General features: G+C 45.4%; 1 pseudogene; it reads left to right on the top strand.

Moving 5' to 3' along the window:
• The first annotated feature begins 236384 nt into the window (after positions 1-236384).
• LOC126215582 (5S ribosomal RNA) lies at positions 236385-236502 on the top strand (annotated as a pseudogene).
• Positions 236503-288358: the final 51856 nt, after the last annotated feature.

Raw genomic sequence — 288358 nt, 5'->3', positions numbered from 1 at the left:
GCGTTAAATGGTTGGACGTCCACGACTGCTCACACAACGTAGGTTTCGGAGGCTTGTCTGCTTTGTAAAGTAGAAGAGATAGTGATGCGTGGCACGTATGCACAGCGCTGGTGCACGCGCAGGTGCCACTCACATTGCCGCGTTAGTTGTTGTATTGTAGCAGACCGTGCAAAACGGCAGCTCCATTGTCGATCTGCACCAAGGAGGGAATGAGGGCAGCGATTCGCTTTTTGTTTGCTGAAGGTGTTAAACCCGCGGAAATTATTCGTCGAATGCAAGCGCCGTATAGTCACAGCTGTTTATGGGGAACCAAGATCTCCGAATGGAAAGAGCGCCTCAAACGTGATAATACTATGATCTGGCAGGGCATCGACTTCAACAAGCCGACCGCTGTGGCCCAGCAGTTCTAGCGCTTCAGTCCGGAACCGCGCTGCTGCTGCGGTCGCAGGTTCGAATCCTGCTTCGGGCATGGATGTGTGTGATAGGTTAGTTACGTTTCAGTAGATCTAACTCTAGGCTGGCTCTGAGCACTATGGGACTCAACTGCTGTGGTCATCAGTCCCCTAGAACTTAGAACTACTTAAACCTAACTAACCTAAGGACATCACACACATCCATGCCCGAGGCAGGATTCGAACCTGCGACCGTAGCAGTCGCACGGTTCCTGACTGCGCGCCTAGAACCGCGAGACCACCGCGGCCGGCTCTAACTCTAGGGGACTGATGTTAAGTCCCATAGTGCTCAGAGGCATTTTAACTATTTGACTTCAACAACTGAGGATAATTTGCAAGTAGTTGAGGGTATGGTGATGTTAAACAGAAGACTCACAGTCGTAGAAATCGCCTGTACTTTACATGTCACTCGTGGTTCAGCATATACCATATTACACGACGGGCTAAATTTTCGGTGCCACAAGGAATGGCCGTGCGGTTTGAGGCGCCATGTCACGGACTGCGCGGCCCTTCCCGCCGGAGGTTCGAGTCCTCCCTCGGGCATGGGTGTGTGTGTGTTGTTCTTAGCATAGGTTAGTTTAAGTAGTGTGTAAGTCTAGGGATACATGACCTAAGCAATTTGAGCCCTTAGGAATTTACACATTGAAGCTAAATTTTCTGTGTGTGTAAGGTGGGTACCAAAAGGAACGTCAGCGCAGCATAGGGCGCCAAGTGTGGACACCTCTCGCAAAAATTTGGCCAGTTATCATCGCGTTGGAGATGGATGTTTACAACAGATCGTTACTGTAGACGAAACTTTGGTGCGTCATTACGTATCGGAACGTAAGGCTGCGAGCTTGGTCTAGGACAGGGCTTAACAACTGGCCGGTTTTGAGCGCGAGCACTCGCGTCTGCTCAGGGACGTGCTCGCGAGCAGGTGCAAGGTCGTGGAGTACGATGGGAGGGGAGGGAGGGGAAATGCGCGCGCACGTTTGAATAGGGCCGCAGCGTGCCTATTGAATTAGCGCCGACTGTGTAACGTTTAAAGTACTGCGATCAGCTCTTAACAGTCACTTCGCTGGTTAAGAATCATGTGAAGTCGCCGTTGTGTAACCCCAACCATGCTTTCGCAGTTCAACCCCGATTGGGAGGAACTGTATCTGTTTACAGAAAAAGATGGTGTTGCAAAATGTTTAGTATGTCACAAAACGCTGAATTCTTTTAGGATATTTAATTTGCAGCGACATTATATGTCGTACCACGCGAAAGACTACGGAAGTGGAAAATGTGATGGACCAGATCGTGCACAGGAAGTTATTAAACTTAAAAGGAAGCTATCCGAAGAAGATCTGGACGACGAAGAAAAATCAACTGAGGCAGCTCTCAGAGTGGGTTACAAAATTGCTTTGCTTTTAACAAAATCCCTGCGCCCCTTCACTGATGGCGATTTTATAAAAGAATGTTTGGTAGTTGCAGCGGAACATTTTTGTCCATCTCAAGTAGAACAGTTTCGGATTGTGCCATTATCTAACATGACCATTATGAGTCGCATACAGGACATGGCACACGACGTCCAGAGCCAGCTTACAAATATCTGTAAAGATTTTATGGCGTATTCTCTAGCTCTGGACGAAAGTGTTGATATCACTGGAACAGCGCAGCTTGCCATATTTATTAGAGGTGTTAATAGAGATCTTCAGGTGAGGGAGGAGCTCCTCGATGTAGTAGCCATGAAGAACACTACAACTGGAGGTGATATTTTAAGTAGTGCTGAAGAAAGTGTTGAAAATATAGGATTGTCGTGGAATTCTTTAGTTTCAGTGTCTACAGATGGTAGAGGCATACACTAAGCTAATAAAATTATGTGGCACGTGTGCATTCTCCTTTATTTGTTTCATTTGTCGCAGTAATAATTCGTGAGTGATATCCCTGCAGGTGGCCGCGGATTTACATTGACTGGCGGCAGCTTTTGTGTACCCCACATGACTCTCCCCACTCTCCGCTCTGGTCTGGTAGTGGGGGTAGCGTGCTCGCGCTGCTCCATGCTCGCGCCTTGCTGCTCACAGCTTGCTCCGCGAGCACGTATGTTGTGAAGCCCTGGTCTAGGAACACATCATCAGAAGTTAACAAATTTAAATGTCAACCATCAGCTGGTAAGACTATGCTAACACTTTTCTGGGCCATGAAATGTGTGTCAGCCGTTCATTTCACCCAAGAGGCGAAACTATGAACATTGAGAACTATTGAGATGTGTTGCAAACTAAACTGAAACATGTAGTCAGATCCAAACGTCACGGAAGGCTGGGAAAAGGTGACATCCTTCAGCAAGATAACGCTCCGCCGCATTCTGCCAAACGGAGGGCGGAAACAGTAAAGGAGTTGGGATTCGGTTTGCTGGAACACCCGCCTTACAGTCCAGACCCAGCTCCAAAGCGGCTTCCCTGTGTATGGACCATTGAAACAAGCGCTCAGGAGAAGGAGATTTGAATCCGATGCAGAAGTCATCTATGCGATGCGAAATTAGTTACAGCTGCAAACATAAACTTTTCCACACTTCTTAACATCCCTAGGTCCACTGTTTCCGTTTGTAATAATGAAATGGAAACATGAAGGGACACGTACAACACAAAAGCGTACAGGCCGACGTCGTCTGTTCACTGATAGAGATCGCCGACAGTTGAAGAGGATCATAATGTGTAATAGGCAGACATCTATCCAGACCATCACACAGGAATTCCAAACTGCATCAGGATCCACTGCAAGTACTATGAAAGGCGGGAGGTGAGAAAACTTGGATTTCACATTCGAGCCGCTGATCATAAGCCACACATCACGCCGGTAAATGGCAAACGACGCCTCGTTTGGTGTAAGGAGCGTAAATATTGGACAATCGAACACTGGAAAAATGTTGTGTGAAGTGACGACTCACGGTAAACTGGCGGTCCGATGGCAGGGTTTGGGAATGGCGAATGCCCGGTGAACGTCATCTGCCAGCGTGTGTAGTGTCAACAGTAAAATTCGGAAGCGGTGGTGTTGTGGTGTGGTCTTTTTATGGAGGGGGCTTGCACCCCTTGTTGGTTTGGGTGGCATTGTCACAGCAGAGGCCTACGTTGATGTTTTAGCACCTTCTTGCTTCCCAATGTTGTGCTGTTCGGGGTTGGCCATTGCATCTTTCGACACGATCGAGCACCTGTTCATAATGCTAGGCCTGTGGCGGAGTGGGTACACGACAATAACATCCCCGTAATGGACTGGCCTTCACAGAGTCGTGACCTGAGTCCTATAGAACACCTTCGTGCCAGACGTCAACGACCGACATGTATACCTCTCCTCAGTGCAGCACTCCGTGAAGAATGGGCTGTCATTCTTCAAGAAACCTTGCAGCACCTGACTGAACGTATACCTGCGAGAGTGGAAGCTCTCATTAAGGCTAAGTGTGGACCAACACCATACTAAATTCCAGCATTACAGATCGAGGGTACTACGAACTTATAAGTCATTTTCAGCCATGAGTCCGGATACTTTTGATCACAGACAGCATTAGCAGTTAATCGACTTGGCAACGATTGACAGAGTTGTTGGATGTCAAATGGTTCAAATGGTTCAAATGTCTCTGAGCACTATTGGACTTAACATCTGAGAACAACTTAAATCTAACTAATCTAAGCACAACACCCACATCCATGCCCGGGGCAGGATTCGAACCTGCGACCGTAGGGGTCTTCCGGTTCCAGAGTGACGGACCTAAAACCGCTCGGCCACACCGGCCTGCTTGATGTCCTCCTGGGGAATATGACCTCAGATGTCCAATAGTTCTCAGAGACATTTAAACCATTTGAACCATTTGACATCCAACAACTCTGTCAGTCAATACCAAGTCGAGTAACTGCTAATGCACTATGTGATCAGAATTATCCGGAAACCTGGTTGAAAATGATTTAGAAGTTCGTGGTGTCCTCCATCGGTAATACTGGAATTCTGTCCAAATGGCACTTAAGTTCGTCAAAGTCGGAGTTGGTTGGAGGGCCCTCCCCATAATGCTCCAAACGTTCTCAATCGTGGAGAGATCCGGCGACCTTGCTGGGTAAGGTAATGTTTTGCGACCACGAAGACAAGCCGTAAAACCCTCGCAGTATGCTGCAATGTAAGCCCAGTATGGCTTAGCAGAGGGGAAACAAAACGGGGTGTAGAATGTCGTTGACTTACCGCTGCCCTTTAAGGGTACCGCGGAGGACAACGAAGGGGTCCTTCTGTGAAGGGGCATCCCAGACTATGACTTCAGGTTGTCGAGCCACATGGAGAACGACAGTGAATTTGGTGTCCCACCTCGGTCCGGGACGTCTCCAGAAACGTCCTCGCTGGTCGTTTGGCCTCAAGTCGAAGCGGGACTCATCACTGTAGACAATTCTAACAGATTCCACACCAAATGTGGTATGTGGTATGTGGAGGTCAATGGTAGTCGGCACAAGGGGCGTTGTGAGCTCAGCCCCCTCTCTGCGAGCCGCCTGTGAATGGACCTTGTGGTCAGTGAAGCACCGACGGCTCATCGGTTCGATGATAAGGGTGGATTTGGGGTTGTGAGCGCCTCTCTCGCGATTGCTGGGTCCTCACGTTCTGTCGTCTCTCTAAATCGTCCACTCTCTTCTTGACACTCTAGTCGACTGTGGTTCACCCATTCCTGCCAACATCGTCGAATAGTGGCATTGCTCCTACTCAAATGTCGAGTGGCTTCTTTCAGCTCAACTACAAATGCTGACATCACCGTATATTGTTCACGCGCCTGTCTAGGAGACATACGAGGGCAGTTCAATAAGTAATGCAACACATTTTTTTTCTCGGCCAATTTTGGTTGAAAAAACCGGAAATTTCTTGTGGAATATTTTCAAACATTCCCGCTTCGTCTCGTATAGTTTCATTGACTTCCGACAGGTGGCAGCGCTGTACGGAGCTGTTAAAATGGCGTCTGTAACGGATGTGCGTTGCAAACAACGGGCAGTGATCGAGTTTCTTTTGGCGGAAAACCAGGGCATCTCAGATATTCATAGGCGCTTGCAGAATGTCTACGGTGATCTGGCAGTGGACAAAAGCACGGTGAGTCGTTGGGCAAAGCGTGTGCCATCATCGCCGCAAGGTCAAGCAAGACTGTCTGATCTCCCGCGTGCGGGCCGGCCGTGCACAGCTGTGACTCCTGCAATGGCGGAGCGTGCGAACACACTCGTTCGAGATGATCGACGGATCACCATCAAACAACTCAGTGCTCAACTTGACATCTCTGTTGGTAGTGCTGTCACAATTGTTCACCAGTTGGGATATTCAAAGGTTTGTTCGTGCTGGGTCCCTCGTCTAACCGAACACCATAAAGAGCAAAGGAGAACCATCTGTGCGGAATTGCTTGCTCGTCATGTGGCTGAGGGTGACAATTTCTTGTCAAAGATTGTTACAGGCGATGAAACATGGGTTCATCACTTCGAACCTGAAACAAAACGGCAATCGATGGCGCCACACCCACTCCCCTACCAAGAAAAAGTTTAAAGCCATACCCTCAGCCGGTAAAGTCATGGTTACAGTCTTCTGGGACGCTGAAGAGGTTATTCTGTTCGATGTCCTTCCCCATGGTCAAACGATCAACTCTTAAGTGCATTGTGCTACTCTTCAGAAATTGAAGAAACGACTTCAGCGTGTTCGTAGGCACAAAAATCAGAACGAACTTCTCCTTCTTCATGACAACGCAAGACCTCACACAAGTCTTCGCACCCGAGAGGAGCTCTCAAAACTTCAGTGGACTGTTCTTCCTCATGCACCCTACAGCCCTGATCTCGCACCGTCGGATTTCCATATGTTTGGCCCAATGAAGGACGCAATCCGTGGGACGCACTACGCGGATGATGAAGAAGTTATTGATGCAATACGACGTTGGCTCCGACATCGACCAGTGGAATGGTACCGTGCAGGCATACAGGCCCTCATTTCAAGGTGGCGTAAGGCCGCAGCATTGAATGGAGATTACGTTGAAAAATAGTGTTGTGTAGCTAAAAGATTGGGGAATAACCTGGTGTATTTCAATGTTGAATAAAACAACCCCTGTTTCAGAAAAAAAATGTGTTGCATTACTTATTGAACTGCCCTCGTAGTTACTGTCCAGCTGAGTACACGGAGTAAAATTCGCAAAGATTTTATTCCCTGGTATCGACATATCCCCTGTTTACTATCCTGGCCAGCTGCGCGGTGAAACTGCGTTACAACGTCACACATTCATCCATAGGCCGCCAAAGTTTACAGTTTTGCATTTACCGTCAATACCAGTATGAATATCAGTTTGTGACCATTTTCATAACTCCTTCGAGGTGCGTCGGTTTTTCATTGTCTTGGAGTGTATTGTCATGTGTTTTCACTAGTCTCAGTTTCCGCTGCTAATTATGATAAACAACCACCCATCATGAAAAGTCGAAAAAAATGGTTCAAATGGCTCTGAGCACTATGGGACTCAACTGCTGAAGTCATTAGTCCCCTAGAACTTAGAACTAGATAAACCTAACTAACCTAAGGACATCACAAACATCCATGCCCGAGGCAGGATTCGAACCTGCGACCGCAGCGGTCTTGCGGTTCCAGACTGCAGCGCCTTTAACCGCACGGCCACTTCGGCCGGCCATGAAAAGTCGGCCTCTTTGAGATCATTTAGCGAGAGTTTCATTCTTGCTATATCTGTTACTTATAATCCGTCTTGATTGCATTTCTTTTTTTATTTGGACGGGTTACTCCTGTAACCGAAACGTCAGATCTGAAATCTGAAGTTGGTTCTGGATGAACCGAAATCGGTCATATAAATAAAAAAATTTGCAGTCAAGACGGATTATAAGTAACAGATATAGCAAGAATGAAACTCTCGCTAAATGATCTCAAAGAGGCCGACTTTTCATGGCCGGCCGAAGTGGCCGTGCGGTTAAAGGCGCTGCAGTCTGGAACCGCAAGACCGCTGCGGTCGCAGGTTCGAATCCTGCCTCGGTCATGGATGTTTGTGATGTCCTTAGGTTAGTTAGGTTTAAGTAGTTCTAAGTTCTAGGGGACTGATGACCTCAGATGTTAAGTCCCACAGTGCTCAGAGATATCTGAACCTTTTTTTTTTTTTTTGAGCAAACGAAAACCGCAAAAGCATAATACATTTATAAGTACTACACATAGCGTGCAAAGCTCGCTCAGTTTGAAATTTTAGAAATTAAAATACAAAAGTGTGTATCCCTACATTTACTATTGAGTGAACAAGCTCAGTTAAATTATTTATCCGTTTTACACAATACTGCAATTCATACATAAAAGAAGAACTCCAATCATATGCGTAGCTCAACTCCAGTATAGTTCAGTCGTAGTTATTTCAAATGCTGTACTAACGAATTTTGCAAACCCATATGTAATTTTGTCAAAACTCAACAGAAATAACTTTTACGTTTAAATGACGAATAAACATCAGCGAAAGGTCATAAAGCAACTCTCGAAGACTAAAAGATTTAAATGCAGATCAAGACATACCTATTCTTCCGGATGAAAAAGGAAACGCTAATGATGTTACGAATATCACATTTTCAAACTTCTAACGTCAGGACAGTGCAAGGAACATAAAGAAAAAAATGGTTCAAATGGCTCTGAGCACTATGGGACTTAACTTCTGAGGTCATCAGTCCCCTAGAACTTAGAACTAGTTAAACCTAACTAACCTAAGGACATCACACACATCCATGCCCGAGGCCGGATTCGAACCTGCGACCGTAGCGGTAGCGGGGTTCCAGACTGAAGCGCCTAGAACCGCTCGGCCACACCGGCCGGCAACATAAAGAAGACACTACAGACAGCGTACTGGAGAAAATAAATATTTTCATGAAGTCCTCTAGTTCAAGAAGAAGATAGGACAGCTTTATTGAAGACTGAGCTGTGTGTCCTAGATATTGTGGCCTACCTGCGAATCCATAAAAGTTATCTTCTTCTGAGTTCCAATGCAAAATTGCCGGCCGTGATGGCCAAGCGGTTAAAGGCGCTACAGTCTGGAACCGCGCGACCGCTACGGTCGCAGGTTCGAATCCTGCCTCGGGCATGGATGTGTGTGATGTCCTTAGGTTAGTTAGGTTTAAGTAGTCCTAAGTTCTAGGGGACTGATGACCTCAGCAGTTAAGTCCCATAGTGCTCAGAGACATTCCAATGCAAAACCATCAGTTCCCTCACGAATCATACAGCAATATATTGATTAACTGATTGGCACCCATATACTGGGAAAAGATCCTAGTGATTTAGTTGAGAAACTTGAAAGGCTAACTTTGATTCCTGAAGATATTCTTGTAAGCTACGACATAATATATATACGAGTATTTACTATGACTCCATTTAATGAAGTCATGATATAGATGGCAGACTTTTCCCAGGGGATCTGTTTGCTCTTTTTATACATTGCCATACTTCCAGAGTGTTCGTGTGGGAGGATGGATTCTATGAGCAGCTTGTTGGTGGCGCAGTGGGTAGCTGAATGAGTCCTGCTACAGTTAACTTTTTCATAGAAGCATTCGAACAATTAGGTCTAGAGGAAGCAAATAAGACACCATCTCCGTGGAACTGGTTTGCGAATAATATACCAGGTGATCATAAAGTCAGTATAAATTTGAAAACTGAATCAATCACGGAATAATGTAGATAGCGAGGTACAAATTGACACACATGCTTAGAATGACATGGGGTTTTATTAGAACAAAAAAAAAAAATTCAAAAAATGTCCGACAGATGGCGCTTCATCTGATCAGAATAGCAATAATTAGCTTAACAGAGTAAGACAAAGCTAAGATGATGTTCTTTACAGGAGTCCGCAGCTCGTGGTCGTGCGGTAGCGTTCTCGCTTCCCACGCCCGGGTTCGATTCCCGGCGGGGTCAGGGATTTTCTCTGCCTCGTGATGACTGGGTGTTGTGTGATGTCCTTAGGTTAGTTAGGTTTAAGTAGCTCTAAGTTCTAGGGGACTGATGACCATAGATGTTAAGTCCCATAGTGCTCAGAGCCATTTGAACCATTTCTTTACAGGAAATGCTCAATATGTCCACCATCATTCCTCAACAATAGCTGTAGTCGAGGAATAATGTTGTGAACAGCACTGTAAAGCGTGCCCGGAGTTATGGTGAGGCATTGGCGTCGGATGTTGTCTTTCAGCATCCCTAGAGATGGTCGATCACGATACACTTGCGACTTCAGGGGTTCCAAAGCCAAAATGGCACGGACTGAGGTCTGGGGACCTGGGAGGCCAAGCATGATGAAAGTGGGGGCTGAGCACACGATTATCACCAAACGACGCGAGGAAGATATCTTTCACGCGTCTAGCAATATGGGGTGGAGCGCCATCCTGCATAAACATCGTACGTTCCAGCAGGTGTTTATCTGCCAAGCTGGGGATGATGCGATTCTGTAACATATCGGCGTACCTCTCACCCGTCACGGTAGCAGTTTTGCTGTCCAGCGCCATCTGTCGGACATTTTGTGAACTTTTTTTTTTGTTCTAATAAAATCCCCTGTAATTCCAAGCATGTGTGTCAATTTTTACCCCTCTATCTACATTTTTCCGTGGTGAATTAAGTTTTCATATTTATACTGATTTTTTTATCACCCTGTATTTGTGGTTTGCTTGCGTGAGAGAGTGGCTTTTGAAGATATCTTTCATTATCTAAAAAATATAGACTAAAAATACATTTTACCATCGAAATGGAAAATGAGACACGAATATTTGTATTAGTTATATTTACTTTCAGTGTCTACTTACTACGATTGTATGTGAAACCAATTGCAGCTAAATAATGTGTCTGCGTGTTTACAGCCCGCAAAATGTACATTGTCAGAGTGACTATGTCGCTAACACCACGAGGCAGTAGAAACACTATGACCATAATCTCTAGCAGCATCTTGTCCAAGATATTACGCTCCTGGAACACCTACATCTGATGAGCCTGCAGTAGCTTGAAAACTTGTGGAGGATGCAGGAATGAAATCGTATTAAAATTAAAACAAAATGAATGACTGCATAATATAGCCACATAAATCGCAAATTTAAATATCGGTTGTAGTTCGCTATCAACAGTGGATATAACGAATTACAGAGTCGATAATAAGGCATACCGAGGAGCAGATATAGCCTCAGATCAAAATTTACTAATGATGAAGTGTAGGCTGAAGTTTAAAAGAAAGAAAGAATCAATGCTCGAGAAACTGCGATACGGAAGTATTAATGAATGAAGAGACATGCTTGAAGTTCCCTGAGACTATAAACACTGCGATAATGAGAAGTCTAGTAGGCACTTCAGATGAAGAGTAATGAACCTCCATAAAAACGGCAGTCACAACAGTTGGAAAGAAAAAAAGATAGGTACAAGAAAGATAGCTGCGGGGAAGCCATGGGTAACAGTACTTCAGTTGATACAAGAAAGAAGGAAGTAGAAAAATGTTTAGCGAAATTCAGGAATACAGAAATACACTCCTGGAAATGGAAATAAGAACACCGTGAATTCATTGTCCCAGGAAGGGGAAACTTTATTGACACATTCCTGGGGTCAGATACATCACATGATCACACTGACAGAACCACAGGCACATAGACACAGGCAACAGAGCATGCACAACTAGTCGGAACTAGTACAGTGTATATGCACCTTTCGCAGCAATGCAGGCTGCTATTCTCCCATGGAGACGATCGTAGAGATGCTGGATGTAGTCCTGTGGAACGGCTTGCCATGCCATTTCCACCTGGCGCCTCAGCTGGACAAGCGTTCGTGCTGGACGTGCAGACCGCGTGAGACGACGCTTCACCCAGTCCCAAACATGCTCAATGGGGGACAGATCCGGAGATCTTGCTGGCCAGGGTAGTTGACTTACACCTTCTAGAGCACGTTGGGTGGCACGGGATACATGCGGACGTGCATTGTCCTGTTGGAACAGCAAGTTCCCTTGCCGGTCTAGGAATGGTAGAACGATGGGTTCGATTACGGTTTGGATGTACCGTGCACTATTCAGTGTCCCCTCGACGATCACCAGTGGTGTACGGCCAGTGTAGGAGATCGCTCCCCACACCATGATGCCGGGTGTTGGCCCTGTGTGCCTCGGTCGTATGCAGTCCTGATTGTGGCGCTCACCTGCACGGCGCCAAACACGCATACGACCACCATTGGCACCAAGGCAGAAGCGACTCTCATCGCTGAAGACGACACGTCTCCATTCGTCCCTCCATTCACGCCTGTCGCGACACCACTGGAGGCGGGCTGCACGATGTTGGGGCGTGAGCGGAAGACGGCCTAACGGTGTGCGGGACCGTAGCCCAGCTTCATGGAGACGGTTGCGAATGGTCCTCGCCGATACCCCAGGAGCAACAGTGTCCCTAATTTGCTGGGAAGTGGCGGTGCGGTCCCCTACGGCACTGCGTAGGATCCTACGGTCTTGGCGTGCATCCCTGCGTCGCTGCGGTCCGGTCCCAGGTCGACGGGCACGTGCACCTTCCGCCGACCACTGGCGACAACATCGATTTACTGTGGAGACCTCACGCCCCACGTGTTGAGCAATTCGGCGGTACGTCCACCCGGCCTCCCGCATGCCCACTATACGCCCTCGCTCAAAGTCCGTCAACTGCACATACGGTTCACGTCCACGCTGTCGCGGCATGCTACCAGTGTTAAAGACTGCGATGGAGCTCCGTATGCCACGGCAAACTGGCTGACACTGACGGCGGCGGTGCACAAATGCTGCGCAGCTAGCGCCATTCGATGGCCGACACCGCGGTTCCTGGTGTGTCCGCTGTGCTGTGCGTGTGATCATTGCTTGTACAGCCCTCTCGCAGTGTTCGGAGCAAGTATGGTGGGTCTGACACACCGGTGTCAATGTGTTCTTTTTTCCATTTCCAGGAGTGTAGATAGTCGTTTTCCCCTCCGCTTGCGAATGGAACAGGAAAGGAAGTGACTAGCAGTGGTACAGTGTGCCCTCCGCCACGCATCGTACGCTGCTTTGTGGGGCGTGTATGTCGATGTATGTAGATGTCTCCATAAATAAAAGGCAATGACCCGACTGACTGATTCACTCACAGATTCATCATCGCCCAACCCAAACCACTAACGATCACTAAAGAACGTGAAATTTGCAGAGAGTGTTGAATTTCAATTTTCAGTGACCCAGTTGGTGAAATAGTGGATGAAAGGTTTTTTGAAAATATATCACTATTAAGGCAATTTTGAAGCTGCACATACGCAAATTGGTATTTGGTTTCTCGCTCAGAAATAAATACGTGTTTCAGCATTTTTAGAAACGTAGCTCCTATGGGGCGTGAAATAGTGGGCGAAAGTCTTTTTTAATAGAGCTATCTATAAAAATTGCTGTGTGTCTTCGTGGTCAGAAACAAAAAAGAATAAATACTCCTTTCAGTGTTTTTGGGAACTCAGGCCCTAAGGGTGTGAAATAAGAGAAAAGTATATTTCATTACTCAAACATTTTTAATGCTGAATCTATGAAAATTGGAATTTTGCATCTCGATTTTTAATGAAAAAATATGTATTTCACTGTTTTTGGAAATTCTGCCCCTATGGGAGTGCAATAGGGGATGAAAATTTTTAAGAAAAGATGTAAAGAAATATGTTAAGGGATGAATTTTTTATTGAAATATCACCACAACAACGCAGAAGGCATGATAAATAAAAACTTTGGACTCCAGCTACAAGAATAGCTTGTTGGTCGGTAGTAAATTCGGAAAACACCAAGCCTCTGTGGTACTAATTAGCATAAAAAGTTTAAAAGGCGTGGCAATTTGTCAACAACATAAAAATTCTCTTGAAGAGAAACAAAAAATGTCTGTGCAGACCACAAAGTATACGCGAGCGAAGTCGATATACAGGGTGTACATAAAGTGTGGGAACACTTTCGATTATTTATTGCAAAAGAATGAAACATTGTACAGACGTCATACATACTGCGATTTGAGGAGAACCTCTGAAAGTTTCTTTCACAAACATTCGATATGCGAACGATGAGTGACCCGGCAGACGTCAATGCGGTAATCGAATTCTTGCCATACCCGTCCCAGCAAGGCATCGTCGACTGTGGCAGTCGCTTCCCGCATTCTCTCCCGGAGCCCTGCTACATCACGTGGTAGAGGCGGTACATACACCAGATCTTTAATGTGTCCCCACAGAAAACAGTCACACGGAGTGAGATCTGGTTATCGGGGAGGCCATTTCATGAAAACGCTCGCTCCGCACTTGAACTCGCCATGTTGGCGACTATCGTCAAATTACCAAACTACGCTGTGGCGGTATACATGAAAAAAGACTTTCAGGGCTTCTCTTCAAAATGACGCATGTATGATATCTGTACAATGTTTGGTTCTTGTGCAATAAGTAAATTCAAATGTTCAAAGGGCACTGAGTACTATGGGACTTAACTTCTGAGGTCATCAGTCCCCTAGAACTTAGAACTACTTAAACCTAACTAACCTGAGGACATCACACACATCCATGCACGAGGCAGGATTCGAACCTGCGACCGTAGCGGTCGCGCAGTTCCAGACTGTAGCGCCTAGAACCGCTCGGCCACAATAATTAAATTAAAGTGTTCCCTAACTTCATGTACACCCTGTATAAACGGAAGAATATATATGAGATGAAACTTCGCCCGACTACCAGAAAACTTTATAAATGTCTAACATCAAGAATTAAAATACTTTATAACTAAAAAGAACTTCAAAACGCGGCCAAAAACCAGGTAGCATCCTCGATTTCTGTTGGGGGAGGGGGGGAAGGAAGTTCGACAGGGCTTGAAGCGTTTCAAGTTGGCTTGGGCTGCGTGTTATACTTCACGCCACTCACCTGAAGACTCCTTTTATATACAATGAATGCTGCTTACTAAATATTCGGTTGCTGTTAAGTGTTATAAATCAGGGTCCAACAGCTCTGTGACCTGAATCCGTCTGCCTTCTTCCCTCACCGAGCGAGGTGGTGCAGTGGTTGGCACAATGGACCCGCAATCGGGAGGACGACGGTTCAAACCCGCGTCCGGCCATCCTGATTTAGATTTTCCGTGATTTTCCTAAATCGCTTCAGGCAAATGCCGGGATGGTTCGTTTGAAAGGGCACGGCCGATTTCCGTCCCCATGCTTCCCTAAACCCAGCTCGTGCTCGTCTCTAATGACCTCGATGTCGACGGGACGTTAAAGACTCACCTCCTGCACCTTCTTCCACCAAATTGGCTCAGGCTTCGCCTCCTTCCAGCCTGCAGATAAAAGTGCTAAAAATTAACTTCTCCTTCGCTTTGCATACACCACATACATAAGAAGTGCGATTCAATTCGCCTTCTCGTATTATCTTCAAAATTGTCCGCCTGCTTAGCTGGGTGGTAACGTGCTCGCCTCCCATGCAAGCGATCCGGGTTCGATTCCCGGCCGGGTTGGAGATTTTCTCCGCTCGGGGACTGGGTGTTGTGTTGTCTTCATCATCATTTCATCCTCATCACCGGTGCCGGCTGAAATAAGACTTGCACTTGGTGGCCGAACTTCCCCGAATAGGGCCTTCAGGCCAACGATGCCATTAGCTACATACAATCTTCAAAATTACAACTCAGTACATGATAAATGAGGGCAGCTACCAGCTCGTATACTGCCTCTCTGTGCTACGTACATAACAGGTCTGATATTTAACGCCGGCCGGAGTGGCCGAGCGGTTCTAGGCGCTACAGTCTGGAACTGCGAGACCGCTACGGTCGCAGGTTCGAATCCTGCCTCGGGCGTGGATGTGTGTGCTGTCCTTAGGTTAGTTAGGTTTAACTAGTTCTAAGTTCTAGGGGACTAATGACCTCAGATGTTAAGTCCCATAGTGCTCAGAGCCATTTTTGATATTCGACTTGATAATTAACAATTACAAGAATTTATTTTCTGTGGCATTTCGCGTTCTTGGATTTCACGCCGGCCGGAGTGGTCATGCGGTTCTAGGCGCTACAGTCTGGAAATGCGAGACCGCTACGGTCGCAGGTTCGAATCCTGCCTCGGGCATGGATGAGTGTGCTGTCCTTACGTTAGTTAGGTTTAATTAGTTCTAAGTCTAGGCGACGCATGACCTCAGAAGTTAAGTCGCATAGTGCTCAGAGCCATTTGAACCATTTTTTTTTTTTCACGTCGCTCTTTCTTCCGCACCGGCCGCTTCATGGAACTCCCGTCTCCACCCCAGGAAGTAGGTTCGTCTGACTGCTACCCACTTCCGTACAGTCACTGGATCGTTAGCTCTGGTATTAAAACCTACGATTTAAAACACCTCCCAGCAGTGGCGTGCTCACCGCTAACCAACTACTCTCAGTCACGAAAATCTTTTCTCTCATTCCAGGAATGGTATGTATCACTACAGGCTTGATTTATTACAAACTGAAGAGCACAACAACAAATGCGTAATACGAATCTGATGATGATACCTCATCTACATCTACATCTACACGGATACTCTGAAAATAACATTTAAGTGCCTGGCAGAGGGTTCATCGAACCACCTTCACAATTCCAATCTGGTATAGACCGCGGAAAGAATGAACACCTATATCTTTCCGTACAAGCTCTGATTTCCCTTATTTTATCTTTGTGATCGTTCCGCCCTATGTAGCTCGGTGTCAACAAAATATTTTTTCATTCGGAGGAGGAAGTTGGTTGGAATTTCGTGAGAAGTTTCCGTGGCAACGAAAAACGCCTTTCTTTTAATGATTTCCAGCCGAAATCCTGCATCATTTCTGTGACACTCTCTCCCATATTTCGCCATAATACAAAACGTGCTGCCTTTCTTTGAACTTTTTCGATGTACTCCGCCAGTCCTATCTGGTAAGGATCCCACACCGCGCAGCAGTATTCTAAAAGAGGACGGACAAGCGTAGTGTAGGCAGTCTCCTTAGCAGGTCTGTCACATTTTCTAAGTATCCTGCCAATAAAACGCAGCGTTTGGTTAGCCTTCCCCACAACATTTTCTATGTGTTCTTTCCAATTTAAGTTGTTCGTAATTGTAATACCTAGGTATTAAGTTGAATTTACGGCTTTTGGATTAGACTGATTTATCGTGTAACCGAAGTTTAACGAGTTCCTTTTAGCACTCATGTGGATGACCTCACACTTTTCATTATTTAGGGTCAACTGGCAATTTTCACACCATTCAGATATCTTTTCTAAATCGTTTTGCAGTTTGTTTCGATGTTCTGATGACTTTATTAGTCGATAAACGACAGCGTCATCTGCAAACAACCGAAGACGGCTGCTCAGATTGTCTCCAAAATCGTAGATAAGGAACAGCAAAGAGCCTGTAAAACTACCTTGGGGAACAGCAGAAATCACTTCTGTTTTACTCGATGAGTTTCCGTCAGTTACTACGAACTGTTACCTCTCTGACAGGAAATCACAGATCCAGTCACATAACTGAGACGATATTCCATAAGCACGCAATTTTACTACGAGCCGCTTGTGTGGTACAGTGTCAAAAGCCTTCCGGAAATCCAGGAATACGGAACCGATCAGAAATCCCTTGTCAATAGCACTCAGCACTTCATGTGAATAAAGAGCTAGTTATGTTTCACAGGAACGATGTTTTCTAAACCCATGTTGAGTATGTGTCAATAGACCGTTTCCTTCGAGGTAGTTCATAATGTTCGAACACAGTATATGTTCTAAAATCCTGCTGAATATCGACGTTAACGATATGGGCCTGTAGTTTAGTGGATTACTCCTACTACCTTTCTTGAATATTGGTGTGACCTGTGTAACTTCCCAGTCTTTGGGTACGGATCTTTCGTCGAGCGAACGGTTGTATGTTAAGTATGGAGCTAATGCATCAGCATACTCCGAAAGGAACCTAATTGGTATACAATCTGGAGCAGAAGACATACTTTTATTAAGTTGCTTCACTACTACGAGGATATTTACTTGAACGTTACTCATGTTGTCAGCTGTTCTCGATTCGAATTCTGGAATATTTACTTCGTCTTGTTTTGTGAAGGCATTTCGGAAGGCTGTGTTTAGTAACTCTGCTTTGGCAGCAATGTCTTCGATGGTCTCTCCATTGTTATCGTGCAGAGAAGGCATTGACTGTTTCTTGCCGCATGGCGGCAGGTCATAATGTTCTTGGTGATCAGTGTACGTGCTGGAAGCGTCTGGAAGGTCTGTAAAGTTGACAGCGGCCTGGAGTATATGTTCTAAAATCCTGCTGCATATCGACGTTAACGATATGGGCCTGTAATTTAGTGGATTACTCCTGCTACCTTTCTTCAATATTGGTTTGACCTGTGTAACTTTCCAGTTTCGAGTTCAAAACAAATAAGAGTTTTAACAGACATGCCGTAGGTGTAAAGTGGGGCCGGCCGGAGTGGCCGTGCCGTTCTAGGCGCTACAGTCTGGAGCCGACCGACCGCTACGGTCGCAGGTTCGAATCCTGCCTCGGGCATTGATGTGTGTGATATCCTTAGGTTAGTTAGGTTTAATTAGTTCTAAGTTTTAGGCGACTGATGACCTCAGAAGTTAAGTCGCATAGTGCTCACAAGGGAACCTCCCCATCGCACCCCCCTCAGATTTAGTTATAAGTTGGCACAGTGGATAGGCCTTGAAAAACTGAACACAGATCAATCGATAAAACAGGAAGAAGTTGTGTAAAACAATGAAAAAAAAGCAAAATATACAAACTGAGTAGTCCATGTGTAAGATAAGCAACATGAAGGATAGTGTGAACGAAGGAGCGCCGTGGTCCCGTGGTTAGCGTGAGCAGCTGCGGAACGAGAGGTCCTTGGTTCAAGTGTTCCCTCGAGTGAAAAGTTTACTTTCTTTATTTTCGCATAGTTATGATCTGTCCGTTCGTTCATTGACTTCTCTGTTCACTGTAAAAAGTTTAGTGTCTGCGTTTTGCGAACGCACCGCAAAACCGTGCGATTAGTAGACGAAAGGAAGTGCCTCTCCAATGGGAACCGAAAACATTTGATCGCAAGGTCATAGGTCAACCGATTCCTCCACAGGAAAACACGTCTGATATATTCTATACAACACTGGTGACGGCATGTGCGTCAAATGACAGGAATATGTTGTCGACCCACCTAACGTGTACACTTGGCGAATGGGTAAAAAGATTCTTCTACCTTGCCCGATTTAGGTTTTCTTGTGGATGTCAGTTACCTCGAATCGGACGGACGGACAGATAATAATTGTCTGAAAATAAAAAACTAAACTTTTCACTCGAGGGAAGGCTTGAACCTAGGACCTCTCGTTCCGTAGCTGCTCTCGCTAACCACGTTTCCCCCCCCCCCCCCAATTTATTAATCATAACATTCCACAGTAGTACATAATTTTCAACTGACATTTAAAAGTAATAAAACAAACTAAAATTATTTACAGGTTCCCTGGAATTTTAGAAAAAATCCAAGTCTAAACCAGATGGTGATGTTCGTCACTTGATCGTATTTGTTTGTCAAACAAACCACGGCGCTCCTTGACTCCCATTGTCCTTGATGTTGCCTATCTTCCCATGGACTACTCAGTTTGTATATTTTACTAATTTTTTTCATAGTTCCACACAACTTCTTCCTGTTTTCTCGATTGATTTGTGTTCAGTTTTTCAAGGCCTATCCACTGTGCCAACTAAATCTGAGCGGGGTGCGATGGGGAGGTTCCCTTGTCAGAGCCATCTGATTCATTTGTAAAGTGGGAGGAAAACAGAGATAAGGAGAAAGTAATTACAGAGGCAACAGGCAAGTCGCTACGGTAACGCCACGAGTTCCATAGAGCAGTGGATTTCTCACCCTGTCGATGGTTCGGGAAGTTGGACGTGCTTCTCTGTGAGCTGGTGCCACGTGTACGTCTGAGCCGGTACGCCCGGTTGACCATCGCGCTGACAAACGACCGGTTCACCTCTGACCAGGCGAGCGTCCAGACCGGGCGCATCAAGACATCTTAAAAATCTCTCCCTCTGCCGTACCTTCGTCTTTATCCGAGCCGTCTCGCAGCTGTCCCCCCCCCCTCCACTCCCACAACCTCCCCTGCCCCCCCCCCCCCGCCAATGAAGCCTCGGGGCACCCCTTTTGCCTAAAGCAGCAGGGCGCGCATGCAGTCAGCTTCCCTTTCTAGAGATTTCTCATTCTTCAAAATCTCGTCTCTTCCACTTCGCCGCTACCTACGGCTCATTTTTCATTTCTAACCTCCCCCCCCCCCCCACAGGTCTCCCATCTCTTCCCACCCCCTCACTCCCACCACACCCCCCACCCGTCTGACAGAGCGGAGACTGCGACGAAGTGTTCCCTTCCATTTTTTTCGCCCGCGTCCTTATTCCTCCACCCACATCCCCATCGCGCTTTTTTTAAGTTAAGGGTTGTGAGGAGACGCAGCATGCTTTTCACTTTGCAAGCCGAGCTCCGGTGCTCACCCCCTTCAACCCCCTCCCCCCTCTCTCTCTGTGGAGCTACAACCACCACCTCCTTCCATCGCCCCTCTCGCCACGGAGACTCTCAAACCCCTTCAAGAAAGCTCTCCCCGAGTTCCACTTTGTCATCCCTCCGTTCGCTCGCACTGCGGACGCCGTCGGCGTCTTCTGTCGCAGAAATGAAGACACTTTCTTCCCGTCCTCTCTGTGTCTGCAGGAACAGCGGGGGGGGTAGCTCGGTTCGAGGGACGGCCGCCCTGTATATTTTTCACGCAAATCTTCTTCCCTTGCGGTCGCCCGACGTAGAGGCAACCGGCCTAGTCCCATCGAGGTTAGCGAACACTGCTACGCAATACTCACTGCTCCTCCGGACTCACTCGTCCGACCGAAATAATCCTACACATTTAACCGAAGTAAACTGCTACAAAGGAACACTTACTATTGGGCTATTTCCTGTCTTAAGCGTACTGCAATAAGCGAGTGGTTAAACCAAACCTTTTTTATATACTAGGGTCACTCCAAAAGAAATTCACACTATTTTTTTAATCCATCTTTTATTCTACGTGTTTGAGAGTCTTACAGTGTGTAGATACATCCTTTAGGAACAATATTTTCATTTCTCCACATAATTTCCATCCCTCTCAACTGCCTTACGCCATCTTGGAACCAGCGCCTGTATACCTGCACGGCAAAATTCTGGACCAACCTGTTGGAGCCACTGCCGGCCGGAGTGGCCCAGCGGTTCTAGGCGCTTCAGTCTCGAACCGCGCGACCGCTACGGTCGCAGTTTCGAATCCTGCCTCGGGCATGGATGTGTGTGATGTCCTTAGATTGGTTAGGTTTAAGTAGTTCTAAGTTCTAGGGGACCGATGGCCTGAAAAGTTAAGTCCCATAGTGCTCAGAGCCATTTGCACCATTTTTTTTTCTTGGAGCCACTGTTTGGCAGCGTGCACAAGGGAGTCATCATCTTCAAACCTTGTTCTACGAAGAGAGTCTTTCAGTTTCCCAAAGAGATGATAGTCACACGGAGCCAGGTCAGGACTGTAAGGCGGGTGTTTCAGTGTTGTCCATCCGAGTTTTGCGATCGCTTCCACGGTTTGAAACGTCCCCCTAGAAAATTTAATGAATTACTGTGCTGATAAACCTCTTAAATTATTTGCTTTTCAAACAGCTGAGCAAAGCCGAACGTACTCAGACATTTCTCTCTTTACTTATTCTGATCATCACTAAACTGACACACAATATTTTTAGCGCAACGCAATCTGACTATCAATAATCCCTACAAAAGAATGGCCCTGACTAGCATTAACCTATACGTTTCACAAATCACTTACCTCACAAAAATCTTCGTTGCTCGAACTACTGCAAGCGCCACTGCGAGCGCCACTACTGCCAGCTAAATAAAAGATTCAAACTACTGAAGGCACTAACTACTGATAGGCATAGTTAGCAAATGGAAGATTTTGATAAAGAAGAAACAATGTATTTACCTTAATAGTGTTCAAAAGTCATTATATATATATATATATATATATATATATATATATATATATATATATATATATATATCAGTTCATGACATCCAGTCTTACAAATTTACTGTCTCTGACGGACACACGTCCAGATCATCCGCTCTCAAAACTCCGCCATCTCTCTCCCCACATCCACCACTGCTGGCGGCTCACCTCCAACTGCACAACGCTACGCGCTGTTAACAGCCAACTCCTCAACACTACAATAGCGAATTCCAACAATGCAAACCGGCCACAGACGGCACACAGCACAGTCAGTAATTTTCATATAGAGCGCTACATGGCGTTACCAACATAAAAACCTAAACAGCCTACTTACAGATCTTTTAGCTGACATGTGGCCGTGCATTGTCGTGCAACAGCAAAACATCGTGGTTTTGCCGATGTGGTCGAACGAGCTTGAAGCTTCTTCAGTGCCGTCACATATGCATCAGAATTTATGTTGATTCCACTTGGCATGATGTCCACAAGCAAGAGTCCTTCGGAATCGAAAAACACCATAGCCATAACTTCTCCAGAAGGTGTGGTTTTGAATTTTTTTTTTCCTTGGAATTTGCACGATGCCACTCCATTGATTGCCTCTTCGTCTCTGGTGAAAAATGATGGAGCCATGTTTCATCACCTGTCTCAATTCTTCCATGAAATTCGTCTCCACCATTCTCCCACTGTTCCAAAAGTTCGCTGCATACCGTTTTTCTTGTTTCTTTGTGAGTCACTGTCAACATTCTGGGAACCCACCTGGCACAAACCTTTTTTAACGCCAACACTTTCAGTATTCTGCAAACACTTCCTTCTCCTATCCCAACGTGGCGTGACAATTCGTTCACTGTGATGCGTCTGTCAGCAGTCACCAATTCGTTAACTCTCTGCACATTGTCTGGAGTGTGTGCAGTACGAGGACTGCCGCTGCGAGGACAATCCTCAATATTGCCGTGCCCGCTTTCATCACGTAACCTGCTCGCCCACCGGCTAACTGTACTGCGATCGACAACAACATCTCCATACATCTTTTTCAACCTCTTATGGATGTTTCCCAATGTCTCGTTTTCACAGCACAGGAATTCTATGACAGCACGTTGCTTCTGACGAACGTCAAGTGTAGCAGCCATTTTGAAGTCATGTGACGGTGCCACTCACGGGAACAGGTTGAACTAAGTTTGAAAACAAGCGGGATGGATGTATCTACAGACTGTAAATCTTTCACACATGCAGAATGAAAACTGTACTTTTACAAAAATAGTGTGCATTTTTTTTTGGAGTGACTCTTGTATGAATATAGTAACTGTTCCCGAAAGAACAGATACCATTTATGACCATGCAGCTTCTCTAGAATAAATGACAATCAGTTGAAACCCTCAGCTGCCGACAGGTGTTGTTGATATACCTCGATGGGGACAGCTGAAAATGTGTGCCCGACCGGGACTCGAACCCGGGATCTCCTGCTTACAGGGCAGACACTCTATCCATATGAGCCACCGAGGAGATAGATGAATAGCGCGACTGCAGGGACTTATCCCTTGCACGCTTCCCGTGAGACCCACATTCCCAACTGTCCACAATCTGTACACCTAATGTTCCTAATAGATATTTGCCCATCCACTCAAACTCGGGCCCCATCGTGGTATCTCAACAACACCTGTCGGCAGCTCAGTGTGTGATTATCATTTATTCTAGAGAAACTGCACGGTCATCAATGTTATCTGTTCTTTCGAGAACAGTTACTATCTTCATATATATAGTTGAAGGCTACCCGGCCATTGACCTTCGTCTGTGCGAATGTGTATAGGTTGCCGAAACTCTTACGGGAATCTTCGCCTTAGTGGGCGCGTGTAATGAGTGGATGGGCAAAGTATCTATAAGGTACATTACGTATGTAGATTGTGGACAGTTGGGAATTGATCTCACGGGAAGCGTGCAAGGGATAAGTCCCTGCAGTCGCGCTATTCATCTGTGTCCTCGGGGGCTCAGATGGACAGAACGTCTGCCATGTAAGCAGGAAATCCCAGGTTCGAGTCCCGTTCGGGGCACTGTTTTCAGCTGTCCCCATCGAGGTATATCAACAACACCTGTCGGCAGCTGAGGGCTTCAACTGATTATCATTCAAAGCTTTTTTGCTTCCTCCCTCTCCACCACCCCATACGCTGCCTCACATCTCTGCTGAAATCGCAGCTAAATTAGTTTCAAAAGAGCACAAGTCCACCTTTTCTCCTATATGAGTTATTGGTTTCGCGGTACCCATACCCCGTTAGTAAATTCACTGACGCTCAGAAATTCTCATCCTTCGGATATTTTATAGAGCCAATGATAATCGCAGCAGCAAAGGTCCATGAACTAGAGCATAACTGCCTTGAGACTGTGATTTTGCTGTACGGAGATGAAGAAAAGAAAAAGCAAAATTCTGTCTACACGCCAAATTCATAATCCAGAGATCTGCTAGTACGAGAGGCGTTCAATAACTAATGCAACACCTTCTTCCTGAAAGCTGTTTGGTATTATTCATGCTTCCAATACACCATATTCTAACAGTCTTTTGGCTACCAAACCCTATTTTCCAACATCATCTCCGTCAATGCAACAGCCTCACAAAATCTTAGTAGGAGGGCCTATATACTCGCATGGTACCACTCATCTGCTCGACGTCGGAGCCAAAATCTTCCTGCGTCAATAATCTCCCCGTCTTCGACGTACTGCTTATCGCGCAGTCCATCCTTCAGCGGATCAGACTGACGGAAGTCGCAAGGTGCGAGCTATATGGTAACTGAGGAAGGACAGTCCAAAGAAGTTTCGTGAACTCCTCTCGGGTCTCTCAGTTGAAACTTCCGGGCTGAGAGGGCGTGGTCGATGTATAAAATTTCTACCTGACGTTTCGTCTCCATCTGCAGGAGACATCTTCTGAGGTCAGAATGAAATTTTCACTCTGCAGCGGAGTGTGCGCTGATATGAAACTTCCTGGCAGATTAAAACTGTGTGCCGGACCGACACTCGAACTCGGGACCTTTGCCTTTCGCGGGCAAGTGCTCTACCAACTGAGCTACCCAAGCACGACTCACGCCCCATCCTCACAGCTTTACTTCAGCCAGTATCTCGTCTCCTACCTTCCAAAGGTCCCGAGTTCGAGTGTCGGTCCGGCACACAGTTTTAATCTGCCAGGAAGTTTCATCTTCTGAAGTCGTCCGGCTACTGCCACTGAGGCTCCAGGTACTCTCGCGTTTATAGAGCGCACAGAGGGCACCACCATTCGTCACGTGATGCCGACGGTATGCCTATCTTAGGAAGGGCCCATCATTCTCGATTAAGAGGAAGCGATTGTCATTCTGCTGGCGCAACGTCAACATCCATATTTTGTCCAACTTTAAAACTTCTTCTTACCTATTAAAATTATTACGGTGTTCGTGAATCTCTATTGCTTCTCTGTACATGCGCGCGCGATAATGGGATGTTCGTGCTAGAACGCTTGTCTCATGAAATTTAATTTCGTGGTTCCCATCTCGAAAAACATGCTCAGCTACGGCCGATTTTTCGATGTGTCCTAAGCGACAGTTTCTTTTTTGTTCGGTTAAGCGGGTGTTTACACTTCTTTTCGTTGTTCCAATATATACTTGTCCACAGCTGCATGGAATTCACCACAGCATCACCAGCAAACAACCGCAGATTGCTGCCCATCCTGTCCACCGAAGCATTTGTATATATAGAGAACAACGGCGATCCTATCACACTTCGCTGAGGCACTCCTGACAATACGCATGTCTCTGATGAACACACGCCGTCGAGGAAAACATACTGGGTTCTATTATTTAAGAAGTCTTCGAGCCCGTTATATATATGTCAACTTATTCCATACGTTCGAACCTTCGATAACAGACCGCAATGGGACACCGTGTGAAATGCTTTCCGGAAATCTAAAAATACGGAATCTGCCTGTTGCCCTTGAACTATAGTTCGCAATATAGCCATGTGGGAAAAGAGCAAACCGAGTTTCGCACGAACGGTGCTTTTTAAAGCCATGCTGATTCGCGGACATAAGCTTCTCAGTCACAAGAAAATTTATTATATCCGAACTGGGAATATGTTCAAAGATTCTGCAGCAAGCCGAAGTTGGGGGTATTGGTTTCTAATTTTGCGGATCCGTTCTTTTACCCTTCCTTTACACACACACACACACACATGTATATATATATATATATATATATATATATATATATATATATATATATATATATAGTGTGTGTGTAGTGGCAACTATTTATTTACAGCTCGTGCAAAATAGATACGTGTTTCAGCCGGCCGAAGTGGCCGTGCGGTTAAAGGCGCTGCAGTCTGGAACCGCAAGACCGCTACGGTCGCAGGTTCGAATCCTGCCTCGGGCATGGATGTTTGTGATGTCCTTAGGTTTAACTAGTTCTAAGTTCTAGGGGACTAATGACCTCAGCAGTTGAGTCCCATAGTGCTCAGAGCCATTTGAACCAGATACGTGTTTCGAATGGTTCGAATGGCTCTGAGCACTATGGGACTTAACTTCTGAGATCATCAGTCCCCTAGAACTTAGAACTACTTAAACCTAGCTAACCTAAGGACATCATACACATCCATTCCCGAGGCAGGATTCGAACCTGCGACCGTAGCGGTCGCGCGGATCCAGACTGTAGGGCCTAGAACCGCTCGGCCACTGCGGCCGGCTACGTGATTCAAAGTAGTCACCAGCATTGTGTATAACCAGTTGCTATCGTTGTGGAAGTTGTAGGATACTCGCAGCAGTACCAGTTGTGTTGACAGTTCGAGTGGCGCGGTCTATTTGCCCGAGAATTTGTAGCAGTTCTGAAGCGAATGCCGTAAAGTGTTTCCTTCACTTTATAAATCGAGTTCTCCGCAGCTCGTGGTCGTGCGGTAGCGTTCTAGCTTCCCGCGCCCGTGTTCCCGGCTTCGATTCCCGGCGGGGTCAGGGATTTTCTCTGCCTCGTGATGACTGAGTGTTGTGTGATGTCCTTAGGTTAGTTAGGTTTACGTAGTTCTAAGTTCTAGGGGACTGATGACCATAGATGTTAAGTCCCATAGTGCTCAGAGCCATTTGATCCATATAAATCGAGTTGAACGCACGAGGGCTTAAGTTAGGGGAGTGCAGTAGCTGGTATAGGACGAAGTAGCCCCATCAGTCTAACAAATCAGTAACAGCTTGCACTGTACGTGCTTGAGCATTGTAATGCAAAATGATGGTCAGGTCCTGCAGAAAGTGTCATCACTTCTAAGCTGGTCGTAGGTTGTGTTCCAAAAATGAACAGCTACAAACTGTTACAAATTCGTCGGGCAACAGACCGCGCCGCTCGAACTGTCAACACAACTGGCACTACGAAGAGTATCCTACGACTTCCACATCGGTGGCAACGGGTTATATACACAATGCTGGTGACTACTTTGAAGGTCAGTAAAACTTTCAAACACGTATCTATTTTGTACGAGCTGTAAATAAATAGTTGCCACTATGAAAGTTGCGACCCTCGTAAACACACACACACAGCCACACACACATATATATATATATATATATATATATATATATATATATATATATATATATATATATATATATATTATGTGGTTGTGGTCTTCAGTCCTGAGACTGGTTTGATACAGCTCTCCATGCTACTCTATCCTGTGCAAGATTCTTCATCTCCCAGTACGTACTGCAGCATACATCCTTCTGAATCTGCTTAGTGTATTCAGCTCTTGGTCTCCCTCTACAATTTTTACCCTCCACGCTCCTTTCCAATACTAAATTGGTGATCCCTTCATGCCTCAGAACATGTCCTACCAACCGATCCCTCCTTCTATGCCACAAACTCCTCTTCTCCCCAATCCTATTCAATACCTTCTCATTAGTTATGTGATCTACCCATCTAATCTCCAGCATTCTTCTGTAGCACCACATTTCGAAAGCTTCTATTCTCTTCTTGTCCAAATTATTTATCGTCCATGTTTCACTTCCATACATGGCTACACACCATACAAATACTTTCAAAAACGATTTCGTGACACTTAAATCTTTCCTTGCCATTGCCAGTCTACATTTTATATCCTCTCTACTTCGACCATCATCAGTTATTTTGCTCCCCATATAGCAAAACTCTTTTACTGCTTTAAGTGTCTCATTTCCTAATCTAATTCCCTCAGCATCACCTGACTTAATTCGACTCCATTCCATTATCCTCGTTTTGCTTTTGTTGATGTTCATCTTATATCCTTCTTTCAAGACACTATCCATTCCATTCAACTGCTCTTCCAAGTCCTTTGCTGTTTCTGACAGAATTACAATGTCATCGGCGAACCTCAAAGTTTTTATTTCTTCTCCGTGGATTTTAATATATACTCCGAATTTTTCTTTTGTTACCTTTACTGCTTGCTCAATATACAGATTGAATAACATCGGGGAGAGGTTACAACCCTGCCTCACTCCCTTCCCATCCACTGCTTCCCTTTCATGTCCCTCGACTCTTATAACTGCCATCTGGTTTCTGTACTAAATGTGAATAGCCTTTCGCTCCCTGTATTTTACCCCTGCCGCCTTCAGAATTTGAAAGAGAGTATTCCAGTCAACATTGTCAAAAGCTTTCTCTAAGTCTACAAATGCTAATATGTATATATATACAGCTATGGACCGCATACAACGTAAGACTTACGGTGTTTCTCTTTCTTCCGTTCTTCCCAGTAGTTCTTCATTTTCTCGCCAACTTCTCGTCTCTGCTAATCTGTGCACACTCTCTTGGGTCTAGGTTTTGGCTCATCTTCTTCATTGCGTCTTCTATCAATAGCCTGAAGTGATTCCTGTCACGTATTATTTCTTCTGTAACACCTATTTTGTTGGCGTCTTCCTTTACTGCTTCTGTCCATCCTACAGTATTTTTCAGCTCATTAACGTAATCTGTGTTTCCTCCATTCTTTTTAAATGTCCATAAAATTTAGCCGTCTCTTCCCCATTGTATCTGTGATCTTTTCCGTATATTTGTATAAGTCTTAATTTTTCCTTTTAATCCACCTATTTTCCTTGTTTTTCTCAGGACCTAGAATTTTTATTAGTATTCTTCTCTCTCTTTTTTCTAGTTCTCTTAATTCGCCTTTCTTATTCAATGTTAGGTACTCTGATCCATACGTTCCTAGCGTCCTAATAACTGATTTATAATGTTTAATCTTCGCTTGTATGGATATTGATTTCTTACTGTCGTAGTTTTGTGTTAATTTATATGCAAATTCTTTTTTATTCATTCTTTATTTGTTGTGTTATCCAGTCCATTGGCTTTGAATCTATCAACTCTATTTTTCCATATTTTGTTTTCATAAACTTTTCTGTCTTATGTTTGTGTTCTATATACTCGGTTTTTTCATTCGATATTTTTAGCCCAGTCTTTTCAGGAATCATGTGTAACAGATCAAGCATAACTGTTGCGTCTATTCGATTTTCAGATATCAATGCCATATAATCCGCAAAGGATAAACATTTCACTTTAAATTTGTTGTTTCCTTGGCCCATATTAACTCGGATACTCATTTTTTCGCGCGCGCACACACACATACACACACACACACACACACACACACACACACACACACACATATATATATATATATATATATATATATATATATATATATATATATATATATATATATATATATATATATATATATATATTACTAGCCTTTAAAATTGCTACACCAAGAAGAAATGCAGATGATAAACGGATATTCATTGGACAAATATAGTATACTAGAACTGACATGTGATTACATTTTCACGCAATTTGATTGCATAGATCCTGAGAAATCAGTACCCAGAACAACAACCTCTGGCCGTAATAACGACCTTGATACCCCTGGGCATTGAGTCAAACAGAGCTTGGATGGCGTGTACAGATACAGCTGCCCATGGAGCTTCAACACTATACCACAGTTCATCAAGAGTAGTGACTGGCGTATTGTGACGAGCCAGTTGCTCCGCCACCATTGACCAGACGTTTTCAATTGGTGAGAGATCTGGAGAATGTGCTGACCAGGGCAGCAGTCGAACATTTTCTGTATCCAGAAAGGCCCGTACAAGACCTGCAACATGCGGTCGTGCATTATCCTGCTCAAATGTATGGTTTCGCAGGGATCGAATGAAGGGTAGAGCCACGCGTCGTAACACATCTGAAATGTAACGTCCACTGTTCAAAGTGCCGTCAATGCGAACAGGAGGTGACCGAGACGTGTAACCAATGGCACCCCATACCATCACGTCGCGTGATACGCCAGTATGGCGATGACGAATACACGCTTACAATGAGCGTTCACCGCGATGTCGCCAAACACGGAAGCGACCATCATGATGCTATAAACACAACCTGAATTCATCCGAAAAAATGACGTTTTGCCATTCGTGCACCCAGGTTCGTCGTTGAGTACACCATTGCAGGAGCTCCTGTCTCTGATGCAGCGTCAACGGTAACCGCAGCCGTGGTCTCCGAGCTGATACTCCATGCTGCTGCAAACGTCGTCCAACTGTTCGTGCAGATGGTTGTTGTCTTGCAAACGTCCCCATCTGTTGACTCGGGGTTCGAGACGTGGCTGCAGGATCCGTTACAGCCATGCGGATAAGATGCCTGTCATCTCGAGTGCTAGTGATACGAGGCCATTGGGATCCAGCACGGAGTTCCGTATTACCCTCCTGAACCCACCGATTCCATATTCTGCTAACAGTCATTGGACCAACGCGAGCAGCAATGTCGCGATACCATAAACCGCAATCGCGATAGGCTACAATCCTACCTTTATCAAAGTCGGAAACGTGATGGTACGCATTTCTCCTCCTTATACGAGACATCACAACAACGTTGCACCAGGCAACCCCGGTCAACTGATGTTTGTGTATGAGAAATCGGTTGGAAACTTTCCTCATGTCAGCAAGTTGTAGGTGTCACCCCCGGCGACAATCTTGTATGAATGCTCTGAAAAGCTAATCATTTGCATTTCACAGCATCTTCTTCCTGTCGGTTAAATTTCGCGTCTGTAGCACGTCATCTTCGTGGTGTAGCAATTTTAATGGCCAATAGTGTATATCTTGGGGTGCGAGGTCCCACTCCTCAACGGCTTCTGTGAGGTCCTCAAGGCGCTGTTCCACCTTCAACGGGTCCCATCGATGTTCAGTTGCATTCAAGTCTGGGGACTGTATTGGTCATTGCATTCGGTTAACGTTGCATCTTTGAAAATACCGAGACACTGACAGAGTACGGTGCGGTCTTGCATTGTCGTCGTGTAGGATGAAGTTGTCACCGACTTCACGTCTGTAGGGCTTTACAATCATTTGTAACACCTCTCACAGGTATTGCCGTACATGGGAATTAGAGGGCAGATGTGGACTCTGACCACAATCTATTGGTTATGAACAGTAGATTAAAACTGAAGAAATTGCAAAAAGGTGGAAAAATAAGGAGATGGGACCTGGATAACCAGAGGTTGTACAGAGTTTCAGGGAGAGCATAAGGGAACAATTGACAGGAATGGGGGAAAGAAATACAGTAGAAGACGAATGGGTAGCTCTGAGGGATGAAGTAGTGAAGGCAGCAGAGGATCAAGTAGCTAACAAGACGAGGGCTAGTAGAAATCGTTGGGTAACAGAAGATATATTGAATTTAATTGATGAAAGGTGAAAATATAAAAATGCAGTATATGAAGCAGGCAAAAAGGAATACAAACGTCTCAAAAATGAGATCGACAGGAAGTGCAAAATGGCTAAGCAGGCATGGCTAGAAGACAAAAGTAAGGATGTAGAAGCTTATCTCACTAGGGGTAAGATAGATACTGCCGACAGGAAAATTAAAGAGACCTTTGGAGAAAAGAGAGCCACTTGTATTAATATCAAGAGCTCAGATGGAAACCCAGTTCTAAGCAAAGAGGGGAAAGCAGAAAGGTGGAAGGAGTATGTAGATGTAGATGAAGATGAAATGGGAGATACGATACTGCGTGAAGAGTTTGATAGAGCACTGAAAGACCTGAATCGGAACAAGTCCCCGGGGGTAGACAACATCCCATTAGAACTACTCACGGCCTTGGGAGAGCGAGTCCTGACAAAACTCTACCATCTGGTGACCAAGATGTACGAGACAGGCAAAATACCCCCAGATTTCAAGAAGAATATAATAATTCCAATCCCAAAGAAAGCAGGTGTTAACAGATGTGAATATTACCGAACTATCAGTTTAATAAGTCACAGCTGCAAAATACTAACGCGAATTAATTACAGACGAATGGAAAAACTGGTAGAAGCTGACCTCGTGGAAGATCAGTTTGGATTCCGTAGAAATGTTGGAACACGTGAGGCAATACTGACCCTACGACTTACCTTAGAAGCTAGATTAAGGAAAGGCAAACCTACGTTCCTAGCATTTGTAGACTTGGAGAAAGCGTTTGACAATGTTGACTGGAATATTCTCTTTCAAATTCTGAAGGTGGCAGGGGTAAAATACAGGGAGCGAAAAGTTATTTACAATTTGTACAGAAACCAGATGGCAGTTATAAGAGTCGAGGGACAACAAAGGGAAGCAGTGGTTGGAAAGGGAGTGAGACAGGATTGTAGCCTCTCTCCGATGTTATTCAATCTGAATATTGAGCAAGGAGTAAAGTAAACAAAAGATAAATTCGGAGTAGGTATTAAAATCCATGCCGAAGAAATAAAAAATTTGAGGTTCGCCGATGACATTGTAATTCTGTCAGAGACAGCAAAGGACTTGCAAGAGCAGTTGAACGGAATCGACAGGGTCTTGAAAGGAGGATATAAGATGAACATGAACAAAAGCAAAACGAGGATAATGGAATGTAGTCGAATTAAGTCGGGTGATGCTGAGGGAATTAGATTAGGAAATGAGTCACTTAAAGTAGTAAAGGAGTTATGCTATTTGGGGAGCAAAATAACTGAAGTAGAGAGTATATAAAATGTAGCCTGTAAATGGCAAGGAAAGCGTTTCTGAAGAAGAGATATTTGTTAACATCGAGTATAGTTTTAAGTGTCAGGAAGTCGTTTCTGAAAGTATTTGTATGGAGTGTAGCCATGTATGGAAGTGAAACATGGACGATAAATAATTTAGACAAGAAGAGAATAGAAGCTGTCGAAATGTGGCTCTACAGAAGAATGCTGAAGATTAGATGGGTAGATCACATAAGTAATGAGGAGGTATTGAATAGGATTGGGGAGAAGAGAAGTTTGTGGCACAACTTGACTAGGAGAAGGGATCGGTTGGTAGGACATGTCCTGAGGCATCAAGGGATCACAAATTTAGCATTGGAGGGCAGCGTGGAAGGTAAAAATCGTAGAGGGAGACCAAGAGATGAATACACTTAGCAGATTCAGAAGGATGTAGGCTGCAGTAGGTATCGGGAGATGACGGAGCTTACACAGGATAGATAAGCATGGAGAGCTGCATCAAACCAGTCTCAGGACTGAAGACCACAACAACAACAATGGGAATTAGAGAGGCCGCCGTCCCATCATTATTGCCACCCACAACAATCCACCTACAAACGAATTGACTTCCTGATCGTATTGGCGTTCCTGGTGCCGTCTAGTGCTTCTCAAAACCCTAAGACGTGTAGTGTCCGGTCGTAAGCCAATCCTGGTCTCGTAAGGAAACGTGACATTACTGCTGCACGCAATGGTCCAGTGTTGATGCGCAGGAGCCAAGGTGCTTCGACTGCGTCGGTTGGTTCAGCGCAAAACTTCTCATTCGTCTTCTAGAGTGAAGATCATCCTGGTGCAACCTTTTATGATGTTTGGTCTGAGATACGAAACCCTGTTGCGCGGGAGAAGTAATTTCCAGTATTTCTGTCAGCTGATTTGAGTTCGAGGAAATGACCCTGCATTGGTGTTGTCCCACGAGAACGACCAGAGAGAGTTCTACCATTCACATTTCCCGTCTCTATATACTTTCTCCACGCCCTAGACACACCACTGTGAGCGTCATGTAACAGATCGGCAACAACTTGCTGTGTATGATCTGCTGAAAGTGAAGTCACTATGCTGACTCTATCAAAGTGCTGTATGCCTCTACGCAGCATGTCACTGCAGTGCTAAACAGAAACTGAATGATATGTTAAAAATGACGTAATTCCTCCAGCTGTATTAAGGTGTTGGTTTTATTGGCAACTAGTTTCGATGTTGTTACATCATCATCTTCAGGCCCATACTCATTGACAGTAACCTTATGTGTCTAACACTAGTAGTCAGTGGTGAGATTGGCGTGTTCCATGCAGAAGGCAAGTAGTAAGGCAGGTAGTAAGAAAATGATGTTGTAACAACATCGAAACTAGTTGCCAAAAAAACCAACAACTTAATACAGCTGAAGGAATTACGTCATTTCTTAACATATATTACGCCAGCTGACGTCCCAAGTCGTCCGTTTTAATTATGGATATACGAAGATCAAACTTAATGAAGCTGTTGTTGATACTGTACTTGCAGTTGTAAGTAGGCTGTTTAGGTTTTCTTACTGGTAACGCCACGGGGCTATGTAAGTAGGCTGTTTAGGTTTTCTTATTGGTAACGCCACGCAGTGCTCTGTATGAAAATCACTGGCTGTGCTGTGTGCAGTCGGTGGCTGGTTTGCATTGTTGTTGGCCATTGTAGTGTTGGGCAGTTGGCTGTTAACAGCGCGTAGCGTTGCGCAGTTGGAGGTGAGCCGCCAGCAGTGGTGGATGTGGGGAAGTGAGATGGCGGATTTTTGAGAGCGGATGATCTGGACGTGTGTCTATCAGAAACAGTACATTTGTAAGAATGGATGTCATGCTATATATATTATGACTTTTGAACAATATTAATGTAAATACATTGTTTGTTTTCTATCAAAATCTTTCATTTGCTAACTATGCCTATCAGTAGTTAGTGCCTTCAGTAGTTTGAATCTTTTATTTAGCTGGCAGTAGTGGCGCTCGCTGTATTGCAGTAGTTCGAGTAACGAAGATTTTTGTGAGGTAAGTGATTTGTGAAAGGTATAGGTTAATGTTGGTCAGGGCCATTCTTTTGTAGGGATTTTTGAAAGTCAGATTGCGTTGCGCTACAAAAAATATTGTGTGTCAGTTTAGTGTTGATCAGAATAGGTAAAGAGCGAAATGTCTGAGTACGTTCAGTTTTGCTCAGCTGTTTGAAAATCAAATAACGTATGGGATTTACCATCACAGTAGTTCACTAATTTTTCTAAGGGGACGTTTCACAGTGTGCCACTGCCGCAGCGGTATGTTTACATCACTGAGCTACGGCCACAGAGCATGCCAAGAGTAAACAGCGTCGAGTATATGGACTCTAATTGGATAAAGCATGAAGTGTCTAGACTGGTGAGACCTCTAGTATCGTATACTGCATTTTGTGTGCAGCTGCAGTGATATGGGTCGCCTGATACGCCTAGATACAACACTGACTGAAGAAACTGCAAAAAGGCGGGAATTTAAGGAGATGGGACCTGGATAAACTGAAAGAACCAGAGATTGTACAGAGTTTCAGGGAGAGCATAAGGGAACAATTGACAGGAACGGGGGAAAGAAATACAGTAGAAGAAGAATGGGTAGCTTTGAGGGATGAAGTGGTGAAGGCAGCAGAGGAGCAAGTAGGTAAAAAGACGAGGGCTAGTAGAAATCCTTGGGTAACAGAAGAAATATTCAATTTAATTGATGAAAGGAGAAAGTACAAAAATTCAGTAAATGAAGCAGGCAAAAAGGAATACAAACGTCTCAAAAATGTTATCGATAGGAAGTACAAAACGGCTAAGCAGGGATGGCTAGAGGACAAATGTAAGGATGTAGAGGCTTATCTGACGAGGGGTAAGATAGATACTGTCTACAGGAAAATTAAAGAGACTTTTGGAGAAAGGAGAACTACTTATATGAATATCAAGAACTCAGATGGAAACCCAGTTCTAAGCAAAGAAGGGAAAGCAGAAGGGTGGAAGGAGTATATAGAGGGCCTATACAAGAGCGATGTTCTTGAGGACAATATTATGGAAATGGAAGAGGCTGTAGATGAAGATGAAATGGGAGATATGATACTGCGTGAAGAGTTTGACAGAGCACTGAAAGACCTGAGTCGCAACAAAGTTCCGGGAGTAGACAACATTCCATTAGAACTACTGACAGCCTTGGGAGAGCCAGTCCTGACAAAACTCTACCATCTGGTGAGCAAGATGTATGAGACAGGCGAAATACCCACAGACTTCAAGAAGAATATAATAATTCCAATCCCAAAGAAAGCAGGTGTTGACAGATGAGAAAATTACCGAACTATCAGTTTAATAAGTCACGGCTGCAAAATACTAACGCGAATTCTGTACAGACGAATGGAAAAACTGATAGAAGCTGACCTCGGGGAAGATCAGTTTGGATTCCGTAGAAATGTTGGAACACGTGAGGCAATACTGACCCTACGACTTATCTTAGAAGCTAGATTAAGGAAAGGCAAACCTACGTTCCTAGCATTTGTAGACTTGGAGAAAGCTTTTGACAATGTTGACTGGAATACTCTCTTTCAAATTCTGAAGGTGGCAGGGGTAAAATACAGGGAGCGAAAAGTTATTTACAATTTGTACAGAAACCAGATGGCAGTTATAAGAGTCGAGGGACAACAAAGGGAAGCAGTGGTTGGGAAGGAAGTGAGACAGGATTGTAGCCTCTCCCCGATGTTATTCAATCTGAATATTGAGCAAGGAGTAAAGTAAACAAAAGATAAATTCGGAGAAGGTATTAAAATCCATGCCGAAGAAATAAAATATTTGAGGTTCGCCGATGACATTGTAATTCTGTCAGAGACAGCAAAGGACTTGCAAGAGCAGTTGAACGGAATGGACAGTGTCTTGAAAGGAGGATATAACATGAACATCAAGAAAAGCAAAACGAGGATAATGGTATGTAGTCGAATTAAGTCGGGTGATGCTGAGGGAATTAGATTAGGAAATGAGTCACTTAAAGTAGTAAAGGAGTTATACTATTTGGGGAGCAAAATAACTGAAGTAGAGAGGATATAAAATGTAGCCTGGAAATGGCAAGGAAAGCGTTTCTGAAGAAGAGAAATTTGTTAACATCGAGTATAGTTTTAAGTGTCAGAAAGTCGTTTCTGAAAGTATTTGTATGGAGTGTAGCCATGTATGGAAGTGAAACATGGACGATAAATAATTTAGACAAGAAGAGAATAGAAGCTGTCGAAATGTGGCTCTACAGAAGAATGCTGAAGATTAGATGGGTAGATCACATAAGTAATGAGGAGGTATTGAATAGGATTGGGGAGAAGAGAAGTTTGTGGCACAACTTGACAAGAAGAAGGGATCGGTTGGTAGGACATGTTCTGAGGCATCGAGGGATCACCAGTTCAGTATTGGAGGGAAGTATGGAGGGTAAAAATCGTAGAGGGAGACCAAGAGATGAATACACTAAGCAGATTCAGAAGGATGTAGGTTGCAGAAGGTATTGGGAGATGAAGAAGCTTGCACAGGATAGAGTAGCATGAAGAGCTGCATCAAACCAGTCTCAGGACTGAAGACCACAACAACAACAACAACAACACTGACGGGTGACACGTACGTGAGCATCCTGTCTGATCACCTGCATCCATTCATGTCCATTGTCCAATCCGACGGACTTGATCAATTCCAGCAGCACAGTGCGATACCCCACACGTCCAGAATTGCTACACAGAATTGCTTCAGAACAGCACGTTGCAAGACCTCCCCGATATGCTCAATAATGTTCATGTATGGGGAGTTTGGTGGCCAGCGGAAGTGTTTCAATTCAGAAGAGTATTGGTGGAGGACTAATACTCTTCTGAATTGAAACACTTCCGCTGGCCACCAAACTCCCCATACATGAACATTGTTGAGCATATCGGGGAGGTCTTGCAACGTGCTGTTCTGGAGAGATCTCCAGTCCCTCGCACTCTCACGGATTTATGGACAGCCTTGTAGGATTCATGACGTGAGTTCCCTCCAGCACTACTTCAGACATTAATAGAGTTCACGTCACGTCTTGTTGCGGCACTTCTGCGTGCTCGCGGGGGTCCTGCACAGTATTAGGCAGGTGTATCAGTTTCTTTGGCTCTTCAGTGTATAATATCAGGTCTTACACATCGTTACTTCTGAGAGTGACTGATGCTGAAACAGAAACAAACCCCGCTCCCCTTTTGTGGAAGGCGGGCTTCGAATTGAAATAGGCACGAGCGTATTTCACGGAAGTTGGCTGCGGGCGTAGAAATTAGTGTAGAGGCGTGATAGAAAATTCGTGCGACGTAACGAGCGCTACGCTCTGGAAGCTAGTGCAGCGCTTGTGAGCTCCGCGCGCCTTCCCACTACTACGCCGCATGCGCGTGGTTCGGTTCCGGGCTGCGCCTCCAGTTGTGAGCCAGACCGAGGACGGCCATCGGCCCCGTCTGTGGAACTACAGCCGGAGGCTCGCGTGCCTCGCGGCTATTACGACAGAACGCCGGCCAGCCAGCCAATGGCAGGTTCCGTGAGTCCCACCTGTCCCTCCCACCCCATTATTCCACGCCTCCCCCCCCCCCCGCGCCCCCATCACGAGCACTGAATTAAACATAATTTCACTGCCCAGAAGTAGGGGGGTTCATCGGGCCGCGATGCCTGCCACAGGCAACCGAGAGATGTACTGAAAGGGTCAGCCTGCTAGTAACCAGAGTGATCAACAAGGAAACTCATTCTTCACACACGTATATCTATATATATATATATATACTACTGGCCATTAAAATTCCTACACCACGAAGATGACGTGATATAGACGCGAATTTCAACCGACAGCAAGAAGATGCTATGATATGCAAATGATTGGCTTTTCAGAGCATACACACAAGGATCGCGCCGGTGGCGACACCTACAAAGTGTTGACATGAGGAAAGTTTCCAACCGATTTCTCATACACAAACAGCAGTTGGCCGGCGTTGCCTGGTGAAACGTTGTTGTGATGCGTGTCATCACGATTCCGACTTCGATAAAGCTAGTATTGTAGCCTATCGCGATTGCGGTTTATCGTATCGCGACATTGCTGCTCGCGTTGGTCGAGATCCAATGACTGTTAGCAGAATATGGAATCGCTGGGTTCAGGAGGGTAATACGGAACGCCGTGCTGGATCCCAACGGCCTCGTATCACTAGCGGTCGAGATGGCAGGCATCTTATCCGTGTGGCTGTAACGGATCGTGCAGCCACGTCTCGTGCCCTGAGTCAACAGATGGGGACGTTTGCAAGACAACAACCATCTGCACGACCAGTTCGACGACGTTTGCCGCAGCTTGGACTATCAGCTCGGAGACCACGGATGCGGTTACGCTTGACGCTGCATCACAGACAGGAGCGCCTGTGATGGTGTACTCAACGACGAACCTTGGTGCACGAATGGCAAGGTCACCTCTTGTTCGCATTGACGGCACTTTGAACAGTGGACGTTACATTTCAGATGTGATACGACCCGTGGCTCTACACTTCATCCGATCCCTGCGAAACGACACATTTGAGCAGGATAATGCACGACCGCATGTTGCAGGTCCCGTACGGGCCTTTCTGGATACAGAAAATGTTCGACTGCTGCCCTGGCCAGCACATTCTCTAGATCTCTCACCAAATGAAATCGTCTGGTCAATGGTGGCCGAGCAACTGGCTCGTCACAATACGCCAGTCACTACTCTTGATGGCCGGCCGTGGTGCCCGTGCGGTTCTAGGCGCTCCAGTCCGGAGCCGCGCTGCTGCTACGGTCGCAGGTTCGACTCCTGCTTCGGGCATGGGTGTGTGTGATGTCCTTAGGTTAGTTAGGTTTAAGTAGTTCTAAGTTCTAGGGGACTAATGACCACTGCAGTTGAGTCCCATAGTGCTCAGAGCCATTTGAACCATTTGAATTACTCTTGATGAACTGTGGTACAGTGTTGAAGCTGCATGGGCAGCTGTACCTGTACACGCCATCCAAGCGTTTCAAGGCCGTTAATACGGCCAGAGGTGGTTGTTCTGTGTACTGATTTCTGAGGATCTATGCACCCAAATTGCGTGAAAATTTAATCACATGTCAGTTCTAGTATAGTATATTTGTCCAATGATTACATCATCTGCATTTCCTCTTGGTGTAGCGATTTTAATGAACAGTAGTGTACTTGATGGTCTTACCTAGAGGATGCCTTGCAGAGTGGAAAAACTCACCGTGTGCGGGGAGGATCGACAATCATCATCTTGAGACAAGGATTTTCAAGATACACACTTAGAAGAGTGGCTGCTTTGTTTTTTAATGTTTTTTTTGTAACCAACCTAAATTGTTTTTGTTTTCAAAGGGAAGTATGTTTATTTTGTTAGTATGATATTTTACAAACCTCAGTGGGTGTACTATAAGAAGTCATTGTAGTAAACTCTATGGTATTACAAGCTTTTTTTGAGGTGTGTACTTTGAACGCAGGATGATGTTGGACACTCCATTTCGCAAATCGTTAAGGAATTAAATATTCCGAGATCCACAGTGTTAGGAATGTGAAGACAATACGAGGTTTCAGGAATTATCTGTGTATGCAGTGGCTAACGGCCTTCACTTATCGACCGAGAGCAGCAACGTTTGAGTGGAGTTGTCAGTGCTAGCAGACAAGCAATACTGGATGAAATAAACGTAGAAATTAATGTGGGACTTGTCCGTTAAGACAGTGCGGTGGCGTAATTTGTTCTTAATGGACGACGTGAGTGCCTTTGCTAACAGCACGACATCACCTGCAACGCCTCTCCTGGGCTCGTGGCCGTATCGCTTGGACTCTAGACGATTGGAAGATCGTCGCCTGGTCAGATGAATCCCGATTTCAGTTGGTAAGAACTGATGGTAGGGTTCGAGTGTGCCGTAGACCCCCTCGCAGGTTGTCAGCAATGCACGGTTCAGGCTTCATAGCGTTGTGGGCTGTGTTTACATTGTATGGAATAGATCTTCTGGTCCAACTCAATCGATCACTGAACGCAAATGGTTATTTTTGGGTACTCGGAGACCATTTTCAGCCATTTGAGATGGAATTTTTATGGATGAAAATGTGCCATTTCAGCGGGTCACAAATGTTCGTGATAGATTTGAACTACCCTCATGTTTGAATTAATAATGCTAACAGCTGACATTCAGTGGAGAGCAGAAAAGGTCAAATATCGGTAATAGTTAGCGTAGTTGTAAATGTTTATACCGTGTTAGGAGGGAATGCCACGAACAACATACTAGGAATCCTGACTGGTAAGGGATGAATATGGGGGTGTAAATGTGTTTGAGGGTTACTTTTGTACATTTTTCTTGAATGACTCGTAAACCGTGGCCTTCAGCGAAAATATATTTCAGTACAAAAGTTAAGGTGGGATGTTGATGAAAAACATACTATTTCAAAAATGTACCAAATCCACAGTTTTGAAGATATGGCAATGAAATTTTTTACTAGGCTTTACATGAAAGTAACACTTTTCATATAAAATCCTTTGATTATATATATTCAACTTTTTTTAATGAAATTTGATTATATATATTCAACTTTTTTTGAATGAAATTTGAAGTTTTATTTTTAAAAAAATAATGTATCTTCCTTTTTCTCAGAAAGTATTCAAGAGATTTCAACAAAAATTTCTCTGTTTCATCTCTTTATATGTTGTAAGCTTCTCTCATGAGATTTTTGGAATAGGTCAAATAGGAGAATTTTCATAATTATTTTAATTATAATTCCACAAGTACAATTTTAAATTCATGCAAAATTGGTTCAAATGGTTCAAATGGCTGTGAGCAATATGGGACTTAACATCTGAGGTCGTCCCCTAGAACGTAGAACTACTTAAACCTAACTAACCTAAGGACATCACACACATCCATGCCCGAGGCAGGATTCGAACCTGCGACCGTAGTAGTCGCGCGGTTCCAGACTGAAGCGCCTAGAACCGATCGGCCACACCAGCCAGCCATGCAAGATTCCAAGCAGTTTGCCCCATATCTCAGCTTGCAATCAGCATTTCAAAATTTGCTCTTGAGACAACGTTTATTAGGTTTACAGAAATATGTGTACAAAATGTCATAATCATAGTATTCATAGAATCTGTGGAAAAGCTTAAAAAACAAACTTTTCAGGAAACGCAATTTAAAGTTCAACCTAACTTTTTTCCTTATGTCACTTCTTCAGAAGGCTCCACATTTATACTCTGGGTCGTCTTTCCTTTGAAGGCTTCTCCTCTGGTTTCTTGTTGTCTGTCTTCTTTCCTTTACCAGGTCTTCAACTGACTTTTCAGCTGCAGAGACGCGCTGTAAATCTAATTTTCGCAGGCTGTCTTGAGTAAAATTTCGTATCTTGAAGCATATGCTTTCTAATACCTTCATCCTCCCGACGTTTCCACCATTAAATACAATAACTGCATCATAAGTCGCAATTCTGAAACTGTAGCATATGCAAATGTGTTTTTAGGGCATCGTTTCCATATCAGTGAATTTAGAGACTCATTTGGATTTTGGGTTTTGCCGTGAACACACTTTTCGAGAAGTGCAGGATCGGCCAAAGATGATCTATAAAACCAAAGAGTATGTATTACGGCCTTCTAGATGTATCCCGTCCATGTTTGGTTGAAAATAATACACAGAATCGTTGTTCACTGAGCTGCTTCAACACGTGGGCGTGGCAGGGAGGCCGCGTCACACTTATAATTTTCAGGCACTTCGGATGCGATTTCAACATTGAAACTTTGGGAACTTATTGTCCATGAGTTGTAGTAATCAATAAAAAATAAATCTAAAATTGGCATTTTTGGTAAATTTCATCAGCGTTCCCCCTTAACTACATTAAATTACCTACCAAAAGCTCCTGTTCATGTTTTCTATAGGACTAATAGTCGGCGCGTAGCGAGGGAAGGAATATGAAAATCTGGCGCCTGGCGTTTGAATGTCAGAAGTAATACTACAAGCTGCAACTGAATCATCCTCTTCATCAGGGCCGCACAAGGTGCATGCACCGGTACATCTCACAGTGCAGAGTGCAGAAGACGGCTGCGCTATGTTGACGACGGTGCAGACCACCACCCCCCCCCCCCCCCCCCCACTCCTCGGCTTTGCGCAACAGCGCTGCCACTCACTTCCTTAGCTTGTGTCGCCCGCGCCGCCTGTCTCGACCTGTTTCAAAGCTCTTACCCTGTTGTCTTCGTCATTGCCAAATACTAATGTACACTAGGTGGAGAGCTTAGCTTGGTGTACCGGTACAGAAGAGATTTATGTAATAACTGTAATGGTAACAATTTTAAATTTGGTTTCAAAACAAATGTATCTTCCTATGTGCTCTTTATTTTATTTGCAATTATGCTACTAAGATCTTGAACAAGAGATTGGCTGACAGCAATTCTGAGAGAATTTTTTAAATTACAATTAGAAATACTCGCACGCAATCTAGTTTTTGTACAAGACAAAACAGAAGAAAACGTTTCACACACACAAGTGGAACCAAACATAGAAATAATCTTCGCTGCTTCTCTGTGTAACTTGGGAAATTCTTCCTTCGGCAAATTCTGGTAGAATCGGAGCAAACCTTTTGTATTGTAAAACACATCCTTTCGGTGAACAACGCTTTGCAAATCAATTAGTTCGAAATGTAAATCTCAAGGCGCACTTTCAACATCCATCGAAGAAGGTTTCACAAAAACGTCGAGAACTGGCTGCAGGTAGGTAATTTCCTGAAACAATAACAAAGCTAAAGTTAATAAAAGAAAGTAATGTAAGCCGTTGTTTCGAAGTACTAAAATGCGACCCGGCCGGTGTGGCCGTGCGGTTAAAGGCGCTTCAGTCTGGAAGCGCGTGACCGCTACGGTCGCAGGTTCGAATCCTGCCTCGGGCATGGATGTGTGTGATGTCCTTAGGTTAGTTAGGTTTAATTAGTTCTAAGTTCTAGGCGACTGATGACCTCAGAAGTTAAGTCGCATAGTGCTCAGAGCCATTTGAACCATTTTGAACTAAAATGCGATAGATTTTAATAAACATGTAATGTGTACTATTGGTTTTAATGTAATGTTGCATATGTAACGCAATCTCCTTTATTTAGCTGTATGTCATATACCGGCACATTACCTGGAATCTGTCGTTAAACGCATTTTCAAGGGATTGTAGCACCTCGACGTATTTTTCAAAGCGCGCTCCTTCCTGCATAGATGCTGTCAAACAAAAACATAGTACCGTTTTGATTAGAGCAGTTATAAAAATAAGGCTGTTTTAATAAAGGTACAATTTATATCTCGCTTACCTAGTTCAGGAAAGTATTGCGTATTTTTCTCTGAAAGGTTGTTTTTGAGGAGCTTCAGTTTATACTGGAAAGCGTTTATTTTGCTGATCGTATCGTTGATGAGACTGTTTTGTTTTTGGAGTTTCAGAGGGCCATAACGTCTGCTAAAAATCCTAAATCAGCTACCCATTCAGGGTCACGAAAAAGTGGCTCCGGACGTCCTTTGCTCTCCAAAAACTGAGCCACAGTGTGGCGTAATCGAAAAATTCTGGAAATCACTTTCTCTTTACTCAGCCAGCGCACCTCAGCGTGGTAGGGAATATCTGGATACTCCTCTTCAAAGGAAATCAAAGATTCTTTGAATTGACGATGAGTGAGTCCATGAGAACTAATGTAGTTCACGATACGCACCACTACCTTCATCACATCTTGAAGACCGATAACTTTCGCACAAAGAGCCTCTTGGTGTGCAAAACAATGAACGGGAGGTAAATTCGGCATGTTAAGTTTTTTTCCGCAGTAGGCCAATAAACCCTTTTGCTTTAGCGCACATTGCTGGTGCCCCGTCTGTGGTTACGTAAAACAGCTTTTACCAAGAGAGTCCTATTCCTTCAGCTGCCATTTCAACAGCTGCTAAAATATCCGCCGATGTAACAGTGTCCATCAACGAACTCATATCCAGGAGCTCTTCCGTTACATGTAGGTCGTCGTCCACGCCACGCAAAAATATTGCTAACTAAGCCGTGTCGTTAATATCAAGTGCGATGGAGTACGCTACGAAGTTTTGAATTTTGGCTCCCAGTTGTTTATGCAAATTCTCAGCGATGTCGTTGATTCTCCGATCTATTGTCATTCTGGAAAGTGGTATTCTGCTGTACGCGGGAGCTAATGTGGGATTCATTGTCTCTACTATGTCCAACATAATGTTTTTATTAATGTCCCGTCCATAAATGGCCTCCCAGCTCTTGCTAAACGTAGAGCAACTTTGTAACTCGCTCTGAGAGTCCTTTCGCAACACCCCTCATCTTCTTCACCCTAAAGTAGAGAAAAAAGATATGTTAGAAATAATTTATGCGAAAACGAAAACTAAGGAGTGTAAACAAATGTTATTTCGTTTCGCATGACCTTTAACCAAAACATGCATGCTAAAGTGCTTGCAACAAACCTCGTTTGTAGATACAGAATTCTCTTCCGCAAGAGTTTGCAACTTCCGTAATTCTTCCTCTCTGGCATCCCCTGTTATATCACTATACTTTTCTGAATGCAATTTGCTGTAGTGCCTTTCAATAGACGATTTTCTGACACACGTAATTAGTATACCGCTGATTAGACATTTGGCTTTATCGTCACAACGCACAAAAAAGTAGGAGAGTTCCCATTCCGGTTTAAATTGACTTTCGGCAATTTTCCATTTTTTTGGAGCAGATGGTTCCATTATTCCGGTAACTGTCTTGCGCTAACGTATTCCAATGTTGACTAAGCCGTCTGGCAGCGCACAGCGTCGGCCTCACCTAGCAAGCCGAGTTGAGGCGAAGTATGCCGAGTTGAACCGATGCACTGTGCAGGCACTCGCAGCACCTCGCTTTGCACGTGTGCGGTTTTCCGTGTTTGTGCGGCCCTGGTCTACATGAATAAAAAATACCATTTATTTCGTGACAATTTCAAGAATTCGGCAAATATAGTATGCAGAGGGGCAAGCAGGTTTATTTCAGGGGTATTACTCCTAACTCTTGTATTAAATGAGACCATTATACAATGAATCGTTAAAAAACTGGTATAGGCATGCGTATTCAAACACAGATATATGTCAACTGGCAAAATACGGCGCTGCGTTCGGAAACGGCTAAATAAGACTACAAGTGTCTGACGCAGTTGTTAGATCGCCTCCTGCCGCACGTTATCAATATTTAAGTGAGTCTGAACGTGGTGTTGCAGCCAGCGCATGAGCGATGGGACACAGTATCTCCCAGGTAGCGAGGAAATGGAGATTTTCCAGTACGACCAGGAGTCCGGTAAAACATCAACATCACTGCTGCCGGAAAAAGATGACAAGAGCGGGACCAATGAGGACTGAAGAGAATCATTCAACATGACAGAAGTCCAACCCTTCCGCGATCTGCTGCAGATTTCAATGCTGGGCCATCATCAAGTGTCAGAGTGCGAACCATTCAACGAAACATCATCGATATGGGCTTTCGGAGGCGAAGGCCCACTCGTGCAACAGCCGGCCGATGTGGCCGAGCGGTTCTAGCCGCTTCAGTCTAGAACCGCGCGACCGCTACCTTCGCAGGTTCGAATCCTGCCTCGGACATGGATGTGTGTGATGTCCTTAGGTTAGTTAGGTTTAAGTAGTTCTAAGTTCTAGGGCACCGATGACCTCAATTGTTAAGTCCCATAGTGCTGAGAGCCATTTGACCTACAGAGCGAGGTGGCGCAGTGGCTAGCACACTGGACTCGCATTCGGGAGGACGACGGTTCAATCCCGCGTCCGGCCATCCTGATTTAGGTTTTCCGTGATTTTCCTAAATCCCTCCAGGCAAATGCCGGGATGGTTCGTCTGAAAGGGCACGGCCGACTTCCTTCCCCGTCCTTCCCTAATCCGATGAGACTGATGTCCTCGCTGTTTGGTCTCTTCCCCAAAACCAGCCAGCCAGCCAGCCAGCCATTTGACCTCGTGAAACCTAATGACTACAAGATACAAAGCTTTACGCCTCGCCTGGGCACCTCAACACCGGCACTGGACTGTTGGTGAGTGGAAACACGTTGCCTGGTCGGACCAGTCTCGTTTCAAAATGTATCGAGTGGATGGACGTGTACGGGTATAGTGACAACCTCATGAATTCATGGACCCTGCACGCCAGCAGAGGACTGTTCACGATGGTGGAGGCTCCGTAATGGTGCGGGGCGTGTGCAGTTGGAGTGATATGGGACCGCTGATATACATCTAGATACGACTCTGACAAGTGAGAAGTACGTGAGCATTCTGTCTGATCACCTGCATTCATGTCCATTGTGCATTCCGACGGACTAGGGCAATTCAGGCAAGAAAATGCGTCACCCCAAACGCCCAGAATTGCTAAAAGTCGGCCTTCCGAGTTAGAACGCTTCCGCCGGCCGGTGTGGCCGAGCGGTTCTAGGCGCTACAGTCTGGAACCGCGCGACCGCTACGGTCGTAGGTTCGAATCCTGCCTCGGGGATGGATGTGTGTGATGTCCTTAGGTTAGTTAGGTTTAAGCAGTTCTAAGTTCTGGGGGACTGATGACCTCAGAAGTTAAGTCCCATAGCGCTCATTCATCGTGCCAGTTCCCTCCAGCACTACTACATACATTAATCGCGTCCATGCCACGTCGTGTTGCGGCACTTCTACGTGCTCGCAGGGGCCCTACTCGATGTTAGGCAGGTGTACCAGTTTCTTTGCCTCTTCACTGTATATGCTCCAATAGAGCTATATATGTTACGCAGTAGCCTCAGCCACGTACTGACCACTGGGCCCCGCACTAAATACAATACTGGCCATTAAAATTACGACACCACGAAAATGATGTGCTACAGACGCGAAATTTAACCCACAGGAAGAAGATGCTGTGATATTCAAATGACTAGCTTTTCAGAGCATTCACACAAGGTTGGCGCCGGTGGCGACACCTACAACGTGCTGACATGATGAAAGCTTCCAACCGATTTCTCATACACAAACAGCAGTTGACCAGCGTTGCCTGGTGAAACGTTGTTGTGATGCCTCGTGTAAGGAGGAGAAATGCCTACCATCACGTTTCCGACTTTCATAAAGGTCGGATTGTAGACTATCGCGATTGTGGTTTATCGTATCGCGACATTGCTGCTCGCGTTGGTCGAGGTCCAATGGCTGTTAGCAGAATATGGAATCGGTCGGTTCCGGTGGGTAATACGGAACACCGTCTGGATCCCAACGGCCTCGTATCACTAGCACTCGAGATGACAGGCTTCTTATCCGCATGGCTGTAACGGATCGTGCTGCCACGTCTCGATCCCTGAGTCGACAGATGGGGACGTTTGCAAGACAACAACCATCTGCACGAACAGTTCGACAACGTTTGCAGCAGCATGGACTATCAGCTCGGAGACCACGGCTGTGGTTACCCTTGACGCTGCATCACAGACAGGAGCGCCTGCGATGGTGTACTCAACGACGAACCTGGGTGCACGAATGGCAAAACGTCATGTTTTTGGATGAATCCAGGTTCTGTTTACAGCATCATCGTGGTCGCATCCGTGTTTGGCGACATCGCGGTGAACGCACATTGGAAGCGTGTATTCGTAATCGCCATAGTGGCGTATCACCCGGCGTGATGCTATGGGGTGCCGTTGGTTACACGTCTCGGACACCTCTTGTTCTCATTGACGGCTCTTTGAACAGTGGACGTTACGACTCGTGGCTCTACGCCTCATTCGATCCCTGTGAAATCGTACATTTCAGCAGGATAACGCACGACCGCATGTTGCAGGTCCTGTACGGGCTTTTCTGGGTACAGGAAATGTTAGACTGCTGCCCTGGCCAGCACATTCTCCAGATCGCTCAATAATTGAGAACGTCTGGTCAATGGTGGCCGAGCAACTGGCTCGTCACAATACGCCAGTCACTACTCTTGATAAACTGTGGTATCGTGTTGAAGCTGCATGGGCAGCTGTACCTGTACACGCCATCCAAGCTCTGTTTGACTCAATGCCCAGGCGTATCATGGTCGTTATTATGGCCAGATGTGGTTGTTCTGTGTACTGATTTCTCAGGATCTATGCACCCAAATTGAGTGAAAATAATCACATGTCAGTTCTAGCATAATATATTTGTCTAATGAATACCCGTTTATGATCTGCATTTCTTCTTGGTGTAGCAATTTTAATGGCCAGTAGTGTATGTGAAGGTTGGTGTTTCTTTTCGTACAAATTGATTTGAAGCTACTCTTGCTAAGAAGGAGTCTTAACCGTGCAGTTAGTGGTCTGTGGAGTGTCCATCTGCATTGCAAGAATGTTCAAATGTGTGTGAATTCCTAAGGGGCCAAACTGCATAGGTCTTCGGTCCCTAGACTTAGACACTACTTAAAGTAACTTTTCCTAAGAATAACAGAGATACCCATGCCCGAGAGAGGACTCGAACCTCCGGCGGGAGATCTGCACTGCTATAGAGCTCTTTCTCCTAAGACATAGTCTCCGCCAAGCAGTAAACTGTGGCCATACGCGTAGAATTCGTCGTTTATGTTATTACGCTACCCTCATGGAATCGTAACGTAAGGGATATCATACTATTTACGCTATTTGTGCTTCCTGTATATACCAAGATCGGTAATAATTAAGGGGAAACGATGACAAGCAAAACGTTCCACTCTCTTCCCAACGTGAACATTCGCCCAAATCGTCGACAGCAACTCCTGGGAGTTCTGAACGATGATTTATGCGGGCCACGATTTTCTGCCCTCTAACAATAAATTAAAAACTGTGCGTCGCGCGGCGAGCTGACGATCTTGGCAGCGGCGGGAAAAGCCAAGTTCGCAGAAACGGCAAGGCGGGCAGAGAGAAGGGATGAGAAAAAACAAAACGAAACTCTTTCCTATCGATTCCTGTCCCGCGCAGGAGTCCGTAATTAATTCACGGACACGGGGAAAAGAATGGTCAGGAATGACGTCGGCCCATTCTGGAGAAAAGCGAGGCCGAGCGACCGGGCAAATTTTCCCCACCCACCCCGGTACCGCAGTTTCTTCCGACTCGCTTATAAATCGGCGGCAATTAAAATTCACCGTCGTTTGTGATTAAAAAGGACCACGTTCTGCACTCGCCTTGGCCGTATCTTGAGCGGCCGTGTTTCAGATCCTCTTCAACGCCTGAGGGTTCCGAGACGGCTGCGACGTCGGGACGATGTATTAGCCAGGATATCTGTGAATGTGGCCTACCGGAGTTCCGTTCATACACGCATTCCCTCATTGGAAAAGGGTATTAGGGCATAACGTTATGTAGATATCATTAAAGACAGAGCACAAGTTCGGTTTAGGGAAGGTAATCGACGATGTATTTACAAAGGAAACATCCAAGAACTCCTACAGCAATTTAGAAACACCACGGATCATTACCCTTACTTCATTTTGCGATGACAACCCGTCATTAAACTTTCTACACACACAATACGCCAGTCACCTCTTGATGAACTGTGGTATCGTGTTGACGCTGCATGGGCAGCTGTACCTGTACACGCCATCAAGCTCTGTTTGACTCAATGCCCAGTCGTATCAAGGCCGTTATTACGGCCAGAGGTGGTTGTTCTGGGTACTGTTTTCTCAGGATCTATGCACCCAAATTGCGTGAAAATATAATCACATGTCAGTTCTAGTATAATATTTTTGTCCAATGAATACCCGTATATCATCAGCATTTCTTCTTGGTGTAGCAATTTTAATAGCCAGTAGTGTAGATCTTTATACGGCGGTTGATTTTACCTACATCCGTTGATGCTTCGCAGTTGAAAACTATCAGAAGCGCTGCCACGTGTCAGGGATTTCTTTCAAGTTGACTCGACTGTACCAGTATCTTAGCAGTGAAGAATAAATGTGTTTAATCTTAATGTATAATGTAGCACTTTTTACGCATCTGATCGTTTATGATGCCACATCCTTTGAACAATGTGTCGTAGGTATTGCGTAGGTACATTCAGCAGCATTTGTGAATACCGTCTGCGAAATATTTCGCAAATAGAGTAATTGGAAAATAAATAAGAAATTTAAACTTCATGTACGATGCATCAGTTTTTCACACATCTCATTGTTTATGACGTCACAATTTCTGAACTGTGATAGGTAGGTGATTCTTACTCCGAGAGCGATTGTTGCCTAAATTTAAAAAGTCGGTTGAAACCAGTTAAATCTAAAGAATCGCAAGACAGAGGAAACCAGTAAGGTCCGTGGCCACAGTAAAATTGAGATTTTAGCTGCAGACTCGCTGTTGCACACGAAAAGTACACTACTGGCCATTAAAATTGCTACACCAAGAAGAAATGCAGATCATAAACGGGTATTCATTGGACAAATATATTATACTAGAACTGACATGTGATTACATTTTCACGCAATTTGGGTGCATAGATCCTGAGAAATCAGTACCAAGAACAACCACCTCTGGCCGTAATAGCGGCCTTGATACGCCTGGGCATTGAGTCAAACAGAGCTCGGATGGCGCGTACAGATACGGCTGCCCATGCAGCTTCAACACGATACCACAGTTCATCAGGAGTAGTGACTGGTGTATTGTGACGAGCCAGTTTCTCAGCCACCATTGACCAGACGATTTCAAGTGGCAAGACATCTGGAGAATGTGCTGGCCAGGGCAGCGGTCTAACATTTTCTGTATCCAGAAGGGCCCGTACAGGACCTGCAACATGCGGTCGTGCATAATCCTGCTGAAATGTAGGGTTTCGCAGGGATCGAATGAAGGGTAGAGCCACGGGTCGTAACACACCTGAAATGTAACGTCCACTGTTCAACATGCAGTCAATGCGAACAAGAAGCGACCGAGACGTGTAACCCATGGAACCCCATGCCATCACGCCGGGTGATACGTCAGTATGGCGATGACGAATACACGCTTCCAATGTGCGTTCACCGCGATGTCGCCAAACACGGATGCGACCATCATGATGCTGTAAACATAACCTGGATTCATCCGAAAAAATGACGTTTTGCCATTCGTGCACCCAGGTTCGTCGTTGAGTACACCATCGCAAGCACTCCTGTGTGTGATGCAGCGTCAAGGGTAACCGCAGCCATGGTCTCCGAGCTGATAGATAATACTGCTGCAAACGTCGTCGAACTGTTCGTGCAGATGGTTGTTGTCTTGCAAACGTCCCCATCTGTTGACTCAGGGATCGAGACGTGGCTGCACGATCCGTTACATCCATGCGGATAAGATGCTTGTCATCTCGACTGCTGGCGATACGAGGCCGTTGGGATCCAGCACGGCGTTCCGTAATCCCCTCCTGAACCCACCGATTCTATATTCTGCTAACAGTCATTGGATCTCGACCAATGCGAGCAGCAATGTCGCGATAGGTTACAATCTGAGCTTTATCAAAGACGGAAACGTGATGGTACGCATTTCTCCTCCTTACACGAGGCATCACAACAACGTTTCACCAGGCAACGCCGGTCAACTGCTGGTTGTGTATGAGAAATCGGTTGGAAACTTTCCTCATGTCAGCACGTTTTAGGTGTCGCCACTGGCGCCAACCTTGTGTGAATGCTCTGAAAAGCTAATCATTTGCATATCACAGCATCTTCTTCCTGTCGGTTAAATTTCGTGTCTGTAGCACGTCATCTTCGTGGTGTAGCAATTTTAATGGCCAGTAGTGTATTTACCTCCGAGAGTTCACCTCATTTCGCCAAATACCACTCTCTAGGGACACGACGACTTATCATTAGTGTTGTATACTTTTTCCACGTTTTTATCTTTTCTTAGAGCAAGACATCTTCCGAGTAATACAGAATTGTCGTTTTGTTTCGTTCCAGATGTGTAACAATACTACCTCACATTGAGTTTCAGAGAAACAATAAAGATTTGGTCTAACTGCTCCCTGTAGCTTTGTCTCTGTCCTTTCATTCTTTACATAATTAATTCTGCCATTTGAATCACTTGCAGTTAGGAGAACATATCTGATGCCTCCACAGTCACGGGACACAAGACTGTCAAGTGAGATCTCTTAAATGGAAACGCGCGGGACAGCCAGCTTTCATACATCTATATTACTAATGAGGTATCCACAATACAGAGGGATAAGGTGACGAAGGTTAGGGATCGATAAATCAAACCCTGCAACCACTCACCCTGGCGGATCGACCAAAATATTTCAGAATATATGCTTTAAACCTTTAAAAAAGTGACATAACAGAGAAGTAAAAGTTGTGGATTCTAATTTTGTCAGGTAGTCTCAAATTTTTTATTCTTAAATCTCCATCTAAATGACTTTGATAATTAGTTTTATTCAATTAGTTGGCTGAGTGTGAACATTTCACTTTTACTCCTTTATCACACCCTTCTAATCGTAGTATTAACTTCTGAAATGGCTTTTTTCTTCCTATCATTCTATCTCCACTTGGAATCTTGGTCATGTGGTTTTAATTATTTGTATGTATTGACTTCGATTTAATTTCTACCGTTTTGTCATCCTATATTTTCGTCCACGTTGTTGTATTCATTATTGCTATTCCTCATTTTGCTCGAATCTCGGGTTTACTTACAACCCCTTCATTTGTATAAGTCTCCATCCACTTTATTTTGTCCAGAGTACAATAATAACTTATGTTTTAAGAGTTTGTATGATGATTACCATTCATAAAAATGTATTTCTGGCCATGAAAATACCTTCTGACACAATTGCACAGTAAATAGATTATGTCATCTCTCGTTTTTTAAATGACAGATACGCATATTAAAATATCTAAATATTATGTTAGATAAATAAACAATTAAATTCGCATGCACAAAGATTACTAGTGGATAAAGAATAAAAGGAAGAAAAATAAGAGCAACTCAATACGTTAAAATTGTGATTAAAATGACATTATTGAAAAATAAAAAATTTCAGTGCACCTAACGAGATTCAAAGTGACAACGTAATGCATTTAAGGATTTTACCTCAACTATTACGCTACATAAAAATTCTTTGTTCCGTTCCATCAAAGCCGTAGAGAGCAACGCGAAATTCCGAAATTTTTTTCATCGATTATTTTTTATTTTTATTGTACACATCTAGTTCCTTAGGACCAAATTGAACAGCAAATCTACATAGTCATGGAACGTATCATTACTTAAAAATACGACAGAAAACAGTGTAGCAGAGGAACTAGCTTAATTTTTAACGAACTCCTCGACAGAATGGGACTGCCTCATGAGGAAACTCTTCAGTTTGGATCTGAAAGTGCGAATATTACTGCTAAGTTTTTTGAATTCTTGTGATAGCTTATTGAAAATCGATGCAGCAGAATACTACACGTCTTTCTGCATGTGAGTCAACGATGTGTGATCCAAATGCAAGTCGGATTTCTGCCTGAGTGGACGCTGCTATTTCTTAGGAATAAGCTGTTAACAGGAAACAAAAATATTTACATTCAGTGTCAGAATAGCCAGACAAATAAACAGGAGCCGACAAGAGTTTCGCGAACTTACACCACTCATTGCCAGAAACGCCAATTTCAGATCCAAAAATACCCTTCGCGAATGGGAAAAGTTACCGCAAAATATAAAACCATGCGAATGAAAATAAGCAAAGTACCGGGTGATCAAAAAGTCAGTATAAATTTGAAAACTTAATAAACCACTGAATAATGTAGATAGAGAGGTAAAAATTGACACACATGCTTGAAATGACATGGCGTTTTATTAGAACCAAAAAAAAAAAAACACCCCATATTGCTAGTCGCGTGAAAGATCTCTTGCGCGCGTCGTTTGGTGATGATCGTGTGCTCAGCCGCCACTTTAGTCATGCTTGGCCTCCCAGGTCCCCAGACCTCAGTCCGTGCCATTATTGGCTTTGGGGTTACCTGAAGTCGCGAGTGTATCGTGATCGACCGACACCTCTAGGGATGCTGAAAGACAACATCCGACGCCAATGCCTCACCATAACTCCGGACATGCTTTACAGTGCTGTTCACAACATTATTGCACGACTACAGCTATTGTTGAGGAATGATGGTGGACATATTGAGCTTTTCCTGTAAAGAACATCACCTTTGTTTTGTCTTGCTTTGTTATGCTAATTATTGCTATTCTGATCAGATGAAGCGCCATCTGTCGGACATTTTTTGATAGTTTGTAATTTTTAGGTTCTAATAAAACCCCATGTCATTCCAAGCATGTGTGTCAATTCGTACCTCTCTATCTACATTATTCCGTGATTTATTCAGTTTTCAAATTTATACTGACTTTTTGATCACCTGGTAGATTACTTTTCGTGTCAGATTCTGTTCTGATACTAAAAATAGCAGTATTAAGTCTAAGAACAAGATACTGAACATGGGCTTTCCACGACAGTTTGCTATTTATCTGAACTCTACAGTCTCACTAATCATATGCCCATTCTGCGTAATTCAGGTTTGATGAGTGTCTGAAACAGTGAAAACTGAGTCTTCCTGTGGTTTAGTATTAGTATACTGTATTTTCAACAAGCCATGAGCGTATGTCTTTAACTGCACTACTTTGAAACAGTGTTGCTCACACCTTTTACTACCAAGCTAGTGTCGTCAACAAATAGGAATGGAGTCACATGTAATACTAGAAGGCATATCATTTGTATCAATAACGAACAGAAGTGTCCCCAGCACTGAACCCTGGGGTACCCACCTCCACCCCTTCCCCCCCCCCCCCCCCCCCCGCCTCGTATTTAGCCTTTATCTTTCCCCATCAAAGTAAGAGGTGACCAATTGTGAGCTTTTTACCATTGTTAGTCTGGTTTTGATGTCCTCCTTGCTCCGTTCGTCATTGGTTATTTTACTGCCTAGGTAGCAGAATTCCTTAACTTTATCTACTCCGTGACCATCAATCCTGATGTTAAGTTTCTCGCTGTTCTCATTTCTGCTACTTCTCATTACCTTCGTCTTTCTTCGATTTACTCTCAATCCATACTCTTTACTCAGACTTTTCATTCCATTCAGCAGATCATGTAATCCTCCTTCACTGTCACTCAGAATAGCAATGTTGTTTGCTATGGTGTTCAGTCCTGATACTGGTTTGATGCAGCTCTCCATGCTACTCTATCCTGTGCAAGCTTCTTCATCTCCCAGTACCTACTGCAACCTACATCCTTCTGTATCTGCTTAGTGTATTCATCTCTTGGTCTCCCTCTACGATTTTTACCCTCCACGCTGCCCTCCAATACTAAATTGGCGATCCCTTGATGCCTCAGAACATGTCCTACCAACCGATCCCTTCTTCTGGTCAAGTTGTGCCACAAACTTCTCTTCTCCCCAATCCTATTCAATACTTCCTCATTAGTTATGTGATCTACCCATCTAATCTTCAGCATTCTTCTGTAGCACCACATTTCGAAAGCTTCTATTCTCTTCTTGTCCAAACTATTTATCGTCCATGTTTCACTTCCATACATGGCTACACTCCATACAAATACTTTCAGAAACGACTTCCTGACATTTAAATCTATACTCGATGTTAACAAATTTCTCTTCTTCAGAAATGCTTTCCTTGCCATTGCCAGTCTACATTTTATATCCTCTCTACTTCGACCATCATCAGTTATTTTCAGAATAGCAATGTCATCAGCGAATCGCATCATTGATATCCTTTTACCTTGAAATTTAAATCCGTTCCTGAACCTTTATTTATTTTCTTCATTTCTTCCTCGATGTACAGACTGAACAGTAGGGGCTGAGATCCCCTGCTATATGCGCAGGACAGGACAGATAGTTTAATTTGTGGAAAGGGGCCAAAATGAGTGGCTGTCAGTTGCACTCAAACATACTACTTTATTCCACTCTTATTATTCCCTCTTGGCTCTTGTAGCTGTTGTATATGACCCGTCTCTCCCTATAGCTTAACCCTACTTTTCTCAGAATTTCGAACATATTGCACCATTTTACACTGTCGAACGCTTTTTCCAGGTCGACAAATCCTATGAAAGTGTCTTGATTTTTCTTTAGCCTTGCTTCCATTATTAGCCGTAACGTAAGAATTGCCTCACTCGTCCCTTTACTTTTCCTAAAGCCAAACTGATCATCATCTAGCGCATCCTCGATTTTCTTTTTCATTCTTCTGTATATTATTCTTGTAAACAGCTTCGATGCATGAGCTGTTAAGCTGGTAGTGAGGTAATTCTCGCACTTTTCAGCTCTTGCAGTCTTCGGAATTGTGTGGATGATGCTTTTCCGAAAGTCAGATGGTATGTCGCCAGACTCACACATTCTACACACCAACGTGAATAGTCGTTTTGTTGCCACTTCCCCCAATGATTTTAGAAATTCTGATGGAATGTTATCTATCCCTCCTGCCTTATTTGATCGTAAGTCCTCCGAATTATAAATTCTGATTCTAATACTGGATCCCCTATCTCTTCTAAATCGACTCTTGTTTCTTCTTCTGTCACATCTGTCCCCCTTCTAGAGGCTTTCAATGTATTCTTTCCACCGCTCTCTCCTCTGCATTTAACAGTGGAATTCCCGTTGCACTCTTAAAATTATCACCCTTGCTTTTAATGTCTCCGAAGGTTGTTTTGACTTTCCTGTATGCTGAGTCTATCCTTCCGACAATCATTTCTTTTCCGATGTCTTCACACTTTTCCTGCCTCCATTCCGTCTTAGCAGTCCTGCACTTCCTATTTATTTCATTCCTCAGAGACTCGTATTCCTCTATTCTTATGTTACCCATGGTTTCTTCGCAGCTACCTTCTTTGTACCTATGTTTTCCTTCCCAACTTCTGTGATGGCCCTTTTTAGAGATGTCCATTCCTCATCAACTATACTGCAGACTGAGCTATTCGCTGTTGCTTTATCTATAGCCTTAGAGACCTTCAACCATATCTCGTCATTCCTTAGTACTTCCGTATCCCACATCTTTGCGTATTGATTCTTCCTAATGTATTAAACTTCAGCCTACTCTTCATCACTATTATATTGTGATCTGAGTCTATGTCTGCTCCTGGGTACGCCTTACAATCCAGTATCTGATTTCGGAATCTCTGTCTGACCATGCTGTAATCTAACTGATATCGTCCCGTACCAACTGGCCTATTCCAAGTATACCTCCTCCTCTTGGGATTCTTGAACAGAGTATTCGCTATTACTAGCCCAAACTTGTTACAGAACTCAATTAGTCTTTCTCCCCTCTCATACCTTGTCCCTAGCCGATATTCTCCTGTAACCTTTTCTTCTACTCGTTTCCCTACAACTGCATTCCAGTCTCCCATATCCTTTTTCATACCACTTTACATACTGTACTACGCTTTCAATATGCTCATACACTTTCTCTGTCTTCATCTTCACCTTGCGACATCGGCATGTATACCTGAACTATCGTTGTGGGTGATGGTTTGCTGTCGATTCTGTTAAGAACAACCCTATCACTGAACTGTTCACAGTATTACCCTCTTTGCCCTATCTTCCTATTCATAGCGAATCCTATTCACGCTATTAATAGTACCCTATACTCATCTGACCAGAAATCCTTGTCTTCTTTCCACTTCACTTCACTGGCCCCTGCTATATCTAGACTGAGCCTTTGCATTTCCCTTTTGAGATTTTCTAGTTCCCTACCACATTAAAAAGCTTCTGACATTCCACGTCCCACTTCGTAGAACGTTATCCTTCCGTTGATTGTTCAACCTTTTTCTCATGGTAACTTCCCCCTGGCAGTCCCCCTCTCGGCTGCCAATGCTGATTATTAATCAAAATTTAAGCAGCGATGGGATTCGAAACTGGGACTGAAAACGTTTTGATTATGAATCAAAGATGCTACCTTTCTTTATTTTTTTATTTTTTTTTTCATTTCGTTCGTTGTTGATCGTTGTGTGGTCGTTGCGGACGTCACATGACATCCGCTAAAGTTCATTTGTTGACCGTTGCACTTAGTTTTTTTATTACAGCTCTCTGACCGAACACGCTGAGCTACCGTGCCGGCAAATTTTGGATTCGCTGGGTATTGATCCCATTACCTCTGGTATGCTAAGATAACGCTCTACCACCACCCCCCATCCTTAGACCACAGATGGAAGACCTTTACAACGTACTGGACCAAGTAGACCAGTTTTGCGAATCATACTTGCAACTTTATCCCACTGTGTCACCATGCATTTTGGGCGATGGGAACTCGAGCAGTCTCCTGGAAGATAATGAACTGATCAACATTCCTGCTGCTTACCCTACTCAGAGGTGACCGAGATATTAGAGACAAAGAATGTAGGGTACACTGAGATAATGGTCATCACATAAGGAAAACACAATGTTATTCCTATAAATAACAAGTTATTTAGATTATATTACCCCAGTTCAGTAAACGAATAGCTACTTCACCACAGCCGAAATATTCGTCTCCTGAGAGTCAGAAACTGCACTGATATTTAAGGTAATTGTCATTTGTTGTTCAGCCTCAGTTGCACATTTTTAATTAGATTACATGTTTCGACCACTCATGATCACCTATAAATGGTTCAAATGGCTCTGAGCACTATGGGACTTAACTTCTGAGGTCATCAGTCCCCTAGAACTACTTAAACCTAACTAACCTAAGGACATCACACACACCCATGCCCGAGGTGGGATTCGAACCTGCGACCGTAGCGGTCGCGCGGTTCCAGACTGAAGCGTCTAGAACCGCGCGGCAAGATCACCTATAGAACTGAAACGAAGTAAAAATAAGTATATACCATCTAAAGTTTTATTGCAAGTAGAAAAAATAATTTTATATAAATTAAGAATTTATCTAAGTAGTTGCGGCAGCAACCTGTCTTTGAGATGTCACTGGACGCCCCAGGATAAAGGAACAACGAAGCGGGCATGGGAAAGATGCAGGCTATTTATCACAAGTCATTTGTTACTTCACGCCGGCCGATGTGGCCGCGCGGTTCTAGGCGCTGCAGTCTGGAACCGCGAGACCGCTACGGTCGCAGGTTCGAATCCTGCCTCGGGCATGGATGTGTGTGATGTCCTTAGGTTAGTTAGGTTTAACTAGTTCTAAGTTCTAGGGGACTAATGACCTCAGCAGTTGAGTCCCATAGTGCTCAGAGCCATTTGAACCATTTGTTACTTCACAAGAATCCAACAGTCTTTTACTGCACAAATATAAAAACACTAATGAAATACAAATGATAACACAAAATTGTTGAGGCTTTCGTGGCCACTTGTTGACAAACTGCCTATTGGCTTCTGTCTCGGGTTCTTCGGCCGACGTTCATCTAATGATTTTTCTGACGTTTCGCCAGCACGAGTGGCTGGCATTGTCAAAGCTTCACCCTCCATTGCCGGTGGTGAACTGGAGCCGAGCTCGCGGGCGCAGACTATATGTACCTGGCGCGCCAACGTCCGAGGGCTTCTCCGCGGTCATTTCCGGTGCGGTTCTCCTCTTGCTACCTGCGACGGTCGTTCGCTGCAGTACGGGAAGCCAGGATCCGTTGACCTTAAGGCTTTCCTCTTTCTTGTTCAAACTGTTCGCGTGTTTTTGTATTTCTACAGCTTCTCTGAACAAGCGCGTGTGATAGTGGTTCTCTACAGCCAGAACTTCCGTGTCGGCGAATTTTATTACGTGGTCGGTCTCATTCAGTGCGTGTTCTGCCACGGCCGATTTCTCCACCTGCCCCAACCTGCAATGTCGCTTATGCTCCTTGATCCTGGTGTTAATGGATCGTCCAGTCATCCCGACATAAACTTTTCCGCATGTGCATGGTATGCGGTATATTCCCGACATTGCAAGTGGGTCTCTTTTCTCCTTCGCCGATCTGAGACACTTTTTGATCTTCCTTGTCGGTTTGAAGATCGTCTTTACGCCATGTTTGCGCAATATACGGCCGATTCTGTCCGTCACTCTGGGAATGTATGGCAGAAAGGCCGTACCCGACATTTCTTTTTCTGGTTCCTTACTTCGCCGAGTGTTTGGCTCAGTTACACTTCTAATATAATTTGTGGAGTACCCATTGCTCCTCAGGACTGTTTCCAGGTGTTGCATTTCTCGTTTGAGGTGTTGCGGCTCACATATTCGTCCTGCTCTCGTTACGAGCGTACTAATCATGCCCCTTTTCTGGCTCGGGTGGTGGTTTGACAGTTTGTGCAGGTATCGGTCCGTGTGAGTCGGTTTTCGATACACGCTGTGTCCCAGGTTTTCGCCGTCCCTTGTGACCAGCACATCTAGAAATGGCAGTATCTTGTCCTTTTCTACTTCCATGGTAAATGTTATGTTGGCATGGAGGCTGTTCAAGTGTCTTAGGAAGTCACCGAGCTGTTCTTCACCATGGCTCCACACCACGAAAGTATCATCGACGTACCTGTACCACACCTTAGGTTTGCAAGTCGCCGAGTCCAGTGCCTGTGCTTCGAATTGTTCCATGAAGAAGTTGGCCACCACTGGACTGAGAGGACTACCCATGGCGACGCCTTCCAGCTGTTCGTAGAAATCGCCATTCCACGTGAAATAGCTCGTGGTGAGACATGCATGGAAGAGCTTTCTGATGTCCTGCGGGAAAATGGAACCGATGTGCTCCAGAGCGTCACTGAGTGGCACTTTCGGACCGATACCTGCACAAACTGTCAAACCACCACCCGAGCCAGAAAAGGGGCATGATTAGTACGCTCGTAACGAGAGCAGGACGAATATGTGAGCCGCAACACCTCAAACGAGAAATGCAACACCTGGAAACAGTCCTGAGGAGCAATGGTTACTCCACAAATTATATTAGAAGTGTAACTGAGCCAAACACTCGGCGAAGTAAGGAACCAGAAAAAGAAATGTCGGGTACGGCCTTTCTGCCATACATTCCCAGAGTGACGGACAGAATCGGCCGTATATTGCGCAAACATGGCGTAAAGACGGTTTTCAAACCGACAAGGAAGATCAAAGAGTGTCTTAGATCGGCGAAGGAGAAAAGAGACCCACTTGCAATGTCGGGAATATACCGCATACCATGCACATGCGGAAAAGTTTATGTCGGGATGACTGGACGATCCATTAACACCAGGATCAAGGAGCATAAGCGACATTGCAGGTTGGGGCAGGTGGAGAAATCGGCCGTGGCAGAACACGCACTGAATGAGACCGACCACGTAATAAAATTCGCCGACACGGAAGTTCTGGCTGTAGAGAACCACTATCACACGCGCTTGTTCAGAGAAGCTGTAGAAATACAAAAACACGCGAACAGTTTGAACAAGAAAGAGGAAAGCCTTAAGGTCAACGGATCCTGGCTTCCCGTACTGCAGCGAACGACCGTCGCAGGTAGCAAGAGGAGAACCGCACCGGAAATGACCGCGGAGAAGCCCTCGGACGTTGGCGCGCCAGGTACATATAGTCTGCGCCCGCGAGCTCGGCTCCAGTTCACCACCGGCAATGGAGGGTGAAGCTTTGACAGTGCCAGCCACTCGTGCTGGCGAAACGTCAGAAAAATCATTAGATGAACGTCGGCCGAAGAACCCGAGACAGAAGCCAATAGGCAGTTTGTCAACAAATGATAACACCTGTTTGCAGTGAACGTAATTAAGAAGGCGCAACTAATGAGTGACAATAATTAGAGCCAGCAACAGGTTTATAATGTTAACAGCAGTTCAAATTTCAGCAGAAAATTAGATAAAATAATTAAGGAAAATTCATCCACTACCTTAAGTGTCTCGTTTCCTAATCTCATTTCCTCATCATCTCATTTAATTCGATTACACTCGATTAGCCGTGTTTGCTTTTTTTATGTCATCTTATAGTCTCTTTTCAAGACACTGTCCATTCTGTTCAACTGCTCCTTCAAGTTCTCTGCTGCCCCTGACACACTTACAATGTCATTGGCAAACCTAAAAGTTTTTATTTCTTCTCCATGGACTTTACTCACTACTCTAGAATTTATTTACTTTCCTTTACTGCTTGCTCAGTGTACAGATTGAATAACGTAGAGGATATGCTACAACCCTGTCTCCCTTTCTTTTCAACCACTGCTTCCCTCTCACGTCCCTCTATTCTTGTAACTGCCGTCCGGTTTCTGTACAAGTTGTAAATATCCATTCGCTGCCTGTATTTTACCCTTGATGCCTTCAGGATTTCGAAGAGTGTATCCCAATTAAAACTGCCAAAAACTTTCTCTAAGTCTATATGTACTTTAAGCGTAGGTCGGCCTTTCCTTAACTTTTCTTTAAGGTAACTCGTAGGGTTAGGATTGTCTCGCGTGTTCCTACATTTCTCCGAAATCCAAACTGACCTCCACCGCGGTCGGCTGCCACCAATACTTCCTTTTTTCGGTATAGGATTCGTGACAGTACTTTGTAAACATGACTTGTTAAACTGATAATTTTGTAATTCGCACACCTGTCAGCACGTTCTATCTTTGGACCGTCTATAATTTTAGTAAGACCCCTCTTGTTAAACATATGACATCTCCACCATCCCTTTTCTGCTTCCTTTCCACTCCCCCAATGACCCTCACTCCCTTTCCCCCTCCCACCCTTTCTTGGCCTACAATATATAAACGTTTAAAACATTGGATACAGTTGCAAGATACTTGTTTCTGAATACTGAAGACAGATTGTTGACCCAGCTATTTAGGTAAAATCCTTTTTTTCTACTTATTTTAAATATTATGTGGTATAAATTTAGCTTTGGCAACGGCCTTGCCGCAGTGGATACGCCGGTTCGCGTGAGATCACCGAAGTTAAGCGCTGTTGGGCGTGGCCAGCACTTGGATGGGTAACCATCCAGCCGCCATGCGCTGTTGCCATTTTTCGGGGTGCACTCAACCTCGTGATGTCAATTGAGGAGCAACTCGACCGAATAGTAGCGGCTTCGGTCAAGAACAACGACCGGGAGAGCGACGTGCTGACCACATGCCCCTCCTATCCGCATCCTCCCCTGAGGATGACACGGCGGTCGGATGGTCACTCGTGGCCTGACGACGGAGTGCTTTTTTTATGTATTTAGCTTTACTTTGCTTTGTATCTGAAGATGACCCTGAGTAATCGAAACATATAATATAATTAAAGATGTGCAACTGAGATTGGAGAATAAATGAGAATTATCTTCAGCAATTACTTTTTAAAAAATTTTTTCATCTAAATTATTTTACCAAAATCAGCTTTGACGCCAACATATACCGACGACCAGCATAACCACTATCTTGTGGCAACTACACTCAATAGCTAAACCTATTTAAAGTCGTATTAACTTTCATCATTCCTGTAAATGTCTTTAAAAATATTGTTATATCACTGTGTTTTATTTATTTTACAATAGTAGGCTCCAACATAAATGTTACTAAAACTAAACTAAACCGAACCCCGTGCGAATAGGCCGTGAAAGGCCCAACGGTACCGACCGACCGCCGTGTCATCCTTAGCCCACACGCGTCACTGGATGCGGATATGGAGGGTCATGTGGTCAGCACACCGCTCTCCCGGCCGTATGTCAGTTTACGAGACCGGAGCCGCTACTTCTCAATCAAGTAGCTCCTCAGTTTGCCTCACAAGGGCTGAGTGCATTCCGCTTGCCAACAGCGCTCGGCAGACCGGATGGTCATCCATCTAACTGCTAGCCCAGTCCGACAGCGCGTAACTTCGGTGATCTGACGCGAACCTGTGTTACCACTGCGGCAAGGCCGTTGGCAACATAAATGTTACTAACATATAAAATTATGTCATGTACTGTAAGCGAAAGGAGAGAATAAACTTCAGTTTCTGTGTACACCATAGCACGAGTCACACTTGTTGGCATCAGCACCGTCCCCTTTTTTTATTTTTAGGTTTCCGTACATCAGTCGGTAAAAAGTAACCCTTATACGTCCACTTACTCGTTCGCATCTCTGTCTTTCTGTACGACTGTTAAAACACATCTTTTCTGCAACCGGTATAAGTTGTTGTTGTTGTGGTCTTCAGTCCTGAGACTGGATTGATGCAGCTCTCCGTGCTACTCTATCCTGTGCAAGCTTCTTCATCTCCCAGTACCTACTGCAACCTATTTCCTTCTGAATCTGCTTAGTGTATTGATCTCTTGGTCTCCCTCTACGATTTTTACCCTCCACGCTGCCCTCCAATGCTAAATTTGTGATCCCTTGATGCCTCAAAACATGTCCTACCAACCGATCCCTTCTTCTAGTCAAGTTGTGCCACAAACTTCTCTTCTCCCCAGTCCTATTCAATACCTCCTCATTAGTTACGTGATCTACCCACCTTATCTTCAACATTCTTCTGTAGCACCACATTTCGAAAGCTTCTATTCTCTTCTTGTCCAAACTGGTTATCGTCCATGTTTCACTTCCATACATGGCTACACTCCATACAAATGCTTTCAGAAACGACTTCCTGACACTTAAATCTATACTCGATGTTAACAAATTTCTCTTCTTCAGAAACGATGCCATTGCCAGTCTACATTTTATATCCTCTCTACTTCGACCATCATCAGTTATTTTACTCCCTAAATAGCAAAACTCCTTTACTACTTTATGTGTCTCATTTCCTAATCTAATCCCCTCAGCATCACCCGATTTAATTTGACTACATTTCATTATCCTCGTTTTGCTTTTGATCATGTTCATCTTATATCCTCCTTTCAAGACACTGTCCGTTCCTTTCAACTGCTCTTCCAAGTCCTTTGCTGTCTCTGACAGAATTACAATGTCATCGGCGAACCTCAAAGTTTTTACTTCTTCTCCATGAATTTTAATACCTACTCCGAATTTTTCTTTTGTTTCCTTTACTGCTTGCTCAATATACAGACTGAATAACATCGGGGAGAGGCTACAACCCTGTCTCACTCCTTTCCCAACCACTGCTTCCCTTTCATGCCCTCGACTCTTATAACTGGCATCTGGTTTCTGTACAAATTGTAAATAGCCTTTCGCTCCCTGCATTTTACCCCTGCCACCTTCAGAATTTGAAAGAGAGTATTCCAGTTAACGTTGTCAAAAGCTTTCTCTAAGTACCGGTAGAAGTACTGAGTTCAAATTAATGTCACATACGAATGTCTACTGTCCTTTAGACTAATTAATGAAAGTTTAAACTAAATTCTCTACTCCGCCCGAACAGGTCTTGGAAAACCCTAACGGTACCGACCGACCGCCGTGTCATCCTCAGACTATAGGAGTCACTGGACACAGATATGGAGGGGCGTGAGGTCATCACACCAATCTCCCGGCAAGTAGCTCCTCAGCTGGCCTCACAAGGGCTGAGTGCACCCCTCTTGCCAACAGCGTTCGGCTGACCAGACGGTCACCCATCCAAGTGCTATCCAAGCCCGACAGCGCTTAACAATTAATGGAAGTCACATTCAATTGGCTCTAAGCATTATAGGACATAACATCTGAGGTCATCAATCCCCTACACTAAGAACTACTTAAGCCTGACTAACCAAAGGACATCACACACATCCGTGCCCGAGGCACGATTAGAAACTGCGGCTGTAGCAGCAGCGCGGTTCCCTACTGAAGAATGGAAGTCATCCTCCAAACATCCTGTGAAAAAGAAGTGGTTCTTGCTTCCAGTACACGTTAGGTAAAGCTGGTGATAGTTCCTAGAAGTCAAAGCGTGTACGAGAACTTGAACCTCGCAAAAAGAGCTGAGGATGTAAATAAACTGTCGGAAAAAATGCAATCAATCTCATTTCATTGACATGTGATGTGAGAAATAGCTCACAAGGGAACCTCCCCATCGCACCCCCCTCAGATTTAGTTATAAGTTGGCACAGGGATAGGCCATGAAAAACTGAACACAGATCAATCGAAAAAACAGGAAGAAGTTGTATGGAACTATGAAAAAAATAAGCAAAATATACAAACTGAGTAGTCCGTGTGCAAGATATGTCACATTAAGGTAGCTGTTCACTGTGGAGCACCGTGGTCCCGTGGTTACCGTGAGCAGCTACGGAACGGAAGGTCCCTGGTTCAACCCTCCGTCGAGTGAAAAGTTTTAATTTTTTATTTTCTGAGAATTATCAAAGTTCATGCACTCAGACATGATCAACTTTGCTCTCCAAAATTCCAGGACATGTTCAGATTTGCTTGGACACATGCAGGATTTGACGGTCTACACACGGAAAAACTTGAAAACGTTAAAAACGTTTGTTTTGACAGAGCACAGTGAAAACTGTGCGACTGTGAAACTGTTGCATTCATTTGTTGCCGTTTATGCGACAAACTCAATGTTTTCATCACTTTTTTGGGAGTGATTATCACATCCACAAGAAAACCTAAATCGGGCAAGGTAGGCCGGCCGCGGTGGCCTTGCGGTTCTAGGCGCTACAGTCCGGAGCCGCGCTGCTGCTACGGTCGCAGGTTCGAATCCTGCCTAGGGCATGGGTGTGTGTGATGTCCTTAGGTTAGTTAGGTTTAAGTAGTTCTAAGTTCTAGGGGACTAATGACCACTCCAGTTGAGTCCCATAGTGCTCAGAGCCATTTGAACCATTTGAACCAAGGTAGAAGAATCTTTTTACCCACTCGCCAAGTGTGCAAGTTAGGTGGGTCGACAACATATTCCTGTAATGTGACGCACATGCCGTCACCAGTGTCGTATAGAATATTTCAGGCGTGTTTTCCTGTGGAGGAATCGGTTGACCTATGAATTTGCGATCAAATGTTTTCGGTTCCTATTGGAGAGGCACGTTCTTTCGTCTACTAATCGCACGGTTTTGTGGTGCGGTCGCAAAACACGGACACTAAACTTATTACACTAAACAGAGACGTCAATGAATGAACGGTCAGATCGTAACTTTGCGAAAATAAAGTAAGTAAAATTTTTGCTCGAGGGAGGACTCGAACAAAGGACCTCTAGTTTCGCAGTTGCTCACTCTAACCACGGGACCACGGCGCTTTTCGTGTTATATAGTCCTAGATGTTGGATATGTTAGACTTGGACTACTCAGTTTGTATATTTTGTTTATTTTTTCATAGTTCCACACAACTTCTTCCTGTATTCTCGATTGATCTGTGTTCAGTTTTTCAAGGCCTATCCACTGTGTCAATTTATAACTAAATCTGAGGGGGGTGCGATGGGGAGGTTCCCTTGTCAGCATTGCAGGAATATACGATAACGAATTCAGACCAAACGAAACACACGCGTCGCAGTAGAAGATGCCCAAATGAAACGTAGGGTACTCCCCTCTGACGCCAACGCAGACTTGTATTCTAGCCCTCAACGTTCGCAAAGGTGCCGAACGACCGGGCGAGGTGGCGCAGTGGTTAGCACACTGGACTCACATTCGGGAGGACGACGGTTCAATCCCGTCTCCAGCCTTCGTGATTTAAGTTTTCCGTGATTTCCCTAAATCCCTCCAGGGAAATTCCGGGATGGTTCCTTTCAAACGGCACGGCCAACTTCCTCCCCCGTCCTTCCCTAGTCCGATGAGACTGATGACCTCGTAGTTTGGTCTCTTCCTCCAAACAGCCCAACCCAACCAAAGGTGCCGAACGCCACCTTGCTATAGAGTGTGTCTCATACGTGTTCAGTTTAGGAGTGATCTGCTGATCTTGTTGGCCGAAACATTTGCTGTACACTACGTTCAGTCGCAGCTGCCGAATTTCTTCGTCCATTATCCTGCTGAAAATGCACATCACCTTCCTTTCGAAGAAATGACACTAGCAGGGGGATAACAGCCGTGCAATGCAGCGAGTACTGGTCACTTTACCCTGCTGTAACTGATGGCCGCCCACACCATGAAGCCTGGGCTGAGACCTGCGTGTCACGGGCGAATGCGCTCTAGAATAGACAGCCCACCAGATCTAAGCTATATACGTGTACGTCCACCACTCGCATATAGGCAGAACCTACTATCATCACTGAAAACAACCGAGCACCATTCCCCTCTAGTCGACTCATTCACAACACCGGAGCTACCGCACTTAGCAGTATCGTCGTGTCAGCAGTAGCTTGACCAAATGCACATATCGTGTTATTACTACTATTGTAAGTAGGCTGTTTAGGTTCTTATATTGGTAACGCCACGTAGCGCTCTGTATGAAAATCACTGGCTGTGCTGTGTGCAGTCTGTGGCTAGTTTGCATTGTTGTCTGCCATTGTAGTGTTGGGCAGCTGTATGTTAACAGCGCGTAGCGTTCGGTAGTTGGAGGTGAGCCGCCAGCGGTGGTGGATGTGGGGAGAAAGATGGCGGAGTTTTGATATTTGTAAGACTGGATGTCATGAACTGCTATATACATTATGACTTTTGAACACTATTGAGGTAAATACATTGTTATGTTCTTTAATTATGTATTTTGTACCTTTGTAATTGTATTCTTATGTTATAAAATTGTAATTGACACCAGTTCATCATACACTCCTGGAAATTTAATTAAGAACACCGTGAATTCATTGTCCCAGGAAGGGGAAACTTTATTGACACATTCCTGGGGTCAGATACATCACATGATCACACTGACAGAACCACAGGCACATAGACACAGGCAACAGAGCATGCACAATGTCGGCACTAGTACAGTGTATATCCACCTTTCGCAGCAATGCAGGCTGCTATTCTCCCATGGAGACGATCGTAGAGATGCTGGATGTAGTCCTGTGGAACGGCTTGCCATGCCATTTCCACCTGGCGCCTCAGATGGACCAGCGTTCGTGCTGGACGTGCAGACCGCGTGAGACGACGCTTCATCCAGTCCCAAACATGCTCAATCGGGGACAGATCCGGAGATCTTGCTGGCCAGGGTAGTTGACTTACACCTTCTAGAGCACGTTGGGTGGCACGGGATACATGCGGACGTGCATTGTCCTGTTGGAACAGCAAGTTCCCTTGCCGGTCTAGGAATGGTAGAACGATGGGTTCGATGACGGTTTGGATGTACCGTGCACTGTTCAGTGTCCCCTCGACGATCACCAGTGGTGTACGGCCAGTGTAGGAGATCGCTCCCCACACCATGATGCCGGGGGTTGGCCCTGTGTGCCTCGGTCGTATGCAGTCCTGATTGTGGCGCTCACCTGCACGGCGCCAAACACGCATACGACCATCATTGGCACCAAGGCAGAAGCGACTCTCATCGTTGAAGACGACACGTCTCCATTCGTCCCTCCATTCACGCCTGTCGCGACACCACTGGAGGCGGGCTGCACGACGTTAGGGCGTGAGCGGAAGACGGCCTAACGGTGTGCGGGACCGTAGCCCAGCTTCATGGAGACGGTTGCGAATGGTCCTCGCCGATACCCCAGGAGCAACAGTGTCCCTAATTTGCTGGGAAGTGGCGGTGCGGTCCCCTACGGCACTGCGTAGGATCCTACGGTCTTGGCGTGCATCCGTGCGTCGCTGCGGTCCGGTCCCAGGTCGACGGGCACGTGCACCTTCCGCCGACCACTGGCGACAACATCGATGTACTGTGGAGACCTCACGCCCCACGTGTTGAGCAATTCGGCGGTACGTCCACCCGGCCTCCCGCATGCCCACTATACGCCCTCGCTCAAAGTCCGTCAACTGCACATACGGTTCACGTCCACGCTCTCGCGGCATGCTACCAGTGTTAAAGATTGCGATGGAGCTCCGTATGCCACGGCAAACTGGCTGACAGTGACGGCGGCGGTGCACAAATGCTGCGCAGCTAGCGCCATTCGACGGCCAACACCGCGGTTCCTGGTGTGTCCGCTGTGCCGTGCGTGCGATCATTGCTTGTACAGCCCTCTCGCAGTGTCCGGAGCAAGTATGGTGGGTCTGACACACCGGTGTCAATGTGTTCTTTTTTCCATTTCCAGGAGTGTATTATTAACTTGTAAGTTCCATTTCACTGCACACGTTTCTGTTGGTCATAGTATATGGACAATATGTGAGAAGTAGGGACTGTTAGTGTTTGCACGTGTGTTAATCATTCAGCAAGGGACAGGATAACAGCATTGCTGGTTCTAAGGACAATTCCAAAAACTTTGTGAGTGTACAAGTGGTGGTTATGGACTTGCTATATTGTCCGCAAGACTCTTCGATGGTGATTGTGCACCTGCACAGTCGCAGCAGATGGCTGCTGGCCATCTCTACATGGGCTACAGTGGGTCTACACCTTTGATGATCCACCAATACCATTATTTGTACAAGGACTACAGTGGGTCTGCATCTTTGATAGCCCACCAATACCATTATTTCTACAAGGACTGCAGTGGTTCTGCACCTCTGGTAGCCCACCAATACCGTAATCTCTACCAGGACTACAGTGGGTCGGCTCTGTGATTACCTACCTACCAATACTCTTCAAAATTTCGACTGACTCTGCTGTGGGTTTGCTCTGTTGTGGACCAATACCTGTCTGCATGTCAAGAGTCAGCACTGTCTTTCCGTTGGAAGGACAACACTACTTCTTCAAGACTGCAGGGAAATCCACTACTTCCGTGTGCATTTTCATTTACTGCTCAGACTTTGAGAAAACACTGCAATTTTACTGTGATGAACGATGAGGACTGTCTTTATCGACTGTGAGAAAATTTTAGCTTTTGACCAACATTGTATCAATAAGTGTGTGCATTTGAATTCTTTGTTAATGTAATTGTGAAAAAATTTTAACAAATATGTATTGGCCAGTGCCCAAAACAATTTGTAAAATTTTTTGTGGGGAGCATGGGGTCTATGTAAGTAGGCTGTTTAGGTTCTTATATTGGTAACACCACGTAGCGCTCTGTATGAAAATCACTGGCTGTGCTGTGTGCAGTCTGTGGCTAGTTTGCATTGTTGTCTGCCATTGTAGTGTTGGGCAGCTGGATCTTAACAGCGCGTAGCGTTCGGTAGTTGGAGGTGAGCCGCCAGCAGTGGTGGATGTGGGGAGAGAGATGGCGGAGTTTTGAAATTTGTAAGACTGGATGTCATGAACTGCTATATACATTATGACTTTTGAACACTATTGAGGTAAATAAATTGTTTGTTCTCTATTAAAATCTTTCATTTGCTAACTATCCCTATCAGTAGTTAGTGCCTTCCATAGTTAGAATCTTTTATTTAGCTGGCAGTAGTGGCGCTCGCTCTATTGCAGGAGTTCGAGTAACGAAGATTTTTGTGAGGTAAGTGATTTGTGAAAGGTATAGGTTAATGTTAGTCAGGGCCATTCTTTTGTAGGGATTACTGAAAGTCAGATTGCGTTGCGCTAAAAAAATATTGTGTGTCAGTTTAAGCACAGTCATGTATAATTGTTCAAAGGGGACGTTTCACTATTATTATTTATTTATGTCATTAAAAGTTCAAAGAGATCGACCGCCTTGAAATATAAGGTGGGTCGGATGCTTCTAAATCTAACAGCAAAGACGTTTTATTGTTACAATCTTTTTGGCATGCAGTTGTTAATGCTGCCTAAAGAAGATAATATATAAAAGTATGAAAGACACAATATATCAAAATTTCTCTACGGGTACCGAGACTTGAGTGCTTAACTATTGTTAAAATGGATAGTTTTGGAAGGAAAATCAGCATTGGCCGTATTTTGTTGTTTTATTGTCAACAAAATCGATTTCTGGTCGCTTAGTGACCATCCTCAGTGCCGTAATATACAATTAAAATTGGTAGGCACTGGTATCAACAAGCTTAGAGCGATCACATAAACTGAGCTCATTGGAATGTCATTACGTATGTCTGTAAATCCCAGCACACCACTCCATTGTTACATTACACAAAATATTCAAGAGAAACGTACAAAAGTGGTCTTCAAACGAGCTTTTCTTAAATAACTGTAAATCTCTAGCCTCCAGCAAATACGTATCCTAGTACAAAATTTAACTACACTAAATTTCCTACAAAAAAATATCTTTTCACTTTTTTCTGTACGATTAATAGTTCGTGCATAACGAGCAACAGAATACGAAAGTCTTGTGCATGGTATTTGAAGGTGCTGCGGGCTGCATAGAACCTAGCGGTAGGGGCAGCTGAAACATCGTGCTGAGATGTAAATGTTCCAACTTACGAATCCGTCTTTCAAAAGCAATCTGCGGAATATCGTGAAGCGTAAAAACAAAATTAATGTAGCACCTATTCGAATTTCTACATAAACCTCGCTGGTGCCGGAAACGTCACGTAATAAGTAGGAATCGCGACATTTCGCCAGGAGTCGTGGGACGCGGATTAGGAGCACCGGTTACTGCGCTGTTAAAACGGAAGGGGCCGCGGTCGGCGACCGGCGTTCGACTCGAGGTCCACCAGAAAACAGCGGGCATTATTCCCCTGGCGAGAGAGAACCGGAGGACTAAATCAAACTTTTAAGACAAAGGAAATTAGATACCGGCCGAGGGAGAAAGAAATGGGCCCGACCGCGCGGTCTGCTAAGGATGCCAGCGATAAAGAAAATAAAAGAGGGTAAAAGATTTTTGTCAAGGGAGGAAAGCGGAAGGCGAAGGGGAAGAAAAAAGATCGCCTATTAATTTCTGTGTGGGTTTTTATTTCCCCCCTTTGCTCCTCGCAGCCGCAAGCCTATTCCGGCTCCTTCCCACTCGCGTTCTTTTCTTTTTAGGACTAATAATTCGTGCGGAGCCGTTCATTTAGTACTGGGTGGGGCCGGCGGGAAAGGGGGAGGGGTTTAGAGTGGGGGAGTTGGTGGTGGGAGGGAGGGGGGAGGCAACTAAGTGGTTGGACGTGGACGGCGCCTTTCGAAACCGCAGGCCGGGCACCGGGTTCTGTCGCAGTGTCTCGAGTACGAAAATGCGGCTTTGTTTTTCCCATTTAGCGCTTGCAAAGGGACACGTGGAATGTGTGTGGCGGGCGGCTAATGCGCAGCAAGGTGCAACCGGCGAGGTTTTTCTCGTCGGAACGCCTGGCAAGTTTACCAGCAGACGCATGTAAGCAACCATGTTGCCTATGTTAAATTTGTGAAGACAACGTAGCACCAAATTCCGGTCGGAGCTCATGTATCGCTATGCAAACCATCACACATGGTACTATTATCAATACATACTTATAAAAATTTAAATTTAATTTTTCCATATTTTGAAGCTGTGAACTTTACTTTATTCGGTACACTTTGAAACACCCCTTTAGAAAAATTAAGAATGACAGTGCTGGTAAACATTCTACGTTATTTGATTTTCAAACATCTCAGCAGAACTGAACTTACTCAGACGTTTCTCTCTTTAATTATCCTGATCAACACTAAACTGACACACAATATTTTTAGCGCAACGCAATCTGACTTTCAATAATCCCTAAAAAAGAATGGCTCTGCCCAACATAAACCTATACCTTTCATGAATCACTTACCTCACAAACATTTTCGTTGCTCGAACTACTGCAATACAGCGAGCGCCAATACTGCCAGCTAAATAAAAGATTCTAACTACTGAAGGCACAAACAACTGATAGCCATAGTTAGCAAATGAAAGATTTTGATACAGAACAAACAATGTATTTACCTTAATAGTGTTCAAAAGTCATTATATAAATATATAATGACATTTGAACACAAATGGAAAAAAGAACACATTGACACCGGTGTGTCAGACCCACCATACTTGCTCCGGACACTGCGAGAGGGCTGTACAAGCAATGATCACACGCACGGCACAGCGGACACACCAGGAACCGCGGTGTTGGCCGTCGAATGGCGCTAGCTGCGCAGCATTTGTGCACCGCCGCCGTCAGTGTCAGCCAGTTTGCCGTGGCATACGGAGCTCCATCGCAGTCTTTAACACTGGTAGCATGCCGCGACAGCGTGGACGTGAACCGTATGTGCAGTTGACGGACTTTGAGCGAGGGCGTATAGTGGGCATGCGGGAGGCCGGGTCGACGTACCGCCGAATTGCTCAACACGTGGGGCGTGAGGTCTCCACAGTACATCGATGTTGTCGCCAGTGGTCGGCAGAAGGTGCACGTGCCCGTCGACCTGGGACCGGACCGCAGCGACGCACGGTTGCACGCCAAGACCGTAGGATCCTACGCAGTGCCGTAGGGGACCGCACCGCCACTTCTCAGCAAATTAGGGACGCTGTTGCTCCTGGGGTATCGGCGAGGACCATTCGCAACCGTCTCCATGAAGCTGGGCTACGGTCCCGCACACCGTTAGGCCGTCTTCCGCTCACGCCCCAACATCGTGCAGCCCGCCTCCAGTGGTGTCGCGACAGGCGTGAATGGAGGGACGAATGGAGACGTGTCGTCTTCAGCGATGAGAGTCGCTTCTGCCTTGGTGCCAATGATGGTCGTATGCGTGTTTGGCGCCGTGCAGGTGAGCGCCACAATCAGGACTGCATACGACCGAGGCACACAGGGCCAACATCCGGCATCATGGTGTGGGGAGCGATCTCCTACACTGGCCGTACACCACTGGTGACCGTCAGGGGACACTGAATAGTGCACGGTACATCCAAACCGTCATCGAACCCATCGTTCTACCATTCCTAGACCGGCAAGGGAACTTGCTGTTCCAACAGGACAATGCACGTCCGCATGTATCCCGTGCCACCCAACGTGCTCTAGAAGGTGTAAGTCAACTACCCTGGCCAGCAAGATCTCCGGATCTGTCCCCATTGAGCATGTTTGGGACTGGATGAAGCGTCGTCTCACGCGGTCTGCACGTCCAGCACGAACGCTGGTCCAACTGAGGCGCCAGGTGGAAATGGCATGGCAAGCCGTTCCACAGGACTACATCCAGCATCTCTACGATCGTCTCATGGGAGAATAGCAGCCTGCATTGCTGCGAAAGCTGTACTAGTGCCGCCATTGTGCATGCTCTGTTGCCTGTGTCTATGTGCCTGTGGTTCTGTCAGTGTATTCATGTGATGTATCTGACCCCAGGAATGTGTCAATAAAGTTTCCCCTTCCTGGGACTATGAATTCACGGTGTTCTTATTTCAATTTCCAGGAGTGTACATTGTTTGTTCTTCATCAAAATCTTTCATTTGCTAACTATGCCTATCGTTAGCTAGTGCCTTCAGTAAATGGAATCTTGTATTTAGCTGGCAGTATTGGCGTTCGCTGTATTGCAGTAGGCCGGCCGGAGTGGCCGGGCGGTTCTAGGGGCTACAGTCTGGAACCGCGCGACCGCTACGGTCGCAGGTTCGAATCCTGCCTTGGGCATGGATGTGTGTGATACCCTTAGGTTAGTCAGGTTTAGGTAGTTCTAAGTTCTAGGGGTATGATGACCTCAGAAGTTAAGTCCCATACTGCTCAGAGCCATTTGAACCATTTTTTGTATTGCTGTAGTTCGAGTAACGAAGGTATAGGTTATTGTTAGGCAGGGTTATTCTGTTGTTGGGATTATTCAAAGTCAGATTGCGCTGCGCTAAAAATATTGTGCGTCAGTTTAGTGTTGATCAGAATAAGTAAAGAGAGAAATGTCTGAGTAAGTTCAGTTTTGCTCAGCTGTTTGAAAATCAAATAACGTAATAGGTTTACCAGCACAGTCATTCTTAATTTTTCTAAGGGGATGTTTCAATTTTATCGTGTTTTATTAAATTACACGACGCGTTTAGGACCCCGTGGGGCCATCTTCAGGTGCAATACATAATTCACTGAGATCGTATCGGACGTCCTTTTGCCCAGCGCAGTGTAGCAGTTCGACGTGGCATCGACTCAACAAGTCGCAGGAAGTCCGCTGCAGAAATATTGAGCTACAATATCTCTATAGCCATCCATAATTGCGAAACTATTGCCGGTGCAGGATTTGGATAACGAACAGACCACCCGACTATGACCCATAAAGTTTCGATGGGATTCATGTCGGGCGATCTGGGAGGCCAAATCATTCGTTCGAATCGCCTAGAATGTTCTTCAAAGCAATGGCGAACGAATGTGGCTAGATGAGATTGCGCACTGTCATCCATAAAAATTCCCGTCGCTTTAGTATTGAATAGCGACGCAATTTCTATGTTAAATCGACAATGTAAGGGTGCGGGGGTTAAAGTAAACTCGCAGTGATGCATCGAGAAAAAGCTACATAACTCCCAGGAGAAGTTCCATACTTTCTCCGTAGGTGCGTTACTCGTTCGGGAGACGTCATGAATCCTATAGTGTTGAATAACTGCGCATTTCCTGTGTTAAATCGTCAATGTGAAGGTGCGAAGGTTACAGTAAAATCCATGCATGGTTGCAAATGGTCTCCAAGCAGCCTAATACAGGGTGATTCCGCGGTGGTCTAGCGGTTCTAGGCGCTCAGTCAGGAACCGCGCGACTGCTGCGGTCGCAGGTTCGAATCCTGCCTCGGGCATGGATGTGTGTGATGTCCTTAGGTTAGTTAGGTTTAAGTAGTTCTAAGTTCTAGGGGACTTATGACCACAGATGTTGAGTCCCATAGTGCTCAGAGCCATTTGAACCATTTTTGAACAGGGTGATTCAAAAAGAATAGCACAACTTTAAAAATGTGTATTTAATGAAAGAAACATAATATAACCTTCTGTTATACATCATTACAAAGAGTATTTAAGAGATGTTCAATATGGCCCCCTCCAGACACACGAGCAATATCAACCCGATACTCCAACTCGTTCCACACTCTCTGTAGCATATCAGGCATAACAGTTTGGATAGCTGCTGTTATTTCTCGTTTCAAATCATCAGTGGTGGCTGGGAGAGGTGGCCGAAACACCATATCCTTAACATACCCCCATAAGAAAAAATCGCAGGGGGTAAGGTCAGGGCTTCTTGGAGGCCAGTGATGAAGTGCTCTGTCACGGGCTGCCTGGCGGCCGATCCATCGCCTCGGGTAGTTGACGTTCAGGTTTCATAACTAACCTTTTTCGTAGGACTCTCCATACAGTTGATTGTGGAATTTGCAGCTCTCTGCTAGCTCTGCGAGTCGATTTTCCTGGGCTGCGAACAAATGCTTGCTGGATGCGTGCTACATTTTCATCACTCGTTCTCGGCCGTCCAGAATTTTTCCCTTTGCACAAACACCCATTCTCTGTAAACTGTTTATACCAACGTTTAATACACCACCTATCAGGAGGTTTAACACCATACTTCGTTCGAAATGCACGCTGAACAACTGTCGTCGATTCACTTCTGCCGTACACAAAAAGCTTTCTGTTGAGCGGTCGCCATCTTAGCATCAACTGACGCTGACGCCTAGTCAACAGCGCCTCAAGCGAACAAATGTACAACTAAATGAAACTTTATAGCTCCCTTAATTCGCCGACAGATAGTGCTTAGCTCTGCCTTTTGTCGTTGCAGAGTTTTAAATTCCTAAAGTTGTGGTATTCTTTTTGAATCACCCTGTATAACCATTTGCAGTCAATGATGAACCAACTGGGCCACTCCACTCCATTTAAACAGAGCCCACACCATTATGGAGCCATCACCATCTTGCACAGTTCCTTACAACATGCAACATGGTTGCATGGCTTCGTGGGGTCTGCGCCATACTCGAAACCTACCAACAGCTTTTACCGACTGAAATCGGGATTCATCTGACCAGGCCAAGGTTTTCTAGTCGTCTATGGCCGAACCGATATGGTCACAAGCCCAGGAGAGGCAGTGCAGGTGAAGATGTGCTTTTAGCAAAGACACTCGTGTTGTTCGTCTGCTGCCATAGCTATTAAAACCACATGTCGCCACACTTTCTACATCTACATCCATACTCCGCAAGCCACTTGACGGTGTGTGGCGGAGGGTACTTTGAGTACCTCTATCGGTTCTCCCTTCTATTCCAGTCTCGTATTGTTCGTGGAAAGAAAGATTATCGGTATGCCTCTGTGTGAGCTCTAATCTCGCTGATTTTATCCTCATGGTCTCTTCGCGAGATGTACCTAGGAGGGAGAAATATACTGCTTGACTCCTCGGTGAAGGAATGTTCTCGAAACTTCAACAAAAGCCCGTACCGAGCTACTGAGCGTCTCTCCTGCAAATTCTTCCACTGGAGTTTATCTATCATCTCCGTAACGCTTTCGCGATTACTAAATGATGCTGTAACGAAGCGCTCTGCTCTCCGTTGGATCTTCTCTATCTCTTCTATCAACCCTATCTGGTACGAATCCCACACCGGTGAACAGTATTCAAGCAGTGGGCGAACAAGTGTACTGTAACCTACTTCCTTTGTTTTCGGACTGCATTTCCTTAGGATTCTTCCAATGAATCTCAGTCTGGCATCTGCTTTACCGACGATCAACTTTATATGATCATTCCATTTCAAATCACTCCTAATGACTACTCCCAGATAATTTATGCAATTAACTGCTTCCAGTTGCTGACCTGCCATACTGTAGCTAAATGATAAAGGATCTTTCTTTCTATGTATTCGCAGCAAATTACACTTGTCTACATTGAGATTCAATTGCCATTCTCTGCACCATGCGTCAATTCGTTGCATCTACCTGGGAACCCGTGTCTATGGCCCTCTGAGTCTCGTGGACGAATAGCACGAGCTGGGTTTCACTCGATCGTCTTTTTCGAAACCCTTTCTGATTCCTACAGAGTAGATATCTAGACTCCAGAAAAATTATACTCGAACGTAATACGTGTTCCAAAATTCTACAACTGATCGACGTTAGAGATATAGGTCTATAGTTCTGCACATCTGTTTGACGTCCCTTCTTGAAAACGGGGATGACCTGTGCCCTTTTCCAATCCTTGGCAACGCTACGCTCTTCTAAAGACGTACGGTACACCGCTGCAAGAAGGGGGGCAGGTTCCTTCGCGTACTCTGTGTACAATCGAACTGGTATCCCATCAGGTCCAGCGGCCTTTCCTCTTTTGCGATTTTAATTGTTTCTCTATCCCTCTGTCGTCTATTTCGATATCTACCATTTTGTCATCTGTGCGACAATCTAGAGAGGGAACTACAGTGCAGTCTTCCTCTGTGAAACACTTTCTAACGGATACGCTCGTCGTACGACCCACTTTGCTTTCTGCGCTTATTTCACGCAGAGTTGCTTGTCTGTAAGCGCTGACAATAGTACGCAAACGCCGCGGATCGCGGCCTTTAACTGCAGCCGTGGGCCACTGCTTTGTCCGTGGTGGGAAGAAATGCCTGAAATTTAGTATTCTCGACACACGCTTGACACTGGGGGTCTGGGAATGTTTAATCCCATAACGATTTCAGAAATGGAATGCCCCATGCCTCTAGCTTCAACTACCATTCCGTATTCAAAGTCTGTTAATTGCCGTCGTGCGGGCATAATCACGTCGGAAACCTTTTTTCGCGAATCCCGTCAGTACAAATGACGGTTCTGCCAACGCACCGCCGTTTCATACATTATGTATGCACTGTTACCGCCATCTGTATGTGTCCATATTGTACTCCCTTGACTTTTGTCACCTCAGTGAGCATTTGATCCTTAGTGAGGCGAAAAGCATTTTCCTGTTATGAGACAATTACATGTTAGGTTCCGTATATCGTGATTCTAGATCGCAAATATGTGAGAAACGGTGAAAAAAAAAACAGTGAAAAACCTACCGAACAAACAAGCAAAGATAATTTTTAACCTTTTGAGGTCAGCATACGTTGGTTTTATTCATACTCTCGTCGCACATCAAGCTCTCAGAGAGCACATTTGTTTAAAACTGTTTAAAAAGACTTCACAGATATAGTTGAACATGACATGATCGAAGATGAAGTTTATCACATAGTGTTGTCATACGTGTGTCTACAACCTACAATCGTACATTCATTGTGTATATTGCCATACAGGCGGGAGATCCAGGTTCGAATTCCAGGCCAGCACAAATGTTCTCATTTTATTATAGAGCTGCAAATACATTTCATGTGTTTCTAAACCCATATCACTGATCCCAATTTGCAGTAAGATTTTGGAGCACATACTGTACTCGAACATTATGATTCATCTTGAAGAAAATGACTTATTCATACAAAAATGACTTATTGATACATTACCAACACGGATTCAGAAAATATAGTTCTTGTGCAACACAGCTAGTTCTTTATTCCCGTGAAGTAATGAGTGTTGTCGACAAGGGATCTCAGATCGATTCCATATTCCAGAAGGCTTTTCATACCGTTCCTCACAAGTGACTATTAATCAAATTGCGCGCCGCGCGGGATTAGCCAAGCGGTCTAGGCGCTGCAGTCATGGACTGTGCGGCTGATCTCGGCCGAGGTTCGAGTCCTCCCTCGGGCATGGGTGTGTATGTTTGTCCTTAGTATAATTTAGGTTAAGTAGTGTGTAAGCTTAGGGACTGATGACCTCAGCAGTTAAGTCCCATAAGATTTCACACACATTTGAACATTTTTTGAATCAAATTGGGTGCATATGGAGTATCGTCTCAGTTGTGTGACTGGATTCCTCTCAGAAGTGACAGATCGTAGTGATAGACGATAAACTGTCGAGCAGAGCAGAAGTGATATCTGGCGTTCCGCAAGATAGTGTCATAGGCCCTCTGCTGTTCCTGATTTACATAAATGATCTAGGTGATAATCTGAGCAGCCCCCTTCATTGTTTATAGATGATGCTGTAATTTACCCTCTAGTAAAATCATCTGACGATCAATACCAATTACAAAATGATCTAGAAGAATTTCTGTATGGTGTGAAAAGTGGTAATTGGCACTAAACAAAGAAAAGTGCGAGATCATCCAGATGGGTACTAAAAGATATCCGATCAATTTTGGGTATACGATATATTGCACAAATTTAAGGGCTGTCAATTCGACTATATACCTAGGAGTTACAATTACGAGCAACTTAAAAAATGGTTCAAATGGCTCTGAGCACTATGAGACTTAACATCTGAGGTCATCAGTCCCCTAGAACTTAGAACTACTCAAACCTATCAAACCTAAGGACATTACAGACATCCATGCGCGAGGCAGGATTCGAACCCGCGACTGTAGCGGTGGCGGGGTTCCAGACTGAAGCGCCTAGAACGAGCTACTTATATTGGAAAGACCACATAGAATAACATTGTAGGGAAGGCGAAACAAATTCAGCGATTTGTTGACAGAAAGTTAGAAGATGCGACAAACCCACTAAAGAGACAGCCAATTTTACACTTGTCCGTCCTCTGCTGGAATTTTGCTGCGCGGTGTGGGGACTTTACCAGGTAGGATTGACGGAGGACATCGAAAAAGGGCAAAGAAGGGCAGCGCGTTTCCTGTTATCGCACAGTAGTGGTAAGAGTGTCACTGATATGATACGCGAGTTGGGGTGGCAGTCACTGAAACAAAGGCGGTTTTCTTTGCCGCGAGATCTATTTACGAAATTTCAATCACCAACTTTCTCTTCCGAATGCGAAAATATACCCACCCACGTAGGGAGGAATGATGATAATAATAAAATAAGAGAAATCGGAGCTCGAACGGAAAGATTTAGGGTTTCCTTTTTCCCACGCGCCATTCGAGAGTGGAATGGTAGAGAAGTATATAAAAATGGTTCGATGAACCCTCTGCCAGGCACTTATGTGTGAATTGCAGAGTAACCATGTAGATGTGGCATGATTCCTTATTGGCCTCTGCTCCGTTTATATAGTGTCCTTACAGGGTCACGTGCCCGGAACACCGGTAGGTGGCCTTCATTCTTGAGGTGGGGACTGGTCACCATGTTTTGGCTCATCAGGGGTTATTTTTGCTTGGGCTAAAATGTTTAAAAAAAGCTATAAAATTTTTTAGTATTACGTTACACATAAGTGTTACCACCACATGTGGCAGTGTACAACTAACAAAATGAGATATCCACTGGAGTTGTATATTTGGGTAGCTACTAACAGTTGCTCGGCTGAATGCAGGGAACAAATATTGGTGGATCTCAAAGTGAGAATATCTTTACAGTCTAAAACTGAAATGACATTTCAAGGAATGCTGGCAGACTACAAGTCGCGTAGTCTTGTGTACGAAGGAGCACTGTGTTGCATGCAGGATTACTTTACCTTCTTTACTCGGATTTCTCAAAAAAAAAAAAAAAAATCCCGCTCTTAGCCCTATAAGGATTTCTAAGTACACACAAATAGTCCTGAAAATTTATGCGTTTAAAATTTAACGTGGTTTGGCTGTGAAGTAACATGACTGTTGCTGTAACGGAGTAATTGTACTGTTAAGCGTGAAGCCTTCCAAGTCGAATGCGGCATTTCTGTAGACAAATCAGTGCGGCCAAGGACTTCGTTTCTTAAGAGCCGTTGTTCTTGCAAAAATGGCAAGTGTAATTGTTGTGATGTTCCACATGAAACTCAGAGAAATTGCTACTGAAATCGATCTTTTACTAAAAGAAGTGTGTGGCGGTTTATCACATCCGCGAGTTTCTGAGGTGTTCAAGCGTTTCCAAGATGACGGAGAAGACACTGAAAATTACTTACGCCCGGGACGTCTAAAAATGGTTCAAATGGCTCTAAGTACTATACGGCTTAACTTCTAAGAGCATCAGTCCCCTAGAACTTAGAACTACTTAAACCTAACTAACCTAAGGACATCACACACATCACTGCCCGAATCAGGATTCGAACCTGCGACCGTAGCAGCAGCGCGGTTCCGGACTGAAGCGCGTAGAACTGCTCGTCCACAGCGGCCGGCTCCTCGCGTCCTTCGACATAAAAAATAGATGAAAAAGCGGGTACTCTGATTCAATCGCACCGTCGGTTGAGCATTCGATCGACTGCAAAACTATACGAATTGATAAGGAAGGCAAATTCTACATAACCAGTTTGACATGAGGTCGGCCGGTGTGGCCGTGCGGTTCTAGGTGCTTCAGTCTGGAAGCGCGTGACAGCTACGGTCACACGTTCGAATCCTGCCTCGGGCATGGATGTGTGTGGTGTCCTTAGGTTAGTTAGGTTTAAGTAGTTCTAAGTTCTAGGGGACTGATGACCACAGATGTTAAGTCCCATAGTGCTCAGAGCCATTTGAACCATTTTTGAAGTTTGACATGAGGAAAGTGAGGGCGCAAATGGTGCCGATAATTCTCATGCTCGAACAAAAAGAAACTCGTGATAATGTCTGTACTGATACTTTGAATACTGTGGAAAATGAGCAAATCAAGATTCAAAGCGATGATGATACGTTTTTCGATATTCATGGAATTGTGTTTCCTCAATGGATTCCTGAAAGTTAAACTATTAATCAGCTTTACTACCTTGAGATTTTTCCTCAACTCCGTGAGAAAATAAGAAAAAAAGACCCGAATTGTGGAAGAAAAAGTCACGGGTTCTGCATGAAAACAATGCACCGGTGCATGATTCAAATGGCTCTGAGCTCTATGGGACTAACATCTGAGGTCATCAGTACACTAGATCTTAGAACTACATAAACCTAACTAACCTAAGGACATCACACACATCCCTGCCCGAATCAGGATCGAACCTGCGACCGTAGCAGTCGTGCGGTTCCGGACTGAAGCGCCTAGAACCACTCGACCACCGCGGCCGGCGCACCGGTGCATACCGCATTGTCTATTAAGAGGTTTCTAGCGAGATACAGCACCCCGGTGATAAACCGACCACCTTACTCGCCTGACTTAAAAACGTGACTTGTCTACTCTCGAAGATCAATTCTGCATTAAAAGGAAAAAGATTTCAGTCCACTGAAGCAGTGAAAGAAAAAGAGGCAAGCGTCATCAAGAAACTCACAAAAGGAAATAAATGAAAGCACTTGCTTGTTTCTGTTCTACAGCATTACTTTTATTGAACTAACCGGTTTTCGGCTTACAAGGCCATCTTCAGTCGTTTACTGAGTATTGTCACCAAAGAAATTACAATATTTGGTGACAATACTCAGTCAACGTCTGAAGGTGGCCTTGTAAGCCGAAATCGGGTTCATACAATAAAAGTAACTCTGTAGAACAAAATCAAACTGGTGATTTTCATTCATTATAATGTTGTTCTACCAAGAACCGACGGAAGATTCAGTTAAGATCACAAAGGAAAACTTACAGCGCTGTTTCCATTAACGGAAAATTCACATGAAGCTTTGTGAAGATAGAGAAGGGACGGCCGGGAGGGGGGGGGGGAGTTTATTGAGGGGGATAACAACTAAATATGTACGTTTTTGAAATTAAAAGGTTTACAGCAATAGTAAATCATTTTACAGCCACACTTCGTATGATAATTCTTGTAAAATTTATAACGGAAAACGTGGGGCGCAGTCAATAGGTAACTGATGAACGAATAGTTCACCTGAATCACCTACAGTTTTATTGCACTACACATGATATGAACTGTTGTGTGATTTCTCCTTACAACATTACAACAGCTACTCTCTACGCTCCTTACTGTTATCTACTGCGTGCCCGCCACGTTTTTCGTCTTAAATTTCACAAATATTGTCGCCATAACTATAAAAAATTAACGAGTATAAATCATCTAGTTTATATGTGTGTGTTTAAGAATCTGTACGGCATTACGAGAAGCTGTTTTATTCTTTTTAGTCCTTTTTAGAAACATGTTATATTAAAAACTGTTTTATTTAAGTAGTTGTTTTCTACTTTGTAGTCTCGTGTGTGTGAAATATTTCAGTCGATTTTAAACATGTGGTAAATTTCAGGTATACTTCAGTTTCTCTTCACCTGAGTCAATAAATATATTGCTGCCTGATACGTACATCTCGCGAAAATGCCGTGAAGGTAAAAATTATGGAGAATCGACTTAATACTGTGGCTTATGTGCAATCGTTCTTACCGCGAAGCATTCGCTATTGATGCAACAAGTGTGGGAAATAGCAGTGGTACTCAAAGTATCCTCCGCCACACACCAGACAAGAAAGCGCGTTACATATGCACTGTCATCCAGTTATGAGCGAAGTTTATAAGTCTCTACTTCGCTATCAAATTAGGTTGAAATCGATTGCAAAACTCGTACGGAACAGACAGTCAGTATACCGATGTACCCTCCGCCACACATCAGTCCAGAAAGTGAGTTAATACTAATATTGCAGTATCATCCAGTTCTGAGCTATGACAAAAGTTTCAAGTTTCTAGCTCATCGGGAAGTTAGCTTGAAATCAACTGCGGTATATACACTGGACAGACGCCAGACAAGAAAGCGAGTTATTACGAGGGCTGTCCAGAAAGTAAGTTACGATCGGTCGTGAAATGGAAACGACTATGAACATCCGATAAAGCTTTACAAAGATGTGTTGGGCAGTGTCTCTAGTATGACTCTAGGTATAATTATGTCGCTCTTTTCATTCCTGAGCTCTTAGTGAGCGCGTAAAGATGTCTAGAAAATAGTGTCTCCCGCCAAGTACGAGGGCCTGGTGAGAATTTTCCCCTGAAGCTATGCAACCAACATTACATAACTATCGTGCGGTTTCTTCTTCAAGACAATTCTCAGCCTCATTCTGCAGGGGCAATGAAGATATTCCTGCATCGTTTCAATTGGAAATGTTTGGTTACCCACAATACAGCCCGTAAATGTCTCCCAATGAGTTTCATCTCTGCTCAAACGAACCGCTGGCTATGAAGACAACATTTTGGCACAGACAACGAGATTTAGGCAAGCGTACAGAATTGGCGTAAAGCACTGGTGGCTGCCTTCTATGATGAGGGTATTGGAAAGTTGGTACAACGCTACGACGAATGTCTGAGTCAGAACGGCGACTACGTAGAGAAGTAGCTGAAAGGTGTAGCTAACTGTTACAAATGCAATATTTATGATTTTCACTGTGATTTTCATTTCGCGATCAATCGTAACTTACTTTCTGGACAGCCCTCGTATTAACACTGCGTTGCCATCCAGTTCTGAGCTATGCTGATCGCGATCTTTGTTCGAAATAAGTTGCAAATTTTGTACTGAACAGAAAAAAAAAACACACTGTGCAAGTCATGCATGTGATGCGAATATTTTTTTAGAAGTCTATATCAGTGCGTCACAAGTACGAAATTCAGAAAAGGATTTTAGTGGCCAGGTGGCAGTGTCTACGGTATCCTTCATACCGTCCTCTGACAACTTTTTTTTTTTTTTTTTCGTTTCCTCAGCGATCGAACAGGAACACCGAACTCGGCTAATCAACCTCCCTCAACTGCTCTGCGGCCTCCCCTCCGATTCCAGCGGACGGCTGGAATGCCTCCCCCTTTCAGTCCACCCCTTTCTTACGCCCCCCCCCCAAACCTCACCCCCATCTCGCTCTCCCCCGCGCATTTCTCGTTCTACGCTCTGGGATATCACTTTCACTTCCATTCTTCTTCTCGGACCATCCTCTCTGCCCAAATGAGGGCGTTTTAAAGGATTTTTCTTACCGGTTATAGACTCCCTGGAGACCATTCGTCATTCTTTAACTTGCTGATTCCTCGGTCGCGACTGCGCTGCGTTGGCGGAGCCACGAGACCTTACCTACCGAGGTGGATCTTACGATGCGGCGTCCGAGACTTCAGTAGCGACAAGTACAATTTGTACATTATCTGCTTTACCCTCAGATGAGAATAGCTATGGGATAGCGATGAGCACATATGCAGATGGCAATAGTGTCGCATTGGTGGAGCTGTCATTCGTCCTAAGGTAATTCCTGTGAACCAGTTTCCGACGTGATCGTGGCTGCACGACGTGAATTAACAGAGTCTGGACGCAGAATGATAATTACAGCTACACGCATGGGACACCTGATTTCTGAAATCGTAAGGGAATTCTATATTGCGCGATTCACAGCGTCAAAGAGTATGAAGACAACGCCACATTTCAGGCATTACCCCTCACTACGGACAACACAGTAGCCGATGGCCTTCACGTAACGACCGAGAGCAGATGCATTGTCGGTACTAACAGACAAGCAACCCTGCGTGAAATAACAGCAGAAATCAATGTGGGAAGTACTCCAAACGTATCGGTTAGTACAGCACGGCGAAATTTGGCGTTAATGGACTATGGCGGCAGACGGTCTACCCGACTCACTTTGCCACGAGCGCGATATTGCAGCCATCTGCTCGTGACCAAGTCGGTTGGACCCTGTTATGCGGCCCGCCACGAATTCCTTTCCTGTGCTAACCTCTTCATCTCAGAGTAGCACTTGCAACCTACGTCCTCAATTATTTGCTTGACGTATTCCAATCTCTGTCTTCCTCTACAGTTTTTGCCCTCTACCGCTCCCTCTAGTACCATGGAAGTCATTCCCTCATGTCTTAGCAGATGTCCTATCATCCTGTCCCTTCTCCTTATCAGTGTTTTCCACATATTCATTTCCTCTCCGATTCTGCGTAGAACCTCCTCATTCCTTACCTTATCAGTCCACCTAATTTTCAACATTCGTCTACAGCACCACATCTCAAATGCTTCGATTCTCTTCTGTTCCGGTTTTCCCACAGTCCATGTTTCACTACCATACAATGCTGTACTCCAGACGTACATCCTCAGAAATTTCTTCCTCAAATTTAGGCCGGTATTTGATATTAGTAGACTTCTCTTGGCCAGAAATGCCTTTTTTGCCATAGCGAGTCTGCTTTTGATGTCTTCCTTGCTCCGTCCGTCATTGGTTATTATACTGCCTAGGTAGCAGAATTCCTTAACTTCATTGACTTCGTGACCATCAATCCTGATGTTAGGTTTCTCGCTGTTCTCATTTCTACTACTTCTCATTTCCTTCGTCTTTCTCCGATTTACTCTCAAACCATACTGTGTACTCATTAGACTTTTCATTCCGTTCAGCAGATCATTTAATTCTTCTTCACTTTCACTCAGGATAGCAATGTCATCAGCGAATCGTATCATTGATATTCTTTCACCTTGTATTTTAATTCCACTCCAGAACCTTTCTTTTATTTCCATCATTGCTTCCTCGATGTACAGATTGAATAGTAGGGGCGAAAGGCTACTGCCTTGTCTTACACCCTTCTTAATACGAGCACTTCGTTCTTGATCGTCCACTCTTATTATTTCCTCTTGGTTGTTGTACATATTGTATATGACCCGTCTCTCCCTATAGCTTACCCCTACTTTTTTCAGAATCTCGAACAGCTTGCACCATTTTATATTGTCGAACGCTTTTTCCAGGTCGACAAATCCTATGCAAGTGTCTTGATTTTTCTTTAGCCTTGCTTCCATTATTAGCCGTAACGTCAGTATTGCCTCTCTCGTCCCTTTACTTTTCCTAAAGCCAAACCGATCGTCACCTAGCGCATTCTCAATTTTCTCTTCCATTCTTCTGTATATTACTCTTGTAAACAACTTCGATGCATGAGCTGTTAAGCTGATTGTGCGATAATTCTCGCACTTGTCAGCTCTTGCCGTCTTCGGAATTGTGTGGATGATGCTTTTCCGAAAGTCAGATGGTATATCGCCAGACTCATATATTCTACACACCAACGTGAATAGTCGTTTTGTTGCCACTTCCCCCAATGATTTTAGAATTCTGATGGAATGTTATCTATCCCTTCTGCCTTATTTGACCGTTGCACTCTTAATGTTACCATCATTGCTTTTGATGTCGCCAAAGGTTGTTTTGACTTTCCAGTATGCTGAGTCTGTCCTTCCGACAATCATATCTTTTTCGATGTCTTCACATTTTTCCTGCAGCCATTTCGTCTTAGCTTCCCTGCACTTCCTATTTATTTCATTCCTCAGCGACTTGTATTTCTGTATTCCTGATTTTCCCGGAACATTTTTGTACTTCCTCCTTTCATCAATCAACTGAAGTATTTCTTCTGTCACCCATGGTTTCTTCGCAGCTACCTTCTTTGTACCTATGTTTTCCTTCCCAACTTCTGTGATGGACCTTTTTAGAGATGTCCATTCCTCTTCAACTGTACTGCCTACTGCGCTATTCCTTATTGCTGTATCTATAGCGTTAGAGAACTTCAAACGTATCTCGTCATTCCTTAGTACTTCCGTATCCCACTTCTTTGCGTATTGATTCTTCCTGACTAATGTCTTGAACTTCAGCCTACTCTTCATCACTACTATATTGTGATCTGAGTCTATATCTGCTCCTGGGTACGCCTTACAATCCAGTATCTGATTTCGGAATCTCAGTCTGACCATAACGTAATCTAATTGAAATCTTCCCGTATCTCCAGGCCTTTTTCAAGTATACCTCCTCCTCTTGTGATTCTTGAACAGGGTATTCGCTATTACTAGCTGAAACTTGTTACAGAACTCAATTAGTCTTTCTCCTCTTTCATTCCTTGTCCCCAGCCCATATTCTCCTGTAACCTTTTCTTCTACTCCTTCCCCTAGAACTGCATTCCAGTCGCCCATGACTATTAGATTTTCGTCCCACTTTACATACTGCATTACCCTTTCAATATCCTCATACACATTCTCTATCTGTTCATCTTCAGCTTGCGACGTCGGCATGTACACCTGAACTATCGTTGTCGGTGTTGGTCTGCTGTCGATTCTGATTAGAACAACCCGGTCACTGAACTGTTCACAGTAACACACCCTCTGCCCTACCTTCGTATTCATAACGAATCCTACACCTGTTATACCATTTTCTGCTGCTGTTGATATTACCCGACACTCATCTGACCAGAAATCCTTGTCTTCCTTCCACTTCACTTGGACTCTGAACGACTGTAAAACCGTCGCCTGGTCACATGAGTCCCGATTTCAGTTTATCTACATCTACATCCATACTCCGCAAGCCACCTGACGGCGTGTGGCGGAGGGTACCTTGAGTACCTCTATCGGTTCTCCCTTCTATTCCAGTCTCGTATTGTTCGTGGAAAGAAAGGTTGTCGGTATGCCTCCGTGTAGGCTCTAATCTCGCTGATTTTATCCTCATGGTCTCTTCACGAGATATACGTAGCAGGGAGCAATATAACGCTTGACTCCACGGTGAAGGTATGTTCTCGAAACTTCAACAAAAGCCCGTGCCGAGCTACTGAGCGTCTCTCTTGTAGAGTCTTCCACTGGAGTTTATCTATCATCTTCGTAACGCTTTCGCGATTACTGAATGATCCTGTAACGAAGCGCGCTGCTCTCCGTTGGATCATCTCTATCTCTTCTATCAACCCTATCTGGTACGAATCCCACACTGATGAGCAGTATTCAAGCAGTGGGCGAACAAGTGTACTGTAACCTACTTCCTTTGTTTTCGGACTGCATTTCCCTAGGATTCTTCCAATGAATCTCAATCTGGCGTCTGCTTTACCGACGATCAACTTTATATGATAATTCTATTTTAAATCACTCCTAATCGCTACTCCCACAATTTATGGAATTAACTGCTTCCAGTGGTTGAACTGCTATATTGTAGCTAAATGATAAAGGATCTTTCTTTCTATGTATTCGCAGCACATTACACTTGTCTACATTGAGATTCAACTGTCATTCCCTGCACCATGCGTCAATTCGTTGCAGATCCTCCTGCATTTCAGTACATCCCATTGTTACAACCTCTCCATATACTACAGCATCATCTGCAAAAAGCCTCAGTGAACTTCCGATGTTATCCCCAAGGTCATTTATATATATTGTGAATTGCAACGGTCCTACGACACTCCCCTGCGGCACACGTGAAATCACTCTTACTTCGGAAGAGCTGTTGGTACTGTTCGAGTATGGCGCACATCCCAGGAAGCCATGGACCCAAGTCATCAACAAGGCGCTGTGCAAGCTGATGGTGACTCCGTATCTGTGTAGGCCGTGTTTACGTAGAATTGACAGTGTCCTCTGGACCAAGTGAACCCATCGTTGACTGGAAATGGTCATGTTTGGCTACTTGCAGCCATTCACGGATTTCATGTTCCCAAAGAACGATGGAATTCTTGTAGATGACAATGCGCCATGTCACCAGGGCACAGTTGTTCGCGATTAGTTTGAAGAACATATGGATAATTCAAACGAATGCTTTGGCCATTCAGATAATCCATTATCGACCTTATGTAACATTTACGGGCCGCCGGAGTGGCCGAGCGGTTCTAGGCGCTACAGTCTGGAACCGCGCGGCCGCTACGGTTGCAGGTTCGAATCCTGCCTCGGGCATGGGTGTGTGTGATGTCCTTAGGTTAGTTAGGTTTAAGTAGTTCTAAGTTCTAGGGGACTTATGACCTCAGCAGTTAAGTCCCATAGTGCTAAGAGCTATTTTTTAACATTTACGGGACATAATTGAGAGGTGAGATCGTGCACAAAATTCTGCAACAGCAACAGTTTCGCAATTATTGACGGCTATAAAGCCCGCATAGCCAAATATTTCTGCAGAGGACTTCCAAAAACTTTTTGAGTCCATGGCACGTCGAGCTGCTGCAATACGCCGGGCAAAAGGTCCACCACGATACGGGGACGTAGCCCATGACTTGTTACCTCAGTATGTAGTGGTTGAACCGTGGATTTAATTTCAAAGAATATTCTTAAAAATTTATTTTATTTACTAGCGATTCATCAAGAACATTAACACATTTAAACACACTATGTGAGCGTGGAAGTAGTTGCCAGGGAGTAACTGATGAAATCAGAATCAAGTGGCTTTTAACAAATGGGAATTTTATTACTAAAAGCTTTTTTTAAGAAACAGATTTAAAATTATAAGCGCAAAGCACCCTCTAAATATCAAGTTACAATTTCTTCAGAGGCAGAAAGAAACAAATTGTTGAGTGTATGAGCTTTCGGGCTGAGAACCTTGCCGCTCCCTTTTGACACGGCTGTAGTCACGACCGCTCACAACAACCTCTGAAATACTACACTGGTGCAAATCTGCAACACACCAGATTACCTTAAAGTAAAAGCTTTAACAATTCACACAAGCACACAAACTGTGCACCCCGTAGGAGGGATGAAAATGGTACAAAACACTAAAATTAAAAGGTTAACTTGCCACCGAAGGTGCAACTTGATTTTAACTTCTAAAAAAATCTTACGGTGAAAGGGTGGCAACTTTATATACTAAAATGACCATGTAAATAAAAGCCCATGAAATGCAATCTTACATAAAATTATATCAGGTTGGCCACACATGTTCTACAGTACCCATATACCGCCTCTCAAGATGACAGGCAACATAAAAACATATTTCATGAGTTAGGCCGTTACAAAAAAATGGCTCTGAGCGCAATGGGACTCAACATCTGAGGTCATCAGTCCCCTAGACTTAGAAGCAATTAAACCTAAGGACATCACACACATCCATGACCGTCGCAGGATTCGAACCTGCGACCACAGCAGCAGCGCGGTTCCGGTTAGGCCGTTACACTTCAAGCAATATATTCCTTAACACACCGAATCCGACAAACATGACAGAGGCAGCTACTAACGTATGGCAGATTGAGAGGGAGATTACCGAACAACCCGAACCACAGGTTGCTCTAACCCGCCCCTACTCCACAAGGGAAAAACGGACCACCCAATTTACAAACAACCACCTTCCCGCGGGTGAGCAAACGGGGAAGAATGGTGGGACGACCCCAAAGCAAAACGGCTGATGACCTCACCAAGAAAACAAGTGGAATTTAACAAGTAAATGAAACCACATATCACCAATCACTTAACTTCTAATAAACTGCGATATCTCGAGAAGGCCTGGCGTAGCACCCCAAAATCGCTCTCCCGAACCGTCCGCTGCCAGCCGTTTCAACAGACCAACGGACGCAGGAAGGCGCGCCGATCTCCCGTCTCACGGCGTCGCAGCTCGCACCGGCCAGACTGATGTCGTGGGTTTACCCCTGTTGCTCTCGTGTCGACCGCGAAGTCACTACCCCTCGCTATACGCCGCGGCCCACTGGACTCACGTGGCGACCTCACATGCGCCGACGCTCAAGACGGACAAGTCACCTTGTGTCTCAGTGCGCTACCGACCGACCAACCGATCCATCCAACCACCAATGACCATTGCCTGAGCAAACTCGAGCAGACTGGCTGCCTAACGCGCAGACTCAGATGCAGGAACTAAGCCCCGACCGGGCGACCACTCGCTGAGTTCTCTTACTGGCGGAATGGAAAGACTCCCATTTTGCCGGCTTTAAAGGTTGATCTGAACGACAGACATACTAGCACTCCGAACGACCAACAGACACTGCCTAACAAATGCGGACGAGAGACTGACCCAGACTGACCGACTGGCGAGCTCATAGCGCCCCTTAAACGCACGTGAACAGCCAACCTTTCCCCTTTCCCACCAGAGGGAGACACCAAAGCTGCGATTGCCACAGCGGCGCCACCGCCAGAAACGGCGCGCTCTTCAAAACAGCAATTTTTACCACGGCTCTCTGGTGTGTCCTGAAAGCCGTTAGGCGCGTTTTCTCCGGTGTCTCCGCAGATATCTGCAACTTGGTTTTTGCAGATTGTAGCTTGGTTCAGACGAAACTAATACATCTTATCACAAAAATCTATTGCACACTCAATGTCAACGCAAAGCATCTGTACGTTTCCTGTTACAAACAAAATGATTGTTGAAGCAGAATTTTATGTGCTCCTTTTGTAGAGCGGTCCCAGATTGATCTAGTGCGATTTTCATTTTATCGATATGTGTTGACTGGGACAGCAAATCAAAAAGCATAACCAGTACTCCAGAAACGAAAGGACCGTCTTGGCCCGCGCTGACTGCTAAAGTCATGCAGCAGCGCTGTTCGGTCGCTGTTGGAGTAATATTCTTCGTGTTTTACTGTCCCTGTCAATAGATATCGATAAAACAAATATCACAGAGACCTGGGACCGCTCTGCCAACGTGCACGTAAAATTCCGCTTTAAACTGGTGTTCTCTTACGACACTGCGCATCGCATGAAAGACTTAGTCCACAATATTCGTTTGGGCTGACTCCAGCTAAATACTGTCGAAACTAAATTGCAAATATCTTCTACAACTCCAGAGAAAATTCGCCTGACGACTCTTAACGACGTACACCACGTATAGCATGTGACACCACAACCATCAATTTGTGGTTGATCCGTGAGTGGTAATGGCCGATCGTTTTGTTAGGGAAAATGTTCCAAATAATATATAAGCTATTCTGTCTTACTTCTCTCTCCAGTGTCAACAGCTAAAGATGGAAACTCAAGAGATATTGTTAACAACGGTATTTTAGTTTCCAGAAATCAATTCCAAACTTTTCCTTACGTGAATTATTCGGGTAAGTTGTTTGAAGAATATTACGTACATTTTCGGCTGCCTATTCCTATGATATTTGAACTGGACTGAGTTGGAAAACAACTGAACCATGATCAGATTGTTCTGAACATTTTTTCGACTTCATTAATTTCAAATTAAGAAAATAAAATTTCCTTTTTCTTCGGATTGGATGACACCTGTTGAAAGACTCTGAAAAGCTCACACAGACAACATTAAAGTCCTCTTCAAATCTAAAAATAGTCATTTGCGACCACTACGATCATTTGCCATAGAAAATGGGTTGCGGAGGTTGTTCCTTATAACGACATGGAAAACTGTCTCCTTTCTGCCATTCCGAATAACGCCAAAAAACTTTTCTCCGTATCAGTGCTGTAGTTAATATGCTTTCATCCCAAATCTATCGTGAGCACCGATTTTCCTCCGACATTTTTTATTTCTACTGCAGTTATTTTAAATGTTTCTTCCTTTTTTTGCTAATACAAACATCAAAAAAACTTTTGCATCACCATGGTTCCGAGAGTTCCGGAACCAGTACAGAAAATTGGATTACAGGTCACCATAAACATCATTTTCGCCCTGTTTACTGCTCATGAAACCACATATTGCACGTTGTACCACCATAGACCGAGACCCCCAGAGGTCATGGTCCAGACTACTGTACAAATCGGTATCTCTAATACCCAGTAGCACGTCCTCATGCATTGACGCATGCCTGTATTCGTTATGGCATACTACCCACAAGTTCATCAAGGCACTGTAGGTCCAGATTGTCCCACTCCTCAACGGCGATTCAGTGTACATCCCTCAGAATGGATGGTGGGTCACGTCGTCCATAAACAGCCCTTTTCAATCTATACCAGGCATGTTAGATAGGTTCAGGTATGGAGAAAATGCTGCCCACTCTAGTCGAGCGATGTCGTTATGGCGGCAGGTGTGGACGAGCGGTTCTAGGCGCTTCAGTCTGGAACCCGTGACCGCTACGGTAGCAGGTTGGAATCCTGCCTCGGGCACGGATGTGTGGTGATGTCTTTGCGTTGGTTAGGTTTAAGTAGTTCTAATTTCCAGCGGACTGATGACCTCAGATGTTAAGTCTCATAGTGCTCAGAGCGATTAGAACTACACTCCTGGAAATGGAAAAAAGAACACATTGACACCGGTGTGTCAGACCCACCATACTTGCTCCGGACACTGCGAGAGGGCTGTACAAGCAATGATCACACGCACGGCACAGCGGACACACCAGGAACCGCGGTGTTGGCCGTCGAATGGCGCTAGTGCGCAGCATTTGTGCACCGCCGCCGTCAGTGTCAGCCAGTTTGCCGTGGCATACGGAGCTCCATCGCAGTCTTTAACACTGGTAGCATGCCGCGACAGCGTGGACGTGAACCGTATGTGCAGTTGACGGACTTTGAGCGAGGGCGTATAGTGGGCATGCGGGAGGCCGGGTGGACGTACCGCCGAATTGCTCAACACGTGGGGCGTGAGGTCTCCACAGCACATCGATGTTGTCGCCAGTGGTCGGCGGAAGGTGCACGTGCCCGTCGGCCTGGGACCGGACCGCAGCGACGCACGGATGCACGCCAAGACCGTAGGATCCTACGCAGTGCCGTAGGGGACCGCACCGCCACTTCCCAGCAAATTAGGGACACTGTTGCTCCTGGGGTATCGGCGAGGACCATTCGCAACCGTCTCCATGAAGCTGGGCTACGGTCCCGCACACCGTTAGGCCGTCTTCCGCTCACGCCCCAACATCGTGCAGCCCGCCTCCAGTGGTGTCGCGACAGGCGTGAATGGAGGGGCGAATGGAGACGTGTCGTCTTCAGCGATGAGAGTCGCTTCTGCCTTGGTGCCAATGATGGTCGTATGCGTGTTTGGCGCCGTGCAGGTGAGCGCCACAATCAGGACTGCATACGACCGAGGCACACAGGGCCAACACCCGGCATCATGGTGTGGGGAGCGATCTCCTACGCTGGCCGTACACCACTGGTGATCGTCGAGGGGACACTGAATAGTGCACGGTACATCCAAACCGTCATCGAACCCATCGTTCTATCATTCCTAGACCGGCAAGGGAACTTGCTGTTCCAACAGGACAATGCACGTCCGCATGTATCCCGTGCCACCCAACGTGCTCTAGAAGGTATAAGTCAACTACCCTGGCCAGCAAGATCTCCGGATCTGTCCCCCATTGAGCATGTTTGGGACTGGATGAAGCGTCGTCTCACGCGGTCTGCACGTCCAGCACGAACGCTGGTCCAACTGAGGCGCCAGGTGGAAATGGCATGGCAATCCGTTCCACACGACTACATCCAGCATCTCTACGATCGTCTCCATGGGAGAATAGCAGCCTGCATTGCTGCGAAAGGTGGATATACACTGTACTAGTGCCGACATTGTGCATGCTCTGTTGCCTGTGTCTATGTGCCTGTGGTTCTGTCAGTGTGATCATGTGATGTATCTGACCCCAGGAATGTGTCAATAAAGTTTCCCCTTCCTGGGACAATGAATTCACGGTGTTCTTATTTCAATTTCCATGAGTGTATTTTTGATGTTATCCTGAAGGAAGTCATTCACAAGCTGTGTGCGATGGGGGCACGAATTGTCGTCCATGAAGACAAATGCCTCGCCAATATGCTGCCGATATGGTTGCACTATCGGTCGGAGGGTGGCATTCACGTATCGTACAGCCGTTACGGCTCCTTCCATGAGCACCAGCGGCGTACCTCGGCCCCATATAATGCCACCCAAAACAGCAGGGAACCTCCACCTTGCTGCACTCGCTGGACAGTGTGTCAAAGGCGTTCAGCCTGACCGGGTGGCCTCCAAACACGCCTCCGACGATTGTCTGGGAGTAGGCATATGCGACAGTCATCGGTGAAGAAAACGTGATGCCAATCCTGAGCGGTCCATTTCGCATGTTGTTGGGCCCATTTCTGCCGCACTGCATGGTGTCGTGGTTGCAAAGATGGACCTCGCCATGGACGTCTGGAGTGAAGTAGCGCATCATGCAGCCTATTGCGCACAGTTTGAGTCCTAACACGACGTCCTGTGACTGCACGAAAAAGCATCATTCAACATGGTGGCTTTGCTGTCAAGGTTCCTCCGAGCCATAATCCGTAGGTAGTGGTCATCCACTGCAGTAGTAGCCCTTGGAAGGCCTGAGCGAGGCATGTCATTGATGGTTCCTGCCTCTCTGTATCTCTTCCATGTCCGAACAACATCGCTTTGGTTCACTTCGTGACGCCTGGACACTTCCCTTGAGAGCCATTCCTGGCACAAAGTAACAATGCGGACGCGATCGAACCGTGGTATTGACTGTCTGGGCATGGCTGAACTATAGACAACACGAGCCGTGTACCTGGAGGAATGACAGGAACTAATCCGCTGTCGGACCCCCTCCGTCTAATAGACGCTGTTCATGCATGGTTGTTTACATCTTTGGGCGGGTTTAGTGACATCTCCGAACAGTCAAAGGGACTGTGTCTGTGACGCAATATCCACAGGCAACGTCTGTCTTGAAGAGTTCTGAGAACTGGGGTGATGCAAAACTGTTTTTGATGTGTGTATGTTCTCAAATGTTTTGTTGCAGGTGGCACTGAAATCTTGTAAGAATTTGTAAATTTGCCTGAGGGAAGAGTAGTACATGTTTAACACGTAAACGGCTGGATCTGATATTTGGACTGCGCAAGTAGGGCTGGAATCGTTCGCTCGCAGTCGCGTAGCTTGAGTAGGGGTAAGATGCCGAGTGGGGAGGAAGTCCGTGTCAGATATCGACTTGAGAAAGCCAACATCGCTGAGATGTTACCACTGGAAGGAAAGGGTATTGGAGTAGCTTTAACGTTGAAGCTTGATAACCGCGACGTCTAAATATCATCAAGGCTCATGTTGGACGAGAACATATAATGAAACTGATCAACTGGGCCTGTTTCTGTTACGTGTTGTACTTAACGATACATATTGATAGTTAGAGCACGTGATACATAAACAATGTTCTGTAATCACATTAATTTACAAATAAAAAGCTATTATTTTATGTATTCAGATATAAAAATTTATGTTCAAATTATGTGCCAGAATAAGTATTACTAATTTAATTATTGTTCGAAACAATGATTAATTTTTACATTTTTTATTTAATTTGAGATTACAGTTAGATTTGTGTCCTCAGAGTCTTTAGTGGTGGCATGCTTCAAAAAATCTTCTCCATTTACAAGCCGCATTACTTCCAATAAAATACTTGAGCATTCGAGAGCTGTCTCTGACATCGTCATCAGGAGTTAAAATTACTGAGTCAGTGATACATACACTTGAAATTATTGCCATTTCTGTAATTTATTCTGAAAACATTTGGAAAGAAATAATCATTTACATGTGAACCTCCCTGGCATAAAAGAAAGGTCTTTACCAACATGTTACCACACAACAAAACACACACAAGGCGAGTTTAGTTTCAATGGACACTTGAGTACAATGTTTCGAAACCAAGAACACGTGCTAATCTTATCTGTAAAACGATAAATTACAATAAAAATAATAATATATAGTTTATTGTTTCAGCGAGCCATGATTATCTGAAAGTCACGTTTCTGACAAGGAGCTACAAGAAGCAGATGGGTAAACTATGATTTACTATTATTCGGTATTCCTTGTTCCACTTATGTTTACACTATACTACAGTAGGAATTGTTTAAATAAAGTGCACTTGTTTCTCAACTTTGAACATTTAACTGTTTTTCACAGTAGTAGAGAGGAGGGCCATAATGAGCTGGAACGAAGGACGACACACCGATCACCTGATCTAAAACGCTGTCACCCCTGTGCACTGCAAGAGTGATGCTCCAACTGTGTTTATTTTCTGGCATTTAGCCGAGTAGCCATTAAAATACCCAAATCTACAACTCCAGTGGACACCCTATCTTGGTTTATCTTATTTCGTTCAGTTAGATGCCCATGGGCTCATGTAATGTGTAAGGTAATACTGAGATATTTTATGTATGAGGTAATATTGACGTATTTTATGTGTGAGGTAACAGAGAAATTTTTTGTGAGAGGTAATATTGAGAAATTTTATATGAGAGGTAATAGTGAGAAATTTTATGTTTAAGGTAATATTAAGAAATTTCATCTGTAAGTTAGTATTGAGAAATTTTGCAGCTTATTTTTTCATAATTCTTAGCACAAACAAAAAGATGTACAGATAATCCAAAATATAGTGACCAGTGCGCACCTTGAGACTGAATGATGTCTGGTAGCGTTGTAGGGATGTAATGTGGTACGGAAAATATAAAGCAGAGCAGGAACGCATAGGGAATCGTTCTAAAGACGACACAGGGTGCAACCAGGGAAATGGACTAACATAAGCCACTTAGACAAAGGCCAGATATGTACAGCTCGGCACCTGAGATTGAGCATCTAGGACATGGCAAAGGTGGTCAGCTCTCCAAGGGCTGCTGTCATGAGCATACGTGAGAAACAGTTGAAGGACATCGAGATGTGAATGGGTAACTGAGTATTGGATGTCGACGCCTCATGACAGAACGTGGAGATGGCAGGATCGCCCCATCTGTAATGCGTGATAGCTGGCGACCTATGGCAGACCTGACGACAGAGTGTAGTGTTGGTGTGAATGCAAATGTTAACATACCATTCAGCGTTCGCAGTTAAGGAGACACTTGTATGTGAAATTCGTTGAAATTTACAGTTTCTGTTTTCTACTCCATAATGTACTTTGGGTCTTCCTGAACATTTTGGTATATAATACATTAAAATCAGACGATTGTGAGACCTTCAAGTAATATTTTGAATGTTGATAGGTGACTCAAATTTCGCGGCTACCCATATACTGCCACAGTTGAGCAGTCATATATTGGGAACTACACAGTCTAGAAGGCTGTGAATTGCTTTGTTTTGTGCCTACCGCTACGTCTCAGAAGTTGGCATTACGAATAAACAAATCAGTCTTTCGTTTCTGATACTAGTTTTCGTTGAAAGTAGTGTGATTATCGACTGCTTTTGTATTAGGCTAACTTCTATTGCTTTTTTGTATGTAAATAAAATGACTAAGCGTAGAAATAACTTCAAGAAACGGAAGTTTGCCAGTAACAGATATGTGAGACTTGCATTTCCTTCTGAAGTACTTGAAAATACACTCCTGGAAATGGAAAAAAGAACACATTGACACCGGTGTGTCAGACCCACCATACTTGCTCCGGACACTGCGAGAGGGCTGTACAAGCAATGATCACACGCACGGCACAGCGGACACACCAGGAACCGCGGTGTTGGCCGTCGAATGGCACTAGCTGCGCAGAATTTGTGCACCGCCGCCGTCAGTGTCAGCCAGTTTGCCGTGGCATACGGAGGTCCATCGCAGTCTTTAACACTGGTAGCATGCCGCGACAGCGTGGACGTGAACCGTATGTGCAGTTGACGGACTTTGAGCGAGGGCGTATAGTGGGCATGCGGGAGGCCGGGTGGACGTACCGCCGGATTGCTGAACACGTGGGGCGTGAGGTCTCCACAGTACATCGATGTTGTCGCCAGTGGTCGGCGGAAGGTGCACGTGCCCGTCGACCTGGGACCGGACCGCAGCGACGCACGGATGCACGCCAAGACCGTAGGATCCTACGCAGTGCCGTAGGGGACCGCACCGCCACTTCCCAGCAAATTAGGGACACTGTTGCTCCTGGGGTATCGGCGAGGACCATTCGCAACCGTCTCCATGAAGCTGGGCTACAGTCCCGCACACCGTTAGGCCGTCTTCCGCTCACGCCCCAACATCGTACAGCCCGCCTCCAGTGGTGTCGCGACAGGCGTGAATGGAGGGACGATTGGAGACGTGTCGTCTTCAGCGATGAGAGTCGCTTCTGCCTTGGTTCCAATGATGGTCGTATGCGTGTTTGGCGCCGTGCAGGTGAGCGCCACAATCAGGACTGCATACGACCGAAGCACACAGGGCCAACACCCGGCATCATGGTGTGGGGAGCGATCTCCTACACTGGCCGTACACCACTGGTGATCGTCGAGGGGACACTGAATAGTGCACGGTACATCCAAACCGTCATCTAACCCATCGTTCTACCATTCCTAGACCGGCAAGGGAACTTGCTGTTCCAACAGGACAATGCACGTCCGCATGTATCCCGTGCCACCCAACGTGCTCTAGAAGGTGTAAGTCAACTACCCTGGCCAGCAAGATCTCCGGATCTGTCCCCCATTGAGCATGTTTGGGACTGGATGAAGCGTCGTCTCACGCGGTCTGCACGTCCAGCACGAACGCTGGTCCAACTGAGGCGCCAGGTGGAAATGGCATGGCAATCCGTTCCACACGACTACATCCAGCATCTCTACGATCGTCTCCATGGGAGAATAGCAGCCTGCATTGCTGCGAAAGGTGGATATACACTGTACTAGTGCCGACATTGTGCATGCTCTGTTGCCTGTGTCTATGTGCCTGTGGTTCTGTCAGTGTGATCATGTGATGTATCTGACCCCAGGAATGTGTCAATAAAGTTTCCCCTTCCTGGGACAATGAATTCACGGTGTTCTTATTTCAATTTCCATGAGTGTATTTTTGATGTTATCCTGAAGGAAGTCATTCACAAGCTGTGTGCGATGGGGGCACGAATTGTCGTCCATGAAGACAAATGCCTCGCCAATATGCTGCCGATATGGTTGCACTATCGGTCGGAGGGTGGCATTCACGTATCGTACAGCCGTTACGGCTCCTTCCATGAGCACCAGCGGCGTACCTCGGCCCCATATAATGCCACCCAAAACAGCAGGGAACCTCCACCTTGCTGCACTCGCTGGACAGTGTGTCAAAGGCGTTCAGCCTGACCGGGTGGCCTCCAAACACGCCTCCGACGATTGTCTGGGAGTAGGCATATGCGACAGTCATCGGTGAAGAAAACGTGATGCCAATCCTGAGCGGTCCATTTCGCATGTTGTTGGGCCCATTTCTGCCGCACTGCATGGTGTCGTGGTTGCAAAGATGGACCTCGCCATGGACGTCTGGAGTGAAGTAGCGCATCATGCAGCCTATTGCGCACAGTTTGAGTCCTAACACGACGTCCTGTGACTGCACGAAAAAGCATCATTCAACATGGTGGCTTTGCTGTCAAGGTTCCTCCGAGCCATAATCCGTAGGTAGTGGTCATCCACTGCAGTAGTAGCCCTTGGAAGGCCTGAGCGAGGCATGTCATTGATGGTTCCTGCCTCTCTGTATCTCTTCCATGTCCGAACAACATCGCTTTGGTTCACTTCGTGACGCCTGGACACTTCCCTTGAGAGCCATTCCTGGCACAAAGTAACAATGCGGACGCGATCGAACCGTGGTATTGACTGTCTGGGCATGGCTGAACTATAGACAACACGAGCCGTGTACCTGGAGGAATGACAGGAACTAATCCGCTGTCGGACCCCCTCCGTCTAATAGACGCTGTTCATGCATGGTTGTTTACATCTTTGGGCGGGTTTAGTGACATCTCCGAACAGTCAAAGGGACTGTGTCTGTGACGCAATATCCACAGGCAACGTCTGTCTTGAAGAGTTCTGAGAACTGGGGTGATGCAAAACTGTTTTTGATGTGTGTATGTTCTCAAATGTTTTGTTGCAGGTGGCACTGAAATCTTGTAAGAATTTGTAAATTTGCCTGAGGGAAGAGTAGTACATGTTTAACACGTAAACGGCTGGATCTGATATTTGGACTGCGCAAGTAGGGCTGGAATCGTTCGCTCGCAGTCGCGTAGCTTGAGTAGGGGTAAGATGCCGAGTGGGGAGGAAGTCCGTGTCAGATATCGACTTGAGAAAGCCAACATCGCTGAGATGTTACCACTGGAAGGAAAGGGTATTGGAGTAGCTTTAACGTTGAAGCTTGATAACCGCGACGTCTAAATATCATCAAGGCTCATGTTGGACGAGAACATATAATGAAACTGATCAACTGGGCCTGTTTCTGTTACGTGTTGTACTTAACGATACATATTGATAGTTAGAGCACGTGATACATAAACAATGTTCTGTAATCACATTAATTTACAAATAAAAAGCTATTATTTTATGTATTCAGATATAAAAATTTATGTTCAAATTATGTGCCAGAATAAGTATTACTAATTTAATTATTGTTCGAAACAATGATTAATTTTTACATTTTTTATTTAATTTGAGATTACAGTTAGATTTGTGTCCTCAGAGTCTTTAGTGGTGGCATGCTTCAAAAAATCTTCTCCATTTACAAGCCGCATTACTTCCAATAAAATACTTGAGCATTCGAGAGCTGTCTCTGACATCGTCATCAGGAGTTAAAATTACTGAGTCAGTGATACATACACTTGAAATTATTGCCATTTCTGTAATTTATTCTGAAAACATTTGGAAAGAAATAATCATTTACATGTGAACCTCCCTGGCATAAAAGAAAGGTCTTTACCAACATGTTACCACACAACAAAACACACACAAGGCGAGTTTAGTTTCAATGGACACTTGAGTACAATGTTTCGAAACCAAGAACACGTGCTAATCTTATCTGTAAAACGATAAATTACAATAAAAATAATAATATATAGTTTATTGTTTCAGCGAGCCATGATTATCTGAAAGTCACGTTTCTGACAAGGAGCTACAAGAAGCAGATGGGTAAACTATGATTTACTATTATTCGGTATTCCTTGTTCCACTTATGTTTACACTATACTACAGTAGGAATTGTTTAAATAAAGTGCACTTGTTTCTCAACTTTGAACATTTAACTGTTTTTCACAGTAGTAGAGAGGAGGGCCATAATGAGCTGGAACGAAGGACGACACACCGATCACCTGATCTAAAACGCTGTCACCCCTGTGCACTGCAAGAGTGATGCTCCAACTGTGTTTATTTTCTGGCATTTAGCCGAGTAGCCATTAAAATACCCAAATCTACAACTCCAGTGGACACCCTATCTTGGTTTATCTTATTTCGTTCAGTTAGATGCCCATGGGCTCATGTAATGTGTAAGGTAATACTGAGATATTTTATGTATGAGGTAATATTGACGTATTTTATGTGTGAGGTAACAGAGAAATTTTTTGTGAGAGGTAATATTGAGAAATTTTATATGAGAGGTAATAGTGAGAAATTTTATGTTTAAGGTAATATTAAGAAATTTCATCTGTAAGTTAGTATTGAGAAATTTTGCAGCTTATTTTTTCATAATTCTTAGCACAAACAAAAAGATGTACAGATAATCCAAAATATAGTGACCAGTGCGCACCTTGAGACTGAATGATGTCTGGTAGCGTTGTAGGGATGTAATGTGGTACGGAAAATATAAAGCAGAGCAGGAACGCATAGGGAATCGTTCTAAAGACGACACAGGGTGCAACCAGGGAAATGGACTAACATAAGCCACTTAGACAAAGGCCAGATATGTACAGCTCGGCACCTGAGATTGAGCATCTAGGACATGGCAAAGGTGGTCAGCTCTCCAAGGGCTGCTGTCATGAGCATACGTGAGAAACAGTTGAAGGACATCGAGATGTGAATGGGTAACTGAGTATTGGATGTCGACGCCTCATGACAGAACGTGGAGATGGCAGGATCGCCCCATCTGTAATGCGTGATAGCTGGCGACCTATGGCAGACCTGACGACAGAGTGTAGTGTTGGTGTGAATGCAAATGTTAACATACCATTCAGCGTTCGCAGTTAAGGAGACACTTGTATGTGAAATTCGTTGAAATTTACAGTTTCTGTTTTCTACTCCATAATGTACTTTGGGTCTTCCTGAACATTTTGGTATATAATACATTAAAATCAGACGATTGTGAGACCTTCAAGTAATATTTTGAATGTTGATAGGTGACTCAAATTTCGCGGCTACCCATATACTGCCACAGTTGAGCAGTCATATATTGGGAACTACACAGTCTAGAAGGCTGTGAATTGCTTTGTTTTGTGCCTACCGCTACGTCTCAGAAGTTGGCATTACGAATAAACAAATCAGTCTTTCGTTTCTGATACTAGTTTTCGTTGAAAGTAGTGTGATTATCGACTGCTTTTGTATTAGGCTAACTTCTATTGCTTTTTTGTATGTAAATAAAATGACTAAGCGTAGAAATAACTTCAAGAAACGGAAGTTTGCCAGTAACAGATATGTGAGACTTGCATTTCCTTCTGAAGTACTTGAAAATACACTCCTGGAAATGGAAAAAAGAACACATTGACACCGGTGTGTCAGACCCACCATACTTGCTCCGGACACTGCGAGAGGGCTGTACAAGCAATGATCACACGCACGGCACAGCGGACACACCAGGAACCGCGGTGTTGGCCGTCGAATGGCGCTAGCTGCGCAGCATTTGTGCACCGCCGCCGTCAGTGTCAGCCAGTTTGCCGTGGCATACGGAGGTCCATCGCAGTCTTTAACACTGGTAGCATGCCGCGACAGCGTGGACGTGAACCGTATGTGCAGTTGACGGACTTTGAGCGAGGGCGTATAGTGGGCATGCGGGAGGCCGGGTGGACGTACCGCCGGATTGCTGAACACGTGGGGCGTGAGGTCTCCACAGTACATCGATGTTGTCGCCAGTGGTCGGCGGAAGGTGCACGTGCCCGTCGACCTGGGACCGGACCGCAGCGACGCACGGATGCACGCCAAGACCGTAGGATCCTACGCAGTGCCGTAGGGGACCGCACCGCCACTTCCCAGCAAATTAGGGACACTGTTGCTCCTGGGGTATCGGCGAGGACCATTCGCAACCGTCTCCATGAAGCTGGGCTACGGTCCCGCACACCGTTAGGCCGTCTTCCGCTCACGCCCCAACATCGTACAGCCCACCTCCAGTGGTGTCGCGACAGGCGTGAATGGAGGGACGATTGGAGACGTGTCGTCTTCAGCGATGAGAGTCGCTTCTGCCTTGGTGCCAATGATGGTCGTATGCGTGTTTGGCGCCGTGCAGGTGAGCGCCACAATCAGGACTGCATACGACCGAAGCACACAGGGCCAACACCCGGCATCATGGTGTGGGGAGCGATCTCCTACACTGGCCGTACACCACTGGTGATCGTCGAGGGGACACTGAATAGTGCACGGTACATCCAAACCGTCATCTAACCCATCGTTCTACCATTCCTAGACCGGCAAGGGAACTTGCTGTTCCAACAGGACAATGCACGTCCGCATGTATCCCGTGCCACCCAACGTGCTCTAGAAGGTGTAAGTCAACTACCCTGGCCAGCAAGATCTCCGGATCTGTCCCCCATTGAGCATGTTTGGGACTGGATGAAGCGTCGTCTCACGCGGTCTGCACGTCCGGCACGAACGCTGGTCCAACTGAGGCGCCAGGTGGAAATGGCATGGCAAGCCGTTCCACAGGACTACATCCAGCATCTCTACGATCGTCTCCATGGGAGAATAGCAGCCTGCATTGCTGCGAAAGGTGGATATACACTGTACTAGTGCCGACATTGTGCATGCTCTGTTGCCTGTGTCTATGTGCCTGTGGTTCTGTCAGTGTGATCATGTGATGTATCTGACCCCAGGAATGTGTCAATAAAGTTTCCCCTTCCTGGGACAATGAATTCACGGTGTTCTTATTTCAATTTCCAGGAGTGTACGTGTGCTAGTAGTGAAGGAAACCACGATAATGTTTCTGAAGTAACCACGCCCCTAGTGCATCGAAAAGGAAAGAAACTACAGAAACGGGTGATAGTGGTAAAAGAAATGATGTTATGGCAATCAAACCCATTTACAGAGATATGGCAAATCCTGAGCTACTAAGGAAGCGTTTACATGGGAAGACCCAGAATGTGAATGAGTTCTTCAATAATGTTGTGTGGTGCCGCATCCCTAAAATTGTTTTTGATGGCCTTATGACTCTAAAGTTAGCAGTGTCTGGCGCTGTAATAACTTTTAATGGTGAGAACTATAAAAGAATTAAGGTTATGGAGAAGTCAGGGGTAAGATTTGGACAGAATACAGCTAAGTGACTGCGGGAACTGGATGAGCTTCGTGTACCTGAAGCAGAGTTAGCTGCTCAGCAAATGACAAAAGAAGCAAGAAAGAAACGGAGGAGGCAAGCACTGGGCTGTTGTAACACTGAAGAAAAGACAGACTATGGACCAGGGCAATTATAGTGTGTAATATCCACAAGATAAATTTTAGCAACAGTGCGACGAGAGAAAATTATGCCTCTAACAGTTATAAACATTATCTATTCGATGTATGAAAAAAACGAATGAAAACTTATAAATATTAATTATTTATATAATATTCTATGATGTAATTGGACATATCGATGTGTATCATACAAAGACAATGATAATTGTAACTTCCTTTTATGATCTGCGTTTGTCTTCCTTTGTTTTTACCTTTTGTTGGTTGGCTTTTGTAGGTTGCGGACGCATATCGAACTGAGGTCTGTTAAGAAATTGTAATTATTTGTTAATTATTACTTGAAAACAGAGTTCATTATTATTATAAATATGTGTGAATAATTATTTATAACTTTAATTCCTCTCTCAGTAAGCATTATCTGTGTTAATTATTTCTTTCCGCTGCAAGGAGCGCAGCCATTGATGACAGCGATTTGTATCGCGTTTTTGTCTGTGTTTTCCTTAGAAACGAATCAGATGTTTGCTTGATGAAGTCTAAATAGTGCACAATACGAAAGTAGATTTTAGAGAGTTTAATAAGCATTTTAAATATTTACTTATTTGCTCTAACAATAGAAAGTCTCTATCAATTGTCTGCCGCCATCTTAACAATTATCTCAGCGGCAAATTCAAATTTAAATTACGCAACTCTGCAGAATAAATGCCGAAGGTAATACAATTGTGTAAAAATAAATGTGCACCGGTGGTCCCGAACTCATTTTAATGAAAATGATTCGAATCAGACTGGTTCTTTAAAAACAGTGCTCATAGCACGATCCTTATAAGAAACATTTCTAATTGATGTATGGAGCCGAAATTAATTACGCACGAGTTGCGAAGAATATTGTTTCAGGTAACATACGTCAGTGTTGTGCGCGGCCGATATTCGGTGGTTTTAATGATAATTTTGCTGAAGATAACTGCTTCCATCTTAATCAATAGTTGTATAGAACCTGTTGTATGAACTGTGATTTAGTGACACTTACACAACTTACAGACAACACTTTAACGCGACGTTAACTTGGAGTTCTTTGGCAACTTGATCAAATCTTTAGCCGGGAGAAAAATTATTTGGTAATTACTCAATGTAATAAAATAAGATTATCATTTCCATTTACAAATTAGTTAAATACCAAACCACTGAATAACACAGCAAACGCCACAAGTGCATTAAAGACGCAGAAATGTAAGATTGTATAAGAATTTGTAATAAAAACAGTTTTAAACCTCAATGTCTCCGAGCTACGTTTTTTGCACAACAAATAACTCGTTTTCTAAAATAGTCCTGATGGTACAGACATGAAATTTTCACAGCATGTCGAGTGTGAGATTGAAAACATATGGAACTAGAAAAATGGTTCAAATGGCTCTGAGCACTATGGGACTTAACATCTGAGGTCATCAGTCCCCTAGAACTTAGAACTACTTAAACCTAACTAACCTAAGGACATCACACACATCCATGCCCGAGGCAGGATTCGAACCTGCGACCGTAGCGGTCGCGCGGTTCCAGACTGAAGCGCCTTTAACCGCACGGCCACACTGGCTGGCTATGGAACTAGAATAAAATATAAAATATCCTGAGGGTTTTCTTTCCATGTTCATTTATTCACAAAATTCTGACAAAAAATTGAGTGAACAAAAAAATATAACGTGCCCCACAGTACAATTTTAGTAATAATTCTATTTTAGTGTGTCTAGGTAGGTGCTTTCCGTAATTATGGAAAATTGTAAGTTGGTGTCTTAAAAAGTTCCGAGATAATGGGTCACAAAATCCGATAATTTAAAATTGGCGGCATAGGAAATACAATGTCCCCTTAAAGGTGGGATTTCTTAGTAGACGATTCTTATGTACTCCCATATTGATGCAAACGCATCGTAACTGTGGTTTCAGTGGGTATCAGACGATCTTGGATCAGTGACATTATGTCGCCAGATTATTCAAGTCTCGTTTTTCGTTACATCTACATCTACATCCATACTCCGCAAGCCACCTGACGGTGTGTGGCGGATGGTACTTCGAGTACCTCTATCGGTTCTCCCTTCTATTCCAGTCTCGTATTGCTCGTGGAAAGAAAGATTATCGGTATGGTTCTGTGCAGGCTCTAATCTCTCTAATTTTATCCTCATGGTCTCTTTGCGAGATATACATAGGAGGGAGCAATATACTGCTTGACTCCTCGGTGAAGGTATGTTCTCGAAACTTCAACAAAAGCCCATACCGAGCTACTGAGCGTCTCCCTTGCAGAATCTTCCACTGGAGTTTATCTATCATCTCCGTAACGCTTTCGCGATTACTGAATGATGCTGTAACGAAGCGCGCTGCTCTCTGTTGGATCTTCCCTATCTCTTCTATCAACCCTATCTGGTACGGATCCCACACCGCAGTGGGCGAACAAGTGTACTGTAACCTACTTCGTTTGTTTTCGGATTGCATTTCCTTAGGATTCTTCCAATGAATCTCAGTCCGGCATCTGCTTTACCGACGATTAATTTTATATGTTCATTCTGTTGTGTTGGCTGAAGAGCCAACACCGTGTTACTATTGGAGGCCGAAATGCACGCGTCTTAGCTCACGCAGGCTGGCGTGAGGAGGGAAGGACTATACTGACGTGAGGTCTGGAACATGACAAGGAATGAGAATTTAGAAAGCGGACGTAATTAGTTTCATACTTAACTTTAATCCATTAATGATGAACGTCGCTCTTGATGGTACATGAGTCACAATATTATCTGTTCACATAGTACTTATAGTAACTGAATATGGCGCCTTGCTAGGTCTTAGCAAATGACGTAGCTGAAGGCTATGCTAAACTGTCGTCTCTGCAAATGAGAGCGTATGTAGTCAGTGAACCATCGCTAGCAAAGTCGGCTGTACAACTGGGGCGAGTGCTAGTGAGTCTCTCTAGACTGGACATGCCGTGTGGCGGCGCTCGGTCTGCAATCACTGATAGTGGCGACACGCGGGTCCGACGTATACTAACGGACCGCGGCCGATTTAAAGGCTACCACCTAGCAAGTGTGGTGTCTGGCGGTGACATCACATATTCCATTTTAAATCACTCCTAATACCTACTCCCAGATAATTTATGGAATTAACTGCTTCCAGTTGCTGACCTGCTATATTGTAGCTACATATTACATTATGATCATGTCCCGATTCGCCGACATCCAAGCAAACTTCTCGCCTCATACGGGTCAGCTGTTGTGTAAGCATGAACAATTGTATTCCACGTACTATCATATCTACATATTCTTTACTTTAAATTCGACATACCGATATCCAGGGCCAAGGGTATCGTCAGCAGCGTCTCACGGAAATTCAGTCAAGCGTATTATTTGTTTGATGGGTACAACTAAGCCACAGTGTTATTTTAACAGGTACACTTAACCCCGGCAATCGCTCAGGTAAACCCTCGTCAGTCTTTTAGAGGCCGCGAGGAGAGGCACGAAGTCGTAACGACGCGGCCCTTCCGCGGAAACACGGCGCCCCCGCTAGTCGGGAATCTGGGGCACTTACCGCGACGTCAGACAATTTGCCAGCCGCAGTAATTACGAGCGAGTAACGACTGCTCCGGGCCGTGTTTAAGCTGCCGGCCACGTCTCCATTAAGAAGGAAACCGACTCTCCGAGCTCAGAGAGGAAGAGAGAGAGAGAGAGCTTAATAAAGCCGTGTTGGCGGCCAGAGGGGTTGGCTGTTCTCATTGTCTTGTGGCGGAGCAACTTGTTTTACGGCGCCCGGCAGAGTCCATTGCGGGCGGCGACAGCCATCAAACTGCAGTCAGAGCCCTTCACGCGCAATGAAAGCTCTCGCCGGCCGACAAACAGTTTCTTTACTGCGGCGCTGTCGGGAGAAGCACGAACAGGGTCTCGAGTCAACAGATTAAGTGCTGCTCGAGAGGGCTGCATGCGGATGGCTGGCTAGTGCTGTGAGTATAAGTTTGCCCTACCACTGATAGCCTCTAGGTCAACGGCCTTGCCGCTGTTGATTCACCGGTTCCCGTGACATCACCGAAGTTAAGCGCTCTCCGGCGTGGTCGGCACTTGGATGGGTGACCATCCAGGCTCCCTTGCGCTGTTGCCATTTTTCGGGGTCCACTCAGCCTCGTGATGCCAATTGAGGAGCTACTCGACCGAATAGTAGCGGCTTTGGTCAAGAATAACATCATAACGACCGGGAGAGCGGTGTGCTGACCCCATGCCCCTCCTATCCGCAACCTCCACTGAGGATGACACGGCGGTCGGATGGTCCCGTCGACAGAGTGGTTTTACTGATAGCCTCTAAAGCCGTGTATGCTACCAATGACTAGCTTAAATGCCACTACACAATGAGATGACAAAACTCATGGGATAGCAACAAGCGCATACACTATGTCATCAAAAGTATCCGGTCACCTGGCTGAAAATGACTTACAACTTCGTGGCGCCCTCCATCGATAATGCTAGTATTCAATATGGTGTTTGCCCATCCTTAGCCTTGATGACAGCTTCCACTCTCGCAGGCATACGTTCAGTCAGATGATGGAAGGTTTCTTGCCGAATGGCAGCCCATTCTTCACGGAGTGCTGCACTGAGGAGAGGTATCGATGTCGGTCACTGAGGCCTGGCACGAAGTCGGCGTTCCAAAACATCCCAAAAGATTTAGATCAGGACTCTGTGTAGGCCAGTCCATTACATGGATGATACTGTCGTGTAACCACTCCGTCACAGGCCGCGCATTATGAACAGGTGCTCGATCGTGTTGAAAGATGCACTCTCCACCCCTGAATTGCTCTTCAACAGTGGGTAGCAAGAAAGTGCTTAAAACAACAATATAAGACTCTGCTGCGATAGTGGCAGGCAAAACAACAAGAGGTGCAAGCCCCCTCGATGAAAAACACGAACACACCATAACTCTACCGCCTCCGAATTTTACTGTTGGCACTACACACACTGGCAGATGACGTTCACCGGGCATTCGCCATACCCATACCCTGCCATCGGATCGCCACATAGCCCGCATCTCGTGGTCGTGCGGTAGCGTTCTCGCTTCCCACGCCCGGGTACCCGGGTTCGATTCCCGGCGGGGTCAGGGATTTTCTCTGCCTCGTGATGGCTGGGTGTTGTGTGCTGTCCTTAGGTTAGTTAGGTTTAAGTAGTTCTAAGTTCTAGGGGACTTATGACCACAGCAGTTGAGTCCCATAGTGCTCAGAGCCATTTGAACCATTTTTTGATCGCCACATAGCGTACCGTGATTCGGCACTCCACACAACGTTTTTTTCACTGTTCAACCGTCCAATGTTTACGCTCCCTACTCCAACCGAGGAGTCGTTTGGCATTTACAGGTGTGATGTGTGGCTTATGAGCAGCCGCTCGACCATGAAATCTCAGTTTTCTCCCCTCCCGCCTAACTGTCATAGTACTTGCAGTGGATCCTGATGCAGTTTGGAATTACTGTGTGTTGGTCTCGATATTTGTCTGACCCACCAGGGTAGCCGAGAGCGCTAACGCGCTACTTCCTGGACTCGAGTAGGCGTGCCGGCCCCAGATGGAATCCGCCCGGCGGATTAAAGACGAGGGCCGATGTGCCGGCCAGCCTGGATGTCGTTTTTAGGCGGTTTTCCACATCCCGCTAGATGAATACCGGGCTGGTCCCCATGTTCCGCCTCAGTTACACGGCTCGCAGACATCTGAACACTTTCGCACTATTGCATGGATTACACTCGACGCAGACAGTTGGGGTACAGTAATTCCATCCCGGGGGGGGGGGGGGGGTGTACGTGGTGGCAGCAGGATGGGCATCTGGCCACCCCTTAAACATTACCATGTCAAATCCAATTAACGATGGCTGACCCTGCGTCACTGCGGGACAAGGCTCAAGCGATAGATAAATAGGTCTGGATAGATGTCTGCCTATTACACATTACGGCCCTCCTCAACTGTCGGCGGTCTCTGTCAGTCAACAGACGAGGTCGGCGTGTATCCTTTGTGCTGTACTTGTCCCTTCACATTTCCACTTCACTGTCACATCGTAAACAGTGCACCTAGGAGTGTGGAAATCTCGAGTAGAGACGTATGACACAAGTGACACGCAATCACCTGACCACCTTCGAAGTCTGTGAGTTCCACGGAGCGCCCCATTCTGCTGTCTCACGATGTCTAATGACTACTGAGGTCGCTGATATGGAGTACCTGGTAGTAGGTGGCAGCGCAATGCACCTAATATTGAAAACGTATATTTTAGGAGTGTCCGAATACTTTTGATCACATTGTGTATGAAGATGGTGACGGTATCGAATACAGAAGGCATAACAGAGGAGCGCTTGGCAAGGCGGTCATTTCTACATGTGAAAATGTATCCCATGTGATTATGGCCACACGACACGAATTTACAGCTTTGAACACGGAAAGGTACATATTTTGATCTAGAGGCATGAGACGTTCCATTTCGGAAATCGCTAGGCAATTCAATAAACCGAGATCCACCGTGTCAAGACTGTGCGGACAACACCTAATTTCAGGCATTACCTCTCACCACAGACAACGCAGTAGCCGACTATCTTCACTTAAGACCGATAACATTGAAGTTTGCACAGTTGTCAGTGCCAAAATAACCGCAGAAATCAATGTGGGATGTAGGGCAAAAGTATCCATTAGGCAAAAATAACCGCAGAAATCAATGTGGAAAGCACAAACGTATTCATTAGTTCAAAATAATGGCTCTGAGCACTATGGGACTTAACTTCTCAGGTCATCAGTCCCATAGAACTTAGAACTATTTAAACCTAACTAACCTAAGGACATCACACACATCCATGCCCGAGGCAGGGTTCGAACCTGCGACCGTAGCGGACGCGCGGTTCCAGACTGTAGCGCCTAGAACCGCTCAGCTATCCATTAGCCCAGCTATTGCTAATCTATTTACGGAATTTTTCGAACAACAAGTGCTGCAGTCGCCCAGTAAAAGCCCTATGAAATGGTATCGATACGTGGATGACATCTTTGTGATATGGAATCATGCTGAAGAGGAAGTGAGTGATTTTTTGGTGCACATAAACAGTTTCAATCCAAAGATACAATTCACCATGGAGAAAGAGAGTAATGGACAACTAAATTTTTTGAATGTATTGGTTATTAAACGGGCAGATCCTACATAAGGATTCCAATCATCATCTTAGGCAGAAGAGAGGAGTCATAAAAACTTTAGTGGGCATGGTTAATAACATCTGTGAGCCAATTTATTTGCAAGATAAATTAAGCCATGTGCGAACGACTTTCAAGAGAAATGGGTACACTGACAACGAGATAGATCGCGCACTCCATTCTAGAAGAAAAGTGTCCGAAAAGACACGACAGCAACAACCGTCGGCTGGAAAAGTTTTTCTAGCATTTATTCATAACATCACGTACCGTATTGGGAAAGTTTTGGACAAGTATCAACTGGATACAATCTTTCGACCTACAAAGAAAATTACTGAAAGTTCAAGATCGGTGAATGACTCACGACACCCCTTAGCTACCCCAGGTGTGTATAAAATTCCGTGTAGCTGTGGCATGGTTTCTATTGGAACAACTAAAAGGAGTGTTAATACCCGCCTAACGGAACACAAAAGGAACTGTAGATTGGGACACATTGACAAATCAGCTGTAGCGGAACAAGTTTTCAAAGACGGTGATCACGAAATAAAATTTAGTGACACAAACGTGAAAGCTAGGATCTCACATTATTATACCCGCATGTATAGAGAAGCTACAGAGATCTGCGAGGTGCATTCAATTTCTAAGGCCTCCGATTTTTTTTCTCCGGACTGGAAAGAGATAGAAACATGCCCATTGTTTTAAAATGAGGCCGCGTTCATTGTCAATACGTCCCAGAGATGGCAGCACCGTACGGCAGATGGCATTTTACCGCCAGCGGCGAGAATGAGAACTGTTTTTAATACTTAAAATGGCAACGTTTTCCTTACTTGAACAGCGTGCAATCATTCGTTTTCTGAATTTGCGTGGTGTGAAACCAATTGAAATTCATGGACAGTTGAAGGAGACATGTGGTGATGGAGTTATGGATGTGTCGAAACTGCGTTCGTGGGTGCGACAGTTTAATGAAGGCAGAACATCGTGTGACAACAAACCGAAACAACCTCGGGCTCGCACAACCTGGTCTGACGACATGATCGAGAAAGTGGAGAGAATTGTTTTGGGGGATCGCCGAATGACTGTTGAACAGATCACCTCCCAAGTTGGCATTTCTGTGGGTTCTGTGCACACAATCCTGCATGACGACCTGAAAATGCGAAAAGTGTCATCCAGGTGGGTGCCACGAATGCTGACAGGCGACCACATGGCTGCCCGTGTGGCATGTTGCCAAGCAATGTTGACGCGCAACGACAACATGAATGGGACTTTCTTTTCGGCGGTTGTGACAATGGATGAGACGTGGATGCCATTTTTCAATCCAGAAACAAAGCGCCAGTCAGCTCAATGGAAGCACACAGATTCACCGCCACCAAAAAAATTTCGGGTAACCACCAGTGCTGAAAAAATGATGGTGTCCATGTTCTGGGACAGCGAGGGCGTAATCCTTACCCATTGCGTTCCAAGGGGCACTACGGTAACAGGTGCATCCTACGAAAATGTTTTGAAGAAGAAATTCCTTCCTGCACTGCAACAAAAACGTCCGGGAAGGGTTACGCGTGTGCTGTTTCACCAAGACAACGCACCCGCACATCGAGCTAACGTTACGCAACAGTTTCTTCGTGATAACAACTTTGAAGTGATTCCTGATGCTCCCTATTCACCTGACCTGGCTCCTAGTGACCTTTGGCTTTTTCCAACAATGAAAGACACTCTCCGTGGCCGCACATTCACCAGCCGTGCTGCTATTGCCTCAATGATTTTCCAGTGGTCAAAACAGACTGCTAAAGAAGCCTTCGCCGCTGCCATGGAATCATGGCGTCAGCGTTGTGAAAAATGTGTACGTCTGCAGGGCTATTACGTCGAGACGTAACGCCAGTTTCATCGATTTCGGGTGAGTAGTTAATTAGAAAAAAAAAATCGGAGGCCTTAGAACTTGAATGCACCTCGTACAAGCACGAAAATAATTTTAATGAAAAAGAAGGAGGATTAAAACTAGACAAGATATAACGGTCGCTTTGCACGAACGAAGTGACAATCGATTACCTGTAACCGAGAGGGATGGCACTAGCCAGAGACAGTTTTAAAGTTGTGATGAGTGGTGGCGCCATCTAAGCGCTTTATAGAAGCGGGACCTCCAGCGCCTAGCAGCCAGTCTCACATCGGAAGATATTGCCCGCAGTAGGCAACGAAACGTCAGGAAGGAGAAGAAGTTCTATATATCGACCACGGCAATTCAGCCCGGAAGTTTTGATTAATGACGACGCCGGCCGTAAAAGCTTACATGTTATGATTAGTGTGGCGAAACTTGGTCTGGTCCACCTAAGCACGAAGAATCGCAGTAGAAACACTCGCTGTGTGCAGTCGCCCATTATCTTGCTGAAATGAAAGTGCAGGATGGCTTGCGACGACATGGGGTGTAGAACATCGTCGACGTGTTATGGTTCTATAAGGGTACCGCAGATAACGCCTAAAGGGTCCTACTATGAAATGAAATGTCACCCCAGACCATTACTGCAGGTTGTCTAGCTGTATTTTGGACATGTATTCGCTGGTCATGAGGGCTCAGCTTGGATCGGAACTCGGCACTGAAGACAGTTCCACTGCCCTCAGCGAGATATCAGGATGAATGTGCCCAACACCACTGCAAATGGGTTGCTGCTGCGCAGAGATCGTCATGGATAGAGGCTCCATGAGCTGAGCCCCCATTCTGTGAGCCAGCTACTAATGGTCCTTGCGGATGGATCTCCTGCTCTTAGTGCCTCTCGGAGACAGTTCCATCCTCACGTTCGACTGCTTCCTTCTTGATACTGTGTTCGACCATGGTTCTCCCACTCCTGCCAACATCCTCGAACAGTGGCATCGAACCTATTCTAATGTCAAGGACTTCACTGATTAGTCAAACTTCCATCTTTGAGCCCAAAATAACGTCCTCCCTAAAAGGGTGACATCCACATATACGAGGGGGGGACGCAAAATTAACCGGAATTTCTTCCTAGAAAGCATATACTTTATTGATTTCAAATACAACCTTGATCTCCTTCGAAGTACTCTCCAATACAGTTTTTTGGAAAAAGGCTGTGTTAAATTATGCAGAAGGTACTGTGTAAAATTTACTGAAAGTTTGAAACAAATATGTTTGGAAGATCCTTAGAAAACATGTAATTAGTATGAGAAAATAAAAGTTTTGGGAATCGAGCGACAAAGATTGGATTAACTTTTTAGTGCATTCCAGGTCCATAGGATGGATTATCTTCATCCTCTGCAAACTCCTCCTCCAGCTTCCTCTTGTTCCTCCTCCTGTTTACTCTTGCTTGTATTTCTAGACTCTTTACAGCCCTGTCTGCAGCCCGAAGGCGTTCCTTGTCTAAAGCAAGCATCGCTCGTACCATGTTAGAACCTATCTTCATTCCCATATTTCTAAATACCTTGCACCTTACAATGTTGCCATCATTGAAAGTCGCAACAGCATCATACACACCAAAGTGAAGTGTTTCTATTCCAACAAATACAGTCTTGGGGATTCTCGACCATATAACACTATTTACACTTTCATTGGGGTTTTGAGTTTTTCCGTGAATACACTTTTTCAACAGTTCAGGTGCTGCTAAGTCTCTGAAAATAGGTTTTATCACCTCCATTATTGCATGAGGCAGACTATGCTTATGAGTGTACACTTCAGCAGTTAGCAATCCTTTGTTATATTTACACCAACTGTCTTCTTCTTTGGGACACGAGCTATGTTGGGGATTTTCATCGTCTTTATTGTTTACAGTAATAACACATACCTTTGGCTTTCCAACATTTCTCCTTTTCTTAAAAGCCTTCAGAGGATTTCTAATAACTTTACTTTTACTCATTATTATACTTCAACAAAACAGAGACTCAAGAAACAGAATTAATTACGAATATTTTCGAGATAACGACAGAGTAAATAAACATGAAACAATCGACAATCACACCAGCAATATATATTGAACCATCACAGGTTAGCCACAACACATACTTTATCTCACATCACTAAAATGTACCTGATGAACACGGACGTTAATAATAACACCATTTGACAGCAGTTTAACAGGACCACAGTAGGTCACGCCCATGTAGAACACATTTCAAAAAAAATTTAAAAAGTAGTCTTCGGAATTGAATAAATTATATATGTATTAAAAGGTAATAGTCTGCAGATTCAGAAAACGCAAAAAAAGTAAAAATTGAACTTTTCATGATTTTGAGCCTTTCGGGAGCCCCTTAATGACATTGCGTTTTACGTCCACCACATCCGCAAAACGCTTCCCTCTCAAGTCTCTGTTCATCCTCCAGAATAGAAAGAAGTCCGAGGGTGCTACATCCGGCGATTAGGACGCGTGGATCAAGGTATTTGTCTTCGTTGAGACCAAAAACTGGCGAACGCTGAGAGCCGTGTGCGCGGGAGCGTTGTCGTGATGCAGGAACCACGCGCCGGAATCCCACGAAGCTGGATGTTTTCGCGACAAACTTCTGCGAAGCCGTTTCATAACCTCCAAATAGAATTTTTGGTTTACTGCCTGGCTTTCAGGGACAAATTAAGAGTGTACGATCCCTTTGATGTCAAAAAGAAAACAGATCAACATCGTTTTCACATTCGATTTCACTAGTCGAGTTCTTTTGGTCGAGGTGAGCCTGGTGACTTCCATTGTGATGACTGTTGTTTACTTTCTGGTTGGTTGGTTTGGTTGTTTGGGGAAGGAGACCAGACAGCGTGGTCATCGGTCTCATCGGATTAGGGAAGGATGGGGAAGGAAGTCGGCCGTGCCCTTTCAGAGGAACCATCCCGGCATTTGCCTGGAGTGATTTAGGGAAATCATGGAAAACCTAAATCAGGATGGCCAGACGCGGGATTGAACCGTCGTCCTCCCGAATGCGAGTCCATTGTCTAACCACTGCGCCACCTCACTCGGTGTTTACTTTCTGGATCGTACCCATAGCACCATGACTCATCACCTGTAATGATTTTATTGAAAAAAATGTGGATCATCTTTCAACGCGTCCTTCATTTCGAGACAGGCTTGAACGCGACGATCCCTTTGATCTCCGGTAAGAAGCTTCGGCACGAATTTTGCTGCCACTCTTCGCATCCCCAAATCGATGGTCAAGATACGCTGAATTGAGCTTCAGGACAACCCGGACAAGTTCTCGAGTTCGTCGATTGTCCTGCGTCGATCTTCACTGATGAGATCACGGATTTTTTCGATGTTGTCTTTACTTTGAGCAGTTGAAGGTCGACCGGAACGGGGCTGATCTTCACCCACCATTTCTCCCTTTTCAAACCGAGAAAACCATTCGCACACTTGCGTTTTAGTAAGAGCATGGTCTTTGTAGGCTGTCTGAATAATCGCAACAGTTTCTGCTGCGTTCTTTCCGAGCAAAAAACACAAAACTTCACCGTCGCACGTTGTTCGTAAGAACTAGCCATTTCCTCGTGTCACGTCTGCACTGTACGCACACTGAAAGAACTGCCAAAGAAACCACACTTCTCACTGTTGGGTGACGCCGCGTGCCAGAATGACTCAGCAGAGATCCTACTACAACCCTCTGGCGGTGCAACCTGCTACTACAAGTACACGATGTGCAACATGACGATACAGGTTAATTTTGGGTCCCCCCTCGTATTGTTCACATGGCTGTCTGTGAAAATGTTCAAATGTTTGTTAAATCTTAATGGACTTAACTGCTAAGGTCATCAGTCCCTAAGCTTAAACACTACTTAACATAAATTACCCTAAGGACAAACACACAAACCCGTGCCCGAGGGAGGACTCGAACCTCCGTCAGGACCAGCCGCACAGTCCATGACTGCAGCAGCTTAAAGCGCTCAGCTAATCCTGCAGGCTGTCTGTGAGTCATAGTTGCTGTCTTCTCAGCTGAAATGAAATCTCGACGACTTTATGCTCTGGTAGCACCATGTCCGCTGTATACTATTCTTGCCAGCTGCATGGTGCAGTTGTGTTACAGTGTAACACATTCATCCATCGGTCGCCAAAGATTACAATTTTGCAGAACTTGTATCGAAACGTCCCCTTCGACAAAAATTATACATGACTGTGCTTAAACTGACACACAATATTTTTTAGCGCAACGCAATCTGAATTTCAATAATCCCTACAAGAGACTGACTAAATTAACCTATACGCTTCACAAATCACTTACCACACAAAAATCTTCGCTACTCGAACTACTGCAATACAGCGGGCGCCACTACTGCCAGCTAAATAAAATATTCAAACTACTGAAGGCACTAACTACTGATAGGCATAGTCAGCAAATGAAAGATTTTGATAGAGAACAAACAATGTATTTACCTTAATAGTGTTCAAAAGTCATAATATATATATATCAGTCCATGATATCCAATATTAAAAATTTACTCTTTCTGATGGATACACGTCCAGATCGTCCGCTCTCAAAGTTCCGCCATCTCTCTCCTCACATCCACCACTGCTGGCGGCTCACCTCCAACTGCGCAACACTACGTGCTGTTAACAGCCGACTGCCCAACACTACAATGGCGAATATTACAACAATGCCACCCAGCCACAGACTGCACACAGCACAGCCAGTGATTTTCATACAGAGCGCTACATGGCGTTACCAATATAAGAACCTAAACAGCCTACTTACAGTATGAATATCAATTTGTGACCAATCAACATAACTTCTTCGTAATGCGTCACCATTTTTTTGTCTTGGTGAGCAATTTGCAAGGTTTATTTGAACATCTATGAGAGCTATCGTTGGGTTCCTAACAGAACCGCCCAAGTAGGTAGGTACTGAAGTTAGCAGTGCGGAAATTCGCACCTCACCTCAGAGAGAACATTATATGTGTACATTCACACACGACTTGGAGGCAGCGGCGCTCCTACCTTCCACACACACACACACACACACACACACACACACACTCACAGCTGATAAGGCAGCCGGCAGCGGCGGGAGGCGACGGCAGCGCCGTTAGCGGCGGAGCAGCGCATTACCTCGCATTATCAGGCGGGCAGCGACGGCAGCGCCGCGCGGTCGATACAGAAGCACGCCACGGGCGGCGCTGATGACAATGTTGGCAAGGAAATCAAACGAAAGGAGCGAGATAAGAGCCGCGCCAAAGAAGAGGTGGAGCGCCCGCGTCCTGGAGGGAAACGGTGTGCCGCGGAGGGGGGCAGAGACGTGTGGGCGGCCACCGCAGCCGCAGCGCCCGTGTAATAAATGAAGCCCGGCTGCGCGCTATGTTATCTCTGGAATACGTCATTCGCCGCACCGCCGCGCGCGGCGCTGCTGCTGCCAGGTTCCTCGGCGTGCCGTTGCAGCTTTTGCAGTCCGTTTCTTCGTCACCTACTCACTCACCTACTGGCTCTGGCTCTCTCTCTCTCTCTCTCTTCAGTTACTATATCTTCCTTGCACATGTTCCGTTTTTATGAGTATTGCTGCTTGTCACAGGCTTTCAACTTCATTCTACAGCAAACGTAAATGATACTCACCTACTGCCAGACGAAAGAAAATGCACAGTAGACTGAGACTACAACCAGCTGAATATAGTGATCATTTAGAGGATCTGTGCAATGGAGATATAAATGAAGACAGTATTACAGAAATGGATGTAGAAGACGATGAGGTAGGAGATACGACACTGTAAGAAGAATTTGACAGAGCAATGAAAGTAGCACTGGCCTTTCCTTCAGAACTACTGATAGCCTTGGGAGATCCAGGCATGACAAAACTCTTCCATCTGGTCTGCAAAATGTTAGAGACGGGCAAAGTACCTTCACACTTCAATAAGAACATAATAGTTCCTGTTCCAAGGAAAGCAGGTGGTGACAGATGTGAATATCACCAAACTATCAGTTTAATAATTCATAGTTGCAAAATGAAAGTACTAATTCTTTACAGAATAATGGAAAAACGGTTAGAAGCTGATGTTGAGGAAGATCAGTTCAGAATTTGTGAAGTGCAGGAACACATGAGACAATACTGACCCTACAACTTGGAGAAAGCTTTAGACAATATTAACTGGAATACTCTTTGAAATTCTAAAGATATCAGGGGTAAAATCCATTGAGCGAAAGGCTATTTATAACCCGTACAGAAACTGGACAGCAGTTATAAGGGTCAAGGGGTATGCAAGGGAAACAGTAGTTGAAAAGGTAGTGAGACAGGGTTTATCATATCTCGGATGTTATACAATCTGCACATTGAGCAGGCAGTAAAGGAAAACAAAAAGAAAAAAAAAAGGGAAACAGTAGTTGAAAAGGTAGTGAGACAGGGTTGTATCGTATCTCGGATGTTATACAATCTGCACATTGAGCAGGCAGTAAAGGAAAACAAAAAGAAAATTTGGAGTATGACTTAAACTGGAGAGCAAGAAATAAAGCTTCAAGATTTGCTGATGACATTGTATGTCAGAGACAGTAGAGAAATTGGAAGAGAAGCTGTATGGAATGGACAGTGTCTTGAAAGGAGGGTTTAAGATGAACACCAACAAAAGAAAATTAAGGCTAATTGAATGTAATCGAATTACATGCTAAGTGAATTAGATTAGGAAATGAGTCACTTAAAGTAGTAGATTATTTTTTCTATTTGGGCAGCAAAATAACTGATGATGACTGAAGTAGAGAGGATTTAAAATACAGATTGGTAATGACAAGAAAAGCATTTTCGAGGAAGAGAAATTTTTTAACTTCGAATATAGATTTAAGTGTTAGGAAGTATTCTCTGAAACAATTCTTTGGAACGTGGATGATAAATAGTTTAGACAAGAAGAGAACAGAAGCTTTCAAAATGTAGTGGTACAGAATAATGCTGAAGATTAGATGGACAGATCATGTGACTAATGAGGAGGCATTTAACAGAATTGGGGAGAAAGGACATTTGTTGCACAACTTGACTAGAATAAGGGACCGGTTCATAGGACACATAGTATGACATCAAGGGATCACTAATTTAGTATTAGAGGGAAGTGTAAAGGAGTATAAAATCTACAGAGAGACCAAAAGACGAATACAGTAAGCAGATTCAGAAGGATGTAAGTGACAGTAGTTAAATGGAGATGAAGAGGCTTGCACGGGGTAGGTTGCACATGGAGAGCTGCATCAAACCAGTCTTACGGCTGAGAACACAACAAGAATGTCACTCCACCCTCTACTGGATCAATTCATCCTTACCCAAACATATTTCTTTTTGGACCAGACGTTGCATATTTATCCTAAATTACAGCGCAATCAGTAAGTCTACAAATAAAGAGCTCTGAAGTAGAAATTGACTGGGAACTAGGGTTTCTTTTAGTCACAGAAAGAAGGATATGAGCAAGACTTCATGGTATTTACCAAGGATGTTTGGTGCAGTATGCATTGGAAGACACAGGGCACAAACTGGTCATAGATGCCGTATATAGGTGAAGGAAAAAGGCAGTACACAGTAAGCTTGAAATCATGGGACTACAATGCAAGTAAATATTTTTATAACTTTAGAGACGTTGTATAATTGGACCAAAGTAGCGATCAATGAAAAATGATAACAATCAAATACAAACAGTCTCGATCGCGTTTCCATAGTTTTATTCATTAGAAACCGGTTTCGGCCCTTTCCTCCGACCATCTTCAGGATTTTCTCCGCCATTATGGCTTCTCATGGTGGCAGATGGAGTGTGATCTGTAGAAGTAAAGGTCACTTCTATTTTGGAAGAGAAGTGGAACGATTAAGACAAAATATCCTCAGTCGTATACAAGTCAGCATCATTCACATACCTGGTCCATCAGTGATAAGATACCGAAGATTATGGACAACAGAATAAGGGTTTATCTCGTTTTTGGCAAATTATAGTAATAATACTAGGGATATTGAGCCATGCACACTCCACATCTGGGCCGCTCACTTATTTCCGTCATAGCCATTCGCTGCAAATGTCTCTGACCAGTTGCTAGGTAACTGTGAAAGAAGATTACTGGCTGGCTGGCTCTGAGCACTATGGGACTCAACTGCTGAGGTCATTAGTCCCCAAAGAAGATTACTGTTAATGAAGTAAAAGATCCACGCAGTGGACACCAAATGAAAAAGCTACTCCTTATGTTTCTGATCTAGACTGCCATAAAATGCAAAGGAACTGTTAATCAGAACTCAGGGAGAAGTTGTAGTCTAATCGATTTATTGGTCTTAAACAAGACAAGACAACAAAATTATTAAAGAAACATCATACAAAAATATTTATTTAACAAAAGCCTTACTAAAATGGGATCTATGGTGGACAAAGTGATCTGCTGGGGATCGACACACGACACTATCGAGAACACTACTCTCTTTATCTCACTTCATACACATGAATCCAGGTTATGGCATCAAATGGCTCTGAGCACTATGGGACAACAGCTATGGCCATCAGTCCCCTAGAACTTAGAACTACTTAAACCTAACTAACCTAAGGACATCACACAACACCCAGTCATCACGATGCAGAGAAAATGGTTATGGCATCAGCCTACGCCACCACCAAGCATCTTTATTCTACCATACAAAAAAAGGAAAAATATGGTTCAAAAGAACAGGGTGCTGAGAAATAGATATTATAGCCCTACATCGCAGCAGCGAATACTTCACCATCCTACTGGTCAAGGCAGCACACTACGACGCATTTGGTGACTGAAGTCATGGACGGCGGAAATCTGTTAGTAAATGCGCATTCCCAGAAAATGCAAGTACGTGGTCTCGCGTTCGGTTAATACAGAATGCAGGTACTTCCCTAAGGCCCCCTGAAACCCCAACAGATTTCAGTGTGCAGGTGGACCCGTTTGCTGGTCTGCCAAACCAATTTGCCTCCGTGCCACGACTGTGCATGTCAGAATATGTCAAATGCTTAGATGGCCGACTCAAGACAAATAAGTACACCCACACATCACTCGTTGTGACCGTGATAAAATAAGCAGTACCTCTGACGGTTCAGAAGGTGACTGGCACAGGCTCTAAGTCGCACCCTACCAAAGGACCCAAGTCTCACCATTTAGGTGGAGACCTGCAGTTCTTTGATAGCGAAGCCCCAGTACAAGAGACTTGTACAAGAGTCAATCTCGCTTTCTCCGTGTTGCCTCCTCAGCCCGGTTCCGAAAGCACATTTCTCTTTTTTGACTTCCCCAATTTCGCACAAGCAGTTCACGAGCTGGAGCCCAGTATTCTAAGCTTGGTGAATGGTCTTTGCACAGCAAACCGATTTGACCAATCAGAAACTTAAAGTTAATTGGCAGAAAATGGAAAAAAATTCAACTTCACGGCCTTTTTCCCACACGTTTGCTGTGTCTTTTGCCAACACAATACAGGGTGGTAGCACAGCCCTCCATAAACAGCTTGTTGTCTCCATTTCAAAATTTTCAGGGAACAGCCATAAAATCACACTGACAAAACATGTTTTGAAACAGAGTCTGCACGTATGGGCGCCAGTTTTCCTGTCCCATGGACATTTGCAGAACGTTTACATTTCTTTTGGTGGCCTGCTCGCTAACAAGGCCTACAATGCGCTGTCGGCGACTTTTCGGCGCTAGGCTGTATATCTGGACGTCTGCCCCCTGTCTGGCGCCAAAGCTAATGTGTTTTGCTCAATGCAACCGCTGCACATGGCTGTCTGTAAATGTATCTTCATCATTCCCCAGAAAAAACGCGCTTTGTCGGCCCACCAACACCGTGCTTTTACTGCAGTCGATTAAGTCGGCACCCTGTTCCTGTGAAAGCAGGTACAACTTACCGTATTTCTTTCCCTAGAGCACGCAAACAAGACCATAAACTGCTGCACACCATTTCATCACAATGTATGAAGTTAAATCGCCATAGATCGTATTCTCTACACCAAATCAGAAGTGAGAGTGCCCTGCAATCTCTCAACTGAAGGTCACTTTCCACAAGGTGGCAGGGAGGTGGCGAAAAGCACGAATATATGGACATGTGCAGAATATTTGAGAAGTCTGATAGGTGGTACTGTCTACAGTTCTGAGTCCGCTGTTGTGGCAGAGGTATTGACATCCCTGTGGCCTGAAAACTGGGCTCGGGGTGTCTGTTGTTGACACCAAGACGCCAGTTGGGACACAAACAGCCAACCTCTCAATCATAAGGGGCAATCAAATTTCGCTTGGCAATCTATCTCACCTCAAGACTGCAGATTTTATGGTGAGTGTCCACTTGCAGTTAGAGACAGCTACTTTAAATATCATATACACCTGTTGAGGCCCTGGGCAGCCTGGTGTCTTTCTACAATGAAGAGGCAAAGAAACTAGTACACCTCTCTAATGTTGTGTAGGGCCACTGCTAGCATGCAGAAGTACCGCAACACGACGTGGCATGGGCTCGACTAATGTCTGAAGTAGTGCTGGAGGGAACTGGTACCATGGATCCTGCAGGGCCATCCATAAATCTGTGAGAGTATAATGAGGTGGAGATCTCTTCTGAACAGCACGTTGCAAGGTATCTCGGATATGCTCCATAATCGTGTCTGGGGAGTTTGGTGGCTAGTGCAAGTGTTTAAACTGAGAAGAGTGTTCCTGGAGCCACTCTCTAGCAATTTTGGACGTATGGCATGTCGCACTGTCCTGCTGAAATTGCCCAAATCCGTCGGAATGAATAGATGCAGGCAGGGTGCTTACGTACGTGTCACCTGTCAGAGTCGTATCTAGACATATCAGGGGTCCCATGTCACTCCAACTGCACACGCCCCACACAATTACATAGCCTCCACAGTCTTGAACAGTCTGCAGCGTCCACGGATTCTCGTCTATCCAATCGATACAATCTGAAACGAGACTCGTCCGATCACGCAACATGATTCCAGTCATCAAAAGCCCAATGTTGGTGTTGACAGGCCCAGGCGAGGCATAAAGCTCTGTGTCGTGCAGTCATCAAGGGGACACGAGTGGTCCTTCGGCTCCGAAAGCCCAAAGCGATGATGTTTCGTTGAATGGTTCGCACGCTGACACTTGTTGATGGCCCACCACTGAAATCTGCAGCAGTTTGGGGAGGGTTTGCACTTCTGTCACACTGAAACATTCTCTTCAGTCGTCGTTGGTTCCTTTCTTGCAGGATCTCTTTCCGGCCGCAGCGATTTCGGAGATTTGATGTTTTACCGGATTTTTGATATTCACGGTACACTCGTGAAATGGTCATACGGGCAAATCCCTACTTCAGTGCCTCGGTGATGCTGTGTCCCATCGTTCGTGCGCCAACTACACTCCTGGAAATGGAAAAAAGAACACATTGACACCGGTGTGTCAGACCCACCATACTTGCTCCGGACACTGCGAGAGGGCTGTACAAGCAATGATCACACGCACGGCACAGCGGACACACCAGGAACCGCGGTGTTGGCCGTCGAATGGCGCTAGCTGCGCAGCATTTGTGCACCGCCGCCGTCAGTGTCAGCCAGTTTGCCGTGGCATACGGAGCTCCATCGCAGTCTTTAACACTGGTAGTATGCCGCGACAGCGTGGACGTGAACCGTATGTGCAGTTGACGGACTTTGAGCGAGGGCGTATAGTGGGCATGCGGGAGGCCGGGTGGACGTACCGCCGAATTGCTCAACACGTGGGGCGTGAGGTCTCCACAGTACATCGATGTTGTCGCCAGTGGTCGGCGGAAGGTGCACGTGCCCGTCGACCTGGGACCGGACCGCAGCGACGCACGGATGCACGCCAAGACCGTAGGACCCTACGCAGTGCCGTAGGGGACCGCACCGCCACTTCTCAGCAAATTAGGGACACTGTTGCTCCTGGGGTATCGGCGAGGACCATTCGAAACCGTCTCCATGAAGCTGGGCTACGGTCCCGCGCACCGTTAGGCCGTCTTCCGCTCACGCCCCAACATCGTGCAGCCCGCCTCCAGTGGTGTCGCGACAGGCGTGAATGGAGGGACGAATGGAGACGTGTCGTCTTCAGCGATGAGAGTCGCTTCTGCCTTGGTGCCAATGATGGTCGTATGCGTGTTTGGCGCCGTGCAGGTGAGCGCCACAATCAGGACTGCATACGACCGAGGCACACAGGGCCAACACCCGGCATCATGGTGTGGGGAGCGATCTCCTACACTGGCCGTACACCACTGGTGATCGTCGAGGGGACACTGAATAGTGCACGGTACATCCAAACCGTCATCGAACCCATCGTTCTACCATTCCTAGACCGGCAAGGGAACTTGCTGTTCCAACAGGACAATGCACGTCCGCATGTATCCCGTGCCACCCAACGTGCTCTAGAAGGTGTAAGTCAACTACCCTGGCCAGCAAGATCTCCGGATCTGTCCCCCATTGAGCATGTTTGGGACTGGATGAAGCGTCGTCTCACGCGGTCTGCACGTCCAGCACGAACGCTGGTCCAACTGAGGCGCCAGGTGGAAATGGCATGGCAAGCCGTTCCACAGGACTACATCCAGCATCTCTACGATCGTCTCCATGGGAGAATAGCAGCCTGCATTGCTGCGAAAGGTGGATATACACTGTACTAGTGCCGACATTGTGCATGCTCTGTTGCCTGTGTCTATGTGCCTGTGGTTCTGTCAGTGTGATCATGTGATGTATCTGACCCCAGGAATGTGTCAATAAAGTTTCCCCTTCCTGGGACAATGAATTCACGGTGTTCTTATTTCAATTTCCAGGAGTGTATAAAACCACGTTCCAATTCACTTTTGATAACTGCCATTGTACTAACAGTAACCGATCTAACAACTGCGTCAGACTCTTGTTGTCTTGTATAGGTGTTGCCGACCGCAGCGTCACAGCCTGCCTGTTTCCATATCTCTGCATTTAAATACGCATGCCTATACCAGTGTCTTTGGCGTTTCAGTGTACTTTGAGAGTGGTTTTCCACCGGCTGGTATGTATGAGCTCGTTTGTTTCCGCATTGCGCTGTCCCTAGACTTTTTGAGCACACTTCACGACTTGTAGTGAACGTGGGCTAATCATTAAACTTCCTATCGGCAGTTTTGTTATTCTGTTGCCATACTAACTGGTGGTGTGGGTTGTTAGTGTCTGAACAAGCACATATTTTTACATTGTCTATGGGGTTGCATGTTGGAGTAACTGCTCTATAACTTTCTTCACATTTGTATTGCATATGCTCGCCAACCTTGCCCCACTCGTTGAGGCTTGTGTTTTCTTGTATTAGTGATACTAGGATTACAGCAGTTCGTATGGTTTAAGGAAGCTAACGGTAGTTTCATATATGTTGCTATTATACTGAATTCAAGAGAGAGTCCAGAATTGAGTCTTTCTATGTTGTCCTGTTCGAACTATGGTCATAGCGAATCAAATACGTGAGTGGGGGGGGGGGGGGGGCGGCAAGAGAAACCAGGGTGTCTGTTTAATTCTTTATACACAACAGGACGCAGGTAATTTTTTTTTAAACAGCTGGCCAGCTAATTTTATACATGCAGTTAACTTTCGGATATTTTACTGTTCTATTGCATTTCAATGTGCTCGCCCCTTGTGCTACTATGGCTTTGTGTATTTGTCTGCCTCCCTCTGCTGCCCCAGGGGTCTTAAGCTATCGTACTTGTATTGTACTGCAACGTTGTCTTGACTCCTTTTGTTATTTTATTCGAGGCACTGCTACACTTCTACAGTTGTTCTGTGTTTAAAATTTTGAAAATTGTGCTTAATTTTTTTGATTTAATTTTTTGCTTAAAGGTCATTGACTCTGTTATCCTTCCTTGTTGGAAAATCCCTGATGCTTTAAGATGTGCCCTGTCACCAGATAACTTCTGTTAGTCAAATTGGGTCATAATTTTTCTCCATAATTCGGTACAGTATCTCCTCATTAGTTATTCGATCTAGGGGATTAGTCTTCAGCATTCTTCTACAGCACTAAATGCCATAAGCTTCTACTCTGTTTTTGTGTGAACTGCTTATGGATCGTGTTCCACTTCTGTACAAAGCTGAACTCCAGACAAAAACATTACAGAAAACACTTTCTGACACTTAAATTTATATTAGATAATAAAAAATTCCTCTTTCTCGGAATTGTATTACTTACCATAGCCAGTCAGCATTTTATTTCCTCTCTACATCGGCCACAATGCTACTTTTAGTGTTCCGTTTTCTAGCCTTATTCCTTCTGCGCTGACTGATTTAATTCAGCTATGCTCCATTGCCCTTGTTTTACTATTGTTCTTCTTATAGATCTTTGTATCTCCTTGCCATATCTGACAGGATTACAGTGTCATCAGTAAACCTCAAACATTTTATTTCTTCTCCCTGAAACCATCGCACAATATGCATTAGATGAGTATGAGCCAACCAAGATCGGAAGAGATGGAAAAGAGCCACCGTGGTACAACAACCGAGTTTGCTACGAAAGCAAAGGGAACTTCACAGCAAACATGAACATAGCCACTTGCAGACAAACAAAAATTACACGAAGCGAAATGTAGTGTGAGGAGGGCTATGCGACAGGCGTTCAACGAATTCGAAAGTAAAGTACTATGTACTGACTTGGCAGAAAATCCTAAGAAATTTTCGTCTTATGTCAAAGCGGTAGGTGGATCACAACAAAAGTCCAAAAACTCTGTGACCGAAATGGTTCGGAAACAGACTAAAGGCAGAAATACTAAATGTCTTTTTCCAAAGCTGTTTCACAGAGGAAGACTGCACTGTAGTTCCTTCTCTAGATTGTCGCAGATGCCAAAATGGTAGATACCGAAATGGATGTCAGAGGGATATAAAATCATTTAAAATCGCTCAAAAGAGGAAAGGTCGCTGGACCTGATGGGATACCAGTTCGATTTTACACAGAGTACGCGAAGGAACTTGCCTCCCTTCTTGCAGCCGTGTACCGTAAGTCTCTAGAAGAGCGTAGCGTTGCAAAAGATTGGAAAAGGGCACAGGTCATCCCCGTTTTCAAGACGGGACGTCGAACAGATGTGCAGAACTATAGACTTATATTTCTAACGTCGATCAGTTGTACTATTTTTAACACGTATTATGTTCGAGTATAATGACTTTTCTGGAGACTAGAAATCTACTCTGTAGGAATCAGCATGGGTTTCTAAAAAGACGATCGTGTGAAACCCAGCTCGCACTATTCGTCCACGAGACTCAGAGGGCCATAGACACGGGTTCCCAAGTAGATGCCGTGTTTCTTGACTTCCGCAAGGCGTTTGACACAGTTCCCCACAGTCTTTTAATGAACAAAGTAAGAGCATATGGGCTATCAGCCCAGTTGTGTGATTGGACTGATGAGTTCCTAGATAACAGAACGCACCATGTCATTCTCAATGGAGAGAAGTCTTCCGAAGCAAGAGTGATTTCAGGTGTGCCGCAGGGGAGTGTCGTAGGACCGTTGCTATTCACAATATATATAAATGACCTTGTGGATAACGTTGGAAGTTCACTGAAGCTTTTGGCAGATGATGCTGTAGTATATCGAGAGGTTGTAACAATGCAAAACTGTACTGAAATGCAGGAGGATCTGCAACGAATTGACGCATGGTGCAGGGAATGGCAATTGAATTTCAATGTAGAGAAGCGTAATGTGCTGCGAATACATAGAAAGAAAGATCCTTTATCATTTAGCTACAATGTAGCAAGTCAGCAACGGGAATCATGATAGTTCCATAAATTATCTGGGAGTAGGCATTGGAATGACCATATAAAATTAATCGTCGGTAAAGCAGATGCGGAACTGAGATTCATTGGAAGAATCCTAAGGAAATGCAATCCGAGTACAAAGGAAGTAGGTTACAGTGCACTTGTTCGCCCACTGCTTGAATACTGCTCAGCAGTGTGGGATCCGTACCATATAGGGTTGTTAGAAGAGATAGAGAATATACAACGGAGAGCAGCGCGCTTCGTTAGAGGCTCATTTAGTAATCACGAAAGCGTTACGGAGATGATAGATAAACTCCAGTGGAAGACTTTGCAAAAGAGACGCTCAGTAGCTCGTAAGGGCTTTTGTTGAAGTTTGAGCTGATCAGCGTATGTGAACAAGAAGTAGTGGTTGGATGGTCTGGAAAGTTGGCAACAGCCGAGAGATCGGTAGTCCGACCCCCACCATAGGATGACATGGCGGCAGGTCATAATGTTCTTGCTGATCACTGTAAGGTGCTGCAAGCGTCTGGAAGATCTGGAAAGTTGATAACGGCCTGGAGAGCGGAATGTTGATCGTATGTCCCTCCGTACCGCATCCGAATGATTGCCGTCCGGGGCGGCCGAGCGGTTCTAGGCGCTTCAGTCTGGAGCCGCACGACAGCTACGGTCGCAGGTTCGAATCCTGGCTCGGGCATGGATGCGTGTGATGTCCTTAGGTAAGTTAGGTTTTAGTTCTAATTGCTATTTGGGGAGCAAAATAACTGATGATGGTCGAAGTAGAGAGGATATAAAATGTAGACTGGCAATGGCAAGAAAAGCGGGGCTGAAGAAGAGAAATTTGTTAACATCTAGTATAGATTTAAGTGTCAGGAAGTCGTTTCTGATAGTATTTGTATGGAGTGTAGCCATGTATGGAGTGTAGCCATGTATGGAGTTTGGACAAGAAGAGAATAGAAGCTTTCGAAATGTGGTGCTATAGAAGAATGCTGAAGACTAGTTGGGTAGATCACATAACTAATGAGGAGGTATTGAATAGAATTGGGGAGAAGAGGAGTTTGTGGCACAGCTTGACAAGAAGAAGGAACCGGTTGGTAGGACATGTTCTGAGGCATCAAGGGATCACAAATTCAGCATTGGAGGGCAGTGTGGAGGGTAAAAATGGTAGAGGGAGACCAAGAGATGAATACACTAAGCAGATTCAGAAGGACATAGGTTGCAGTAGTTACTGGGAGATGAAGAAGCTTGCACAGGATAGAGTTGCATGGAGAGCTGTATCAAACCAGTCTCAGGACTGAAGACCACAACAACAAACAATTTCTAGGGGACTGATGACCTCAGATGTTAAGTCGCATAGTGCTCAGAGCCATTTGCACCCGAATGAAGTCGTAGGGCATAGGATGACATGGCGGCAGGTCGGCTCTCAATAGTCCGGATCACGAAGCTAGAAATACAGATGCTGATTTGTTACTCGTGTGCATCCTCAAGTGTGGTTGATTTAGATGTTGTCTTCTTCGTGTGCTGTAGAGGACGTCGGACGGTTGCTACAGGATGGACCGGTGACCCTTCGGCGTGCTGAAGGCGGCAGCGGCGTCGCTCCCGGGCTGACGGGCGGCGTCAGTCAGCGCCGCGACGCTGTCAGCGCCGTATCCGTCGGCGTCGGCGCCGGCGTCGGCGTCGGCGTCGGCTCTCCGCCAGTCAGCGTGACAGGCGCCGGCCCATCACTCAGGCCGGGAGACGCCTGGCGTCTCGTGCCAGGGGCGTCGCTACGCGCAGTGCCCAGCCGACCGGCCTCTTGCACTCCGGAGAGAAGTCAACTACACCGCACCGCCTTCCTCGAGAACAGCTGGACCCCCATTATCCGTGTTAGTGCGGACCACTTCAGTTGAATTCAGGCGTTCCCCAAGGCTCAGTACTAGGTCCTGTACTCTTCTCTCTGTATGTCAATGATGTGTCATCGGTTCTGACCTATTGCAAATATCATATGCATGTTGATGACCTTCAGTTGTATCTAAGTGCGAAACCAAGCAATCTCAAGAAAGCTATTGAAAATTTCAATACTGACCTCGATGCACTGTCAAAATGGGCACAGGATATAGGTCTAAAACAAAACCCATCTAAAACCCAAGCGGTACTTGTTGGTCACTCTAAGCTCATTAGCCCAAAACATCGGGAATCCGTACCATCTCTTATCCTAAATGGAACAAATATTAACTTCTATTCCCTCAGCAAAGAGTTTGGGAGTTATAATAGATGAAAATCTGTATTGGACAGAGCACGTAACTGCAGTGTGCAAAAAAGCATCAGCATCCCTTCATGTCCTACAAAAATATAAAAAACTCTTCCCTTTCGATCTGAAAAAGAAATTAGTACAAACGCTTATACTCCCAATCATTGACTACAGTGATATTATCCTACAAGGCCTCTCTCAGGAAAATTTGCGACGTCTAGAACTGGTCATGAATGCCTGCGTCCGATATATCTGTGACGTTCGACTTTTTGATCACATTTCACCAGCATCTGCAAAATTGTCCTGGCTGCGTGCAGACAAACGCAGAGATTTCCATACACTCTGTCTCATCTACTGCCTTATAAATGTACACTGTCCCTCATATCTCTCCTCGTCCCTAACACTCATGTCGGAACAACATGACAGAAACACACGTTCCCATTATAATAAAATCCTCTCTGTTCCACTGCATCGCTCAGTCACCTTTTCCAAATCCTTTACAGTAGCGGGAACCCGTCTCTGGAATAACCTCCCTCGTTATGTCAGAGAACTTAAAAACATGTCCGGCTTCAAAAAACAGTTAATGGCGTATCTACTTAAGCAACAGTAATGCCTTCCTCTGTACATGAATGCACTTCACCTCATTACTTCCCTCTTTCCCCCTCATTAAATCTCCCTTCCCCAAAACTCGCTACACTAGTAAACATCTACTTTACACAGCAAGATATTAATGCACATCTGCACAAATCTTCATTACTATTGCCAATTTTCTCATGTTTATCATTATTATTTGATTTTTTTACTGTTGTTATTATTGCTTTTATCATGATCTTTATATATAGCACCAGTTGTAAAATACTGCCAGCATTTACTTTATTAGGACTTAGTCATGTTTATCATTATTATTTGACTTTTTTTTACTGTTATTATTATTGCTTTTATCACAATCTGTATGTATAGCACCTGTTGCAAAAATACTGCCGCATTTACTTTACTAGGTCTTAGTCATTACTCTTTATTCATTTTGTCACTAGAGTAATCTAATTTTCTCATTTAAACTATTGTCATGAGGTAACTCTGATGTATGAAATGCTGCATGTGTGGAACACTGGTCCGATGTAAGAGAGGGTCTGATGGTCCCAATCTGATCAGGTTAAATAAATAAATATACTGCCATAAGTTTTAGACCTTGTAATGTCCCCACAGCAAATACCCTCTACCACGCACCAATTAATCATTTTCAATCAAACCATCCACATTCATTCACTTTGGAAAAGTTATATGACCTGATTTTCTCGTAATATATGCGGAGACAGCTCGTCGACGCCAAAGTATTTTCTAGTGCATTTATTCTTTGAAATAACAGAGATGGATGTATGCATTCTCCATGGTTGTTATAGAGTGGTAACTAGGACAGCTTCAGGAGTATCTGTTGAGGGATTGACGTGTTTCTGAGAGATACATATTCTGCTTTTCTTCTCGCTAAAGCGAGCCAATTAACATTTGTGCCGCTAGCGGTTGGTTTTGAAGAGAAAGAGATTGTAAAAGGAAAATAATTAAGGCGTGGAATCACCGGACATCTGGACATACAGAGTGTTACAAAAAGGTACGGCCAAACTTTCAGGAAACATTCCTCACACACAAATAAAGAAAAGATGTTATGTGGACATGTGTCCGGAAACGCTTAATTTCCGTGTTAGAGCTCATTTTAGTTTCGTCAGTATGTACTGTACTTCCTCGATTCACCGCCATGATTCCATACGGGATACTCTACCTGAGCTGCTAGAACATGTGCCTTTAGAAGTACGACACTACATGTGGTTCATGCACGATGGAGCTCCTGCACATTTCAGTCAAAGTGTTCGTACGCTTCTCAACAACAGGTTCGGTGACCGATGGATTGGTAGAGGCGGACCAATTCCATGGCCTCCACGCTCTCCTGACCTCAACCCTCTTGAAAGCTCTTGTCTACGCAACCCCGGTACCAAATGTAGAGACTATTCGTGCTCGTGTTGTGGACGGCTGTGATACAATACGCCATTCTCCAGGGCTGCATCAGCGCATCAGGGATTCCATGCGACGGAGGGTGGATGCATGTATCCTCGCTAACGGAGGACATTTTGAACATTTCCTGTAACAAAGTGAAGTCACGCTGGTACTTTCTGTTGCTGTGTGTTTCCATTCCTTGATTAATGTGATTTGAAGAGAAGTAATAAAATGAGCTCTAACATGGAAACTAAGCGTTTCCGGATACATGTCCACATAACATATTTTCTTTCTTTGTGCGTGAGGAATGGTTGGTTGGTTGCTTGGTTTGGGGAAGGAGACCAGACAGCGTGGTCATCGGTCTCATCGGATTAGGGAAGGATGGGGAAGGAAGTCGGCCGTGCCCTTTCAGAGGAACCATCCCGGCATTTGCCTGGAGTGATTTAGGGAAATCACGGTAAACCTAAATCAGGATGGCCGGACGCGGGATTGAACCGTCGTCCTCCCGAATGCGAGTCCAGTGCCTAACCACTGCGCCACCTCGCTCGGTGCGTGAGGAATGTTTCCTGAAAGTTTGGCCGTACCTTTTTGTTACACCCTGTGTAATGGAGATGGATTTAATACACGATTTCCTCCATAAATAAGGTTTGTGACTTTTTTGTTCTGGAGTGAATGAACGAATGAGTTTCTTCTGAATCATTTGTTGATCATGTGGGTACTGTAATTAGTGGGGAAGTTTCAGCTGTGTCCAACAGAGCCTGCAATCACTGAGTCTGTGTTAAATCGTCCAAAAAGGCTTCGTACACATCTGGAATTCGCAATCTTTCGTAAAAGGAACAAATTGTCCAAGCGATTGATTCTGCCGACTGACTGCCGTGTTTAACAGTAATAATAAATGTAAAGATCTCTTACAGCAAGCCAGCCGCTGATTACTAAGACGAAGGACTCCACCAAAGATTCTATTTGGCTGATTCTTTTTATCACTATATCACGTAATGAAATCTTATATTAAAAACTATACATAGATAAAGGATAGAGAGTGAATGAAAATAGAGATAATACTAATAATCCTCCATTAGTCTAATTTTTCGCCTGTCTTATCACGGATCAGCCGAGAACTGGGAGGGCCTTACTTGACTGTATAGACTTATGTGTGAAGGTGAAGGGATCTTAACAGATACACGTCTATACAGACAAGACATTACACAGAGATAGCGGCTAGCTGCATTGATCATCTATTCTTAGATTAAAGAGACGGCAACTTATCATACGAACATTAAAATGTTAAAACCCCTCATCTGAAAAATCGTGTTCTTGAAGGTATTTTTGTTGCTCCGTTACAACTGAGAGAATATGCTTGTTTCTCTCAGCAGACGCATTTCTCTTTATTAAAATTACCCATCGTCAGTCGTCTGTGATTGGAGATCAGAAAACAATTCGTTAACAAATTGTTGGTTTTTCAATTACGGTAATTTCTGTTTGGTTTCTCGCCAACATCGTTAAATGCCGTTTGCTGACACGTCTCTTTATTTTTCTTTTTTTTTCTGTTGTTAGGCACTGATAGTTTTACGCTGCTTTCCAGAACTGACATCGATTGTAAGGATTTTGCGAACTGTCAGCAAACGCATCGTGTAGAATCGATTGAACACCTTGGTCATTCGTTATTGGATGTTGTTGTTGTTGTTCTGGTAATCAGTCCTGAGACTGGTTTGATGCAGCTCTCCATGCTACTCTATCCTGTGGAAGCTTCTTCATCTCCCAGTACCTACTGCAACCTACACCCTTCTGAATCTGCTTAGTGTATTCATCTCTTGGCCTCCCTCTACGATTTTTACCCTCCAGTCTGCCCTCCAGTACTAAATTGGTGATCCCTTGATGCCTCAGAACATGTCCTACCAACCGATCCCTTCTTCTAGTCACGTTGTGCCACAAACTCCTCTTCTCCCCAATACCTCCTCATTAGTTATGTGATCTACCCATCTAATCTTCAGCATTCTTCTGTAGCACCACATTTCGAAAGCTTCTATTCTCTTATTGTCCAAACTATTTATCGTCCATGTTTCACTTTCACACGTGGCTAGACTCCATACAAATACTTTCAGAAACGACTTCCTGATTCTTAAATCAATACTCGATGTTAACAAATTTTTCTTCTTCAGAAACGCTTTCCTTGCCATTGCCCTTCTACATTTTATATCCTCTCTTCGACCATCATCAGTTATTTTGTTCCGCAAATAGCAAAACTCCTTTACTACTTTAAGTGTCTCATTTCCTAATCTAATACCCTCAACATCACCCGACTTAATTCGACTACATTCCATTACCCTCGTTTTACTTTTGTTGATGTTCACCTTTTATCCTCCTTTGAACATACAGTCCTTTCCGTTCAACTGTTCGTCCAAGTCCTTTGCTGTCTCTGATAGAATTACAATGTCATCGGCGAACCTCAAAGTTTTTATTTCTTCTCCGTGGATTTTAATACCTACTGCGAATTTTTTGTTTGCTTTATTGCTTGCTCAATATAGAGACTGAATATCATCGGGGAGAGGCTACAACCCTGTCTCACTCCATTCCCAAGCCCTGCTTCCCTTTCATACTCCTCGGCTCTTATAACTGTCATCTGGTTTCTGTACAAATCGCAAATAGCCTTTCGCTCCCTGTATTTTACCCCTGCCACCTTCAGAATATGAAAGAGAATATTCCAGTCAACATTGTCAAAAGCTTTCTCTGAGTCTAGAAATGCTAGAAACGTAGGTTTGCCTTTCCTTAATCTTTCTTCTAAGATAAGTCGTAGGGTCAGTATTGCCTCATGTGTTCCAATACTTCTACGGAATCCAAACTGATCTTCCCCGAGGTCGGCTTCTATCAGTTTTTCCATTCGTCTGTAAAAAATTCGCGTTAGTATTTTGCAGCTGTGACTTATTAAACTGATCGTTCGGTAACATCTGTCAACACCTGCTTTCTTTGGAATTGGGATTATTATATTCTTCTTGAAGTCTGAGGGTATTGCGCCTGCCTCATTCATCTTGCTCAGCAGATGGCAGAGTTTTGTCAGGACTGGCTCAGGTCTTTCAGTGCTCTGTCAAACTCTTCACGCAGTATCGTATCTCCCATTTCATCTTCATCTCTTCCATTTCCATAATATTGTCCTCAAGTACATCGCCCTTGTATAGACCATCTATGTACTCCTTCCACCTTTCTGCTTTCTCTTCTTTGCTTAGAACTGGGTTTCCATCAAAGCTGTTGATATCCATGCAAGTGGTTCTCCTTTCTCCAAAGGTCTCTTGAATTTTCCTGTAGGCAGTATCTATCTTACCCCTCATGAGATAAGCCTCTCCATCCTTACATTTGTCTTCTAGCCATCTCTGCTTAGCCATTTTGCACTTCCTGTCGATATCTTTTTTACTGGATAACAGCATTGTTACAGGAGATGACACCTGGAGCTGCCAATACGATACGGTTAACAAGCGACAATCAGTGGCACGGTGTTCGTCGTTTCCCACGACTCCTTCCGAGAAAGAGCGCCCCGGTCTCGTCTCCTGTAATGATGCGGATAACCAACACCGAGTGACTGCGGTGCTTCGGGCGATTCCACTAGATGCTTTTCCTGACGTTTCCCAACAGCCTTAGCCGGCCGCGGTGGTCTCGCGGTTCTAGGCGCGCAGTCCGGAGCCGTGCGACTGCTACGGTCGCAGGTTCGAATCCTGCCTCGGGCATGGATGTGTGTGATGTCCTTATGTTAGTTAGGTTTAAGTAGTTCTAAGTTCTAGGGGACTGATGACCACAGGTATTAAGTCCCATAGTGCTCAGAGCCATTTGAACCATTTGAACCCAACAGCCTTACAGTCGATGCTAGACGTAACTTGTAGCTAATGGTGAATAAAGCCCAGTAAATGTATTTTGTTTGTAAGTGTTGTTTCATGCAATTTTGTCGTATGATGACATGATGGAGACCGTGGCTGTTGTTTGAAGACAAATGTTGATGGTGTTAGGACAGCAACCAGCCACAAATTTACTTTCAGTTCCTTTATTCAAAGGCTACCGTTACCGGTTTCGAATCGTTGTGATTCATCCTCAGACGGTTTACATGCTTTCTTTATGACATGTGTTTTCTTTTACGGATTACTTGTCCTAAAATATAAATAATAGATTATAACTTTATAATTATTTTAGCAATATCAACTAATAAAAAAATTCAATGTCTCTGTAGTAGTATAAAAGGCTTTACAGTTGTGTAAATGAATATATATTCCTTTCCAAACATAGGACATCATCGTCAAATGATACGATATATCATAGCATCTGAGATATATGTTTGTAAGCTCTTTGTATGTATCAAAACATGTGGTGCGTGGTGGAAATTATCTCAGTGAAAAATCTTAAGTGTTCAGTGAGATCAATTTACGTGTGACAATAAGAATGCAGTGGGAATGCATTTACATCTGCTGGACGAATTTTATGAAAACAAACACTCGAAACCGACGTTTCACGTAACTCACATGCAACGAAAATCTGTAACGCAACCATCTGTGTGTGGTGTGTTTATAATTATGTATTATTTATATTTTAGGACTAGTAATCTGTAAAAAACGCGCCACATGTCATAAAGAAAGCATGTAAACCGTCTGAGGATGAATCACAACGATTCGAAACCGGTAACGGTAGCCTTTGAATAAAGGAACTGAAAGTAAATTTGTGGCTGGTTGCTGTCCTAACACCATCAATAAGTGTTGTTTCCTTTATTTTCTGAGACCATTCACTGACCTTTTTGACGCACCTTGGAAATATGTTTCTAAGTCAGTGCAATCAAAAGACACGGACATTTATGTAACATATTTTGATATTTGCAAACTCACTCACCAAAACGTGTTGGGTCCCATTAACAGGGATCCGGGTTAATTTAAGAAAAACACATGGACGGGTGGCCCAACTTGATTTATTATTCCCAAGTAAAGATTTTTCTTTAATAACAATTCTATCATAAGCCAACTAACAATTATCGAGATTAAATTAATTAATTAGTTAATTAAGTTGAATGAATAATTAAAGAGTATTTTCAAGGAAACCAACGACTAAAACTTCAGTATAGGAGCGGCCGGCCCATAAACCTTGCAAGTTAACCTTTCTAGCAGTAACAAGAAACAATGTAGAAGGAGTACTAGTCTTGCCTGGTTCGCAGGTGAGCTTCTGTAAAGTCTGGAAGGTAGGAGACGAGGCACTGGCAGATGTAAAGCTGTGAGAACGGGGCGTGAGTCGTGCTTGGGTAGCTCAGTCGGTAGAGCACTTGGTCGCGAAAGGCAAAGGTCCCGAATTCGAGTCTCGGTCCGGCACACAGTTTTAATCTGCCAGGAAGATTCAATGTAAAAAGTCTTTTAAAAGAAAAATTTCACCATACCGTATTGCAGTGCTGCGTTATTCTGATTACGATGCAAAGTCCATCTGGACAAGCATGAAGCGACTTTCAAGTACAGCGTCTGACCTGTAGAGGGATACGCATGATGGATGTAGAATAGTGGCCGCAGACGCGTGGTTGTCGATATATGGAAGTTTGGGCCGGAACGTGAATCGTGCAGGGATAGCCAAAGGGTAAGGCGATCGCTCGCAATGAGCGGGAATCCGCGTTCGAGTCCGCCGGCACGGTATTTCAGTCGGACGGCTGCTCCCCTCTGTAATAAAAACTGAGTAAAGGAATCAACGATCAACTTGAACGGACTTGTGACGTCCGCCCAGACCAAACGCAACGAACTACACTCCTGGAAATTGAAATAAGAACACCGTGAATTCATTGTCCCAGGAAGGGGAAACATTATTGACACATTCCTGGGGTCAGATACATCACATGATCACACTGACAGAACCACAGGCACATAGACACAGGCAACAGAGCATGCACAACGTCGGCACTAGTACAGTGTATATCCACCTTTCGCAGCAATGCAGGCTGCTATTCTCCCATGGAGACGATCGTAGAGATGCTGGATGTAGTCCTGTGGAACGGCTTGCCATGCCATTTCCACCTGGCGCCTCAGTTGGACCAGCGTTCGTGCTGGACGTGCAGACCGCGTGAGACGACGCTTCATCCAGTCCCAAACATGCTCAATGGGGGACAGATCCGGAGATCTTGCTGGCCAGGGTAGTTGACTTACACCTTCTAGAGCACGTCGGGTGGCACGGGATACATGCGGACGTGCATTGTCCTGTTGGAACAGCAAGTTCCCTTGCCGGTCTAGGAATGGTAGAACGATGGGTTCGATGACGGTTTGGATGTACCGTGCACTATTCAGTGTCCCCTCGACGATCACCAGTGGTGTACGGCCAGTGTAGGAGATCGCTCCCCACACCATGATGCCGGGTGTTGGCCCTGTGTGCCTCGGTCGTATGCAGTCCTGATTGTGGCGCTCACCTGCACGGCGCCAAACACGCATACGACCATCATTGGCACCAAGGCAGAAGCGACTCTCATCGCTGAAGACGACACGTCTCCATTCGTCCCTCCATTCACGCCTGTCGCGACACCACTGGAGGCGGGCTGCACGATGTTGGGGCGTGAGCGGAAGACGGCCTAACGGTGTGCGGGACTGTAGCCCAGCTTCATGGAGACGGTTGCGAATGGTCCTCGCCGATACCCCAGGAGCAACAGTGTCCCTAATTTGCTGGGAAGTGGCGGTGCGGTCCCCTACGGCACTGCGTAGGATCCTACGGTCTTGGCGTGCATCCGTGCGTCGCTGCGGTCCGGTCCCAGGTCGACGGGCACGTGCACCTTCCGCCGACCACTGGCGACAACATCGATGTACTGTGGAGACCTCACGCCCCACGTGTTGAGCAATTCGGCGGTACGTCCACCCGGCCTCCCGCATGCCCACTATACGCCCTCGCTCAGAGTCCGTCAACTGCACATACGGTTCACGTCCACGCTGTCGCGGCATGCTACCAGTGTTAAAGACTGCGATGGAGCTCCGTATGCCACGGCAAACTGGCTGACACTGACGGCGGCGGTGCACAAATGCTGCGCAGCTAGCGCCATTCGACGGCCAACACCGCGGTTCCTGGTGTGTCCGCTGTGCCGTGCGTGTGATCATTGCTTGTACAGCCCTCTCGCAGTGTCCGGAGCAAGTATGGTGGGTCTGACACACCGGTGTCAATGTGTTCTTTTTTCCATTTCCAGGAGTGTACATACATACTCCGCAATCCACCATACGGTGCGTGGCGGAGGGTACCTCGTACCACAACTAGCATCTTCTCTCCCTGTTCCACTCCCAAACAGAACGAGGGAAAGATGACTGCCTATATGCCTCTGTACGAGCCCTAATCTCTCTTATCTTATCTTTGTGGTCTTTCCGCGAAATGTAAGTTGGCGGCAGTAAAATTGTACCGCAGTCAGCCTCAAATGCTGGTTCTCTAAATTTCCCCAGTAGCGATTCACGAAAAGAACGCCTCCTTTCCTCTAGAGACTCCCACCCGAGTTCCTGAAGCATTTCCGTAACACTTGCGTGATGATCAAATCTACCAGTAACAAATCTAGGAGCCCGCCTCTGAATTGCTTCTATGTCCTCCCTCAATCCGACCTGATAGGGATTCCAAACGCTCGAACAGTACTCAAGAATTAGTGTCTTATAAGCGGTCTCCTTTACAGATGAACCACATCTTCTCAAAATTCTACCAATGAACCGAAGACGACTACCCGCCTTCCCCACAACTGCCATTACATGCTTGTCCCATTTCATATCGCTCTGCAATGTTACGACCAAATATTTAATCGACGTGACTGTGTCAAGCGCTACACTACTAATGGAGTATCCAAACATTACGGGATTCTTTTTCCAATTCATCTGCATTAATTTACATTTATCTATATTTAGAGTTAGCTGCCATTCTTTACACCCATCACAAATCCTGTAAGTCATCTTGTATCCTCCTACAGTCACTGAACGACGACACCTTCCCGTACACCACAGCATCATCAGCAAACAGCCACACATTGCTATCCACCCTATCCAAAAGATAATTTATGTAGATAGAAAACAACGGCGGACCTACCACACTTCCCTGGGGCACTCCAGATGATACCCTCACCTCCGATGAACACTCACCATCGAGGACAACGTACTGGGTTCTATTACTTAAGAAGTCTTCGAGCCACTCACATACTTGGGAACCAATCCCATGTGCTCGTACCTTAGTTAGGAGTCTGCAGTGGGGCACCGAGTCAAACGCTTTCCGAAAGTCAAGGAATATGGCATCCGTCTGATACCCTTCATCCATGGTTCGCAAGATATCATGTGAAAAAAGGGCGAGTTGCGTTTCGCAGGAGCGATGCTTTCTAAAGCCGTGCTGATGCATGGGCAGCAACTTCTCTGTCTCATTCTCGTCATCCCATTCTACACCCCTTGGTCGTCCTTATTAGCAGCTGCGAATACATTTCATGAGTTACATAATAATTCAAACAGGATTAAGTTGTTTCCTCACAGATTAAAACTGTGTGCCAGGCCGAGACTCAAAATCGGGACTTTTGCCTTTCGCGGGCAACTTACAGAGAAGTTGCAGCATTAGAAAATTGCAGCGAAATGAAGGAAGATCTGCAGTGGATAGGCACTTTGTGCAGGGAGTGGCAACTGACCCTTAACATAGACAAATGTAATGTATTGCGAATACACAGAAAGAAGGATCCTTTATTGTATGATTATATGATAACAGAACAAACACTGGTAGCATTTACTTCTGTAAACTATCTGGGAGTATGCGTGCGGAACGATTTGAAGTAGAATGATCATATAAAATTAATTGTTGGTAAGGTGGGTGCCAGGTTGAGATTCATTGGGAGAGTCCTTAGAAAATGTGGTCCATCAACAAAGGAGGTGGCTTGAGTCTTGCTCATCAGTGTGGGATCCGTACTAGGTCGGGTTAACAGAGGGGATAGAGAAGATCCAAAGAAGAGCGGCGCGTTTCGTCAAAGGGTTATTTGGTAAGCGTGATAGCGTTACGGAGTGTTTAGCAAACTCAAGTGGCAGATTCTGCAAGAGAGGCGCTCTGCATCGCGGCGTAGCTTGCTGTCCAGGTTTCGAGAGGGTGCGTTTCTGGATGACGTATCGAATATATTGCTTCCCCCTACTTATACCTCCCGAGGAGATCACGAATGTAAAATTAGAGAGATTCGAGCGCGCACGGAGGCTTTCCGGCAGTCGTTCTTCCCGCGAACCATACGCGACGTGAAGTGCCGTCCGCTACACACCGTTGGGTGGCTTGCGAAGTATAAATGTAGATGCAGATAGGAAATGTCGAAGTATTTACACATTTAGATCAATTCGTATACACATATATTTACAGACTTCTAGTTAGGGACAATACTTTTTTTTACAAATAACTTACTAAACAATGCAATGCGACATTGTTTACTCATGTCTCAGTCACTGCACACGCTATACACACATTGTTTCATAACACTTCACACACACACACACACACACACACACACACACACACACTGGTGGTCTCTGGGGCATTTTCTGTACCGCAGCTTCACATTTGCTATCCTGAAAAACTGAATCAGCATCCCTCCATAATGAGTGAGATGTTGAGCTCAGAAAGAGGAAGAGGTATTAGTATGCTATGCATAGCTTCGGAGTAAGTATTTCTAGAAAGGAAAAAAAGAAGGAAAAAAACGTAAAGTGAAAGTGTTTTGTGGAATGTTGGATATTTTATAATCATTATTATTATTATTATTTATTCGTATAACATTTTTTATCAAATACCTACTCTGGTTTATCTAAGCAATCCTTCAACGTATAAAATGTATTGCATAACAGGTACCTCTTAGCTGTCTTTTTAAATAAGTGTATTTTTGCAATTTTTTTAAATTTCTTTTGGTAATTTATTGTACAGTTTTACTCCTTGGTAGAAAACGCTGTTTTGAATTTTATGTTTATTTTTTCTTGGTAAATGTAAGTTGAGTCTATCTCATGTTGCATGGTCACGGACAGAGCTGTTTGTGCAGTAATTACGAATGTTATTTTTTATGTGGACAACTGACTGGTAAATGTATTCACATGGAGCAGTTAAAATCCCCAGTATTCTGAACAGATCTTTACAATGAGCTCGACTAGTATTATTGGTTATTATTCTTATGGCTCTTTTCTGGAGTTTGAAAACTGTGATCATATTTTGTGCATTTGTTCCCCAAAAAAGAATGCCATAGCAAAGAATTGAGTGTACATATGAATAATATGTAACTAAAAGACACTGCATGTTACACACTGATGATAGGATTCTAAGGGCATAATATGCTGATGACATTCTGTTTGCAAGCACCTTTGTGTGTACACACCACTTCAACTGAGAATCAATAGTCATTCCTAGAAATTTTGCATTTGTTACACAGTCTATAGAGGTGCCATCTACATTTAATTTAACATTGTCGTTTTTCCTCTTCAAACTGAAATTCATGGCATTAACTTTCTTTATGTTCAGTGTCACTTTGTTACTTATTGACCAATCATAAATTTTCTTGAGAGTTGGTGGGATGGTAGTTGGTGTTAGACGTATGGGACATTCCACTTCGGACAGTCTGTAGGGAATTCAATTGCCCGACATCCACAGTGTCAAAAGTGTTCAAATGGCTCTGAGCACTACGGGACTCAACTGCTGTGGTTATCAGTCCCCTAGAACTTAGAACTACTTAAACCTAACTAACCTAAGGACATCACACACATCCATGCCCGAGGCAGGATTCGAACCTGCGACCGTAGCAGTCCCACGGTTCCGGACTGCGCGCCTAGAACCGCGAGACCACCGCGGCTGTCAAAAGTGTGCCAAGAGTACCAAATATTTCTTGCGTTACCTCATCTCCCGACAACGCCATGGCCGAAGGCCTTCACTTAACAACCGAGAGCAGTGGCGTTTACCTAGAGTTGTAAGTGTTGATAGACAAGCAACACTATGCTACATTAACTTCAGAAATCAATATGAAATGTTCGACGAATGTATCCGTTGGGACAGTGCGGCGAAGCATGGCGTTAGTAGGCTATGACGAGCAGATGGCTGTCACCAGTGCGTTTGCTAACAGCACGACTTCGACTGCAGTGCCTCTGCTGGACACGTGACCAAATTGGTTGGACCCTAGGTGACTAAAAAACTGTAGCCTGGTGCGATGAGTCCCAATTACAGGTAGTAGGAGCTGATGGCAGGGTTTGAGAGTGTGGCGCTGACCCCACGGTGGATCCAAGTTGTGCCAGCTGGTGTTAGCTCAACAATGGTGTGGGCTGCGTTTACATGGAACAGACTATCTCTGATCAAACTGAACCGATCATTGACTGGAAATGATTACGTTCGGTACTTGGAGACCATTTGCAGCCATTCATGAACTTCATGTTCCCAGACTACGATGGAACTTCTGCGGACGAAAATGTGCCGTAAGACCGGGCCACAGATGTTCGTGATTGGTTTGAAGGACAGTCTGGAGAATTCGAGCGAATGGTATGGCCACCAAATGCGCCCGACATGAATCCCATCAAACATGTGTGGGACATAATGGAGAAGTGAGTTCGTGCACTACATCCTGCACCGGCAACTCTTTCGGAATTAGACGGTGGCAGAAGCAACATGGCTCAATTTTTGTGTATTGGACTCCCAGCGACTTGTTGAGTCTACACCATGTCGAGTTTCTGTGCTACGCCAGACAATAGGAGGGTCGACACAATGTTACGCGGTATGTCATGACTTTTGTCACCTCACTGAATTTCACACGTATTGTAAGGTGCCTATAATTTCGCACCTTAGAAGTACTCATCTATATACTTTGCCATCATTTACAACCGGAATTTAAAGAACACTGACATTGTCACGTACACCTTGTGAGCGGACGATTTGGATGGGATTCGGTTAATGAAACGGGGACATACAATTCAAGGTTTATTTCCTCAAAATAATTAATTAATTGTAATAAATTACACTGTGGCTTACAAATTACAGTGGCACAAACAAATCAAGCTTCTTACAATATGAGGTAATGAAAATGTTATACACCACAGGTAAACAGAGAAACTTCAAAACTGTTTGCAATTTGATAGATTAACTAATAATCATTGTGCATTAAACTACATACTTTAACCTAAAACAGATAAATTTTTAAATGTGAAGCACAAATGTATAATTTACAATTAAATTTTCAGTTGAAGTTACTCCTTCCTATACCTTCTCTAAAAGAGTGATAAAATTTCCAACAGGTATCTCAATTAAAAATGCCCTAAAATCCTTAACACAAAAACACGTACATGACTAAATATACACTCCTGGAAATGGAAAAAAGAACACATTGACACCGGTGTGTCAGACCCACCATACTTGCTCCGCACACTGCGAGAGGGCTGTACAAGCAATGATCACACGCACGGCACAGCGGACACACCAGGAACCGCGGTGTTGGCCGTCGAATGGCGCTAGCTGCGCAGCATTTGTGCACCGCCGCCGTCAGTGTCAGCCAGTTTGCCGTGGCATACGGTGCTCCATCGCAGTCTTTAACACTGGTAGCATGCCGCGACAGCGTGGACGTGAACCGTATGTGCAGTTGACGGACTTTGAGCGAGGGCGTATAGTGGGCATGCGGGAGGCCGGGTGGACGTACCGCCGAATTGCTCAACACGTGGGGCGTGACGTCTCCACAGTGCATCGATGTTGTCGCCAGTGGTCGGCGGAAGGTGCACGTGCCCGTCGACCTGGGACCGGACCGCAGCGACGCACGGATGCACGCCAAGACCGTAGGATCCTACGCAGTGCCGTAGGGGACCGCACCGCCACTTCCCAGCAAATTAGGGACACTGTTGTTCCTGGGGTATCGGCGAGGACCATTCGCAACCGTCTCCATGAAGCTGGGCTACGGTCCCGCACACCGTTAGGCCGTCTTCCGCTCACGCCCCAACATCGTGCAGCCCGCCTCCAGTGGTGTCGCGACAGGCGTGAATGGAGGGACGAATGGAGACGTGTCGTCTTCAGCGATGAGAGTCGCTTCTGCCTTGGTGCCAATGATGGTCGTATGCGTGTTTGGCGCCGTGCAGGTGAGCGCCACAATCAGGACTGCATACGACCGAGGCACACAGGGCCAACACCCGGCATCATGGTGTGGGGAGCGATCTCCTACACTGGCCGTACACAACTGGTGATCGTCGAGGGGACACTGAATAGTGCACGGTACATCCAAACCGTCATCGAACCCATCGTTCTACCATTCCTAGACCGGCAAGGGAACTTGCTGTTCCAACAGGACAATGCACGTCCGCATGTATCCCGTGCCACCCGACGTGCTCTAGAAGGTGTAAGTCAACTACCCTGGCCAGCAAGACCTCCGGATCTGTCCCCCATTGAGCATGTTTGGGACTGGATGAAGCGTCGTCTCACGCGGTCTGCACGTCCAGCACGAACGCTGGTCCAACTGAGGCGCCAGGTGGAAATGGCATGGCAAGCCGTTCCACAGGACTACATCCAGCATCTCTACGATCGTCTCCATGGGAGAATAGCAGCCTGCATTGCTGCGAAAGGTGGATATACACTGTAGTAGTGCCGACATTGTGCATGCTCTGTTGCCTGTGTCTATGTGCCTGTGGTTCTGTCAGTGTGATCATGTGATGTATCTGACCCCAGGAATGTGTCAATAAAGTTTCCCCTTCCTGGGACAATGAATTCACGGTGTTCTTATTTCAATTTCCAGGAGTGTATGTACGGCAAAGCCCAACATCAATACCGCAAAACACATCCAAACTCTCGCCAATCTGGGCCGCTTGCCGGTCAAAACATGTTACGACTACAGCAGCGGGCAAACTTACATAGGTAATAACACAGGCCACCTAGCAATCTTGCCAAAATCAGTTTACACGAAGGAGGAAGAAGGGGGGGGGGGGGGGGGAACACAATAACTACCATACGCAAGTGCACTTGCCAAACCTACTACTAAAAGTACAGTATAAAAGGCTCTCAATTAATGACAAATCCGGGATAGGCCCGGCAATTTTGCACCCTAGCGCTAGTTGCCAAAATAAGGTTGACAGATACCAAGGTCTGACATCATCTTAGGGCTAACTGGCACAACAAATAAATGAGAGTAAAAGATCAGACAAATGACAATGCCCAGCAATTTAAATAAAAATAAGTAAGCACAAGGCTAAAAGCAATTGCTGGCAACTTAACAAGCACACATAAAAATATCAGACTGCTGCCACATCACAAACGGAACAGGCGTGCGCGCAGTCCCCAGGAAGCCAGTAAACCAATATCACACACTGCAGCAACCGAGCCAGCCTGACGACAGTAATTTCAACTCAGAATCAGGGCGCTTGAGCACACCGGGTCCACGCTAAACACACACTGCTAAAAAAATTCCCACCAACAGATACGGCTGCCCCCCGGGCGGGAAAACACGGGCGACGACCGGGTACACACCAGCAGAAAACTCGACACCCAGACTCCGGCTAAAACGGAATCACGCAGAAAATATAAAAAACAGCTGAAGTAAGGTGAAGTAAGGTGAAACGAACCCCGCCACGCAGACCGGACAGAGCAAACACACAGAAAGCCTGCCCTGCAGTCCTTACAACTCCTCGGTGCGGAAACCCAAACGATATCGTGGCACCCTTTCCAGAGGCGGAGAACCTCGAGCGATGGCGTACGGGGAGCCGTCAGTTGTCCACTACAGCACGTCACCAACACGCCACACCGCCCAACGTCCAAATGAACAACGCCCGCCAACAACGAGACCACACCTCTGTGCCGGGGCGGAAGGCCAAATACCACCAGCTCGGTGCGAATCCAACTGCCGAGCAGAGCCCCCGCGAAAAACGCTCCAGAGTGCAGCAGCCGCCTCAGCGCCTGCGCAGGCCGAACCAAACAGAAATACGAGGGCAGTTCAATAAGTAATGCAACACATTTTTTTTCTCGGCCAATGTTGGTTGAAAAAACCGTAAATTTCTTGTGGAATATTTTCAAACATTCCCGCTTCGTCTCGTATAGTTTCATTGATATCCGACAGGTGGCAGCTCTGTACGGAGCTGTTAAAATGGCGTCTGTAACAGATGTGCGTTGCAAACAACGGGCAGTGATCGAGTTTCTTTTGGCGGAAAACCAGGGCATCTCAGATATTCATAGGCGCTTGCAGAATGTCTACGGTGATCTGGCAGTGGACAAAAGCACGGTGAGTCGTTGGGCAAAGCGTGTGTCATCATCGCCGCAAGGTCAAGCGAGACTGTCTGATCTCCCGCGTGCGGGCCGGCCGTGCACAGCTGTGCCTCCTGCAATGGCGGAGCGTGCGAACACACTCGTTCGAGATGATCGACGGATCACCATCAAACAACTCAGTGCTCAACTTGACATCTCTGTTGGTAGTGCTGTCACAATTGTTCACCAGTTGGGATATTCAAAGGTTTGTTCCCGCTGGGTCCCTCGTTGTCTAACCGAACACCATAAAGAGCAAAGGAGAACCATCTGTGCGGAATTGCTTGCTCGTCATGTGGCTGAGGGTGACAATTTCTTGTCAAAGATTGTCACAGGCGATGAAACATGGGTTCACCACTTCGAACCTGAAACAAAACGGCAATCAATGGAGTGGCGCCACACCCACTCCCCTACCAAGAAAAAGTTTAAAACCACACCCTCAGCCGGTAAAGTCATGGTTACAGTCTTCTAGGACGCTGAAGGGGTTATTCTGTTCGATGTCCTTCCCCATGGTCAAACGATCAACTCTGAAGTGTATTGTGCCACTCTTCAGAAATTGAAGAAACGACTTCAGCGTGTTCGTAGGCACAAAAATCAGAACGAACTTCTCCTTCTTCATGACAACGCAAGACCTCACACAAGTCTTCGCGCCTGAGAGGAGCTCACAAAACTTCAGTGGACTGTTCTTCCTCATGCACCCTACAGCCCCGATCTCGCACCGTCGGATTTCCATATGTTTGGCCCAATGAAGGACGCAATCCGTGGGAGGCACTACGCGGATGATGAAGAAGTTATTGATGCAGTACGGCGTTGGCTCCGACATCGACCAGTGGAATGGTACCGTGCAGGCATACAGGCCCTCATTTCAAGGTGGCGTAAGGCCGTAGCATTGAATGGAGATTACGTTGAAAAATAGTGTTGTGTAGCTAAAAGATTGGGGAATAACCTGGTGTATTTCAATGCTGAATAAAACAACCCCTGTTTCAGAAAAAAATGTGTTGCATTACTTATTGAACTGCCGTCGTACATGTCGCTATCGATAGTGCCGGATACGCAAAGCGCCAGAGAAATGGTACACCTTGCTTATTGCATGAAAGGTGACGCAGTGTCTTTATCATCAAAATGGCGCAACGAATGATTGCCTATAATAGTCGAGGTTGGAACGCCAGTGGAAATGGAACGGCAGGCGTAACTCAAGCACTGGGTGGAAAAGCCCACACAGGTGTGTTGGTCCTGCTTAACACAGGAAACAGCCAAGACGGGCGCTCGGGGCACCTGAGTGCTGAAGCACAATACAGCAGCGGCCGGCCGGTTGTGCTGCGCGGCCAGAAGGGTGACTGGATAATACTTCGGAAACTCTGGAAATCCTGGACGCGGCAGAGAGGAACGAGGAAGCATTACCTCGGAAATCGCAGGCTGGGTTATTATTACTCTGATAAGCGTACCATTGTACGAGTATAGATATTTCCTCGCGAACTTTCCGCCCTGGTCGACAAAAGTCTGAGTTACGAGGGAGCGGAGAGCCGAGCTTTTGCTGGGTAGCCAGCGGTGGAGAGAAGAGGCCTTCCATCTGAGCGCTCATGTTGGACGGTCGTTCAGTATCAGCTTTTGTTGGTACAGATGGACGAGCATATGAGAACTGTGGAAGGGAAGACGAATGGTTAACCTCTGTTTATTGGACGCTGGAGCGACCTATTCTTGAGTACCAGCTCCGATTAAAGAAAGGCATCGAAGCATTTCGGAGGCTGTAACGCCGGAAATGCATATCCTCCTATTTCCATCTATTGTACTATAAATTTTTTTCCTTACTTTGTTACCTGAAGATATGACGTTCCTGTGTCTTTGTATATTGTAATTTTTATACTATATATATATATATATATATATATATATATATATATATATATATATATATGCATTTATGTCGATGTATAATTGGTTTGTTTTGTAAATATTATTTGTATTTTTACGCTGGGTCTGGCCTATGGAAAACTACGCTATCGAACGAATACATCGATAGGTCGTGTGGAGAACCAAAGTGTTTAGGATCTTTGGTAGTGTTAACTCTGCCGCGTGGAGCGCGGGCAGAGCAGAGAGAGTCTGGCTGGAGTAGGGCGGTGGAGCAGGTGTGATGTGTTACGCTCCCGCGAGTTGCCGCGCTTTCGGGGTTTGGCAGCATGTAATTGCGCTCGACTTGCCATGATAGTTTCTGGCACGGTGTCGCGGACGGGAAATATTAGCAGGCACACATCAAGAGCCCGTTTCGCCTGGGGACCGTGTCGAGAAGAAGGCGCGCCAACGTCCAGCTTCTGCAACAGCGACGGCCGACAATGAGTGACTGTCGCCACCTCCTCGATCGACGACTTCAAACCTTCAATCAACCAACAAGGAAGACTGGAAGCACGTAAAGTTTTAGAACTGTATGGCAGACCTCAGCTTTTCAAACGGTTCAAATCACAAAATTACAGCAATGTAGCATGAACCTTTGTTGATCATTGTCCCAATTGCGTTACCAAGCAGGGTCCCTTCCTTTTCCGGAATGAACCCGAGTGTCGTTGAAATTCATACGCCAGCATTAAAGTAATATCATTTCATTTCACTGCTTTAATTTCAAAGTTCAGTTAGAGTATTCATAGCTGGCTACAATATTTAGATTACACAAGCACAAATTAAGAGTGCGAGTTTTGTTACCATATTTTAGCTGACCTGTGACTGCAGCTCACCTTGGTACGTACTAAATTTTACTATTGTTAATTGTTGAGAATCATTTAATTCGAGTTCAAAGTTAAATCTCTTATTTCTAAATTGCGTAGATTCAAGTTGCTTTTGAAATGATTGCTGAGGTAGCCCAAGACTAACCTTATTTTACTGAATTTAATAGTGCTTCAGAAACAAATCTCACTATTAATTTCAGTCACTAAATTAACTTTCAGTTTTCTGGTTTTATTAATTCTTTTGCTAAATTAAGTCAGAGTGTAGAGAAATTTATTACTTCTGGCAAACTTTCAGTTTTCACACAACACGTGTCAACCTTCAGTTGCCACGCTTTTAGTGCTAATTATATGTGCAATAACCTTTCTTTTTCAGTTATTATAGTAGTTGTCCATAGGACTGGCGACCGTAATTCTCTCCAAATCTCAATTATCTAATTAACGCCAATTAATTGTTAACGTGACGACCGCAGATTTACTTTCTTTATTAATTTTACCCTTTTCTCAAAATTAATTTCCACCAATTTCATTTGCATTTTTCCTTTCATTTAGATGTAACCCTTTCCTCCCTCTTTACCGACAAATTAACTTCGGTGACGATTGCTTTTCCCAAATTTCCAATAGGTGCACGCGGTTTAATTTTTCACTGTCATTAAGGTCGATAAATAAGGGGGAGGTTACAAGGCGGACCGCTACATTTGCTACCGGTAGGTTCGAACATCGCGTTAGTGTTATGGAGGTGCTTCGTGAACTCAAACGAGAAGGCGACGTTGTTTTCTAGAAACAATACTGAGAAAGGTTGGACAACCGGCATTTGAAGCTGACTGCCGAACGATTCTGCGTCCGCAACTTACACTCCTGGAAATTGAAATAAGAACACCGTGAATTCATTGTCCCAGGAAGGGGAAACTTTATTGACACATTCCTGGGGTCAGATACATCACATGATCACACTCACAGAACCACACGCACATAGACACAGGCAACAGAGCATGCACAATGTCGGCACTAGTACAGTGTATATCCACCTTTCGCAGCAATACAGGCTGCTATTCTCCCATGGAGACGATCGTAGAGATGCTGGATGTAGTCCTGTGGAACGGCTTGCCATGCCATTTCCACCTGGCGCCTCAGTTGGACCAGCGTTCGTGCTGGACGTGCAGACCGCGTGACACGACGCTTCATCCAGTCCCAAACATGCTCAATGGGGGACAGATCCGGAGATTTTGCTGGCCAGGGTACTTGACTTACACCTTCTAGAGCACGTTGGGTGGCACGGGATACATGCGGACGTGCATTGTCCTGTTGGAACAGCAAGTTCCCTTGCCGGTCTAGGAATGGTAGAACGATGGGTTCGATGACGGTTTGGATGTACCGTACACTATTCAGTGTCCCCTCGACGATCACCAGTGGTGTACGGCCAGTGTAGGAGATCGCTCCCCACACCATGATGCCGGGTGTTGGCCCTGTGTGCCTCGGTCGTATGCAGTCCTGATTGTGGCGCTCACCTGCACGGCGCCAAACACGCATACGACCATCATTGGCACCAAGGCAGAAGCGACTCTCATCGCTGAAGACGACACGTCTCCATTCGTCCCTCCATTCACGCCTGTCGCGACACCACTGGAGGCGGGCTGCACGATGTTGGGGCGTAAGCGGAAGACGGCCTAACGGTGTGCGGGACCGTAGCCCAGCTTCATGGAGACGGTTGCGAATGGTCCTCGCCGATACCCCAGGAGCAACAGTGTCCCTAATTTGCTGGGAAGTGGCGGTGCGGTCCCCTACGGCACTGCGTAGGATCCTACGGTCTTGGCGTGCATCCGTGCGTCGCTGCGGTCCGGTCCCAGGTCGACGGGCACGTGCACCTTCCGCCGGCCACTGGTGACAACATCGATGTACTGTGGAGACCTCACGCCCCACGTGTTGAGCAATTCGGCGGTACGTCCACCCGGCCTCCCGCATGCCCACTATCCGCCCTCGCTCAAAGTCCGTCAACTGCACATACGGTTCACGTCCACGCTGTCGCGGCATGCTACCAGTGTTAAAGACTGCGATGGAGCACCGTATGCCACGGCAAACTGGCTGACACTGACGGCGGCGGTGGACAAATGCTGCGCAGCTAGCGCCATTCGACGGCCAACACCGCGGGTCCTGGTGTGTCCGCTGTGCCGTGCGTGTGATCATTGCTTGTACAGCCCTCTCGCAGTGTCCGGAGCAAGTATGGTGGGTCTGACACACCGGTGTCAATGTGTTCTTTTTTCCATTTCCAGGAGTGTATACTGCGCGTATGTGCCGCCAACACACATTGCGCATAAGGATCACGAAGATAAGGTACGAGAAATGAGGGCTCATATGGAGGCACGTAGACAGTCGTTCTCTATTTGCGAGTGGAACAGGAAAGGAACCGGCGGTGGTAACTGCTATGTACGGGGCGGAACTATAGGCCTCATGGAAAAAAGGTGACCCGGCTGAGTCACGCAATTTTGCTCTTAATCTGATCACGAGGTGTGACAATTAACTGCACACGATGATCACGTAGGCTGACGTGATTGATCAATGAACTGTACCGGACGGGATGTGTCTGGAACATCTTAGGTGATTGGAAAGTTAGTACAGAGGAATACAATTAAATACTTAGCTTTAATTCAGCATCAGCGGTCGATCTTGACTTTGTACAATCATACTTACAAGTGCAGTTACAGACTGAACTGCGAACACTTCTTTACAATTCTGCGTGCTTCATACGTATAGATCAATTGTCAATGCATAAACTGTATGTGGCGCCTGGCTAGGTCGTAGCAACTGACTTAGCTGAAGGCTACTTTAACTAGCGTCTTTGCAGTTGAGATCTCTGAAGCTATAACGAGTGAACCATTCCTATTAAAGTCGGCTGTAGAACTGGTCAGTGCGCTAGCTTGTCTCGTAAGACCAGCCGAGTGGCGGCGCTCGGTCTGCTAGCGTCGACAGTGGCGAATCGCGGGTCCGGTGTGTACTGACGGACCGCGGCCGATTTGAAGCCTACAACCTAGCCAGTGTGGTGCCTTGCGGTGACACCACAGTAAGTTCCTGTGGGACCAACCTGCTGAGCTCATCCGTCCCTAGGCTTACACACTACTTATTCAAACTTAAACTAACTTAACAAAATTATAAACAGCCCACCAGTTGCAATGGATAAAGAAATTCTTTACCTAGGTTTCGACAAATATAAATTTGTCTTCTTCAGAAGGTAGCAATTTTACATTAGTAAGGACTAATGTACCATCGCCGTTGTTACAATTGTCGGCATAGATCCATGTGTCAAAAATAAAATATAGCCCTATTTTTTTTGACACTTGGATCTATGCCGATAATTGTATAAACGGCGATGGTTCATTAGTCCTTACTAATGTAAAATTGCTACCTTCTGAAGAAGACAAATTTATATTTGCCGAAACGTAGGTAAAGAATTTCTTTATCCATTGCAACTGGTCGGCTGTTTATAATTTTATTACGTGAAACCGTTGCTGTTGTGCAGCTATATTTAAAATATTAAGCTAACTTACACTAAGGAGAACACACACACCCATGCTCAAGGGAGGACTCGAACCTCCGACCGTAGAGAGCCGCGTGAACCGTGGCAATGCGCCTCGAGCCTCGCAGCTAAGCCGCGCGGCGAAACGCAATGACTAGTAGTAGTTGTACAGGGTACCCTCCATTACGCACCGTACGGTGGTTACGTAGTATCTATGTAGATGTAGTATAAATAACAGCCAAAAATGGCCGTGATTCGTGCTTTCCAGAATGGATGAAGTGTAAAGTTTGTCGAAATCCTTAGCGCTTGAGTCCTGCTCGCACCTGGACAATTTTTAATATAATATGTATGGATAAAAGAATACCTCACACTCCGTCTTCAGGCCGCACGAGTGGCCTACCGGGACCACCGACCGCCGTGTCATCCTCGGTGGAGGATGCGGATAGGAGGGGCGTGGTGTCAGCACACCGCTCTCCCGGTCGTAAGATGGTATTCTTGACCGAAGCCACTACTATTCCGTCGAGTAGCTCCTCAATTGGCATCAAGAGGCTGAGTCCACCCCGAAAAATGACAAAAGCGCATGGCAGCCTGGATGGTCACCCATACAAGTGGCGACCACGCCCAACTTCGGTGATCTCACGGGAACCGGTGTATCCACTGCGGCAAGGCCGTTAACGCCTCTTGAGAGATACCCTCTGTATATTCAGTAATCATGATAGCATCGGCAAAAACGGAACCGTTACAGGTCTCTCTATTTGAACTACTGTTGAAACCCCTTTTTTCTCAGATATGGGTACACGTATCACGCTGAAATTTATACGGCCCGTTCAAAAAGTCTCTCCGCAGTGCCGCATGATTGTTAGCCGCGAGTGCCGAATGCCGTAGTGAATATACCGAAATGAAACTCAGTGAAATACATGTTATTAATTTATTGAATATTCATTTTTAGCCGGCCGGTGTGGCCGTGCGGTTAAAGGCGCTTCACTCTGGAACCGCGTGACCGCTACGGTCGCAGGTTCGAATCCTGCTTCGGGCATGGATGTCTGTGATGTCCTTAGGTTAGTTAGGTTTAAGTAGTTCTGAGTTATACGGGACTGATGACCACGGAAGTTACGTGCCATAGTGCTCAGAGCCATTCATTTTTACTTATAAACTTTCACACTGTTGGAAGTGTCCCCCCTGTTGTTGAATACACAATTCAATTCGTCTAATCACGTTTCCAAACACAAGCTGTAACATTTCTTCTGTAACAGAAGCAGTGAAAGTGGATATTGCAGTTTTCAATTCCTCGATGGATTTTGGAGAGTTTTTATAGACAGTTGCTTTCACTGGACCCCAGACGAAAAAGTCAGGTGGTGTTAGGTCAGGCGATCGTGGAGGCCAAAGTCGCTGTGAAATTATGAGATCACCAAGAACATTAGCAAGCAGTGAATTGAAACGCGAGCTGTATGCGCGGTTACATCATCTTGTTGAAAATAACCGTTCAGTATTTCACTTAATACAACTTCTCCTATGAATGGGTACAGAATACCACTGCAGTATCGTTATGCGTTTATTGTTTCGTAGAAAAATATGAGACCCACAATCCGACATCTAGAAATTGCAATCCAAACCCCTATTTTCACAGAATGAAGTGGTCCCTCATGAATACACAATGGATTTAGCAGTACTCCACATACGAGAATTTTGCGAGTTCATATACGCGGATAAATGAAACCAGGCCTCATCAGTGAAAAACGTTTCATGAAGAATATCCCTTCCATTTTGTTGAACGAAATTTTTGAACCATTGAGAACAATGCAGTCTCTTGCCATTATCAGTATTTTTCAGTTCTTGAACGACTGTCACTTTGTATGGGAAAAGTTCTAACTTTTTGCTTACAGCTGTGTGGACCGTTCCTACATTAACATCGATTTCCTGGGCGAGTGTTATTACTGACTTGTTCGGACTCGTGGGCATTTTATCGGAAATACCGAGTAGTTCATCCTCAGACAAAACGCTAGGACGACCACTTCTCGGTGCATCTGTCACTGAACTCGTACTTCGAAACTTGTTAATCACGTCGAACCTCCGACGGGCGGGGGGGATGGGGGGGGGGGGGGGGAAATACCGCGCGAACAGTGGCAAGGCGCCTCGAACCACGCGGCTACCCCGCGCGGCGTCGCGAAATAACTAGTAATAGTACAGAGTACCCTCCACTACGCTCCATGCGGTGGTTACGGAGTATCTATGTACACTCCTGGAAATGGAAAAAAGAACACATTGACACCGGTGTGTCAGACCCACCATACTTGCTCCGGACACTGCGAGAGGGCTGTACAAGCAATGATCACACGCACGGCACAGCGGACACACCAGGAACCGCGGTGTTGGCCGTCGAATGGCGCTAGCTGCGCAGCATTCGTGCAACGCCGCCGTCAGTGTCAGCCAGTTTGCCGTGGCATACGGAGCTCCATCGCAGTCTTTAACACTGGTAGCATGCCGCGACAGCGTGGACGTGAACCGTATGTGCAGTTGACGGACTTTGAGCGAGGGCGTATAGTGGGCATGCGGGAGGCCGGGTGGACGTACCGCCGAATTGCTCAACACGTGGGGCGTGAGGTCTCCACAGTACATCGATGTTGTCGCCAGTGGTCGGCGGAAGGTGCACGTGCCCGTCGACCTGGAACCGGACCGCAGCGACGCACGGATGCACGCCAAGACCGTAGGATCCTACGCAGTGCCGTAGGGGACCGCACCGCCACTTCCCAGCAAATTAGGGACACTGTTGCTCCTGGGGTATCGGCGAGGACCATTCGCAACCGTCTCCACGAAGCTGGGCTACGGTCCCGCACACCGTTAGGCCGTCTTCCGCTCACGCCCCAACGTCGTGCAGCCCGCCTCCAGTGGTGTCGCGACAGGCGTGAATGGAGGGACGAATGGAGACGTGTCGTCTTCATCTACATCTACATCATCTACATCTATACTCCGCGAGCCACCTTACGGTGTGTGGCGGAGGGTACTTATTGTACCACTATCTGATCCCCCCTTCCCTGTTCCATTCACGAATTGTGCGTGGGAAGAACGACTGCTTGTAAGTCTCCGTATTTGCTCTAATTTCTCGGATCTTTTCGTTGTGATCATTACGCGAGATATATGTGGGCGGTAGTAATATGTTGCCCATCTCTTCCCGGAATGTGCTCTCTCGTAATTTCGATAATAAACCTCTCCGTATTGCGTAACGCCTTTCTTGAAGTGTCCGCCACTGGAGCTTGTTCAGCATCTCCGTAACGCTCTCGCGCTGACTAAATGTCCCCATGACGAATCGCGCTGCTTTTCGCTGGATCATGTCTATCTCTTCTATTAATCCAACCTGGTAAGGGTCCCATACTGATGAGCAATACTCAAGAATCGGACGAACAAGCGTTTTGTAAGCTACTTCTTTCGTCGATGAGTCACATTTTCTTAGAATTCTTCCTATGAATCTCAACCTGGCGCCTGCTTTTCCCACTATTTGTTTTATGTGATCATTCCACTTCAGATCGCTCCGGATAGTAACTCCTAAGTATTTTACGGTCGTTACCGCTTCCAATGATTTACCACCTATGGCATAATCGTACTGGAATGGATTTCTGCCCCTTCAGCGATGAGAGTCGCTTCTGCCTTGGTGCCAATGATGGTCGTATGCGTGTTTGGCGCCGTGCAGGTGAGCGCCACAATCAGGACTGCATACGACCGAGGCACACAGGGCCCACACCCGGCATCATGGTGTGGGGAGCGATCTCCTACACTGGCCGTACACCACTGGTGATCGTCGAGGGGACACTGAATAGTGCACGGTACATCCAAACCGTCATCGAACCCATCGTTCTACCATTCCTAGACCGGCAAGGGAACTTGCTGTTCCAACAGGACAATGCACGTCCGCATGTATCCCGTGCCACCCAACGTGCTCTAGAAGGTGTAAGTCAACTACCCTGGCCAGCAAGATCTCCGGATCTGTCCCCCATTGAGCATGTTTGGGACTGGATGAAGCGTCGTGTCACGCGGTCTGCACGTCCGGCACGAACGCTGGTCCAACTGAGGCGCCAGGTGGAAATGGCATGGCAAGCCGTTCCACAGGACTACATCCAGCATCTCTACGATCGTCTCCATGGGAGAATAGAAGCCTGCATTGCTGCGAAAGGTTGATATACACTGTACTAGTGCCGACATTGTGCATGCTCTGTTGCCTGTGTCTATGTGCCTGTGGTTCTGTCAGTGTGATCATGTGATGTATCGGACCCCAGGAATGTGTCAATAAAGTTTCCCCTTCCTGGGACAATGAATTCACGGTGTTCTTATTTCAATTTCCAGGAGTGTAGATGTAGTATTAATAACAGCCAAAAATGGTCGTGATTCATGATTTCCGGAATGGATGAAGCGTATAAGTTTGTCGAAATCCTTAACGCGTGAGTCCTGCTCGCACCTGGTCGGTTTTTATTATAATATGTGCGGATAAAAGAATACCTTATGCAGAAAAAAAATTATATTAAGAAATTTGAAACAGTGACTATGGAGGTACAGATAAAAAACACCGGCAAAACAGCAAGCCGTGCACTGGGAGTATCTTGTACAAGGGATATACACAATCCCACATTTAAGGCATTTCCTTCAGCTGTCACCACAGTGGGATCACGGTGCTGGTACGCAGTGGATAATGCCGGGTCGCCTTATCTCGCGCCCACCGCTCGCCTAAGCCTAGTGACGTGCGACCAGCTGCTTCCATGCCGTGCGCGCACCACAGCCTCAAGATGCAAGGGTGAATTCCCTTAAAGAAGTCCTCGCTCCACCCAGAAAGCGGACAATTTGTAGCAGTCCGGCGGCTGCTGGCTGGTCCCCGTGACGTCTTAGCGGGGGTGGTGGCACACGGAGCGAAGGGGCGGGGGTTTTTCTCCGGTGGCCGGATTAAGCGCCAAAGGGTTTCCCTGCGGGGGGGGTGGAAGGGGAAGAAGGGTGGGGGCGGAACAAGGCCACCCCCTCCTGCAGCAACGAAAAGGATTCCCCCCACAAAGATCGCCGCCGCAAGGAATGAAAATTAAAATCTCCTTGCATGAAATTTGCATCGCTGATTGGCTAATCTGCATATTGATGGCGCCCGTCGGGTAGTATTTATTCAGGGAGATAACTCGCATCCAGATAAGATGTCTCCTCCTCTTCTCTCCTCCTCCTGAACGCGGAAGTTGCTGCAGGGGGGCTCCGTATTTTCTTCGGTTTTATTCCGCCCACTACGGCCCACGCAGTGCTTTCCTTCCGAAAAAATCAGTACCCCTTATGAAGCTTTCGGAAGTCCACATGGGTGGAGTGAAATACCTTTCCTTCCAGCCCTGACGCCGGCTACGAGCACTTTTCGCTTGCTGTGTTACAAGATAAGTAATTTAGATAGTAATCAATCGTTTTTGCTGTCTATTCTATAGTATTTACGTGCATTAGTGTCAGATAGTCGTGACCAATTGAGACGGCCGGTGTGGCCGAGCGGTTCTAGGCGCTTCAGCCTCGAACCGCGCGACCGCTACGGTCGCAGGTTCGAATCCAGACCACAGGTGTTAAGTCCCATACTGCTCAGAGTCATTTGTCGTGATAAGTTGAAGGTTTCAGTTTTTATTTGCGTCTGAATAAGATAAGCGAAGTTTCTGTTTAGGACAGTTCCGCGTGTACGCAAACGTTTGTTTACATTCTTGTTGTTGTTGTGGTCTTCAGTCCTGAGACTGGTTTGATACAGCTCTCCATGCTACTCTATCCTGTGAAAGTGTTATCTCCCAGTGCCTACTGCAACCTACATCTTTCTGAATCTGCTTAGTGTATTCCTCTCTTGGTCTCCCTCTACGATTTTTACCCTCAACGCTGCCCTCCAATACTAAATTGGTGATCCCTTGATGCCTCAGAACATGTCCTACCAACCGATCCCTTTTTCTAGTCAAGTTGTGCCACAAGCTCCTCTTCTCCCCAATTCTATTCAATACCTCCTCATTAGTTATGTGATCTACCCATCTAATCTTCAGCATTCTTCTGTAGCACCACATTTCGAAAGCTTCTATTCTCTTCTTCTCTAAACTATTTATCGTCCACGTTTCACTTCCATACATGGCTACACTCCATACAAATACTTTCAGAACCGACTTCCTGACATTTAAATCTATACTCGATGTTAACAAATTTTTCTTCTTCAGAAACGCTTTCCTTGCCATTGCCCTTCTACATTTTATATACTCTCTACTTCGACCATCATCAGTTATTTTGCTCCCCAAATAGCAAAACTCCTTTACTACTTTAAGTATCTCATTTCCTAATCTAATTTCCTCAGCATCACCCGAGTTATTCTTAACTGACGTTAAATACGCGGGATTATCATTAATTCAGTGCACAATTCTCAGTATTCGCGATTATTAGTGTCATAGACTCGATACATTGAAGGTGAAACGTCCCCTTAGAAAAATTATAAATGACTGTGCTTAAGCTGACACACAATAGTTTTAGCGCAACGCAATCTGACTTTCAATAATCCCTACAAATGAATGGCCCTGACTAACATTAACCTATACCTTTCACAAATCACTTACCTCAATAAATCTTCGTTACTCGAACTACTGCAATACAGCGAACGCCAATACTGCCAGGTAAATAAAAGATTCTAACTACTGAAGGCACTAACTGCTGATAGGCATAGTTAGCAAACGAAAGATTTTAATAGAGAACAAACAATGTATTTACCTTAATAGTGTTCAAAAGTCATAATATATATATAGCAGTTCATGACATCCAGTCTTACAAATTTACTGTGTCTGATGGACACACGTCCAGATCATCCGCTCTCAAAACTCCGCCATCTCTCTCCCCACATCCACCACTGCTGGCGGCTCACCTCCAACTGCGCAACGCTACCCGCTGTTAACAGCCAACTGCGGAACACTGCAATAGCAAATTCCAACAATGCAAACCAGCCACAGACTGCACACAGCACAGTTATTTTCATACAGAGCGCTACGTGACGTTCCCAAATAAAAACCTAAACAGCCTACTTACAACGGTAGCAGATTTTATACGTTTTATTAGGTGTACGTAAACGTTTGTTTACATTCTTAATACGAGGGTTAATCAGTAGGTGCAGTTTACCGTAGGTCACTGTTTAATTCGTTAATAATATTCACTAGATAGCCCCTAGCAGTTTACTGTGGATCACTGTCTTATTCTTTAGTATTCACTAAATAGCCCCTAGCAGGAAAATAAGCACCAGATCTAGCTTCTACCACAACTTTTTATTTTCGTCATTGAGTGTCCTTTCTACCAGCTAGAATGTGGCTGTTAACCTTGTGTGGCAGTAGGTTTCCTTAAGTTTTTTTATGGTAAATCATTTATTAGCTAGATGGATAGGGACTGTGTCGTGTGCGGATGCAGGAGTTTGACACAGTCCAAACGCAGTTGGAAGCTTTGTTGACCACAACTAGCTAAGTCTAAGAGTTGATATTTCTGGCAGAGGCTACTGCTTTGTTTCATTACACAACAAAGCAGTAGGCTCTGCCAGAAATATCGTGTCTTAGACAATGTGTCTAATAGTGTATTGTAATAAGACGGTATACCATCTTAGGAATTTATAACACTTGAAACAATTGATAATGGCACTTTGAAACCGAAATCATGATTGTGTAAGTGCAAATGTAACACTATAAATAAACAACAGTGTAATGGCGGAACTGACTTTAAAGAAATATACACTCCTGGAAATTGAAATAAGAACACCGTGAATTCATTGTCCCAGGAAGGGGAAACTTTATTGACACATTCCTGGGGTCAGATACATCACATGATCACACTGACAGAACCACAGGCACATAGACACAGGCAACAGAGCATGCACAATGTCGGCACTAGTACAGTGTATATCCACCTTTCGCAGCAATGCAGGCTGCTATTCTCCCATGGAGACGATCGTAGAGATGCTGGATGTAGTCCTGTGGAACGGCTTGCCATGCCATTTCCACCTGGCGCCTCAGTTGGACCAGCGTTCGTGCTGGACGTGCAGACCGCGTGAGACGACGCTTCATCCAGTCCCAAACATGCTCAATGGGGGACAGATCCGGAGATCTTGCTGGCCAGGGTAGTTGACTTACACCTTCTAGAGCACGTTGGGTGGCACGGGATACATGCGGACGTGCAGTGTCCTGTTGGAACAGCAAGTTCCCTTGCCGGTCTAGGAATGGTAGAACGATGGGTTCGATGACGGTTTGGATGTACCATGCACTATTCAGTGTCCCCTCGACGATCACCAGTGGTGTACGGCCAGTGTATGAGATCGCTCCCCACACCACGATGCCGGGTGTTGGCCCTGTGTGCCTCGGTCGTATGCAGTCCTGATTGTGGCGATCACCTGCACGGCGCCAAACACGCATACGACCATCATTGGCACCAAGGCAGAAGCGACTCTCATCGCTGAAGACGACACGTCTCCATTCGTCCCTCCATTCACGCCTGTCGCGACACCACTGGAGGCGGGCTGCACGATGTTGGGGCGTGAGCGGAAGACGGCCTAACGGTGTGCGGGACCGTAGCCCAGATTCATGGAGACGGTTGCGAATGGTCCTCGCCGATACCCCAGGAGCAACAGTGTCCCTAATTTGCCGGGAAGTGGCGGTGCGGTCCCCTACGGCATTGCGTAGGATCCTACGGTCTTGGCGTGCATCCGTGCGTCGCTGCGGTCCCGTCCCAGGTCGACGGGCACGTGCACCTTCCGCCGACCACTGGCGACAACATCGATGTACTGTGGAGACCTCACGCCCCACGTGTTGAGCAATTCGGCGGTACGTCCACCCGGCCTCCCGCGATGGAGCTCCGTATGCCACGGCAAACTGGCTGACACTGACGGCGGCGGTGCACAAATGCTGCGCAGCTAGCGCCATTCGACGGCCAACACCGCGGTTCCTGGTGTGTCCGCTGTGCCGTGCGTGTGATCATTGCTTGTACAGCCCTCTCGCAGTGTCCGGAGCAAGTATGGTGGGTCTGACACACCGGTGTCAATGTGTTCTTTTTTCCATTTCCAGGAGTGTATTATGACCGTGGTGCCGCATTATGAAAAAATTATTGAAAGAAATGAATCTAGTAAGAACAGTCAACACGAGCTTTCACGGGCACGTATGCGATAGCATGTGCTACCTGGTCTGTTCCAAAACGCCGCGCCTAGAAACGGTATTCTTCCGGGCTCATACCTCGGACTCTATTGCTGATAGGGGTGATCCACTGTTCTGGACAGCCCTTGGCCTAGTGTCCATTTGTATACCCAACAGAAGGATCGTCTTACTGTAACTGCCGCATCATACATTTAAATTTATTACCTCTTTGCTACTAACTTTATTCGCAATAAATTTCACAGTATCTACAGACGCTGTAGTATTCAAGTATACTATTGAAAACACTTGTAAAATTATACGATTGTGCAGTACACTGTTTGGGAGAAATTACGACATAAAGATTAAACTGCATGAAAGAAAAACCGCAGGACGATATTCACTGCAGATGGAGGTGAAATGTGCGTACAGATACGCGTGAAGTATGTTAAATACATGAGAAATCTTTGTGACATGTGTGTAGCCTAGCTGAGCCGTGGATAAACAGCTCGTCGTAAGACCTATGGATCGATATCAAGCAAATGTGTACGGGTCTTACTCTCTCGAAAGATATACTCAGGGAGTTAGAATCCCCAGTGTGCTATTTTTTTTTTTTTTTTACCGTGAACGGTCCATGAGTGTAACAGGAAATCGAGGAAATGACAAAATTTTCAAATGTGTGTGAATTCCTAAGGGACCAAAATGATGAGGTTATCGGTCCCTACTACTTAAACTTATGCTAAGAACAACACACACACCCGTTCCCGAGAGAGGACCTGAATCTCCAGAGAGAGGGGCGGCGCAATCCATGACACGGCACTTTAAACCGCACGGCGACTCCGAGCGGTGCGGAAACAACAGGTATATAGAAAGCACCCTCATACATTCACCAGAAAAGATGGCGAGTTAATACCTCATCGTCATCCAGTTATGAGCTATATTTAAAATTTCAAATCACTACCTCCTCATGAAGTTATGTTAAAGTCGATTTCGATATTTGTTCAAAATGGTTGAAATGGCTCTAAACACTATGGGACTTAATATCTGAGGTCATCAGTCCCCTAGACTTAGAACTACTTAAACCTAAGGACATCACACACATCCATGCCCGAGGCAGGATTCGAACCTGCGACAGTAGCAGCAGCACGGTTCTGGACTGAACGATATTTGTACTGAACACACACACACACATACACACACACACACACACACACACACACACACACACACACACACACATATATATATATATATATATATATATATATATATATATATATATATATATAAGTGATCTCGATATCCTGTCACCCTTCTCTCCAGTCAGCCATGTCTGTCCACTTACATACTGCCTGAAATGCATTTGGATACTACCTGCATAACTTGTCGGTCCAACAGGGCAGCCAAGGTGTCAGGCATTACCGAAGTTCTTCACTTCTACCGTCACCCTGCTGAACAGGTCTACAAGAAGGCGAGTTGATATTGTAGGAGGGTCACTCCAAAAGAAATGCACAATATTTTTGTTTTCTGCATGTGCATTCTGCATGTGTGAAAGTTTTATAGTTTGTAAATACATCCTCCCCCCATGATTTCAAACTTAGATCAACCTGTTCCCATGAGTGGCGCCGTCACGGCATGTCTTCAAGATGGCTGTCATAGAATTCCTGTGCTGTGTAAACGAGACATTGGGAAACATCCACAAGAGGTTGAAAAAGGTGTATGGAGATGCTGCTGTCGATCGCAGTACAGTTAGTCGGTGGGGAAGCAGGTTAAGTGATGAAAGGGAGCACGGCAATATTGAGGATTGTCCTCGCAGCAGCAGGCCTCATACTGCACACACTCCAGACAATGTGCAGAGAGTTAACGAATTGGTGACTGCTGAGAGACACATCACAGTGAACGAATTGTCACGCTACGCTGGGATAGGGGAAGGAAGTGTTTGCAGAATACTGAAAGTGTTGGCGTTAAAAAAGGTTTGTTCTAGGTGGGTTCTTGGGGTGTTGACAGTGGCTCACAAAGAAACAAGAAAAACGGTATGCAGCGAACTTTTGGAACAGTACGAGAATGGTGGAGATGAATTTCTTGGAAGAATTGTGACAGGTGATGAAATATGGCTTCATCATTTTTCACCAGAGACGAAGAGGCAATCAGTGGAGAGGCATCATGCAAACTCACCCAAGAAAACAATTCAAAACCAGACCTTCTGCTGGAAAAGTTATGGCTACGGTGTTTTTCGACTCCGAAGGACTCTTGCTTGTGGGCATCATGCCAAGTGGAACCACCATAAATTCTGATACAAATGTGATGACACTGAAGAAACTTCAAGCTCGACTGAGTCGTGTTCGACCACATCGGCAAAAGCAGGATGTTTTGCTGCTCCACGACAATGCACGACCACATGTCAGTCGAAAAACCATGGAAGCGATCACAAAACTCGGATGGACACCACTGAAAGACCCGCCTTACAGTCCTGACCTGGCTCCATGTGAGTACCATCTCTTTGGGACACTGAAAGACTCTCTTCGTGGAACAAGATTTGAAGATGATGACTTCCTTGTGCACGCTGCCAAACAGTGGCTCCAACAGGTTGGTCCAGAATTTTACAGTGCGGGTATACAGACGCTGGTTCCAAGATGGCGTAAGGCAGTTGAGTGGGATGGAAATTATGTGGAGAAATGAAAATATTGTTTCTAAAGGATGTATCTACACACTGTAAAACTTTCAGACATGTAAAATGAAAGATCGATTTTAAAAAAATAATGTGCATTTCTTTTGGAGTGACCCTCGTATCCAGTTCTTACAGGGTGTTTCAAAAATGACCGGTATATTTGAAACGGCAATAAAAACTAAACGAGCAGCGATAGAAATACACCGTTTGTTGCAATATGCTTGGGACAACAGTACATTTTCAGGCGGACAAACTTTCGAAATTACAGTAGTTACAATTTTCAACAACAGATGGTGCTGCAAGTGATGTGAAAGATATAGAAGACAACGCAGTCTGTGGGTGCGCCATTCTGTACGTCGTCTTTCTGCTGTAAGTGTGTGCTGTTCACAACGTGCAAGTGTGCTGTAGACAACATGGTTTATTCCTTAGAACAGAGGATTTTTCTGGTGTTGGAATTCCACCGCCTAGAACACAGTGTTGTTGCAACAAGACGAAGTTTTCAACGGAGGTTTAATGTAACCAAAGGACCGAAAAGCGATACAATAAAGGATCTGTTTGAAAAATTTCAACGGACTGGGAACGTGACGGATGAACGTGCTGGAAAGGTAGGGAGACCGCGTACGGCAACCACAGAGGGCAACGCGCAGCTAGTGCAGCAGGTGATCCAACAGCGGCCTCGGGTTTCCGTTCGCCGTGTTGCAGCTGCGGTCCAAATGACGCCAACGTCCACGTATCGTCTCATGCGCCAGAGTTTACACCTCTATCCATACAAAATTCAAATGCGGCAACCCCTCAGCGCCGCTACCATTGCTGCACGAGAGACATTCCCTAACGATATAGTGCACAGCATTGATGACGGCGATATGCAGGTGGGCAGCATTTGGTTTACTGACGAAGCTTATTTTTACCTGGACGGCTTCGTTAATAAACAGAACTGGCGCATATGGGGAACCGAAAAGCCCCATGTTGCAGTCCCATCGTCCCTGCATCCTCAAAAAGTACTGGTCTAGGCCGCCATTTTTTCCAAAGGAATCATTGGCCCATTTTTCAGATCCGAAACGATTACTGCATCACGCTTTCTGGACATTCTTCGTGAATTTGTGGCGGTACAAACTGCCTTAGAAGACACTGCGAACACCTCGTGGTTTATGCAAGATGGTGCCCGGCCACATCGCACGGCCGACGTCTTTAATTTCCTGAATGAATATTTCGATGATCGTGTGATTGCTTTGGGCTATCCGAAACGTACAGGAGGCGGCGTGGATTGGCCTCCCTATTCGCCAGACATGAACCCCTGTGACTTCTTTCTGTGGGGACACTTGAAAGAGCAGGTGTACCGCCAGAATCCAGAAACAATTGAACAGCTGAAGCAGTACATCTCATCTGCATGTGAAGCCATTCCGCCAGACACATTGTCAAAGGTTTCGGGTAATTTCATTCAGAGACTAAGCCATATTATTGCTACGCATGGTGGATATGTGGAAAATATCGTACTATAGAGTTTCCCAGACCGCAGCGCCATCTGTTGTTGAAAATTGTAACTACTGTAATTTCGAAAGTTTGTCCGCCTGAAAATGTACTGTCGTCCCAAGCATATTGCAACAAACGGTGTATTTCTATCGCTGCTCGTTTAGTTTTTATTGCCCTTTCAAATATACCGGTCATTTTTGAAACACCCTGTAGTTGCGTTTAAAAATTCGCGTTTGCAGCTGATCGGAACATAATTTAAAAGCAACTGCAAAATTGTACTGAACAGACAGGCAGAAGAGAAACCGTCCTGATAAAAACAAAGTAATAAAAGAAATGTGTACACAGTGTGTGTGCGCGCGCGCGTGTGTGTGTGTCCATATGTGTTTGTGCGAGAATTTTGTGTGTAGGTCTGTACGCCTGCTTGCGCTACCACTCACATCGTAGGAGACTGGAGTCAAGAAGGAGCTGTGGCGTCGAGATCTTTATGGGGGTCGTCGGAAAGGGGAGTGGTGCATACGGCACACCGGCTGGGCTTTAGTGTGTCTGCCGGTGGTGATAATGGCGCGCCATGAAAGTAAACACAGCAGCGGCAGCGGCCGTGGCAAGAGCTGGTATACAAGCCAGCAGTGGTGCAACGGCAACAGCCGGTGGAAGAAGGAAGGGCCGACAGAGAAGCGCCTGTTGTGCTACCGGTAGAAAGATCGAATCCACCGTGTAATCGAACAAGGACGTGCACGATTCCTCTAGGAGACATTTCCTATTGCCCCCTTCAGAAATCAGCTTCAGTGTGTGTAGTAGAATACGAGGGATTTTCGGAAAGTAAGTAACTATAGGTCGCGAAATGGAAACCACTGTGAAAATCAAAACTGTTTTATTTGCAACAGTTAGCTACAACTTCCAGCTACTTGTCTACACAGTCGCCGATCCGACTCAGACGTTTGTAGTAGCGCTGTACCAAATTTCCAATACCCTCGTTATAGAAGGCAGTCGCCAGTGCTTTCCGCCAATTCTCTACCCTGGCATACAGCTCGTTGTCTGTGCCAAAATGTTGCCTTCGTAGCCAGCGGTTCGTTTGAGCAGAGATGAAACTCAGTGGGAGACAATTACGGGTGTACTGTGGGTAATCAAACATTTCCAATTCAAAACGGTGCAGGGGCATCTTCATTGGTTCAAATGGTTCTGAGCACTATGCGACTTAACTTCTGAGGTCATCAGTCGCCTAGAACTTAGAACTAATTAAACCTAACTAACCCAAGGACATCACACACAACCATGCCCGAGGCAGGATTCGAACCTGCGACCGGAGCGGTCGCTCGGCTCCAGACTGTAGCGCCTAGAACCGCACGGCCACTCCGGCCGGAACCATCTTCATTGCCCCTGCATAATGCGGCTGAGAATTGTCTTGAAGAAGAACACGCAGGACAGTTATGTAATGTTGGCTGCATAGCTTCAGGCGAAATTTCTTACCTGGCCCTCGTACTTGGCGGGAGACGCTATTGTTCTAGGTATCTTTATGTGCTCCCTGTGTGCCCAGAACTAAAAAGAACGACGTAACGCCATCGACGGGCATACTAGAGACACTGCCCAACACACCTGTGCAAAACTTCATCGAATTTTCATGTGGTTTCCATTTCGCGAGCGATCGTTCCTTACTTTCTGAATAACCCTCGTATATAGGAAAAGTATTTCAAATGGTTCAAATGGCTCTAAACACTATGGGACTTTACATCTGAAGTCATCAGTCCCCTAGACTTACAACTACTTCAACCTAACTAACGCAAGGGCATCACACACATCCATGCGCGAGGCAGGATTCGAACCTGCGACCGTAGCGGTCGCGCGGTTCCAGACTGTAGCGCCTAGAACCGCTCGGCCACCCCGGCCGGCGCTCCCGCGTCACCTCTGCTTTTGTAGAAGCACAAACATGACCACTGCATGGCTGACCAGGAAAACATCGGGCTGAATTTGTCTACTCTCTGTCGGAGTAGACGGTGCCATGCACAGTCGTGACAAATTATATCTGTGGGCCAGACCAGGTCTCGAAGCAGAATTCCTGACAGCCGCATGTGCTTTGAAACCCATAGCGCAATTCGTTCTCGCTTCCCACACCCACCCACAAACATTCGATTTGTGTCTTATGGGACTTAACTGCTAAGGTCATCAGTCCCTAAGCTTACACACTACTTAACCTAAATTATCCTAAGGACAAACACACCCACCCATGCCTGAGGGATGACTCGAACCTCCGTCGGGACTACCAGGATATTCCTCCTCGTTTTCTCTTTTCTAATGTTCCGTATCTCAATCTGTAAAAACGAAACCCTTACAAGATCACTTTGTTGATCGTCTGTCTGTTGTCTGCGAGTCTGTCTATGTGTTAAGAACCCTTTCTCTCTGGAACGTGTAAACGCTTAAGTTTCATAGCATAGAATGCTGTGCTCCAAACTTACATTCTCAGAAACTTTTTCCTCAAATTAAGGCCCTTTTTCCTAGTGCTAGTCTGTTTTATATGTCCTCCCTACTCCGTCCGCCACGGTTTATTTTGCTGCTTAACTTCGTCTACTACATCTTCCACATTGACATCGTTAAGTTTCTCACTGTTCTCATTTCTCCTACTTTTCATTACTTTCGTCTTTCTTCGATTTATTTTCAATCCATATTCTATACTCACTAGTGCGTCCATTTCCTCAACATATCCTGTGACTTCTTCACGTTCACTGAGAATAGAAATGTTATCAGCAAATCTTATCACTGGTATCATTTCAGCTTGAATTTTACTTAAACCTTTCTTTTATTTCCATCATTGCTTTCTCAATGTATTGATTGAACAGTACGCTCGAAAGACAGCATACTTGTCTTACACAGGTTTTAATCCGAGCACGTCGTCCTTGGTCTTCAAAAAATGGTTCAAATGGCTCTGAGCACTATGGGACTCAACTGCTGAGGTCATTAGTCCCCTAGAACTTAGAACTAGTTAAACCTAACTAACCTAAGGACATCACAAACATCCATGCCCGAGGCAGGATTCGAACCTGCGACCGTAGCGGTCTTGCGGTTCCAGACTGTAGCGCCTTTAACCGCACGGCCACTTCGGCCAGCTGTCCTTGGTCTTCCTACACCTCTTATTTCTTGCACATATTGTATATTACCCATCTTTCCCTACACCTCACCCCCGAACATCGAACATATTGCACCATTTTACCTTGTCCAACGCTGTTTCCAGGTTGACAAACACTACGAAAGTATCTTGACTTTTTCTTCAGTCTAGCGACCTTTACCAGCCGCATTATCAAAACTTCCTCTCCTTTCGTAAAGGCAAAATGATCATCAACAAAGAATCCTCAATTTACTTTTCCCTTCTTCTGTGTATTATTCTTGTCACCAAAATGGATACATGAGCTGACAAGCTAATTGAACAATAATTCTCGAACTTATCGGCTCTTGCTATCTTCGGAATTGTGTGGTCGATATTTTTCCGAGTCAGATGGTACATCGCCTGTCTCGTACACATCACTGAATCAAAGTACTCCTCGTTGTAGATCCCCTCTTAACGTCAGCCTTTTAGTTTACCTGGACAACGTACTGGAGGCGAGTATTTTTGGGCCGCACATAACATGTACTAAAAATGACCGCTGAGGACAAAAAAGAAGAAGAAAGAGAGGTCGGAAGTATATTTGACACGTTTAAGTAATTTAGAATTTGTTAATTTATGATTCTTTACTGTGAAAAAGGAATATTGAATTAATTGACATTGTATGTATGAGGTTTCAATAAAAACTTCATATACACAGTTATTGCAAGTCACACAATAATGTGACATTTGACTTTGAGTTTGGGAAACTAATACTATATCACTATCAGGTTCGATCGAAATGGTTGCAATTTTCCGGATGTTCTCAAGGTGTTCGTCAGAGAATTTTGTTCTATTTTTACTTCTTTGCGCTTTTGACTCTTAAAAATAACTGTTCACAACATCTCAGGTTATCAGTCCCCTAGAACTTAGAATTACTTAAACCTAACTAACCTAAGGACATAACACACATCCATGCCAGAGGCATGATTCGAACCTGCGACCGTAGCGGTCTCACGTTCCAGACTGACAGGCCTAGAAGCGCTGGGCCACACCAGCCGGTGCTAGAGGACAAATGTAAGGATGTAGAAGCAGATATCATTAGGGGTAAGATAGATGCCGCCTACAGGAAAATTAAAGAGACCTTTGGAGAAAAGAGAAACCACTTGTATGAATATCAAGAGATCAAATCGAAACCCAATTCTAAGCAAAGAAGGGAAAGCAGAAAGGTGGAAGGAGTATATAGAGGGTCTATACGAGGGCGATGTTCTTGAGGACAATATTATAGAAATGGAAGAGAATGTAGATGAAGATGAAATAGGAGATATGATACTGCGTGTAGAGTTTGACAGAGCACTGAAACACCTAAGTCGAAACAAGGCCCTGGGAGTAGGCAACATTCCATTAGAACTACTGATGGCCTTGGGAGAGCCAGTCCTCACGAAACTCTACCTTCTGTTGAGCAAAGTGGATGAGACAGGCGAAATACCCACAGACTTCAAGAAGAATATAATAATTCCAATCCCAAAGAAAGCAGGTGTTGTCAGATGTAAAAATTACCTAACTATCAGTTTAATAAGCCACAGCTGCAAAATACTAACACGAATTCTTTACAGACGAATGGAAAAACTAGTAGAAGCCGACCTCGGGGAAGATCAGTTTGGACTCCGTAGAAATGTTGGAACACGTGAGGCAATACCGACCCTACGACTTATCTTAGAAGAAAGATTAAGGATAGGCAAACCTACGTTTCTAGCATTTGTGGACTTAGAGAAAGCTTTTGACAATGTTGATTGGAATACTCTCTTTCAAATTCTGAAGGGGGCAGGGGTAAAATACAAGGAGCGAAAGGCTATTTACAATTTCTACAGAAACCAGGTGGCAGTTATAAGAGTCGAGGGGCATGAAAGGGAAGCAGTGGTTGGGAAGGGAGTGAGACACGGCTGCAGCCGCTCCCCGATGCTATTCAATCTGTATATTGAGCAAGTAGTAAAAGAACAAAAGAAAAATTCGGAGTAGGAATTAAAATCCATGGAGAAGAAGTAAAAACTTTAAGGTTCGCCGATGACATTGTAATTCTTTCAGAGACAGCAAAGGACCTGGAAGAACAGCTGAACGGAATGCACAGTGTCTTGAAAGGAGGATATAAGATGAACATCAACGAAAGCAAACGAGGAGAATGGAATGTAGTCGAGTTACATCGGGTGACGCTGAGGGAATTAGATTAGGAAATGAGAGGCTTAAAGTAGTAAATGAGTTTTGGTACTTGGGGAGGTCGAAGTAGGGAGGATATAAAATGTAAACTCGCAATGGCAAGGAAAGCGTTTCTGAAGAAGAGAAATTTGTTAACATCAAAAAATGGTTCAAATGGCTCTGAGCACTATGGGACTGAACATCTGAGATCATTAGTCCCCTTGAACTACTTAAACCAAACTAACCTGAAGACATCACACACATCCATGCCCGAGGCAGGATTCGAACCTGCGACCGTAGCAGTCTCGCGGTTCCGGACTGAAGCGCCTAGAACCGCACGGCCACCGCGGCTTGCTGTTAACATCGAGTATAGATTTACGTGCCAGGATGTCGTTTCTGAAAGTATTTGTATGGAGTGTAGCCATGTATGGAAGTGAACCGTGGACGATAAATAGTTTAGGCAAGAGAATAGAAGCTTTCGAGATGTGGTGCTACAGAAGAATGCTGAAGATTAGATGGGTAAATCATATAACTAATGAAGAGGTACTGAATAGAATTGGAGAGAAGAGAAATTTATGGCACAACTTCACTAAAAGAAGGGATCGGTTGGTATGGCATATTCTGAGGCACCAAGGGATCGCCAATTTAGTACTGGAGGGCAGCGTGGTAGGTAAACATCGTAGAGGGAGACCAAGAGATGAGTACACTAAGCAGATTCAGAAGGATGTAGGCTGCAGTAGGTACTGGGAGATGAAGAAGCTTGCACAGGATAGAGTAGCATGGAGAGCTGCATCAAACCAGTCACAGGACTGAGACCACAACAACAACAACGATGTTAGACTGAAACTCTATGGTTTCCATCTGAAAATATTCTGGCAACGCAACTGTGCTGTTTGCAAAACGTGTCGCATAAATACAAAAATTTTGATTAGTTTTCAGAAAATCTTGGAAACCATTTCCGAATTCTGTGGTCAGATCGTGAAGTATGGTTGCATATTTCGTCCAGATTTTATGATTGTGTTTCAGTTTATCATGACTTCATATAAATGGAAATTTATCCATCTTTTACTTAACGTGTGACAGATGCACTTACAGTGGGCCGTGGTTTGGACATCACTGCTTTAGGAGGTGAAATTACACTACTGGCCATCAAAATTGTTACACCAAGAAGAAATTCAGATCCTAAACGGGTATTCATTGGACAAATATATTATACTACAACTGACATGTGATTACATTTTCACGCAGTTTCGGTGCATAGATCTTGAGAAATCAGTACCCGGAACAACCACCTCTGGCTGTAATAACGGCCTTGATACGCCTGGGCATTGAGTCAGACAGAGATTGGATGGCGTGTGCAGGTACAGCTGCCCATGCAGCTTCAACACGATACCACAGCTCATCAAGAGCAGTGACTGGCGTATTGTGACGAGTCAGCTGTTCGGCCACCATTGACCAGACGTTTTCAATTGGTGAGAGATCTGGAGAATGTGCTGGCCAGGGCAGCAGTCGAACATTTTCTGTATCCAGAAAGGCCCGTACAGGACCTGCAACATGCGGTCGTGCATTATCCTGCTGACTGTAGGGTTTCGCAGGGATCGAATGAAGGGTAGAGCCACGGGTCCTAACACATCTGAAATGTAACGCCCACTGTTCAAAGTGCCGTCAATGCGAACAAGACGTGACGAGACGTGTAACCAATGGCACCTCATACCATCACGCCGGGTGATACGCCAGTATGGCGGTGACGATGTCGCCAAACACGGATGCGACATCATGATGCTGTAAACAGAGCCTGGATTCATCCGAAGAAATGACGTCTTGCAATTCGTGCACGCAGGTTCGTCGTTGAGTACACCATCGCAGGCGCTCCTGTCTGTGATGCAGCGTCAAGGGTAACCGCAGCCATGGTCTCCGAGCTGATAACCCGTGCTGCTGCAAACGTCGTCGAATTGTTCGTGCGCATGGTTGTCTTGCAAACGTCCCCATCTGTTGACTCAGGGATCGAGACGTGGCTGCACGATCCATTATAGCCATGCGGATTTTATCTCGACTGCTAGTGATACGAGGCCGTTGGGATCCAGCACGGCGTTCCGTATTACCCTCCGGAACCCAGCGATTCCATATCCTGCTAACAGTCATTGGATCTCGACCAACGCGAGCAGCAATGACGCGATACTATAAACTGCAATCGCAACAGGCTACAATCCGACCTTTATCAGTCGTGATGGTACGCATTTCTCCTCCTTACACGAGGCGTCACAACAACGTTTCACGAGGTAACGCCGGTCGACTGCTGTTTGTGTATGAGAAATCGGTTGGAAAACTTTCCTCATGTCAGCACGTTGTAGGTGTCGCCACCGGCGCCAACCATGTGTGAATGCTCTGAAAAGCTAATCATTTGCATATCACAGCATCTTCTTCCTGTCAGCTAAATTTCGCGTCTGTAGCACGTCCTCTTCGTGGTGTAGCAATTTTAATGGCCAGTAGTGTATTTATTAGGGTTTCCAGCATCACTGTATTCTAGAAGATCTCAGAAAGTGCGATTAGGTTTGTCGCCAAGGCAGTACCTCCACACAGAGGCTTCCAGGCTCCGAATGCGTGTACGCGCCACCTCGCAGGGCATCCCCACTTTCTTGGCGCTTGGCGCTCAGCGGTTTCTGCCCTCCGCCACCACGACATCCTCGGGTCGCGTCCCTCCTTGGCGGGTGCGGCTATACGCCGTGCCGTTCGTAAAGTTTGCGCAATTAGGGGCGGCGGGCCGGCCGGACGTAAATTGCAGTTTGGTGCGCAGTTGCGGTCCGGTCGCCGGCCGCTGGCCAGCTTCCGCGCTCCTGACGACGGGGGAGAGCGGTCCGAAACGCCCGGCCGCTGTTTCATTACGCGGCCGCGAGCTTCTAATTAATTCTGCCGCATTACGCTCCGGACACACGCCTCACCGCTGCACCGCGCTCTGTAATGAACGCCCCGCGCGGAAAGCTCTCTCCGCGTTCCTGGAAAATATTTGTTTCGTTTACTTATTTAACGCGGTAAGCTACTTTGAAGAAATGAGGCATTCTGAACGTACCCCGTTTCGAGACTGGATTAATATGGGGGTATTAATGCTTCAGGTGCTATACGTACACTGAAGTGAAAAGTCACGGGACATACAGGGTGTTACAAAAAGGTACGGCCAAACTTTCAGGAAACATTCCTCACACACAAATAAAGAAAAGATGTTATGTGGACATGTGTCCGGAAACGCTTAATTTCCGTGTTAGAGCTCATTTTAGTTTCGTCAGTATGTACTGTACTTCCTCGATTCACCGCCATGATTTCATACGGGATACTCTACCTGAGCTGCTAGAACATGTGCTTTTACAAGTACGACACAACATGTGGTTCATGCACGATGGAGCTCCTGCACATTTCAGTCGAAGCGTTCGTACGCTTCTCAACAACAGATTCGGTGACCGATGGATTGGTAGAGGCGGACCAATTCCATGGCCTCCACGCTCTCCTGACCTCAACCCTCTTGACTTTCATTTATGGGGGCATTTGAAAGCTCTTGTCTACGCAACCCCGGTACCAAATGTAGAGACTATTCGTGCTCGTATTGTGGACGGCTGTGATACAATACACCATTCTCCAGGGCTGCATCAGCGCATCAGGGATACCATGCGACGGAGGGTGGATGCATGTATCCTCGCTAACGGAGGACATTTTGAACATTTCCTGTAACAAAGTGTTTGAAGTCACGCTGGTACGTTCTGTTGCTGTGTGTTTCCATTCCATGATTAATGTGATTTGACGAGAAGTAATAAAATGAGCTCTAACATGGAAAGTAAGCGCTTCCGGACACATGTCCACATAACATATTTTCTTTCTTTGTGTGTGAGGAATGTTTCCTGAAAGTTTGGCCGTACCTTTTTGTAACACCCTGTATACAAATGGACGTATGGCGTACACTAGAACCAAGCGAGGTGGCGCAGTGGTTAGCACACTGGACTCGCATTCGGGAGGACCACGGTTCAATCCCGTCTCCAGCCATCCCGATTTAGGTTTTCCGTGATTTCTCTAAATCGTTTCAGGCAAATGCCGGGATGGTTCCTTTGAAAGGGCACGGCCGATTCCCTTCCCCATCCTTCCCTACCCCGAGCTTGCGCTCCGTCTCTAATGACCTCGTTGTCGACGGGACGTTAAACAATAACCTCCTCCTCCTCCGTACACAAGATATATATATGTGCACTGGTTTGGCCGAGCTGTTATTTGTACTCAGGCGATTCATGTGAAACGCTTAACGACGTAATTACGGCCGCAAGACGCGAACAAATAGACTTCGAAGGCGGAACGGTAGTTGAAGCTAAACACATGGGACATTCGATTTCGGAAATAGAGAATTCAGCACTCCGAGATCCACAGTTGTGAGGGTGTGGGTTTTATTTTGTCAAGTTGCGCAATGGATTGATCCAACAAGTTCCCTTTGGCTCCTGCAAGAAACAATTTCCACCTCACACTACTGTAGAAGTCAGACACACGCTCCTAATGTACCAACAAGAGCTGCTTGAAAAACATTCAGCCACAAATATCTTCTGGAGTCGTCCGCTGTAAGTAAAAGACACAAAAAATATTCTATATATTCTTACTTAACTAGTGGGATACTTGGGTACGGGAGTACTGCTAGTTAGTGTAAGAAAAACATTAAACGAGCGAAAAATATTATTTATTACAAAAAATTCTCAGAAATCAAGTGAAACGTTTTCTTATAAAATAATAATAAATTTCCTCGTCCTTTTCGGAACAGTAGATTGCCTCTTTTGGATAGGAATGCTATTATTTTACAAATTATGGAAAGGTTTTTTCCTCCCTTTTCTTTAAGAATGTTATTTACTCTGCAGAATGGCTGAGAGTCACGCCTACAGAACTTGAATAACTTTTCTAGGTACGGTCAAGGCTGTCGTATGAGAAATGTAATGGAGTGTACTGTTATGGAGGACAGATGGGGCTCGCATACGCTGCAGCACACAGTACCGTGAGCTGCGATGACTGCTGCCTGCATCGCTCGCTGCTGCAAATAACACAACTATCTCTTTCTATCTGGATTGACCACCTTCGCCAATCAAACTCTCCCTATGCCTTGATGAAGTCAAGTACTCCTATCCGCCCCTAGTCTAACCATTGGCGTGGTACACCGGTTAGATAACCAATCCACTGCGATGCCATTCAATACTCGCTCGCAGGCGTTTATTTAGCACTTTGTCCATGTTCACACCGCACAATAAGTGTGGCAGCCAACACAGCAAACAACGCTTAATTGCGAGTGACTCGATGCACAGTGTCACTCCGAATCGCTAACGACAGAGGTGCTCTCCCAGTGAAGTACTGAGGAGAGACTTTGTTCCTCGCTCTTTGCGTACACGTACGAGCGCACTCGCTCTCGTTACGTGTTCCCGCTCCAAGAGCGACAACGAAACGGCCCCTTTTTCTGGAAAAGTTGCAAGGGTATATCATTCGCTGCCTTCCCTCACTCCTCTGACTCTTGTATCAGAAATATTCCGCCAATCAGCATTGCTCTTTTAAACGGGAGAATGACGTTTCGTTTGAGTCGACCAATGCGGAAATCTGTAGCATCTCCGTTAGGCAGAATGAGATTTTCACTCTGCAGCGGAGTGTGCGCTGATATGAAACTTCGTGGCAGATTAAAACTGTGTGCCCGACCGAGACTCGAACTCGGGACCTCTGCCTTTCGCGGGCAAGTGCTCTGCCAACTGAGCTACCGAAGCACGACTCACGCCCGGTCCTCACAGCTTTACTTCTGCCAGTATCTCGTCTCCTACCTTCCTTTCTTTCAGGAGTGCTAGTTCTGCAAGGTTCGCAGGAGAGCTTCTGTAAAGTTTGGAAGGAAGTAGACGAGATACTGGCAGAAGTAAAGCTGTGACGCCCGGGCGTGAGTCGTGCTTCGGTAGCTCAGTTGACAGAGCACTTGCCCGCGAAAGGCAGAGGTCCCGAGTTCGAGTCTCGGTCGGGCACACAGTTTTAATCTGCCAGGAAGTTTCATCTCCGTTAGGCGTATACTGTTCTCCTGTGAGAATTCCGTAACTACGCAGTCGGTCCGCGAAAAAATGCGTCTTCTGGGCGCTCCCACACAATGTAGTGGAATTTGCTTTTAAGTCAATCATGGGGGTCGTTACCATTTCGTTCTGGCAAAAGCTGTCTTCTCTCTGGACGGTCGCTTCGGCCGCAGTAGGTATCTTGTTGACCCAGCCCTCTGAAGGAACGGTCTTCCCAACGGGCTGGTCTCCTCTTCCGAACGAAAATTCCTATGGCCATCGTGTTGTGTACGCCAGCCTCGACTTTCTTAAACCTCAGTGTCACTTGCGATTTACTTATTAGGTTTGCATATCATGAATTCATACAAAATTGACTCTACCTTATCGAGTTTCGGTTCAAATGAAGTGACTTGAAGTGCAGAATACGGTTGTTAGGACGGAATAGGTAAGAGATGGAGGTCAGGAGACCACACCATCTTACACAGTGTCAAGTCTGAGCTGAGAGTACCAAATTGCAGGAATCATCTCTCAGAACGGACGACGCATTTTCCGACGGCCTTCACTTTACGACCGAAAGCAGCGGCGCTTGCATACAGATAACAGTGCTAACAGACAAGCAACGCTGCATGAAATAACAGCAGGGGTCAATGTGGGACTTGCGACGAACATTTCCTTAGGACAGTGTGGGGAAACTTGGCATTAATGGTGTACGGCAGAAGATGACCTATGCGAGCCACTTTGCTAACAAAACAACATCGCTGGCAGTGCCTAGCCTGGGCTTCAGACCGTATCGATTGCACCCTACGCGAATGGAAAAACATTGCCTGCTCGGATGAGTCCCGATTTCACCTGGTAAGAGCCGATGGTAGGGTTGAAGTGTGGCGCAGATCTCAAGAAACCATGGACATAAGTTGTCAACAAAGCACTGTGCAAACTGGTGGTGTCTTCACAATGGTGTGGGCCGGATCCTCTGGTCCAACTGAACCGATAATTGACTGGCAATAGTTACGTTTGGTTACCTGCAGATCATTGGCCGCCTTTCATGGAGTTCATGTTCCCAAATAATGGTGGAATTTTTGGGATGTCAAAGCGCCATGTGAGAATATTCAGGACAATTCGAGCTAATGTTCTGGCCACGCAGATCGCCCGATATAAGTCCCTTTAACATATATGGGACATAATCGAGGTAGTTCGTGTACAAGATCCTGCACCGGTAACACTTTCGCCGGGTATAGAGGCAGCACTGCTCAATATTTCTGCAGGACCTGTTGAGCTCATGCCACGACGAACTGCTGCAGTACGCCGGTCAAAAGGAGGCCCGACACGATATTGGAGGGTACCTCACGATTTTTTTTTTGTCTCATTGTATGGCTGACTTAATGCTTCAAGTGTTCTACACAGTCTGCCCCCCTTGAGTGAAACACATAGAACGTCTATACAAACATGTGAAACAGTAAGAGAAGTACTTCTTTGGGACCTCGTTCAAGTGCATCACACAGGCCTGAATGTCGGTTATATAGTTGAAGTGTGAACCATTCATGAAAATTTTTATATTTTATAGTTTTGGGGTAGTTTATATTAATATCACTAAGTCTGGTTTTGTGATAAGTTCGTATCAATACCGACAAGTCTCGTCCCACATGACGATTGTTTCTAGGAAAGATGGTAGTGGTGGTTAGTGTTTAACGTCCCGTCGACAACGAGGTCATTAGAGACGGAGTGCTAGCTCGGGTTAGGGAAGGATTGGGAAGGAAATCAGCCGTGCCCTTTCAAAGGAACCATCCCGGCATTTACCTGAAACGATTTAGGGAAATCACGGAAAACCTAAATCAGGATGGCCGGAGACGGGATTGAACCGTCGCCCTCCCGAATGCGAGTCCAGTGTGTTAACCACTGCGCCACCTCGCTCGGTTCTAGGAAAGAACTGTCCGCGTCTTGCATTTCAATGACACCTCTTTTTTTTTCTTTTTTTCCCAACAGTGAAAGAGTGCGTGACAAGATTTACACATTGAGATTTTCACTCTGCAGCGGAGTGTGCGCTGATATGAGACTTCCTGGCAAATTCAAACTGTGTGCCGGACCGAGACTCGAACTCGGGACCTTTGTCTCTATCGCGGGCAAGTACTCTACCAACTGAGCCACCCAAGCACGAAAGTAGGAGACGAGATACTGGCACAATTGAAGCTGTGAGGCCGGGTCGTGAGTCGTGCTTGGGTATCTCAGTTGATAGAGCACTTGCCCGTGAAAGAGGCAAAGGTCCCGAGTTCGAGTCTCAGTCCACCACACAGTTTTATTTTGCCAGGAAGTTTCAAGATTTACACATTCTTTTCTCTACTTAATAAAGTTATGGAGATGCCTTGAACACTTGACATAGAGATGTTGGGTCACTGCTATTTGAGAAACAAAAACGTCCTCACACTACGGTTTCACACCCACTATTTAACACTGCCTGTTCGCAGCTGACTGGTCGAATTTACATCCGTTGTTTACGTTTGTTAGTTCACGCTGCCACCTTAGTTACTGCGCTGGCGTCGTCTGTACGTCAGGAATAAATCCAGTCTCGGATAGTTTTAGAATGACAATACAATGCGCTTCACTGTAACTTATACCAACCAGAAACGGAAACAGACGATGGTTTGAACTTGGACAGAACAGGAGAAACTGCCAAAGGGTGGAACTTACATAACTTAACTGCCAACAGCATATCAAGAGAATTGGCGGTATATCTGACAGCTAAATGGGTCAAGATTAATGAGATTTGGAGCGTATATGTACAAGAAGAAAAGAGGGAGATCATTGCATGTTTACCGGCATAGCATTTGTACAAAACTGACATTGCAGTCATCATCACAAACGACTTCTGACAAGGGAACCTCCCCATCGCACCCCCCTCAGATTTGGTTATAAATTGACACAGTGGATAGGTCTTGAAAAACTGAACACAGATCAATCGAGAAAACAGGAAGAAGTTGTGTGGAACTATGAAAAAATAAGCAAAATATACAAACTGAGTAGTCCATGTGCAAGATAGGCAACATAAAGGACAATAATAGCTGATGAGCTCAGTGGTCTCGTGGTTATAGTCAGCAACTGTCGAGCGAAAGGTCCTTGGTTCGAATCCTCCCTGGAGTGAAAATTTTACTTTCTCTATTTTCGCAAAGTTACGATCTGTCCGTTCATTCATTGACGTCTCTGTTCACTGTAATAAGTTTAGTGTCTGTGTTTTGCGACCGCACCGCAAAACCGTGCGATTAGTAGACCGAGAACATTTGATCGCAAGGTCATAGGTCAACCGATTCCTCCGCAGGGGAAAACACGTCTGATATATTCTTTACGACACTGGTGACGGCATGTGCGTCGCATGACAGGAATATGTTGTCGACCCACCTAACTTGCACACTTGGCGAATGGGTAAAAAGATTCTTCTACCTTGCCCGATTTAGGTTTTCTTGTGGATGTGATAATCACTCCAAAAAAAGTGATGAAAACATAAGAGTTTGTCACATAAACTGCATCAAATGAATGCAACAGTTTCAGAGTCGCACAGTTTTCCCTGTGCTCTGTCAAAACATGTTTTTTACGTTTTCAAATGTTTCCGTGCGTAGACCGTCAAATTCTGTATATGTCCAAGCAAATCTGAACATGTCCTGGAATTTTGGAGAGCGAAGTTGATTATGTGTGAGTGCCTGAACTTTGATAATTATCTGAAAATAAAAAATTAAAACTTTCACCCGAGAGAAGATTTGAACCAAGGACCTCTCGTTCCGCAGCTGCTGACGCTAATCACGAGACCACGGCGCTCGTCAGCTCAGACTCTCCTTTATGTTGCCTATCTTGTGCATGGACTACTCAGTTTGTATATGTTGCTTATTTTTTTCATAGTTCCACACAACTTCTTCCTGTTTTTTCGATTGATCTGTGTTCAGTTTTTCAAGGCCTATCCACTGTGCCAACTTATAACTAAATCTGAGGGGGGTGCGATGGGGAGGTTCCCTTGTGAGCGTCGTGACCACATGAACCGTGCGTTTCGATCCCAGAGAGTTACCAGCACTATGGGACTTAAACTTCTAAGGTCATCAGTCCCCTAGAACTCAGCACTAATTAAACCTAACTAACCTAAGGACATCACACACATCCATGCCCGAGGCAGGACTCGAACCTGCGACCGTAGCGGTCGCTCGGCTCCAGACTGTAGAGCCGGCCGCGGTGGTCTCGCGGTTCTAGGCGCGCAGTCCGGAACCGCGCGACTGCTACGGTCGCAGGTTCGAATCCTGCCTCGGGCATTGATGTGTGTGATGTCCTTAGGTTAGTTAGGTTTAAGTAGTTCTAAGTTCTAGGGTACTGATGACCACAGCTGTTAAGTCCCATTTTTGAACCAGACTGTAGCGCCTAGAACCGCACGGCCACTCCGGCCGGCTTTTCTTAGAAACTGCTGGAGAGGTGGACTGGAGATCGTCTTCATTTGATCAATGCACCTGTTCTCTGCTCCACCCGCTCTGTCTCAAGCCCTCGATCTTGCCTTCCACGATTATTTTCTCCAGGTTTTTTTTCCCATCTCTCTTGACAATATGGCCATAGAATTGGAGAATTGTTTGTATGACGCGAGAAGAAAGACGCCTAGAGATACCGAGTTGCTCAATAACGGACACATTTGTTGCACTATCAGTCCATTTAACGGGCAGCATCTTGCGCCAGCACCAAAGCTGAAATGCACCTATGCGCTGCTTGTCTCTGGTTTTAGGGGTCCCTGTCTCACAACCGTAAAAGAAAACGGAAAACAAGTCGGACTTTTGTGGTGTTCGTTATTCCTCCGTTCTCCCAGATCTTGGTGAGCCCCTACATAGCTACCCGTCCTAATGTGATTCGTCGTTTCATCTCATCTTCTCAGCTTCCCGTGTCACGGATAGCTGACCCAAGATAGATGAAGGAATGCACGACTTCCAGTTCCTCTAATCGACCTGTGAGTTCAACCTGTGCTCCTCAAGCAATTGCCGGCCGCGGTGGTCTCGCGGTTCTAGGCGTGCAGTCCGGAACCGTGCGACTGCTACGGTCGCAGGTTCGAATCCTGCCTCGGGCATGGATGTGTGTGATGTCCTTAGGTTAGTTAGGTTTAAGTAGTTCTAAGTTCTAGGGTACTGATGACCACAGCTGTTAAGTCCCATAGTGCTCAGAGCCATTTTTGAACCAGACTGTAGCGCCTAGAACCGCACGGCCACTCCGGCCGGCTTTTCTTAGAAACTGCTGGAGAGGTCGACTGGAGATCGTCTTCATTTGATCAATGCACCTGTTCTCTGCTCCACCCGCTCTGTCTCTTGCCCTCGATCTTGCCTTCCACGATTATTTTCTCCGGGTTTTTTTTTCCCATCTCTCTTGACAATATGGCCATAGAATTGGAGAATTGTTTGTATGACGCGAGAAGAAAGACGCCTAGAGATACCGAGTTGCTCAATAACGGACACATTTGTTGCACTATCAGTCCATTTAACGGGCAGCATCTTGCGCCAGCACCAAAGCTGAAATGCACCTATGCGCTGCTTGTCTCTGGATTTAGGGGTCCCTGTCTCACAACCGTAAAAGAAAACGGAAAACAAGTCGGACTTTTGTGGTGTTCGTTATTCCTCCGTTCTCCCAGATCTTGGTGAGCCCCTACATAGCTACCCGTCCTAATGTGATTCGTCGTTTCATCTCATCTTCTCAGCTTCCCGTGTCACGGATAGCTGACCCAAGATAGATGAAGGAATGCACGACTTCCAGTTCCTCTAATCGACCTGTGAGTTCAACCTGTGCTCCTCAAGCAATTGCCGGCCGCGGTGGTCTCGCGGTTCTAGGCGTGCAGTCCGGAACCGTGCGACTGCTACGGTCGCAGGTTCGAATCCTGCCTCGGGCATGGATGTGTGTGATGTCCTTAGGTTAGTTAGGTTTAAGTAGTTCTAAGTTCTAGGGTACTGATGACCACAGCTGTTAAGTCCCATAGTGCTCAGAGCCATTTTTGAACCAGACTGTAGCGCCTAGAACCGCACGGCCACTCCGGCCGGCTTTTCTTAGAAACTGCTGGAGAGGTCGACTGGAGATCGTCTTCATTTGATCAATGCACCTGTTCTCTGCTCCACCCGCTCTGTCTCTTGCCCTCGATCTTGCCTTCCACGATTATTTTCTCCGGGTTTTTTTTTCCCATCTCTCTTGACAATATGGCCATAGAATTGGAGAATTGTTTGTATGACGCGAGAAGAAAGACGCCTAGAGATACCGAGTTGCTCAATAACGGACACATTTGTTGCACTATCAGTCCATTTAACGGGCAGCATCTTGCGCCAGCACCAAAGCTGAAATGCACCTATGCGCTGCTTGTCTCTGGTTTTAGGGGTCCCTGTCTCACAACCGTAAAAGAAAACGGAAAACAAGTCGGACTTTTGTGGTGTTCGTTATTCCTCCGTTCTCCCAGATCTTGGTGAGCCCCTACATAGCTACCCGTCCTAATGTGATTCGTCGTTTCATCTCATCTTCTCAGCTTCCCGTGTCACGGATAGCTGACCCAAGATAGATGAAGGAATGCACGACTTCCAGTTCCTCTAATCGACCTGTGAGTTCAACCTGTGCTCCTCAAGCAATTGCCGGCCGCGGTGGTCTCGCGGTTCTAGGCGTGCAGTCCGGAACCGTGCGACTGCTACGGTCGCAGGTTCGAATCCTGCCTCGGGCATGGATGTGTGTGATGTCCTTAGGTTAGTTAGGTTTAAGTAGTTCTAAGTTCTAGGGTACTGATGACCACAGCTGTTAAGTCCCATAGTGCTCAGAGCCATTTTTGAACCAGACTGTAGCGCCTAGAACCGCACGGCCACTCCGGCCGGCTTTTCTTAGAAACTGCTGGAGAGGTCGACTGGAGATCGTCTTCATTTGATCAATGCACCTGTTCTCTGCTCCACCCGCTCTGTCTCAAGCCCTCGATCTTGCCTTCCACGATTATTTTCTCCGGGTTTTTTTTCCCATCTCTCTTGACAATATGGCCATAGAATTGGAGAATTGTTTGTATGACGCGAGAAGAAAGACGCCTAGAGATACCGAGTTGCTCAATAACGGACACATTTGTTGCACTATCAGTCCATTTAACGGGCAGCATCTTGCGCCAGCACCAAAGCTGAAATGCACCTATGCGCTGCTTGTCTCTGGTTTTAGGGGTCCCTGTCTCACAACCGTAAAAGAAAACGGAAAACAAGTCGGACTTTTGTGGTGTTCGTTATTCCTCCGTTCTCCCAGATCTTGGTGAGCCCCTACATAGCTACCCGTCCTAATGTGATTCGTCGTTTCATCTCATCTTCTCAGCTTCCCGTGTCACGGATAGCTGACCCAAGATAGATGAAGGAATGCACGACTTCCAGTTCCTCTAATCGACCTGTGAGTTCAACCTGTGCTCCTCAAGCAATTGCCGGCCGCGGTGGTCTCGCGGTTCTAGGCGTGCAGTCCGGAACCGTGCGACTGCTACGGTCGCAGGTTCGAATCCTGCCTCGGGCATGGATGTGTGTGATGTCCTTAGGTTAGTTAGGTTTAAGTAGTTCTAAGTTCTAGGGTACTGATGACCACAGCTGTTAAGTCCCATAGTGCTCAGAGCCATTTTTGAGCCAGACTGTAGCGCCTAGAACCGCACGGCCACTCCGGCCGGCTTTTCTTAGAAACTGCTGGAGAGGTCGACTGGAGATCGTCTTCATTTGATCAATGCACCTGTTCTCTGCTCCACCCGCTCTGTCTCTTGCCCTCGATCTTGCCTTCCACGATTATTTTCTCCGGGTTTTTTTTTCCCATCTCTCTTGACAATATGGCCATAGAATTGGAGAATTGTTTGTATGACGCGAGAAGAAAGACGCCTAGAGATACCGAGTTGCTCAATAACGGACACATTTGTTGCACTATCAGTCCATTTAACGGGCAGCATCTTGCGCCAGCACCAAAGCTGAAATGCACCTATGCGCTGCTTGTCTCTGGTTTTAGGGGTCCCTGTCTCACAACCGTAAAAGAAAACGGAAAACAAGTCGGACTTTTGTGGTGTTCGTTATTCCTCCGTTCTCCCAGATCTTGGTGAGCCCCTACATAGCTACCCGTCCTAATGTGATTCGTCGTTTCATCTCATCTTCTCAGCTTCCCGTGTCACGGATAGCTGACCCAAGATAGATGAAGGAATGCACGACTTCCAGTTCCTCTAATCGACCTGTGAGTTCAACCTGTGCTCCTCAAGCAATTGCCAGCCGCGGTGGTCTCGCTGTTCTAGGCGCGCAGTCCGGAACCGCGCGACTGCTACGGTCGCAGGTTCGAATCCTGCCTCGGGCATGGATGTGTGTGATGTCCTTAGGTTAGTTAGGTTTAAGTAGTTCTAAGTTCTAGGGTACTGATGACCACAGCTGTTAAGTCCCATAGTGCTCAGAGCCATTTTTGAGCCAGACTGTAGCGCCTAGAACCGCACGGCCACTCCGGCCGGCTTTTCTTAGAAACTGCTGGAGAGGTCGACTGGAGATCGTCTTCATTTGATCAATGCACCTGTTCTCTGCTCCACCCGCTCTGTCTCTTGCCCTCGATCTTGCCTTCCACGATTATTTTCTCCAGGTTTTCTTTCCCATCTCTCTTGACAATATGGCCATAGAATTGGAGAATTGTTTGTATGACGCGAGAAGAAAGACGCCTAGAGATACCGAGTTGCTCAATAACGGACACATTTGTTGCACTATCAGTCCATTTAACGGGCAGCATCTTGCGCCAGCACCAAAGCTGAAATGCACCTATGCGCTGCTTGTCTCTGGATTTAGGGGTCCCTGTCTCACAACCGTAAAAGAAAACGGAAAACAAGTCGGACTTTTGTGGTGTTCGTTATTCCTCCGTTCTCCCAGATCTTGGTGAGCCCCTACATAGCTACCCGTCCTAATGTGATTCGTCGTTTCATCTCATCTTCTCAGCTTCCCGTGTCACGGATAGCTGACCCAAGATAGATGAAGGAATGCACGACTTCCAGTTCCTCTAATCGACCTGTGAGTTCAACCTGTGCTCCTCAAGCAATTGCCAGCCGCGGTGGTCTCGCTGTTCTAGGCGCGCAGTCCGGAACCGCGCGACTGCTACGGTCGCAGGTTCGAATCCTGCCTCGGGCATGGATGTGTGTGATGTCCTTAGGTTAGTTAGGTTTAAGTAGTTCTAAGTTCTAGGGTACTGATGACCACAGCTGTTAAGTCCCATAGTGCTCAGAGCCATTTTTGAGCCAGACTGTAGCGCCTAGAACCGCACGGCCACTCCGGCCGGCTTTTCTTAGAAACTGCTGGAGAGGTCGACTGGAGATCGTCTTCATTTGATCAATGCACCTGTTCTCTGCTCCACCCGCTCTGTCTCTTGCCCTCGATCTTGCCTTCCACGATTATTTTCTCCAGGTTTTCTTTCCCATCTCTCTTGACAATATGGCCATAGAATTGGAGAATTGTTTGTATGACGCGAGAAGAAAGACGCCTAGAGATACCGAGTTGCTCAATAACGGACACATTTGTTGCACTATCAGTCCATTTAACGGGCAGCATCTTGCGCCAGCACCAAAGCTGAAATGCACCTATGCGCTGCTTGTCTCTGGATTTAGGGGTCCCTGTCTCACAACCGTAAAAGAAAACGGAAAACAAGTCGGACTTTTGTGGTGTTCGTTATTCCTCCGTTCTCCCAGATCTTGGTGAGCCCCTACATAGCTACCCGTCCTAATGTGATTCGTCGTTTCATCTCATCTTCTCAGCTTCCCGTGTCACGGATAGCTGACCCAAGATAGATGAAGGAATGCACGACTTCCAGTTCCTCTAATCGACCTGTGAGTTCAACCTGTGCTCCTCAAGCAATTGCCAGCCGCGGTGGTCTCGCTGTTCTAGGCGCGCAGTCCGGAACCGCGCGACTGCTACGGTCGCAGGTTCGAATCCTGCCTCGGGCATGGATGTGTGTGATGTCCTTAGGTTAGTTAGGTTTAAGTAGTTCTAAGTTCTAGGGTACTGATGACCACAGCTGTTAAGTCCCATAGTGCTCAGAGCCATTTTTGAACCAGACTGTAGCGCCTAGAACCGCACGGCCACTCCGGCCGGCTTTTCTTAGAAACTGCTGGAGAGGTCGACTGGAGATCGTCTTCATTTGATCAATGCACCTGTTCTCTGCTCCACCCGCTCTGTCTCTTGCCCTCGATCTTGCCTTCCACGATTATTTTCTCCGGGTTTTTTTTTCCCATCTCTCTTGACAATATGGCCATAGAATTGGAGAATTGTTTGTATGACGCGAGAAGAAAGACGCCTAGAGATACCGAGTTGCTCAATAACGGACACATTTGTTGCACTATCAGTCCATTTAACGGGCAGCATCTTGCGCCAGCACCAAAGCTGAAATGCACCTATGCGCTGCTTGTCTCTGGATTTAGGGGTCCCTGTCTCACAACCGTAAAAGAAAACGGAAAACAAGTCGGACTTTTGTGGTGTTCGTTATTCCTCCGTTCTCCCAGATCTTGGTGAGCCCCTACATAGCTACCCGTCCTAATGTGATTCGTCGTTTCATCTCATCTTCTCAGCTTCCCGTGTCACGGATAGCTGACCCAAGATAGATGAAGGAATGCACGACTTCCAGTTCCTCTAATCGACCTGTGAGTTCAACCTGTGCTCCTCAAGCAATTGCCGGCCGCGGTGGTCTCGCGGTTCTAGGCGTGCAGTCCGGAACCGTGCGACTGCTACGGTCGCAGGTTCGAATCCTGCCTCGGGCATGGATGTGTGTGATGTCCTTAGGTTAGTTAGGTTTAAGTAGTTCTAAGTTCTAGGGTACTGATGACCACAGCTGTTAAGTCCCATAGTGCTCAGAGCCATTTTTGAACCAGACTGTAGCGCCTAGAACCGCACGGCCACTCCGGCCGGCTTTTCTTAGAAACTGCTGGAGAGGTCGACTGGAGATCGTCTTCATTTGATCAATGCACCTGTTCTCTGCTCCACCCGCTCTGTCTCTTGCCCTCGATCTTGCCTTCCACGATTATTTTCTCCAGGTTTTCTTTCCCATCTCTCTTGACAATATGGCCATAGAATTGGAGAATTGTTTGTATGACGCGAGAAGAAAGACGCCTAGAGATACCGAGTTGCTCAATAACGGACACATTTGTTGCACTATCAGTCCATTTAACGGGCAGCATCTTGCGCCAGCACCAAAGCTGAAATGCACCTATGCGCTGCTTGTCTCTGGATTTAGGGGTCCCTGTCTCACAACCGTAAAAGAAAACGGAAAACAAGTCGGACTTTTGTGGTGTTCGTTATTCCTCCGTTCTCCCAGATCTTGGTGAGCCCCTACATAGCTACCCGTCCTAATGTGATTCGTCGTTTCATCTCATCTTCTCAGCTTCCCGTGTCACGGATAGCTGACCCAAGATAGATGAAGGAATGCACGACTTCCAGTTCCTCTAATCGACCTGTGAGTTCAACCTGTGCTCCTCAAGCAATTGCCAGCCGCGGTGGTCTCGCTGTTCTAGGCGCGCAGTCCGGAACCGCGCGACTGCTACGGTCGCAGGTTCGAATCCTGCCTCGGGCATGGATGTGTGTGATGTCCTTAGGTTAGTTAGGTTTAAGTAGTTCTAAGTTCTAGGGTACTGATGACCACAGCTGTTAAGTCCCATAGTGCTCAGAGCCATTTTTGAACCAGACTGTAGCGCCTAGAACCGCACGGCCACTCCGGCCGGCTTTTCTTAGAAACTGCTGGAGAGGTCGACTGGAGATCGTCTTCATTTGATCAATGCACCTGTTCTCTGCTCCACCCGCTCTGTCTCTTGCCCTCGATCTTGCCTTCCACGATTATTTTCTCCGGGTTTTTTTTTCCCATCTCTCTTGACAATATGGCCATAGAATTGGAGAATTGTTTGTATGACGCGAGAAGAAAGACGCCTAGAGATACCGAGTTGCTCAATAACGGACACATTTGTTGCACTATCAGTCCATTTAACGGGCAGCATCTTGCGCCAGCACCAAAGCTGAAATGCACCTATGCGCTGCTTGTCTCTGGATTTAGGGGTCCCTGTCTCACAACCGTAAAAGAAAACGGAAAACAAGTCGGACTTTTGTGGTGTTCGTTATTCCTCCGTTCTCCCAGATCTTGGTGAGCCCCTACATAGCTACCCGTCCTAATGTGATTCGTCGTTTCATCTCATCTTCTCAGCTTCCCGTGTCACGGATAGCTGACCCAAGATAGATGAAGGAATGCACGACTTCCAGTTCCTCTAATCGACCTGTGAGTTCAACCTGTGCTCCTCAAGCAATTGCCGGCCGCGGTGGTCTCGCGGTTCTAGGCGTGCAGTCCGGAACCGTGCGACTGCTACGGTCGCAGGTTCGAATCCTGCCTCGGGCATGGATGTGTGTGATGTCCTTAGGTTAGTTAGGTTTAAGTAGTTCTAAGTTCTAGGGTACTGATGACCACAGCTGTTAAGTCCCATAGTGCTCAGAGCCATTTTTGAACCAGACTGTAGCGCCTAGAACCGCACGGCCACTCCGGCCGGCTTTTCTTAGAAACTGCTGGAGAGGTCGACTGGAGATCGTCTTCATTTGATCAATGCACCTGTTCTCTGCTCCACCCGCTCTGTCTCTTGCCCTCGATCTTGCCTTCCACGATTATTTTCTCCGGGTTTTTTTTTCCCATCTCTCTTGACAATATGGCCATAGAATTGGAGAATTGTTTGTATGACGCGAGAAGAAAGACGCCTAGAGATACCGAGTTGCTCAATAACGGACACATTTGTTGCACTATCAGTCCATTTAACGGGCAGCATCTTGCGCCAGCACCAAAGCTGAAATGCACCTATGCGCTGCTTGTCTCTGGATTTAGGGGTCCCTGTCTCACAACCGTAAAAGAAAACGGAAAACAAGTCGGACTTTTGTGGTGTTCGTTATTCCTCCGTTCTCCCAGATCTTGGTGAGCCCCTACATAGCTACCCGTCCTAATGTGATTCGTCGTTTCATCTCATCTTCTCAGCTTCCCGTGTCACGGATAGCTGACCCAAGATAGATGAAGGAATGCACGACTTCCAGTTCCTCTAATCGACCTGTGAGTTCAACCTGTGCTCCTCAAGCAATTGCCGGCCGCGGTGGTCTCGCGGTTCTAGGCGTGCAGTCCGGAACCGTGCGACTGCTACGGTCGCAGGTTCGAATCCTGCCTCGGGCATGGATGTGTGTGATGTCCTTAGGTTAGTTAGGTTTAAGTAGTTCTAAGTTCTAGGGTACTGATGACCACAGCTGTTAAGTCCCATAGTGCTCAGAGCCATTTTTGAACCAGACTGTAGCGCCTAGAACCGCACGGCCACTCCGGCCGGCTTTTCTTAGAAACTGCTGGAGAGGTCGACTGGAGATCGTCTTCATTTGATCAATGCACCTGTTCTCTGCTCCACCCGCTCTGTCTCTTGCCCTCGATCTTGCCTTCCACGATTATTTTCTCCGGGTTTTTTTTTCCCATCTCTCTTGACAATATGGCCATAGAATTGGAGAATTGTTTGTATGACGCGAGAAGAAAGACGCCTAGAGATACCGAGTTGCTCAATAACGGACACATTTGTTGCACTATCAGTCCATTTAACGGGCAGCATCTTGCGCCAGCACCAAAGCTGAAATGCACCTATGCGCTGCTTGTCTCTGGTTTTAGGGGTCCCTGTCTCACAACCGTAAAAGAAAACGGAAAACAAGTCGGACTTTTGTGGTGTTCGTTATTCCTCCGTTCTCCCAGATCTTGGTGAGCCCCTACATAGCTACCCGTCCTAATGTGATTCGTCGTTTCATCTCATCTTCTCAGCTTCCCGTGTCACGGATAGCTGACCCAAGATAGATGAAGGAATGCACGACTTCCAGTTCCTCTAATCGACCTGTGAGTTCAACCTGTGCTCCTCAAGCAATTGCCGGCCGCGGTGGTCTCGCGGTTCTAGGCGTGCAGTCCGGAACCGTGCGACTGCTACGGTCGCAGGTTCGAATCCTGCCTCGGGCATGGATGTGTGTGATGTCCTTAGGTTAGTTAGGTTTAAGTAGTTCTAAGTTCTAGGGTACTGATGACCACAGCTGTTAAGTCCCATAGTGCTCAGAGCCATTTTTGAACCAGACTGTAGCGCCTAGAACCGCACGGCCACTCCGGCCGGCTTTTCTTAGAAACTGCTGGAGAGGTCGACTGGAGATCGTCTTCATTTGATCAATGCACCTGTTCTCTGCTCCACCCGCTCTGTCTCTTGCCCTCGATCTTGCCTTCCACGATTATTTTCTCCGGGTTTTTTTTTCCCATCTCTCTTGACAATATGGCCATAGAATTGGAGAATTGTTTGTATGACGCGAGAAGAAAGACGCCTAGAGATACCGAGTTGCTCAATAACGGACACATTTGTTGCACTATCAGTCCATTTAACGGGCAGCATCTTGCGCCAGCACCAAAGCTGAAATGCACCTATGCGCTGCTTGTCTCTGGATTTAGGGGTCCCTGTCTCACAACCGTAAAAGAAAACGGAAAACAAGTCGGACTTTTGTGGTGTTCGTTATTCCTCCGTTCTCCCAGATCTTGGTGAGCCCCTACATAGCTACCCGTCCTAATGTGATTCGTCGTTTCATCTCATCTTCTCAGCTTCCCGTGTCACGGATAGCTGACCCAAGATAGATGAAGGAATGAACGACTTCCAGTTCCTCTAATCGACCTGTGAGTTCAACCTGTGCTCCTCAAGCAATTGCCGGCCGCGGTGGTCTCGCGGTTCTAGGCGTGCAGTCCGGAACCGTGCGACTGCTACGGTCGCAGGTTCGAATCCTGCCTCGGGCATGGATGTGTGTGATGTCCTTAGGTTAGTTAGGTTTAAGTAGTTCTAAGTTCTAGGGTACTGATGACCACAGCTGTTAAGTCCCATAGTGCTCAGAGCCATTTTTGAACCAGACTGTAGCGCCTAGAACCGCACGGCCACTCCGGCCGGCTTTTCTTAGAAACTGCTGGAGAGGTCGACTGGAGATCGTCTTCATTTGATCAATGCACCTGTTCTCTGCTCCACCCGCTCTGTCTCTTGCCCTCGATCTTGCCTTCCACGATTATTTTCTCCGGGTTTTTTTTTCCCATCTCTCTTGACAATATGGCCATAGAATTGGAGAATTGTTTGTATGACGCGAGAAGAAAGACGCCTAGAGATACCGAGTTGCTCAATAACGGACTCATTTGTTGCACTATCAGTCCATTTAACGGGCAGCATCTTGCGCCAGCACCAAAGCTGAAATGCACCTATGCGCTGCTTGTCTCTGGATTTAGGGGTCCCTGTCTCACAACCGTAAAAGAAAACGGAAAACAAGTCGGACTTTTGTGGTGTTCGTTATTCCTCCGTTCTCCCAGATCTTGGTGAGCCCCTACATAGCTACCCGTCCTAATGTGATTCGTCGTTTCATCTCATCTTCTCAGCTTCCCGTGTCACGGATAGCTGACCCAAGATAGATGAAGGAATGCACGACTTCCAGTTCCTCTAATCGACCTGTGAGTTCAACCTGTGCTCCTCAAGCAATTGCCGGCCGCGGTGGTCTCGCGGTTCTAGGCGCGCAGTCCGGAACCGCGCGACTGCTACGGTCGCAGGTTCGAATCCTGCCTCGGGCATGGATGTGTGTGATGTCCTTAGGTTAGTTAGGTTTAAGTAGTTCTAAGTTCTAGGGTACTGATGACCACAGCTGTTAAGTCCCATAGTGCTCAGAGCCATTTTTGAGCCAGACTGTAGCGCCTAGAACCGCACGGCCACTCCGGCCGGCTTTTCTTAGAAACTGCTGGAGAGGTCGACTGGAGATCGTCTTCATTTGATCAATGCACCTGTTCTCTGCTCCACCCGCTCTGTCTCTTGCCCTCGATCTTGCCTTCCACGATTATTTTCTCCGGGTTTTCTTTTCCCATCTCTCTTGACAATATGGCCATAGAATTGGAGAATTGTTTGTATGACGCGAGAAGAAAGACGCCTAGAGATACCGAGTTGCTCAATAACGGACACATTTGTTGCACTATCAGTCCATTTAACGGGCAGCATCTTGCGCCAGCACCAAAGCTGAAATGCACCTATGCGCTGCTTGTCTCTGGTTTTAGGGGTCCCTGTCTCACAACCGTAAAAGAAAACGGAAAACAAGTCGGACTTTTGTGGTGTTCGTTATTCCTCCGTTCTCCCAGATCTTGGTGAGCCCCTACATAGCTACCCGTCCTAATGTGATTCGTCGTTTCATCTCATCTTCTCAGCTTCCCGTGTCACGGATAGCTGACCCAAGATAGATGAAGGAATGCACGACTTCCAGTTCCTCTAATCGACCTGTGAGTTCAACCTGTGCTCCTCAAGCAATTGCCAGCCGCGGTGGTCTCGCTGTTCTAGGCGCGCAGTCCGGAACCGCGCGACTGCTACGGTCGCAGGTTCGAATCCTGCCTCGGGCATGGATGTGTGTGATGTCCTTAGGTTAGTTAGGTTTAAGTAGTTCTAAGTTCTAGGGTACTGATGACCACAGCTGTTAAGTCCCATAGTGCTCAGAGCCATTTTTGAACCAGACTGTAGCGCCTAGAACCGCACGGCCACTCCGGCCGGCTTTTCTTAGAAACTGCTGGAGAGGTCGACTGGAGATCGTCTTCATTTGATCAATGCACCTGTTCTCTGCTCCACCCGCTCTGTCTCAAGCCCTCGATCTTGCCTTCCACGATTATTTTCTCCGGGTTTTTTTTTCCCATCTCTCTTGACAATATGGCCATAGAATTGGAGAATTGTTTGTATGACGCGAGAAGAAAGACGCCTAGAGATACCGAGTTGCTCAATAACGGACACATTTGTTGCACTATCAGTCCATTTAACGGGCAGCATCTTGCGCCAGCACCAAAGCTGAAATGCACCTATGCGCTGCTTGTCTCTGGTTTTAGGGGTCCCTGTCTCACAACCGTAAAAGAAAACGGAAAACAAGTCGGACTTTTGTGGTGTTCGTTATTCCTCCGTTCTCCCAGATCTTGGTGAGCCCCTACATAGCTACCCGTCCTAATGTGATTCGTCGTTTCATCTCATCTTCTCAGCTTCCCGTGTCACGGATAGCTGACCCAAGATAGATGAAGGAATGCACGACTTCCAGTTCCTCTAATCGACCTGTGAGTTCAACCTGTGCTCCTCAAGCAATTGCCAGCCGCGGTGGTCTCGCTGTTCTAGGCGCGCAGTCCGGAACCGCGCGACTGCTACGGTCGCAGGTTCGAATCCTGCCTCGGGCATGGATGTGTGTGATGTCCTTAGGTTAGTTAGGTTTAAGTAGTTCTAAGTTCTAGGGTACTGATGACCACAGCTGTTAAGTCCCATAGTGCTCAGAGCCATTTTTGAGCCAGACTGTAGCGCCTAGAACCGCACGGCCACTCCGGCCGGCTTTTCTTAGAAACTGCTGGAGAGGTCGACTGGAGATCGTCTTCATTTGATCAATGCACCTGTTCTCTGCTCCACCCGCTCTGTCTCTTGCCCTCGATCTTGCCTTCCACGATTATTTTCTCCAGGTTTTCTTTCCCATCTCTCTTGACAATATGGCCATAGAATTGGAGAATTGTTTGTATGACGCGAGAAGAAAGACGCCTAGAGATACCGAGTTGCTCAATAACGGACACATTTGTTGCACTATCAGTCCATTTAACGGGCAGCATCTTGCGCCAGCACCAAAGCTGAAATGCACCTATGCGCTGCTTGTCTCTGGATTTAGGGGTCCCTGTCTCACAACCGTAAAAGAAAACGGAAAACAAGTCGGACTTTTGTGGTGTTCGTTATTCCTCCGTTCTCCCAGATCTTGGTGAGCCCCTACATAGCTACCCGTCCTAATGTGATTCGTCGTTTCATCTCATCTTCTCAGCTTCCCGTGTCACGGATAGCTGACCCAAGATAGATGAAGGAATGCACGACTTCCAGTTCCTCTAATCGACCTGTGAGTTCAACCTGTGCTCCTCAAGCAATTGCCAGCCGCGGTGGTCTCGCTGTTCTAGGCGCGCAGTCCGGAACCGCGCGACTGCTACGGTCGCAGGTTCGAATCCTGCCTCGGGCATGGATGTGTGTGATGTCCTTAGGTTAGTTAGGTTTAAGTAGTTCTAAGTTCTAGGGTACTGATGACCACAGCTGTTAAGTCCCATAGTGCTCAGAGCCATTTTTGAGCCAGACTGTAGCGCCTAGAACCGCACGGCCACTCCGGCCGGCTTTTCTTAGAAACTGCTGGAGAGGTCGACTGGAGATCGTCTTCATTTGATCAATGCACCTGTTCTCTGCTCCACCCGCTCTGTCTCAAGCCCTCGATCTTGCCTTCCACGATTATTTTCTCCGGGTTTTCTTTTCCCATCTCTCTTGACAATATGGCCATAGAATTGGAGAATTGTTTGTATGACGCGAGAAGAAAGACGCCTAGAGATACCGAGTTGCTCAATAACGGACACATTTGTTGCACTATCAGTCCATTTAACGGGCAGCATCTTGCGCCAGCACCAAAGCTGAAATGCACCTATGCGCTGCTTGTCTCTGGATTTAGGGGTCCCTGTCTCACAACCGTAAAAGAAAACGGAAAACAAGTCGGACTTTTGTGGTGTTCGTTATTCCTCCGTTCTCCCAGATCTTGGTGAGCCCCTACATAGCTACCCGTCCTAATGTGATTCGTCGTTTCATCTCATCTTCTCAGCTTCCCGTGTCACGGATAGCTGACCCAAGATAGATGAAGGAATGCACGACTTCCAGTTCCTCTAATCGACCTGTGAGTTCAACCTGTGCTCCTCAAGCAATTGCCAGCCGCGGTGGTCTCGCTGTTCTAGGCGCGCAGTCCGGAACCGCGCGACTGCTACGGTCGCAGGTTCGAATCCTGCCTCGGGCATGGATGTGTGTGATGTCCTTAGGTTAGTTAGGTTTAAGTAGTTCTAAGTTCTAGGGTACTGATGACCACAGCTGTTAAGTCCCATAGTGCTCAGAGCCATTTTTGAACCAGACTGTAGCGCCTAGAACCGCACGGCCACTCCGGCCGGCTTTTCTTAGAAACTGCTGGAGAGGTCGACTGGAGATCGTCTTCATTTGATCAATGCACCTGTTCTCTGCTCCACCCGCTCTGTCTCTTGCCCTCGATCTTGCCTTCCACGATTATTTTCTCCGGGTTTTTTTTTCCCATCTCTCTTGACAATATGGCCATAGAATTGGAGAATTGTTTGTATGACGCGAGAAGAAAGACGCCTAGAGATACCGAGTTGCTCAATAACGGACACATTTGTTGCACTATCAGTCCATTTAACGGGCAGCATCTTGCGCCAGCACCAAAGCTGAAATGCACCTATGCGCTGCTTGTCTCTGGATTTAGGGGTCCCTGTCTCACAACCGTAAAAGAAAACGGAAAACAAGTCGGACTTTTGTGGTGTTCGTTATTCCTCCGTTCTCCCAGATCTTGGTGAGCCCCTACATAGCTACCCGTCCTAATGTGATTCGTCGTTTCATCTCATCTTCTCAGCTTCCCGTGTCACGGATAGCTGACCCAAGATAGATGAAGGAATGCACGACTTCCAGTTCCTCTAATCGACCTGTGAGTTCAACCTGTGCTCCTCAAGCAATTGCCAGCCGCGGTGGTCTCGCTGTTCTAGGCGCGCAGTCCGGAACCGCGCGACTGCTACGGTCGCAGGTTCGAATCCTGCCTCGGGCATGGATGTGTGTGATGTCCTTAGGTTAGTTAGGTTTAAGTAGTTCTAAGTTCTAGGGTACTGATGACCACAGCTGTTAAGTCCCATAGTGCTCAGAGCCATTTTTGAGCCAGACTGTAGCGCCTAGAACCGCACGGCCACTCCGGCCGGCTTTTCTTAGAAACTGCTGGAGAGGTCGACTGGAGATCGTCTTCATTTGATCAATGCACCTGTTCTCTGCTCCACCCGCTCTGTCTCTTGCCCTCGATCTTGCCTTCCACGATTATTTTCTCCGGGTTTTTTTTTCCCATCTCTCTTGACAATATGGCCATAGAATTGGATAATTGTTTGTATGACGCGAGAAGAAAGACGCCTAGAGATACCGAGTTGCTCAATAACGGACACATTTGTTGCACTATCAGTCCATTTAACGGGCAGCATCTTGCGCCAGCACCAAAGCTGAAATGCACCTATGCGCTGCTTGTCTCTGGTTTTAGGGGTCCCTGTCTCACAACCGTAAAAGAAAACGGAAAACAAGTCGGACTTTTGTGGTGTTCGTTATTCCTCCGTTCTCCCAGATCTTGGTGAGCCCCTACATAGCTACCCGTCCTAATGTGATTCGTCGTTTCATCTCATCTTCTCAGCTTCCCGTGTCACGGATAGCTGACCCAAGATAGATGAAGGAATGCACGACTTCCAGTTCCTCTAATCGACCTGTGAGTTCAACCTGTGCTCCTCAAGCAATTGCCAGCCGCGGTGGTCTCGCTGTTCTAGGCGCGCAGTCCGGAACCGCGCGACTGCTACGGTCGCAGGTTCGAATCCTGCCTCGGGCATGGATGTGTGTGATGTCCTTAGGTTAGTTAGGTTTAAGTAGTTCTAAGTTCTAGGGTACTGATGACCACAGCTGTTAAGTCCCATAGTGCTCAGAGCCATTTTTGAGCCAGACTGTAGCGCCTAGAACCGCACGGCCACTCCGGCCGGCTTTTCTTAGAAACTGCTGGAGAGGTCGACTGGAGATCGTCTTCATTTGATCAATGCACCTGTTCTCTGCTCCACCCGCTCTGTCTCTTGCCCTCGATCTTGCCTTCCACGATTATTTTCTCCGGGTTTTTTTTTCCCATCTCTCTTGACAATATGGCCATAGAATTGGAGAATTGTTTGTATGACGCGAGAAGAAAGACGCCTAGAGATACCGAGTTGCTCAATAACGGACACATTTGTTGCACTATCAGTCCATTTAACGGGCAGCATCTTGCGCCAGCACCAAAGCTGAAATGCACCTATGCGCTGCTTGTCTCTGGATTTAGGGGTCCCTGTCTCACAACCGTAAAAGAAAACGGAAAACAAGTCGGACTTTTGTGGTGTTCGTTATTCCTCCGTTCTCCCAGATCTTGGTGAGCCCCTACATAGCTACCCGTCCTAATGTGATTCGTCGTTTCATCTCATCTTCTCAGCTTCCCGTGTCACGGATAGCTGACCCAAGATAGATGAAGGAATGCACGACTTCCAGTTCCTCTAATCGACCTGTGAGTTCAACCTGTGCTCCTCAAGCAATTGCCAGCCGCGGTGGTCTCGCTGTTCTAGGCGCGCAGTCCGGAACCGCGCGACTGCTACGGTCGCAGGTTCGAATCCTGCCTCGGGCATGGATGTGTGTGATGTCCTTAGGTTAGTTAGGTTTAAGTAGTTCTAAGTTCTAGGGTACTGATGACCACAGCTGTTAAGTCCCATAGTGCTCAGAGCCATTTTTGAGCCAGACTGTAGCGCCTAGAACCGCACGGCCACTCCGGCCGGCTTTTCTTAGAAACTGCTGGAGAGGTCGACTGGAGATCGTCTTCATTTGATCAATGCACCTGTTCTCTGCTCCACCCGCTCTGTCTCAAGCCCTCGATCTTGCCTTCCACGATTATTTTCTCCGGGTTTTCTTTTCCCATCTCTCTTGACAATATGGCCATAGAATTGGAGAATTGTTTGTATGACGCGAGAAGAAAGACGCCTAGAGATACCGAGTTGCTCAATAACGGACACATTTGTTGCACTATCAGTCCATTTAACGGGCAGCATCTTGCGCCAGCACCAAAGCTGAAATGCACCTATGCGCTGCTTGTCTCTGGATTTAGGGGTCCCTGTCTCACAACCGTAAAAGAAAACGGAAAACAAGTCGGACTTTTGTGGTGTTCGTTATTCCTCCGTTCTCCCAGATCTTGGTGAGCCCCTACATAGCTACCCGTCCTAATGTGATTCGTCGTTTCATCTCATCTTCTCAGCTTCCCGTGTCACGGATAGCTGACCCAAGATAGATGAAGGAATGCACGACTTCCAGTTCCTCTAATCGACCTGTGAGTTCAACCTGTGCTCCTCAAGCAATTGCCAGCCGCGGTGGTCTCGCTGTTCTAGGCGCGCAGTCCGGAACCGCGCGACTGCTACGGTCGCAGGTTCGAATCCTGCCTCGGGCATGGATGTGTGTGATGTCCTTAGGTTAGTTAGGTTTAAGTAGTTCTAAGTTCTAGGGTACTGATGACCACAGCTGTTAAGTCCCATAGTGCTCAGAGCCATTTTTGAACCAGACTGTAGCGCCTAGAACCGCACGGCCACTCCGGCCGGCTTTTCTTAGAAACTGCTGGAGAGGTCGACTGGAGATCGTCTTCATTTGATCAATGCACCTGTTCTCTGCTCCACCCGCTCTGTCTCTTGCCCTCGATCTTGCCTTCCACGATTATTTTCTCCGGGTTTTTTTTTCCCATCTCTCTTGACAATATGGCCATAGAATTGGAGAATTGTTTGTATGACGCGAGAAGAAAGACGCCTAGAGATACCGAGTTGCTCAATAACGGACACATTTGTTGCACTATCAGTCCATTTAACGGGCAGCATCTTGCGCCAGCACCAAAGCTGAAATGCACCTATGCGCTGCTTGTCTCTGGATTTAGGGGTCCCTGTCTCACAACCGTAAAAGAAAACGGAAAACAAGTCGGACTTTTGTGGTGTTCGTTATTCCTCCGTTCTCCCAGATCTTGGTGAGCCCCTACATAGCTACCCGTCCTAATGTGATTCGTCGTTTCATCTCATCTTCTCAGCTTCCCGTGTCACGGATAGCTGACCCAAGATAGATGAAGGAATGCACGACTTCCAGTTCCTCTAATCGACCTGTGAGTTCAACCTGTGCTCCTCAAGCAATTGCCAGCCGCGGTGGTCTCGCTGTTCTAGGCGCGCAGTCCGGAACCGCGCGACTGCTACGGTCGCAGGTTCGAATCCTGCCTCGGGCATGGATGTGTGTGATGTCCTTAGGTTAGTTAGGTTTAAGTAGTTCTAAGTTCTAGGGTACTGATGACCACAGCTGTTAAGTCCCATAGTGCTCAGAGCCATTTTTGAGCCAGACTGTAGCGCCTAGAACCGCACGGCCACTCCGGCCGGCTTTTCTTAGAAACTGCTGGAGAGGTCGACTGGAGATCGTCTTCATTTGATCAATGCACCTGTTCTCTGCTCCACCCGCTCTGTCTCTTGCCCTCGATCTTGCCTTCCACGATTATTTTCTCCGGGTTTTTTTTTCCCATCTCTCTTGACAATATGGCCATAGAATTGGAGAATTGTTTGTATGACGCGAGAAGAAAGACGCCTAGAGATACCGAGTTGCTCAATAACGGACACATTTGTTGCACTATCAGTCCATTTAACGGGCAGCATCTTGCGCCAGCACCAAAGCTGAAATGCACCTATGCGCTGCTTGTCTCTGGTTTTAGGGGTCCCTGTCTCACAACCGTAAAAGAAAACGGAAAACAAGTCGGACTTTTGTGGTGTTCGTTATTCCTCCGTTCTCCCAGATCTTGGTGAGCCCCTACATAGCTACCCGTCCTAATGTGATTCGTCGTTTCATCTCATCTTCTCAGCTTCCCGTGTCACGGATAGCTGACCCAAGATAGATGAAGGAATGCACGACTTCCAGTTCCTCTAATCGACCTGTGAGTTCAACCTGTGCTCCTCAAGCAATTGCCAGCCGCGGTGGTCTCGCTGTTCTAGGCGCGCAGTCCGGAACCGCGCGACTGCTACGGTCGCAGGTTCGAATCCTGCCTCGGGCATGGATGTGTGTGATGTCCTTAGGTTAGTTAGGTTTAAGTAGTTCTAAGTTCTAGGGTACTGATGACCACAGCTGTTAAGTCCCATAGTGCTCAGAGCCATTTTTGAGCCAGACTGTAGCGCCTAGAACCGCACGGCCACTCCGGCCGGCTTTTCTTAGAAACTGCTGGAGAGGTCGACTGGAGATCGTCTTCATTTGATCAATGCACCTGTTCTCTGCTCCACCCGCTCTGTCTCTTGCCCTCGATCTTGCCTTCCACGATTATTTTCTCCGGGTTTTTTTTTCCCATCTCTCTTGACAATATGGCCATAGAATTGGAGAATTGTTTGTATGACGCGAGAAGAAAGACGCCTAGAGATACCGAGTTGCTCAATAACGGACACATTTGTTGCACTATCAGTCCATTTAACGGGCAGCATCTTGCGCCAGCACCAAAGCTGAAATGCACCTATGCGCTGCTTGTCTCTGGATTTAGGGGTCCCTGTCTCACAACCGTAAAAGAAAACGGAAAACAAGTCGGACTTTTGTGGTGTTCGTTATTCCTCCGTTCTCCCAGATCTTGGTGAGCCCCTACATAGCTACCCGTCCTAATGTGATTCGTCGTTTCATCTCATCTTCTCAGCTTCCCGTGTCACGGATAGCTGACCCAAGATAGATGAAGGAATGCACGACTTCCAGTTCCTCTAATCGACCTGTGAGTTCAACCTGTGCTCCTCAAGCAATTGCTGGCCGCGGTGGTCTCGCGGTTCTAGGCGCGCAGTCCGGAACCGTGCGACTGTTACGGTCGCAGGTTCGAATCCTGCCTCGGGCATGGATGTGTGTGATGTCCTTAGGTTAGTTAGGTTTAAGTAGTTCTAAGTTCTAGGGGACTAATGACCACAGCAGTTGAGTCCCATAGTGCTCAGAGCCATTTGAGCCATTTTGAACCTCAAGCAATTATGATAAGTTTGCTGAGATTGAAGTCAAGTCCATAAGATTTACTAATGACACTTACGAGGGGCGTTTGAAAAGTCCGTGGAAAGTCTTAGAGATGGTACCACCGGCGCCTATCGAGTTCATAAGGAACGCAACCCAGTTTCAGCCATATTGGTCTATTTCTTTGTGTTTGGCGTTCTTCTGAATCAAGGAAGTCGAGTGATTGTCAAAAAATGAACGAAAAAGAATGTGATTAAATATTACTTTATGAAAGGCAGAACGCCCCAGGAGACTAAAGAGAAGCTTGATAAACTTTACGGTGACTCTGCACTTACGATTAGAACAGTTTATAAGTGGTTTCAAAATTTTCGGAGTGGCCATATGGGCACAAGTGATGCTGAACCTTCTGGACGCCCTGTGGAGGTTACGACTCCAGAAATCATAGATAAAAGCCATGATATGGTGACGGATGACAGAAGAGTTAAGGCGCATGAGATTGCTAGTGCTGTGGGCATTTCGAATGAACAGGTACATAATACTTTGGAAAAACATTTGGACATGAGAAAGCTATCCGCAAGATGGGTTGCGCGATTGCTCACGCTTGACCAAAAACGGAATCGTGTGAAGTGTTGCAAGGATCGTTTGCAGCTGTTCAGGAAGAATCCACAGGATATTAAGCGCCGTTTCGGCACTATGGATGAAACATGGATACATTACTATACTCCTCAGACCAAACAACAATGTAAACAATTGGTTACCAAGGAACAATCTGCACCGAAAATGGCGAAGACCGTTCCTTCGGCCGAAAAGGTTATGGCGACTGTCTTTTGGGATTCGCAAGGGATAATCCTCATTAACTAGCTGGAAAAGAGTAAAACTATTACAGGTACATATTATTCATCATTATTGGACCGACTGAAAACCGAGCTACAGGAAAAACGCCGGAGATTGGACCTCAAAAAAGTTACTTTCCATCACGACAATGCACCAGCACACAACACAGCAGTTGTGGTCGCGAAATTAATGTAAATAGGATTCAAACTCGTTTGACACGCCCCTATTCTCCAGACGTGGCTCCCTCGGACTACTATTTGTTCCCCAATTTGAATAAATGGCTGGCGGGACAAAGATTTCATTCAAACGAGGAGGTGACTGCAGCAACTAATCGCTATTTTCCAGACTTGGGCAATTCCTATTATTCAGAAGGGATCAATGAATCGGAACAGCGTTGGATGAAGTGTATAAGTGTAAAAGGAGACTATGTGGAAAAATAAAAAAAGGTTTACCCAAAACATATAAGTAGTTTTTATTTTTGCACGGTCTTTTCGAACGACCCTCGTAATACAGCAAAAAACGAGCCAAAGTTGCCAATTTCGCATTTTTTTCACTCGATGACTAGTTTCGGTCCGGGACCGATTTTCAAATCATCGTAACATATTCAAGAATGGTATTTCCGAAAATGCAAAAACTGTGTCAAAAATTTGCAGATGAACAGTTACAGCGTATACAGTGGTTTTCGGAAATAACATTTTTAACAATGTTAGTGTGATTGAAAATGTGACCCGGCACGAAACTAGTCGTCGATTAAATAAAAAGAGTGAAATTGGCAACTTTGGCTGATTTTTCGTTCTACTGATTAACAGACGTTGCTGACGCGCAGTTAACCCAGCATAGCCGGCCGGTGTGGCCGTCCGGTTCTAGGCGCTTCAGTCTGGAACCGCGTGACCGCTACGGTCACAGGTTCGAATCCTGCCTCGGGCATGGATGTGTGTGATGTCCTTAGGTTAGTTAGGTTTAAGCAGCTCTAAGTTCTAGGGGACTGATGACCATAGATGTTAAGTCCCATAGTGCTCAGAGCCATTTTTTTTAACCCAGCATGCTGGAAGTTCGTAATGTCCTTTACGTTTATTTATATCTCAGCAAGTTCATCTCCACTGCTCGCTAAAAGCACGGCGTTATCAGTAAATCGCAGGTTGTTAATAGACCTAGCACTAACTGAGATGCCTTTAGTCCAACTGTCAAGAGCCTCCCTAGTGTAATGTTCTGCATAGCTGTTGTGTAGTTGCTGACTTTTCCAAGAGATGAGGCGACTGCTACAATATTGACGGCATGGCAGATTTTGTTTGACTCATGACCCAAACGAATCGGTCACCCCGTTTTAAAGTACAGTCAGAGGTCGCGACAAGTGACCATCTACAGACGTCCGCCCCTGGTAGCTGGCTGGTCAGCGCGACGGAATGTCATACCTAACGGCCCGGGTTCGATTCTCCGCTTGGTCGGAGATTTTCTCCGCTCAGGGACTGGCTGTTGGGTTGCCCTTATCACCATCATTTCACCCCCATCGACACGCAAGTCGCTGAAGTGGCGTCAAATCGAAAGACTTGCACCAGGCGAACGGTCTACCCGACGGGAGGCCCTAGAAACACGGCATTTCCGACGGTTCAATCCCGCGTCCGGCCATCCTGACTTAGGTTTTCCGTGATTTCCCTAAATCGCTCCAGGCAAATGCCGGGATGGTTCCTTTCAAAGGGCACGGCCGACTTTCTTCCCTAATCCGATGACCTCGCTGTCTGGTCTCCTTCCCCAAACCAACCAACCAACCACGGCATTTCCATTTTACCATCTGCAGATACTGTTGGCATCGGTATAGTTGTGTGTCGTGTTACTACTGACGCAATGCGTAACTGTGTCGTCACCCATTTTTCTGGCAAATGATCGACAGGTCGTGATTTCTCAATCAGGACCGTTCTGATAAAAACTTTACACATTCCGTCTATCGACAGCTTCCGTAATAGCTATGGTGTCAAGCAGTGAACTCCTCACATCGACCGAGCGAGGTGGCGCAGTGGCTAGCACAATGGGCTCGCATTCGGGAGGACAACGGTTCAATCCCGCGTCCGGCCATCCTGATTTAGGTTTTCCGTGCTTTCCCTAAATCGCTCCAGGCAAATGCCGGGATGGTTCCTTTGAAAGGGCACGGCCGACTTTCTTCCTCTTCCTTCCCTAATCCGATGAGACCGATGACCTCGCTGTCTGGTCTCCTCCCCCAAAAAACAACAACAACATCTTCACATGGTTCAAAAGGCTCTTAAACCTAACTAACCTGAGGACATCACACACATCCAAGCCCGAGGCAGGATTCGAACCTGCGACCGTATCGGTCGCACGGTTCCAGACTGTGGCGCCTACTCGCTTCCCACGCCCGGGTTCCCGGGTTAAATTCCCGGTGGGGTCAGGGATTTTCTCTGCCTCGTGATGACTGGGTGTTGTGTGATGTCCTTAGGTTAGTTAGGTTTAAGTAGTTCTAAGTTCTAGGGGACTGATGACCACAGCTGTTAAGTCCCATAGTGCTCAGAGCCCTTTGAACCATTTTCTTGTAGCGCCTAGAACCGCTCGGCCATTCCGGCCGGCATCTTCACATGGCTGTCTCATTAGCCAGCTATTTCGCTGTAGCAACATGAGTTACTTTACGTTGTACAGTTCCATATTTGTCCCTGAAAACATACACCCACCCAGCTGATGCTTTAAACTTTTTTAGTTTCACTTCCATTGCGGCTTGAACGCCCCACTGCACTACTGTATATTAGCACTGTTGATTGTTGTTTTCTTCCTGAATCATTTATTAAATGTATCTAGACACGTTTTTTTTTTTTTACTTTGGAAAGATTTTTTTGTCTTCACCTTCGTTTTTAATCGAGATCTCGTTTTTATAATTCAGGATCTTGTTGTTTTTTTTTTCTTTCGAATAACCCATTTGGAGGGTACGATGAATCAACTTTGGCTACTCTTCATTGTATTAGATTTCTTCAGTTTCCAAATTTCCTTCATCCTCTTAGAGTGTTGTTCCCTTTCTTCTTGAGTCCACTTTCGTCTAGTTATTTTCTTTCTCTCCTGAAATTCTGCCTTTTGAACTGCCTTTCTGAAATGTGTTCTGTTTTCTATTGTGTCTATTGTAACTCCAGCATTTTCAATGTCCTTTTCAGTCTCTATGAACCATGCTGGCTTGGATTTGTAGCTATTGAGTAATGTGAATATCCGCTTGGTTAGTCTGTTGTTATCCATTCTGAATATATGTCCAAAAAACTGTAGTCTCCTCTTCCTCATTACATCAGTTAGTTTCTCCGTTTTCAGATATAGCTCTCTGTTTGGTCTTAACCTGTATTCAGCATTATCGTTTCTTTTAGCTCCCAGTATTTTCCTTAAAATTCTTCTTTCGACCTTCTCTAGTTTCTCAAGATCTCCATTTCTTGTTAGTTTAAGTGTTTCTGCCGCATAGAGAGCTTCAGGTCTGGCCAATGTTTGGTAGTGTCTTAATTTCGTGTTCCAGGACAAGGATTTTTTATTATAAACGTTTTTGGTCATATGAAACACTCTTTCCATTTTGTGCACTCTAGTTTCTATAGCTATATTTTCTTTGGCATTGTATGTAATCCACTCTCCTAGGTATTTAAAGGAATCTGTTTTGTGTATTGTGTTGTTGTCAACTGCAATATTTTGAGGAGCATCACAGATGTTTGTCATAAACTTCGTTTTTTCATAGGATATTTGTAGTCCTACTTTGGCTGCTTGTTTTTGTAGTTCTCTTATTTGTTCTTGGGCATTGTCTAGTGAATCTGTAATCAATGTCATCTTGTTTTAACAATTCAAAGTCCCTCTTGACGGTCCTGAGAAACAATTTCGCCTTTTTTCCACTTTCATCCACATCCTCCGCAAGCCACAGTAAGGTGTTTGGTGGAGGGTACCTTCTACCACTAATAGTCATTTCCTTTCCTGTTCCTCTAGTAGTCGTAGACAGAGCGAGGGAAAAACAACTCTCCGAATATGCCCTAATTTCTCGTATCTTCTCTTCATGGTCCTTACGCTAGACGTACGCTGGCGGCAGTAGACTCGCCCTGCAGTCACCTTCAAAACCGGCTCACTAAATTTCCTCAATAGTGTTTCTATAAATGGATGTCGCCTTACCTCTAGGGATTTCCATTTCAGTTGCCGAAACATCTCCGTAATGCTTGCGTGTTGTTCAAAAGTACTGGTAACAAATATAGCGCCGGCCGGAGTGGCCGAGCGGTTCTAGGCGCTACAGTCTGGAACCGCGCTGCTGCTACGGTCGCAGATTCGAATCCTGCCTCGGGCATGGATGTGTGTGATGTCCTTAGGTTAGTTAGGTTTAGGTAGTTCTAAGTTCTAGGGGACTGATGACCTCAGATGTTAAGTCCCATAGTGCTCAGAGCAATTTGAACCATTTTTTGAAAAAAATCTAGCAGTCCGCCTCCGAAATGCTCCGTTGTCATCCTATAATCCGACCTGGTGTGGATCCCTAACACTGTAACAGAACTCAACAATGGGTCGCACTAGTTTACTGTGCACAAGCGGTCTTCTTTACAGATGAACCTCCTTTTCCCAAATTTTTTCCCAGTAGACCGAAGTCGACCATTCGTCATCCCCAACTCCAACCCTGCCAACAGTTCTTACCAACTGAAATCAGGACTCGCCTGACCAAGCCATGGTTTTCCAGTCATCCAGGGTCCAACCGATATGGCCACGAACACTGGAGCCGCACTGCGGGCGATGTCGCGCTATTAGCAAAGGCACTAGCGTCGGTCGATTGATGCCACAGCCCATTAACGCCAGATCTCGCACCACTGTCCTAAAGGATACATTCCGTTTCCAAAAGGCAACAGCTCATTTCATATACTTCCCTGTTACAGCTAGGGGCAAAATAGTATCCGAAGATATTGAAAGGGTACAGTACCGCCCGACATTGAAAATAGGTACAACATACTTCATTATTTTTGTCAGAACAACACTTTTTTTTGTAAAATAATTCAATTTCAATTAATACAGCGAAGCCGGATACTAGTGTGGGAAAGAATGACAATTTATTTATTTAATTGGTCACATGTGCACTCCCACAAAATAAATCCCTACATCCAGTTTGGTGAGATCTGTGAAATGAATGAATGTATGGTCGTCTGCTAACCGCAGATAGTGAATGTGAATATATGATCATCTTTGAGACGATCCTTTGGCCACCTTTGGTGGGACCAAAGAGATGAAATTTACCTGAGCTTTGAGCGCCTGAAATGTGGCTGACCAATACGGTAGCAAGGTGCTCCCCCACTTCAGCAGAGGTGCGAGAGGACCTGAAGAACGGCCATGTTTCAGCACTCTGCCGCTGGATCTTGTGCTGTTAAGACCTGTTTTACTTGTGCTCCATAAAGACAAAAGAGTGGATACATGGTATGCATGTGGAATATTTAAAAGTAGTTTGAAATAATCATTTCTCTATTTCAGGAACTTTTGTGGGGAGAATTAAATGTCAGGCAGGTAATATTAATGGGATTGTAGTAATCTTCAGAAGTGACCAACGGTCACAATGAAACCACGTGTAGCAATAAGTTGAAATACTTCCGTGTGCTTAAGTTAAGCTGAATTACTAGCGTGTGTACAATAAGTTGAAATATTTAAGAAATAGCGTGTGTACCATAAGTTGAAATATTTAAGAAATGGCGTGTGCAGGACTTGAAATTAGAGACGAGTACTTCCACGTGGTGAGTACTGTGTGAGTCTCAAACTGTGTATGAGACAAAAGATAAAGAGAAGTACTCGTCCATGGTATCAGTTGAGGACTCGCGTGTGTGATGAATACGTTCTTAATATTACTTTGCGTGATATGATTCCGTGTGACGCTAGATTCAAACTCTGAGAGAGAAGCAAGGTGAGTCGGCCGTCTATCCAGCAACGCCACTTGGCTTGCATTGCACAGGAAGACGTGCATTTATCTCCAGAGTTCACAGTAGGAAAGTAGAATTACGAAGTGGGGCAGTGTCGTGTGAAACTGGGATAAATATTAATTGAAGTGGGAAAGCTGAAAGTGATAATGTTGTGACTATTCCCTGTGTAGTATTTCATATTGTAGTGTGGTGTATGTCATGTAATTTGGTATGTGTGGTTTGCATGGGAGAGTAGCGAGGTAGTTTCAAAAGATTAGTGAGTTATGCTTGTTCCTTCGGTACCGCTCAGTCTGGAGGAAAGTTTCGTGATGATGATTGTGAGAGTCGAAGTGTGAGGTATAATAAAAGATCCTCCATCCTATCCAGAAAGTGCACTGTAGCGTTAAATAATTACGAGACCATAAGATAGAGATTCACCAATGTAAAGCCATGCCCACTGGGCGGAATTTCTCACGTGTTATTGTTGTAGGTTATAGAATTTGTGTGTTTAGGTTATAGGATTTATCGGAATAAATAAGATAGTGAAAAGAAAAAGATTGGTGGACTTTTCCTTCGAATTGTATGTTGGCATAATGTCCCGAATTTATGATGTGTGCGCCATTCATATTCAGTGCGGTAGCCACGTGTTGACAAAAGCCGTTAAATAAAAGACAAAAAGTAAATGTGGTATTGCCAGTGCGTAGCGTACAGTCAGAGTTCTGTAAATTACTGATAGTCAGATGCGTGTTTCCGTTGCGTATTAATCATATAGGAGGATAACTTGTAACTTAAGTGTGAGTACTAGAGTTCATGTTACTCTATAAATAAGAATGAATCCACTCGCTTGGCAGACCACTCATCTTGCAGGCCTGACTGCTTGCTGCCACAGTATGAGCAAGGCATGTGGGTGCCTCTCAATATTACATCTAGAAAGCAGGTTTCATCGTCAGTTACTTCATCTCTTTTAGTGGAAATGGATATGCCGTGTGACTAGGGCCTACCGTCGGGTAGACCGTTCGCCGGGCGCAAGACTTTCGATTTGACGCCACTTCAGCGTCTTGCGCGTCGATGGGTATGACGTGATGATGATTAGGGCAACACAACACCCAGTCCCTGAGCGGAGAAAATCTCCGACCCAGCCGGGAATCGAACCCAGGCCCTTAGGACTGACATTCTGTCGCGCTGACCGCTCAGCTACTGGGTGCGGACATCGCGTTTAGTAAATAATCAGAGTACGTCAGCTCACTATTTTGCTCTCCTCCTTCGTGACGTTCTCTGTTATTTCTGTAATGAAGCTGAAGGGTATAAACGACAGCAGAAAATTATCTCTGAAGCTTTCACCCGCCTTGTATGAAAGATAGTTGAACAGCCACATATAATGATGTTTACCAGTCATGATTTCTCTGGAGCTGTCGTTCTTTCATTTTTAAATGTTTGATGGTCATTCCATGCCGCTCCTCGGGGCGGTGCACTATCGATTGTAGGTTCTCCAGCATTATCCATACAAACCTCTTATTATACAGGGTGATCCATTGGTAGTGACCGGGCCAAATATCTCACGAAATTAGCATCAAACGAAAAAACTACAAAGAACGAAACTCGTCTAGCTTGAAGGGAGAAACCGGATGGCGCTATGGTTGGCCCGCTAGATGGCGCTGCCATAGGTCAACCGGATATCAACTGCGATTTTTTTAAACAGGAACCCCCATTTTATTACATATTCGTGTAGTACGTAAAGAAATATGAATGTTTTAGTTAAACCACTTTTTTCGCTTTGTGATAGATGGCGCTATAATAGTCACAAACGTGTAAGTACGTGGTATTACGTAACATTCCGCGAGTGCGGAAGGTATTTGCTTCGTGACACATTACCCGTGTTAAAATGGACCGTTTACCAATTGCGGAAAAGGTCGATATCGTGTTGATGTACGGCTATAGTGATCAAAATGCCCAACGGGCGTGTGCTATGTATGCTGCTCGGTATCCTGGACGACATCATCCAAGTGACCCGACTGTTCGCCGGAGCCGGCCGGAGTGGCCGAGCGGTTAAAGGCGCTACAGTCTGGAACCGCGCGACCGCTACGGGCGCAGGTTTGAATCCTGCCTCGGGCATGGATGTGTGATGTCCTTAGGTTAGTTAGGTTTAAGTAGTTCTAAGTTCTAGGGGACTGATGACCTCAGCAGTTAAGTCCCATAGTGCTCAGAGCCATTTGAACCATTTGTTCGCCGGATAATTACGTTATTTAAGGAAACAGGAAGTATTCAGCCACATGTGAAACGTCAGCCACAACCTGCAACAGACGATCATGCCCAAGTAGGTGTTTTAGCTGCTGTCGCGGCTAATCCGCACATCAGTAGCAGACAAATTTCGCGAGAATCGGGAATCTCAAAAACGTGGGTGTTGAGAATGCTACATCAACATCAATTTCATCCGTACCATATTTGTATGCACCAGGAATTGCATGTCGACGACTTTGAACGTCATGTTCAGTTCTATTTAGCGAAGAAGCGTCATTCACCAACAGCGGTAGCGTAAACCGACATAATATGCACTATTCTGGAACGAAAAATCCACGATGGCTGCGACAAGTGGAACATCAGCGACATTGGCGGGATAATGTATGGTGCGACATTATGGTAGGACGGATAATTGGCCCCCATTTTATCGATGGCAAACTAAATGGTGTAATGTATGCTGATTTCCTACGTAATGTTCTACTGATGTTACCACAACATGTTTCACTGCATGACAGAATGGCGGTGTACTTCCAACATGATCGATGTCCGGCACATAGCTCGCGTGCCGTTGAAGCGGTATTGAATAGCATATTTCATGACAGGTGGATTGGTCGTCGAAGCACCATACCGTGCCCCGCACGTTCACCGGATCTGACGTGCCCGTATTTCTTCCTGCGGGGAAAGCTGAAGGATATTTGCTATCGTGATCCACCGACAACGCCTGACAACATGCGTCAGCGCAATGTCAATGCATGTGCGAACATTACGGTAGGCGAACTACTCGCTGTTGGGAGAAATGTCGTGACACGTATTTCCAAATGCATTGAGGTTTACAGACATCATTTTGAGCATTTATTGCATTAATGTGGTATTTACAGATAATCACGCTGTAACAGTACGCGTTCTTAGAAATGATAAGTTCACAAAGGTACATGTGTCACACTCGAACAACCGAAGTAAAAGGTTCAAATGTGTGTGAAATCTTATGGGACTTAACTGCTAAGGTCATCAGTTCCTAAGCTTACACACTACTTAACCTAAATTATCCTAAGGACAAACACACACACCCATGGCCGAGGGAGGACTCGAACCTCCGCCGGGATTAGCCGCACAGTCCATTACTGCAGCGCCTTAGACCGCTCGGCTAACCCTGCGCGGCTAAAATGTTCAAACGTACCTACGTTCTGTATTTTAATTTAAAAAACCTACCTGTTACCAACTATTCGTCTAAAATTGCGAGCCGTATGTTTGTGACTATTGCAGTGCCATCTATCACAAAGGGAAAAAAGTGGTCTAACTAAAACATTCATATTTCTTTACGTACTACACGAATATGTAATAAAAACGGAGGTTCCTATTTAAAGAAACGCACTTGATATCCTTTTGACCTATAGCAGCGCCATCTAGCGGGCCAACCATAGCGCCGTCTGTTTTCCCGCTTCAAGCTAGACGACTTTCGTTCTTTGTAGTTTTTTCGCTTGACACTTATTTCGTGAGATATTTGGACCGGTCACGATCAATGGACCACCCTGTATATTTTGAAGAAGGACGGTGTGGGGGAAGGAAAGGAAAGGAAGGTACTGCTGGCATCAGATGCATCAGACTTCATGCAGAATCAGCAACGACGAGTGAAAATATGTATCACACTGGGATTCGAACCCAGTACCTCCTGCTTACTAGGCAGCTGCATGAACAACTGCAGCACCTGGGCATAGCGCTTTTCGCAAATGCGCGGACTTTCTCCGCTCGCTCTTCGGCTGACTCACGTTCCCACCTAGCACGTCCTATACACAGCCCCCGTCCGCGTCTTCCGTGCCCGTTACTTTTAGATTCCCGCTGGTGGTCGAACGTAAATGTGCATCCACACTGAAGGTTGTGGGTTCTTTGCCCATCGAGTCGAAACAACTGTATCGATGTGTGGTGTCCTTTCAAATGGTTCAAATGGCTCTAAGCACTATGGACCTTAACATCTGAGGTCATCAGTCCATTTGACTTAGAACTACTTAAACCTAACTAACCTAAGGACATCACACACGTCCATGCCCGAGGCAGGATTCGAACCTGCGACCGTAACAGCAGCGTGGTTCCGGACTGAAGCGCCTAGAAACATTCGGCCACAGGGGCCGGCTTGTGTGGTGTCCTTTCTTTTAGACATGTCCGAAGGAACAGATAATAAGCATTCATATAACAAACCTCTTACCCACTGCACTGTACATCACTTTGCCCCCGAGCATAGGCAAGGGCCGTGGGGCGGAGCCAGTAACAAACTAGCTTTCATCTCCTTAAAATACATCTACATCTACATGGACACTCTGCAAATCACATTTAAGTGCCTCGCAGAGGGTTCATCGAACCACCTTCACAATTCTCTATTATTCAAAACTCGTATAGCGCGCGGTAAGAATGAACACCTACATCTTCCCGTACGAGCTCTGATTTCCCTTGGTGATCGTTTCTCCCTATGTACGTAGGTTTCAACAAAATATTTTCACTTTCGGAGGAGAAAGTTGGTGACTGGAATTTCGTGAGAAGATTCCGTAACAACGAAAAACGCCTTTCTTTCAATGATGTCCAGCCCAAATCCTGTACCATTTCTGTGACACTCTCTCCCATATCTCTCGATAATGCAAAACGCGCTGCCTTTCTTTGAACTTTTCCGATGTACTCCGTCAGCTATCTGGTAAGGATTCCACACCGCGCAGCAGTATTCTAAAAGAGGACGGACAAGCGTAGTGTAGGCGATCTGCTTAGTAGGTCTGTTACATTTTATAAGTGTCCTGCCAATAAAACGAGGTCTTTGGTTAGCCTTCCCCACAACATTTTCTATGTGTTCCTTCCAATTTAAGTTGTTCGTAATTGTAATACCTAGGTATTTAGTCGAATTTACGTCTTTTACATTAGACTGATTTATCGTGTAACCGAAATTTAACGAATTCCTTTTAGCAGCCATGTGGATGACCTCACACTTTTCGTTATTTAGAGTCAATTGCCACTTTTCGCACCATTCAGATATATTCTCTAAACCGTTTTTAATTTTTTTTTTTTTTGGTCTTATGATGACTTTATTAGTCGATAAACGACAGCGTCATCTGCAAACAACCTAAGACGGCTGCTCATATTGTCTCCAAAATCGTTTTATAGATAAGGAACAGCAAAGGGCCTATAACACTACCTTGGGGAACGCAATTTCACTACGAGCCGCTTGTGTGGTACAGTGTCAGAAGTCTTCCGGAAATCCAGAAATACGGAATCGATCTCAAATCCCTTGTCAATAGCACTCAACATTCCATGTGTAAAGAGATAGTTGTGTTTCACAGGAACGATGTTTTCTAAACCAATGTTGGCGGTGTGCCAATAGACCGTTTTCTTCGAGGTAATTCATAATGTTCGAACACAATATATGTTCTAAAATCCTGCTGCATATCTACGATAACGATATGGGCCTGCAATTTAGTTGATTACTCCTACTACATTTCTTGAATATTGGTGTGACCTGTACAACTTTCCAGTCTTCGGGTACGGATCTTTCGTCGAGAGAACGGTTGTATATGATTCTTAAGTATGGAGATAATGCATCAGCATACTCCGAAAGGAACCTAATTGGTATACAGTCTGGACCAGAAGACTTGCTTTTATTAAGTGATTTAAGTTGCTTCACTACTCCGAGGATATTTGCTTCTACGCTACTCATGTTGGCAGCTGTTCTTGATTTGAATTCTGAAGTATTTACTTCGTCTTCTTTTGTGAAGGCATTTCGGAAGGCTGTGTTTAGTAACTCTGCTTTGGCAGCACTGTCTTCGATAGTATATCCATTGCTATAGTGCGGAGAAGTCACTGATTGTTCAAAGAATGGTTCAAATGGCTCTGAGCACTGTGGGACCCAACTTCTGAGGTCATTAGTCCCTATAACTTAGAACTAGTTAAACCTAATTAACCTAAGGACATCACACACATCCATGCCCGAGGCAGGATTCTAACCTGCGACTTTAGCGGGCTCGCAGTTCCAGACTGCAGCGCCTAGGACCGCACGGCCACTTCGGCCGGTGCATTGATTGTTTCTTGCCGCTAACATACTTCACATACGACCAGAATCTCCTTGGATTTTCTGCCGGGTTTCGAGATAAAGTCTCGTTGTGGAAACTGTTATAGGCATCTCGCATTGAAGTCCGCGCTAAATTTCGAGCTTCTGTAAAATATCGCTAATCTTGGTGATTTTGCTTGTGTTTAAATATGGCATGGTTGTTTCGTTGTTTCTGCAACAGTGTTCTAACCCGTTTTGTGTACCAAGGAGGTCCAGTTGGTGATATTTTCATGTCAGAATCTTACGGTAGCACACACTGATTGCGATGTAGTATCGAAAACACACCTTATTTTACGAAAAAGAATCGGGGCTACATATGCCACTTTCTTATTTTCTGTGTAAGTATAAGAAGGAACACTCGTTTCCCCAGCGGACTGCCTAGGGCGACATCCGTCATTTGTTGGAGGAATACGTGCTCTGCTATAAAGAGCCCCCTACGTGTCCCTACCACTTCTCCCTCGCCCCCTGCCCACATTGTTTTCCAGACTTCCCTCTCCCCTGGCCATAATTTTTTTTTCTGTTCCTTCTGCAGGAGGGCGTCCTTACTTTTACAGGGAGGGTACTGCAGTGGTATATCTTCCACAGCTGTGAAGCACCTCTTTGACGCGACAACTGTTCCAGGTTATCATCGCGACAAATTAGGCCCCCTTTTAGCCAACCCACCAGTCCACCCTTTCTCCTTTCTCTTCCTCCCTCCCTCCCTTCCTCACCCTACTACCCCTCCATCACTCTCACCACCCCTTGGCAGTGAAGCAAAGTTTCCTCAGACCACTTGCCCCTCACTCCGGCTGGGCAATAAAAGTGGCTGGACCACGTAACACGTCGTTCTCTCCACTCGCAGCTACTAGCGTGCCCTTAAACGAAGAGCAGCGGCTGGAGAAAAAAAAAGTAGTTCGCGAAAGAAAATTTATGTCGTCGCGCAGGCACTAGAAAAAAATATTAAATATTCATGTCTCAGTCATGCGCTTATATTTATTGCCAGTTTATACAGTTACAGCTAAATCACTCCTAGTTCGCAGTCTACTTCTCTCTTCTGTCTCCCTCAACAATTTTTTTTTCTTTTCCTTGTCTGAACTCTGCTCTGCCTTGGTGGATTTGCATGGGATGCGGTGCGGCGGTCCTTAACATGTCATGAATATTGTGATGTGCCGGGCGCCATCTCTCGTTTGTCCGCGTTACAACACGCTGGCGCACCTCTGATGATTGAAGACTAAGAATGAGACATTCTGTAAGTGGTGAAAGGAAAAAGCTTCCACGAGTGCAGGAAAAATCATCTCGAAAACTACACTACTGGCCATTAAAATTGCTACACCAAGAAGAAATGCAAATGATAAATGGGTATTCATTGGACAGATATATTATGCTAGAACTGACATGTGATTACAATTTCACGCAATTTGGGTGCATACATCCTGAGAAATCAGTACCCAGATTAGCCACCTCCGGCCTTGATACGCCTGGGCATTGAGCCAAACAGAGCCTGGATGGCGTGTACAGGTACAGCTGCCCATGCAGCTTCAACACGATACCACAGTTCATCAAGAGTAGTGACTGGCGTATTGTGGCGAGCCAGTTGCTCGGCCACCATTGACCAGACGTTTTCAATTGGTGAGAGTCCTGGAGAATGTGCTGGCCAAGACACTTTGGCTGGCTCCGACCACTATGGGACTTGACATCTATGGTCATCAGTCCCCTAGAACAGAACTACTTAAACCTAACTAACCTAAGGACATCACACAACACCCAGTCATCACGAGGCAGAGAAAATCCCTGACCCCGCCGGGAATCGCACACGGGAACCCGGGCATGGGAAGCGAGTAGGCGCTACAGTCTGGAACCGTGCGACCGATACGGTCGCAGGTTCGAATCCTGCCTCGGGCTTGGACCACGATCTGCGGACGCCAAGACATTTTCTGTATCCAGAAAGGCCCTACAGGACCTGCAACATGCAGTCGTGCATTATCCTGCTGAAATGTAGGGATTTGCAGGGATCGAATGAAGGATGGAGCCACGGGTCGTAACACATTTGAAATGTAACGTCCACTGTTCAAAGTGCCCTCAATGCGAACAAGAGGTGACCGAGACGCGTAACCAATGGCTCCCCATACCATCACGCAGGGCGAATGCTAGTATGGCGATGACGAATACAGGCTTCCAATGTGCGTACACCGCGATGTCGCCAAACACGGATGCGACCATCGTGATGCTCTAAACAGAACCTGGATTCATCCGAAAAAATAACGTTTTGCCATTCGTGCACCCAGTACACCATTGCAGGCGCTCCTGTCTTTGATGCAGCGTCAACGGTAACCGCAACCATGCTCTCCCAGCTGATAGTCTGTGCTACTGCAAACGTCGTCGAACTGTTCGTGCAGATGGTTGTTGTCTTGCAAACGTCCACATCTGTTGACTCAGGGATCGAGACGTGGCTGCACGATCCGTTACAGCCATGCGGATAAGATGCCTGTCATCTCGACTGCTAGTGATACTAGGCCCTACGGATCCAGCACGGCGTTCCGTATTACCCTCCTGAACCCACCGATTCCATATTCTGCTAACAGTCATTGGATCTCGACCAACGCGAGCAGCAATGTCGCGATACGATAAACCGCAATCGCGATAGGCTACAATCCGACATTTACCAAAGTCGGAAACGCGATGGTACGCATTTCTCCTCCTTACACTAGGCATCACAACAACGTTTCACCAGGCAACGCCGGTCAACTGCTGCTTGTGTGTGAGAAATCGGTTGGAAATATTCCTCATGTCAGCAGGTTGTAGGTGTCGCCACCGGTGCCAACCTTGTGTGAATGTTCTGAAAAGCTAATCATTTGCATATCACAGCATCCTCTTCCTGTCGGTTAAATTTCGCGTCTGTAGCACGTCATCTCCGTGGTGTAGCAATTTTAATGGCCAGCACTGTATTTGTCGTTTTGAAACAGTTCAGAGAAACTCAGAAGTACAGTTCCCTTTTAATAAACCGCGTACCTAAATCTTCAGAGGAAACCAACTCCACCGACAAAATTTCGAAGATGTTTGACATGTTTCTTCTCAATTTTGGGATAAGGGACCCGTGTTGCTCCGGTGTCTCGTTACAGCTTAATTGAAGAGGTGATAAAAAAATCTGAACTTACGAGGAGCGTTCAATAAGTAATGCAATACATTTTTTTTTTTCTTTTCTGAAAGTATGTTGGTTTAATTCAGGAGCCCAATACACTATATTATTTCCCACTCTTTTGTGTGTAAAACGTTTTTTTCAACATAATCTTCGTTCAATGCGACGGTCTTACGCCACCTTACTGGGAGGGTCTGTATGCTCCCATGAGCCGGCCTTTGTGGCCGAGCGGTTCTAGGGGCTTCAGTGGGGAAACGCGCTGCTGCTACGGTCGCAGGTTCGAATCCTGTCTCGGGCATGGATGTGTGTGATGTCCTTAGGTTAGTTAGGTTTAAGTAGTTCTACGTCTAGGGGACTGATGACCTCAAATATTAAGTACCATAGTGCTCAGAGCCATTTGAACCATTATGCCCCCATGGTACCAATCTACTGGTCGAGGTCCGGGCCACCGTCTTTCTGCATCAACTACCTCCCATCATCCACTGACTGGTTTGCGCAGATTGCATCCGTCACTGGGCCAAACACTTGGAAGTCGCAAGGTGCCTCATCCGGGCTGTAAGCTGGATGAGGTAGGTCCAACTGGTGGACGACTGTGTCGACAGAGACATTCAGCTGTGTAGCGTGTGTCTGATTGTGATCCGCCGGTCACCTCGAGTGAGAGTGTCTACACGTTCCAACACTGCGGGAGTCACAGTTGTAAGCGGCCGGCCGGCACGCAAGAGATCGGACAGGTTTGCGCGGCCTTGTTGCTTTGATGACTCACCTCTCGCCCAACGACTCACCGTGCTTTTGTTCACTGCCAGGTCTTCGCAGACATTCCGCAAACGCCTATGAATGAATATTTGCGATACTCTAGTTTTCTGCAAAAGAAACTAATGAGATCTCTCTGCTTGGAACAGACATGTTTTACAGACACCATTTTGCTGGATACATATAGTGCCTCCAGTTCTCGAAACTTCGTGGCACCACAGCAGCTGAAGCGGGAATATTTTACGATGTCCCACAATAAATTACGCAATTTTTGACGGACACTGGCCGAGAAAAAAGCATGTGTCGAATCACTTACTGAACGTCCCTCGTACATTTTTCAGGAGAGCGATAAAATGTTCTAAATCGTTGTATATCGTTTTGTTGTCAATTATATTTTCGATATTGCTTCCTATAAATTGCTGCCAATGGCCGTTTGCCGTCAGATTACCAAAGTTAAGGGCTCTCGGGCTGGGATACCACTTGGATGGGTGACCATCCGGTCAGCCGAGCGCTGTTGGCAAGCCCTTATGAGGCAAACTGAGGAGCTACTTGATTGAGAAGTAGCGGCTACGGTCTCGGAAACTGACATACGGCCGGGAGAGCGGTGTGCTGACCACATCCCCTCCATGTCCGCATTCAGTGACGCTGTGGGCTGAGGATGACACGGCGGCCGGTCGGTACCTTTGGGCCTTCATGGTCTGTTCGGGAGGAGTTCCTACGAATGCCTTTAGCTCCAGCAGTGTTTGGCTAATTTCGCCAAAAAATGGAGTTAAGAGTAGGGAAGAGTGACAGAGTAGCTGCATTAATTACATTTTATTGATCTGATAGTACGCTATGTGTTGCAGAGAAAAAGAGTAATTTGCACTAAAAATGCATAATAAGAGTTACCAGCAAAACTTCACGCAATTTACTTACATTTACGGTTTCACGCTGTCACCTTTTGAAATTTGTAGTGATAAATGCTTGGTTCAAATGACAATATGTGATGTTCAGTAACGTATTTGAACGTCTCATGAAGAGCACGAAACCTGTTACTTTGTGTTTCTCAGACCCTATGAAGAAATGTTCTTCGCGGACGTCATATACAGCACATAGTCGATTTCTAGACACAGCATAATAAGCCATAAATACCACTCTACAGGTAAGTAAATTCGTTATATCAGCATCAGCAGTCATTGGTAATTAATTAGAAAAAGATACGTCTTTTGCAAAACGGGTACCAGGTGGGGGATTTCACCTCCATAAACACTCGCTCCCTTTCCATGCACTGTTTGTGAATTCTACATCTACATCTACATCCATACTCCACAAGCCACCTGACGGTGTGTGGCGGAGGGTACCTTGAGTACCTCTATCGGTTCTCCCTTCTTTTCCAGTCTCGTATCGTTCGTGGAAAGAAGGATTGTCGGTATGCCTCTGTGTGGGCTCTAATCTCTCTGATTTTATCCTCATGGTCTCTTCGCGAGATATACGTAGGAGGGAGCAATATACTGCTTGACTCTTCGGTGAAGGTATGTTCTCGAAACTTCAACAAAAGCCCGTACCGAGCTACTGAGCGTCTCTCCTGCAGAGTCTTCCACTGGAGTTTATCTATCATCTCCGTAACGCTTTCGTGATTGCTAAATGATCCTGTAACGAAGCGCGCTGCTCTCCGTTGGATCTTCTCTATATCTTCTGTCAACCCTATCTGATACGGATCCCACACTGCTGAGCAGTATTCAAGCAGTCGGCAAACAAGCGTACTGTAACCTACTTCCTTTGTTTTCGGATTGCATTTCCGTAGGATTCTTCCAATGAATCTCAGTCTGGCATCTGCTTTACCGACGATCAACATTATATGATCATTCCATTTTAAATCACTCCTAACGTGTACTCCCAGATAATTTATGGTATCAACTGCTTCCAGTTGCTGATCTGCTATTTTGTAGCTAAATGATAAAGGATCTATCTTTCTGTGTATTCGCAGCACATTACACTTGTCTACATTGAGATTCAATTGCCATTCCCTGCACCATGCGTCAATTCGCTGCAGATCCTCCTGCATTTCAGTACAATTTTCCATTGTTACAACCTCTCGATACACCACAGCATCATCGCAAAAAGCCTCAGTGAACTTCCGATGTCATCCACCAGGTCATTTATGTATATTGTGAATAGCAACGGTCCTATGACACTCCCCTGCGGCACACCTGAAATCACTCTTACTTCGGAAGACTTCTCTCCATTGAGAATGACATGCTGCGTCCTGTTATCTAGGAACTCTTCAATCCAATCACACAATTGGTCTGATAGTCCATATGCTCATACTTTGTTCATTAAACGACTGTGGGGAAATGTATCGAACGCCTTGCGGAAGTCAAGAAACACGGCATCTACCTGTCTATGGCCCTCTGAGTTTCGTGGACGAATAGCGCGAGCTGGGTTTCACATGACCGTCTTTTTCGAAACCCATGCTAATTCCTACAGAGTAGATTTCTAGTCTCCAGAAAAGTCATTATACTCGAACACAATACGTGTTCCAAAATTCTACAACTGATCGACGTTAGAGATATAGGTCTATAGTTCTGCACATCTGTTCGACGTCCCTTCTTGAAAACGGGGATGACCTGTGCCCTTTTCCAATCCTTCGGAACGCTGCGCTCTTCTAGAGACCTACGGTACACCGCTGCAAGAAGGGGGGCAAGTTCCTTCGCGTACTCTGTGTAAAATCGAACTGGTATCCCATCAGGTCCAGAGGCCTTTCCTCTTTTGAGCGATTTTAATTGTTTCTCTATCCCTCTGTCGTCTATTTCGATATCTACCATTTTGTCATCTCTGCGACAATCTAGAGAAGGAACTACAGTGCAGTCTTCCTCTGTGAAACAACTTTGGAAAAAGACATTTAGTATTTCGGCCTTTAGTCTGTCATCCTCTGTTTCAGTACCATTACAGTTATTCGCTGTTTCACATTATCAGGTTCTCACAGGTGGACTTGTCTCTGAAAAGTAACTGGGGGTACATGAATGGACATCTGTCGTAGCCGCCATCTTCTATCTAATCGTCCTGGGGGCAACAATAAAAGAATCATGTGGTTGTGCGCCTAATATACACCATATTAAACGGAATTAGGTATGCAGGTCGTGTGGTAGAGTCATCCGCACTCCGCATCTTTTTTTATTGAGTCATCGGTATTATGGCTGTTTTGATGCGTCCCACCATGAATTACTCTCCTGTGGCAACCTCTTCATCCCAGAGTAGCACTTGCAACCTACGTCCTCAATTATTTTCTGGATGTATTCCAATCTCTGTCTTCCTCTACAGTTTTTGCCCTCTACAGCTCCCTCTAGTACCATGGAAGTCGCTCCCTGATGTCTTAACAGAAGTCCTATCATTCCGTCATTTCTCCTTGTCAGTGTTTTCCACATATACCTGTCCTCTCCGATTCTGCACAGAACTTCCTCATTACTAACCTCATCGGGTCACCTAATTTTCAACATTCATCTGTAGCACCACATCTCAAATGCTTCGATTCTCTTAAGTTCCGGTTTTCCCACACTCATTGCTGTGCAAACGTACATTCTCAGAAATTTCTTCCTCAAATTTAGGACTATGATTGACAGTAGTAGACGTCGTTTGGGCACGAATGCCCTTTTTGCCAGTGATAGTCTGCTTTTTATCTCCTCCTTGTCCCGTCAGTCACTGGTTATTTTACTGCCTATCAAGTAGAGTTCCTTAACTTCATCTACTTCGTGACCATCAACCGTGATTTTACGTTTCTCGTTGTTTCTCATTTCCGCTACTTCTCATTACTTTCGTATGTCTTCGATTTACTCTCAATCCACATTCTGTCCTCATTAGACCATTCCACTCAGCTGTTCATATAATTCTTCGCCACTTCCACTCAGGATAGCAATGTCATCAGCGAATTGTATCACTGATATCATTTCACCTTGAATTTTAATTCCACTCGTTAACCTTTCTTTTATTTCCGTCATTGCGTCTTCGATGTACAGACTGAAAACTATGGACAAAAAACTGCATCCCTGTCTTACACCCTTTTTAATCTTGGCACTTAATTCTTGGTCGATAACTCTTGTTATCCCCCCTTGGCTCTCGTACATATTGTACATTACCCGTCTCTCTCTCTATAGGTTACCCCTATTTTTCACAGAATTTCGAATATCATGCACCATTTTACATTGCCTAACGCTTTTTCCAGGTCGATAAATCCTAAGAACATGTCTTGATTTTCTTTTTAGTCGTACTTCCATTATCAACCACAGCCTCTGAATTGCCTCTGTGGTGCCTTTACCTATCCTAAAGCCAAATGACCGTCATCTAACACATCCTCAATTTTCTTTTCCGTTCTTCTGTATATTGTTCTCGTAAGTAACTTTGATGCATGGGCTGTTACGCTGATTCTGAGATGATGCTCGCACTTGTCAGCTCTTGCCATCTTCGGAATTGTGCGGATGATACTTTTCCGAAACTCAGATGGTACGTCGCCACATTCATACATTGCACACAACAATGTGAATAGTCGTTTTGTTGCCACTTCTCCCCATGATTTTAGAAATTCTGATGGAATGTTATCTCTCCCTTCTGCCTTATTTGATCTTAAGTCCTCCAAAGATCTTTTAAATTCTGATTCTAATACTGCATCCCCTATCTCTTCTAAATCGACTCCTGGTTCTTCTTCTATCACATCAGACATATCTTCCCCCCTCACACAGTCCTTCAGTGTACTCTTTCCACCTATCCGCACTCCCCTCTACATTTAACAGTGGATTTCCCGTTGCCCTCTTAATGCTACCATCCTTGCTTTTAATTTCGCTGAAGGTTGCTTTGACTTTCCTATATGCTGACTCAGTCCATCCGACAATCTTTCTTCCCGATTACTTCGCATTTTTCATGCAGCCATTTCGTCTTAGCTTCCCTGCCTTCCTATTCGTCTGATTAATCAGTGACTTGTATTTTTGTATTCCTGAACTATTCTGAACAGTTTTTGTGCTTTCTTCTTTCATCGATCAACTGAAATATTTCTTCTGTTACCCATGGTTACCTTCTCTGGACCTATTCTTTCCTTCCCAACTTCTGTGATGGCCCTTTTTAGAGACGTCCGTTCCTCATCAACTGTACTGCCTACTGAGCTATTCCTTATTGCTGTATCCATAGCCTTACACAACTTCAAGCTGATCCAATCAGTCCTTAGTACTCGCAAATCCCACTTCCGTATTGTTTCCTCCTGACTAATATCTTAAACTTCAACCTACTTTTCATCATCCTACATTATGATCTACACAGGGTGGTCCATTGATATTGACCGGGCCAAATATCAATTTTAGACGAACAGTTGATAAGAGGCAGGTTTTTTAAATTAAAATACAGAAAGTAGGTACGTTTGAAAATTTAATTTCGGTTGTTCCAATCTGTTACATGTACTTTTGTGAACTTATCGTTTCTGAGAACGCATGCTGTTACAGCGTGATTACCTGTAAATACCACATTAATGCAATAAATGCTCAAAATTATGTCCGTCAACCTCAGTGCATTTGGCAATACGTGTAACGACATTCCTCTCAACAGCGAGTAGTTCGCCTTCCGAAGTGTTCGCACATGCATTGACAGTGCGCTGACGCATTGTTAGGCCTTCAGCCGATCTGAAGTTAAATTGCTTGCTCTTGAACTGTCTGATTCTTTGGGCCTTCAGACTAACTAAAGAACTGTTTTAAGATAAGGCTTTGCCTTTTAGATTTCTGTTTTGGTTGAGTTTTGCCTAATTAAGAACTGTTTTACGTAAGGCCTTGCTTTTTTTCTAAAAAAAAATGTTGTTTAGCCTTAAGTCTTCGGTTTTCAGCCGATTCTGAATTCAAATTATTTGCTCTGAAAATCTCAGATTCATTTGCCTTCAGCCTAAATAAAGAATTGTTGTAAGATAAGGTTTGCCTTTTAAATTTCTGATTATGCTTGCGTTTTAAGTTATTGGCCTTCAGCCGTTTTTAAATTAAAGTGGCTTTCAGCCTGAAATTAAGTCCCAAAGATTAAAGCTATCTGTAAAATAAATCTTTTTGGGCTCTTGTTATGTTTGATCAAATAGTAAAGTTGTATGTTGGAGTGTAACTGACAGCCCCTTATTTCGGCCGCTTTCCACAATTTAAACTGACTGTCCTGTCCTGCTGGTTAAGCTGGGCGTCTCACCGCCGTTTCATTATTGATGGTAACATTAAGAGTGCAACGTGAATTCCACTGATAAATGCAGAGGAGAGAGCAGATAGGTGGAAAGAATACATTGAAAGCCTCTATGAGGGTGAAGATTTGTCTGATGTGATAGAAGAAACAGGAGTCGATTTAGAAGAGATAGGGGATCCAGTATTAGAATCGGAATTTAAAAGAGCTTTGGAGGACTTACGGTCAAATAAGGTAGAAGGGATAGATAACAGTCCATCAGAATTTCTAAAATCATTGGGGGAAGTGGCAACAAAACGACTATTCACCTTGGTGTGTAGAATATATTAGACTGGCGATATACCATCTGACTTTCGGAAAAGCATCATCCACACAATTCCGAAGACGGCAAGAGCTGACAAGTGCGAGAATTATCGCACAATCAGCTTAACAGCTCATGCATCGAAGCTGCTTACAAGAACAATATACAGAAGAACGGAAGAGAAAATTGAGAAAGCGCTAGGTGACGATCAGTTTGGCTTTAGGAAAAGTAAAGGGACGAGAGAGGCAATTCTGACTTTACGGCTAATAATGGAAGCAAGGCTAAACAAAAATCAAGACACTTTCATAGGATTTGTCGACCTGGAAAAAGCGTTCGACAATATAAAATTGTGCAAGCTGTTCGAGATTCTGAAAAAAGTAGGGGTAAGCTATAGGGAGAGACGGGTCATATACAACATGTACAACAACCAAGAGGGAATAATAAGAGTGGACGATCAAGAACGAAGTGCTCGTATTAAGAAGGGTGTAAGACAAGGCTGTAGCCATTCGCCCCTACTCTTCAATCTGTACATCGAGGAAGCAATGATGGAAATAAAAGAAAGGTTCAGGAGTGGAATTAAAATACAAGGTGAAAGGATATCAATGATACGATTCGCTGATGACATTGCTATCCTGAGTGAAAGCGAAGAAGAATTAAATGATCTGCTGAACGGAATGAACAGTCTAATGAGTACACAGTATGGTTTGAGAGTAAATCGGAGAAAGACGAAGGTAATGAGAAGTAGTAGAAATGAGAACAGCGAGAAACTTAACATCAGGTTTGATGGTCACGAAGTCAATGAAGTTAAGGAATTCTGCTACCTAGGCAGTAAAATAACCAATGACGGACCGAGCAAGGAGGACATCAAAAGCAGACTCGCTATGGCAAAAAAGGCATTTCTGGCCAAGAGAAGTCTACTAATATCAAATACCGGCCTTAATTTGAGAAAGAAATTTCTGAGGATGTACGTCTGGAGTACAGCATTGTGTGGTAGTGAAACATGGACTGTGGGAAAACCGGAACAGAAGAGAATCGAAGCATTTGAGATGTGGTGCTATAGACGAATGTTGAAAATTAGGTGGACTGATAAGGCAAGGGATGAGGAGGTTCTACGCAGAATCGGAGAGGAAAGGAATATGTGGAAAACACTGATAAGGAGAAGGGACGGGATGATAGGACATCTGCTAAGACATGAGGGAATGACTTCCATTGTACTAGAGGGAGCTGTAGAGGGCAAAAACTGTAGAGGAAGACAGAGACTGGAATACGTCAAGCAAATAATTGAGGACGTAGGTTGCAAGTGCTACTCTGAGATGAAGAGGTTAGCACAGGAAAGGAATTCGTGGCGGGCCGCATCAAACCAGTCTAAAAAAAAAAAGTGTTTAAAAACTGTCTATTGGTTGCTAAATTATGTGGGTCGGTAGCTTTAGACTGCCAGTCTGAAATAATGCTGGATTTTATGTACAAGTGCAAAACTGTTTGCTGTCAGACTTTATTCAGCACAGTATACCACTGCAGAGTTAATGGTGGTCGTAAAGGGTCATTTAAAGCTCGCTTATCTAAGAAGTATAGTGCCTGCTTTCCCCTTATTTACCTAGTTCCTCCCTCACTGTTCTTTGAAACTACACCGAATCGCCACAGAAACTAGTACACCTGCATAATATAGCGTAGGGCCACCGCGAGCACGCAGAAGTGCCGCAACACGACGTGGCGTGTACTGACTAATTTCCACTATGAATCCTGCAGGGCTGTCAATAAATCCGTAAGAGCACGAGAGGGTGGAGATCACTTCTGAATATCACGTTGCAAAGCATTCCATATATGCTCAATGCTTCCTATGGACACTACACAAGCCTCATGCTATCGCCTTCGGTTTCACGACCTTCGCATGCAACCTGAGTGCTATTGCTTGAGTGCTATTGACAAGGGAATTCAGATCGATTCCGTATTTCTGGAATTCCGGAAGGCTCTTGACACGGTACCACACAAGCGGTTCGTAGTGAAATTGCGTGCTTATGGAATATCGTCTCAGTTATGTAACTGGATTTGTGATTTCCTGCCAGAGAGGTCTCAGTTCCTAGTAATTGACGGAAAGTCGACGAGTAAAACAGAAGTGATTTCTGGCGTTCCCCAAGGTAGTGTTACAGGCTCTTTGCAGTTCTTTATCTATATAAACGATTTTCGATACAATCTGAACAGCCGTCTTCGGTTGTTCGCACATGACGCTGTCGTTTATCGACTAATAAAGTCATCATAAAATCAAAACAAACTGCAAAACTATTTAGAAAAGATATCGGAATGGTGCGAAAAGTGGCAGATGACCCTAAATAACGAAAAATGTGAGGTTATCCACATGGCTGCTAAAAGGAATTCGTTAAACTTCGTTTACACGATAAATCAGTCTAATCTACAAACCGTAAATTCAACTAAATTACGAACAACTTAAATAGGAAATAACACATAGAAAATGTTCGCAGGTGAGCTTCTGCAAAGTTTGGAAGGTAGGAGACGAGGTGCTGGCAGAAGTAAAGCTGTGAGGACGGGGCGTGAGTCGTGCTTGGTTAGCTTAGTTTGTAGAGCACTTGCCCGCGAAAGGCAAAGGTCCCGAGTTCGAGTCTCGGTCCGGCACACAGTTTTAATCTGCCAGGAAGTTTCATAGAAATTGTTGTTGGGAAGGCTAACCGAAGACTGCGTTTTATTAACAGGACACTTAGAAAAACAGACCTACTAAGGAGACTGCCTACACTACGCTTGTCCGTCCTCTTTTAGAATACTGTTGCGCGGTGTGGGATCCTTACCAGATAGGACTGACGGAGTACCTTGAAAAATTTCAAAGAAAGGCAGCACGTTTTGTATTATGGCGAAATATGGGAGAGAGTGTCACAGAAATGATACAGGATTTGGGCTGGACATCATTAAAAGAAAGGCGTTTCTCGTTGCGACGGAATCTTCTCACGAAATTCCAATCACCAACTATCTCCTCCGAATGCGAAAATATTTTGTTGACACCCACCTTCACAGGGAGGAACGATCACCACGATAAAATAAGGGAAATCAGAGCTCTTACGGAAAGATATAGGTGTTCATTCTTTCCTCCCGCTATACGAGATTGGAATAACAGAGAATTGCGAAGGTGGTTCGATGAACCCTCTGCCAGGCACTTGAATGTGTTTTTCAGAGTATCCATGTAGATGTAGATGTAGATGTACCTTTGTGTACACTGATGGCTCTCGGACTGAACGTGATGTCGCGTGTGCCTTCGCCATTGGCGGCGATCTTTTTCGGCATCGGCTTTCGACATACTGCTCAGTATTTACAGCAGACGTCTTCGCCGTGTATCAGGACACGGAGTACTTCCGGCCACACAGACATTTCAATTGTCTCTGACTCTCTCAGTCCCCTTCCACACATCTGTGCGCTGTACACCGTCCAGCTCTTAGTACAAGTCACATTCACTTGGTCAGTCGTGATGAGGGTGCCCCAGGGATCAGTGTTGGGGCCGCTCCTGTTCGTTATTTATGTAAATGATATGCCCTCTAGTATTATGGGTAACTCTAAAACATTTCTGTTTGCTGATGACACTAGCTTGGTAGTAAAGGATGTTGTGTGCAACATTGACTCGGTTTCAAATAGTGCAGTACATGACCTAAGTTCATGGCTTGTAGAAAATAAACTAACGTTAAATCACAGTAAGAGTTTTTACAGTTTCTAACACACAATTCAACAAAACCTGACGTTTTAATCTCACATAATGGGCATATGATTAGTGAAACTGAACAGTTCAAATCCCTAGGTTTTCAGGTAGATAGTAAGCTGTCGTGGAAAGCCCACGTTCAGGATCTTGTTCAAAAACTTAATACTGCCATTTTTACTATTCGAACGGTATCAAAAGTGAGTGATACTTCGAGACGTAAATTAGTCTACTTTGCTTATTTTCATTCACTTATGTCGTATGGTATTATGTTTTGGGTAAATTAGTCTACTTTGCTTATTTTCATTCACTTATGTCGTATGGTATTATGTTTTGGGGTAACTCTTCCCAGTCTAGAAGGATATTTTTGGCTCAGAAACGGGCGGTTCGGGCAATAAGTGGTGTGAGTTCACGAACCTTTTGTCGACCTCTGTTCACGAGTCTGGGTGTTTTCACATATGTATATTCCTTATTGTCGTTTCTTGTTACCATTATTAGTTTATTCCCAAGAATAAGCAGCTTTCACTCAGTTAATACTCGGCAGAAATCAAATCTCCATTTGGATCGGACTTCCTTAACTCTAGTGCAAAAAGTTGTGCAGTATACTGCTGCATCCATTTTCAATAAGCTGCCACTCGATTTGAAAAATCTTAGCAGTAATCCACGCGATTTCAAACCGAAACTGAAGAGTTTCCTCATGGGTCACTCCTATTCTGTCGATGAGTTCCTTGAAAAATTAATCTGATTCTTTTCTATTGCTGATAGCGTTTACTTAAACTTATGGACAGACTTTTTTTCAGGTTTATGAACATTTATTTTTATGTGTTATTATTTGTATGTTGTAAGTTCATCTACTGACACGTTCCATGACCTTGGAGATTTGCTCCTCAATTTGGTCCTATGGAACTTGACGTGCAAGTAAAATACACTCCTGGAAATTGAAATAAGAACACCGTGAATTCATTGTCCCAGGAAGGGGAAACTTTATTGACACATTCCTGGGGTCAGATACATCACATGATCACACTGACAGAACCACAGGCACATAGACACAGGCAACAGAGCATGCACAATGTCGGCACTAGTACAGTGTATATCCACCTTTCGCAGCAATGCAGGCTGCTATTCTCCCATGGAGACGATCGTAGAGATGCTGGATGTAGTCCTGTGGAACGGCTTGCCGTGCCATTTCCACCTGGCGCCTCAGTTGGACCAGCGTTCGTGCTGGACGTGCAGACCGCGTGAGACGACGCTTCATCCAGTCCCAAACATGCTCAATGGGGGACAGATCCGGAGATCTTGCTGGCCAGGGTAGTTGACTTACACCTTCTAGAGCACGTTGGGTGGCACGGGATACATGCGGACGTGCATTGTACTGTTGGAACAGCAAGTTCCCTTGCCGGTCTAGGAATGGTAGAACGATGGGTTCGATGACGGTTTGGATGTACCGTGCACTATTCAGTGTCCCCTCGACGATCACCAGTGGTGTACAGCCAGTGTAGGAGATCGCTCCCCACACCATGATGCCGGGTGTTGGCCCTGTGTGCCTCGGTCGTATGCAGTCCTGATTGTGGCGCTCACCTGCACGGCGCCAAACACGCATACGACCATCATTGGCACCAAGGCAGAAGCGACTCTCATCGCCGAAGACGACACGTCTCCATTCGTCCCTCCATTCACGCCTGTCGCGACACCACTGGAGGCGGGCTGCACGATGTTGGGGCGTGAGCGGAAGACGGCCTAACGGTGTGCGGGACCGTAGCCCAGCTTCATGGAGACGGTTGCGAATGGTCCTCGCCGATACCCCAGGAGCAACAGTGTCCCTAATTTGCTGGGAAGTGGCGGTGCGGTCCCCTACGGCACTGCGTAGGATCCTACGGTCTTGGCGTGCATCCGTGCGTCGCTGCGGTCCGGTCCCAGGTCGACGGGCACGTGCACCTTCCGCCGACCACTGGTGACAACATCGATGTACTGTGGAGACCTCACGCCCCACGTGTTGAGCAATTCGGCGGTACGTCCACCCGGCCTCCCGCATGCCCACTATACGCCCTCGCTCAAAGTCCGTCAACTGCACATACGGTTCACGTCCACGCTGTCGCGGCATGCTACCAGTGTTAAAGACTGCGATGGAGCTCCGTATGCCACGGCAAACTGGCTGACACTGACGGCGGCGGTGCACAAATGCTGCGCAGCTAGCGCCATTCGACGGCCAACACCGCGGTTCCTGGTGTGTCCGCTGTGCCGTGCGTGTGATCATTGCTTGTACAGCCCTCTCGCAGTGTCCGGAGCAAGTATGGTGGGTCTGACACACCGGTGTCAATGTGTTCTTTTTTCCATTTCCAGGAGTGTAAATAAAACCACTGTGACGTTTATGTGGGTTCCCGTTCCTGTTGGTCTGACAGGAAACGAGGTTGCTGACGCTGTTGCCAAAGCTGCAGTCTTTGTGCCTCAGCCCACTAGTTCTTACATTCCCTCCAATGATCTCTGTGTCGCCGTCTGTCAGCAGGTGGTGTGACTTTAGCGTCACCACTTGTTCGCCCTTGGGAACAATCTCTAGCTTATTAAGCCTCTCCCAGCGGCTAGGACGAACTCCTCTCAACCTTCCCGCACCGAGGAGGTAGTTTTAACTAAGTCGCGTATTGGGCACTGCAGTTTTTAGCCCTGGCAACGGCCTTGCCACAGTGGATACACCGGTTCCCATCAGATCACCATAGTTAAGCGCTGTCGGCCGTGGCCGGCACTTGGATGGGTGACCATCCGGGCCGCCATGCGCTGTTGCCATTTTTCGGGGTGCACTCAGCCTCGTGATGCCAATTGAGGAGCTATTCGACTGAATAGTAGCGGCTCCGGTCAGAGAAAACCATCATAACGACTGGGAAAACGGTGTGCTGACCACACATCCCTCCTATCTTCATCCTCAACTGAGGATGACACGGCGGTCGGATGGTACCGATGGGCCACCTGCGGCCTGAAGACGCAGTGCTTTTTTTTCCATCGCCATATTGTTAATCGGCGCTCCCCAACCACGTTGTGTACATTGCGCCCAACTTTTAAATGTACAATATTTTCCTGACGGAATGCCCTTTTTTTGACCGTTTACCTTCTTGTTTCGGTTTGCCGTCTGGCTTGTCGGCCGTTTTAGCGAACGACGCGGGGGCTGTCTAACGCGTTTTACTTTTTATCCATCGTAGCAGTATGGCGAAGGCCATTTAATTATTACCGAGCGAGGTGGCGCAGTGGTTAGCACACTGGACTCGCATTCGGGAGGACGACGGTTCAATCCCGCGTCCGGCCATCCTGATTTAGGTTTTCCGTGATTTCCCTATATCACTTCAGGCAAATGCCGGGATGGTTCCTTTGAAAGGGCACGGCCGATTTCCTTCCCCATCCATCCCTAACCCGAGCTTGTGCTCCGTCTCTAATGACCTCGTTGTCGATGGGACGTTAAACACTAATCTCCTCCTCCTCCTCCATTTAATTATTAGTTCTTGACCTCTGTTTCTCTATAGCGTATTGTATAGACCTTTCCCCACGTCACTGTTATTACCACTAGTTTTTCGATTGACTCATAGGCGTTTTTAACTCCTCTGCCTTCGTGTTTCACAGTTTTGACACGAGCGCCTACGACCCTATTTGATTTTTCGCCCTAAAACAAACCAAAACCAATCATGGGGACACGAGTGCACCTTCGGCTCAGAAAGCCCATATACACTCCTGGAAATTGAAATAAGAACACCGTGAATTCATTGTCCCAGGAAGGGGAAACTTTATTGACACATTCCTGGGGTCAGATACATCACATGATCACACTGACAGAACCACAGGCATATAGACACAGGCAACAGAGCATGCACAATGTCGGCACTAGTACAGTGTATATCCACCTTTCGCAGCAATGCAGGCTGCTATTCTCCCATGGAGACGATCGTAGAGATGCTGGATGTAGTCCTGTGGAACCTGTGGAACGGCTTGCCATGCCATTTCCACCTGGCGCCTCAGTTGGACCAGCGTTCGTGCTGGACGTGCAGACCGCGTGAGACGACGCTTCATCCAGTCCCAAACATGCTCAATGGGGGACAGATCCGGAGATCTTGCTGGCCAGGGTAGTTGACTTACACCTTCTAGAGCACGTTGGGTGGCACGGGATACATGCGGACGTGCATTGTCCTGTTGGAACAGCAAGTTCCCTTGCCGGTCTAGGAATGGTAGAACGATGGGTTCGATGACGGTTTGGATGTACCGTGCACTATTCAGTGTCCCCTCGACGATCACCAGTGGTGTACAGCCAGTGTAGGAGATCGCTCCCCACACCATGATGCCGGGTGTTGGCCCTGTGTGCCTCGGTCGTATGCAGTCCTGATTGTGGCGCTCACCTGCACGGCGCCAAACACGCATACGACCATCATTGGCACCAAGGCAGAAGCGACTCTCATCGCTGAAGACGACACGTCTCCATTCGTCCCTCCATTCACGCCTGTCGCGACACCACTGGAGGCGGGCTGCACGATGTTGGGGCGTGAGCGGAAGACGGCCTAACGGTGTGCGGGACCGTAGCCCAGCTTCATGGAGACGGTTGCGAATGGTCCTCGCCGATACCCCAGGAGCAACAGTGTCCCTAATTTGCTGGGAAGTGGCGGTGCGGTCCCCTACGGCACTGCGTAGGATCCTACGGTCTTGGCGTGCATCCGTGCGTCGCTGCGGTCCGGTCCCAGGTCGACGGGCACGTGCACCTTCCGCCGACCACTGGCGACAATATCGATGTACTGTGGAGACCTCACGCCCCACGTGTTGAGCAATTCGGCGGTACGTCCACCCGGCCTCCCGCATGCCCACTACACGCCCTCGCTCAAAGTCCGTCAACTGCACATACGGTTCACGTCCACGCTGTCGCGGCATGCTACCAGTGTTAAAGACTGCGATGGAGCTCCGTATGCCACGGCAAACTGGCTGACACTGACGGCTTCGGTGCACAAATGCTGCGCAGCTAGCGCCATTCGACGGCCAACACCGCGGTTCCTGGTGTGTCCGCTGTGCCGTGCGTGTGATCATTGCTTGTACAGCCCTCTCGCAGTGTCCGGAGCAAGTATGGTGGGTCTGACACACCGGTGTCAATGTGTTCTTTTCTCCATTTCCAGGAGTGTACTTCCCGGTTGTCGTGCTTTCGGAGTGAGTTCGGATCTGCCAGTGAGTTGGGAGGTCTAGCAGTGCAGTTCGGAGCATAGAAGTGTTTGACTTAGGACGTGGCAGAAGTTCAGTCGGGGCGCGGCTGCACTGAGGTCCGGACAGCCATGACTCGCCCGACGGTTGCCGATACATATCATTTGAGTGCGGACCACGTTGGTTGGTCGTCGGTCGGTCGTCTTGTCGGACGACGAATAATTGGTCGGCGATCTCTTATGGATTGCCTGCTTGTGCCGACTCCTGATTCGTCCTTGTTATTGCACTGTCGCTGCCGTTTGTATTGTCTACTCCTGAAACTGTGTATAGCTTGTGATGGTGACTGCTCAGTTGCTTTAGTGCTGTCTCCGTGCTGACGTGTGGAGTCGGTCGGTTGGTGTGGATCAGCCAAGAAATCTCCGCGCGGCGCAGTTGGCCGGGCCCGCAGGCGGTTTCTAAGCAGTGTCGGAGTGTGTGGGAGCTGTTCCGATTGCTGCGGGGTACGTGGCTCACCTACCCAGGAGATCAAAGTTGAGTTGTGGCTTAATTACCGAAGCCAGTCTGTTCACATTGTGCCGTTGGTTTTCATGGTTGGCTGTTGGGGGTATTCCCGTGAGCAACAGCGAGTGTTCGAGTTGGCGAAAGTTTGGCCACCATCCGGTGGATTTTAACTCTATTTTGGTTATTTGAAGTCCAAGTGCTCCAGCGGAATTTTCTGCCTTGTGGCCGTTATCGTTCCGGTTACCTACCCCGACCGCTGACGTAGAATTTAGGCAGTGTCCTTTCCTCACCATGTTGTGGCTGTCCAACACGTGAGTGTAGTTTTGACAGGTTACGTATACTTTGTTGTGGGCGGCTACGCCTTTCACGTTTTGGCTTTGGAGTTCCTTGTATACTGGCCGGGTGGAAAGCAAGTCGTCTTGTCGGTGGGTCCGCTGACTGTCTCTTGGTTGAGTTGCCGGCGGACCGGATATAGTTGGATATAGTTGTCTCCTCTACGCGAACGTTATTATTTCAAGTGCAGACCGACTCCCGGAAACTTCTGAGCGCCGCTGGCTGTATTACCTTTCCTTATTGGTGTTTGATTGTGTATTTTAATGGCTTATGGCCAATTGTTTGAATTTGTATGATTTTCAAAAAATGGTTCAAATGGCTCTGAGCACTATGGGACTTAACTTCTGAAGTCATCAGTCCCCTAGAACTTAGAACTGCTTAAACCAAACTAACCTAAGGACGTCACACACACCCATGCCCGAGGCAGGATTAGACCCTGCGACCGTAGCGGTCACGCGCTTCCAGACTGTAGCGCCTATAACCGCTCGGCCACCCCAGCTGGCTTGTATGCTTTTAGTTGGGTGTTAAATAATGGCCCTCCAGCCGTTTTAAAATTGAAAGTTCCTTACTTGTCAAGTCTTGCATTGTTTGGGCCATCAGCCTCATTTAAAATATTTTTTTCCGGATAAAACTTTGGGCCTTCTGCTTTTTGAAAATTTATTGTAGTTGTGTCTTTCAATCATTGGCTCTCAGCGATCTTAAAATTAAAATTCGTTACTTGTTAAATCTTAGACTGTTGAGCCTTCAGCAAATTTAAAATAAAAATTGATTAAGAATAAAGCCTTGGGCTTTCTGCCAAGTAAAAATTTATTGTAGCTGTGTTTCGAATCATGGGCCTTCAGTCGTTTTAAAAATTAGAGAGGTTGTGCCCTTAGGCCATAAGATTGTGTGACATATTCAGCCGATAGTTAAGCTCGGAAATTTGGACTGTAATGTTTGGGCAACTAAATAAAGTTACATGTGTTCGAGTGTAACTGACAGCCGCTCATTTTTGGCCCCTTTCCACAGTTCCAACTACCTGTTCTGTCCTGCGGATTTAACCAAGCGTTTCACACCTATTATGTCCTTTTTTGGGATGTGATAATAAAGTGCTGGAAATCTAATAACTCAGGCCTTCCACTCAAGGATTCTTGTATACTAACAAACCCGCTTGAAAGATGAACGTAACCCAACCCTGTTCCGCTACCCTTTCAGTTCCAATTCGCATCCGATGTTGGTTCACATTCGCAATTGCGAATACATTTCCTTATAGCTGATACGTTATGACTGCTCCTCGTACGTAACAACCACTACCTCCACTGTAGTGGTAACGTAAAAGTCTAAACAAGACTCGGTGTCTGGGAGTCTGCAGTGTAGAGAAGGCATTCCGTGCTGTGTTCCAGTCTTCAGGGGCCACCCACCACCCCGCAAGTTGCGCGCCCGCGCTTTTAATATGTCACATCTGTGGCGGCTGTGCCCGGGGAGCCGCCTGAATTTTTCTTCGAGTATTTGACAGATCCCGACCGGTGCTCCAGAACTTCTGGGCGGCTTCGATTTTTCGGTAGGCAGGGAGTCTGCGAAAGCCGATGCGGGATGGTAACTTTTATTTAGCGCATATCACCGGAGGCGGCGAACAAGGGTTAGTGCGCGTGCGTGCGTGCGTGCGCCTGTGTGTGTGTGTGTGTGTGTATGGCAGGAGGGGCCGAAAAAGGCAGCGACTGGGAAACAAGGGAACTTCGCCCCAGTCTGGTTGTCAGCTGTTCGAAATTATTCTGATTATGCTAATGCGGTGGAGTCACCCCCCAACGTAGAAAGCTCCTTCCAGTTTAGAGATTTATAAGGTCTCCTCCTTTCCCGCTGCCTGCCCCCCCCCCCTTTCCATACTCTTAGACGACTCCCTCTTACTGCGCCGAGCACAAAGATGGCGTGATTTTTCCCTTCTTTTTCCCCCTCAACAGTTGCGACTTAACTGCCGTATGAAAAGGAGACAGGATAAGAAAGTATTCTTTTTGTTTACACAGATCTGTCTCAGTGCACTTGTTAATAACACAGGTCAAAATTTTTTTTCATTGCTTTGTTTTAATCGCTTTTATGCCGACTGTGATTTTTCCCTTATTTGAACAATTTCGTTCTTACACTATTTTCGAGTTTTCTGATAAACGGAAGCAACGGGGATATAATGCATTCAAAATACTATTTTGTCTAAGACTGACATAGTGATACCGTGGCTGTGTACAATTAATATTGCTGTGTATTTAAGTAAATAGCGCCGTAACCGGTTTCGAACTGGCAAGTTCATCATCAGACGGCTGTTCACATGGTTTTCAGGATACACCTTACATAAACGTCATTTTTCGATTTTTATTCTTCCACTGTGGCGAAATATTCTTGATGTGTTGGTGCCATCGAAAACTGCGCGCGATTTTGTTACGAAGTTGCAGGACTGTATTTTTCAAATATTCCAAAATACAGGGTGATTCAAAAAGAATACCACAACTTTAAAAATGTGTATTTAATGAAAGAAACATAATATAACCTCCTGTTGTACATCATTACAAAGAGTATTTAAAAAGGTTTTTTTTCACTTAAAAACAAGTTCAGAGATGTTCAATATGGCCCCCTCCAGACACACGAGCAATATCAACCCGATACTCCAACTCGTTCCACACTCTCTGTAGCATATCAGGCGTAACAGTTTGGATAGCTGCTGTTATTTCTCGTTTCAAATCGTCAATGGTGGCTGGGAGAGGTGGCCGAAACACCATATCCTTAACATACCCCCATAAGAAAAAATCGCAGGGGGTAAGATCAGGGCTTCTTGGAGGTCAGTGATGAAGTGCTTTCTGTTGAGCGGTCGCCATCTTAGCATCAACTGACGCTGACGCCTAGTCAACAGCGCCTCAAGCGAACAAATGTACAACTAAATGAAACTTTATAGCTCCCTTAATTCGCCGACAGATAGTGCTTAGCTCTGCCTTTTGTCGTTGCAGAGTTTTAAATTCCTAAAGTTGTGGTATTCTTTTTGAATCACCCTGTATATGCAGCACTAACGTAATTTTACATCACCATATCGTGCAAAGCACCGCACACACACACCAAAAAGTATTTGCCACATGTGAAGTTATCACAAAGGTTAAGATGCATTAAAAATACCTTAAAAGTTAACAACATTTAAAAAAAAAGATCATGACATATCCTAGGATTACACAAAAATTTCAGCAATGGCACATTATCTCTACAGACGTTATGCAGTCTTAAAAAAGAATAGGAGAAAAACAGCGCACCACGAAGAAATTATTCGAATGGAACGGAAGTCGGTAGATGTGATGTACATGTGCAGGAAAACAAATGAGTACAGTTTGAAAAAAAAAAGTGATGATTTATTTGAGAGAAACAGCTTCACAAATTGATCAAGTCAATAAAGCGTTGGTCCAACACTGGTCTTCGTGCAAACAGTAATACGGTTTGCCATTGACTGACAGAGTTGTTGGATGTTCTCCTGAGAGATATCGTACGGAATTCTGTCCAATTGGCGCGTCAGATCGTCAAAATCCCCAAATGCTTTGAGGGTGCTGCCCATAATGCTCCAAACGTTCTCAATTGGGGAGAGACCGGTGATCATGCTGGCCAAGGTAGGGTTTGGCAACCACGAAGACAAGACGTGGAAACTCTCACCATGTGCGGTCGGGCATTATCTTGCTGAAATGTAAGCCCAGAATGGCTTGCCATAAAGGACAACAAAAGGGGAATAGAAAAGCGTTGACTTGCAGTCATGCTGTATGGTTGCCGCGGATGACAACCAAAGAGATACAAAAAGAAATGGCACACAAGACTATCACTCGTGGTTGTCGGTTCTCAGGGCTGGCTACAGTCAGGTTCGTATCCCACCCCCGTCCAGGGCGACTCCTGGCACGTCTTCCGCCTGGAATCTCATCGATAGTAGAATTGTCTTCAGTGATGGGTCCCGTTTCGAACTGAGCCCGATTTCCGTCCCATTCGGATAATTCCTTCGTGGTGCATTTTTTTTCTTCTTAGAGTGCATCAAGTGACTCAACTTGCATGTTATCACAATGCGTTGGGTGACATGGAAACTGGACTACGAAAATATCATCCGACATTTTGCTAAACGCATTCTCTGAAAATTATTTCGAGCAGTTAGTTCATGAGCCCACGCGAATAGTAAACGGTTGTGAAAACGCACTTGACCTCTTAGGAACAAATAATTCTGAGTTAATAACGAGCATCACAACCGGTTCAGGGATTAGTGAACACAGGGTTTTCGTAGTGAGATTTCGTAGTGTAATCCCAAAATACAGGAAAAATTATCGAAAAAAATATACCTATCCAAAAAAGCAGATAAAAATTCACTTGACGCCTTCCTGAGAGACAATCTCCATTCATTCCAAATTAATAATGTAAGTGTAGACCGGATGTGGCTTAAATTCAAAGAAATAGTATCGGTAGCAATTGACAGACTTATACAAAATAAATTAACAAACGACGGGACCGAGCGAGGTGGTGCAATGGTTAGCCACTGGACTCGCATTCGGGAGGACGGCGGTTAAATCCCGCGTCCGGCCATCCTGATTTAGGTTTTCCGTGATTTCCCTAAATCACTCCACGCAAATGCCGGGATGGTTCCTTCCCAAATCCGATGAGACCGATGACCTCGCTGTTTGGTCTCCTTCCCCAAAAACAACAATAACAAACGACGGAGCTGATCCTCTCTGGTATACAAAACACGTTAGAACACTGTTGTAGAAACAACGAAACAAACATGCCAAATTTAAACAGATACAAATTCGCCAAGATTGGCGATCTTTTACAGAAGCTCGAAATTTGGCGCGGACTTCAATGCGAGATGGTTATAACAGTTTCCACAACGGATCATTGTCTCGAAACCTGGCAGAAAATCCAAAGAGATTCTGGTCGTATGTGAAGTATGTTAGCGGCAAGAAACAATCAATGCCTTCTGTGCGCGATAGCAATGGAGATATTATCGAAGGCAGTGCTGCCAAAGAAGAGTTACTAAACACAGTCTTCCGAAACGCCTTCACAAAAGAAGACGAAGTAAATATTCCAGAATGCGAATCGAAAACAGCTGCCAACATGAGTAACGTAGAAGTAAATATCCTCGGAGTAGTGAAGCAACTCAAATCACTTAATGAAAGCAAGTCTTCTGGTCCAGAGTGTTTACCAATTAGGTTCCTTTCGGAGAATGCTGATGCATTAGCTCCATACTAAACAATCATACACAACCGTTCTCTCGACGAAAGATCCGTACCGGAAGACTGGAAAGTTGCGCAGGTCACACCAATATTCAAGAAAGGTAGGTGTAATCCACTAAATTACAGGTCCATATCGTTAACGTCGATATGCAGCAGGATTTTAGAACATATATTGTGTTCGAACATTATGAATTACCTCGAAGAAAACGGTCTATTGACACACAGTCAACATGGGTTTAGAAATCATCGTTCCTGTGAAACACAACTAGCTCTTTATTCACATGAAGTGTTGAGTGCTATTGACAAGGCATTTCAGATCGATTCCGTATTTCTGGATTTCCGGAAGGCTTTTGACACTGTACAACACAAGTAGCTCGTAGTGAAATTGCGTACTTATGGAATATCGTCTCAGTTATGTCACTGGTTTTGTGATTTCCCATCAGAGAGGTCACAGTTTGTAGTAATTGACGGAAAGTCATCGAGTAAACCAGAAGTGATTTCTGGCGTTCTCCTAGGTAGTGTTATATGCCTTTTGCTGTTCCTTAATTATATAAACGATTTGGGAGACAATCTCAAAAGCCGTCTTTGCAGATGACGCTGTCGTTTATCGACTAATAATGTCATCAGAAGGTCAAAATAAATTGCAAAACAATTTAGAAAAGATATCTGTATGGTGCGAAAAGTGACAATTGACCCTAAATAACGGAAAGTGTGACGAATGGCTTCAAATGGCTCTGAGCACTATGGGACTCAACTGTTGTGGTCATAAGTCCCCTAGAACTTAGAACTACTTAAACCTAACTAACCTAAGGACAGCACACAACACCCAGCCATCACGAGGCAGAGAAAATCCCTGACCCCGCCGGGAATCGAACCCGGCAACCCGGGCGTGGGAAGCGAGAACGCTACCGCACGACCACGAGATGCGTAATTCACATGAGTGATAAAAGGAATTCGTTAAACTTTGGTTACACGATAAATCAGTCTAATCTAAAAGCCATAAATTCAACTAAATAGCTAGGTATTACAATTACGAACAACTTAAATTGGAAGGAACACATAGAAAATGTTGTGGGGAAGGCTAACCAAAGACCTCGTTTTATTGGCAGGACACTTATAAATGTAAGAGATCTACTAAGTGCCTACAGTACGCTTGTCCGTCCTCTTTTAGAATACTGCTGCGCGGTGTGGGATTCTTACCAGATAGGAGTACATCGAAAGGCAGCATGTTTAGTACTGTGGCGAAATATGGGAGAGAGTGTCACAGAAATGACACAGGATTAGGGCTGGGCATCATTAAAAGAAAGGCGTTTTTCGTTGCGACGGAATCTTCTCACGAAATTCCAATCAACAACTTTCTCCTCCGAATGCGAAAATATTTTGTTGACGCCGACCTACATAGGGAGGAACGATCTCCCTGATAAAATAAGGGAAATCAGAGCTCGTACGGAAAGATATAGGTGTTCATTCTTTCCGCGCGCCATACGAGATTGGAATAATAGAGAATTGTGAGTATCCATGAAGATGTAGATAAAAATTTATACTGAAGTATACAACAGACATATGGATTCGTGTACTCCACACACACTGTCATGAATAATCGTATCTATCATGAAACATCCTGGCAGATTAAAACTGTGTGCCGGACCGAGGCTCGAACTCGGGACCTTTGCCTTTCGCCGGCAAGCGCTCTACCCGTATCTATCACACTCATTCATAAGGATTTACGAGTGATGTGACAGTGTCAACAAATCTATCAAGGTGTACTCTTCACCAGCCTAATAAAATACAATACAAGAATTAAAGCTATGTAATAAAATAAATCCAGATAACTTGTGATTATACACTCCTGGAAATGGAAAAAAGAACACATTGACACCGGTGTGTCAGACCCACCATACTTGCTCCGGACACTGCGAGAGGGCTATACAAGCAATGATCACACGCACGGCACAGCGGACACACCAGGAACCGCGGTGTTGGCCGTCGAATGGCGCTAGCTGCGCAGCATTTGTGCACCGCCGCCGTCAGTGTCAGCCAGTTTGCCGTGGCATACGGAGCTCCATCGCAGTCTTTAACACTGGTAGCATGCCGCGACAGCGTGGACGTGAACCGTATGTGCAGTTGACGGACTTTGAGCGAGGGCGTATAGTGGGCATGCGGGAGGCCGGGTGGACGTACCGCCGAATTGCTCAACACGTGGGGCGTGAGGTCTCCACAGTACATCGATGTTGTCGCCAGTGGTCGGCGGAAGGTGCACGTGCCCGTCGACCTGGGACCGGACCGCAGCGACGCACGGATGCACGCCAAGACCGTAGGATCCTACGCAGTGCCGTAGGGGACCGCACCGCCACTTCCCAGCAAATTAGGGACACTGTTGCTCCTGGGGTATCGGCGAGGACCATTCGCAACCGTCTCCATGAAGCTGGGCTACGGTCCCGCACACCGTTAGGCCGTCTTCCGCTCACGCCCCAACATCGTGCAGCCCGCCTCCAGTGGTGTCGCGACAGGCGTGAATGGAGGGACGAATGGAGACGTGTCGTCTTCAGCGATGAGAGTCGCTTCTGCCTTGGTGCCAATGATGGTCGTATGCGTGTTTGGCGCCGTGCAGGTGAGCGCCACAATCAGGACTGCATACGACCGAGGCACACAGGGCCAACACCCGGCATCATGGTGTGGGGAGCGATCTCCTACACTGGCCGTACACCACTGGTGATCGTCGAGGGGACACTGAATAGTGCACGGTACATCCAAACCGTCATCGAACCCATCGTTCTACCATTCCTAGACCGGCAAGGGAACTTGCTGTTCCAACAGGACAATGCACGTCCGCATGTATCCCGTGCCACCCAACGTGCTCTAGAAGGTGTAAGTCAACTACCCTGGCCAGCAAGATCTCCGGATCTGTCCCCCATTGAGCATGTTTGGGACTGGATGAAGCGTCGTCTCACGCGGTCTGCACGTCCAGCACGAACGCTGGTCCAACTGAGGCGCCAGGTGGAAATGGCATGGCAAGCCGTTCCACAGGACTACATCCAGCATCTCTACGATCGTCTCCATGGGAGAATAGCAGCCTGCATTGCTGCGAAAGGTGGATATACACTGTACTAGTGCCGACATTGTGTATGCTCTGTTGCCTGTGTCTATGTCCTGTGGATCTGTCAGTGTGATCATGTGATGTATCTGACCCCAGGAATGTGTCAATAAAGTTTTCCCTTCCTGGGACAATGAATTCACGGTGTTCTTATTTCAATTTCCAGGAGTGTATGTCTATATGGTTCCCTCTACCATTCTTGTACTGCAAACGTCTCCTCGAAGAACGGTCACAAAATTCTCCAGAAATTTTCCATTTCGCAATTATTTTTCTTCATTAAAGATCACATTGGTCCATCACATGGGTATGAATTTCTGTCTCCTGCATCGCGTCAATTACTTCGCGTTTGGACACCTTACGCAAAACCTGCAAAGATTCACAAATACCACGTGCTTTCTGCTTAGAGTCCTCTGAAAGTGCAGCGAAGGCGAAGGATACTGTCACAACTCGTCGTGTGCCCTTTAGACCAGGTACTGAACTAGCTTTCCGTTTGACCAAAATAAAACTTAGACCAATTCCAAAAATGGTTGAAATGGCTCTGAGCACTATGCAACCTAACATCTCAGGTTATCAGTCCCCCAGAACTTAGAACTACTTAAACCTACCCAACCTAAGGACACCACTCACATTCATACCCGAGGCAGGATCCGAACCTGTGACGTTAGCGGTTGCGCAGTTCCAGGATTGGGTTGGATTGTTTGGTGGAAGAGACCAAACAGCGAGGTCATCGGTCTCATCGGATTAGGAAAGGAAGTCGGCCGTGCCCTTTCAAAGGAACCATCCAGGCATTTGCCTGGAGTGATTTAGGGAAATCACGGAAAACCTAAATCAGGATGGCCGGACGCGGGATTGAACCGTCGTCCTCCCGAATGCGAGTCCAGTGTGCTAACCACTGCGCCACCTCGCTCGGTCGCAGTTCCAGACTGAAGCGCCTAGAACGGCTCAGCCACACCGGCCGGACGACCAATCCCAACAATTAATGTTAAATGTGCCTAAATCTGCAAAAAATACGACTTACGTCGCATGTGACACAAAAGGCATTGTAAACCATCCGTATGCTGAAAAGAGTCAAACACTCGGGAAATATGGTCAGATGTGAACGATACTTTTACAGCTACACACTGTCAGTGACTACGTAAATATCTTTTTTGGAGATAGTGCCCCACAGATTTTACATATACACTCCTGGAAATTGAAATAAGAACACCGTGAATTCATTGTCCCAGGAAGGGGAAACTTTATTGACACATTCCTGGGGTCAGATACATCACATGATCACACTGACAGAACCACAGGCACATAGACACAGGCAACAGAGCATGCACAATGTCGGCACTAGTACAGTGTAAATCCACCTTTTGCAGCAATGCAGGCTGCTATTCTCCCATGGAGACGATCGTAGAGATGCTGGATGTAGTCCTGTGGAACGGCTTGCCATGCCATTTCCACCTGGCGCCTCAGTTGGACCAGCGTTCGTGCCGGACGTGCAGACCGCGTGAGACGACGCTTCATCCAGTCCCAAACATGCTCAATGGGGGACAGATCCGGAGATCTTGCTGGCCAGGGTAGTTGACTTACACCTTCTAGAGCACGTTGGGTGGCACGGGATACATGCGGACGTGCATTGTCCTGTTGGAACAGCAAGTTCCCTTGCCGGTCTAGGAATGGTAGAACGATGGGTTCGATGACGGTTTGGATGTACCGTGCACTATTCAGTGTCCCCTCGACGATCACCAGTGGTGTACGGCAAGTGTAGGAGATCGCTCCCCACACCATGATGCCGGGTGTTGGCCCTGTGTGCCTCGGTCGTATGCAGTCCTGATTGTGGCGCTCACCTGCACGGCGCCAAACACGCATACGACCATCATTGGCACCAAGGCAGAAGCGACTCTCATCGCTGAAGACGACACGTCTCCATTCGTCCCTCCATTCACGCCTGTCGCGACACCACTGGAGGCGGGCTGCACTATGTTGGAGCGTGAGCGGAAGACGGCCTAACGGTGTGCGGAACCGTAGCCCAGCTTCATGGAGACGGTTGCGAATGGTCCTCGCCGATACCCCAGGAGCAACAGTGTCCCTAATTTGCTGGGAAGTGGCGGTGCGGTCCCCTACGGCACTGCGTAGGATCCTACGGTCTTGGCGTGCATCCATGCGTCGCTGCGGTCCGGTCCCAGGTTGACGGGCACGTGCACCTTCCGCCGACCACTGGCGACAACATCGATGTACTGTGGAGACCTCACGCCCCACGTGTTGAGCAATTCGGCGGTACGTCCACCCGGCCTCCCGCATGCCCACTATACGCCCTCGCTCAAAGTCCGTCAACTGCACATACGGTTCACGTCCACGCTGTCTCGGCATGCTACCAGTGTTAAAGACTGCGATGGAGCTCCGTATGCCACGGCAAACTGGCTGACACTGACGGCGGCGGTGCACAAATGCTGCGCAGCTAGCGCCATTCGACGGCCAACACCGCGGTTCCTGGTGTGTCCGCTGTGCCGTGCGTGTGATCATTGCTTGTACAGCCCTCTCGCAGTGTCCGGAGCAAGTATGGTGGGTCTGACACACCGGTGTCATTTTTTTTTTTTCCATTTCCAGGAGTGTATATGTAATGTCATGTTACAACCTTGAGGCGCTACTAAATGCTTTTATTTTGCTAACTGTTTCAGTAGTCTGACCATCATCTGATCTCTACTGCGACGGTTATTAGTAGAGTAACTCCCTTTTTATACCAGGGATTCACAGTCATGTAGAACTTTAGAAAAGACATCATATTTACGCCAGTGACTGTAACACTTTCTTTATTTCACGATTGCAATTTCGACTATAGGCCATTATCAAATGCAAAATTTTGTGGCTTTAAGCCATGTCAACTTAAAATGAGCTGACACATACGAGGTGCGGCTAGAAAAAAACCGGACTGATGCTGGAGAAAACATTTATTTACAATTATTTACAATTTCATGTTATCTCCTTCAATGTACTCTCCTCCTCGGTCTCTACACCGCTCCATACGAATTTTCCACTGTTCATAGCAATGCTGCAGATCATTTTCGGTAAGTCCATACATTACTTCCGTCGCTTTTTCTTTTACTGCTTCAACAGTCTCAAATCTAGTTCCTTTCAAAGCTGACTTGACTTTAGGGAAAAGAAAAAAGTCACAGGGGGCCAAATCAGGTGAGTAGGGTGGAAGATCTAAGATGGGAATGTTGTGTTTTGCCAAAAACGTCTTCACTGACAACGCACTGTGAGCTGGGGCATTGTCTTGGTGAAGGATCCGTGACTTTTTTCTCCACAAATCGTTCCGTTTTCTCCGTACTCGCTCACGTAGGGTAGCCAGGACGCTAATGTAGTAATGCTGATTCACTGTTTGTCCCTCTGGTACCCAATCAATGTGCACAATCCCTTTGATGTCAAAAAAAACAATCATCATTGCCTTGAATTTCGATTTTGACATTCGTGCTTTTTTCCAATGCATCGATTGGCGTTTAGTTTCGGGATCGTAAGTAAAAAACCACGATTCATCGCAAGTAATAACATTTTGTAAGAAGGTGGGATCACTTTCAATGTTTTCCAGGATGTCAGAACAAATCATTCTTCGGCGTTCCTTCTGTTCAATTGTGAGACACTTTGGAACCATTTTTAACACACTTTGTTCATGTTGAAACTTCCGTGAAGAATCTGCCTAACACTTTCCTTGTCAACTCCTGTTAACTCAGACACTGCTCTGATTGTTAAACGGCGATCTTGTCGAACAAGTTTACCGATTTTTTCAATGTTTGCATCAGTTTTTGCTGACAATGGTCTGCCAGTGCGAGTGTCATCACTGGTGTCCTCGCGGCCATCTTTAAATCGTTTAAACCAATCAAACACTTGTGTTCGCGATAAACAATCATCGCCGTACACTTGTTGTAACATTACAAACGTTTCACTTGCAGATTTTCCTAGTTTGAAACAAAATTTGATGTTAACACGCTGTTCTTTCTGTACACTCAACATTTTCCGACGCACAGGAAAAACGTCAACTACTTAAAACAGTCGCCACGGGCAGACTGAGTGCAGGAGGCAGATGAAACTCGAGCAGTAGGCGGAGCGAGAGTCACGTGACAGGCCACGCGACTTTCAGCCTTATTGCATTCGTTTGATTGTTTCACCAGTACTAGTCCGGGTTTTTCTAGCCACACCTCGTATATAGGTAATGACAACGACATATAAATGTGTCAGCTCATTTTAAGTTGACATGGCTTAAAGCCACAAAATTTTGCATTTGATAATGGCCTAAGACCGAAATTGCAAAATAAAGAAAGTGTTACAGTCACTGGTGTAAATATGATGTTGAGAGGTGGCATGAGCCCCCTCTCATATTTCTATCTTACGATTCTCCTCTCTAGTTGCATGCGGTGGAGGGTTGCTTTTCCTTAACACGCGTACTTCCCACGCAGCGTCTCTCGTCACCCGGGTGGGCCGGTGACAGGCGGGCTCTGTGGAACTGGAGAGAGTTAAGCCGACGTGTGTGAGGCAGTCGAGTGAATGCTTTTCAGACGCCGACATTGTCAAGAGACACGCCCGCTGGGGTGTGAAGTAGCGGCTGGGCTAGAGGTTCCGTTACTTCAGAGGAACTTTGCGAAAACACTTTCTGGCGGGCTACCAGCGAGGCGTGGGAATGACTTGTGTACCCACGCAGTTGTGGCGGGAAAATTCCCGCACTTTCGGCAAAATCAGCACAGAAATTGGCGCCAAGAATCTCCATTGGTGGAATGGTAGTGCTCCGGCAATGGAGTGGAATTTCCGCCGGTTTTCGAGTTGCTGATTGGAACGTAACCACGGCCACTGTCGTGGGGGCGGGAATGTTCGGTGTTCGGCCTGTACGGGTGCTCTGGGTAGTCGGCAGTCGCCTTTCGGTCGAGGACGTCGAAGCAGCCAGCCCTCGCCTGCGGTACGCCAGATCGTTTTCTGGGAGATAAGAAGACTGTTGGTAATGTACGTCCGCAGCACCAGCAGATAGGGATTTTTCCTAGGTGATAATCAGAGCTCAGCAGAGCGCGCCTGTTCATCCTTTTCTAACTTTGTTCAGTTTCGAGTAGCAGCAATTACTATTGGGTTAGCTGTGTGTCTCTCTTGAGATTTGAGTGGAAAGGAATTGGCTCCACATACCACTTCGTCTTAAACCTCACGATCTAAGTTAGGGACAACTTCACCTTTACTGTGTTTGTATGAATCTCCAATTTTAGCCAATTTGATGTTTTATATTTCCTGTGTCTCTTTTACTATTCTGCGTTTAATCTTAATAAATCATATTGTTATTTTGGACAGAACTTTCTTTCTGTTAATCAATAGAGCAACCCTATCATTCCTCACTATGCTAATGAAACCTTTGTTTATTTAACTTATTTATCAAATTAAATTATTGCAGGTGCCAAACTCTCTTCTACTCCACTAGCAGGGTTGATTAGAGTCAGTTCGCGTATTTGTTTTATCCTTGTGCAACAGCAAAAGTCGGAGTTAGAATAGGGGGGGCTTAGAGCATGATTTACACATGTGGATTCTAGTAGAATTTAGTGATAAATACACTACTAGCCCCGGCACCTCGCATAATATGGCGACCCTTGGCCTCGGATCTTTCCTGTGAATCTCTGATAAACAAACAGGATTCTTAGTAGGAACATTCAATTTTTTTCTCTCTATTTTTTTTAATGATTAATACCCAAGTTTTTTTTGGTAGTTCCGCGTTTAGTTTTAAGTAGCGGCGCATGACTACAGTTTTTGTTTTCAGTGTATATATTTTTTGTTCATTGTTTTTTTTGTGTTTCGCTGATGTGGTGTCTGTACCGCATCGCACTTTGTCGGATTTGTGTGCGGTTTCTGTACCACATCAAATTGTGTTTGTGATTACAGCGTTGGAACAGCGTTGTTGAAATTTTATGTTTATGTGTAAAAAATATATGGAGTAGATTAATTTTATTGTGCATTTTAGATGAATTTGTTTTTATGAATGATAACGAGAAGTAAGGCACGACTATTATCGGGCGAAGCTAAAACAAAAGAGGATAGCATAATGGATAAGGGGCAGTTTACTGACGGGAATAGGTTCGGAGATGAGATGGGCACATTTTTAGCAGGACAGGACGCCAGGGGCATTGATGAGGAAGGTGATTTGGACGCGATCTCAGAGCAGCGTTGCGGCCGTGATTATGATAGTGAAGTAGAGGATGAAACAGAGACAGGCACACAGGTCGAGACGGTAGCAGAAGTTTATAGTCAAACGAACGAGTGCAGACAGAGGCCAGCTCGGTCACGTCAGAGCTCTAGCGCCCAGGTGTCCAGAGTTACATCGCCCATGTTTGAAGAGGATCAAGAAGATGACGTAAACCCAATACTGAGCTTCCTACGATCAATGAAAGAAGAAGCTGACGAACAGCGTAAGAGGGAGAAGGAAGAAGAGGAGAAACAACGTAAGAAGGAGAAGGAAGAAGCTGACGAACAGCGTAAGAGGGAGAAGGAAGAAGAGGAGAAACAACGTAAGAAGGAGAAGGAAGAAGCTGACGAACAGCGTAAGAAGGAGAAGGAAGAAGAGGAGAAACAACGTAAGAAGGAGAAGGAAGAAGAGGAGAAACAACGTAAGAAGGAGAAGGAAGAAGCTGACGAACAGCGTAAGAGGGACACTGAGGCAATAATCTCGCATATAGGGGCAATTCGTGGGGAATTATTAACAATAAAGAAAGAATGTGGAGAAGCAAAACAAATGTCAATGGTAGCACAAAAAGTAGCAGGCCTAGCCAAAACTGCAGCAACAGGGGCAATGAAAATCGCAAGAGTAACTCTTAAACTCGCAGGGCGCTTGCGACGTGCGACACAAGTCCACTCGAAATCCCTAGCGGCCTTAAAGACTCAAGGTAATATTGCGGTTACGAACATCACGAAACGAATGAAAGAAGTAGAGAGTCGGATAGCAAAACTAGAGCGAAATGGGCACACGAGCACTGCGCGTTCGGATACCAATGATGGAGCACACAGGATTGTGTCTCCGAGGAAAAGCCCGCCGTGCTCTAGCCCAGTGACAGGGTGCGGAACAAACAATGCACACGCAGAAACAGCGAGTAATAGCTCCAATAATTGCAGCCCACTTAGAAGAGTGAATGCTGAATGCCACTTCCACTGTGATACAGACGTAGCACATCACAGTTATCAGCAAGATAGATCAGGACACTCCGCAGACGTGCAAGTATCGGAAACGTCTGACAACACCAGTGCGAGGATCGGACAGAATTTTGATCACAATCACTTCCTGTCGATACTCAAATTCCAGAAGTTCAAAGATAATGGAGGGACGATGCATCCGAGGAGCTGGGTGATGCAATTTACTAATTCATTACCGTCGTCATGGCCAACCCAGGCCAAATTAGAATTCATGTGTGGACACATCGAAGGCCAAGCCGCGGAAAAGATGCGGGGCGTGGCAGCGACGTGTCGGACTTATCAGGAATTTGTTGGTGCATTCCTGCGGACCTACTGGTCAAAGGAAACGCAAGACAGGATTAAAGAGGAAATAATATTTTGTCCTGAACTGGAAGTGTCCGGGCATAAGAGCGCAACCAAATTTTTTGATGACTTACTCAAGAAGAATCAGTTTTTAGATAGTCCATACAGCAACGGAGAAATTATTAAATTTTGCTTTTCGAAATTGCCAGTTAGGTATCAACAGACACTTGTCGGGAAGTGTGGATCTGACATAGATGCATTCAAGAGTCTACTGCGCGAACTCGAAGTAGTCTTCGATAAACAAGACGCAAAGGACAGGAAGAAGGCGCAAAATAACAAATACCACGGGCCAGCAAGGGAAGACGACAACAGATCGCATAATCGCACTGGTCAGTTAGGAAACCAGGGTTACCGAGATCAAGGTTACACTATTCAAGGTTATAGAAACCAGAGACACGGAAACCAGAACGTCAGGGAACAGGGTCAATCCAGACAAGCAATCTGGGACAGGAGGAATGACGAACGGCAAAGCGACCGTAATTGGAGGGAGCGAAATCAAGGACAACAGGAGAACCAGGAGATTGAAATTAGACCTCCAAATCCTAATGCACGTCAGAGGAGGGGGAGTCTAAGAAGGGATTGACGCTAGTCCATAGGACTCCACCACTTCTCTCACATAAAGGAGTTCGTAGAATAGTAGTAGTGTAAGAAATGTACATAGTAGAATAGGCAAAGATATGAACCTTTTTTCGGGGAACAATAATCGTTACATTAATAGATTAAGATTGCTAAAGTATTAACACGCTGCGTTGTCTTGCATAAGAATTTACTGCTGCTATCCTCTTTTTGTTTATGTTCGCGATCTCCAATGTCGATGGAGTAGGAGACACTACCTTTTCATGAGCAATGTTTTTGTCCTTTCCTATCTGGTGTCCATGTTGAGGGATAAGGATGAGTGACGAGACGTCGCACAAACGGGCGCATACAAGAACGTGCTCTTAGAAGCGTTCTGAGAGGTCGTGATACGCTCCATAGCGGCCACAACCAGTTCGTGAGACGTTCATACCAATGCTTGTAGGCACGCGTCAGTGCACTGCACGATTGTGGTATATTGCGCGATTTCGAGGGTGAATATGGGCAGTATAGTTTTTGCAGAGCTGCGCCGGTATCGTTGTCTTGCAAGTCGGGGTGAACCTGTGAGCATTTGACTCTAATGGTGCCCTAGACGAGAGAAATGAGGGCATAAAAGCCTACCATGCTAATGTGCTGGTTGGGGATTTAGCGTGCTGCTCGTTTTTGTCACAGATGAATCACCAAGGAATTGTACTTGGATATTCGTGACATACTGTGTAGCTGGCGTGTGTTGGGTGTCTGAATCCTCAACAGGAACCAGTCCTGGCTTGGTCATATTACATTGCTTCTGGAAAGGTGTACTTCGATCGCGAAAACCGCTTCACATAGAGAAGGAAGTTGCAACTATAAATTTATTGTCGTGTATAGCCATGGCTAACCCAGTCTCTGGAGTTTCAGTGAGGCGTAATGAAAACTCGGAGGTCATGTCGTACGGCGCGCACATCACTGTCGTCAATAGCGGCGAGCAGCAAGACATCTCAGCGTAACAGGAACTATGTAAGGGTATTGTATAAGGTAAATTAAAAAAAAAAAAATAAATAAATAAATAAATAAATAAATAAAATAAAATAAATAAATAAATAAATAAAAGGGAAAGTACGATACTAGGATAAGTTAAACTGTAGGATTTAACAATAACTAGGCTAATATTGTGGGGGTTTTCTACCACAAGTGTGGCGCGCGCCTGTTGAAATGCTATTTTTCAGGTCACCAAACCACAGACCCGAGATGGAGGGACGACGGGCGAGCGAAAGTAGCGTAGTTGCAAGTTCTTTATAGCACAGTAAAACTTAGACCTGCATAACAACATAATTTAATTAAAAGACGTAGAATGTAGATCGTTGGGATATGGTAGTTAATTCTTGAAGCATGTCTACTGTCGATCTATATAATTAATAGTAATATTAGTGCGGGCCCGCACATTTAGTTGTTCATCCATTACATAGCAGCAGTTATCACCAACCATGTACAATACTGAGATCGGTCTCTACACGTATATCAAAATAAATTATTTCCATGTCTAGATTAGATGTTATAATGATTGCCATAGATTAATAACTATAAAAGTAAAATAAGAGTGTCTGAAATGACAGACCATCAATGTTTCATTAGGTAAATTTATTATAACGTAGAAGGTCATGGGAAAAAGTTAGGCATAAGACTTTTGTAAGAATTGTACAGATGACGAGGAACGTGGCAATGCAGAGGCCAGCCAGCGCAAAAACAAGAGGTCTTCGGCTACCTGCTAGAGGGCGAGCGTCCCGTCCTACACGCTGACAGTCACCCGGCTGCCTACCTGAGGGATTACACGGGACCCTTGCCCCGCCACAAGCGAAAGTGGGGCTGGCCGTTGACCCTGACACGCGACAGCCTGCTAGCTCTCCGGACGCGGCAGCCGCTTGGAGGGATTCCCTGCGGCAGACCAAGTTGTCGTGAGTACACGAAGAACATCACATATCGTGTCAGAACCTGCGCCTCATATGCCTCAGGACAGAAAGGGACGCTCTATACTCACCTGTTTGGGTTTTTACAACTCACTAGCATTGGCCGATCTGCATACACAAAGCAGTATCGTGCCACACTAACAAATGTATGGTCTCATGTCTTACTTCTCCTCTCTATTAGAGAGCAGTTTTTAACAATAGTCGCTCCTAGTTCGATCCTGTATGGATGACCTCACACACTTGTGGAGTCACTCCACGTGCCATCATCCCTCGTCGAACTGCAATATTGGGAAACATAAAGTTCTGTCCAGCGAGAGAAGAGACCTAGACTAGTGATGTATCCCAACGAGTAGACCTCAGAGACAATTAATCGACGTGAGGAGAGCCTATCACTGTGTCTTCCTACCATACGGCCGTGATCATATGCGTGGGTCTGACTACAATCTCAACAGCGTACTGCAGACACTCCAGAACTCCCTATTGCTGTTGCCACAACGTAGCAACTACACCCGACGTTTAGCCTTATGTGATGTCAGTACGGTGGAATTTGTGAAGTGCCACGGATATTTCTAACAATGTGATTTAGTGCCTCATTCTCAGCACAGTCGTGAACTTTGTGCAATGTGCACGCACAATTTGATGCCCCATGAACCTTGTTTTTTTTGTTTTTCTGAAATTTCTTTCTCTTATGTTGTTTCTGTAATGTATGTTATACCTTGTATGCGTTTGTGTTTTACACTGTAATTCTTATTACAGATTACTGTATTGTTCTCCACATCATGTTTTTTTTGTATTTTGTGTTTATTGTTGTGTGTATGCTAACAGTGTGCCTGAAGTCCCCATAAACTGAAGCAGATACCACCACTGTCATTGTGAATGGACCATCAGTTCAGGGAACATTTTGTAAAGGTTATTCTTGCTGCAGGGAGACAGAATGAATCGGAGGTTGTAACTAGATTCTGAAAACTCACAAAGAGATTGTTAACTTAAATATTATCATGTGTGAGTGAGGTCAGGTTAGTTTAATGATTAAAATTGTTGTAACATCTTGGGCATTTAATTGCGGAGCACTCCAACTCTGATTGTAAAGAATAAACTGCTCCATATTTGGCTCAGATGCCCGGGCCATGTTTAGAGCGTGAATGTCTGCGTGAATCGGTGTTTGGAAGGGGCTCCCTGGGTATGGATGTGTGATGTGAGTGTTAGTGTTCCATATTAAGAAGGTGAAGTTGGCTACATCATAAATAATCCTCCCTCTATGAGTTGCATTTTTCAGTTGCAATGATCTTTTTTATAGAGTGCGGTATGTGGAGTCACTTTGTAAGATTGTTCTTGGGCGATTGACTCACTACCTTGCTCCTAAGTGAGCCAACCGCTCACCAATTACAATCTAAAATGGCGTAGGGGCAATGAGAGGTGGCATGAGCCCCCTCTCATATTTCTATCTTACGATTCTCCTCTCTAGTTGCATGCGGTGGAGGGTTGCTTTTCCTTAACACGCGTACTTCCCACGCAGCGTCTCTCGTCACCCGGGTGGGCCGGTGACAGGCGGGCTCTGTGGAACTGGAGAGAGTTAAGCCGACGTGTGTGAGGCAGTCGAGTGAATGCTTTTCAGACGCCGACATTGTCAAGAGACACGCCCGCTGGGGTGTGAAGTAGCGGCTGGGCTAGAGGTTCCGTTACTTCAGAGGAACTTTGCGAAAACACTTTCTGGCGGGCTACCAGCGAGGCGTGGGAATGACTTGTGTACCCACGCAGTTGTGGCGGGAAAATTCCCGCACTTTCGGCAAAATCAGCACAGAAATTGGCGCCAAGAATCTCCATTGGTGGAATGGTAGTGCTCCGGCAATGGAGTGGAATTTCCGCCGGTTTTCGAGTTGCTGATTGGAACGTAACCACGGCCACTGTCGTGGGGGCGGGAATGTTCGGTGTTCGGCCTGTACGGGTGCTCTGGGTAGTCGGCAGTCGCCTTTCGGTCGAGGACGTCGAAGCAGCCAGCCCTCGCCTGCGGTACGCCAGATCGTGTTCTGGGAGATAAGAAGACTGTTGGTAATGTACGTCCGCAGCACCGGCAGATAGGGATTTTTCCTAGGTGATAATCAGAGCTCAGCAGAGCGCGCCTGTTCATCCTTTTCTAACTTTGTTCAGTTTCGAGTAGCAGCAATTACTATTGGGTTAGCTGTGTGTCTCTCTTGAGATTTGAGTGGAAAGGAATTGGCTCCACATACCACTTCGTCTTAAACCTCACGATCTAAGTTAGGGACAACTTCACCTTTACTGTGTTTGTATGAATCTCCAATTTTAGCCAATTTGATGTTTTATGTTTCCTGTGTCTCTTTTACTATTCTGCGTTTAATCTTAATAAATCATATTGTTATTTTGGACAGAACTTTCTTTCTGTTAATCAATAGAGCAACCCTATCATTCCTCACTATGCTAATGAAACCTTTGTTTATTTAACTTATTTATCAAATTAAATTATTGCAGGTGCCAAACTCTCTTCTACTCCACTAGCAGGGTTGATTAGAGTCAGTTCGCGTATTTGTTTTATCCTTGTGCAACAGCAAAAGTCGGAGTTAGAATAGGGGGGGCTTAGAGCATGATTTACACATGTGGATTCTAGTAGAATTTAGTGATAAATACACTACTAGCCCCGGCACCTCGCAATGTCTTTCATAAAACACTAGTAGAGTAGTTGCTCTTCTAAACACCATCCCATACAAGCAAACCAACTAGGTATTCACCTGCAGTTACTCGTACCTTAGGTACTGTGGCTATACACGGCTCTGTTTACAAAGAAAAGCTCGATGTGGTCATAGGGTAGGGCAGCGCACGTCTGCTTTCATACCCAGTAGCTAAATTGCTGCAAATAATAATCTGTAGCTGTGATTTTATAGTAAAATAGTGTATGCATTGGCTGGAATTGCGATTTAATAACATACTCAGCAACAAAAAACAGAAGTTAAATGAATAATTTAATAACAAGGGTTCTGTTCTCACTTATGTAATTAATGTACACAACGGAGATTTATGTCGAATAATGTTTATTCAAGAAAGGTGAAACGTCCCCTTTGAAACACTAACTACTGATAGGCATAGTTAGCAAATGAAAGATTTTAATAGAGAACAAACAATGTATTTACCTCAATAGTGTTGAAAAATCATAATATACATAGCAGTTCATGACATCCAGTCTTACAAATTTCAAAACTCCGCCATTTCTCTCCCCACATCCACCACTGCTGGCGGCTCACCTCCAACTGCGCAACGCTACGCGCTGTTCACATCCAGCTGCCCAACACTACAATCGCAGAAAACAATGTAAACTAGCCATAGACTGCACACAGCACAGCCAGTGATTTTCATACAGAGCGCTACGTAACGTTGCCAATATGAAAACATAAACAGCCTACTTACATAGCCCCCATGCTCCCCAAAAAAAATTTTACAAATTGTTTTGGGCAGTGGCCAATAATAAGTTGATAAAATTTTTCATAATTACAATAACAAAGATATCAAATGCACACACTTATTGATACAATGTTGGTCAAAAGTTAAAATTTTCTCACAGTCCACAAAGACAGTCCTGATCATTCATCACAGTAAAATTTCAGTGTTGTTTTCTTTCTCAAAGTCTGAGCAGTAAAAGAGAATGCACATGGAAGTAGTGGATTTCCATGCAGTCTTGAAGAAGTAGTGTTGTCCTTCCAACGGAAAGACAGTGCTGATTCTTGACATGCTGACAGGTAATGGGCCACAACAGAGCAAACCCACAGCAGAGTCATTCGACGTTTTGAAGAATATTGGTAGGTAGGTCATCACAGATCAGACCCACTATAGTCCTGGTAGAGATTACGGTATTGGTGGGCCACCAGAGGTGCAGACCTAGTGCAGTCCCTGTAGAAATAGTGGTACTGGGGGGTCATCAAAGATGCAGACCCACTGTAGACTTTGTAGAGACGGCCAGCAGCCATCTGTTGTGACTGTGCAGGTGCACAATCACCAGCGAAGAGTCTTGCGGAGAATATAGCAAGTCCATAAACCACCACTTGTGTACTCACAAAACTTTTTGGAATGTCCTTAGAACCAGCAATGCTGTTAACCAGTCCCTTGCTGAATTATCAACACATGTGCAAACACTAACAGTCCCTACTTCTCACATATTGTCCATATACTATGACCAACAGAAACGTGTGCAGTGAACTGTAACTTACAAGTTACTTAATTTGATGAACTGTTGTCAATTACAATTTTATAACATAAGAATACAATAACAAAGGTACAAAATACATCATTAAAGAACATAACAATACAGATACCATTTGTAGTAATAGGGGCTTTACAAAAGAATAGTAATAAACATATACATCAGTGTTACAGGAATTATGACATAAGTAAATACATAAAAGATCAGAATAACTTTTGAAACATCAATTTCACACATGAGCATTAAAACAAAACAGAAAAAATAATGTCTAAACGTCCTTACAAAGTAAATAACATATTATCAGAAAAATTCTACAACGTAACTCTCATCAGATAAACACATAAAGACAGGAAGAACACAAATACCCAAGGGTACACAAACACATAGTAGGATAACACAAGGAAAGGACAGGGTTTGTTTTACTGCAGTATTTTGCAAACAATACTTTCTTTACCTCTCGGAGATCTCCCTTCGTTCTTCATTATTTCCAAAAAGACCTATCTATACCTGCTTCCTGTACTTTTTTCGTATAACTTCTCAATGCATTTCTTCCAATGCATCGCAACTCATTCTCTTATATAGTCTACCCCCTCTTAAGCTAACTTAAATCTACTGAGCTCAGATGCTAAACTAAGGGACGAGGCAATGCAGCAGCACAAAACAATAACACAAACAGCAATGACAAAAAAATGCAAATTTGCAAAGCAAGCAGCATTATAGAAATTAGCAAAGCAATTGCAGTATTACAACTAATATAAGGCAATGTGCAGCAAACAAGAAAAATAAATCAGTAGTAAAACTGGCTTAACAGAGTAATACAAAGTGAAATTCAGTAGCACTATGCCTGGCAAACAGCAGCAGCAAATGCAATAACTTATACCTAAATATGACAAAGCTCAAGCAGAATAAAAATTACAGTAAAAATGGCCATATTTAATACCTATGTCACATCTTAACACTAGGGTGAGGCATCATGAGAACTTACGCTAGCAGATAAGTTACCAAATCGTAAAAAATTATTTATGCAATTCCTGTGAAGGGAAATGTCTATTTATGTGCCCTCGTTTTCTTGGAAGTAGATCATAAATTTATGATTGACTGGATCTGTAGGCATAAAATAACTATATTAGTACATCTATTAAATTTTATTTTAATCAATGCTGCAGTGCAGCTAGAAACTAAATATTAAACAAAATGAGTAAATAAATTCATAAAGCAAGCCATATGGCATTTCTCTCAACTACCAAGACAACAGCCGTGAAATGTTTCTCGTCGTTTCATTAGGCATTTTAGTAAATATCATAAATTACTAGCTCCACAGTACAATCATATGTTTTCAAGTTTGAGCGTGTCGTATTTGTGATGCTTTCTACAAAGGAATTTCAATAGCGAGGATAATTGCCTCTTTTTTTTCTCCACCTGTCCCTCTGAAAGGCACACACTAATGGCTTTTTTTCCAGGCGACTGTCACGCAGCTGGGTGCCCACGACTCATTACGTGAAGGTGGTCACTTAACTTTCTTACTGAAATATTTACGACACCAGTTTGCATTACAGTGACAGTCTCATATAAAAAATTTCACAGGTCTAGAATTTGCGTTACAAATCTGTAGAAACAAAATCCTCTAAATATAACAGTGTTCAAAAAATTTTCGTCGGCATTGTCGTACATTCACGCATTTACACACATTTCATAACTCTTAAAGTACGATTATTGGTTTCCAACATCCTTTTTCACAAGACAGAGTCCCTAACCACTACTCATTATTCCTTACCTTATTACACATACACATATTCGTCGACACTTCTTCAATATTTCATCATAATAAATACATATCATAATAAACATACCTCAACAGCATAATACACATCATCGTCGTAATAATAACATCATAACGCCTCAGTCAAATCTCAAAAACTTCGAAGCTTTCTGCAATAATTTCAAAACCTAAAAAAAAAATTCTCTGCTCATTTCAATAGTGTAATCTACCTCAAACGTACTATAAAATCATGCTCCCTTACCAAATACATCATTCAACACTCTCATAGTATCACAATGGTTCCAAAAAAAATATGAAGAGTTCACAAAGTACAAACAAAATACAGTTTCATAAGTGTGAAGTTATCCAACTGTGTAATTGCGTAAACATGTCACTGATTTAGTAAAAAAATGTTTGTCTCTCTCAGTTAAATGATCAGATAGCTGTGTAATTTATGTGTTAGAGAAGTATGGTACCGATGTGTAAAGTTGTATAAGCAAATACCACATTAGCTAGGGCTCCTTGTGTTTGCCAAACACATGGTACACAAAGTAAGCGTGTACCCCCCTGAGGATTAATGTAATTATACCCTCAGGTGTTACAGATTACAGCAATGGAATGAAATGTATCACGGAAAACCTTTGTATCATTGTACTTCAAATATCTTTAAAAATAAATGTTTTTAAGTACAAAATTAATCACTCAAGTACGTGTACTGTAGTGCTAAACTGTGCGTCCTGTTGTAAGATAATCTCTGTGGAAGTGTCGTAGTTATCGTCCTCCGAAAGCTAAGTTCCACAAAAATCAATGTACTTAACTCATGATAAACAAAAGTGAAATGTTTTGTGTATAGATATCGTAGTTATTACTTCTATTTCCGTGATGAAGAAAGTACTGTGTGCTGTAACGTATTGTTGTGGTATGGAAAAGGCTGTCTCATTGTAGCTATACCACAAAAGTTACTACTAAATATGTTTTGCTTTCCAGAATAATACAGAAGAACTGTGCACATATAAAACAGATACAGCGCAAAAGCAAAAATATAAATTGTGTCACTCATTAGTAGTGTCGTGATATAATCACGTAGCTGTCAAATAAACTAACCACTGTGTCATCTGGTATCTCACAGAAAGTACTTTAAATCCAGTATGTATTTTCAAATAAACCTAAATGTTGCATTAAAATCTCATTAGCAGTACCAGTATATGTTCTAAGTATGTAAGCCTTATAGTCGTTACGTAATCATGCAACTAACAAGCAAGAATGTACACACACAATAACACTGTGACATCTGTTCACTATAACAATGCATTCGTAATTTATAGCAAAGACTAAGTTAAAAAGCAGATTATCTCTCAATAAATGGTTTTACATGTGAAATGTGGTGTAAACCTTGACTCTTCCTAGTACGGAGTGTTTCAACTTCGACGCAATCATCATGTGGTATACGTTGGTAAAGAATACTGGAATTTTTCTCAAGGTTAGCGTCTATGTTATTTTTCTCTGAGCCAGCCGGCGCACGTGGCTGCCTGCGGCGCGAGTCATTGTCTGTATCTTTGTTGGCGCGCATCGTTATTGGGATATGGAGGTCTAACTTCCACAAATTCACCTTGTCGAGGGGGCCCTGCTCTGTTTAAATCCCGCCAGTTCTGATAAAATTCAGGTCTGCCGTTACGATTATATCGTCTGTCGTCATGTCTGTAGTTCCTGTAGTTTCTTTCATGTTGGTTAAGTGGTGGAGAATTTCTCCCTGAATTATCACTGCACGGTGGACCGTTGCGTCTGAAGTTATTCTGTCTCCCGTGATAATAATAGTTCTGGTTGCCATATTGTCTGTTTCTATGATTGTCTCTGTCATATTCATTACTTCGGAAATGCGATCTTTCTCTGTATCTATTATTACTCTGCCAACGGTTGTCATACGGGTGGTGTCTGTTTTGGTCACGATTTGTGTTGTGAGAAGAGCCTTGTCGTGTCCAGTTATTATTTCTTTCATCGTGGAATTGTGACGCATGTGACCTGTAATTGTTGTGCTCGTGTTTTCGTGTCCCGCTATTGTCATGGTCAATTTCTAATTCTTGTAAGAGTCCCTGAAAAGCTTCAATGTCATCTTTGCAACGCCCTGTCAAAATAATATTTCTTAAATGTTCAGGTAGTTTGATTAAGCAAATGCGGATGAGTTCTGAGGGGCTGTATGGGTTTGACAGGTACTGATTCTTGTGCAACATGTCTTCAAAATATTTCACAAGACTGGAAAATTCAGATTGTTCGAAATGTTTCATCATTATGATGCTATGTTTTACTCGGTCTTGTGTAGCTTCAGACCAATATGCTGAGAGGAAGGCATGATAAAATTCTCCTTCACTGTAACAATCGTGAATGACCGATCGCATTCTTTCAGCTGGTTCATTCTCTAAGTAGCCACACATAAATTCTAATCTGTGCTCTAAAGACCAGTTGGGAGGAAAACAATAAGAGAGTTGATGGAGCCACGCTTGTGGATGAATGTCGTTGCTAGAATTCTTAAATGTTTTGAATTTACGTGTAGTAAGGAACAGCTTATAGTCAAAATCATCGTGTCGGCAAGTTGCAGATCGCTCATTGTTACGTCGTTTCGGCAGTTCCATTTCAAAATTCAATGCGCCTTGCCAATTTCTTTCATAATTTCCGAAGTGTCCTCTGTTATTATTTTGTGGTTGTTCCGTATTTCTATGTCCCCCTGCCCATACTGGAGTGCGAGTGTCCTCTGAAATATGTAATTCTTGTATTACTTGTGCCAACTGATCTTGTACTTCCCGGATTTCTCTTTTGTACAGTGTATTGATTTGATTTTGATTTTGTTTGAATTTTCTAATTTGTTCATATTCTTCAGTGTCAGTGAAGGCTACAGGTCTTGTGTCATTCAGATCATCATCTACCTTTGTAGGTAAGTTAGTGAACTGATCTGAAAGTTCGGCTACTTTATCCAATAGTGAAATTATTTCCTCTGTGTGTTTTTCTGAACCAAGTTTCAGAGTGTCCATTTGTGTTGAAATCGTACCTACTGTGTTCTTTAAGTTTTCCTGAGTGTTTGCAAGTAGCGTATCCGAATCGATAGATGCAACTGAGTCAATTTTAGCCCACAACGTCTCATGATCTTCATGAACAATGGTTTGCATTTCTTTTATGGCTGCTTCGTGATTCTGTAATGCATTTGCATGACGCGAAAAAATAAGTTGGAAATGCTCACAAATTTGTGTTTTTACGTCATTACAGACTTTTTGGCATTTCGATTCAATGTTATGTAACTCAGTAGTTAAATCTTCACGTATTTGTTCAAGTGTGGTGTCTAACTTTTGAAGCTTTTGCTGTGATTGTCTCTGATTTTGTTCCATTGTGTCTAACTTTTGAAGATTTTGTTCCATTGTGTCTAACTTTTGAAGATTGTGTTCCATTTGTTTCTGATTTTGTTCAAGCGTTGTGTCTAACTTTTGTGGCCTTTGTCCCATTTGTTGCATTAACTGTAATAACAGTGCACTGGTGTCTGAAACATGTTCCTCAGTGCTATTCGGCAGTGCATTTGAACTGGCAATATTCGCATTTTGAAAAGCAGAAAATGTGTCTTGATTTATTTGAAAAAATGGTGAGGACGCAAAACCTGAATCTACAGTATTTGCAAGATTGTGTCCTGTCATTTCAGAATCCTGAGGCGAGCTGTTGCCGACCGATCGATCGATAATGCTTCCCTCTTCACTACTTGTTTCACTGTCTACACCATTATTTGCCATCCGCTCCATTTCCCTATGCACTATTACCAAATTACTACTTTGAACATTAGTTAATTCATTACACGGTGGCGCTAACACACTGCTTTTGTCTTCACTGTCATTTCTCAGTTTACTTTGGAGCCTAGTATTACGTTTTTCACACGCCATTATTGTCACAATATTTCACACGACAACACAGAAAAACACAATTTGAAGACCAAAAATAAGAGAACACATTAACATAGCACTGAAAATAATATCTAGTTAATTGGAAGTGCAGCTGCGAAATACTTGGTGCAAATCTACATGCATGCCACAACTGTTTTACTGTACAACAATGAAAGACTGCAACTACAAAGGAGATTCTCTACAATGACGCACTAGCAATGAACAAAAGCTACACTAATTACACAAACTACAAGAAAAAATCAGAAGATTCCAGTGAGGTGTCCTGGCAGGGTCGCCATATGAAACGTCCCCTTTGAAAAATTATACATGACTGTGCTTAAACTGACACAATATTTTTTTTAGCGCAACGCAATCTGACTTTCAATAATCCCTACAAAAGAATGGCCCTGACTAACATTAACCTATACCTTTCACAAATCACTTACCTCACAAAAATCTTCGTTACTCGAACTACTGCAGTACAGCGAGCGCCACTACTGCCAGCTAAATAAAAGATTCAAACTACTGAAGGCACTAACTACTGATAGGCATAGTTAGCAAATGAAAGATTTTAATAGAGAACAAACAATGTATTTACCTCAATAGTGTTGAAAAATCATAATATACATAGCAGTTCATGACATCCAGTCTTACAAATTTCAAAACTCCGCCATTTCTCTCCCCACATCCACCACTGCTGGCGGCTCACCTCCAACTGCGCAATGCTACGCGCTGTTCACATCCAGCTGCCCAACACTACAATCGCAGATAACAATGCAAACTAGCCACAGACTGCACACAGCACAGTGATTTTCATACAGAGCGCTACGTAACGTGCCAATAAGAAAACATAAACAGCCTACTTACAAAGGACAACTCAAATAAACGGGACGTGGTCCTACGATATTCAGTTAAAATACAGACAGGTAATATCCTTACCAACTACAGTGAATTTACACTGAGAGCGTAACGAGAATGAAAGCAAAATTCTCAAATTAAACAGTCATCAAAGATACGCGAAAAATTAGTCTACTTCACAAATGCAGTACACGAAATATTCGCCAATACAAAACAATGCGGACTACAACATTATGGCCGGCCAGTGTGGTCGAGCGGTTCTAGGCGCTACAGTCTGGAACCGCGCGACCGCTACGGTCGCAGGTTCGAATCCTGCCTCGGGCATGGATGTGTGTGATGTCCTTAGGTTAGTTAGGTTTAAGTAGTTCTAAGTTCTAGGCGACTGATGACATCAGAAGTTAAGTCAGTGTTCAGAGCCATTTGAACCAATCCTATCTCGTGTTGATTCCACGTGTCGCAGCACTATTCGAAAACAGGACGGACAAGCCTACCGTAGGCAGTCTCTTTAATAGATCTGTTGCATTTTCTAAGTGCTCTACCAATAAGTCACAGTCTTTGTTTCCACACAAAATTTAAGTACATAGTAATTGTAATTCCTAGGTATTTAGTTGATTTACCGCCTTCGGATTTGACTGATTTATCGTGTTACCAAAGTTTAACGGATTCCTTTTAGCACTCATGTGGATGACCTCACAATTTTCATTATTCAGGGGCAATTTTCAATTGTAGCCCCATCTCTTATAAATCGTTTTGCAAATTGCTTTCGTCTTCTGATGACTTTACTAGACGATAAACGTCAGCATCATTTGCAAACAATCTAAGACGGCTGCTCAGATTGTCTTCTACATAGATAGAATGCATAGATAATGAACAGCAAAGGGGAACGCCAGAAACCACTTCTGTCAATTACTACGAATTGTGATTAGATTAGATTAATTATTCATTTCATAGACACACAAAAGAGGAGATCCTCCTGGGTGTCTAACATGTGAGATAAACACATTACGAAAATGAAATTAGAAAAACGTGAGAGTCATTAATTTTAATGATCCTCAGTCAATAAACAGTAAAATTATGTACATGAATTAAAATTAAGCTTCTAATATTTTTAGGTTTAATACTTACATCTTCTTTCATTAAATCCATCATTCACACAATAGCTAGTTACTTGGCTGTTACAACCAAGTATTGTCAAAAATTAAAGTAAATTATTCACTGCAATGATCATTTAAGAACAGTCAAATTATGTACAAGATTTAAAATTAAACTTCCACTATTTACAGACTTTAGACTTACATCTGCTTTCCATACATCCACCATTCACACAGTAGGGAATTACTTGGCTGTTACAACCAAGTATTGTCAAAAATTAATGTATAATAAATTTTCATTAAAATGGTCTACTGCACTTGATGAGAAATTAATGGATGGAACAGAAGGAGTTGGCCACCAAAAATTCTTTTAAATTACGTTTAAATTGTGCCTTGTCTGAAACTAAACTGTTAACGGTTGCTGGTAACTTATCGAAAATATGCGTTGCTGAATACTGGACGCCTTTCTAGGCAAGAGTAAGTGATTTTAAATCTTTATGTATATTCCAGAATGAGATTTTCACTCTGCAGCGGAGTGTGCGCTGATATGAAAGTTCCTGGCAGATTAAAACTGTGTGCCGGACCGAGACTCGAACTCTGGACCATTGCCTTTCGCGGGCAAGTTCTCTACCAACTGAGCTACCCAAGCACGACTCACGCCCGGCCCTCACAGCTTCACTTCTGCCAGTATCTCTTCTCCTACCTTCCAAACTTTACAGAAGCTCTCCTGTGAACCTTGCAGAACTAGCACTCCTGAAAGAAAGGATACTGCGGAGACATGGCTTAGCCACATCCTGGGGAATGTTTCCAGAATGAGATTTCCACTCTGCAGCGGAGTGTGCGCTAATATGAAAATTCCTGGCAGATTAAAACCGTGTGCCGGACCGAGACTCGAACTCGGGACCTTTGCCTTTCGCGGGCAAGTGCTCTACCACCTGAGCTACCCAAGCACTTGCCCGCGAAAGGCAAAGGTCCCGAGTTCGAGTCTCGGTCCGGTACAGAGTTTTAATCTGCCAGGGAGTTTCGTTTTATGTATATTGTTCTTACTCCTTCCCAACAGGAAATCACGAATCCATAGTCGAAGAGGAGAGCATTTCCGTGTGACCGTGAGACAGCCAGCAACTTGCGCGTCACCCTGTGGTTTGCCCCCAGCGCGCTGTGAATTTTTATACACCCGATCGCAGTTTATGCGTTGTCCCCCGTCTTTTTCTCCGTGACGCACCGCCGCTGCGCCGCTTCCCCGCGACATCTCGATCTCTTTCCCCCACCCCTCCCCCCTTTCCACCTCCCCCACTTTCTTTTTTAAACTCCAGATGAGGACCGGCCGCGCTCAATACGTAGTCGGCCTGAATATCTGAATATTTATTTGCGACGCCCTCTTGCAGATAATGCCCTATAGGCCAGAATGCGACTTCACAAAACATTTAGCGGCAGGAAAATTGCTTCACTTGCGTCGCCGGATGTGCCTTCCGTGACAGAAAAAAACTGAAATTCAAAATAAAAATTCTAGTGAGTGCAGGAACTGTACGCAACTTGTAAGTAGGCTGTGTAGGTTTTTTTTATTGGTAACGCCACGTAGCGCTCTGTATGAAAATCACTGGCTGTGCTGTGTGCAGTCTGTGGCTGGTTTGCATTGTTGTTGGCTATTGTAGTGTTGGGCAGCTGGATGTTAACAGCGCGTAGCGTTGCGCAGTTGGAGGTGAGCCGCCAGAAGTGGTGGATGTGGGGAGAGAAATGGCGTAGTTTTGAAATTTGTAAGACTGGATGTCATGAATTACTATATATATTATGACTTTAGAACACTATTAAGGTAAATACATTGTTTGTTCTCTATTAAAATCTTTACTACACTACACTATTGGCTATTACAATTGCTACACCACGAAGATGTGCTACAGATGCGAAATTTAACCGACAAGAAGAAGATGCTGTGATATGCAAATGATTAGCTTTCCAGACATTCACAGAAGGTTGGCGCCGGTGGCGACACCTACAAAATGAGGATAGTTTCCAACCGATTTCTCATACACAAACAGCAGTTGACCGGCGTTGCCTGGTGAAACGCTGTTGTGATTCCTCGTGTAAGGAGGAGAAATGCGTACCATAACGTTTCCGACTTTGATAAAGGTCGGATTGTAGCCTATCGCGATAGCGGTTTATCGTATCGCGACATTGCTGCTCGCGTTGGTCGAGATCCAATGACTGTTAGCAGAATATGGAATCGGTGCGTTCAGGAGGGTAATACGGAACGCCGTGCTGGATCCCAACGGCCTCGTATCACTAGCAGTAGAGATGACAGGCATCTTATCCGCATGACTGTAACGGATCGTGCAGCCACGTCTCCCTGAGTCAACAGATGGGGACTTTGCAAGACAACAACCATCTGCAAGAACACTTCGACGACGTTTGCAGCAGCATGGACTATCAGCTGGGAGACCGTGGTTGCGATTACCCTTGACGCTGTATCACAGTCAAGAGTACCTGCGATGGTGTACTAAACCACGAACCTGGGTGCACGAATGGCAAAACGTCATTTTTTCGGATGAATGCAGGTTCTGTTTACAGCATCATGATGGTCGCATCCGTGTTTCGCGACATCGCGGTGAAAGCATATTGGAAGCGTGTATTCGTCATTGCCATACTGGCGTATCACGAGACGTGATGGTATGGGGGTGCCATTGGTTAAACGTCTCAGTCATCTCTTGTTCGCGCTGACGGCACTTTGAACAGTGGACGTTACATTTCAGATGTGCTACGACCCGTGACTCTACCCTTCATTCAATCCCTGCGAAACCCTACATTTCAGCAGGATAATGCACGACCGCATGTTCCAGGTCCTGTACGGGCCATTCTGGATACAGAAAATGTTCGACTGCTATCCTGGCCAGCACATTCTTGAGATCTCTCACCAATTGAAAACGTCTGGTCAATGGTGGCCGAGCAACTGGCTCGTCACAATACGCCAGTCACTACTCTTGATGAACTGTGGTATCGTGTTCAAGCTGCATGGGCAGCAGTACACGCCATCCAAGCTCTCTTTGACTCAATGCCCAGGCGTATCAAGGCCGTTATTACAGCCACAGGTGGTTGGGTGTTCTGGGTACTGATTTCTCAGGATCTATGCACCCAAATTGCGTGAAAATGTAATCACATGTCAGTTCTAGTATAATATATTTGTCTTATGAATACCTGTTTATCATTTGCATTTCTTCTTGGTATAGCAATTTTAATGGCCAATAGTGTTGTTAGATGGAAGCTACGGAGATAACGTATTCACTTATGCGGTGGGCCAACGAAATAAACTATGATGGCTCCTCTGGCGAGGATTTTCTTTAGAAGGATGATTCCCGTGAGGTAAAAATTTTTACTAAAAACGGAGAAAACGAATAACATAGGGATGAAACTAGTCAACGATATCATTAAAGAGTCAAAACGCGAACAGTTAATCCACAATCGTGAAACACTCACTTTTTTTATGTGTATAGACTGAAGCAGCAAATGAAAATTTGTACCAATGCTAAGAATCGAACCTGGGTCCGCTGCTTACTAGGCAGATTTGTTAGCCAATAAGCCACGTGCAGTTGTCTGCAGCTCTGTGTCAAGGTGGCTTCGCGGGATAGCGGTGCGGTCTGAGGCGTCTTTTCACGGTTCGTGCGGATCCCAACATCGGAGGTTCGAGTGCTCCCTCGGGCACGGGTGAGTGTTTTGCCCTTAGCTTAGTTAGTTTAAGTTAGTTTAATTACTGTGTCAGCCTAGGGGTCGATGACCTCAGCAGTTTGCTCCCATAGTCCTTACCACAAATATCCAATTTTCGAGGTGGCTTAGTGGCTAACGCACCTGTGTAGCATGCAAGAGTGCTGGGTTAGATTTCTGGCATTGGTACAAATTTTCACTCGCCGCTTCAGTCTACGTACATAAAATCGTATCTGTGTGAGACCAGTTAATGTCTCTGAAACATTGTCATGTCATTTTTTTTATTATTGCTTGCCTGGCGGTATCCCGAAACAGCTGTTATATGTCAATTATTATTGTTTCTTGTCTCTTGTTATTAAAACGTAAGACTGCTTTCCACCAGCTACATTTCGCTTTATTTATCTTCAGTTGCATGTCTGAAAGTATGAGATACATAACAGATTTCTATACTTTTCTTTATACAGGGTGTTATAAAAAGGTACGGCAAACTTTCAGGAAACATTCCTCACACACAAATAAAGAAAGGATATTATCTCGACATGTGTCCGGAAACGCGTAATTTCCATGTTAGAGCTCATTTTAGTTTCGTCAGTATGTACTGTACTACCTCGAGTCACCGCCAGTTGGCCCAATTGAAGGAAGGTAATGTAGATTTCGGTGCTTGTGTTGACATGCTACTCATTGCTCTACAGTACTAGCATCAAGCACATCAGTACGTAGCATCAACAGATTCATCACGAACGTGGTTTTGGAGTCAGTGCGATGTTTACAAATGCGGAGTCGGCAGATGCCCGTTTGATGTATGGATTAGCACGGGGAAATAGCCGTGGCGCAGTACGTTTGTGTCGAGAAAGATTTCCAGAACGAAAGTGTCCCGACAGGAAGACGTTCGAAGCAATGGATAGGCGTCTTAGGGAGCACGGAGCATTCCAGCCTATGACTCGCGACTGGGGAAGACCTAGAACGACGAGGAAACCTGCATGGGACGAGGCAATTCTTCATGCAGTTGACGATAACCCTAATGTCAGCTTCGGAGAAGTTGCTGCTGTACAAGATAACGTTGACCACGTCACTGTATGGAGAGTGCTACGGGAGAACCAGTTGTTTCCGTACCATGTACAGCGTGTGCAGGCACTATCAGCAGCTAATTGGCCTCCACGGGTACACTTCTGCGAATGGTTCATCCAACAATGTGTCAATCCTCATTTCTCTTTACGGATGAGGCATCATTCCAACGTGATCAAATTGTAAATTTTCACAATCAACATGTGTGGGCTGACGAGAATCCGAACGCAATTGTGCAATCACGTCATCAACACAGATTTTGTGTGAACGTTTGGCCAGGCATTGTTGGTGATGTCTTGATTGGGTCCCATGTTCTTCCATCTACGCTCAATGGAGCAAGTTATCATGATTTCATACGGGATACTCTACGTGTGCTGCTAGAACGTGTGTCTTTACATCACAACATGTGGTTCATGCACGATGGAGCTCCTGCACATTTCAGTCGAAGTGTTCGTACACTTCTCAACAACAGATTCGGTGACCGATGGATTGGTAGAGGCGGACCAATTCCATGGCCTCCACGATCTCCTGACCTCAACCCTCTTGACTTTCATTTATGGGGGTATTTGAAAGCTCTTGTCTACGCAACCCCGGTACCAAATGTAGAGACTGTTCGTGCTCGTATTGTGGATGGCTGTGATACAATACGCCATTCTCCAAGGCTGCACCAGTGCATCAGGGATTCCATGCGACGGAGGGCGGATGCATGTATCCTCGCTAACGGAGGACATTTTCAACATTTCCCGTAACAAAGTGTTTGAAATCGCGCTGGTACGTTCTGTTGCTGTGTGTTTCCATTCCATGATTAATGCGATTTGAAGATAAGTAATAAAATGAGTTCGAACATGGAAAGTAAGCGTTTCCGGACACATGTCCACATAACATATTTTCTTTCTTTGTTTGTGAGGAATGTTTCCTGAAAGTTTGGCCGTACCTTTTTGTAACACCCTGTAGATATGTCGTACATATCATTATACGCAGAAGGAGCCATATAATTGTGTAAGTAGGCTGTTTAGATTCTTATATTGGTAACGCCACCGCCACGTAGCGCTCTGAATGAAAATCACTGGCTGTGTTGTGTGCAGTCTGTGTCTAGGTGGCATTGTTGGAATTTGCTATGGTAGTGTTGGGCAGTTGGCTGTTAACAGCGCGTAGCGCTGGACAGTTGGAGGTGAACCGCCAGCAGTGGTGGATGTGGGGAGAGAGATGGCGGACGATCTGGACGTCTGTCCATCAGAAAGAGTAAATTTTTAATATTGGATGTCATGGACTGATATATATATTATGACTTTTGAACACTATTAAGGTAAATACATTGTTTCTTCTGTATCAAAATCTTTCATTTGCTAACTATGCCTATCAGTAGTTAGTGCCTTCAGTAGTTAGAATCTTTTATTTAGCCGGCAGTAGTGGCGCTCGCTGTATTGCAGTAGTTCGAGTAACGAAGATTTTTGTGAGGTAAGTGATATGTGAAACGTATAGGTTAATGTTAGTCAGGGCCATTCTTTTGTGGGGATTACTGAAAGTCAGATTGCGTTGCGCTAAAAATATTGTGTGTCAGTTTAGTGTTGATCAGAATAGGTAAATAGCGAAATGTCTGAGTACGTTCAGTTCTGCTCAGCTGTTTGAAAATCAAATAATGTAAGAGCTTTATCAGCACAATAATTCATTGATTTTTCTAAGAAGACGTTTCAACTGGATCCGTGAATCAATCGTCCTGAACTGGGACTGTTGCAATACTATTTGATTCACGGATCCAGTCATATGGCTCCTTCAGTGTATCGCGTTTTTACGACCATGACAAGTGGGGCCTGAAGATGGCATCAATGTAATGCCGAAACTGGTAGCACACAGAAGATCATAAAATAAAATAAACTTCTACAAATCATACGGCTATTGGTAAATTATGGCATCAAGATTAAACACGACCGAGGTCAGTCGGTCCAGCAGGCGCCCAAGTCCAGTGATGTACGACTCTCTCCATATTCCTGGAAGTGTTTGCCCCCCCCCCCCTCCCCCGCGGAAAACGCAGTGTGTCGCGTCCTCCGGTGCTCGTCTCGCACAGGGGAGTAACAGAGAAAACCAAAAGCAAGACCACATACATTTCTCAACATGCATAGCAATTTGAGCTCTCAGTACAAATACTCTCATCAGAATAAACTTGTTCGGCCCGTTCCCACCGTGAAATGAGAGTCGACATGCGAAAAAAAAAACATAGAACCTCTCAGCGGTAGTTTTTCACACATCTCAATGTTTATGACGCCATATGCCCTGAGCTAACAAGGGGAGCCCGCCAATTGTGAAATTCAGATTCGATTCATACTGCGCATAATAAATGCTCATGGCCAGAGGTGTAATGTGGCAAAGCACCAAGATGCACTTCTCAGCCATTGTCGAGAAAATCGACAGTTAAAAGAAACCGCTGCGGTGAAATACTCTCTACGATTAATAATTTTCTACAGCATCGTGGCGCAGCGGTAAGCGCTCGGGATCGTAATCCGAAGGTCACCGGATAGAATCTCGCGCCATGCATTCTTTTTTTTTTTTAGTATCTGTTTTTTGTAATTCAAATGTGTGTATACACACACACATATATATATATATATATATATATATATATATATATATATATTCCCGGCAATCTGTTGCAACAATTATGCATATAATAAGTTGTCGAAAGTCGTTTGTCGTGGAAAAACTGGCGACTTCGAACATCATGATGTTTTCCGCAAACAAAGTTGTATTTCACAAATGTTATTAATTGTCCTCATAATGTTAACCACGTATAGTTAACGGAAGACGTAGAAACGATATTCCGAAACGAATACATATAGCGTAAGTCAAACATTCGAATTAGAATAGAGACCCCACGAACACAAATTTGCTGTGGCAGGTATGAAATATAAACTCCGTTACTCGCTCGTTACACTTGACTGACAGATGTTGAATGGGCCGAAACGAGCCGCCGCATAGCAGCGTAGTTGCCTGCTAACTTCGAAAGAAGGTAGATGCGGTCCCTAGCGCAACTTATAACATCGTCGAAAATTGGTGCGGACGTGAAAGCTTTGGTACACCCTGTTAAACAAACGGAAAAATGGAGGCGGTACAATTGGAGAGCGATCTGCCTTCACCAACATGCATAAGAAATTCACTAATAGTATATATATATATATATATATATATATATATATATATATATATATATAAATTACAAAAAACTAATAATAAAAAAATTGCATGGGGCGAGATTCGATCCCGCGACCTTTGGGTTACGAACCGGAGCGCTTACCGCTGCGCCAAATACGCTGTAGATAATTATTAATCGTAGAGAGTATTTCACCGCAGCGGTTTCTTTTAACCGTCGATTTTCTCGACAACGGCTGAGAAGTGCATCTTGGTGCTTTGCCACATTACACCTCTGGCCATGAGCTTTTATTATGCGCAGTATGAATCGAATCTGATTTTCACAATTGGCGGCCTCCCCTTGTAAGAGTCACGCAATGATGTATTTCTTTGGTAAATTGAACGTCCTATTTCAATACCATCTGCAAAGCGTGTCGAGAATACATTTAGTAGCCGGCCACAGTGGCCGAGCGGTTCTAGGTGCTCAGTCCAGAACCGCGCGACTGCTACGGTCGCAGGTTCGAATCCTGCCTCAGGCATGGATATGTGTGGTGTCCTCAGGTTAGTTAGGTTTAAGTAGTTCTAAGTTCTAGGGGACTGATGACCACAGACGTTAAGTCCCATATGGAGAGGTGTGTTGGTGCATGTCAGAGTACGGTGCAGCGAATAAGTGTGCAGACGATTTCAGGCGTGCTAATGGTGACTGTGTGTTGAAAATGACTCAAAGGACACATATTGATGACATTATGAGGCGTAGAATACAAGGGTGACTGGAGGCTGGTGAAACACAGCAAGTCGTAGCACAGGCCCTCCGTGTGCCCTAAAGTGTGATCTCAAGATTATGGCAACGATTCCAGCAGACAGGAAACGTGTCCAGGCGCTACAGTACGGGACGTCTACAGTGTACAGCACCACAAGAAGACCGATATCTTACCATCAGTGCCCGCAGACGGCCACGGAGTACTGCAGGTAGCCTTGCTCGGGGCCTTACCGCAGCCACTGCAACAGTTATCTCCAGACACACAGACTACAGACGACTGAACAGACACGGTTTATTCGCCTGGAGACCTGCAAGGTGCATTCCACTGGCCCCTGATCACACGAGAGCTCGTAAAGCCTGGTGTCAAGAACACAGTACATGGTGATTGGAACAGTGAACCAGGTTATGTTCACAGATGAGTCCAGGTATAGTCCAAACAGCGGTTCTCTCAGGGTTTTCATCTGGCGTGAGCCAGGAACAAGATACCAACCCCTTAATGTCCTTGAAAGGGACCTGTATGGAGGTCGTGGTTTGATGGTGTGGGGTGGGATTATGATTGGTGCACGTACACCCCTGCACATCGTTGACAGAGGAACTGTAACAGGTCAGATGTATCGGGACGTCATTTTGCACCAGTATGTCCGCCTTGTGGGCCCCACCTTCCTCCTGATGGATGATAACGCACGACCCCACTGAGCTACCATCGTGGAGGAGTACCTTGAAACAGAAGATATCAGGCGAATGGAGTGGCCTGCCTGTTCTCCAGACCTAAACCCTATCGAGCACTTCTGGGATGCTCTTGGTCTACATATCGCTGCACGTCTTCAAACCCCTAGGACACTTCAGGAGCTCCGACACGCACTGGTGCAAGAGTGGGAGGCTGTACCCCAGCAGCTGCTCGACCACCTGATCCAGAGTATGCCAACCCGTTGTGCGGCCTGTGTATGTGTGCATGGTCATCATATCCCATATTGATGTCGGGGTACATGCACAGGAAACAGTGGCGTTTTGCAGCCCATGTGTTTCGGGACGGTTTCCTCAATTTATCACCAATACTGTGGACTTACAGATCTGTGGCGTGTGTGTTCCCTATGTGCCTATGCTATTAGCGCCAGTTTTGTGTGGGGCAATTATCCTTAATTTATGAGCATGAGTGTATATAGGTCTTCGATCGTCCAGGGCAACATCCTCCAGTAATACAGGTGTATTGTTTGTGTATTGTGTATTGAACCGGTGACCTAGAAACTACGGAGAGGGTTCGTACCGCCGTAGCCCTCAGTGGTTCACAACCCCACAACAGGCCACATCTGTCCACCCACCCACCGCCGCCCCACATGGAACCTAGGTTTATTGGTTGGTTCTGCCCCCAGTGGACCCTCCCTCCTTCCCCCCCCCCCCCCCCCCGGGAGGTCCTCATGCCAGCCGAGTGTAACCCTAAATTTTGCGTGGTAGAGTAATTATGGTGTACGCGCACGTGGAGACAGTGTTTGCGCAGCAATCGCCGGCATAGTGTAACTCAGGTGGAATAAGGAGAACCAGCCCGCATTCGCCGAAGCAGATGGAAAACCGCACACCGGACCTCGACACTAATCCGCCAGGCGGATTCGTGCCGGGGACCGGAACGTCTTCCCGCTCGGGAAACAGCGCGTTAGACTGCGCGGTTTGCCGGGCGGGCTAGTAATGCCGGTAGATCTTGACACAAAATTTTCGATATTTGCGTCCACCCAATGTGTCGCCGATAACATATAGACCAGTGACATTGTTCTTCATGATGCCACACCATAGGTTAACCGACCAGTGCAAGTTATGACACGGTTTGTGAATGTAGACTCATCAGAAAATAGCAGTGCGTTCACAATCTCGTAAGAGAACGCACGAGAGCGAGGTTTCGCGGGAAATGCTCGGCGTACAAGGCAACAGCAGCCTCAACATTTCTCCTACACTCTCTGTAACTCAGGATCATTTCAATGTTTTAGCATATTACGAGGGCAGTTCAATAAGTAATGCAACACATTTTTTTTTCTCGGCCAATTTTGGTTGAAAAAACCGGAGATTTCTTGTGGAATATTTTCAAACATTCCCGCTTCGTCTCGTATAGTTTCATTGACTTCCGACAGGTGGCAGCGCTGTACGGAGCTGTTAAAATGGCGTCTGTAACAGATGTGCGTTGCAAACAACGGGCAGTGATCGAGTTTCTTTTGGCGGAAAACCAGGGCATCTCAGATATTCATAGGCGCTTGCAGAATGTCTACGGTGATCTGGCAGTGGACAAAAGCACGGTGAGTCGTTGGGCAAAGCGTGTGTCATCATCGCCGCAAGGTCAAGCAAGACTGTCTGATCTCCCGCGTGCGGGCCGGCCGTGCACAGCTGTGACTCCTGCAATGGCGGAGCGTGCGAACACACTCGTTCGAGATGATCGACGGATCACCATCAAACAACTCAGTGCTCAACTTGACATCTCTGTTGGTAGTGCTGTCATAATTGTTCACCAGTTGGGATTTACAAAGGTTTGTTCCCGCTGGGTCCCTCGTTGTCTAACCGAACACCATAAAGAGCAAAGGAGAACCATCTGTGCGGAATTGCTTGCTCGTCATGAGGCTGAGGGTGACAATTTCTCGTTAAAGATTGTTACAGGCGATGAAACATGGGTTCATCACTTCGAACCTGAAACAAAACGGCAATCAATGGAGTGGCGCCACACCCACTCCCCTACCAAGAAAAAGTTTAAAGCCATACCCTCAGCCGGTAAAGTCATGGTTACAGTCTTCTGGGACGCTGAAGGGGTTATTCTGTTCGATGTCCTTCCCCATGGTCAAACGATCAACTCTGAAGTGTATTGTGCTACTCTTCAGAAATTGAAGAAACGACTTCAGCGTGTTCGTAGGCACAAAAATCAGAACGAACTTCTCCTTCTTCATGACAACGCAAGACCTCACACAAGTCTTCGCACCCGAGAGGAGCTCACAAAACTTCAGTGGACTGCTCTTCCTCATGCACCCTACAGCCCCGACCTCGCACCGTCGGATTTCCATATGTTTGGTCCAATGAAGGACGCAATCCGTGGGAGGCACTACGCGGATGATGAAGAAGTTATTGATGCAGTACGACGTTGGCTCCGACATCGACCGGTGGAATGGTACCGTGCAGGCATACAGGCCCTCATTTCAAGGTGGCGTAAGGCCGTAGCATTGAATGGAGATTACGTTGAAAAATAGTGTTGTGTAGCTAAAAGATTGGGGAATAACCTGGTGTATTTCGATGCTGAATAAAACAACCCCTGTTTCAGAAAAAAAATGTGTTGCATTACTTATTGAACTGCCCTCGTAGATCCTTTGGAATGACCTGTTTAGGCCAACTAACAATTTTTACAGCTGGCACACCAAGATCAGTGTCATAAACTGGTAATTTTTCAGGCCAAGAAACCCATATGTGCACGCCACAAATACTGTGCAACCCATGTAGCTGCTTCCTGTGTGTAGTGCACCCCCGATCTGTACAACCTTCCACCCCATAGCGTAGGTCGAGGAATTTATAACCATTTTCCTCACAGAGCCTCTGGTTTAGATTCTCCACTCGACTCCAAACCAGAGGACCTAAGTCCACCCTCGATGATGATGATGATCTACCGTACTGGGAGGAGCGTGGGGGACAATGCGGGAGAGCCGCACCGCCGACTAGGCTAGGTCCTAGCGGAGGTGGCTTGCCATTTCCACTGCCACTGCCTTCCACCCCGGGTACGATGCTGCAATCTCCATTGATCTTTATTTTACAATTTCCATTACCAATCTTGGCCCATATAAATAGGTACTCATCTGCATTTAATTTTTTCTTCTTTCTTGTACTCAACACAAATGGCATACTAGGAACAAGTGTCCCATAAGGCTGTTTAGCCAAAAGTCCTGTTGTCTCTGCTATACTCCATGTCTTCCATGTCAAAATATTTGCATCTGGGAAGGCTTCAAGGCCACCATAATCTGCATGGTTGCCCCATACAACAGCAAGCGTGAGCCATGTACTACCTCCAAAAACTGCTTGTACATCACATGTAAAGTTCAAATGGAGTCCACGAAACACATTTGGACCTCCAATTAATTGTTGTTTATTGAAATGTCCAGCCAAATCAATATCAATAGCCTTCAAACTGCGTGCCGCAGCAATGCCTCTTCCACGTTGATGGCGTGGTCTCTGTCGGCGCAGCGTTCGCTTTTCGTCGTTTTTTTTGTTTATTTTTGTTTGTTGTTGTTTGTTTTTATTAAAGACGATGTTAAAGAAGTGTTGTTATCTTTAGTTATTTATTATGGTGGTGGTTGGTCGCGCCATACCGCTCGTGAGATTTTTTTTTTAATCAATTAAAAGTACTGTATATGTTGTTGGTTTCTAAGGTAATGTGTTATAGCCTCAATAAAATAAAAGCTTCAAAGTCCTGCTCAGACACACAGCCGAAGGCCATCCTATTGGCTGGACAGTTTAATAAACAACAACTGATTGGAGGTCCAAATGTTTTTCGAGGACTCCGCCTGAACTACATGTGATGTACAAGCTCTCTTTGGAGGTAGTACATGGCTTACACTTGCTGTTGTATGGGGCAACCACGCAGACTATGGTGGCCTTGAAGCTTTTCCAGATAATAACATATTGGCTTGGAAGACATGGAGTATAGCAGAGACAACAGGACTTTTAGCTAAAGTTCCATATGGTCACTGGTTCCCAGTATGCCACTTGTTTTGAGTACCCGAAGGAAGAAGAAATTGAATGCAGATGAGTACCTGTTTATATGGGCTAAAGTTGGTAATGGAAATTGTAAAATAAAAATTAATGGTGACTGTATGTTATATTACAGACAATAAAGTTTGTCCTACCCGAGAAACATCCTTATCTATCCAGAGCACGAAAAGCTCTCCTTGAGAGATGGAGGCCGCCTTCGCCAATTTAGTCAGCCGTCGAAAGCATCTAAGGATTTGATGGTGATGTCTGGTTTGTGGGGCGCTCAACTGCGCGGTTATCAGCGCCCATGCAAATTCCCATCCTTTGCTCAGTCCAATCTCGCCACTTTCAGGAATTATGATGAAATGATGAGGATAACACAAATACCAAGGGATCCCGAGGCAGGTGAAAGTCCCTGACCCCGACGGGAATACGTGATATGGATTTGGTAAAAAAAAAAAAAAAAAAAAAAAACCAGAGAGATTTTGACCTAGCGCACTATACACGTGACACAGGTGCATCGGGTTGTATACTACGTTTGTATTGGGTTGTCTGCTAAAAATCAGTGTGAGACATTGTCAAGATTCGAACTCTGCAGTGAGTGTGCGCTGATGTGAAACTTCCTGGCATATTAAAACTGTGTGCCAGAACGAGACTCGAACTCGGGACCTTTGCCTTTCGCGGGCAAGTGCTCTACCATCTGAGCTACCCAAACACGACTCACACCCCGTCCTCACAGCTTTACTTCTGCCAGTACCTCGTCTCCTACCTTCCAGACTTTACAGAAGCTCTCCAGCGAACCTTGCAGAACTTGCACTCCTGGAAGGAAGGACATTGCGGAGACATGGCTTAGCCACTACCTGGAGGACGTTTCCAGAATGGGATTGTCACTCTGCAGCGGTGTGCGCTGATATGAAACTTCCGGGCAGATTAAAACTGTGTGCCAGACCGAGACTCGAAGTCTGGACCTTTGCCTTTCGCGGGCAAGTACTCTACCATCTGAGCCACCCAACCACGACTCACGCCCCGTCCTCACAGTTTCATTGTCAAGTTTATTAGTCAGCCCACTTGCTAGCTGTTGTGTAGGGTACGGACGCTTTCCTGTAGGGGCTTCCATGTGCCGGAGAGTGTTTCTGGAGTAGCCCCCGTGTGCCGCACCAGCGCGGGCCGTGATGTAATGTTTGCGGTGTAGACTCCAGCGGCGGTGTAACCGATACGCGCCCTCACCCCACCCACCTCCGCCCACGCAGGCCGGAACCCGACACCGCTGCGACAACAGCCGTCGCAGCGCGGCGTCCTAACCCTTGAGCCTAGCCAGCACCGGCGGGGAGTAATATTTTAAACAGCCGGTCTCACCCACTCCGGGCGCCGTATGAGGCCGAAAGGAAGGCCACTGCCACCGGAATCGATAGTTCCGCTACGCGCAGCTTCCTACGTTTACATCTAAATGTACACAGCGCAAGACAACGTGTAAGGTGGGCATTCCATTTTCATTTTTGTAAGTTATCGATATGCACGTCAGACAGAGACCAAGTTTTGTTATGTTAAACAGTCTTTCGTCTTTTCGTGGCACAGTCCTTGCCTCTCCCCTCCCAGGGGACACCGCCTTATAGTAGGCACCTTCAGTGCCGGGCGGGAGTGTTTGCGTGCTTCGGTGAAGTCGAGATCTATGCCGGCGGTAGCATAGCTACTGGCAGGGTCTCCCAAGCCGGACTGGTCTCGACAGAGGAGCCAGACAAAGTGTGTCCCACAACATAGGGCAGGGAGGGCTCTAGAGGCGTAGTGAAGCCAGCTTCCCTAGAGGAGTAAACCTCATACAAATCCTGGTCCTCCAGGTTGGGGGTTGGGCATGGGGCTAATAACCCCATACTGTAAAAAAAGAATATTACGGAAATTCAACAGAAGCCTCGGAAACTGGATGGAAAGCATGTATCACGACCCCGGCAAAGGAAACGGATAAAGGATCTAACAGTAGCATCATGGAATGTGAGGACAATGCTTCAGCCTGAAAAAATGAAAGAAATAGCCAATGAAATTTTAAAATTCAAATATGATATTGTAGGGCTACAGGAAATAAGAGTAAAATTTGCGAAATCTCAGCGAATACGATGGCTAGGACACTTGGAGAGAATGGCAGAGGATAGAATTCCAAAGAAAATGATGAAAGGTATGATCCATTCAGTTAGGCGAAAAGGGAGACCTAGAAGAAGATGGATCGATGAGGTAATAATGGATATCAGCAATATGGGAGTCCGGGGGTGGAAAAGAGCAGCAAATAACCGAGAAGTGTGGAGGAAGATTGTTGAAGAAGCCAAGACTCACCAAGGGCTGTAGAGCTACTGAAGAAGAAGTCCTTGCCTCTCCGCAGTCTGATGGGCATATTCAGTAATGCTCTGTTGACTTGTGACTATGTTGGATTAAAGATTTACTGTAAAGGACAGCAAGGAGTGTATATATGAAAGGCGGAAAAAATATAAATTATGAATAATTAAAGAAAAGGAGAAGTCATTTTTTCAGACTGCAGCACTGCGCAGTTAGTTTGTCGGAATGATTATTGTCAGCTAGCACACTTTGTTCACTTGCTCAGAGCAGAGAGAACGACTATTCCACTTCCCTGAGTTATTAACGTATCAGCTGATGAAGCTGTTTGGTTTTTATACAAATTCTCTGTTAACATCGTATACGTTTTAAATCGTTCGCTTTGTTAAGCATATACACCGACCTTGACGCAGTGGATACATCGGTTCCCATCAGATCATCTAAGTTAGTTAGTTAGTTAGTTAGTTAGTTAGTTGCATGTTCCATTGATCAATCCCAAGGTACGGTAGCCGTTATGATGTGGAACGTGTCAAGTGCACAAGAAATGAACACATGAAACAAAATTTTGTAATATATATATATTACAATATACAGTTAACGATTAATATTTCTTTTATTTACCCCATTCCCTGAAATGGCACAAAATGCATATACTATATTTATAGATTTATTTATTCCTATTCAAGAATTCATCTATGGTATAGGAGTTGTCAAGGAGATATGATTTCAATTTATTTTGGAAGCTATTACTGCTGTCTGTCAGACACGTTATTTCATCTGGTAGTTTGTCCAAAATTTTTATAACAGCATATTTTACCCCTTTCTGTGCCAAAGATAGGTTGAGCAAAAGATAGTGTAACTGCTTCTTTTTTCTGGTATTATAATCATGAATGTCACTGCTGTTTTTAAACTGGTCCATGTTGCTGAGAACAAATTTCATTAGTGAGTAAATGTATTGTGAGGCTGTTGTAAGAATTCCCAATCTTTTAAAAAGATGCCTACTAGATTTGCGACTATGAACCCCACACATTATTCTAACCACTTTCTTTTGAACAGTGAATAATTTTCGTCTAAATGTTGAGTTACCCCAAAATATTATTCTGTGTGACATCAGAGAGTGAAAGTATGCCAAGTATGTTTGCTTACTAATTTCTATGTCCTCAAAATTGGCAATTATTCTGATCGCAAAAGTTGCTGAACCTAGGCGCTTTAGGAAACCCAAAATATGAATTTTCCAATTAAGATACTCATCTACATGAACACCCAAAAACTTAGCATGCTCTACCTGTCTACTGAATTCTATTGATATGTTATATTTATTGAAGGAACTGTACTTTTTCCAGCAGAAAATTGGATGTACAGTGTTTTTTCAAAGTTTAGAGCAAGCCCATTTGCAGAAAACCAATTAATGACTTTTTCAAAGACCTTATTTGTATCATTTTCAATTGGAATTTCTTTTACTGGATTAATAATGATGCTTGTATCATCAGCAAACAGTGTCAGTTCAGCTTCCTGTTTCAGATAGGAAGTGACATCGTTCACATATATCAAGAACAGAAGGGGACCCATGATTGAACCCTGTGGAACACCTAATGTAATTTCATCACAGTTAGATGAAGTGGCAAACTTATTTAAATCACTTGACCCATATAGAGAAGCTTTTTGCTTCCTGTTCTGTATGTATGACTTACACCACTCATATGCTATTCCATATATACCATAGAATTGTTATTTCTGTAACAATGTCATGGTTCACACTATCAAATGCTTTGGACAAGTCACAGAAAATTCCTATTGGTGACATTTTACTATTTAAAGACTGTATTATGTGGACAGTGAAATTGTATATTGCTGTCTCAGTGGAACAGCATTTTTGAAATCCGAACTGTGATTTACTAAGTATCCCATTACTGTTGAGATGGCTAACCACTCTTGAGTACATTACTTTCTCGAAGATTTTTGGGAATTCTGTAAGCAAGGATACTGGCCGATAATTATTGACATCTGTGGTGTCCCCCTTTTTGTAGAAATGGCTGACAATGGCATATTTTAACCTACGTCGAGCGTGGCCGGCATGTGCATGGGTGACCATCCGGGCCACCATGTGCTGTTGCCATTTTTCGGGGTGCACTCAGCCTCGTGATGCCAACTGAGGAGCTACTCGACCGAATAGTAGCGGCTCCGGTCAAAGAAAACCGTCAGAACGACTGGGAGAAGGGTGTGCTGACTACACTCCCTTCCTATCCGCATTCTCCACTGAGGATGACACGGCGGTCGAATGGGCCATTTGTGGCCTGAAGACCGAGTGCTTAGTGCTTTTTTTGCTAATCATAGTATTTTGCAGACCAATGTTATGTGTGAAGATCACACGAAGTTCAACTCTATCTTTTCTGAATACGTACCTCATTCTAAAATCGTTGTCTTGGAATATCATTTCAGAGGAGTAGTTACTTTCCCCATCCTACTGTTTAACGAAGGTTTATCATTGCACATTACCACATTGCACCATGTGGTATGCAACAGTTAGATTTTTTTTTTTTTTTTTTTTTTTTTTTTTTTTTGTGATGTTGCTGACACCCAAACCTGGAGATGTCAGACTCTCGGATCGGTACCAGACATTGTGTGTCGATAGAGTACCAACCAAAACTCCGATTTAGTTCGTGCTGCGTTCTGTCGTCCAGGTGAAGATGAGTAAACGGTAACTAAAAGTAACACCGGAGCTATGGAGTATAGGCAAACCGTATCTGTGAGATCTCAATGTGGAGATGCCTGGTAGGTGAGCTGTTAGCCGGCGCGGTAG

This window comes from Schistocerca nitens, chromosome 12 (genome assembly GCF_023898315.1).
Source record: "Schistocerca nitens isolate TAMUIC-IGC-003100 chromosome 12, iqSchNite1.1, whole genome shotgun sequence".
NCBI classification, from domain to species: Eukaryota; Metazoa; Arthropoda; class Insecta; order Orthoptera; family Acrididae; genus Schistocerca; species Schistocerca nitens.
The sequence above is the reverse complement of the archived record's forward strand: the minus strand, read 5'-3'. Positions and strand labels throughout refer to the sequence as shown.